General features: G+C 30.5%; 4 protein-coding genes across 9 annotated transcripts; 3 read left to right on the top strand and 1 right to left on the bottom strand.

Moving 5' to 3' along the window:
- Positions 1 to 2,324: 2,324 nt before the first annotated feature.
- LOC142320216 (uncharacterized) lies at positions 2,325 to 25,357 on the top strand. 3 transcript variants are annotated; one of them, XM_075357906.1, is made up of 4 exons: positions 2,325 to 2,429; positions 8,387 to 8,660; positions 15,601 to 15,750; positions 24,754 to 25,357. In XM_075357906.1, the coding sequence occupies exons 3-4, from the start codon at positions 15,691 to 15,693 to the stop codon at positions 24,922 to 24,924; spliced, it is 231 nt and encodes a 76-aa protein (XP_075214021.1). In that variant the 5' UTR covers positions 2,325 to 2,429; positions 8,387 to 8,660; positions 15,601 to 15,690; the 3' UTR covers positions 24,925 to 25,357. The 3 variants fall into 3 exon arrangements, with proteins under 3 accessions (XP_075214021.1, XP_075214022.1, XP_075214023.1); XM_075357907.1 differs by lacking the exon at positions 2,325 to 2,429 and adding an exon at positions 6,244 to 6,368; XM_075357908.1 differs by lacking the exons at positions 2,325 to 2,429; positions 8,387 to 8,660 and adding an exon at positions 8,771 to 9,171.
- A 38,105-nt stretch (positions 25,358 to 63,462) lies between these two features.
- On the top strand, positions 63,463 to 181,840 carry Neurl4 (neuralized E3 ubiquitin protein ligase 4). Its single transcript, XM_075355773.1, has 26 exons — positions 63,463 to 63,666; positions 66,980 to 67,081; positions 70,162 to 70,275; positions 75,684 to 75,864; positions 84,725 to 84,975; positions 95,896 to 96,096; positions 99,436 to 99,573; positions 101,375 to 101,471; positions 110,233 to 110,332; positions 111,598 to 111,774; positions 114,989 to 115,079; positions 118,219 to 118,463; positions 122,095 to 122,288; positions 126,468 to 126,548; positions 130,184 to 130,392; positions 132,269 to 132,420; positions 134,640 to 134,902; positions 143,146 to 143,506; positions 150,670 to 150,775; positions 153,086 to 153,241; positions 156,908 to 157,066; positions 161,445 to 161,624; positions 164,424 to 165,126; positions 173,022 to 173,261; positions 175,956 to 176,073; positions 179,554 to 181,840. Exons 1-26 carry the CDS (start codon positions 63,511 to 63,513, stop codon positions 179,771 to 179,773), a joined length of 4,995 nt encoding a protein of 1,664 aa, XP_075211888.1. The 5' UTR covers positions 63,463 to 63,510; the 3' UTR covers positions 179,774 to 181,840.
- A 32,484-nt stretch (positions 181,841 to 214,324) lies between these two features.
- Positions 214,325 to 219,229, bottom strand: LOC142320215 (putative NADH dehydrogenase [ubiquinone] 1 alpha subcomplex subunit 12). Of its 3 annotated transcripts, none has more exons than XM_075357905.1 (2): positions 219,072 to 219,229; positions 214,325 to 214,630 (listed from the first exon to the last, which is right to left on the bottom strand). In XM_075357905.1, exons 1-2 carry the CDS (start codon positions 219,224 to 219,226, stop codon positions 214,348 to 214,350), a joined length of 438 nt encoding a protein of 145 aa, XP_075214020.1. In that variant the 5' UTR covers positions 219,227 to 219,229; the 3' UTR covers positions 214,325 to 214,347. The 3 variants fall into 3 exon arrangements, 1 of the variants encoding a protein (XP_075214020.1); XR_012755316.1 differs by lacking the exon at positions 219,072 to 219,229 and adding an exon at positions 217,209 to 217,344 and having other exon boundaries at positions 214,494 to 214,630; XR_012755315.1 differs by lacking the exon at positions 219,072 to 219,229 and adding an exon at positions 217,002 to 217,199 and having other exon boundaries at positions 214,494 to 214,630.
- A 3,265-nt stretch (positions 219,230 to 222,494) lies between these two features.
- Positions 222,495 to 241,236, top strand: LOC142318994 (AKT-interacting protein-like). 2 transcript variants are annotated; one of them, XM_075355771.1, is made up of 7 exons: positions 222,495 to 222,667; positions 225,134 to 225,333; positions 230,217 to 230,281; positions 232,311 to 232,411; positions 233,065 to 233,252; positions 234,748 to 234,916; positions 240,687 to 241,236. In XM_075355771.1, the coding sequence occupies exons 1-7, from the start codon at positions 222,644 to 222,646 to the stop codon at positions 240,768 to 240,770; spliced, it is 831 nt and encodes a 276-aa protein (XP_075211886.1). In that variant the 5' UTR covers positions 222,495 to 222,643; the 3' UTR covers positions 240,771 to 241,236. The 2 variants fall into 2 exon arrangements, with proteins under 2 accessions (XP_075211886.1, XP_075211887.1); XM_075355772.1 differs by lacking the exon at positions 225,134 to 225,333.
- The last annotated feature ends 2,692 nt before the right edge of the window (positions 241,237 to 243,928 follow it).

Below are 243,928 nucleotides of genomic sequence, written 5' to 3'. Positions count from 1 at the left end.
GGAATTCAAACATATCAGAATTCATAAATACCCTTTCAAATCTATGGGCAATATGAATAAAGTATACTGATTACTGATCAGTAATACCTGATTAAGAAACATTATTACTGATTCAGAACAGTAATTTCTTAAAAAGGTGAATAATGAATTACTTTTATTTAAAAGAAAATACTGGTAGCCATAAGTATTTTTGTGTAGTGTTCTTAAAGTATAAGAATAACCTTTTACTTAATATTAAGATGCTGATGAGACATATGCATTTTTATTTATTTGAACATGATTTATGTCCATCTATGATGATGTCATTTGATCGTGCGTTAACCCAAACCACCTCATTTATATAACATAATCCATACTATTCACTACTGTTAAACATGTCGAGTGAAGAAGAGACAATTTCATTGGTTTCTAATGATACCAATAAAATCGATGCTATAGCATTGTTAATTAATGTATTGAGAAAGCATACAGTTGTTTTAAATAAGTCTTTGACCTCTAAATTTATTTTTGCTAAAGAAAAAGCATGGCAAATATTTGAACATTACAGGAACATTACAGCATTGAATTTGAACTGTCTACAGGAAAAGATATCACTGGGAAAATAAAGAAAATGCTTAATATGAAGCAGGAAATTAAAAACAAAACAGACAAGCAGAAAACAGGCAACAAAGCCGTAAAATTACTAAATTGGGAGAAGGATTTTTTAGGCCTTCTAGAAGAATATGAAAATCCAAAATTCAAACAAGTATTGGGTTCAGCAAATGCTGGAATTGAACATCGAAAAGAAAACCTTACTTCAGAAGAATGTGAAACACCAGTACTACCTGTAACTAACTATTGCGCATAATGCCATGCCAACTTTGAAATGAAAAACAAGTGACACTGATAAAACCGTACCCTTGTCAAATAGCAAATTATAGAGAATTGTTCTCAATGAACGATTACAACTCATAAAAATTCAAATGAAAAGAGAAGAAACCAAATTGCAGAGAAATAATACTTCATTTGCACCTTCCAGTGACAAAATTGACGAATAATTTGTCATTTCTTTTTTTTTAATTTGTAATAGTTTAATATCTTTTGTGATGTATTCCTTTTTCTTTTATTCTATCCTATCAATGGAAAAAAAAAAAAATTAATAAATAAAATAAAATAAATTAATTAATTTAAAAAAAGTTAACTGAAGTGCATACATCATGCGGTAAACCTCACCACATATGTATGAGACATGTACACATATATATACGTATGAGAGATGTCTGGCTTATCCAATAAAATTTTAAGATGACAACATAATCTATTAACAGATCTTTTAACATAATCGGCTATTTCATATATGTCATTCATCAATTTTCCAAAACTGTGTAAAATGGTGCAAGTAAGAAAACTTTTCAGAACTTTTTCCAGTTTTACTCGAACCAGGTTTTTGAATAACAGGAATGGCTGCTTCATTTGCCCAAAACCTTTCTCAATTATAACTCTTTCTTTGCTTAATTGTTTATTGAACAATTTTTTTTCATTACTTTCAGTATTTCTAAACAGCATAAGCAGCCATGGCACAATAGCATACCTGCTATCTACCAAAAGATGAGCAGCTCTATTATATTTTGTCATTACCTCTAGTTTTTAATGCGTTTCCACATATGACTATCACAAGTACCCATTGCTATAAAGCATCAACACTGGTTAAATTCTCATGTGATCACAAGTTACCTGCACTTTATACTTAAAATTGATATCACAGTCATCAAAATGAGTTGGTTTTTTAATTTCAATGAGGCTGCAATCTACGACACCTATTACACGTGGCATTTGAAACCTCTAACTCCATATAAATTTGGCTTCATTAACTTTCTGCACATTTTGTGGGAAGCACAAACTTGCTTTTGCAGTTAATTTGTCCAAAACAATCAAGTGTTTTACTTACTGTCTTCCAGTAAACACTGTAATCCTCCCCCATTCCAGTCTGAAAGCCTGGGTCTATGAGATATAGAAGAAACATTTTCATTTACTTTCACTAAAAAAAAGGTTACAAACTATTAACAGATTTTTCAAAACAGAGTAGCTGTTTTGCACTTACTTGGGTCTGATATACCATCTGTTTCTGTAATCTTTTTCCATTATAAGCATTCATAAATGCAGCCGTAATTGATTATAAGGTTGGTCTGGAGGTAGCTTGAAAATCAATCATTAATTTCTTGCAAGAATAAAATTTATCTGCTTTTTATTCACACTCTTTTAAGAAATTACTTAAAGAGGCATTTGTGTGTATTATCAGCAGTTACTTATAAGAAAATTAAATACCTGATAAGATAGTAGAGTATGGATACTCAGCCTGAGTGGACGTGTATTTCTTGCTCTGCGTTTTATGCGTTTTTGGTTTGGTTTTTTGCGGCTTTTTTATTGGACAAGTAGTGAATCATTTCGAGGTAAGGATAACGGACAATTGTGTAAGATTTTGTGAATTTTGGTGACCGGACTGTGCTGTAATTACGTTTTTTTTTTTCTGTCGTAACGTTTTTCTCCATAAGAGCCAATGTTAAATTGGCTGTTGAGGCTAGTGAAAATAAGTTAAGACAATAGACAAGTAATCTTATCTATAATTACTTTATATTATTAATAACAATAGCTTACAGTGATAAGCTATTGTGGCTTGAACAGAGTTAAATTTATTTCTTTGTTTGCGTTATCTCTTGATAAGAGACCTATAAATATAATATTAAGCTTTTTTATTATATTAAGACTGTGCGTGTAAGACTATACACAAGTAAGTATACTTGTGCATAGTAGTGAGTAAACTATTTACATTTAACTGCATTTGTGTGTGTATTATTAACATGCAGTGTGTTAGTATATAAATATTTAATTTATAAGTTACTGTAATAGAAGTCAAGTTTAATCTTGTTATATATAGACCTAGTTTTATTGAATTTGCTTCTAGTAAGTGACCCCCTGACCCCCGTATTGGACTCCCTCCGATTATAGTGAGTGGGGTATCAAATTAATTGGGATTGAGTTGAGAGTTAGATTTTTAACATTTTATAATTTTATCTGCTCTTGCTGAATTGTGAGATGGCTGACAAATGTTTTAAACCTAAAAAAACACTGGCTCGTTCCCCTGTTAGGATGGAAGTATCGCAGCAGGAACAGTCTGTGAGCCAATTGGAGAGCGTGTCTCCGCAGACTACACCTAGTGTACGGACAGTCCCACTTCCACAAAGAGACAAGAGAAGGGAGGCCCCTGGCAATAAGCCTCAAAAACGTAAACTAGAGGAGATTGAAGCTAGCACAGATAGTGATTCTATTGAGGGCACAGACTTTGATCAGTTGATGAAAGAAGTTGGAAATTTAGTGAAATTAGTGCATGGAAGCACTAATACTAAGAAAGAAATTAAAGAATGCGCTTTTAAGATTCTTGAATTAACTAAAGACTTAGGAACCTCGGTGAGGGCTCTTTATGAGCTCTCACATCCGAAGCAATGTAATGAGATTCCGACTCAGACTGAATTGCCACACCAAAGTCAAGTAGTGGACATTATGGCGGATATAACATCGGACGATGATCTGATACGCCTCCTACATAGGAAATGGCCTATTGATTTATTGCAGCGTCTTGTACAACTAGAGGAATATCCGCAGGAGGGTGACACGTGTCATTTTCATGACATTGTGGAAAATAAAAGCGTTCAAGAATCTAGGAGGTACCAAGCGAAATCAGGTGAAATAAAGCAAGATATCTCTACTATAATGTGTAGTGATGCTTCTACGATTCAATTTACGCGATATACAATATTTTATGACTCATCGGAGCATGAGGAGCCATTACTCAAGACGATATTAGCTGCCTTGAAAAGAGTTGTAAGTAGTTCTGCAGTGCCGACTTTCGTTCTTCCTGGAGGCAAATTCGGGACAAGCTTACGCAAGATTATATTGTACTTGCTTCGTCAACAGGAGGGAAACATTAAGATTTATGTCCGACCAGGAGAAGGACGTCAAGAAGTAAAACAGGTCTTAAGAACTACACCCGCGGTAACTGATAGCGGTACTGTTATTGTTAAAGCGCAGGGAAGATCCTACGCGGATTTATTACGGACTGTCACTAAAGAATGGTGTAAATGATGATTTATATATTCGGGTCCAAGGTTCAAAGAAAGCTGCCGAGCTGAAAACGTTATTGAAAACCAAGGCGGCTGATCTTAAAATTGATCTCAGGTCACGTGAAAGCAGGCGGACGGTGGTACATGTTAAGGGCATAGCCATGGATACAACAGAAGAAGAAATAACCACTGCGTTATCGCGAGTACTCGGTGAGGACGAAGACTTTAAATTATCGTCAATAAGACAAGCTTACGGTGAAACTAAAAACGCCACCGTAATCACGAACTTCCGGGCCGCAAAAAAATTAACGGAAAGACGGGTTCGCATCGGCTGGGTCATTGTGGAGCGTACATAAGAGAACCGGAAGAAAGATGTTTTACATGTTGGTCTTTCGGCCACGTCTCTGCGACCTGCAAGGGTGTGGACCGTTCGCAACTGTGCTACGGGTGTGGAAAAGCGGGTCATTACAGAGCACAATGTAAAGACCTGACAACGTGCATGCTATGTGGTAAGGAGGGCCACAGGACCGGTTGGTGTACTGTTGCAAAATAAGATTTCTACAAATCAATTGCAATAGGAGCCGACAGTCATTGGCTTTATCGTGGGACACCGCTTTGACGAAGCGCTCAGACGTCATTTTTGTGTCGGAACCTCCTTATGATCTTACTTCTGGAACAGGATGGCTAGTGGATGCGACAACGACAGCAGCTATTGGTTTTCCGGTGTCTGAGATCCCTATAATTAGCAGTGGCAGCAGTGACGGTTTTATATGGGCCGACCTCGGTGAAATCGTAGTATTTTCTTGCTACAATTCTCCAAATGCGGGAATAGATAATTTTGTAGTATTCCTAGAAAATCTTGCAGGAGAGGTTATGAGGCATAGAGGTCGTAAAGTCTTAATCGCTGGAGACTTTAACGCCAAAAGTCCCGAATTTGCGGGAACTATAAACAGTCTAAGAGGGCGTTACCTGAGTGAGTATGTTAATAGACTAGGGCTGACTTGTATAAACGGTGAAGATATGACGTTCCGTAGACGAATGTCCTGTTCGGCAATAGATTTAGCCTTTACAAGGAGTACTGATATTAACGACTTCTTTGATTGGAGGATTGTTAATAAAGAGAGTTTATCGGACCATCTATTTATAGCATTTGAGTCCCGATCCAGGGAAATTCGTGTAATGTCGGGAAGGCTGATCGTCTCCAAAAAAGGATGCTTACGGTTTAGGGACAGAATAATCCTAAGACTTGCTGGCGATATGTCCCCCGAAGACTTTGTGGAACAAGTTCAAGAGGAATGCGGAAAAGCGGGGGTCTTAGTTTATCCCCGGAGGCAGCAACATGCTTACTGGTGGTCGCCTGAACAACTACGGAAGGCAGCATGGAAAGCAAGAAGAGCCGACCAAAGATCAGGTAGGCAGAATGCTAGATTAAGGGATGCTGCGCGTGAGGTATACGTGGAAGCAAGGAATGCATATAATGCATCAATTAAAAGGGCTAAAGCTAGTTGCTGGAAGCGACTGTGTCAAGATATAGATGCTGATCCATGGGGCAGGGGTTTTAAAATTGTTACCAACAAGTTAGGGAAGAGATTACCTGCCTTAACAGACGATAAGATCCATCGTGTTGTTAAGGAATTATTTCCTCAGCAAGCGGATCCTATTCGGGAAGAGATTGTGGATAATAGCTTTGAACTTCTTGACGCTAGTGAGCTATTAATGGCGGTGAAAAGACTGAAGCTACATAAGGGACTCGGGCCAGATGGCATTCCAGCCGAGATAATCAGAATATTAGCAGAGAGGATGCCTGCAGAGCTTCTTAATATCATGAATAAGATCCTGAGAGATGGTTGTATTCCAATGCAATGGAAAGAGTCCAGGTTGGCCCTTATCAAGAAACCGGGGACCGATGACTTTGGTTTCCGTAAGGGGCGTTCTACGGTGGGTGCTGTTAACACAGTTATGCGTCTGGTGGACGAAGCGGCATCGGGTACTTGGCGCACCAGGAAGATACCAATTGTGATATTGCTTGATGTGAGCAATGCTTTTAATTCGCTGAAATGGATTACCCTAGCCTCACTACCATGGGATTTTGATATTCTTGCTGTCTTCCTTCTACTAATTAAATTTGGACAAGCCCACAAATGTGACTGCTGTCTGCATTGAGCCACAGACAGCTGGAAGGTACACGCACAACCAAAAGCTAAAACACCAAGAGCAATAACTTAAACCACTGAAACTTCCGGACACATCAGAGGAACCAGAGGTTAATAGGTATGTAACTATGAAAATGTAATAATCATCTTTAAAAATAAAAAAAAAATAGCGATAACCAGTCAAGTCATTCTCCTTCATTGAGCCACAGATGTCAGCCAATTCTCGTGGTTTAATCGATTTTTCAATTCTTTAAACTGAGTTAAACTGAGTTTACCAAGAACTCATCCTTCACAAAATTCATTACCCATTGGTAATAGTATTCCATGTTCCTACAAAAAATTTTGTACATGTCATTTATTTTGATGACCAAATTTTTCATGCCAACTTTGCAGTGTACCTCTAACTGCAGAAATAATAAAAAACTTTTTCTTGATGAGTGACTCACTGTCAATCAATAAATTTCATTATCATAATTAGAAGTAGCTGTACCAATGACTCTATCATTTCTATAGAAAACCTATGATTTTCCATTATTCTGAATCAATTGATCAATTCTCTTTCTTCCAGTCTTTTTAACTGAGAACAAATTGCAGATTTCATCCGGACAGTACCACACATCTTCAAAATATCAATCAGACCATTAAAATTTTTAACATTTTTAAGATTGGTAACAATAGCTTCTAATTTAACTCACTGACAAGCATTAACCATTTGTTTTGGTACTTCAAAAGGTTCAAAGTTATCATACCATTCATGATAATTTGTTACATGGTGCATGACATAACTATCATTGTACCAACTGTTCACAATTAAATTTTTTAATGTCAACTAGAACAATTAAATGACTCAAAAAATCATAATCAATAAACTGTTACATATCTCTCTCAATATGTATTTTCCCTTCCACTTCATTTTTAGCAAAATATCATGGCATAATTTTTATTTTCATCTCGAACAGGACAAAGATTTGATCAGTGACCTTTTTTTACATTTGAAACAAACTATACCTGTCTTACAATCATGTATTAAATCACAATCATTGCTGCAGCCACATTCATTTCATCTCTGTTTGTCAATCAAATTCATAATTCAGACATTTCTTTTGTAATTTCACCCATGTTTTCTCTACTTGAGGTAGTCATACCAAGTGACAAATATATTCAAAATCTTTTGGTAGTTTCCAGCAATCGAGCACATAAATAATTTTCATCAGCTTGATTAACAAGTAAGGATTTTTTTCTGTGTATAATCAAATTATACTAAATGATTCTACATACCACCTGCTGATTCATATTGGGTATTATGATACTAATGCCTCAAATCTACATTTTCAGTAGACTGAACATCATAAGTTTAATTCAACTTATCAGACATCTTTTGCAGTATCACACCAGCTATGGGAAGTAATGGTTTCGTATCAACAGATAAAATAAGCTGTTTCTTTGCTCTGGCAACTGGCCTCTTCCACATATCAAGTTTGTTTTCATAATTTTCGTTACCTGGTTCAGGTGTTATAAAAGTACCACAAACTATACTGTAATGTTGTATCAACTCTGAAATAGTTTTCATAATAATTTTCCATGTTTAAGCATTTCCTTCAACAATCAGCTTCTCTGTTGTAGCTTATCATCATTTATCACAATAGATGTATCATTGATTAATAACTATACTGCCATGTTGTATCGTTGTTTAATAACTATACTGCTATGTTAGGTCCACATAATAATAAAAAATTTAATTAGGTTCAGTTTAATTTATTTAACTGAATAATATTGTAAACATCTAATAATGACATCATAACAACAATACAGCATCCAGAATAAAAGGTGATATGTAAATCATAATCAGTAGGTGATAATTTTTAATGGCACCTAATTTAATATATAATTATGAATATTTACACATATAACTATGACAGATATTGTTTAATAATAGAAGTAGGAATCTATTTATATTTCTTTTAAATGGTTCTTGAGGATTTATTTTTTCTACCTCATTTCAATTTGCCTTAATTTTTTTTTAGTTATATTGATGGAAAAATTATAAATGTTACATGAGAACATTTATAAGAGCATCATATTCTTGAAAAAGTTGATTTCATAGTACCTGAAAAATACTTTTTTAATTTATTTCAGGTTGTTGAAGTAAAAGAAAGGCGAAAATTATAACAAATTTACAAAGATGTGCGCAACCCTTCAGCAAGTTTTGAATTTAACCGCCCTTAATTAAAAGAATTGAATATATCGTCACCAGATAGAATTGTTGTCCATGCTCACTGGAATGAAATCTGAACCAATCTGAAAGAAGGAACATAAGTGCGTTGTGCTGTACCATAATGCAATTTTAGGGATTGCTTGTGCCTTTTGGAACATTGTCAAGTTTTTTTGATTACATGCATTATTGATATAGGTAACGTTCAAAATTATAATTTAAGTAATACTTAATTTTTTTTAATAATTTGTTGTTGATGTGATCAAATTCGTTAAATGACGTTTTAGGTTAGGTAGAATGTACTGTATAACAATCTCTGAAAATATTTCACGTTCCTGTGCATTTTGCGGTATCTAAATTGATTAACGAAGATTGACCTTAGTTCATTTCAATTTTATGTTTTTATAGTCTTTTCTTGCTGGGTATTATTTAACGTTGAAACGGCTACATTTATGACATCGATTATTAAAAATATGTTATTAATCGTTCAATCAGTTTTCTTTAGTCGCGGTGATACTGTAATTTTTATTTAAAAAAAAACCATTCCCTTATACTAATGATTGACGTGCCGGTAATAAAAATGAATTTAATTGCCCAAAACTTAACTGAAAATACTTTGTAAAGTAATGTGTGCTATTTTTCAACTTTTTTTAATAAATCAGATTTTTTTAATACAATATTAAGGGACAAACTGTATATATTCAGTTGGGTAAGTCATAATAGAGTTAATTTTTTAAATAATGAAAATCTAATGTGTAAATTATTATAAGCCGCTTAGATGATTGCTAAATTAATATTTATTTACTTCAACCGAATAAAAAAAACTAAGTGGTTTATAGGAATTAAGACTGCATGCATTTTTTACATATATTTCTGAATTGAAGATATATATTAATTATAATTTTTAGTTTGAACTATAATAACCCAAAATAACTTAATAGAGCAAAACCATTTCACATTTGTTGACACTATAACATTGGCTTTAAGAGAAAGATTTAGTTCAGTAATACTGTATTTTTTATTTTACCACCAGTTCACTTGGAAGTGCATAACTTCATAAACAACTGTTATAATGATAAACCAACAAATTGGTAAATAAAGCTGTTACTTGATGAAAATCCTATATAACAAAAAGAAAATAAAACATGATATTTGATTTTATCATTTATTTTTAATAGAATACACCCATTCCCTACATAACATCTGAGAGAAGTAATGTGTAACTGCTTCATCGTTAAAAAATAAATTTTGTGAAAATCAAATATTGTATTCTGTTTTTGTTTTTGTAGCAAAATAAATTATTTAAACCAGACAGGTTTAGTAGCTGTACTTATCAAGATAAGTCTTTTGCTTTTAATATAAAATTGGAAGTGTTGAGACTTTGGAACAGGTCATACAGTTTAATGTTTGCTTTGTTGAATGATGGTGAGCTTTTAATATCATTTTTATTAAAAATTGTTACAAACTTTCAGAAAAGTAATGCTTTATTCAGATTTCATTATCATGGAAATTTAAAAAGTTGGGTTTAGGTTTCTGAATAATTGGTAATTGTAAGCAATTGCTTATCAATTTTTTATTTTAGTTTTTTTACCCTTGGCCTAATCTGCTTTCTGACATTTGGATCTTATGTTTTCCTGATCCTAAGCGTATTTACTATGGTATATTAAACTATGAAAAAAAGTTAATCAAGCTATTGCTCAGAATTAATGAAAAAATTCATTTTTGCTGAGTCAGATTTTGCTGTTCTCTGCAAGTTTCTTTAAACTATTCTCCCACTATGACTTGATTTTTATTTTTTTTTTAATAAATCCCATCATCTCTGAACTGAAGGAAAATATAATAATTAATTACTATTATTGCATAATAGTCTATAAGTTAGGAATAATAAATAATAGTAAAATTATTTTACTATATCAATAAAATTTGTGTCAATAAATTTATATAAGAAGTATAGCGTTAATTTATCCTTTTAACAATGATTTATAGCTTACTGAATTTGAGTAACTGCAACTGTAGTACTCCCCATATACCTGGAAGCAGTATATTTTATAGCCCCAATGTTCTACTAGCTAGATCCAATTCAGGTGATTCCAAATTGCATGGCAATCTCTTGGGAGATGATTATTCTATAGTCAAAAATAAAACGCGATTTTAAACAGAACAATTTTCATCAATGTTTGAACAATGTAATGTAAGTGAAAACAAATAGAAAAATTATCAGTAACAAAAAAAATGAATTAAAAATAGATTTAAAAAAATAAAAACTACATACTTTTTGGTTTTTTCTAAAAGTTATTAAATATCGGAATGGTTACTTGTCAAAGCTACAAAAATTTCTTCAAAGTAGTAGCTCAATGTGGCTGCCATTCTGTTCAGTGCATAGTTTAGCTCGGCAAATCCATGCTAGCTGGGCACATCTAATAGCATCATTATTATTATTACTAATAGTAGCTCTAGCTTTTATTATATGATGTCTAAATTCTTGTGCGCCAATACAAGAGCGAAATAGACTAACAACTTTGTCCAATTCTAAAGGAAAAAGTCTGCTGGTTTGAGATCGGGAGATCAAGGTACCCAGTTTACTGGTTTGTTTCGACCAATCCATTGCTAACTAAATGTATTATTTAAATGATTCATCACGTCACGAATGTAGTGAGTAGGCATCATTTAAAAACCACTTCTTCACTCTATCTGCAAGTGGAATATCTTCCAAGAGTGCCATCAGATTCGTTTGCAAATATGAAGTATCTCTTCCATTGAGCCTTGGCGGTAAGAAAAAAGGGCCTGTGAGATTATCACCAAGAAGACCACCCACACATTAAACGAAAAAGTACGTTGGAGAAACTTAGTCACATGGGTAGCAGTCTCATGGGAATTTCCTTCTCCTCAAGTGTGAATGTTTCTATAATCTAGATTGCCATTACTTGTAAAACAGGATTAATCAGTAATTAGAATATTACTTTGGAAATTGGGATGATGATCACATTTTCTAATTATCATTGACAGAATTTCATTATCAACAGAATTGACAGGTTTATCAAAATCAGGTTTTAATAACTCTTGTACACATGTGGAATGTAGGGTATAATTGTTGCTCCTGTTTGTTCATCGTACAATTGATTGCAAAACATGAAAGCTATGTGACAACTTTCTGGTGCTTGAGGTGGGAGGTTCTTATAGCACATACACTAATTGCCTCTTCAGTGTTGGCATGTCTTGCAAAATGTTCACTACCAGCATCAAATCATTGTTGTTTAAGCAAACCAGTTTCTCGAACTTGCCTCTCCAAAGCCTCAAATGTTTTACAATCTGGTTACTCCATGTACCAGATATATGATACTCACATATAACAACTAGTTTTATTTACTTTACCGTAAATTAACTGTCAATTCTCTAAATGAGAACAAAGTTATTGTAACACCCATTGTGAATGACTGACCGAACAGTAATTGCACAAACACCGCTGAAATGCCAGACACCAATCATAATCGCTGGATCAGTTATTGCCAACTTATAAAAAGATTAATATTTTTAATTTGTTTTAGATGGATATCTTTCAAATTTATTTTTATAATTTGTAGCATTTCTATGTAAATTTTTTTTTCAAAATCATATCACATTTTCAATCCAGTTTGTAGTTTTATTTCCAATTAAAGGAACTGCTCAAATTTGTGTTTAATTCTAATGTGTCAGAAAATGAATTGTTTTCTGACCTATGTTTATATGAACTTTTTTCTTATTTTTGGCTGTAGGATCATCTCCCGAGAGATTGCCATATAGTTTGGAATCACTTTGTATATTAACAGAGAAAGCTTGTTTACTTTGTTTCATAGTTATAAATTCCTTTTTTTTATTTTAAAAGTATGTAAGTGTATTATACCATAACAAAATATATATATTAGATTTAAAAAGTATGTCATTGAAATTTGACTTCAAAAAAATATAATTGTACTGGTTATAAAATTTTAAATGAAGAGATTTTAAAAGTTATTTGTAAAATTGGATAAAAAGAATAAATACATTTACAGAAAAATTAATCCAGTGTCAGTTGTTAATAATTAATCCAAAATTAATCTGCTGCTTCAACAGTAAACTGAAATAAAGATAATTAATATTTTAAATTCAAATTTTTGCATCAGATGGCAAAAATCATATAACAAAAATATGTTATCGGGAGGGAAAAAATAAAAATAATAAATGCTGTTATTCAGATTAATTTTTTTATTACTTTAGATTGGTGGGCCTTAACCTAAGGTGTCCTGGTTTTGTTATAATTTTGATTCTGTTTTGACAGTTCATTATTCAAATTCATTATCGTTAATTTCTATTCATTATAGTTACATTTGAATTTTAAAAGTAGATTATAAGTTTACATACTTATTTTTAACTACTGTGTTCTGAAACTGGTTGGAATGTCATATTTTTTTCTTTCATTAATATTATTTTTATTATACAATGATTTATCAATTTTATTTTGATAATGCATATTTTGAACTTGGAAAACTTTGCTACCTTTTTTTTTATTTGGTTGATTCTGTAATAGTTGTACAGACATTTGAAATTTATTAGAAATTTCAAATGTCCGTATTTCACATTGCCTTTTTTGAGTACTGAATAAAAGCCACTACTCATAAGAGGGCAATGTGAACATAACGAACTGAAAATAGTCAGATTTTTCAGAATGTCGGAAATAAATTGTTAGTTTAGGATGGATGATTTATCTCATTGTGAAAGTGAATCAGATCAGTGAATGCTAAAGATTAGGATGTAGTTCTTTTTCTTACGTAGGCCTAGATTTAAAATACTTTTTATGGCAAGTGAAAAGTAACGTACTCTTCTTCCTCTATCTGTAAAGGCTTACAACAACAAAATAGTTCTAAAAATAAACCTCATATTTTAACAGGTCGATAACTTCAGTACATTCACACAAAACAACATTTACAAACTTAACACGCGAAGAATCAAACTAGCAATATCTATGTTACAAATGTGCAAGCCAATTGTTAAAAATACTTTTGTTAGATTCTAAAGCTTAATTTCTCAGTAGTTAATATTTGTCAAACGATGATTATTATTTCTTTTTGAGTTTTTTCTTTTAATTTATATTTTTTTTTGTAAAGTCAATATGGTTTTACAAATTTGCTGGCTGTCTAGGAAAAGGTTGGTCATAATAAACACAAAATCATGAAACCTATATATATATTTGTAAGAATAAGAGAAGGGATCCAGAGAAATAATATAAAGATCCAGAGACTGCCAAGTATAAAATATGTTTACGTTTTTGCAGTTACTGATAAAAATAAGAAAAGGAATAAACATAAATGAAATAGAGACTACTAACAAGCATGACTAGGTCTTCTGGGATATAAAAATATTGTAGTCTGTTATTTTTTTATCATTAGTTTTCCAAGTAATTTTCTTGAATTTTTGCATGAAAACACTTAAGAACATCAGAATAACTTTAGACAGAATATCATTATGTAATAATAATTCAATTCTAATCACAGAAGACAACTGTAAAATTATAAATTTCTTCAAATTATTTATGTTGGCAATTCGTTTTTTTTTTTCTTAAAAAATCTACTTTTTTCCTATACAAAATAAATAAAAATTATTGAATGCAGTACATCTGGTGAAAAGCAAGGTTTAAAAAAATATATTCAATTGAGAACTGCAATACTTTATTGTAACCTAATAAAAAAGATTCATATAATTTCTAATAAAATTTTAATACTCTTTAATTTTTTATACTACTTCTAGTTAGTTGACAAGTAATTTTCATAATTTTTTTCTTTATGTTGAAACATGTGCATTACTAACTCCTGTTCTAAACATTTTGATAGGTTCAAATTCATATTGATGCAGCATTAATACTTAATGCTAGATACTATAATGATTTTATATTAGAATGTTAGATTTTATATTGCTGATTTAGCCCTTTGTGCAGGTTAATGTATATGTCATAGTCAAATTGAAAAATCAGGCTTATTGCAATGTGCCCGGTTAATTGGAAATTATAAATATAATCCAACCAAACTTAACCTACGCTTGCTACTTAGGTTAACGAGTGAAGTGAGCATAAGTTAAGTTTGTTAGATTATTTATAATTATAAGCAATAATGCAAATATATTATATTTCATTTTCCAATTAGCTGGGCGCATTGCAATAAGCCTGATTTTTCAGTTTGCCTACGACTTATATATTTTAAAGAATATTCATAATTTTTTAATCATCATTATTTTATTATTATTATTCAGTTTTATGCACTATTATTGTTCTCTTACCACTTGGAAATTTTTTCTGCAGGAGCAAAACTTGATACAAACTAATATTATTTTTGAATATCCAGATACTCCTCTTATTTATAGACAGATTTACATCATTGCTTTTCACAACTGAATTTCTTGCTTCATTATTGTCATCTATCCCTTTTTGAGTTTATTACCATAAAGAGGTGCTTTTTTACTTTAGTAAAGGGCCACAAAAGTTTTTCATTCTAAATCTTATTGATTTTATTATGAAAGCTCACTTTAAAAGATTTCAAATTAAGCAAAAATGAGTTTTATAATACAGATTGTAGCCAAGGTAAACTGTTACAGTTTGTCAATAATTTTTCACAATAAACTGCAATTTTCTCCATTTCTGAAAAGAATTATTTTTAGGAAAACGTAGAATTTTATGTTTTTTTGTGGTATCATAGATGCATTGGACAAAATATGAAAATTAAGAAGTAAAAGATATAGACATGTTTAAGTGGCATGATTATGATTTTATCTGTACAATCTATATTAATAGTGGATTAAGTTCGTCAAACTAATTTGGTACTGATTATTAACCTGTATTAAAAAAAAGTTGTTTATCTTCCTCTGCCATTCTGTAAAGAGTGAGTGTCAATTGCTTGCACTAAAATTATGCTAATTAAAGGACTTTTTTTACCTATTTCCATTTTGTGGAATAATTGTTGTTTAATGTGTAAGTTGTAATAATATACTAAATATATAAATTAGCTACTCATTTTTCTGGATTCTTTGTATAATATCAGTGTTTTTAATAGTAGCCTAGTTTTTTTTCCATTTCATTCCATAAATATTTTAAATTATCTGTTCTGTATATATATATATATATATTTTTTAACAGTAATAAGGTTTACCGTTGAAGTGAGATCACAGTCACATCAGGGAGAATGTGAGTGGCAGACAAGTTATAAATTGAATTGATATCCCCAGTATGACACCACTTGAAGACTTCATGTATCTTCTTAATTCTGTACTGTTAGGTGAAGAACCTGTAAGTTTTTCATTTTTTAAATATTTTGCTCTTGTTTTGTTATTTGTTGTTCTAATATAATTACAGGGAATATAATTCTATTTATTAATTTAAATAAATGCGTGTGCATGTGCGTGCCCACACAGACTTTAGACAGTGTATATAGTATATATGGTCTGTTCAAAAAAATAACAGATTTAAAAAAAAAATTGACTATTTACAGTTAATCTCCTTCAAAGTTCTCTCTCCCACTATATAAACTTTTCCCAATGTCTCTTCCTTTTCGAGAGGCAACTCTGAAACACATTTTTCAAAATAGCTTACATGGTGTTTGGGAAATTTTATAGACTCCATTGTCTTAGATCTCTTGTCTTCTTAACAGAAATTTTAATTTTCAGAATAAAAACGTCAGCAGGTACTAAGTTGAGTTGAAGTGAGGGTTGATATTGAGTGAAATTTTGTACAAAATTTGCAAATTAGTGGCAATGCATGGGGTGGAGTATTTTCATGGTGAAGGAACCACCAGTTGTCATGCAAAAGATAAGATCTATTCTTCCACACATTTTCACAGAGATATGTGATGACTTCTTGAAAGATCTGGCTCTTGACTGTCTGTTCTGTAGGTAGAAACTCATATTGATAAACACCTTTGATGTCAGAAAAGACTGTCAACATCAAATTAATTTAAACAAATTGGTTTAAATAAATTTTTTTTCAGTCTGTGGTGATTTTCCAGCCCACTACGATGACAGATTTTGTTTCCACATGAGACACATTCACCCATGTCCTAATTATTGGTGACAAGGTTTCATAATCATTTGAACAATTTAAAAATTTCTAAAAGATCATTACACCATGTCTTGTTCTTACATCAAAATTTTCAAAATAAACTTTGTGGTGACAAAATGCATTTCTGATTTTTCAGTTAGGATTTCATAATATGAACCCACTGAAATCATCCTGGTTTCTTCTGCAACCTCCATTAACTGTTAAACGTCAATTTGATCTTACCAAACTGTTCACTTTGGCAATGTGGGATATGTCTGTTGATGCCAATAGCTTTTGTAACTGAGCATTTTTTTCAGCATATTCTTGACTACTTTTAAAACACTTGAACCACTCAAATGATTGTGTGCGCCTCAAAGAGTCTTCTCCATAAACGTGAGTTATTTACTGTTTCAATAAAAAAAATTTCCAAGCTTTTAAACACAGAGTTTCACTTTAACATTGTTCATGTAAGCCATCCGTCACAAAAATCATTGCACCAAACAGTATCTGTTTTGAATGAACTCTGAAAAAATTAATCATTGTAGATACATACATGTGGGTGGGGTATAGTTTGTTAGTTCTTGTGATATACAGTGATATCAACTGCATATTTCAAAATATCTATAACTAGAGTAAAAGCTACGTTATGTTTTGAACCAAATATCTGATCAATGCAGAGTTACTCATATAAAGAATATTTAAGATATTGCTTGTTTTATTTATTTTTTTCTGAGTTTCCTCACATATAATACACATATAAAATATATTTTAACATATGTAAATTGCATATTCTGCAAAAACTTTTGACATAAACCTGTAGGTTGGAAAAATCATATAAAATAATCAGGAAAAATCATGTTTCCCGTATTTTCCTGAAGAATGCAAATGTGGCACTTGTTGCTGTTTGACTAATTTTTATAAACTAATGTAGAAAGGAACGAGCTTTGGTTTGGTACCACATATATTGGATTTTTTTTTTACAATAGTTTATTGAGAAATTATTTCAGTCTTAAGTTCAGGTACATTCTTTCATTTGCCAGACTGTAATTACATGCAAAATTAGATGTGAAACCCAGTGAGCACTAACTTTTCAAAAGTTTAAAGAATCATGGATTATTGAAAATGCTGAGCTTGGCTTATATTCAACTCATTTGCAATGTCAACTGTAATTCGTCGATTACCGAGAATCATTTGTTTAACCGCTTCTTTCTGTCTTTGAAAGAAAGGCCTACCTTGCTGTTGTTCATCACAGAGAAAAATTCTACTATTTTTAAAGCGATCAATCCATTCGTACATCTTGCTTCCACTCAAACAACTCTCTCTATATTGCTGCCACATACGACGAATAATCTGCTGGTTTCACCCCTTCTGAACCGAGAAAACATATCACTGCTTGCATTTCTTCCTTGGTGCAATCAGACAAAAGAGCACTCATTTTAAACAGACTTTTAAATACAATCACAAATAGCTCACAATGAAACAATACTTTCAATGAACAGCTGATAGAGGTTATCAGTTATAGTAGAACAATCATTGCTGCCGTACATGTGATTGGGAGAGAAATCAAAATTTCCCTTTACTTTTTGACTTACCTTTGTATTTTTAGCTAATTAAAACATCTGTTAGTAATAGTAAAAATTAATCTTCCTACTGTAGATAAATTATAAATGAATTTATACATAGCGATTTAAATTGTCACATATTTTGGTGTGAAATGAGAGTATTTCATTTTTAAGCCCAAGTATTAACATACTGGATATTTTCTGATAATTCTATTACTAATATAATACTATATTTCTATAATTCTTTACTCATAAGTAAAGGAAAAGAATAAATAAAAGTTGTTTTATACAATAGAAGGTCTTTATAAAATCACTATTTCTTTTCAAACCTCCAAGTTTAAGTTTAATTTGTCCGTATTATACAGAGTGTTCAGAACGTCACAGTGCAGTATTAATGTAGAATTACATTATGTATTCTGTCTTTTCAACATTAAGTTGGTTGTCCTGTGGGTTTGTTGAGCATTTGCATTAGAAGTAATAAACAAAGACAGTTGTTGAGTTATGATTAAGCATGCTTCTTTTCATTTTGTTGTTTTGTTTATCGGAATCAATAATTGCGAATAACATAATGATTCTTTCGGTAGAGGTCGCATTTTTCTTGTTGAACACATTTTTTGTGAAGGTGACAAGTGTACTGATTTAGTGAAGCACAAGTTTTCTGAAAAGTTTCCAAATTCTCCTGTTCCTCACTGTAATGCAGTTTGATTGAAAAATTTCGGGCAACAGGCTCTTTTAAAGAGCTGGTCAGTATGAAAGACCATCTAAACTAAACAAACAGAAGCTGCTTAATATTTCAGATGTTATGGCCAAAAGTCCTTCAGTCAATCTGCAAGTCAGCACAGCAACAAGGTACCAGAGACTTTCTACCACAGAAAGCTTAAGAAAAAACTGAAAATTTTCCCCTACAAAGAACTGAAACCTACAGGTGATGCCAAAAGACTAAATTATTATCAGCAGTTTAAATATTTGATTGATAAAATTCTGTAGGTATCCTCGACATTACATTTTTTACAGATGAACTGTGGTTTCATTTAGGGAGAATATATTAATCAGAAAATGCATGACTGGTTGATAACTAATCCTCATGAAAACACGAACACTTTATATGAAGCGAAAATTGGAGTCCGGGTTGATGTGAGTAGAACATGCATTGTAGGTCCAATCTTTTTTGAAAATACGATTAATAGTGTTTATTATTGTGCTATTTATTTATTTCATTAGTCAGAGAAGTGGAAATCAATTGCAGTTGGTTTCAACAGGATGGTGCTACAGCCCACACAGCTAACAGGTTAATAACTTTTTACGAAATGTCTTTGTTGAATAAATCACCAAAAAAGTGATTTGAAAACAAATTAAAAATTGTATCTTTTATAAATTATTCCAGTTATAGTAATATTAGTTTCTATAAAATAATGAAATAAAAATAGAAAGTAATAAAGAAAGTTTCGTCATTGCACTTCCATAATTCCAATGCACAGCAACTTCCCGAACACTTTGTATATTAAGTTTTATAATCATTTTAAATTTTGAAGTGTATATTTACAGTCATAAACGAGTTTTGTCCTTAAAATATCCATTTACAACTTACTGTTGTAAAAGTGTATTTATTTTTTAAATTGTGAAAAATTTACTGCTTTTCAAACATTTATAGCATATTTTAATGTTAATTTTTAATTAAGAAAATGGATCTTGTAGAGTTTATTTAAAATAAGTTCTGTATTTTTTTATTAAATTTTTTTTCATTATCATTCCTTTGGCTGAAGAACTTTACTACCTTCGTTAAATAATTTATATAAGCTTTATAAAATGAGTACACATTTACTAATGTTAGTAACAAGAAGCCACACAATATGATCTCAATGTTAAGTCCATGAATGTGAAACAGAGACAGATAATTCTCAGATACAGCATATTTTTCAGACATGGACACTTAGGTAGCTGACTCGAACATTGATAATTAATACAAATTAGTTCTGTTCAGGTTGCCATGCCACAACAGTTCTTTTTGATCCACATCTCAAGAATATGCACTTTTTATAGTTGAATTTTTATATTTTAACAAATATTTTTTTATAATTTTAATTTTATGTTTAAATATAAAAATATTGTATTTGTATTTTATGTAATGGCAAATTAGTAACTGACCTGATAGATTTTATTTGATTTTGTAGAAATAAAATACAAGGTATTTATAAAAAGTAATTATTATTAATCTATTATTATTATTATGTACTTATAATTACAATAATATAATATCAATATTAATTTAAAAATCTGATGTCGACATCAACTACATGACTTCCTTGTATGCCTGTTAAATTCATATACACATTTTTTGTTGCACTTCATTTAAACTTATTTCATTTGAAAGTGAGTTACGATCCTCCAATTCCTTAATGAAATTTTTTTTCATATATTTTTTATGGAATTATTATTTATTGTAAAGATTTTTTTACAATCACAGGTTATTAATTATTAATAAATCAATATATTTAAATTAAAAAAAAAGATATGATGTCTGATTAGAATCGATTGCCTTCCCCTTGTAAGATTCAAATATTTCATTAATTAAAATTTTATTTGGCTCTAACTCTGGAACCAATGAAAATAAGTACCACTTATGATATATCATTGAAAAGCTGTCAATGAGGGCTTACTACTGCAGTTAAGAAAAAGTCCAAAATCCAATTTTTTTGGATTTTGGGCTTTTTTGTTGGACACTTCTGGTAAATTTGTTTGCAATCAAAAGGGGAGGTGCACAACTAGATGTTACAACAGTTTTAAAATTTCAACGTCCTATGGCTAATCGATTTTGAGTTATGCGAGATAGATATGTATGCACATACATACGTACATACAGACGTCATACCAAAACTAGTCAAAATGGATTCAGGGATGATCAAAATGAAAATTGCCATTGAAATCTCAAAACATAAATTTTTTGCGATCATAATACTTCCTTTACTTAGTACAAGGAAGGAAGTAAAAACCCTCAGAAATAAAGTTATAGCTGGCCTGAAAATTTACCTTTGGTCTGTAAACTAGATTTTTATTTATTAAAATACTGAAATATTTCTTTACAAACACAGTACTTTTGCATTGCCCTCAAGAAAATAATGATCGAGAAGAATGTAAAATAGGCACAAAAGAAAATTTCAATTTTAAATTATAAACTTATTAAACCTTAAAATTATAAATCAAGTTTCTACTAAGTGCATGTAATATTTAATCTTATAATTTTGTTTATTTATAATTTTCTGTGTTGTTACTTTATGTTGGTAATTTAAGTTAATATTAAGATTTTACAGATGGATTTATAATTTACAACTTTAACTAGCCATAAGAAGATTATTTAAGCATATATTAGAGAATTTTTAACAATTTTTATGATCTGTTCAGGTATATTCATCCATCATTTTTAATACTAAATCTAAATTTTTTACAGTTCAGATTCATGATAAGTTTTCAACAATCCTGTAACTTATTTGAACATACACTTTTAGAAATTATGACAATTTATTGTTTTGGTTGGCCATATTGGAATTCACCATACTGAATATTAATTTATTTATGAATCATCTAGGACCTTGAAACCTCATAAAAATATTGTTATTTAAATAAATCTTTATTTTTTTTTGGTTTGTAGTATTATAAATCATTTAAAATTTTTGAGGTCATAATCAAAAAGTTTGCCTTTGAAAGCCTTTATATAGAATTAGAAAATCCCACAAAATTTTCTAAATTTTGAATATTTAAAAGTTTTAGTTTTGTTGTTATTTTGAAAATAATTTACAACAAACACTTTTTTCTATAATTCAGAAGATACAAGAAATCCTTATGAAGTGATTCGTATTTCAAATTGCAAAAGTTTGACTCACATTCAATTAGTCTTTATTTATTCCAAAACAAGGCATCTTTTTATTCTCATTTCAGTCAATTAATTGCTCATTAAAAGATGACATAATCAGAGATATCTGTAGTTGGAGGTTTCACTGTACAGGATTATTTATAATGAAGGTTCGCTAATAGGGAGCTTAAAATTCTATTCGAGAATACATGCCTCTTTCACTATAAGACACCAAAATACCTAGGCGTCATGCTTGATAGAACGCTTTCATTTAAGGAGCACCTAATGAAAACTGCAGAGAAATTGAAAGCAAGAAACAACATTATACATAAGCTCTGTGGAACAACGTGAGGAGCATCGACTCTGAACCTGGTTTTCTCGGCTGGTTTTATTGTTCACCAGCGTGGCTTAACAGCCCTTATGTTCATAGAAATGATGCTCAACTTAATAACACTTTGAGGATAATTGCCGGGGTTATCAGGTCTACTCCTGTGGAATGGGTCCTGGTATTGAGCCACATACCACCCCCAAACCTGCACTGTTTGAACGCTCTTGTAAGAAAGTACAAGAAGATTATGGATAATTGAAACCTACCAATACATAAGGACATTGAGGATGCCAATCGTGGTCGCCTTCGATCTAAAAAGCCATCTATCAAAATAGCAATTGCTACCACAGAGGACAAATTTAACCTAACTGACGCCTGGCATCAAGAATAGACCACAAAGCGGTATAACCAAATCCCATGTATTACTCAAAGGCCGCCGGGTTTTGACTTGCCACGTAAGACACGGTCAACGCTAAACAGAATATGAACTCAGCATGTTAGGTGCGCCTATTTCATGTATAAATGGGGTAAAACACTGACACCCCCTTGTGAGTGTGGTGAAAATCAAACTGTTAAAGACATCACAGAAGTTTGCCCTAGAACAGCTTATGAAGGAAATCCTGAAGATTTCCTGATGGTGACTCCAGAATCAGTAGCATATATTAATTTGTTAAATCTTTGTAATTTTTGACTGTAATTGGTGTTGTGTTTTGGTTCCATATGCTAAATAAATAAATATAGTGTAAAGGAAAGATTACAAGGGGAGACCCAGAAATAATGTGAATTATATTGCGGTGGAGGATGAGGTCATAGTTTGCACTTCTGCTGCTGAAAGAGCCTATAAGTGAAATCTTTTCTAGTCAGTAAGCATGGCTATACTGTCCTGAGAAGTACTATGGAAGCACATTGAATTTTAACAGTTATTTTCCAACTTCAGTGAAAATGTGATTGCTGAAAATAATCAGTAATGCACAATCATCAAATTTTATTTTCTTTTTGGAAAAAATGTGGCAAAAACATTTGAAATGATTCAGAAAGATTCCAAAGAATCTATGATGAGCAAAACACTGTTTATAAATAGTTTCACCCTTCAAATGAAGAGAAATGTTGATTGAAGATAATCAGTGATCTGGACATCCTATAAATGTTCAAACTGGCAAAAATGTTATAAAAAATTTGTGACACCATCAATGAAGATTGTCGACAAACCATCAATTTTACTAGTAGATTCTCAAAAGATTGTATGTTTCTGTATGGAAAAAATAATCAAAATTGTGAGAAACATGTAAAATCATGGTTTTTCCATCACAACAATGCCCCTGCCCTCATCAGGCTCATTGTGTAGCAGTTTTTGGTAAGAAATAAAATGACCTCCTTCCCCCATCTACTGTATTCACCTAATCTTGCAGCTTCTTTTTACTTCCAATACTGAAAAGAGATCTCAAGGGAAAACAATTTGGCACGGTAGAAGAGGTGAAACAAAAAGTAGCCAATGCCTTGAAAGGCGGTGAAGCATTAAAACTTTTTTTGAACAAAGGAATAACACTTGGACAAGTGTATTGGATCTAATGAATGGATGAATTACTTTGAGGGTGATTTAATTTTTGAGTACAACCTCATAATTTTACTCAGTTCAGCTGATATCTTACCTAATTAAGTTTAAATTCTAATTGTTAATAATTGGACCCACTACTGATTAGGGAAGGTCCTACTGATTTCAGTGGAAAAAAACAGTGTCTAATGAAAATTATTTTTATGTGCAGACTTCTCTTGAAAAAAATTTATTATCATAATTTAGTGATTATTTCTGTAAAGTTTAATTGCTATCCACCATGTGAAGATGATTCTTAATTTGTATAGTTCATAAAATATTGGTTTAATTAAAAACAAAATTATAAAAAAAAACTTATATTATAGTTAAAGAAAATTAATTATAATTAAAAAGGAAATTGGTATGATTAAAAAAGTAAAAGAAAAGCACAAGATATCCTAAAATTAATGCTGCAATAGAGAAATGGGTATAGGATTACTGTGTAAGAAGGCCAAGCAGATCAATAAACAAGCTTGCAGCTTGAAATTAGTCCAACTGCAATTCAACATGTTTTTGGAAAATTTATCTCAATTGATGCTAGCCCTCAAACCAAATAACCAACCCTTCCTGAAAATTTAAAAAATGTTATGTGAATCTTGTCATTCATATGAGAATATGCAAATCCAATTAGGAGTTAATGGGTAAAGCATGGCATGATTGACTATATTTGATATATAAGCTACCCACTGCACGTTTAGAGGACTATTAAGGTCTCATATTCAAGTTTTTATTTAATACTTCTCTTCACAAATTTAATGAAAACATTCTACAATCAATGTTTATTACTAATTCATCTTGTATTTCAATTGATAATTTCTAATGAAATGTGCCACCAGTTTTATTCAATTTAAATTTGCTAGTAGTTTTAAATTTTCACCAGTTTTATTAATATTTCATTTAGATTTATTTTTATTTTTTTTTGTTACAGACCATTGAAGATTTTATTCTTCTTGTAGGAACATGTGTAGCATTTGTTGCATTCATCCTTTGGTGCTGTTTCCCAATAGTGCCGAAAGAAGCAAATGCTCCGATGCAGTATGACTCTAGGAGTTATAATCAATATAAGAAGTTGGATACATCTTATGAAGCTATGTCATAGCTGCTAAAATACATTGCCATGTTTAATTTAAGGTAAAGGAATTAATAACTTCATTAAATTATGTAACTGTTTCTATTTTGCTACTTAATGCAGTTCTCTGAAACCTACATACTACTTTTTTAATTTATTGTAATTTTTCAAAATATAAATAATGACAGTTATTGTATTCATGTTGGAAATTTAATATTAAAAAAAAAAAGTTGTAATGTAGTATTTTTAAACTGTTAAATCAACTCAGATATTTTTGTACGATTATTTTCAAATATTAATTTTTATTTTAGAATTCTGTGTGTGATATTGTAATATATTTCATTGATTTTGAATTACTGATGTTGTATATGTAAATAAGATACACCGTAATAATAACAGTATTAATACTATTACCTAGTAGAATTTGCTCATAATTTTAGTAAATGTTCAAATATCTATCCCTATTTCATTACTAATCTACGATTTATAAAATGTCTATATTTTCAACATATATGTATGTTTTTTTTTTTATATGGAATATAATTGTTCATATATATAAAACAGGTAAATCATATTCAGTTGATAATTTTAAACAATTGCAACCAGCAGTTTTAATTTTTAATTTTTATTTGGCTTACCATGCTGTAAAGTTATTTCAAACAAAGTAGTTTTAGAAGTTTTAACAAAACATTTCATGTTACAATTTTTGTTTTAAGTTACTCTTTTTATTAATAAATTTTTGTAAGTACTAATTCCATCAACGTATTTGTATATAAATAACATTAAATTAAGCAACTTGATATATTATAAAAGTAGTTAGAACGATTCAATCTTCTGGTTGTTTGTTTTTATGGATTTCAGTGTTCAAAATGCATGTTATCTATGTCATAGTACTTTGGCAGATTGTTGCCAAAAATTGTCATCATCAACATGTGAAATTATTTAATGTTTTATATAACGTACTATAAATGTTTTTTATGAATTATGTCATTGTTATAGTAGTAGCTTTTCTATTTTTCTGTTGTTTTAATGACATGATTTATTATAGTTGAATGTAAAGACATACAGTTAAGTTCATCGCTGCTGGTAAATCTCCTTATTTTTTTGTGGTTCAGTATTTAAATTACGTAAAGCTACTCTTTAAAGACGAATAAAGATAATTAATTCATGTTTGCTTAGAGTTTTTGAATTATTTTGGTTTAATTATTGTAATAGTAGACATAGCTGTATTTTAAATTTTATTCAATCTTATAGATAAGGTAATACAGTCATAATTTAGCCATCTAAATATTTATGTCTTGAAATTTTTTCCACTATAATTTAACTGAATTAGTTGCATTATTCAGCAAAAGTCTTCATCTTTTTATTTGTTGAAGGGCGATATTCTCAGTATTTTTATGTAAGTAATTTGATACTGAAAATATGTATGACACCAACAGTAAACGAACTGTAAATTTCATGTAAAGTAATGATGAGGTTTGAATTTTTTTAATGGTGAAGTTGAACTATATTACTTTATCTCATACTGTTTTTTATTATTCTGAATTAGAGTAATTGTAAAAATCTCTGATTGATCATTTTTTTTTTATGGCACATTACATTCGTGGCACAACTTTATATATGTTTTCTCTTTGGTAGTGTATATTATCAAAAAAATATTTTAAAAATGTAATATTTTAATTTTGTGAAAAGATGTTACTCTAAAAGTATTTTATTTATGTCATTGTTTAATAACTTCAACAATTTGAATTTATAGTGGTTTTTATATTGAGTAGGTTATTTATTAAAAAAATGTAATAATTTTGTTATTTAAACAATTTTATCTGATGAGCTGTATGTGTTTATCTGATTCCAAATAGTCTGCCGGGAAACAGATAAACTCATTCTGTGGGAATATGAAAATGAAATTTTGTAGCACATGAGAAATGCCATGCCCAACCAGAATTCATACCTTGGACACCCCCCCTGGGTGTCTGGTTTGAGATGAAAGGCTGAGATGCTACCACTCGGTTGTATTTATTTAAGGTTGTTTATAAATTTGCATAATAACTTTTTATCCTTTAAGATTTTGATTTGAATTGTCTAGTAAATCCTTTCTTTTTCTTTAATTGCTACATGTAATGAATTTGTAAGGAAATAAAAATTATACAACCATTACTTAAAAACAAAACAGAAAGAAAACTGATGTTGACAGAAGACATAATAAAATGAAATAAAGTAATATTTAATTTTGTAGAGAAGAATAAAATTTATGAGGTAAACAGAAAGACTGTTATGCAAGTATTAAGTTAACATTAATACTGTACCATATATTAATTTTAAAAAGAGTTCAATTTATACAATTAATTGTTGATTGTATTGTAAAGTTCTTTTATATCTTTTAAAATTGCTTCAATTGGATCTATGTCAATTAACGTTTCCTTGACATAAATTCTGCTAAGTGTGATTGCATGAGATTTTTCTTGTTTCTCTTCTTTTTCTGTTCCTCGTTTTACTGAACCCCATAAATGCTGTATCTTTTGTGTTTATTGTAGGGTTTGTGGATACATAAAATTATGACTATGATTAACTGTATGTGTATAATTGTATAATTGATGTAATTCTTCTATCCATAAAATCTGATAAAACTGCTGAACTTATTCTTTGCATTTTTCACATGCTTACTTCCCTTAAATAGTTACAAAATCTATAAAACTTTTATCCCACATATCTAATTCAAATTTACAAAATTTTATCAGTCAACTTGCTAGTTGGACGATAAATGAAATAGTCTATCCTTTCAACACTCATTCTTGATTTTTCTAGCCAGTTACGTATTCTTACACCATGTTCCTTGCAATGACTTTTCTCTTATCTCACCACCTTATTTTTGGACTGAATTTTAAGGACAGTTTATGATTATTAAAACACATTTTAACATCAGAAATTATGTCATTATTTGGCAAAAATGTAATAGCAATCTCCTCACTGTTTATTATTCTAAAAACATTTTTAAATTACATTCAAAATGAACCATTTTAAATAAAACTGTTCAACTTATTAAATGTATGTTTTTATAAATTATAATTATCATAAGTGTTTATGATTATAAAAAATTAGATGGGATGCTAACTGACAAGTATCATCATTTTGTAGAGAACCATGGTTCTCACTTCTGCATACATGAATAGTTAGCTGGTAAGCTTACTCATTATTATATTCCACAGATTACCAAAATGATAGTTATAATCAAAATCCTTGTCATATAAAATACATTTAAAAATCTTTTGGTGCAATGTTATTTTTATTTAATTTATATACATTGTAATTTATTAGAACTCTCTAAAACATTAAACAGGTGTAAAATATTAATTTAATAATAGCATTGTGCATTATATGTAAAAGGATTTTTAAATCAAATACATTAATAAAGTTTCTACATTAAAAATGTATGATAAGAATACAGGGTATCCGGAAAGATTGGAAATTGCTTAATAATAGAAAACCGAGTGTGATTATGTTACCAGAATAAATTTAGTTGATTACTATATCAAAGAAACTACTCTTGACTTGTGTTTGAAATTATTGTTTATCATTTTTGATCACCCATATTGAATTCAACTTTATTTTTTTAAAATGGCATGATGGTTTTTACATGATTCAATGTAGATTTAAACAAGAAAACTCTGCATCCATAGCTTCATCTGTGTTTTAGATATTGACCATTAAAGTGTCCAGATCAGGGTAAAACAGTCATCCCCAAACTCCATTCAAGATAAATATTTTCGATAGAAAGGGTGATTAATTACACATCATGTAATATTGCGATTTAATGCTGGAAACATTTCTGCAATCCATTTTCTTAAATTTCTTCTTGTTACTTATTTGAGATTGATCATTATGATATTCAATCACAAAATTATAAATGTCTGATTTATTTCATTTATTTATTTATTATTTAATTAAGTAATTATAAAAAACACATTTTTAAAATTATTTATGAAAGTATATTTTCAAGGTTATGAGTAATGTAATAAGAACATAGCAAAAGTGTATTAAAATCACAACAGTTGTTCAAAGTAGCTTTCTACTTGTTGAAAAAATCCTATATGCGTGTTATTTTTATATACAGCAGCAGTTAACTGCTGAGTTGATTCCCTTGAGATCTCAGCATCTTCAATTAGAATTCTCCGGATTAGTCCTTTGAATAAACTCTGTCCTTTAAATATCACCAGAAGAAGAAGAAGGACATAAATCTGGTGATTGTGGAGGCCATTCAGTTTGTTCTTTCCTACCAATTCATCCTACTGGGAGAATATTCAAGAAAGCACAAACGTGTAGAGAATAGCTGAAAATATAGAGAATGTGGACAGGAGCTGCTCCATCTTGCTGAAATGATATGAATTTTGAAATTTTGTCTAGAATAATTTTCATTAACTGAAATTATTTGATTTCAAGCATACCTTCATATAACTTGCCTGTGAAATTTTTTTCAATTACAAATGACCCAATTAATGTATCTGATACAATGCCAGCCCAAACATTAATCTTTTCAGGATGCTTCTTGTAACCAGTGTCTATTCTCATCACTCCTCCAATAATGGCAATAATATTTATTGACATTTCCATTCAGCATAAAAGTAGCTTCGTCTGAAAAGACAACATTTGTTATGAAGTTTGGGTTCTCTATAATCCTGTTCATCATAATTTCACAAAATTCAACTCGCCAATCAAAATCATCATCCAATAATTTTTTATGCAGCTGGATGTTGTGAGGATTTAAATGGTTTTCAGTCAAGACTTCATGAACAGAGGATTTGTTTATATCAAGGTGCCTACTAATAACCTAAATTGAGGTGTGAGAATTTTCTGTTTGCCCATAAAATTACATCTAGTTTTACATCTTCATGTAACATGGATTTAGATCTGTGAGAGTTACAACGATTTTTTGTAATTCCACTTTTCTCAGATCTTTGTATCGTTTTGTACACTGTTCATTTTGCAATTGGAACACAATCAGGAAAAGTTTCATTAAATAAATTTCTTACTTGGTCATATGATCTTACTCGATCACCATTCCCATGCATCATTAGAAGAGTTATCCTTTCATATTCACAGAGTTGACCCAATATTGGTCATCGGTGACCCAATATTGGGTTACAGATGAACTTTCCTTCGAAACCATCATGACTTGTAGCATGTCCACAGAGTAACTTTTTGGATGAAATCTTTATTTCAACTGATTTTATCTTGCATATATCAAATATTTATCACATATAAACTTAAATTTGTAATTTTTACATTAATAAGGGGACCTGCTTTTGGGTCAGGTATTCTGTTGCAGTTGTGGTTTTAGGGCGGTGACAATTCGTGGAAACAGAATAATACTGGTTGGAAGACTATCACAGTTGTTCTGAGTTAAAACACTTTATTTTAAGACTACAGCTAATAAAGTAGTTACAAATTTTTCTGATAACAAACTAAAACAAAACAATGCCCAGAACATACATTAAATTAGAAGTACCTGTAATAAGTAAATTGACATGTAAACTATTATTATAAGTACAACTAATTTTAAACTACATAAAATTATAATTCTTTTTATTTCCATTCTTTCCTGTAAAGTAAAACACTATGAAAAAATTCATGCATATACATTCTTGGTAAATACTACACATCAATTGTACTTTTTTAGTTTTAAGAATGGCTTTTTTACGCCTATAGTTTTGACTATATTCCTGCAACATGCCTTGCATCTCCCTCTATTTTTTTTTCACTAATTTGTGTATTAGAGCAAACTCTGGCTTCGCAGAATTGTCATTGATAAAATTTTTCCCATCCAACTGTTTACAATAGATTCCCTGAAACTTGTGATTTCAATCTTTTTTTATAACTGTTTTGTACAGTTGAAGGGCATTTATGATAGCTAAATTCAGAATTAAGTTGAAAGAATCCTTGTAATACCATTTCACTGACAGCCAGAATGATATGCATTCATTTGGTCAGATAGATCAATAAAAGATTTATTTTTATTGTAATCAAATACTGCTTGGGGCTTTGTTGTTTCATGTATGATACTGTGTTATCAACATGTTTAGTTGTGAGCGTGGACCCGGTTATCTAGTTGTCGCCTTATGAGCCCTCTTTATACTTTTCCTCCCTCCTGGCCTGGATCCTGATCTTCTGAAGTCTGTAGCTTCTTGTGTCCAGGCCTGATTGACTCTTAATTGAATCTTCCCTAGAATTTCCTCCAATTGTTCATAAGATGCTGAACTCGCTTCTAATTGGTGCAGATTCGGGTTCAGACATGTTCCTGCTCTTACAGTACATTACATGTATGACGTATGTAAATAATAACAGCTGATTATACACAAACAAATTTGAACGGCAAAATTTAAATTCAAATTAATATTGTAGTCAAATTTAGGTTAACGAGGACTAATAGATATTACCACCGATTTTAATAGCTATGTTTGTGTCTTATTTATATCTCATCAATTAATGGGCCCAATGATTACATTTGTTATGTAAATAAACTGTAATCTGACAGCGTAAGAATCCTTAGCAACACACATTAACTCTGGTATAAAAATTTAATGGCGAGGCCAGAAGAAGAATATTAAGAATATTGTCTGAATACCATCAACATGGTAAATTACAAGTTAAAAAAAATTAATTGAAGCCCAGTTAATGAATCAAACAACGAACAACATATAATCTAGACACAGCTACCCAAACACCGAAAACTGAGAAAGACAAATATATAAATATATAATGGAACACAACAAATAATAAGAAGTAACAACTAAAAAAAAAAAACAACAAATGCAACTGAAAGACGCAGCTCACTAGAACATGTGTTAACTCTACAAGACATCAACAACAACCACAGTCTAGGCAATCTTTAACCAACTCCAAAACAGCATTAGCTGATATCTGGTGTTAGTTTTACATTTTGTTCCTTTTCCAACATAAGTTTTGTAACAAAGGGTGTAATGGTCTTCAAAACATAGTTTGAACACATTCACACCATGTGCAGAGGATTTTTTTTCACAAAAAATTCCATTTCCTCTAAAAGGAATCATACTCTCATCGTTCAACACATTTTCTTTTGGGATGACAGCCATTTTAAAATTTCCCACTTTCATATCAATTAACAGTCTATACTTTATATAGATGAACACCGGCTGGGGTTTCATCATTATTAGAGCAGTGAAAAGTGGCTAACAGTAACTCAAACCAATTCCTTGAAATGTAAAGGGAGCTGTATTACAAAAACAAACCTTCTTTCCACCAATATTGCACAAGAGATATAACTCTGCAGAGACTGAGAATACCTGAAGCTGTTGCTACTGTTACTGAACAAATGTTGACCAACACGTGGTGTGAAATTGATTATCAGTTGGACATTCTATGAACAACAGTAGGCGCACATGTTGAAGTTTTTGACATGGTAAAAAAAACTTGATAATTTTTTCTTTCTTTTATCTCAAACTGCACAGCCGTAACTGTAATAGTATTTTTGTAATAGATTTCTATAATCATGGAAAGACTTTATGGACACCTGTACAGTATCAAGCAACGAAACTGCCAAAATCAACAACTCACCATTATCTTACGTTGGCATTCATTAGCTGACTAGTAGCATCAGCATTGTCAAAATAACATTACATTATTTTTGATTAGATCCAATAAATGCATTTAGAATTGTTAATATAAACAAAAATTATGAAATCCATTGTTTATTACAATAAGAATTATGAAAATGTAATCAAAATATATGATGTCATAAATCACAACTGAAATGCAGTAACAACAGGCTAGAGTATTGTGTTTACTATATGAACCATAGCTTGGCGGTGCCTTAGATAAATCCATCAACAGGCTGAGTGCTGTAAGAAACAAGTTCATCTCTCAGAGACCAGTTTTCCAAAAAAAATATTTTTGGGTCATACTGGCTAACATTTTTTTTCTCAATATGCCTATTTATTTTGATGTTACAAAAAGTAAAATATATCCAAAATAATTTTACTGAGCTTTGATTACCGTTCATACCCAAAAAAAGTTGAGAGATAAATTAATTTCTCATAGCACTGGAAGATACTACTAATCCAATTAAATAACCATAATTAATTACTTACGAATTTTGAATTTTTTATAAAAAATATTTACTATGTGTCCGTGTCGATTATTTTCCTATTTGGGTTTGCATACATGATTTTTTACAAAACATGTAATGCACATGTTTATGTCACAACCATCTTACTTGATTGGTTTTCTGCTATGCATATTTTCATCCCATGAAGAGTACATTTTTTTTTAAGCAAAATTTGCACCTTGCAGGCTTTGCTGATAAATATTGTGGACTTGTGGAACAACTTATATCACACCTTCAAAAAAAAATATCAGTTCTATTATATTTTCTTTAAACTGTGTAATGCTGATGTTTCTATTTTTAATACTTTTGAAAATACTCAGAGCATTTGTTATTCTAGTAGTAAGTAGAAAATCAAATATGACTTTACGATACCATTTCAGACTATGACAAAGAGGAGAATGGTAGGCTGCTATCTGGTCAGTGAGATCTATGAAAGATTTTTACTTGTTTTAATCAACTATAACTGCTGGTTTCAAAATTTATTTTCGTTGATGCTGTTCTGATACCATCTCATCAGTGTGTTCAGTAGTACTTAGCATAAGGACATCACGTTTGTTCTTGCATTTCATTACAACTACATTGTTTTAATTTTTTTTAGTAATATGTTGGCCAGTTTTTAATTTTTCATTTCACATCCTTGGGATTATATTTATGGTTTCTTCTTAATGTACCAACCAATTAAATCACCCAATTTATCAAACATTCAGCCAACTCAATACTGGTGTACTGGTTGTCAGTATAAAGAGTTCATCCCATATTTAGCTATATTTCAGTAATTTCCAAAACCACATTGTGACATTTTCCCTTTGGTACCAGTTCCTATTTCTTTTCCGTAGTACACCTTAAACGAGAGCATGTAACAATCTTTTACACAAGGTTTAAAAATTTTAATCCTGTACTTATGACGCCTTTCCTTTATGTACTGCCAAAAGAATATGCACCCCAAGAATGGGATGACACTTTCATCCATGCACATATCTTGTTCAGGACTCAATGCTAAACAGAAGTTCTGTATAACCAATTCAGTGACTTCCTGTAGTTTGTCATTTGGTTGTTCTTCATTGTTTGGACAATGAAACATACTTAACAACTGAAACCTAGTCAGTATCATTATCTTTGACACAGTTGTAGAGTACATTCTGTCATTACACCAGTAATTAGCAGTTGATGGAAGAGGATTCAATCACGTAAATTATTATCCCCAGAGATTTCCTCATTTGAATCTAACCACTTTGTACTCTAGCACTGGGTGGGATAATTTCCCTGGATGCCTTTTGCTGCTCAGCATAGTGGTTTGTTTCCACAACTAGTATTTTTATTACATCATTTGTGACAAACTGCAGCCAAAACTCAAGTGATGAACACTCTGGCATGGTTGCAATTAAATCAGGATTAATTCCTAGAGGCTCATGGTTAGGATTGTAAACTATATTATTCAATTGAGTGTCATCTCCCACTGGACTCCATATATTATTTGAATTTACCTGAGTGTTAGGCTCTGGTTCGATAACTTCATCTACAGTTTGCTAAATTTCAGAATCTGAGATGTTGCCCACTCCAATTCTATCATGCACACCAACAACATCATCATCAGAACTAAGCTCACATTCATTTTGCAATTCCCAAATAGGATCAGGGAAATCCCAAGTAGGCCCAAACAAACTTTTATTATCAGAGAATTTTCCAGGAGAACTAGGTTCATTCAAAATATTTTCAATCATGTTTTCATCCATAATGAAAAAATTAAGGGAAATGATAATTGGTTAAATAAATGAATAATTTTAATGAAAAATGTAAATAAAAATTAATAATCTAAGGCAATAAAAAATTTTATCAATTGTTTATACTGATATAGAACTGCAATGTTTATATTGTGAGCTTAACATAATGAGAACACAAAACTGTAATATGAAAAATAAACTAGCATAAATAATGGCCACTATTCTGAAAACATCACTATTAATAATCTGAGATAAACTAAATAAACTTCAGAACAAATTATTGCATAATATCTTACTGAAAGCATAAACAAACAGTGAAAAATAAACATACTTCACTTATCAAAACAAACCTTAATGAACATCAGCTGATAAAAGTAAGCAGTAACAAATAAAACTACTTATTGCCAGCCATAAAAATGAAAAGGATTGTAATAATTGTTGAGCAAAATAATAACTGAATTAATTTGCACCTAACAAACAAAATGTTGCAGAAAAAAATTGATTTCTGTATATTAAACTAAAAATTGTAACTTAGACTGAGTAATAGAATCATTTCTCAACAGTTTTAATATCTGAAACTCTTGAGATATGAACTCATCTCTCACAACAGATTTGACAAAAATTTGTGAGAGACGTTTTCATCTCTCTGTGACAAGTTTGGCAAAGTTGTGGTGAATTTTTAAAAATGAATTACATATGTGTCACAAGGTGTAGAAGTAAAATGTTTGCATCTGACTCGCATTTGGTTCACATGGCCTGTATATTGTAGCATGTTATAGCACATGGCCTTAAATGAATACATAATTTTTGTTAAAAAAATTAGCCTGGCCCTAAATGATAATGCTAATGTTACAGTATTATGGCAGCCAATGTGTTCAAAAAATAAAGTTGAATTGAATATTGCAGATTCAAGATGGCTGATAGTAATTTCAAACACAACTCTTCTTTGATATAGTAATCAACTACATTTATTCTGGTAATGTAGTCATAGTCGGTTTTGTATAATTAAGCCATTTGCAGACTTTCCAGGTACACTGTACATGAGGTGTGGCTATTAAATAACGAGACTAATGGTGTAAAATATTTTATTTTAAATTTATACATATTTAGTTATTATCCTCTTCAATATACACTTCTCTATCCCTACAACTCTGTATGCAAATTTTCCATTGTTCAAAACAGTACTGAAAGTTTTCTTCTGTGAGCTCTTCCATAACACATGCTGCTTTTTCTTTCACAGCTTCAGCAGTCTGAAATCTTGTTCCTTTTAACACAGATTTTATTTGGGAACAGATAAGTCACATGTTGCCTGGTCAGGCGAATAAGGTAGATAGTCTAACACTAGGCTGTTATACTTGGCTAGAAAGGTCTTGATAATGCAGTGTGAACCAGTGCCTTGTCCTGATGAAGAACCCGTGACTTGTTCTTCCACAATTGAGGCTTTCTTATTTTTTCACAGAGTTGAGTAATGACCTCAAGGTAGTAATGTTGGTTGATTAATAGTTTGACCTTCAGGAACCCAATGTAGATACACAATCCCATGAAGATGGAAAAACAAACATCATTGCTCTGAATTTTGATCATCTTCAACATCTTCTCAGCCATCTTGGAAACATTTAAACCACTCAAAAACCCACACATGTGATAAGCTGTCATTGCCATTTACATTTTTCAGTAAAAGATAGGTTTCAGTAGCAGTTTTTCCAAGTTTCATATGAAATTTCACAACAATTCTTGCTGTAACAAAACACTTGATAATTTTTTTTTGGGAAAACCAAAAAAACAGATGTTGTCCAAACAAAGGCCACGGCCAGACTAATATTTGTACAGAAGCAAATGGCAACAATTGGAAGAGAAGGCTGCACACTATACAGCTGTCGGTCGTATGAATTTGGTGCATGCACAGTTTTTCTGTTAGCCTTGTTATTTAATAGCCACATGTTGTATTATAATTAATAAAAGTCATGTTGATGAAATTTCAGCTCAGTACTGCATAATTTGATGAGAAATGACTTGAACAGCATTGAGAGACATCACATGTAAGATATTTTGTTGTAGAGATTTGTTATAAGATGATTCCGGGCTGCTGACATCAGAATGAAAATCAAGTTTAGTTCTCCAAGTAGCTGGTGTAACATTCTAGTCAAGCAGTTTGCTTGTTAAACATGACTTTTAGTAAGCAATAAATTGTAGGAAATAAGGTAATCTGGATGGAATGTTTAGTAACTGCATTTTTCAGTAATTGGAGAAATAAATTGTTTCATTCTTGGATTGTCAAAAAGAGAATTTAAGTAACAACATGAACTATCAGATTTATTTGTAATGTATGTAGTTATTACTACTTTAGAGTATGATTATAATAATAGAGATACCAAAGAAAATCATCTCTATTATAGATGTTTTTAACAATAATATTTTTACTGAAAATTCATGACCTGAGTAAAGTATATAGCAATAGTATGTAATAATTGATAAGTGTGACTACTGATGAAATTAATTCTGCAATCAACATATTGTATACAGAACCTTTTTTTATTTGATATGACTGGAGTAAGTTCCTGTATGTTGCTATAAAAATAATATATTTGTGGTCATTGATTAACGTTTTTATTGCTATACATTTGGTTTTTTTATGCATAATTATCTTGTTAAAACAGTTCAGTTGTGCATTTTATGTTAAACGAATATTTATATTTGGGATTAAGAGTAAATAGTTTAGTATGTACTCCAAATGTGAAAAATATAATTTTTTTTAATTTTCCAGCTTATACCCTTTCTCAAACAAATTACTATTTTAGAGGCAGGAAAATTAAGGTAAAACCAGTTTTATCAGATGAGATTAATATATTTTAACCAGTAAGCATCCATTACAATATTTTTATTTGTATTTTTTAATTTACATTTTGTACCTCTTTATTACATTTATTTTTCTTGAACTTCTATTATTTTATCAAATTCAGGTCTTTTTTTCACCTTTCTTATTTACTAAAACTGCATTTGTTCAGGAGAAATGTACAGAATTAATTTTCTTATACCATGTAACTTTTCTTGAATAATTGACAATTTTCTGGAATGATAATAAAGTCCAGCTAGCTGGACTTTAGCTTTTTTAGATACATTTTTATTAGATTAAATGTATCAATGTGGAGATCCGTTGATGTAGTTTCTTGTCAATTTTCCTGGAGCAATATTTGAATAAGGAATCATTAAATAACAAACAGGAACAAAAGAAATTTTTTGTTCTTGGCACAGATTTTCCTGGTTTCATTCAAAATACATGTTTTCTTATAATAGTTCAGTCACCAACCTTTAAAGTCTAAAATATTCTTATTTTTGACTTCTTTAAAAATAAAATTTAATCCTGCATTTCAAACAATGAATTTTATTTCTCTTGGAACATAGATTCTATTGCATCATTTAAATTTATTTTTGATTACTCCAAAATCTTGTTCGCATGGCAGGTAAGAATGTCCACCATACTGGGAAATAGTGAAATATTTTTTTTTTAACCTCTCATGTTGTGTCAAAGCTAGAAAAAATTTTATAATAGCATGATTATGGCTTTGATCTTCACCGCTGTTGCTAAAAACATGAAGTTTATTGACCTCTGACCTCTAGGGAAATCTTTGTAGAAATGTAATCACAAACAAATGAGCACACTTCTTTGAGTGATTTGCACATATAACTTTATGGTACAACTAGAATTTTCTTAAAACATTCGTTTTAAGATTTTTAATACAAAATTATTCATATCCAATTAGCAAAAATAGAAAATACTTGAATTGGGATAGATAGATAGATATATTACCTGCATGAATTCAAAAGTTATACCTGCTATATGTTTATTTTCATTATTTTTGGACTGAATTGTTACATCTTGTAACTTTTTGTAAAAATTTTTACTTCACGATTTGTATACTAAAAGTGTGGTGGTTCTTTAGATTTTGACATTGGGTGTCTCCCATGTATTGTACATATCAGTTTGAGGTCTCCCAAAATGCAATGAAAAATTTTCTTTAAAAACATTATTATAGAATTCATACTAACACCTATATCAGGGTACTTTACTGTGAACAACCTGTAAGTAATTTTCACATTTAATTTTTCATCTAAGTATTGAATTTTTTTCCATAATAATGTGTTTTCTTTCTTAATAATAATGTGTTCTTCCTAAAAAGAACAATGTGATTCCTTATTATTGCAGCTATAGTATTGTCTTTTATGTTATTGCAACATTTGTCCGTAGGTGTTTTGTTTTTTAATAACACGGAAAATCTGATGCGCTTTTCAGAAACACCAAATAAACTCAGAAAACTTTTTTTACAAATACTTTGCCTATTTTCATTTTGTGGTTGCTTCTGTTATGAGTGAAATTTCTAATAAACCTTGCAAGTAAATATCCTTTTCACCTTGAAATAGACAAAAGTGTGTTGATGAATGCACTCTTTTTTTTATCTTGTGATAAGGTCTCCATACACTGCTGGAAACATTACAGTATTCTCCTGATTCACAGCTAGTAGTGTGTTTTCATTGACAATCTGTGAACACAGTTTGTATAATCATGCATATTTTATTCTATTAAATACATAATTTTGTTTAATTCACACATCTCTTTTTCTTCTAACAGGGCTTGTTGAATTCTGTATCTATAAATTTCCATAAGAAAAAGTTAAATATTCACTTCTTATGTTTTTAATATTATTATTCAATTTTTCAGACTTAATAAATTGTACACTCCCAGTAATATAAATGGAATAATTTGAATAGTTAAAATTACTATTTGTTACAATAAAATGCAGTAAAACACATCAAAACTTACAACCTCACTTCAATAAAACATAATCTGTATTACTGTTTTTACTTACTGTAAAATAAAAGGGGAAAGAAATGTCAATCAGCTGATACAGTAACTAAGTTGAGATAGAAAGAATGTGAGTCATATGACTGATATCTTCACAAACAAAATTGCAGTATTGTCATATTTTAGAAACCTTTGCCCTCAAATGAATACTATTCTCTTGATCACAGACAGGTTCTTTCCACAGAATTTTTCAAAATAATATGCATGGTTTCAGGTCTTAAATGTCAGATTTCAGCTCAAATGTTCTTAAGTTCTTGAATTGTTCAAGATTTGTTTATGGAAACCCATTTTTTCAAGTAGCCCCCTCAAAAAGAGGCGCCATCAACAGGTAAATGTGGAGGCAAAATTCAGCATTTTTAAACATTTTTCATTTACCAAAAATTTCTCACAGGAGGTCTATGTTGCCCTGGCAGTGTGTGCATTAGCTCCATCCTATTGGAACCATACCTCTTGATTATCTTTGATCGCTGGTTGTAAAAACTTTTCAAGCATTGGCTCTGTACAGGGCCCTGTTGATTCTTTCTGGCTGACCTTCCTCATTTTCAAAGAAATAGGAACCAATAACTCTTTCAGCCATAACATCGAACCAAACAGTGTATTTTTGGAGCTGCAGTTAATGGTGATGTAATTCCCTGGGTTTCTCAGTACCTCAAAATCTGCAGTTTTGTTTATTGATGTACCCTTTTAAATGAAAATGGACCTCATCACTCATTATCAAGTTGTTCAAAAAATTTTGTTATTCTGACTAGCTGTTGAAATCACATGGTTTACTGCAGGCGCTGCTGAGTATCTTGGGATAATAAAGATTTGGATCATTTGCATCTTGCATTGAAACATTTTTAAATCCAGTTTCAGAATCTTGTGAACCAATGTTCTGGCAATACCTGGTTGAGCAGAGCGATGACAGGAAGAGGCAGATGGATCCTCAAGGACACTCTGCCTGTACAGCTTCCATTGCTGTGTTAGTGTGCACAGTGCGCTTAGGATCTCTTTGCCGAAGATTGCCAACTGATTCAGTTCTTTCAAACTGGGAAATTAGGTTCCAAATCATGTTATCACTAGGAGATAACATTAAAATGTTGCCAGTATTTTTTCTGAGTTTTGATCTTTCAATGGAATAGTAAAACTGAATGTCTCCAAGGTATACTCTATATCATACAAAAAAAGAAAACAAAAAAGATTGAAAATGAACAAGTTATGATTTTATTAAACCATTAAGTTTTCCCACTGTCCTTCCAAATCTCAAATTCAATCTATTATACCAGTAAATGTTACATATCTGGGAAAGACATAAATTACAAAATTTACATTTCTAATTCTCTTTAATTACATTATAAAATTCTGTTGATTCCATCATGTATGATGTTATGATACCAGATAATTGTTATTTTTAGTGATAATTTTTTTGAAGTTATGAAAAAATATTATTGTATTGTGTTATTTTATTATATTTTTTGAAAGGAATAATTCAGTTTATCTGACAGAAGTAAGATTTGTTCTTTATTGGTAAATATTTTTACAGTTTTTGTTTTTTATAGGTTTCATGTTCATTAAAGTCTCAAAGAATGTACATGACACCATAAACACTAAACTAGATATCAAACAATATTATGATACGATTAACCATTAGTGGTATTTGAAATATATTTTATTATCATGTATATCATAAAGGTATGTGTTCATAGTTGAGGGTATTGTTTCTATTATTGTTAACATTTACATAGTTTACTTTCATAAAGTAATTTATCGGTAGTTTTAAGTTTGTATATTTTACTAAATCTTTGGAAATTTTCTACAGTAATTATTAGAATAATTGTTGGAACACAATTTCAGAAAAGAGCTGTATTTTTATAAGATTATTTTCATAAATAATTACGTTTTATGTACCTCTTTGTTTATAAGGCTATCATGATCTCATAATAAAGTCTAGTCATAAGATTTGTGTAATTTTTTTTTTACTATAAGTCAGTATTAAATTATGTGCTGTCAGTATTAAGAGTAGTCAGCTGAATTTATTAGTGTTTTATTTACTAGTCATTGAATACTGGTTGATGCAACAAAATGTTTAAAAAAAATAGGTTTTGTATTTTTAAGACATCAACAATTGATGCAGTGTTCACTAATGTTATTTGTTATTAAAAGCGTAGGCAGCTTTTTATGACTTACTGATTCAAGAGTTATGTGTTTATACAATTAGTTTTTTCTCCTACAGAAATATATGCAAATTATAAAAAAGGTATACAACAGAATTAATCAATTTTTATTATCCAGTGTTAAGCTTTTAAATTTAAGCTATCTAAATATATATATTTATATATAAATCATTATAAATGACTTATAAATCACTTGATAAATGCATACACAAAAAATCAAAGTGTACAACCATACCCTTAGCAGCAGACAACACAAGAAAGAACTAATTAATGAAGTGCTGATTAATTAGTGCAGTAACTTTCAGAACACCTGTTATATTAATCAAGAAAGCTGTAATATTTGCTTATTTTCTAAATCAGAGGATGTAGATCTCTAAGTTACTCATATTCTAAGAAATGTAAGAAATTATTGTAGAACTTGCACCATCGAAACATATACATCATGTGCAGTCATGAAGTTCTTTCAGCCTTAAATGGATTAAAAATCTGTGCATATAATTCATTGGAAAAAAGAATGTGACTTTTTTTTAAACTATTTTCTTGCAAAAAATTCTACATGCAATAAAAATACTTCTGACAAATTTTGTAATAATTTATCATAATAAAATAACCAAAATAAAAATGTTTTCATTATAAAATTAAGGTTAACTATAAACAGATCAATATTTTTTCTTGGAATTACATATTCATAAATTCATTATCAGAATCTCCCAAAACCTAGTAGTTTGCCTTCTCAATACTCTGAATTCTCCCCCACACTCTATGTAGGTTTCATTTTTGAGCTCATACTTTTTTCTGGTCTGCATAACTAACATAACAAAACATTTTAGAATTAAATAAATTGTTATAAAGCTATCATAAACCTCCTCTATTCTAACCCATTTCTATTAATCATTAGATAACATCACAAAAATTATATACACATGCAAGGAGACATAAGGCTTGATCCTTTATAATTGTTAATTATTACTCTTTATTCATAAACACTGTTTTGTTTAAAAAAATTTTTAACACTCAAGAACTGAGAAATTTTTCTTTAACAGGTTAACTGCCATGTAACCCAGAAAAGAGTCGCACCATTTATGATCTCTGTTGATAGGACATTTTAGTCTTAACTTGCTAATTTTGCTAAAGCTTTTTTCTAGTAAGAATACCCCAACCTGGCCACTTTTCTGATTATTATCAGAAAAGTGGAAATGCTTAATATTTCATATCAGTTTCTACTCATGATTTCTGACAATGTGGAGATAAGTCATCAGATCACCAATAATCTCCAATTGCAGGCGTGTGTACTAAATTCATCCACAACATGATTCCAAGAAAATGATTCACTTCTTGGTAGTCTGTATCAATCCGTTTGTTGAGCCTGGCATTCTTAGAAAGTTGTAATACTCCAATCTTTTCTTTAGGGTAGAGGTTTATTTCTCTGACTAATATTTCAATGATGCTATCATTTACTATTAATCAATAAAAATCTCAAGGTGAACCATTCATAAGGGTATTAACTATATCTGGATTTAACCCGGTCAATTCTTTATTAGGATTAAAAATTATATTACTTCTATCAACAGGTCCCTAAGTTAACTGTAATGTCCCATTTTTCCTTGGTTTTGAATAGTTTGATTTACCAAAGATTTTTCAGAATCTGAAGTGTGTTGGGGATTATTTAAATTTATTTCCTCATTATTTACAGCGTTTTCCACATCCCCAGCTTGTATAAAGGGAGCCTTCTCCATTATGATATCTTCTAGTAAATGAGAGGGAGCTTCCTCAATAATATCATATTCATTTTCCATGACAACATTCATATTGTGCACATTATTGACATCATTATAATTATTTCTATTGTTATTTACTGCATCATTGTCATTATGTAACGGGTGACCAATAAGGATATCAGTACTATGATTTGTGTATAAATAAAAACCTAAAATTTCTGTGGTCATTTATTTATGAAAAAGTAATGTACAGACAATGGAAATTTATAATCTGAAAACAATACTGTCAAAATGATGTCCGTTGCATTGTATGCACTCTTCAAATTGAGAACGAAGATTATTGATAATGCGTCCACATATTTCACTAGAGATCAATCTTATTTGCGCCTCGATATTTGCCTTTAATTGATTTCTATCCACTGGATTATTCTCATAGACCCTACTTTTAAGGTAACCCCAAAGGAAATAAAGAAGCGATAAGTTAGGGCTCCTAGGGGGCCAGTTAATATTGCCTCTTCTTGAAACACTATATTGTGAAATAATTGCTTTACAGCTTTGATTGCCTGATTTGAGTGTGGCATTTGGCACCATCTTGCTGAAACCAAGTTTCTAAATTAAAGCCTTTAAACTGTTATGGAGATTACGCAAAAAAATCTCACAACATTGCTCATTGTTGCTGGGTATTAATGGTAAGTGCTCGTTCATTTTGATCCTGAAAAAAGTACAGTCCAATGATGCCTTTACAAGTCATACCAGCCCATACGATCGATCACCTTCGGGTTGTGTAGAGGAAGAACCAGTAGCTTCAAACATTCAGATCCGTTTTCTAATAACATCAGGGCTAGGTGATAAGATAATGTGTCGCAACTGGTAATTCGCGGGATATTGATTGCATGCTATCATGATAAAATTGTTTTGGTAAAATGCCTGAATGCAAAAAGCACGTTGTTCTCCAGTAAACAGCTACATTGCAGCTAAAATTCCTTGTACATCTTTATAATTCAACCCCCACCATGACTACCGCATTTCATAGTAAATAATAGTTAAACAAAGTACCGATACCCTTTTTGGTCACCTTATATATCAGAATACTATTATTTACATTACTGCCTTGATAATGATCTGCATCACTGTCATCAGTAACTGAGATATCAGAAGTCATATCATTTAATATTTAATTTTATCATTATCAAAAATAGACAATTTATTTATGTTTAATACAATAAATCACATATTTATCTATTTATATAACATACCAACAAATTAGAAAACAATTAACACCATGAAAAGAGTATACTTGCAACCAAAAACCACATAAAGGTTATGTTGTTTTTTTCACTGTAGAATAGTGAAAAAAATGGTGTGAAAATAACATATGATCATTAGCAACTTTAATAGAGAATTAATATTTTCTAACATGGCAAGTAATATTCTAGTCAGTAATGAATTAAAATCTCAAATTACAATGAAAACAATGCTGAAAAATAATCTTGTTTAACTTAACTAAATGTAACATATTTTTAATACTAAATATATCAAAAATTTCAGTAAAAAAGCTGAATTTGACATAGCATCAAATGTGTTGTTTTTTGTCCCTAAAATGAGACACAACCAAATAAAAATAGGAGAATCTGTGACCCAGAAATGGAATGCAGCAAAAAGGCTAGAAACATGTGACTCAAAAATGGGTCATACAGCAGTTAGTTATAGCTTGTTCCACAAAAATAGTGTGGCAGTTAACCTGTTAAGATGGTTGCTGGTCAGTGTAGTGTATGGTTTAGTAGAAGTGTCTTGCTAAAGATATTTCTTCAAAAGAATATAAAATTAATATTTCTACTAAAGAATGTTGTTCAAGAGTCGTTCAATAATTAAAGGTACAAATAGCTGTGAAAGTAAAACGCTTATTGAGAGGGTTATGATACTTTTAGAACAGTTAATTCATAACCCCATTGTCCAAGCTTTTTAATACCTCTATTTTACCAAGCGAAGTATTTTGACTACACCAATACAATTTTGTGATTTAATGTAATATTTGCTTTTAGATTCTGTTATTTTCAATGAATAGCTTTATTTACTATTGAAATACAGTTTTTAAAATTATTAAAAGTATTTAAACTGAACATAAATGCACAGTACAATAAATTTTATATCATTCACAAGAGAAATGTAATATTGGACACCTGTAAAATTAAAAATGTATACATTTTTGGTTGTCATTTTAGTAAATTAGTACTTGGTCTCAAAATAACAAATAACATTTTTGAATTGTTCATTCAGGTACATTTTTTCACAACATGCACTTCACAATAACAGTTTTTTCTCTATGTATATTACAAATAGATTTCTTGCACATTACACAATAGAATCTTGTTTTACGATCTTCGTTGCTCTTGCAGTCTTGACATTGCTGTGATGTTGGTAACTTGGAACTCTGGGGTTGGATCATTACTGTTGGAATTTCAGTATTAATGGTTTCAGCGCATCTTGTACATACTTATAAAGACTACTGATATTTCTAGCTCTTTCCTCCATTGTTGCCTTTGCTGAGTCCAAATGCCACCTGTCATGAAGAGTTTCCATTGGCTCCAGTTATTCTCTTGTCACTCAGGAAATCTTGGTGTGTACAAAATGTATGCATTCAGTGCTACAATATCTACCATCTCCATGAAAAGACTTAGTGGCCACTGCCTGGTTCCTCTAACACAGCTGTAGTCTCTTGTCATTTTGTCTCTTGTTATCTACGGCACCTTTAGTTTTGTTGTAGTGGAGTATTATTTCAGGTTTTATTCACTTTCTTCACCACTCACTTTCCTCTCATGATGCTGAGGAGAGAATAAGATTACCGACTTGCCCCTTTTTGGAACATAGGAAACTACAGTCAAGTCAGATATGAAACCAAACATTGAAGAATGAACTTGTTTCTTTCTGTCAGGCAACAATTCCTTCGGAATTTCTTTCTTATTGGAAAGCAGGGTACCAACCAGTGTCGTGTTTCATTTTACTAGTTCAGCAGCCATGGGAAAACTGGTGAAAAAATTATCAGTTGTCATGCCATTGCTTTATTCAGCAATGGTTCCATCAGATCCAAAACAACTCTGTCTTTGATTCACTTCTCGAGTGTTTTCCACCATTCCCGTGTAAACTTGGAGCCATAGTATGTAAGATGTCTTCACATCAGCACAAACCCAAATTCTAATACCATACTTTCCAGCCTTACTCTTCATATAAACCTTAAAAGGGCAATTTCCTCAGTATGTTGCTAATCGCTCATCATAGATCGCTGTTGATAATCGCTCATGTAACATATTCATGAGGATAGAAGTTTTTACACAAATTAGACTGAAATATGTTAAACACTACCTGATGGCTTGTAGCTTGTCCTTGGTTTCTTCATTTCTTTGTGATCTTGTATTTCTGTTGTCAAATTGCAAGAATTTCAATATGGAAAAAGTTTGTTTCTTGACATAGCAGCAGAAAAAAAGACTACCGAAAAGCTACATTACCTCCCTATAGATCTAAAGCACTTGTGCGATGTCCATGAGTTTGACCAGCTGCTATAAGAACTGCTAATGCAGCATATACTTCAGTTGCACTTACATCCCTCCATGTGTTTTTTTTTGGTTTTTTTTGACAAATGAGCTGCATTTCACATAGAAATTACTCTTTTTGCTTCCCTGTTTGTTTTTTCGACAATAACGCTCACAATTTCTGGTAAAATAAATAACAAAAGTGATTGTTATTGTTTTGAATGTTTTCCCATTATTCATTGGTCCAGTGTTATATTCAAAATGTTGTGAAGTCAGCATCACCCAACTTTTGGTGGTTCACTGGAAAATTGTAGCCCAGTCCTAGAAACAAACACATCTCCAATGTCTTTATCTTCTTCCTCTACTTGCTCACATAAATATGTGTTAGCTTCTGATATTTCAACTTCATCTATTGCTGTGATATGGTCTTTGTCAAGAGGTTCCATATATTCATTCAATTCATTGTCAATGTCCCACTCATTTTCATTGTCACTGATATCGGAATTGTCTGGACTTTCCAATATCTCCTCTCTAGATAGTCCTTTGGGATCTCTACTTGCAGTTGAAATCTGGACTCATGTAATTTCAGTTCAACAGTGAAAATCCAATTCACAGAAGACACAAATAGGCAACCCAAGCAAATGATTGTAAGTAACCCGAAACAGTAGAGAACATATGTTATTTGAGCTAAAGAATGGATGTATGGTAAAACTCAGCAATGAAAAAATTAATTAACATAGATAAATGAGAGAAATATTAAAATCTTCATTTTTGACAAATAGGAAGATAAAAAATGGCATACCAAGCAGGTAGCCTTACAAACCCATCAATATATCTCGTCAATAAGAACTATAAAAATGAAAAAAAAATGGGTCAGTCACAAGTGAGAATACAATTTAGTCATTTTAGGACAAAGTCTTGAAACCACAATTATGTATCTCTTCAGATAAAATTATTATAGGTAAAAATCAACCTGGTGTATTCATAATAGCCTGCTTGGTAATGTGAGGGTTAAGTAAAATTTTTTTGTTTATAACCTCAAAATCTCATTTTATGATGGTGAGTCTTCTTAAGACTCGCCATTGGTTGGGTGAAGTAAACCAAGCATCAGCAAGACAAATCATGATATCAATCATTCATGATAAAAAAAAACCTGGTTTTTGTCGATTTTCTAGATCAGTGAACAGTAAACAGTGCGTACTGCTGTGACATGCTTATCAACAAAGTAAAATTAGCAATGTTGAAAAATCACCCTGGGATCTCAGTACAATGTGCTAAATTGGCTCTGACATCAACACAAAAATTTCTTTGCAGCAAGCAAATAGATTGATTTCATAAAAAGTATAAGTTTATTAATATTCTGGAAATCATGTTAAAAAGTGAAAAAAATGTTACATTGATTAAATAAACCATTTTACTCCAGAGCAATTTATATTTTTAATTGTTGAATGACCCTCGTTTAAATTTTTTCAGTAATCAATTAATGGTCAATAAAAAAATATTTTGGTGCAATGAACTGAACATCACCAGTAGAAATTAAAACCTGCCATTAAATGTTAGTTCTTTACACTTAGTTTGGTCATACATAGTATTTATGTATTATTAATATTTTTTGATCTAATTATGTATTTTCATAACCAATCATTAAAAAATCAAGTCCATGGTGGTAGGATTACCCTTCATTTATTTTTTTGTGGCTTTTATTTGGAAAAAGAAGAAACAGATTGAAATGTATTTCAGCAACATTTAAAAAATATTTTGTACTTAAGTTAATAATTTTTTATTTTTGATTTAGAATATATTTGGTAATTATCATAAAGGACAAGGTATAGAGCAAGGTGCCTAGTCATTTTACCTGTTAGTTTTCTCCTATGAATATATATAATTATAATCAGTTAATGTAAATTATCTAAATTATTAAAATGTTCTGTTTCTGCTTTTTTGCACATAAAATATTTAATGTAATTATATTTATAATATTAATTTAATGTTGTAGAAAAGTGATATCATATGATTTTTCTTTAAGGCATTTTTACAATGTATGCAGATAATATTTTATTACTGTATTCATATTTACTCTTTTCAACTCAAAATAAATTTATTTTATTTTATTAATTTTTAATTTATTTCTAGCTATTCTAGACTGAAAAATATATTTTTCAAGAATTGTAAATTTAATAATAGTAAGTATTCTTCAATGAATTATCATCAACACTTGTGTTTTTTTTTTTTTTTTATATTTCTTCAATTATTGTTTTTGTGTTAACTTAATTTTTTATTTATAAAATTAATTTTTGTATGCAGTTTAATTTTACTTTACTTTACCTTTTTGTCCTGTTGAAAGAAGTGAAAATTGTATTTTTTTTTATTCAGTTTCTTTTTTACTTAAGATTTATTTATTCCAAAATAAGATGTCATACCTCACCATTTATACTTTAGCCATTTATAAATTTAGTTATGTGGTTGCAAAATTTTCACTGCAGAAATTTGTTTCATTTCTGCTGGTTTTTATTTTAAAGTATCTGCAGTGTAAATATCATACAGTAGTTCATAACTTTTAACAATGAAAATAATTATAATTCAACATCACATTGTTTCAAATTTGGTCACCCCAGCAGTAGTTCAATCTAAATTGAAGGATACTCATTTTTAACTGAAATATTCAATTGTAATTTTTTTTGTCATGTATATTTTTACCAAAGATTTTATTAGTAAAAATTATTTTTTATGTTAAGTTGTGATTTTTTTAAATTAAATACTTAATCAACTTTAATAAAAGAGGAAGTTCTTAATTTAACCATTTTTTTTTTTCACTTTCTTACCAGATGGAATATTTCCATAATTTTATTTTTTATTTTGAATAGGTAGTTGTCTATGGTGATCCAATAAGTATTTTTTTAAATACGTTTTTAAATTAAAAAATCAAACTGCATAAATAAGAATTTTTTTTTAAATTATAATTATTGCTTAATATTGGTTTATTACAGCAAAGTGGTATAGCCTGATGTTATTGTGATAATCAAACTATTATCTTGCAAAATTCAAGAAATTTAGCTTGAAAATTTGAGTACAAAATAATACTTGTTCCTGATTTCTAAGAGCCTCGGCTCATGTAGCAGTCTCAAGATCATTTCTCTTGGATTCCTTCTATTTTTTATTAAGACTTACGTTTCACACTTTTGCATTTCTTGCAAGCAGTTTTTTCCCATATACGAGGTGTGTTCAAAAAGTAATAAGAATTTTTGTGTTTTGGAAATAATTTTATTTATTCATCTACATTAATATTATCCCCTTCAAAATAGTCCCCATTAGATATTTACACTTGTGCCAGCGCTTTTTCCAATCCCCAAAACACATCTGGAACTCAATCTTTGGAATAGTGTTTAGCTCTTTCAGTTATTCTTTTTTAATCTCACCTATGCTTGTAAAACGACGGCCCTTTAAGGATCTCTTTATTTTTGAGAGTAGAAAAAAGCCACATAGAGCCATGTGCGACAAATATGGCGGCGGGGTATCATTATAGTGTTGTTTTTGGCTAAAAATTGACAAACAAGCAATGAAGTGTGAGTAGGCGCATTATCGTGGTGCAAAGACTATGAATTGTTTCGCCACAAATCCAGGCGTTTTTTCTTGGATTGCTATATGCAAATGCCATTGAACTTTAGGTAATTTCTTATTGATCGTTTAGCTACTAATTGTAGCTAATAATTGAACATAATAGCTACTTATTGATCATTTGATCTTGTGGCAAGAACTCGTGATGCATTATGCCGTTAAAATTGAAGAACACTGCCTGAACATAACCTTCATATTTGACCATACTTAAGCTTTTTTTGGTCTTGGTGATTCAGAATGCCTCCACTGGGACGATTGAGCCTTAGTTGTGACATAATATCCGTAAATCCATATTTCATCACCTGTTGTGACACATTTCAGTAGTTCTGCATCATTGACTTCATTTAGCGACTCCTGAGAAACTTCCATTTGCTGCTGTTTTTGTTTGAAATTCAACAATTTTGGAACAAATTTTGCTGCCACACGTTTTATTCCCAAAACATCCGAAAAAATTTCATGGCATGAGCCAATTGATGTCCCAACATCATCAGCGACTTCTGTGATTGTGATTCAGCAATCATTCACAATCATTTCTTTCACTTTTCCACGTTTTCATTGATTGTTGATGTGTTGGGGCATCTAGGGCGCTTGTCATCTTCAACATCTTCACTATCTTTTTGGAAACGCTTATACCACTCGTAAATCCTTGCTTTACTCATAGCAGACTCACCAAAAGCAATATGTAACATTTTTAAAACATTGCTACAGTTTATTCCATTCTTATAGAAAAATTTAATACAAATCCTCTGATCCATTATTTATACAAATAAAAAAACGCTGATCGTACCAAAACACGTGTTATCCTTTTGACAGCTGACAACAGACTAAACATCCAATATGGCTGAAAATGTACAGATACTATTCAGACATGTTTACCAATACAACAACAAAATTCTGGAGAATCAGACTAATACAACCCATGAAATTTCAAAATTCTCATTACTTTTTGAACACACCTCATAAGTAACATTTCTGTAGGCTTTTCTAAATTATAAAAAATAAAATAAAATTTTTTAATAAAAACAAACTCAAAACTGAACTAAAAAATACTCTTTTTTTTTCCAGTTTTTCAAATATTAACATTTTGAAGTCAGTGCCAAAATAAGGAGGGTTAGTTAGTTAGTTGTATCTGTTTGATTTTTATTTGACTTGACTTCTAAATTTCAAAATTTAAAGAGGATTTGAAAAAGTAATATTATTTTTTTTTTTTGGCCTTTAAGGTAACCCTTTTAAAACAGTTTACTTTTTGTTTTTAACAGTTGACTGCCTTGAGAGATATTTTTATCTCTCAGCTTTCCAGGCTCATGACACTATGACAAAAGTCAGTTGTAGTTGTGGTTGCTTATGTCAAAAAGGTTTTTTTGTTCTATTGAATAAATATGATTCCCTTTGACTGAAAAAATTGAAAAAAAGAGCCTTAATTTTATAAATATAGGCAAGAGACAAATTTTTTCATAAAATTGAATTACAAAAGAAAAGATTATAAGTGAAACTTTAAATCATGAAATAATAAGAGAACATACTACAACCTTTTGTGAGGTATTTTACATTTTTAATGTGCTAACTTTCAGCAACTGTGTCTTTATTACTATTTTCAATGTTTATTGCACTAATACTTTAAAAATACTGCTTGTCAATAACAAATTTAAAAATCAAACATAGATAATTGAGTTACACAAAAATAATTAAGCAGAATTGAATTTATAGCCTACATATACTATTAACAATTTTTTTTCTGATATGTCTTTCTTTAAGCAAATGGTCGGTCTCCCAACAGAGAGAACCTTTTTTTTTTTATAGCAAATTTTACATCGGGAAGCCTTAACAGTCTTAATGATTATATGATCTTGTCAAATTACTTCTGTAGCTTTCTCCTCAAAAAAATATAACTACTGTTTCCTCTTTAAATTCTATAATAGTGATTGTTTTTTGTGCATTTTATATTCTTTATGCATTTATTGTTGCTGTAGTAAAACTACAAAACAACTTGGCTGTTGTATCAAAAACAATTTTGTGGTAACATTAAGCAACCTCCTCAAAGAAGTACTGTGTGCAGCAATTTGATCAGACTAATCAGTAAATGATTTACTCTGTTGTAGCCCACTACAACAGAATGCTTTAGAACAATCTTTCTCCATAGTTTTACTAATACGATGTCATCTTTGTGATTTGTTGATAACAACAAAGTTCATTTTTATCTTTCCTTTATTATTTTCTTATTTTTCCTAACTATTTGATTATTTCCCTGTGTTTCAGTTGTCCCTGCATGACTTCCTAGGCTTTTACTTAGGTTCTTCTGTAACATATCGATTAAATGAGTGCTTCAGCTTAATAAGTTCTGAACTAACTGAACACTGGTATACCAGTTGTCAGTGTACAATATTCTACCAGTATGGAGATAGGGCTCCATAAACTATAAACAATTTTTTGTAAGGTTAGTCCATCTCTGACAGTAATTTTTTTTTTCTTATTGCAATAGACTTTATATACCAAAGTATAACAGTCTTCAATACATATTTTGAAAAATTGTATGCCCTACTTGTGGAATTTTCCTTCGATGTATTGGTGAAAAGATATTCGGTCAAGAAAAGGAACTATATTCTCATCCGTACATAATGGTTCTTCTGGATTCTGAAATTTGAAATGATTGAATCAATAATGTTTCTTGATTTTATGCAGTCATTTAGGTGTACTTTTACATTATTCTCTACATGAAACATAATCAAAATGAGTTCAAATCGATTTGTACTCATGACTTTTGAAATTGAGGTGCAATATAAAACATCATTTCTCCAGAAGTGACCGATGCTATGATGAAAACATAACCACCCCCTTGTACATGAGTATACAAAAAAATTTTGTGATTTCAATTTTAGTTGTAATAACTTATTTGACTATATGAGCATTTGGTGATGTATCATCTTGAGAAGCTTTTTGTTGCTTTGCATAACAACTTGTTTCTTCTACAGTATTAATTATTTAATTGTGACACAAACAGGAAAATTTAAATGTGAGTGCAGTCATAATATCTAGAACACCCGGATTAACTCTCAAGAAGTTCACCATTTGGATTGTATAAGATATCAGTCAATTTTTCACCATTTATTGGTTTTATCCCACTCATTGTTTGGAATTAATGGCTGAGAGTTACTCTGAAGTTGAGCCACATTACATTATCAGGTCCAACTACATCTAAATTATAATCAGTAATTACAGGTAAATTATGGTCAATAATAATTGGGTCGACTACATTATTATTAACCACTTCGATTTCTCTTGGGCATAAAACATTTATTATTTTAACATTATCATTAATAATTTCTTGATCCCAAGAAGCATCACAGTTGCTGTCATCCAGAAATAAACTTTCATTTTCACTCAGTTTTGATGGCAGTTCATCAAGAAAATTATTCACAAAAGCTGATAATTCATCATCATCATGATAAATTGAGAAGTAATAAAGTATAACAATAAACAAACAGTTAAAAACAAAAATTATTAGAAATTTCAAGTATACCGATTTAACAGTATGAAGTATTGCAGTTAAATTAGACAGTTGTTTTTATTTATATTCATATGTTTTTGTTTATTCTCATTGAATAAAGAAATTGTGTTTTTAAAAAGCAAAATAAACTTTTAAGCACCATAATCACCCAATCAGCAATTTAAACAACTCTTGTTATATGCAACAGAACACAAACATATTCCACTACTATTATTTGGTTTATATTATGAAAGCTACGTTATGGAAAAACACTTGTTTAATCTATTACAAACGTAAAAAATAAAAAGTATTGTATGCTTGTGTATCAGTATTGTATATCAAAAGACTATTGTAGTAAAAACTCTTATCGGCCTTTAAGTTACAAAAAAAGCCAACATTTAATGCCCAGTAACATTAAACAAGAAATAAATCAGAAATATTTTCAAAATTGCATAATTTATTTGAATTATAGCTTTTAAAAATAATGAAAAATGAGAAATTAAAATGTATCTTAGTAACTGAAGACATGGCTTTAGGGCGAGACAGATTTGTCTCTCATAACGAATTATACAAGTATGACCGAGAGATTGATTTTTCTCTTAAAATCACTCTTTGTAAATACATGAATTATGATTTAGGCAGCCAACCAGTTAAAATTTGTTTACTTAGTGTTCAATAAAACTGAAACATACTTTTAAGTTTACTAAATCTTAGTACTATTTTTCTAAAAGTGCAAGATTTTTCAGTTATTACTGTTGAGAAAATTTTATACCATATTATTTTATTTGTTATTAAATTAGATAAAAATTACTCATGTAATTTATTTATTTTTTTTATTTTAATTGTTACCTATAACAATCAATCAGATAAATTTTTTAATAGGAAGACGAGATGAATTAAAATCGTTATTATTTAAAAACATTTTATGATATACATGTACATTTATTAATAAGTCTTGCAAAATTTTTAAATTTAGCATGTTCAATTCCTTTTGCTTTTAAAATTTTTCTATTTGATGAACTGGATATACACATTTAGGAACTTGTTATAAATTTTGGATACAGTTAATGTTTCATTGTCCACAGTTTTGCTCATCACAATACTGAAAAATTGTTGATTGGTGAGGTATGACTGAATTTGTTAAGTAGTTTTGAAGTTTTTGTATAATATATCAAAGCAAGTCTATATAATGAAGTAATATTAGTTAGTATAATGAATGATATGAATTTAGTTTTTATTTTCCACAGCACAGAAAATAAATTCAAGTTTTAACAATTATAGGATATTGTCATTAAAATTGTATAGTTCTAAGATAAAACAGATTTATTTTGATTGCTAAATAATTCATTCAATTTTAACTACAAAAAAAAAAAAAACGAAAACTATTAATAATTGTTTTTGTTCATTATAAAATATTAATAATAAAATAGTTCTTTGTCTAGATTAGTAAGTGTTAGATTTCAGTATTATTTTTAATTACATATTATTTTTCCTATGCAGTTGTTTTAAAAGTATTAATTTTATATACACGGTAGACCCCAATTCACAACCACTTAGCATAATGACCAATTTATAAGAGAGCCATTAATATACTAAAAGGTAATTCATAGTTCACACAAAAGGGGGATCCTTATTACTGTCTCTTTACATGTATGCCCTTGTAGTAATACGCAATTTTTATATTACCTCCTTTAACTTGTTCTTTCTTTCCAACTAAATTAACAATTTCATTTTCATAGTTTGTACCTCAGTAATGTATTTTTAAAATCAAACTTGTTTTACAGTAGGATTAGATTTTAAAATATTTTCTTAAATGATGTGATATGCTTGAAGATATAATGTTACACAATTAGAAATTAATAATTTCTTCAAAAAAATGTCAGGCCACTTTTGAACAAAAATATATACAAAATCTGGTGTGTAAGCAAATGAAATAGCAGAAAAACCTTTTATTACTTAAGTAATATTATTAAAAAGTGAGGATACATATTTGAAAGAAGTAGGAAATAAGTGCATCACCAGTGATTGAATTGGAACAGGTTTACTGGTGAACGCAATCACCCTGTCTGTCTTTTAACTAGAAAATTCTTTTTTCAAATGTGTTATTAGTATATCAGATATTAAACCAGGTGAAGTGAGAGACATGCAGATCAAGGTACCTGCGTGTCTTAAATCCATGGAAAATTGACAATCAATCTCGCAAAGCATCTTTGAGCAGCTCAAACAGATAAAAATGGAAGGGAGAAGATCTTGCTGTATGGTTCCACTATCTCAGAATTAAAGTTAATGGTTGTATGGTGTGGCGAGCCGTGTGCAGACAGATGTTATCTTGTAACAACACTTTCTTCAACAATAGACATCGACGTTTCTTGTGAATTGCTGGCTTCAGCTTGTTTTCCAACATTTCACTGTAAACTTGCACTTTTGACTGTAGTCCCCTTTTCCATAAAGTCTCAGTAGATGCCCTTTTGCATTCCAAAAATGTGGTTAACATAACCTTTCCCACCAATGGCTCACTCTTGAATTTTTTTCTTCATCTGAGATCTTTGATGTTTCCACTCCATAATCTGGTGTTTCAATTCTGACTCATAGTAATGAACCCACATTTCATCACTGGTGACTATTCTTCGAAAAATGTGTCGCCTTCCTTGTTGATCGAGTAAGCATTTGCAGCATGTTGGAGCTTGTGTTCTGCAGTAAACAGTCTCGATATTCATCACGCACATACTTTACCTCATCAATAGTAACTTGTGTATTCGTCAGAACCATAACTCGAGTTTGCTGAATGTTGTCTATTGTGGAGGTTGATGGCATCCAGCTCCTTTTTTGTGCATCACCCTTGTCCAGCCACTTCTTGATCCATGAAAAAGCACTTTTATGTGATTAAGCATTATTCACACCCCTCAAACAAAAAAATTTGGTCACTGCTCATTATACGCCCTTGCTGCAAACTGCTAGCAGAACAGATATGTTTACACTGTAACAGCTGGAAAGAAAATGATATAATCAAGGTCAAATTTCACACATGTGATGACAGTTGTAACAACTATAAACACGCATGTGCAGAAGGCATTATGACAACCTTGAAGGGTTATTATCGCAAAAGTATAGATAATTTTTTAATTGTCCTCATCCTAGCTGGTGATGAAACCCGGACCAGTTGATCTGTCTGCAACGACTAGGCTCTCCAGTACTAAGGACTTGCCTTGCAACTATTCTCAAAGAATCAACTAGGTCATTATAGCAGGATTCTATAGTAATGAACAAAACAATAAAGATGAAGCAACTGAAAAGCATGTGATTAGTTTAAAATAATTTTTTTAATTTATTTACAAACTTTGTAAAATCTTTAAAAAAATTTAGGTGAAATGTTTAAAAATAATTATGTAATTTATAGGCTAAAAATATGATTGCATTACAAAAAAACTGTTAAATGAAGAGTTGTTAGCCTTTACCTGTAGAAGTGGAAAATCGGTCAGTTGTGTCCATGTTTTTCAATATCGTATGAAGATGACCCTGTTGCATCACCCTCAGTCAGTGTTGAATTAAAATATTATTTTGAGATCAGTGAAATCCAACTGACCTTGTGTAAAATTATTCTTAATTGTTTTATTCATAATTTGTCCTTAGTTACATGTTTATTTCATTGTTATAAGATAGCAAGTGCATACTTCACTTGTCCTTAAAATACAATGTAATTTATTGTTTTCTCTTTCTCTCCCTCATTCTTATCAGATAATTTAATACCTGGTTTAGACGTAAGAGTAATTCATTTCTTTTGTGTTTTATATATATATATATGTATTTTTTTTGTAATTTATAATGGAAATGTTTATATGTGAATAAATAATCTTAATGAAGTTAAATAAAAATAATTTTATTCAATTAATGAATTTTGTCTGTTCTTTTATACCCGGTTATACAATTTCATTACTCAGGTAATCATAACTGGTCATTATTATTTTTTTTATTATCTTGATAAAACAAATTTTGTATTATCAAATATATGTACTCCTGTATATATTTGTTTTCTACTTGATTTGTCTGAAACTTTACAACTGAGATATTTTAATAATATTTAGGAAAAAAAGAAGTTATTAATCACTTACTAGCCAACGCCTGCCCTTGGCTGTTGAACCATTCGGCAATGCAATAAAGATGGGCTTCTGTGAACTCCAGGCTCTCATCCAGCTGGGTGTGGTCAAGGGCCGGACAGTCACTCAACTAATCAGCATCTATTGTCTCGCAACCACACAGCGGACACTCAGGAGATGCCAGAACATGGATGCGGTGAAGGTGACAAGCAAGATAGTTGTGACCAGATTTTAGTCAGAAGGCAGCTGTGCTGACCGATTGCAGTAGGCCAAGGTTGATAGGACCGTCAGTGACCAAAGACTCCCATCTCCTACCAGCAGCTGTCTTGGAGAGGCACTGTTCATTCCATCTGTCAACCGCCACATCGACCAGTGCCCTGGATGAACACAAGGATGCGGGGTAACTAGGTTGGGGTAGAATCATTCCTAACTTTGCCAGTTTATAGACCTCCTCATTTCCATGTTTGTTGATATGACTGGGTATCCACTGAAACATCAGAGTCCACCCCCGATTTCCCAGGCTTTCCAGGTCTTCTACACTCAGCCGTCCTCCAGCAGTCCATTTGGGTGCTTGCGCAATAGATTATGTATAGCGGCTTGAGAGTCGACCAAAAACACTGCTTTCAAAGGAGAAACTAGCTTTTACAATTGCTGCAGTGGCATGCACTGACAGTCTTTTTAGTTGGTTGGTTCTTTTTACTGCCTTGTCCACACAGTTGTCCACATGGGGTTTTCACATTAAACATCTGTCTAGTTGAACCCCTAAATATTTGGATACATCGTTCTCCTCCAGCACTGTTCCATTGTGCTGAAGGTGGATCTGTGGTATTTTTGTTGACGGAGAGAAAAGCTGAAAGGTGGTTTTTGATGTATTCACTGTCATCGCATTTTGCCTCACCCATTGTTCTAGTTTTATCAGAGCCTTGTTTAAACAGACTTTGAGCGAAGAGATGGATGCACTGGTTCCCCAGAAAAGTAGGTTGTCTGCATAAAGGAGTGCCTGGACACAAGGCACGCTTCTTACCACATCCAGGATATCGTTTATCATTAAATAGCATATAGCTCAAGATGGCTGCCTGGGCTAGTCCTTGCCATTGAATGCGAAATCTCGATGTGCAGTTGGAATATTGTACCCAGATCTGTCTTTGGGACAGGAATGATTTTACCTACATAAAAGGTTTCCAGAGATTCCCTGTCTGGCAAGCATATGTATGTGCATAGGCCGCCAGATGATGTCATAAGCGGCCTTCAGGTCCACCAGTACTGCCACTGTTGACATTTTCCTGTGTAACTCGTCCTTAACTTGTATAAAATTGGTTAAATGGTCCATTGTGCTGCAGTGCTTGCAGAATCCTGCTTGAACATCGTCAATGAGTTTTCGTGCTTCAACCAACTGATTTAGACAGTTTTCAATCATCCATTCCGCCACTTTACAGAAAGCACTCGTCAACAATATTGGTTGATAACTCTCCGCTTTATTGACTTCTTTGCTGGTTTCAGTATAGAAACGATTTTAGCCTTTCTCCATTGTTGTGGCACGTGCCTTTCCCAAGTCAAATTTATGATGACTAGAACTGTTTTCTTAGCGGCATCGCTAATGTGAATTAAAAGCTCGGGAAAAATACCATCAATTCCTGCCACTTTCTTTTTTTTGTCTGCAAGAGCACTCTCCAGCTTAACAGCAGTAAAGGGAGCATCAGACACCTCCTGAGTTCTCTTGTCCAAGCACAAGGTAAATGGACATTTGGTCAGTGTCCTGACAATGGCTTTTATCTCCATGGACATAGCTCACATTCGCATAGTGCATGCATAAGGTATTGGCTCTATCTATTGGGTTGGCGAAAAATTGATTGGCACACTGCAAGGGTTGCTGCAGCATTGGAGGGTTGTTTTTTGTTAAGCCGGGAGATATATTTGTGAGCTTGCATACCATTCTTTCTAAAATCCAATGTAGCAATAAAATCTATGAAAGCTGAGCGCTTGATGTTTTTGATTTCAGTGTGAAGTTCAGCATGGTATTTCCTAAGTGACCTGAGATCCTCAGGTGCTTTCGGCTGTGTGGCGGTTGTTGTCTCATCTTTTCTTCAGGTTGGATAATGTGGAGTTTTAGAATAGTTTGAAGTTTTTCACCTGCCCTCTGGGTATGCACTGTCATATACAGTCCAGTAAGGCTTTATTAATTGTGTAGATACTCTTTTCAGGGGAGTCAGATATCAGTGCCTCAGAAAGAACCACATCCTTGTACATTTGGAACTTGTCCCAGTCATCCTTCTTGAAATTCTAGCACGGAGCCAGGCAATTATTGTTAGGTGTATTGTCTGTAAGTGAAGTGATGAGAATGACTCTATGGCCACATCCATCGGCCATAGAAATTTAATTTTTGTTTTACCAGAAATATGAGGTGGGTGACAACCAGATCCGGCATTGACGTTTGATCTGAAAATGACAAGAAAGTTGGGGGCGTTTCCAAAACCACTAATTGGTTATTATCAATCATTTCTTCCAGAGTCCTCCCAGGCACCCGGAGTCTTGGATAGCCCCATCTTGGTGAAGGACTGTTGAAATCTATGACGAGAATACTGGTAGCCTGGATTGATGTTTCAACCGCTTTGAAAGAAGGGACGTTACCAGGAGGGTTGTACCAGTCAATCACATTAGTGTTGTCTATTTTTCTACACCTTGACCTTAACAACTTTGAACTTGTCCATCATCTTCCATTTCATGTAACACTCGGAGCTTCGTTGTTACATTTTTTTTAACTCCAATGAATACACCAGAGGCGATTTGTCAGGATCTTTTCATAGTTGTAATGGCATAACTGTTTGTCTAATAAAACTCAGCAGTTTCTGTGGCAACTCCTGCTTCGATGATAGAAAATAAATCTACGTCTAAATGATAGACATTTTGTTTGAATTCTAAAAATTTAGTCCTGTTAAGGCCTCCTGCATTCCACTAAAGGATACAAAGGCTGAGTCCAAGCTCTTAAAAGGGATGGTTTGTGGAAGGTTCTTTGAAGCCATCTTTATGAGAGTGTTAAAAGGCGAACCTTGTGCTGATTGTTTAGATTATGCACCACGAGCAGGCGATCTACTTCACCTCCCCCTCCCAGTTATTAATGTATGAGATCTTATATTATAGCTTCTAAATAAATAATAACAATTGGATTAATTTTAAAATAAAGTTTTTCTGTATGGTCAGTTACTGCTCTTCATGAGAATAGAATTTGCTGAAATTTGACTTACTAAACTGTGTATTCTTCTAGCATAGAAATAAATTTGAAGATGAAATTCATCTTTAAATAAAAATGCTACTTTCTTGCATCTATTATAACTTTGTAAGTAGCAGATTGAACCAATTTTTTTTATTTTGATTTTGTTAAATATTGAGATTATATGTATTATAATATATTTATAATAAATTATGCTTACTTCTTTTGTTTATATTACTAGACAAATATGTTAGTATAATGAAAATATCTCAATTTAATTTTTATCAAATATGTGATTAAGTAATTCATAAAACACTTTCTCTTTTTTTATGTTGTCGATTGAGAAAAATCATTCCTTTTTCATGCATGGCTTCATTCAACAAACTATGTTATTTTTAGAATTTCATAAACTGTAGTAGATGTTGTTTACATATATCCAATATTATTTTAATAATATTCAGTCTATTGTGAATCAGTTCTTTTTAACATCTGGGACCTCTGGATGAAATGGTGAGATGCTACCATTTGCATCACAGAGGCTGGCATCTTGAATCAGTTGAGAGCACAGAACTATCTGATTTCAGTGCAATTACCAATTTATCATTTTTTTCTTTTTACTTATGTATTTTTCACTGAATGAAGCAATCATTAATAAAATTGTTTTTTTTTAATATTAATTGTAATAAGTGTTATGCTTGTGTAAAAATAAGTGTATGGGATGGATGAGGAATGAAGCAGACTTCTGCTGCCCCTGAAAGCATGCTCACACACAGATGTGTGTGTTGTCCCACCCTGATGCTGCATGGTTACAGTAAATCTAAAGTTCCAATACCCCGTCTGGCAATTCCTTGTTCCTACTGTTTTGAAAATGACATGGTGTTCGGTACTTAACGCAATTTCATTACTGCTGTTGGTTTCCCTGCTTTTAAAGTCCATAATCAAATTAAAAAAGACGAATATAAAAATGTTTTGATCATTTTTTGTGATTGAATAAGAATCCGGGTTATTAAAATGATTCTAGTCTGAGTTGTTGATGGGTCATTAAAATGGCTACCATGAGCCCTGACATTTCACTGGAGAATAATCAAAACCTGTCTATCTCAATGTAATATGCCAGAGACGAAGTCCATAACAGCATGCAAGAAATCTTTGTGGAGGTGTTTCACAACATTACGTAAAGAAGCGTAGAATTCAGCACTGTGGTGCATGTGTACATACATTCAACGCTTAAGTAATTAATAATTATAAATTTCAGAATATATACTAAGTACAAAATGACTATTTGTTTAAAGGTACAGTAAGTTCTCGAACATAGAGTTCCATCAACAGCGTCTGAAATACGCCTTAAAACCTGCATGAAAACTACGCTTACAAAACTTAAGACTTATGGCCTTTTGTAGAATTTTTTTATATTATGAGTCACGTTTAATAAACGAACTCTTACCAATTAGTGTATGTTATTGGTTGGTCATGCTGTAGAATTCAGTACCACATACTTCGCATTTCCATGCACTTCAGAGAAACCAGGATAAGTTTTGGGAATGGTGGCAAAGTACTGGATATGGAAATGGAATTTTTTAGTGTATAAAAAATGCTATGCCTGACAGGGATACGAACCCAGCACCTCCGGATGAAAGGCCAAGACGCTACAACGAACTATACACATTTACTGATGAATATATAAGTACATTAGGTTGAATTTTTATAATAGTTTTGTTTCACTTTTTCAGTGATTGTTATAACATTTATAAATATTCTATTTTTGTAGAGAATAATGTTTACAGTTTTTCTTTTTAAATTTAGACTAACTTATGTTAAATGGCTTGCCGTAAGTATATATATCTTCCATTGTTCTTTATCTACACTTTTAAAATTATAAACCGCAAATGGAGTAAATATGGTATTCTTTTTGACTAACGTTACTGGCAACATTTGCAACAAAAATTTGGGGGCTGTGTCGGAGGCGTATGAAGTTCCCGGCTACTTTCTGCAGATAAGCATTTGGGTCAAGGAGATGTAATTTCTATGGCATTCGATCAGCTGTTAAAAACAATATGGCGGTACTAATGTCTAGTATTAGACAGTGTTAATATTTGTTATGGCTGAATTCCATCATAGATGTGGTATTCCTGTTTCATTAAGTAATAACAATCGTACTGCCAATAGAAATAATTCAATCTTCAATCATGGAATAGCGATAAGTAATGAACCATTATTTGACAATGAATTGTTTGAAATAAAAATCGATCGCAAGGTAGTTATCTTTATAAACAAGGTTAAGCGGCTTGTTAAATACTATTTATATGTTAATAAATCATAATTTTCTTACTTCAATAAGTGTATTTTGATGTTTTTGAAAATCATAACGTTACATGCAATTTAAGTTAAAATTTGTTAGGAAGATTTTCATTTATTATGTAGGAATTTAATCATATACTTTCTACATTTTCATTCCAAAATGTTTTGAATTTTAGTTAAGTACATTTTACAGTCACATAAAAACTGTAATAATAATTATTCGATTAGTTGTGGTTGGGGTTATGTAATTTCCAAAGGTTTATTTTGTAATTTGTCATCTGATTTTACATGTTATCACTATGTAGATATAAAATAGGTTATTTTATAAATGTGTCTTATTGTTATCTTGATGGAAAGATGTGATTCAAATATGTACTTATCGCATGCATTTATTTATTTACTGAATCTATTGAAAAACATTTAAGTATTTCCCATTAACTTGTTTGTATCTATATATAACAAGGAAAGGCAAGTCACAGTAAACAAAGGAGAGAGATTAGTTGTAATCTTTTTCTGTCACATTTTAATTTATGAATAGATGAATTAAAAAAAAATTTTGGGTGGACCAAAGTGTCAGGAACAGAAAGAAAAAACTGTTTTTGAGATTCAGATATGGTATTGTGACATTGTGTGAGAAACTGTGAATTAATGGATGTTACGGATTTATTACTATGGTAGAATTTAAATTTGAAAATAAAAATAAATCATAATTTATAAAATGTGAAGGGACGGACACTTGATTTTGAAAAAATATCCTATTTATTACATTAATTAATCTGATGGCCAGAAAACAGAAGTGTCATGGAAAACTTATTTGATAGTGTCATCTGCAGCCAACACACATCGCTATATAAACTCATTATGTATGATTCAAGATGCTTGTGGCCTATTCCAGTGATGCTTATTACACCACTTAGCTCTTCCCCACATTCCCTCAGTGGAAACATGTGTACCACATTCAGGGTCACTGAAATTATATCAGTGGTTAACCTTGATATGTTTGATCCATGGTTCCTCGAGAGCGTTAGTGCAGTACCCTATCCAAGAATCATAGAAGATAGCCGACCCTGAACTATTGGCTGTAATTACTTTAAACAGAGTAGCCTATGACCGATCTGGAACCATAATTAAGAAACTTTCACGACAGTAAGTGCTGAAAGTAGACTGCTGTGGTGAGACACGAACTGCATTATTCTTTCTTTTTGAGAACAGACCCTTATAAATTTTGATTACTCTATCCAGGCTGGCTGTCTAGCTAATGTATCAATGCATACCTCCCTCATATATTTGTTGCAATTGACAATAGCATTTTAATGCCCATATCTAACTGACACTCACACACTACATAACAAACGTCAGCTCCTCAGTCCAGCAGTATATAAACATCACAGCTGTAAAAAAGGGAAGATGCAAATTCTCTAGACAGTTACATAAATTAACTTTGCTATGACAAGTGTGAAAATTACAGCACCACTATATTATGTTCACCAAAATATAGCTTCATTTATGCCCATTATGGCATGTCCAAATTTTCAGAACACCGTCCTCCTGCAGGAATGCACAGGCATCTTGCTCCATTAAAGGAAAGCTCCATATACTAACATTATTGCCTGCTATTATTATTTGCATAAAAAAAGCCACCTATTTAAATAAATAATTACACTGACATAATATAATCTTTGCCACAAAGCGAAAGAATATTTGTTATCCTAATCAGTAAAAGGATTGCTAATAACAACAGAGTAGATAAGAACAGGGCTATACCACAATTTATTAATAAAAAAGTGATATTTAAACTAAATATAATAACCAACATACAAAGTAGCAATAGAAAACAGCAAAAGTCAAAATTGCTTTCCATTAACACAGAAGCAGCAATGCAACCAATTAGGGGTATGAAGTTTTGGTAATCTGAGTAATTACTTGATCAACTTCAATTTTTTCATGCTTTATATAATATAGTAGATATGCTTAGGAACAGGGAAACACAAGATTTAAATATCAGAAAGTAGGATTTGACAGCAGGTGGCCTTTGAAAATTAAAGTCCACGACTTGTAGTCAGTACTCTAGTCAGTTTTTTTTAGTTATAGTGATCTCCATTCTCTGGAGAGAGTTTAGGGTAAGAATTTTTAAAGAGGGGGATAAACAGTAAACTAACTGTAATAGTTATCAAGAGTCAGCCATCGAAGATGTTTGACTGTGCTCTTCGTAAACTGTTTATCTGCCCTACCATGACTAATAGCACAGAATTAGTCCCCCTATCAGAGGAATTACAGAGGTGTCTCCCTCTGTAATTACTATATTTCCATCTAAACAAACTAATAATTTCAGTTTAAACAAATGTGAACAAAATTGAAGGTGATCAAGTAATTTCTCAGAATTGCCAAATTTTTACTGCTTACTCTGGTGTATAGTCTGTTCAACATAAGAGTACACAATATTCAGAACTTCTAATAACATCACAAAAAAGACATGTTCTGATGAAAGAAAATAGTACATTTTAATATTTATATTTTTATTATCTGATTGCAGATTCTGAATTTTTTTTAAATTTAAAAATGTTTCTGGTTTAAAATTTTTAAGTTACCTATGTATGTGTAGTATATTTACATTACGTCTCCACATTCAGGTATTTAATGCAGTACTGGTTTTTGCAGAATTACATCAAAGTAGTCCATGTTAGGATATCCAGCTAGTTATTAAACTCCATCCATGAGGTCCTTATTACTTTCAAAGCATCGATAGCCAGTCAGAAGTTTACATCATGAAGAGAAGAAATGTTATCACTTGACATAGATCTGTTTGGTGGATGCTAGAAATTCCTGCTAGGTTGGTCAAATAAAGTTTTTGTTTAACATGAGATGATGGTTGCGCATTTTCACTCAGAACACTGTGAGCCATCTTATATTGTTTTAATTCATATTGATCTCCAAAGCATCTTCTAAAGCTAAGCTTGTAAAACTGGTTCAAAAAATTCTTTCAAAAATTTTCTTGTAAAAGTATACTAGTATATGATATTTTGGTTTGACATTGCATAGGTGAATTTGTTTCTTGTTCTATGAACAAACGTACATATGCTTGTTGGCAAACTTTATTTTTAAGAAGATTATAGATTGCCTGTGGCTACTGCAAATGTGCAGTGGAGATATGTCAGCCAGTTACAAGCTGTTTGTGGAGAAGCCATGAAGTCAGAATTGACTAAGGTAATAAATATTTAGAAGTGTTTTATCTGAAATCAAATTAACAGGCTACGCGGTTACTTTTACAGATACACTCATGGAGTGGAAGTTTGGAAATAGGAGTTACTGCCTGTGATCCAGGAACTGTGGTTTTCCCTGCAGTTGCCTCTGAATTACGTGGAGGATCATGGGTAATTTTTAAATAGTTAAATTTATATATGTAATATATATAGTTTTTTGTGTAATGATTATTATTATTAAAGTTAAATTTAGTAGAAACTTTTCTATATTGTGTGTTTTTTTTTCTGTATTGCTGAATAGTTTTATCAATTGTTATTTTTAGACTACCTCTAAAGATAATAAGTTTTCACTAGATAGAAAAAAAAATTAGATAATTTGGCTTTTTATTGAATATTTTATTTATTAATGACAATAAAAATTACCAACAACTTTACAAGTCCAAATATATTAATTGCATATTTAGTAATTGTTATACATAAGAAATAATCATAACATGAAAGAGAAAAATTGGTAGCAGAAATTAATTTGATGGATCAGTGCATTAATTAGTAAACTTGAACAATGCTGGCTTTTAAATTAAGAGATTGAAGGCTCAGAATTTCCCAGAATTATTTAAAATCCTTTCTTTATTCAAGTGTAACTTCAATTAACTCATTATATCAGTTAAAAAAAGCTTACATGAAAATTATAGTACACTTTAACCTTGGTCTGGACTAAATAGAAAAACTATGCTCACTTCATTTTTGGCTTGTACGTTGACGTTGCATTCTATTGGCTCAGTTACTGAATAGTTTCAGGTACAGCGTGTATCAAGTGAAAGTGATCCTAATTTTTTATATTTAAGCTTCTATTTTAGTTAATTGTATGTCTTAAGCTGTTGCCATGCTGGTATTATCCATGAAAATAATTTTTAAAATACTGTTTTTTATGGAATGAAATTAAAATTTGGGATTTAAAAAATGGCAAGAAAAATTATTAGTATTATTTATTATTAATTAGTCATTTATTATTATTTTTAATTTGCTAATTATTATTTAATTATATTACTTATTAATAACAGGAATCGGATATGGGACTGTTTAGATGGACTGTTTCCGCTTCTCTTTAGTGTAGTCTTGGAAAATGTCATAAGAGAATGGAGGAAAGCTTACCAAGATAAAGGCCTGAAGCAAGTTATATTGGGATATGCGAAGGAGAATCTGAACATTGACTTACTGGGCTTTGTAGATGATCTCGCCTTCTTGGCAAAAGATATAGAAATGTCAGAACAGCAACTAAATGATTTACACAGAATGGCTAAAAAGGCATGCTTATTATAAATTTCCATAGAAAAAACAGAGTATATGACATATATTAAGAATACACTAAAATTATTATGGACAGTGCTCAAAAGAATTAAGAAGAGGAGAATATTTAACTTGGGTGAAGTTATTCACCCAAATGGAGTGGACAAGGAGTTTTATATGTGGCAGAATACCCAGCTCTGAACCAAGGGGAAGTAGATAAACTGGAACTTGCTGAAAGACGGATACTAAGGAAAATCCTAGGGCCAAGAAAAATTAGGAACTTTGTTGGGAGTTAGATAGAATTGTGGAAGCAATACATAAGTGAAGACTGGCATTCTACGAACATCTGACAAGAATGAATTCAAACATACTTACAAAAAGAATTTTTGACCAGTAATGGTGACAAGTCAAACATTAAATGGTTCAAACAGGTTAAAGAGGCCCTAAGGTAGCAAACATAAACATGATAGATTTAAAAGACAGAAAGTGGTTTGGAAAAAATCTTAGAATTTAAAGGGATTCTGAAGGATAAGAAAGATTGCGCTAACTTAAAGTGGTCGGAAGAAAGAAGGCACAGTGAAAGAATGAAGGAGTATTTGAGTATTTGGAATGAAGGAGTATCTGTGTGGTCCTATAGTGACTGGTATGGAAGAAAAACTATTTTAATGTATGAATTTTTAATTCAGACTTTTGTGCACTATTTATGTCCAAATCAGAAAGAGTTTTTCTGTCCAATAGACTAATTTAAAAAACTTATGAACAAAAAGTAATAACACAAGAGGTACACAATTTAGTGAAACTAATAAAATTATTTTACAGACTCTTTTTTTCTCATTTAAATTTCACTGAAATAAAATCTTCAGTAAGGGATTAATAAATATCATAGTTTATTTTTTATTATTTTATAATTTACTCATCATTAGATTTATCAAATCAAACACATCATTTGTATTCTGTATCTAATGTCTATTCTAACATCTTAAAGTGTAATTCATTCAAAAAAAAGAAATTGCTGGTTTGATTCCACAAGGAGACACATGCATACAGTGACTAGTGAGACAATATAGGGGTCTGTGTGAATTCACAGCGAGCTATACTTGTCAAAGTAAGCAAATTGATACTGTTAGGCATGTGCATACTGATTCTTTTTTTTAATAAATTGTCTGTTATCAAGTAGAATTTAATTTGAATAAAGAAAGTGTGATGAAATAATTCTGAGAGTTTTGCGACCTTGCTGCTTTAATTAATAAGTTTTTGTAATAAACTTCCTAGTTAGATTTTCCCATTTACAGGTTCTTTATTGTGGTTTACTTTTTTCTACTGTTTGAAATTATATCCATTTATAATTTTTCAAAAGTAGTACTTTTCAATTATCTTTTGAGAATACATAATGATGTTAAGTTCTTAGATTCAAGCATTAAAACAGTTTATTTTCATTATTTAATTTATCAGTTGTTACTATTTTTCCCATTTTTCATATTCATGTTAATAGTTTCTTCTTTAAAATTTAATTTTAAATTCATTGTACTAAGTTATAGTTTGTTATACTTTTTGTCAATTATTGTGATTATTACACTTTTTTCTTCTTTTTTTAACGAGTTTAGCTTATTTTTTTAGTGAGTTATTTACTTACTTTTCATGCATTGCCAAAATTTTTTGGTTAGCATATTTAGTAGTTGCTGATTAATAGCTAGTTAGCTATATGCATGTATTTATACTACCATCTTTGTTACACATTTTTAAGTTTGTAGTTTCTTACTGGTTACAATTTTTAGTAGTTAATTTTTTTACTGATGTGGTAGATCTTAATTTAGAAGTATTCAATTTTATTATAATTTTCTAATTGTGTTTTATAGATATTGTTATTCATTCTATTGTTTTAAGTTAATTTTTCTTATAAAAGATTAAAAATTGAACAACATTAAATTATATTGTTTCAATATTATACTTCAATATTTGTGCAGATTTTGGCAGGGCATTCCGTAATAAAAAATGGAAGATCTATTGTTGATGATTATAGTATCGATCTGGATAAAATAGATGAAGGAGATCGTGTTGGCGTTCTAAAAACTTCCGAGGTAAGATTAAATTGCAATTGTTTGACCTGTTCAAATTTAAAAATTTGAATTTTTAATATCATCTCAGTTGAATTATCCCATACGATCCTTTCTTTATCAAGATTTACATCATTTATTTTAAAGTTGGGAAATGTTTTTGAAGAAAATGCTAATAATTGTTAAAAGTATGCTAATAATTGAGTAAAAAAGTACAACCATTTGAATAATGCACATCTACATGTAGTAGTAATTGTCATTAATTAATTAGTAAATTAAGATATCGGATGTGATTAGAAGATTACACAATTGTCCAGTTTTCATACACTTTCTGTTAGTCCTTCTGTTTATTGAAATAATACTCTGCAACTATATAGGAAAAAATGAGTAATTTTATCTTTGAAATCCAACTGCAAAGTGATTACTCTACATTAATTATGACACTATTTTCATGGAATATCATTTAGCTTCACTTGCTCCTTCAAATGTATTAGACAAATCTTTTATTAAGTAAAACTCAAGTATATCATTCTAAATTACCAAAATCTATTTTAATTTCAGGTGACGTACACTCATATAATTTAGAAATGCAGCAGAGAAAATCCTAGTTTTATTACTTGTTTAACTAATATTGTATTAAATTGTCATTTGTATGTGTGCATTAACAGGGATTAGAAGATCAACATTATTCAAAACCACCTCACCCCCAATTTGGTTTTCTTTAGCCCTCAGATAAGTCCATATTATGCTGCTTCTTCCTCTAAGCTCCATTAATATTAAAAATAGAGTAACTATCCACTGCCGATCTCTGTGGCAGATTGGCAGTGTCTTGGCCTTTCATACATAGGTTCTGGGTTTGAACCAGTCAGGCATAGCATTTTTCATTTGCTGAAAAATTCCATTTCTATATCCCACATCCAAGCTTCTAGCTTATGTTGCGATATCAAGAAAAAAAACAAAAATAATAACTAAAGAGTAACTGATTACTGTAACTTGGACTCTGTGAGCTTCTAGCCAAAAGTTACAGGGTAAAGGAAGGAATCAGATAGGCCAAAAGGAAGAATCTGCACACAGAAAAACCCCCCGTCAAATAATCCCACTTATTGAGTCAGGTTCAAGATCTCCTCAAGTCAGAGTAATAGTTCAAGACCTTCATTGGGAAAATATTCCACCTACAAATCTTCTGTACTTATACCTTAGATGGGAGTAACATATTGCTGAATAATTTTGGATCAACCAAGTCAAAGATTTGTTGCTACAGATTTCTCTTTGTGAGGATGTTAAAGTCACCAGCAAATTGATTTGAGCTTCTGTAAGGAGAACTTCTATCCAATCCCAGAAATGTATGCAAATATTCATTTAAATTATTAACTAGCTGTTAACTATTATCAGTTACTAATATTTTAATTTTTTAACATAACATAATTTTACCCAAGATATATTATTATGCATGTTAAGTCTTTATTCTTTGTTGATGGGTAATTACTTTGTTATTTCAGAAAAAATAATGTAATTATAATAGTTGTATTAATTACTATAAAAAATTCACAATTGGTAGTAGTTCACATAGTTCACAATATCTATGAGGTACCATTGCTGGTTCAAGCTATCTCTAAGGTCCTGATGGTAAGAATCACTAGAACAGTTGAAATTTATATTACAATAAAAATAGAGTATCACATGTCATTAGAGTTACCAGAGATTGTTTTAATGAAGGACCTGTGTTCATTAATCAGCTTAATAATCATTTATAATTGCATAAAATTAAAAGTTAATAATGATTGTTACATTAAGTCCATAGTGCACTTTCAATTTTGAATAGAAATTGGTATGAAAATAACAGATTTCAAAGAAATGACATTTTCTTTACGTAAACACTCTTGTGGTTAATAACTTGAAATCCTTCCATTTTTATCAAAGAATAGAAATTATAAATGGATAGCTTGAATAACTGAACTAATTTATTGTCAAAGTAACGAGCAAAACACATGGTAAGTGATTGGAAATAAAGGAAGTATAAATTTTCTAACAAAAGTTGACAGTATTTACATTCAATTATTGTATGCTGTTTTGTTTTGAAGTCGGCTTTCTGTACAAAGATTGTCTTAAAGTCATAGACAAGAACAGTCCGAAATGTCTCATCTTTCACATAGAATTGTAGGTTTTTACGTTCCCTTGTATTTACATTTTAACACTTACATTAGCATTGCACATAAGAGTAAATAGTAAGAATTTATAAGAAAGCATCAATTACCCCACACGTAACAGACAAGGAACTTTACAGATATATGGATTAAACATCTGTTTAACAAACTGAATTGTAACTTTTATACCATAAAATTAAAAAAAATATGTATTTTCTGAATGTTACAGAGTTGCCTTTGAATATATTTAAGCAGGAAATTAAAGAGATTTATTATTAGAAAAAAATGTTATTCTTCAGAAAATTTATCAAATATAAAGTATATCAGTGTGACTTCTGACCAATAAATAGGTTTAAATAATTTACTTTGGCTGTTACATTTTGTATATTTCTCTCATGTTGTGTGCTCATTTGATTATATTTAAGTGTTTCTCAGCAATGTAAATAATTAATAATTTTCACTATTTTAGTACCTTCAGGACAATTGCAAATAAATAAAATGTAAAAAACAAAGCTATAATGGCAAAGAACATAAACACTTATTAAATAAGATGTGGGTGGATCAAGAGAGTGAGTTTGAATTCTAAATTAAAACAAACCTTATATATAATACTAATTTTTGAATTTTATTCTTTAATTTTTTTTATTTTTTTATTTATGTATCAAGCAAATTATCATTTTGTAAAACGCAAATAAACATTACATGGTGAACATTGCCCGTTCATTTCCTATGTAACTTTCAGCTTTTGTAAAATTAGTTTCTTTCTGTCTGCTGTGCATAGTTTTTCAATGGAGAAACCAGCCTTTGTAGCAACAAACTCTCTTTTAATCACTTTTGACATGATTTCTTCAGTTTTTGACATATCAGAGGGCCATACACTTCCGCATCCTTTTTATAAAACAATTTTGTAAACCGCAGTTTTAATGAAGATTCCACGTGATTGTGTTTTCTACTGAGATTTTTTTTTAAATTAGTTTTTTTTATTTTGTTCTTAATTACATTAATAGTGTTGTGATATTTCAAAATTTTACATAAAAGTGGGTGTGAAATTTTTAATTGCACTGCCATATTACTGCTTATAAAATTGAAAGCTTGTTTTCATGTTTAAATCATGATTTTTCTTTTTAAAATATCCTCCGTTACAAATAGTATACTAGTTCAGAATAAATGCAAATACTGAGGCTTATAAATAAAGATAGTCTCAAATATAACTTGGAATGGAATCCAAAATCTAACTGATTGACACTTTACTTTCATGAGATCATTAGGATCTACAGTCAAAACAAAAGAAAATAATTTTGGATGATGAAATACTGTATATATTTTTCTGTTCTATTCCATTCCTCATATTGCTATGTACAGTACTGTTTGGTCTTCCTTTCTCACAGCCAAGTTGTACAAATATTACAGGTTAATTTCATAATATTTATTATAAGAGTGAACCGTACTTGTCAAACATAACAGTAATTACTAGAAAGTAATGATCCATGACCACAGTCACAGTGAACACATCTGATGTAATGCTGCATTATATAGTACAGTATGCGCCAAAATATACAGTACTGGAGTGGTTATTCTGTATTATTTTTATTTCTGTAGTATAAATATTCAAAATGTGCGCCACCCTGCTGTGGGCACTGTTCATAAAAGTCATGCAGATTTTCAAAAATATTCTGGAACACAGGTTGCTGCAGATTCCTGAAAACAGAGATGATCTCATGTAATGCAGGCACAGTTCAGGATAGATCTTTACTGCTGAACACTTTCTCTTTTGACGTTCCCCACTTGTAGGTGTCAGGTGGTGTAAGTTCAGGGGAATGTGATGGGTAGTTGAACTCAATTCAATTGGAAATGATTTGTTCTTGAAAGGTTTCCTGCAGCATTGCTAAAGACTGTCGAGCAAAGTGACTGGTTGCCTGTCTTGTTGAAACCACTGTCTATCCATCTGAAGGTTCCTGCTATGACAAAACCGTAAATCCTGAATAAATGGCTGGTCCACCATGTTCCTATAATGTTCCTGGGTAACAGTAAGAGGTATACCATTATCATCAATGGAATATGGACCCAGTGCTGACACTGTACGCCATATTGTCACATGCTTGCTACGTAATTAACGGTTTCTCGACAATAATGTCTGGCCTGTCAAAACCAAGAAAGCAAGTTGTTTGGCGATTGATGAAACCGTCCAGGTGAATGTGACTTTTGTTGGAGAACCACACATTGAGCATGAAATTTGGATCCTTGTACACCATGGCCAAAAATCTTCTACAATACACAACCCTGGTATCCATATCTTGGTTCGTCAATTGTTGTCCAATCTGAATTAGGTACGGAAATCCACTTATGTCTTTAAACAACTGTCGAAGCGATGTATTGCTGATGTTCATTTTCAAGGATGTTCATCAAAGACTTTGTTAGGTAACTCCAAAACCTGATTGAGGTTACATCCATAATTCTCATTTATGGACACAGTTACTGGCCTACCAGACCTTCCCTTCTGTTGACACAATACACTACCAGTAAGAGGAAATTTCTTAACGACAGACAGCATAACTGTGTTGCTTCGTGCCGGTTTATAAAATTGTTCATGATATTGTTCTGCCACTAACTTGAAACTTGGCCTGCCTTAATTGCTATTTCTGTATACAGTCAAATAATACTTCACAATGAAAACTTTTTCCTCCATCGTTAGACCCATTTTCAACTCCAACCTTACAGCACAATGTTCTTTGCACTACCAACACAATGCTGATGCAGCTATTCATCAATGAATGGACATGTGCATGAGAACTGCGCAAAATCAAGTACTGTGCAATTTGGCACATACGTCATTTTGTAACATTACAATTGAAAGAATGGGATTATTAACTGATGGCAGCTTTAAGAAGTTATGCAATTTTTTCTTGCTTTGAGTAAGGTTTGGTTTCTTTATTTTAATACAATTTAATAAATGTGACATAAGATTTATGTAACTGTTATATGTTCTTGTAAAACAGAGTGAAATATATTTAAAGTCTTACTTGACATATTAGAACTAGAAATAATACATTCACATTTAATTTTATAAAATACATTTTGAAAATAAGCATTTGTGATTTAGAATTTTTTTGTGTAAAATCAGTCCATGTCATGCATTCTAGACATTTATTTCATGTCATTGTTGCCACTTAATACACCTTGCAAACAAGTCTTTTTGCAAATTATGTATTTCCTTTTATAAAAAAAGCTTGAGTTGTTTACTCCTTTAATATTTTCATAATTTTTTTTTATATTTTATTTTGTGTGTAGGGAGAATTGATATTCTATGTAAATGGAGTCTCACATGGAGTTGCTGCTACAGGTATTCCTACACAAGTGTATGCAGTTGTTGATCTTAATGGAAAAGTTGTACAGGTTACAATTACATCAGCATCATCGTTACCTGAAACAACTCCACCGCCTGTATCTCTCTGTGGTGAAATAGTTACAGGTGAGTTATAATTCTGTATCCTATTAATGATTATGCTTACTTAAAAAAGTAAATTATTATATTAGTTGATTATACTTGCAATTATAACAAATTAAATTGTTATATTAATTTATTTTTATTCTGTATGTGCATTATTAAAAGTTTATCTTAAAAAACAGAATAATTTTCAAACAACTGATCTAGAATAGTTTGCTTGTGGGGGGGGGGGTTATGTGGCCTTCACCTGTCTGCATTTTTTCTATTTCGCTTGCAGTGAGGAGTGGAAAGTGCAGCACCATGTTTTTTTTATTGAATCATTTTTAAGAAATGGTGACTCTTCATTTTTAAAATACAGTATTTTGTTGTCGATTCCACATGGTTCGTCGACAACAAAATATTGTTGTCGATGTATATTGTAGAGGTCATATTTCTCCTTTCAAAACCAATCTTACATTGAGAGAGAATTTCAGGACAAATTTTGATAATGAAAAGAAAAAAATTTAATGATGACCATACACCACACAGCATTGGGATTGTCAGACAAGTTCTTATTAGAAGTCTAATGTTTGTCGTTGTTTATTTTTCTAAAGGAAAAATTAACTATTTTTTTATGAGATCATCTATTTTTATTTATAAGATCATCTTAAATGAACAGAATTGTTTTTGCTATTTAAGATTTTTTTATTTCTTTTTTCCAATTGAGATTGATTGTTTTTAAAATTAAAAACAGTGCTAACTCAAAACTGGGATCATTCTTTACTCTTATAGCATTTTTAGAGCCGCAATGTGTTGAATTATCAGCAAACTTGTTACTATTTCATTGCATATTAATTAATATGCTACCTTCACAAACATCAATGTCACTGTTTCCACCAGAAATCATGCTTTTTGAAAAAATTTAGCTTTATGAAAAATTTAAATTTTAACAGAGTGCAATATATTTTTAGCAAAAACATAAATGTAATGTGATTGAATATACAAAAAATTAACTTTGACATGTGTTTAATGATTAATGCAGTAAGAGGAGAACATCATTCTCTTACATAAAGAACAGAAAAATTCTCCACATAAATAAAAATACAAGAGATAAAAAGGAGCATAATGAATTAATAGTAGTATAATCAGTTTTATTTCAATAGTGTATTAAAAAGAGAGAACAGTAAAGAAATCATATCGTATATAAAAGAGAATAAATAAGAATCTAAAATTTTATCTACAGTTTTCTCAAGTATTTTGTTGTATTCATTGTTTGGAGTATTTTATAGATAAATACTATTTCTAGGAATTTTTAATTGTAAAATTGTATATTATTTACTGTTGTTTATAATTGGAAGGTTTTAAATAATAAAGGTTTGACTATGTATATACACTGGTATGTATAAAGTGTTTCAGAAAATTTCTGCCATACATTAATACTGTGTTTCTCAGTCTGGGGGTTGTGACTCCCCACAGGGGTCATGGTGATATGAAAGGGGGGGTTTCACGAAATAAGCCCACAATTTTACATGTAAACAATAATGAAATCATTTTATGAAAAAAAATTCATTTATTGTAAAGAAAATAAATCAGTGAGATTGGTTGCATTTGTTTTTCATTTAAAATTTTCTCCATACTTGGGTCTATGTTAGAAACACACAAAAGCAAATTGTTTTCAGGTGATAAAAGACAATTCCTTACTTAATCTTTAGTTCATCCTAGATGAAGCACAACCATTAGATGAAAACCCCCTTTTCGCGGAGGTAAGGTGTGGAAAAAAAAGATTAATATTTTCAATGCTTTTTTTGACTAAATTTCCATATTCACTTCGATAAGCAAGCCAAAATTTAACTAAATCTTCAGATATGAATTGTAGTTTAACATTTTGTCGGCAGACATTTCAGTGAGCTGGTGTGAATCTCAACTGGTAACTTAGCAGCTGCAACAATGTTTTCACTAAATGGATTCAGTACCCATCCATCTCTTCAAGAAATCATTTTTATCTTCCAGGAAATACTCCAGCAACTGAAAATTCATCTATTCATGCAAATGCATCTTCATGCTGTCCAAATTATGGTGAATAACTTTGGTGTCTTGTTCATCCAAATTTTTCTCAGTATAATCGGAAGTGAGTGGAAACATACCAAAGTTTTTGCTTTGAAGCCAAATAATCCAGATAGGCTTCTTAATGAAAGTATGAACTTTGTCATTAATAAAATGTTTTTATCATGTCCTTGTAAATTCACATTGAAGTTGTTTAAATGTGAAAATACATCAGCTAAGTAAGCCAACAGCAACATATATTCATTATCCTGTAAAAACACTGAGAATGGCATTTGTTTATCCTGAAAAAATATTAATTCATCTCTTAGTTCCAATGACCGGGTTAACATTAAGCCCTGTGGTAACCATCAGACTTCTTTCTGAAATTATTATTCTTTCAGAAATTAGTGTCCTTTCCTGTTATTGCCTTTGCACCATCACTACATACTGCAATACATTTTGTCCAGTCTATGTTGTAGTTTATGGTAGCTTCATAAAAATGATCAAAAAGACATTGCTGTGTTGCATAACCAGGTAATGATTTGTAAAACAACATACTTTCTTTGACTGATCTGTTCCTATCACATTCATAGGTCATGAAACATAAGAACTGAGAAATATTTGCTACATCTGTTGATTCATCAAATTGAATTCTAAAAAATTAATTTGAACTCACTTGCTGAATTATCCGATCACAAACATTGGTACCCATATATCAGTTTGCCTTGATACTATGTTGTTAGGAAGCTTTCTTTTATAATCTGGATGTGTAGTTTCGAAGTGTCAGATTAATTTCAATGGCTTCAAGCTTTCATTGGAGAGGACTTGAAAGCAAGCAGTGCACTGTAGCATTCCATCCAATCAGGTAAATCGTAATTTTAAATAACTCTCATTGTACAATTATTTTGTGTAAGAATCTAGTTGAAAAAATAAAATAACAGATATACAATTTGACTGTACACTAAAAAAAAGAAATCTCAATTATTATTTTTAATGATACTACACTTTTAAAATTTAAATAAAGGTATGCATGCTTCGCATTCGAAACTAAACTGATGTTCTGCAATCCCTTATGCCTCTTTTATACTGCTGAGAGCACAGTGTGCTCAAACATATTGTATGCATGTTTGAAGGTGATACTCATGTTTGCTCTCATTGCTCATGTTTGTACATTTTGTACATGCATGGTCATAACTGTTGATATCAACACAGCTAAATAGTTTTAACTAGATTTCATTGGGTTAGGGTTGGGGGTTGCAAGATATTCATTATAAATTTTTTTTACTTTTTGGGGGTCGTGGAGGTAAAAAGCTTGAGAATTACTGTGTTAGAGGAATATTCCCCTCTTTAAAATAAGGAGAAAAATTCATATGATTGTAGGCCTGGATATGCTTTGATTTGAGTTACAGTTAGTAAAAGATTTTGTTTAAATTTCTGTTTATTTTTTTGCTGAAATGTGCATTGATACTGGAGGTACAAATTTTGAGCAGCTGATATAATATTATGTATGAATAGTTTAAACAATAATTTACTTTTTTTATAAAATTATTTTGAGAAAAATAAATGTATCTTTAACTTATTTTGTAGTGCAAGATTTTCAGAATGTGTTTTTGTTTGATTTTCAGTAAAAATGGGTTTTTAAAAATGTTATTTTGTTTTTATTGTGCTTTATTGTGCTTTAATTGCATCAGTTTTTTAGAAATTCTTTACAAAATTTTTCCTAAGTTTTGTTTGGACATTGGCAGTGTAAAAAACTAATTTTTACCAAACCTCAAAAAGCATGTTTTTCAACCAATATATTTTTGAAGTTCTATCAGTAGTGTCCCTGAAACTACTGGAGATACAATGCTGAGACCTATTTTTTTTCTATCTTTTCATTAAGAAAATGAAGGTGGAAAAGAAGGTTTTTTACGTGCTGGTACTTCCCCCAAGTGCAGGGTGGGTAATGCTTCTTCAGTGGGCTTGGCACTGATGAAATAGGCAAGAGCCATATGACTCAAAACTGCCCTCTAGAACGTTAGGGTTGGATGAGGGGGCCAATTCTCTGTAAAAAAAACCCCTGCTGTTATAAAACATCAGCCTCGAAACAGATAGGATGAATGTAGGAAGAAACTGGACAAGAAATGTGTACTAAGATTTGGGACATGTAATATACAAAGACTTTTTAAACCTGGTGCATTTAATAATCTATTGGATGAAGCAGAAAGATGTAAAATAGACATCCTCACAATACAAGAAACTTGGGAAGTTACAGGTTTCCTTTTAAGAAGCAAATGCATGGAATGTTTCAGACATTCACAAGATTGTCAATGCCTAGAATATCATACCTGAATTTGAAAGGTATTTGTATAATAAATGCTTAACTGAAAACAAAGATGATGTAGTAAAAAAGGAATTCTGCAAGTCTTTGGATAGTGTATATGACAGTTTTGGCCAGTATGGGATGAAGGTTGTAATAGGGGACTTGAACGCCAAATTAGGCAAAGAAAGCTGCCACAGACAGACAGCAGGGATTAACAGTCTACACACAACTTCTAATGATAATGGTATATGACTAATAAACTTTGTCCTGTCAAAAGACATGTACATCAAAAGTATGTCCGTTCCTCGTAGATACATATGTAAGGGAACATGGATCTCACCAGATGGGAATACATGCAACCAGATTGATCACTTATTGTTGAATAGAAAGTGATACAGTAATATAATTGATGTGAGAATTTATTGAGGAGTATACATTACTCTGATTATATGTTACTAATTTCAAAACTGAAAGAGAGTATTAGCTCTTAAAAAAGAAAAACAATAAATTCAAGGGAGAAGCTGGCTCTATAACTCCTATACTGATGAAAGGCTGAAAGAAAAACAGTCATTACTCAAAGATGTCACAGATGTTGATACAAGTTGGTCCTGCATCAAGGAAACTATTGAGATGACAGCCAAAAATACTCTAACTGCTAGAAAGGTACAGAAAAGAAATAAGTGGTTTGATGATGAGTGCAAGTGGAAGAGTGGAACATAAGGAAGAGTACAAGAGCTAGAGACAAGAGACTAAAAGAGTGTTTTAAAGGAAGAAGAAATTGTACATAAGGGAGAAGGTAGAAGAGATGAGAAAATACATTGAAAAATGTATATTGATTCTCTAGCTTCATTAAAGAACATAGGAAGGGTTTCCAGCCAAGAGTGGTTATGATGAAAGACAAGACTGGAGGTATTCTAACAGACAGAGAGGAAATAAAAAAAAAAGGTGGAGGGAATATTTCAAAGAGCTTATGAATATTAATCCCAGTATAGCCACCCAAGAGGAAATCCACGATACAGCTGAGAAGGAGGTACCAGAGTTAGGGGAGGTGAGAATAGCAGTTAAATGCTTAAAATGGAATAAAGTCTTAATAACATATCCAGCGAGTTGTTAAAGGAAGGATGAGAGAAACTTCTGAAGGAGATACGCAAAACTAATTGTTAAGTGTTGGATGCAGGAAACATTACCAAGGGAAAGTTATAGTGCCACTGGATAAGAAAAACGAGATAAAACTGACTGCCAGTGGTAATGCAAGTAGGTTAGAAGAAAAACCTAAAGGGGTGATAGGAGAGTACCAAGCAGGTTTGAAAGTAACTGCTCAACGATACATCAAATCTTTGCACTGAGACAGCTGTTTTACAAAAGATTGGAATACAGTAAACTAAGACTCTCCTGTTTTGTAGACTTCTGAAAAGCATATGACAATTTAATGAGACCGTGGGTTTGGATTGCTATGAGTGACCTTAGAATCTGGAAGAAACTAATAAGGATGACAAAAATCTGTTTGAAGAGTTCTGGGTGAAGACTCTGAAGTATTCACAATAGAGATTGGGATTAACCAGAAAGATGGCTTATCTCCCCTCGTATTTAACATAGCATTAGAAAGGATAGCACAGGACATTACTGATGGCGAGGTGAAGTTAATAGGGTTAAGAATTCTTGTGTTTCTTGATGACTAGTAACAGTGGGAACTAGGATATTGAGATACATGTTAAGGAACTTAAAGAAGATGCAAAGAAAATGGGTCTGGAAATCAGTGTTGATAAAGCTAAATGTATGGTGGTGAATAAGGAAAAATAAGTAAAGACGAATACATTAGAATTAATGATTATTTATTCAGAAAGGTAAGAGTAATTTCACACATGTAGGAGTAAATATAAATTGTAAAACTGAATTCAAAGAAATGGTTCATCACATCTCAAATGCAAATAAAAGGTTCTGGTCAGTTAACAATTTTCTTATGTCCAGATTAGTCTGAAGAAAGGTAAAAGAGAAGTTTACTGTACAATTATACAGCTGGTGTTAATCTGCGGGTGTGAAACTTGGCTGTAAGAGAAAGTTAGAAAACCAACTAATGTCTTTTGAGAACTAAATTTAAAGGAAGATATGCAGACCAGTGTTAGATGAAGAGACAGGACAAAGTGTTTTCAGATCTTTGGCATAGGAACATTGTCAAATCTAAAATAATACATTGGCAGGACATATGGCAAGCATGGAACACAATACTACTGAAGAAAAAAGCTCTGAGCTAAAGTACATTGGAGTCAGAAAACCAGGTCAACCAAGGAAAAGACGGGAAGTGTAGGTGAGGGAAATTATCAAGAGAAGCAGGCCACAATGATGACTGGTTGATGGAGGCAAATGATAGAGATATATGGATGAGGGTGACAATGGAAATCATGGACCCACAGGGTCTGTGAAGACTAAAAAGTGAAGTGAAGTTTTAGTAAAGTATTATTTGACCTTAGAGCAGAAATCTGGACGAAATGTTTTGCTAGTCATTACTTGAAAACAAAGTGTTTCCTGATCTTTGTGTAACCAAGTTGACTTCCCAAGGCTGCAAACAAAAGACTGACAAATGATCTTCATTTTTTCATCTGATATTCTAGACTTGCCTGTACCCTTCTTATGCTCAACACTGCCAGTTTCTTTAAATTTAAATATGCAAATTACATTTAAATTTTTTTAAATTGCATCAAACTTGTGTGTCTTGATTTTTTTTTCTACAAATCACTCTACGCATTTATGCTTTCATCTGTAGATTCATGGCAACTGATGTATGCAGTTACATATATAATCACAGTGCCATATAGTATATGCTAAGGGAAACTTTATAACTCACCGGGTTGGTCTAGTGGTGAACGCCTCTTCCCAAATCAGCTGATTTGGAAGCCGAGAGTTCCAGCATTCAAGTCCTAGTAAAGCCAGTTATTTTTACACGGATTTGAATACTAGATCATGGATAGCAGTATCCTTTGGTGGTTGGATTTCAATTAACCACACATCTCAGGAATAGTCGAACTGAGAATGTACAAGACTACACTTCATTTACACTCATACATATCATCCTCATTCATCCTCTGAAGAATTATCTAAATTGTAGTTACCGGAGGCTAAACAGGAAAAAGAAAAAAAAAAGAAAGGGAAACTTTATGAGTAATAGTCCTGTTGATGAATGGTTGGGGCTTAAAGAAAGCCCCAACCATTTAGGACTATTACTTTTTTTTAGACATCAAATTTGTTCAGATAATTCTCAGACACCCATATGTTTATGAATTTGTAATTCAGTATCACAGCACTATAAAATAAACTTATCATCAATAATAATAATAAAGTTATACTTACTGCTTTTTCTTTTTTATATTATATGCGTGTTTTCATAATAGTGATCACTAACTACTTCATCAGATATTATAAAACATTTTTTTATCAAAATATTAAAACAGAACAGAAAGTTGTTTCATTTCTAAGCCAGTTAATCAACTGACTTATTAGTTACAACTGATATTATGCTAATACACTCAGTTAATTAATTGACTTAAATGATGAAACAATATAAATAGAAGTGGTTCTGAAAACCATCTTTGTTTATATAATGTTCTACATAACTAACGTTTTTTTTGAAAACACATAAATATGTGCCCTCTACTGCTGAAAAACACCTTAACCCCATAAGTTTCCGTATGTAGAAAAACTAAAAATTTTTTATGCAGGTCATGGTGTATCAGGAGAAGATAAAAGCATAAATCATCTCAAGGAATGTATCATCAGTGCCACTACAAGCATAATTCCAGCTGTGCTAATGTGTTCTTTGAGATGACTTGTTTTGTATCTTTTCCTGATACACCATGATCTTCATAAAAAAATATTTATTTTTCCTATGTGTGGACTATACATCCTATGTATATATATATATTTTGTAACAAGACTGGCATAGTGGACCTGCGTAATGGATTCTTGCCAATTAAGAAGAAAGTAGTAGAAAATGTAATAATGGGAGGAATTCAGAAAGGGGCTAACAGAAACCCTTTTAGTAAAGGTAACAGGTCTGTTTAACAATCATCCTTTTGTAATACTGCCCACTGACACACCTAAACACATGTTATCCAGTGAGAAGAGTTACAGGACCAGGGGGTAAGAATTTCATGGGAATGTGTGAGGGTAGATGGTCATTTAGAAATACTATAATTTACAGGTCAAACTGATTAAGACTATATTATGCATAACTTTCAAAACCACCAGGTAAATTTTTAGCAGGATGATCTATTTAAATTGGTAGGCCTGTACAATAGAATTTTAACATCTGACTAATAATTTTAATCAGTCATGACTTGGTTGATGAAGTAGCTCAGTGCTAATGATAATTATGGTATTTTAATAACTGATGATGAATCTGTAGGATTTGAAAAGGCCTTATTAGATTGAAGGTAAGATCGCTTTATACGTATGTATCTGGTGGTTTATAAATATTAATTATATTTATCAAAGTATAAATCTAGAATTGAAATAGAAAATAATATTTCTTTTGATAATAGTTCTTTATGTAGTGTAATTTTTCAGCTGCTGTAGAAGAGGAAGGAACTGGTGTACAGTCAACTGTTACTGACCTTGTGGCTAGTCTTGATGTAGACATGACTGTTCAGAATGGAGGTAATCTGCCAACAGAAAGGTTACGATTTCACCAAAGGACAGGATCTCTAGTTAAGCTCTCCTACAATGCAAGAACAGCTGAGAGAATGCGTCCTTTGGATGAATTTAATAATGGAGTTGTAATGACTCACAGACCGCTACAGGATAATCAGCTCTTTGAAGTGTGTTGACTCACTTTTATTATTTTATAATTTTTTACGTTTTGGTTAACTTAATTTGATCGTTGCTGTTTTCTTAAGTGTTAAGAGTTATTTAAAAGTACTTCTTATTTCTAGCCCTGATTTTCATTTACCTGATCATTATTATTTCTTTCATTTCCAATCTCATTACAAAGTTAAACCAAGATATTCATTCCACTATCTTTCCTTCACAGCTCTGCCAATCCCATCTTCTTAACCTTATTTTTATTACCATAAAATTCTCTTTTCTAGTTTTTGTTTTTATTCTCCAATTATCCAGTTTTATAGTATACCCTTTACAATTTTATAAAAATCTTTGCCATTGTGGATGGAGGTTGGTTAATCTTTCAACCTGGGAGATGCTTGCCAGGCATCTTTCTTAAGATGTTTTTACACTAGCGAGGGTTGCTGTGAACTTTTGTTATCATATACAGCTGTGTGTAATTTTCTCCCCAAATAACCCTCCCAATACAAGTGGTTAATCAGTTCACAGTCTCACTTTCCATCAGAATTGATACCCAACCTTTTGGATGCTCAGCTTTGTAGGAGCACCTTTAATAGGTTAGCTGAACTTTTCCTTAGCAATCATATCATGTGCATAAGATTGTCTTCATTTGTCTCTAGGAGACTTGTATATTTATTTGTATAAAGGAAACTTTTTTTTTTGAGATGGAGGAACCCCCTTTTTGGGTGCCGAAGCAGTGTCGAACTTGCTAACAGGTTCCACAAGATGTTACAGAAAATACATATGTATTCCTGTACACTGCTGACTAAACCTCCACCCCTGGCAACCCCACTTCCTGGGAAACCACTAATAAAGCATTTTTATTAGAGAGGGGGTAAGCACCCACAATTCGGTCTTCACAAGCAAACATCATCCATGCCAGACCACTACACATACACACTACACACCACAAATACCTAAAGGAGGAAAACATCCAGTAAATAGCATACCTAACAGGTACTAAGATATATCACACACAGTTATACATTCGTACAATCAAGCCAACATAAAATAAGCTCACAACAATCACGAAGGCATGGCCACAAGACATAACTTATCCACCAAAGCATATTCAACAGTTAATTAAATTTCCACAGTGCACAAACACACACCTACCATCTAGCACACACACAACTCAACTACTTACCAACTTATTACTTACCCACACGACCATCAGCCATAATCACTAAAAACATGAGCAATGCCCTCTGGCACCGGGAACAGAGTGTCCACAGCCTCACTTCATCAAAGTGACCCCCTCATGCTCGAGAGGGCCCCCAAGACACTCAGCCGATACTTGTCCAACCTGGCACCCTCTGATGCCTCATTCCCATGCATGCCGCGCCAATGCTCACCTTCTCCTGTGAGTTTTTTCTGTGTTTCTAAGTTCTTCTAAAACTTTTCTATTATAATTTGCAATAATAGTCCACTGCTTCACACCCTGAAGCATTAGCTGAGAAAAATCCTCAGGTCTGAACATGTCCACCTGACCCAGGGCATCCAGCATGCATCTCCACTTATCCTGGAATCGCATACAACAGAAGAAGGCATGGTACAGAGTTTCCTCCACATTGCAGGTCGGACAGCGGTCTGAATGGTCAAGAGCAAACCTAAAAAGATATGACCTGTAACCGCCATGCCTGGCCAGGAATTGCGTAAGACTATAATCAATTGATCTCCGAGTCTTACTACACCAACTCCTCACATTCCCAATGAACAGTAAGTCCACCAACCTTTCTCTCCCATGTCCCATCGTTCTTGCCAAGTATTCATCAACTCTTGTAAATTGGTCACAATCAATAGCTTCTTCTCCGAAGAAGGAAGTAACCTTAATTCTCTACGCTTCCTGCTGTAAGCAATTAGCAGGTCAATTGGCATAGCATCTGCCAGCACCTCTGCAGCCTCTCTTGAGATTGTACGATAACTTGCTGAAATCCAGAGGCAGCATCTCCTATGCAGCACAGCAAGTATTCCCATAGAACATTTATAACGTATTTCTAACATCTGTCCAGATCTCTGCCCCAAATAAGAGGGAAGAATCCACCACACTTGATAATAACCTCCTCCTGAGTTTTCCAGGCCTCCTGGTTTCGGAAGTAAGATGGCAACCACATGCATTGTCCTCTTCGCTCTCACACAGCTTTCCATAACAAACACATTTAACAATGCACTCATTTTACGTTCTGCAAGATACATCCGAGCCGTACCTTTCACCTCCTCCACCACATCAAGTGCAAACCTGCCAGCTTGAAAACCATATTGTCTCCCTGAAAAGCTGCCTGCATCCTCCACTGCATGAAACAGCCTTTGCTGGATGATTTATATAAGCTGCATGATTTTCCCTGATGTAATCATCATCAGTGGTTGATAAGATGATGGAAGCATCAGATCACATCCAGGTTTGTGCACAGTACAAGATGCTATGCCTTCCATGCTTCGGGGAATATCCCGTCTCTCAGACAGTTATTATAAATGTTGAAAAATATTGCTATATGTGTACAGCAATTTTCGGTTCAAGGAACATCTACAGTATGTAGCAAAAAAGGCCGCTGACGCATTTTATGGAATCCGTAGAGTCATTCATCCTGATTGGGGGTTGAATTACCGTACCATGCGTATCCTTTACAAAGGTGTCAGCGAATCTATTATGCTGTATGCTGCACCTGTCTGGGCTCCCTGCATGGCTTTTAGGTATTGCACGGACATTTTGCTGCGGGCCCAGCGACTCTTCTTGCTGGCTGTTATAGGCGGTTATAGAACAGTCTCGCGTGAGGCAGTCTTTGTTATACCTAGAGTCAAACCAATAGATATCTTGGCTAATGAGCGTAAGGTACACTACATTTCCATGGTAAATAACCTATTGACATTAGAACAAAAGCAGGAGATTGAAGACCGGGGCCTTGTGACTTGGCAGTTCAGGTGGGACGAATCCCCCACAGGTTGCTACACGCATGGTATTTTTCCTATAGTGTCTAATTTAGGTGCAACTGGATGGGTCTCTCCCAATTGGTACATCACACACAGTTTCTCTCCAGCCATGGTGCCTTTCGGGCGAGTTTGGCTAGGTTTCATTTGGTGGATTCGAGTCAATGCCCGGATTGTGGGACTGATGATACAGGGGACCACATCCTCTACGTCTGTCCCTGATACGAGGTTGAACATTCATGAGCTGTTAGGGAATTTGAGAGAATACATTCCTTTCTGGATATCCATATTAACTGGCTGATCCACAAAGAGTGGTCTATAGTGGCTGGTTTTCTTTGTGCTCTTGCTGTGTGTAGGTCTGCAGAGGAAGTTTAGTCAAGGTTTGGCAGGATCCCGGGTGGCTAGGGTTTCGGCTTAGGCATTGGATTGGTTGGAGGTAGGCACATTGGCATTGTGCCACGGTAATATTGGTATTGTTTGTGGTTTGATTTGGGGCTCCTGTGGGTGGGTTTGGCTGCGCCACCAGGGTATGGTAACCTGTACAACCAGGGGCGTGGCTTCCCTCTGCCGGTGGAGGTCCTGATTGTGATTTGGTAATGTCACATGAGACATCATGATGTAGGTGGTCCGGGGTTTGTCCCTGGCTCCTGCATGGGCCAGAGTGAGGTTGGATTCCCCTTGTTAAGTGACCTCAATTGGTCGATTTATTTGGGTGTAGGTCTGATTTGTATGTTGCGTAAAATATAATTTTGATTGGCATGAGTGTTGCTCTGATTTAACTTTAAACTTGTTCGTTTTCTGAGGCATTCACAATCACTAATGATGTTGTCAAATCTTTACTAGGCGTTCGCGCTTCCACAGTTTCAGTCAGTTAGTTTGAGGGAATCATGTTAGGTTGGATGTGAAGATGTCCGTTTGAGGCCTATGTGAAGGTGAAATTTGATATGTATTTTACTGATGCAAATTTTTGGCCAGGCATTTACATCAGTGGCATCCTAACCTAAGCCTGGCTGATGACTGTGAGATGTAATCAGTTACAGGATCCAAAGAAGACCTCCGATAAAGCTCCTCAGGGCTTGCAACAGGAGGGGGTGGTGTAGTGACTGGTAACGTTACAAGGTGGTTGTCTTCTTCCTACAGGGTTGGGATTTACTGCAGTACAAGTTCCCCTGACATCTACCGGCTAGCATCATACTCACCAGTAGTAAGTACAGCAGTTGGCAGCAGTATAAAGTAGACTTGGTGGAACATGTAGACATTCATTATACTCTGAAAAAATTTTATAGCCGTAAATTTTAAAAAATATGTATTTATATTGGATTAACATTTACATAGGGCTCTCCTTGGATGTGATAACCTGTTTATTAAAAAATTGTAAAGGGCAGACTTTTGCACATAACGAGAAATAATTAATAGAATTATTCCTGCATTTAATGAAGATTGTCCTGCAGATTTAGGATTCTGTAGATAAGGATAACATTAATCCTAGTAATTAATCTGGTTGACAGTTAAGAAATGATGCTGAAAATAGTAATGAGAAGAAATATAGAAGAGAAAGATGTACCACTTTTATTACTAAAAACTTACAACAGGATTCTGGTGACGTAAGTATTTTATTTAAATGTTGTTGAAAATCAGACATTGACATCTACAATAATAATCTATTATCATATCATATACGTATCGTACGACAATGTATGAGCAATTTATTGATGTCAGTCATTTAATTTTTTTTTTAATTGTAGTGACTGATTTATTTCATGGTTTAAAAATCATCTGGGGAACATTTCCAATGAAAAAATGAAAGCATTTATGGTTATTTTATTACTTTTTAGCTATTGCTAAAAAAATTATCATAGAGTGAAAATTCTAAGGATCTGTATATTGTGCTTATTACTATTAATATAGCAAACTTTCAAACTGATATTTCTTTAAGCACAAAATTGCTTATAAATAAAAAACCATTAGTCCAGAAACGCTCAGATTGGCCAAGGGCAATGAGAAAAGACATATCGGGCACTAATATCAGCAAATTGATGTGAAGTAAAGTGTTAACTCATCAGACAAGATCTGCAACCATTATGTTTTGTAATTAATAAATTAATTAAACATAAATGTTTAAAAATATATAATTAAATAAAGATATTTGATAATAAATAACTTATAAGTAAAAACAAAAAAAAAAAAACATGGTAAACCACAGGATATTTACACCCCTTTATTGACTGTTCCTTGAGCGTTCTTTGAACACACATTGAGCACTAATGACTCGACATGTCATACTGAATTCTGCCAAGGAACTGATGATGCATTGATATGACAAATATCTGTAATATTTATTTTATGTTATTATTCAAGCTTGGACTAGTGTATATTGTACCTTCACTAGGAAAGGTTTCTTCAGTGCTATTGTTAAAATAGTCCATGGTTATCTTACTTTGGCAAATTTACTGTTTTTTTCCCAAAGTGCTTATTTCATCATTACTGTTTTCATATTTCTTGTAATTACTTAAAGTTTATCTTTGTTTCTTTTTATAAAAACTATTTAAATAATATAAATATTATTTCAACCATGTTGATCAGATGATGGCTTATTATCCAATCAAAAGAAAATCCTTAAATTGATAAAAAGAAGCTGGCAATTCTCATTTTCTACTTTAACACTCATCGTTAGCTTCTTTCTGTAAAAAAAAATTTCCCATCTCCAGTAAGTCTTTATATGAATGACAAATGTCTCTAATAACTTCCTGGTTCTTTCATCCTACTGACCTTCAGTTACTAGAAATCTCCATTTCTTAAAGGTATTAGGTACCTTTTTTTTATAAATTACAAATTTTTAATGTTATTGCACTTGTTCTTATTTATTATTATTAAGCTTTATTAAATACAAAAATATTTTTATTTTTTTTTTTACATTAAGTTTTTACAATGTAAAATAATGAACTATACAATGTTAAGCGTGGAATGTTAGAAGCTTAAAAAAGGTTGGTAGGCTAGAAAACTTAAAAAGGGAAATGGATAGGATAAATGTGGATATAGTAGGAATTAGTGAGGTTCGGTGGGAAGAGGAAGGCGACTTTTGGTCAAGTGATTTTAGAGTAATTAACTCAGCTTCAAATAATGGGCAGGCAGGAGTAGGTTTCATATTGAACAAGAAGATAGGGAAGAGAGTAGAGTATTTCAAAACGCATAGCGATAGAATCATTGTAATAAGGATAAAATCAAAACCTAAACCGACGATTGTTAACGTCTATATGCCTACAAGCGCCCATGATGATGATGAGGTAGAGTGTGTATACGAAGAGATTGATGAAGCAATTAAACACGTAAAAGGAGATGAAAATTTAATAATAGTTGGAGATTGGAATGCAAGCATTGGAAAAGGCAAGGAAGGAAATATAGTGGGGGAATACGGGCTGGGCAAAAGGAATGAAAGAGGGGACCAACTTATAGAGTTTTGCACGAAGTATAATTTAGTAATTGCCAACACCCAATTTAAAAATCATAATAGAAGAATATACACTTGGAAAAAGCCAGGCGATACTACAAGGTATCAGATAGATTATATCATGGTTAAGCAAAGATTTAGAAATCAACTCGTTGACTGCAAAACTTACCCTGGAGCAGACATTGATAGCGACCGTAATTTGGTGATAATGAAATGTAGATTGGGGTTTAAAAACCTGAAGAAAAGGTGTCAGATGAATCGGTGGAATTTAGAGAAGCTTGAGGAAGAGGAGGTAAAGAAGATTTTTGAGAAGGACATCGCAAGAGGTCTGAGTAAAAAAGATAAGGTAGAAAATGTAGAAGAAGAATGGGAGAATGTTAAAAAGGAAATTCTTAAATCAGCAGAAGCAAACTTAGGCGGAATAAAGAGAACTGGTAGAAAACCTTGGGTTTCAGACGATATATTGCAGCTGATGGATGAACGTAGAAAATATAAGAATGCTAATGATGAAGAAAGTAAAAGGAACTTAGTAAAAATAAACAAGAAGAAAACAAAAATAATGAAATGTAGTAGAAATAACAAAGATGGACCACTGAATGTGAAAATAGAAGGAGAAAAGATTATGGAGGTAGAAGAATTTTGTTATTTGGGAAGTAGAATTACTAAAGATGGACGAAGCAGGAGCGATATAAAATGCTGAATAGCACAAGCTAAATGAGCCTTCAGTAAGAAATATAATTTGTTTACATCAAAAATTAATTTAAATGTCAGGAAAAGATTTTTGAAAGTGTATGTTTGGAGTGTTGCTTTATATGGAAGTGAAACTAGGACAATCTGTGTATCTGAGAAGAAAAGATTAGAAGCTTTTGAAATGGGGTGCTATAGGAGAATGTTAAAAATCAGATGGGTGGATAAAGTGACAAATGAATAGGTATTGCGGCAAATAGATGAAGAAAGAAGCATTTGGAAAAATATAGTTAAAAGAAGAGACAGACTTATAGGCCACATACTAAGGCATCCTGGAATAGTCACTTTAATATTGGAAGGACAGGTAGAAGGAAAAAATTGTGTAGGCAGGCCACGTTTGGAATATGTAAAACAAATTGTTAGGGATGTAGGATGTAGAGGGTATACTGAAATGAAACGACTAGCACTAGATAGGGAATCTTGGAGAGCTGCATCAAACCAGTCAAATGACTGAAGACAAAAATAAAACAATGTTAAATTGGAAACAGCATTTAAGCTTTACTACAGAACAGATGTACAGGTGTAATTTATTTTTTTATTTATCTTGTTTTACATATATGTCTGTATTTTTTTTTTTTTGTTTTTGTTAATAGGCCTAAAAGATAATTATCATTTAACATTTAAAAATTTGATTTTATATAATGTTGTATTTTTATTAGTTTATTAACTTGTAATATTTTAATCAATTTTTATTTACCATACAAATTAGTATTTCTTAGTTAATAAGTGAAAACAAGTCTATTAAGAGTAATTTTTTTTTCTTAATTTTGCCTAATTTATTATTTTCTTAATAAAAACTTTGTTTAAAATAAACTTTATCATTTATGTAGTAATTTTTTATGATACGGACCTAAACTGTGGGAAAAAGATAGTTCACCATAATGGGTGACACTAACTAGTCATGTGTCTTCATAAGGATAGGTGATATGTCAGTGAGTTCTACAAATTCCTTTGTGAAAATTACAAATTCGTTCGTGAACATACAGCCCAGGGTTAATGAACACACTTGTTTTTCCGCATTGCACTGAATGTGTTAAAAGAACAGGTTGTAAATGTACAAAGCAACACAGTAGCAGTAGATTATTCTTAGTATGATCCAAAATTAGTAAAATGTTCTATTATTTAAGAATAATTTTCCTTTATAAGAAAACTGTTAACCATTAATGAAGTAAATTATAATTGTAAAAACATGATCCAGTAATGTCTTATAAATAGTAGAGTGTACTTTTTACTTTATACTAGCAGATATAAATCGAAATACAATAGTGTTTCATATTCCCTTACCTACCAAATCAGTCATCATATTCATCAAATCAATATATATTCTCTAAAAGTGAAATCATGTTATATTTGTCAGTATTTTTTTTAATTACAGTGTAACTTGCTATAATGCGAATATCGGAGGACTTACATGACACCCACGTTATAGGCTGACTGTGTTATTTCAAGAAGTAAATTTTAAAGCACAAAAGGGATCAATTAAAAAAAGAGGCAAAAAATCAAGCAATAATGGTTTAATAGAAAAAGCCAGTACAGTATAAAGGGTATTTACATAGAAACAAGTTAAGTGCGGAAGATACAGTATTTTTTCTTTGAATGTAAATTATTTTTTTAAATAAGAAGTTATTGTTTTTTGTTTCGCGGTTGTGTGTTTCTTCTTTATAATATATGACTTTACACTTTGTAAATGCAATAAATGATGATCATCGCTATCACTTTGTTGCTCCATCCATGTTATTACACTATTTATATTTACCAGAATGTCTTTTATTGAGGGTGTAGACCTCTCCATGACAGTGACCTCTGCAACACCTTCCCCTTCTTCCTCCGACAAATTATTGTTAGATTGTAGAATGGAGTTTACAATTTCTTCGTTGGTCATGTAATGGACAACAAGTATTTGATTGTCTTCTTGAGCCCACTCATTGAGATCACTTACAGACAATTCTTGCTCGGTTGAATTTGAGAATTCCAGTGGGTGTTTGTCAGTAAAGATATGGACATTTTCTGTTTCAATGTCTTCTGTATTACTCTGCAACAATACCGACCAACAATTTTTAATTGTAATATAATTTACATTACTCCATGTCATTCCAGTGGGTATACAACACTTTTTAATCACACAGTTCTAAGAAATTCTGTTACTTGTAATTCTGTGTTAACAATAGCAGTCAGTAGCTCTCATCCGTAATAGCTTTAAATGCTGAAATAACTCCTCATTCTAATGGTTGGATCAAAGATGTGGTGTCCTTGGGTAAAAACATTGCGATTATTTTCCCATGTTTAAGATTTCGGCAAAGCAGTAGGCGAATGAGCAGGGCAATTGTCAAGAAGTAATAAAGCTTTTTCTTCCAATTTTCAAACTAGTAAATAATTTTTAACACAAGGTACAAATTCGTCATTAAACCACATTAAAAAAATATTATACATTATCCAAGCATTTTTACTGTTTTTAAAAATAACTGTAATTCATATTAACGTGTTTGAAGCAACATGGGTTGACATACGTGTCACTGAGCAAAGGCTTCAATTTATGATTTCCTGACTTATTGGCACACAAAAGAAAAGTTACCTTTTCTTTGTTCACTTTCATACCAGACTTATTTGGTGCCTGTTTCGCATCTATTGTTTTTGTTGGCAATACTTTATAATACAAAGCAGTTTCATCACAGTTATACAGCTGCTCATCACTGAAGTTAATCTTTTCAATAACTGATTGTAATATTCTTTGTGAAAAATGTTCGCCTGCCGTCACATCTACTGAATGAGATTCTCCTTCGATATTTACTTGGCCTATGCCATGATGGATTTTTCATCATGGTAACCAACTACTAGAAGCACTGAATTCTTCTTCATTGTTAATTTGTTCATGAAAATTTAGTGCCTGAGCTTGAAGTATTGGCCCTGACAATGGCACTCCTTCACTCCACTTTTGAAGAAACCAAAGGTACAACATTAACATCAACATCACCGAGTCTAACCTTCTTGTGATCAAGTCTGACTGTTTCATCTACTGAATCAGTAAAAGAATGCAATTTATCTTCTTATTCACCCAGCCACTTGTAGTACCTTCAGCCACACCGAATTCCTGGGATAAACTGGCTTTCAAACGACCTGCCTTAACCTTTTCAATAATTTCTAATTTTTCTTTTACAGAATACATTTTTCGTTTAGACATGTTAGGCAAATACAAATGAAAACAAACACTACAAAATCTAATAAATTAACCAACATAATAAAACTTAATGATATTGATAAACAGTAAAAGCAGCTCTGAATAAATCACAATATGTAATAACATTCAGCTACCGTGCACTGTGCCTTATTCAGGCAGTACATTGTTGGTCTTATCGCTGTTACAGGAAATGAGTCATGTACAGCATATCATAAGAATTTCTCTTATTACTGTATTAAAATCTTAGTTTAGTTTTATTGAATCATGTTTTTGGGAATTCCAAGGCTTTAAAATTGGTCGTAACTAATTAACAGATGTTATAATAATAGAAGCGTGTTGTTGACAATTTCAAAGGATTTATGGTGGGTTTTACACTGATATCTAATACAGTGGTACGATGACTAGCATTTCTTCATCCTATTTTATTTTTTCAGATATTCAGATATTTTGGGGGACAAGTTTATAATCTGCGTTATATCCGAATCCGGGATATATCAAGCCACATTATAGCAGGGCTGTACTGTATTGTACAAATTCTATTCTTATATCTGTGATGATTTTATTCATGCTAATGATAATCTGCATTTTTGTGTTTTGTTTTAGATAAGAATAGATAGATTAGTGGAAAAATGGTCTGGTAGTATTGAAGTTGGTGTTACAACGCACAATCCTTCAGCTTTAGAATTCCCTGCTACTATGACTAATATGAGAAGTGGCACAACAATGATGTCTGGCTGTGGTATTCTAACCAATGGTAAAGGAACCAGAAGAGAATATGGCGAATTTAACTTAGATGAATTGAGGGTAATAATAAAAATTGTATTGATGAAAATAATTTCTGTGCTATAAGTACGAGGAGTGGATGAATTGTAATACACAGTCACTCATAGCTCACAAATGCAAAGAGGAATTCAAATAAAACAAATATATAATTTAATTTATCTTTCTACGTAGTTACAACCAGTTTTCTCATTCCATTGGTGAAGAGTGCAATCTTTCCTTAATACACAACCTTAATATGTTCTTCACTGAAATGATTACTCTTAATATCCTTCTAATTGCAGAAAGGAGTGAAGATCACTCTGCCAAATCTGTTTAGTATGAAGGGTATAAAATGGGTTCAAATGTCAACTTGATAAGAGCCTCAGCAGTTGCAAGAAATCTGTGTACCCACGCTGTGTTATCAGCTCTACGTATTGTCAAACATGACATTCACTTCCCTAAGATATTTTAACATCTCTGTATCACAGAATTTGCAGTATACTTAGCTTTCAATTAGTCAACTTGTATACAGATGTTAGGAATCCAAGAACACTGTCCAGAAAATTTCTTTTGTAGAGGATTGTATTTTGTATTTTTTTTTATTGTGCTGATAGTATACCATGCTTTGCAATTTTTCTTCAGGGTTGTAATGATTTACCCAAGTTTCATCTCCCATCACAATTTTTTTTTTTCTTCCTGTTTAACCTCCAGGAGAACCACTGTTAGATATTACTTCAGAGGGTGAGATGAATGATTTTGTAGTATGTGTGAAAATATAGCAGGATTCCCGGATGACACTATGGTGAGTGAGTTTCATACCACCAGCATGTTAGGCAGAAGTCGCGATTGTCAATACTGACTTACTCCACCTCAGTGATCTTCTGAGATCACTGAGGTGGATCTTCTGAGATCACTGAGGTGGTGGTGCGCCAGGTGATTTGTAGTATTGCATGGTACAAGGCCCCCGGATTTGATTGTATCACAGTGGAGCTCCTTGTCCGACCACTTTCAGTAGTCCTCGGTCCTCTAACTAGAATATATAATAGGTTGCTCTATGCCAGCCACTTTCTGGCATGTTGGAAGTGTGAAGACTTGATGTTATTGTTCAAAGGTGCATATTAATGTTAGATTGGTCACTAGTCATTTTTGCTAATGGACAACCAGTATGGTTTCCGACCGGGCAAGAGCACTGAGGATGCCATACTAAAGGTGATGGATATAGCTTCCTCTAGTTCATGTAAATATGTATTAGAAATTTTTCTGGACATATCTGGGGCATTTAACAACTTATAGTGGCCCTCTGCCATGTTTCAGATTCAAAAGTGTAAGTGTACACGAAATGAATTAGAAATGCTCTCAAGTTATTCAGCCATCGGACTGTTTCCCTGCGTGGTGGCAGCTTGGAGGTTCATAAGACCTTAACTAAAGGATGCCCTCAGGGCAGTGTTTTGAGTCCCCTTCTTTGAATCATAGAATTCGATCCTCTACGTCTGTCCCCGATACGAGGTCAAACTTACACGAGCTGTTACGAACTTGAGAGAGAATACATTCCTCTTTGGATCTCTGTATTAACTGGATGATCCGTGAGGAGTGGTCTGTAGTGGCTGGTTTTCTTCACACCCTTGCGGTGTAAAGGTCTGCAGAGGGAGTTTAATCAGGTACTCGATCATGATAGGATCCCAGGTGGCTAAGGTTCCAGCTTAGGCATTGGATTGGTTGAAGGTAGGTGCATTGACATCGTGCCATGGTTATATTGGAATTGTTTGTGAATCGATTTGGGGCTCCCGTTGGTGGGGATGGTTACACCGCCGGGGTATGTTGTCCCATGTGACCAGAGGTGTGGCTTCCCTCCGCTGTTAGCAATCATGATTGTGACTTGGTAATGCCACGCAAGACACCGTGATGGTACTGAGTGGGGGTGCGGGTGTTTTTTACCTGCTCCTGCGTGGACCTGAATGAAGTTGCATTCCCCTTGTTAGGTGACCTAAACTGGTGAACTTATTTGGGTGTAGGTCTGAATTTCTACGTTGTGTAAGACGTAATTTTGATTGGTATGAGAGTAGCACTGATGTAACTTTAAACTTGTTCATTTTCTGAGTCATTCACAGTCTCGAACAGTGTTGTCAAATCTGGACTAGGCGTGGGATTTGTGCTTCCGCGGTTTCGGTCAGTTAGTTTGAGGGAATCATGTTAGGTTGGATGTGAAGATGTCTGTTTGAGGCCTATGTGAAGACGAAATTTGATATATATTTTACTGATGCAAATGTCTGTCAAGGCATTTTCATTGGTGACATCCCGACCAAGGCCTGGCTGACGACTGTGAGATGGTTGGGATTTTCTTTTCTATGAGTTTGTTTGGCACCTTCCCCAAAAATGACATTTTGTGGTAGCCCAGTTGTGGAATAATGTACCCTTCTTGTTTGTTCAATATTCCTATATGGGTGGTGATGCAATTTTCATTTTGATTCGATTCATCCACCTCCTTTTTGGTGCTTCTCATCAGTCAGAGAATCCAATCAACCACTGCGAGGTTCATTCGCAATATTCTCTTTACCAGCTTCTGAAGCACAAAATTTTATTATTGCCCAACTACTCAGAGTACTTCAATTTAATTACCGTAAATGGCTATTAGGTGACAACAAATGCCACAACATTCCTTTATTCTGCTGTAAAAATTTCAATCGCTGAATATTGTTTTAAACATGTTGCCACATCTGATGTATGCATTTCCATAACAACTGGGACTGACCCAAAATGAAAAGAAAATGAAACTATAAGATGACAGCACTTTTCACTTTGTGTGACATCTGTTCTCCCATTATTATATTTTATTGTTGTATTACGTTTCAGCTGCCCCTCGTAATTACATTGCAAGTTTTTTCAGTAGTTTTTGGTAGATCATTTGCTTTAACTTTACATTAATTCATTTGATATGAGAAGAATTCAGTAAACAGATCACAAACCTGCCTGGAATGGGAGAGAATAGCAATGAATAATTTTAAAGGGTCATTAGTTAGCAGCACAATTGAAATTTATGAAGATAAATTAAACTCCTGATTTATATATTTCACATAATTCCTACTTTATTCTTTTCTTTACTTCCATAAAAAATTAAATAGCAAAATTTTACTGTTTATTTCATTTATTATCATCTTATAGACGTTAAATTAAAGATATTTGAACATTTTTTCACATTAGCATATATGCTTGAAGTTGTTGGATGGGACTTAGTATTGAATTTTTACAACTTTTGAATAATGCAAAACTTGATCACAATTCAATCTAGAAAATTCCATAATATCCATAAAAACTAAATTTTAATTATATTTTGTAATTTTCAGTATTGTTTTAATATATACATTTTTATTATTTCATATTTAGGTTGGTGACCGTATCGGAATGATGAGGAAAGCCAATGGAAACTTGCACTATTTCATTAATGGCCTTGATCAAGGTATTGCTGCAAGAGTTCCACCTGTTGTTTGGGGAGTTGTCGATTTATATGGAATGACTGTTAAGGTAATCAGTTATCTTATCTAAAAATATTATTTTGAAAATGGAAATTTACTGAATTATGATTTAATTGTTGGAATCTTATATCTTATTTGTTAATTATTAAAGTATTTATTATAAGTCTAGGTCCAATGTAGTGATACATCAAAGAGACAATTAACCTCTGAATTTAATAAAAGCAGTATGTATGTACCAAATAAATTTAAGAAGTCATTTTTAATAATCCTATGCAGTTACTAAAAAGTATTCATTTACAAGGTATATTCAGAAATTAAATATTGTTTCCTTCTACCACCGCCTCAGCACTGCAATCATGGGTCTGATTCATACCACATTCCCTCATTCATTGGCTTTTTATTGATGCCATTATAAGCACAGTGATGTTTTTTAAAGTTGATTAGATATCCTTTAAAATGTTCAAATCAATCAAGAATCCTGATTATTATAAAATAAGGGCAATCAGATTTTCAAATGCGAGAAATGTCAAACCAACTGATATTCATCAGCAAATTAGTGATGTTTATGGTGAAAAAGCTATGAGTGATGGAGTGGTTAGAAAATGGGTGTGGCAGTTCAATGAGGGACAGTAATGTGAATAATGAGCAAAGGAGTTTGCCCTTCCACCTCATATTTAAATGAAGACATCAACTAGAAGTCTTTGAAAATGAAATGTGTTAGTTAAATATGTTTTCATAGGAATATATTTGGATAAAAAACTTACATGGAAAATGAGGTTAAGAAAAATAGGAACGAGAATTTTAAATTCAGTAAGATATAACAGTTACTGGGAAGGAAGTCTTCATTATCATTTAATAATAAAATAATGCTGTACAGAACAATTTTGAAATCAATAGAGTTGATGAAATTCATCTATAGGAAATAATCAGCAGCTTAGAAAGTTTACAAAACAAAGTAATAAGAAATATTGCCAATGCCCTATGCTTGGCAAGGAACATTGAGATCCACCAGTTTTCCATTGTGGCTTGAGCGATAGGTAAAGCAAGGCATTGTAATTCTAATTATTTAGAAATTCAACAAGCATTTTCTTCTAAGGTCTGTTAGACAATTGCAGAGTGAAGTATGAAGATTGAAATATTACGTACAATGAATAAGATTTGTGTGACAGAAAGTAATAAACCATTATTTTATTAACAGCCATGACCCTTTGTTAGTTATATTTAATTTATATTTGTAGTAGTGTGGGCTTCATCAGTTACTTAATTTATGTTATTTTACTTTGCTGAAGGTATCCATTTAACAATTGGATTTTAAGGCTTGGAATGTTTGTTACTTTTTTTTACTTTAAATTACAAAGCTGTGGATGTAACTTGATAAGTGTACTTAGTACAATGAAAATAACTCAATAAATAATATAAAACAATTGAGCTAATGCAACCAAAATTGTATTAGAAAAATAAATGAAACATTAATTATGAGCTCTTGCTAATAAATATCTGATAAAAAAATAAATACCTTTCTTATTTTTTTCTAGTTTCATTCTGATGACTCATCAGCATCCAAGTTTTCCACTTGGATGTGGAAAACGTGTTTCTGTGAACTGAAGTATACTACTGAGACACGATCTATTACATGTTTATTGTGAAATATTACATATTATTAAGTAAAATTTAATCCTGCAAATATTTCTTCAATTCATTTAAACTAATCACATTTTAGTACAGATAATTTTTTTTACATCAGAACAAATCTTATGATGAAAATTTTGTAAATTTAATGGAATTCCTTTATAATATCTTTCTGTAAGTTTTATTGATATGAAGTTATTATATTATTGATTTTTTTGTAGGTTACAATTGTTGATAGAGATGAAAGAGAAGAACAGAATTTAATAACACGTCGAAACACAGCTTTACGAGATCAACAGATTACACAGTCTTTGAATGGTAATTTTAATTAGCAACTTTCATTCGTATATTATGTTTAATTTATTTGTTCTTTATTAGATTTCCATAAATAGTGTTTCACAGTAGTGTAAGTAGTATACAGTAGTAATATCAGCTGAGTATTGCAGTTAATTTGTTTTAGGGTCAATCCATATCAAATCATACAGCCATTTTTGCTCAACATTTTTAATTTTTATAAAACTGTTATTAGGAGACCTTTGTATCTATATGAATGTAAAACTCATCAAAAAGTTTTTGGGGTTTTTTCTGGCAACCATTTTAGATTATGCAGATTACTTGTTTTTCACAAATAATGTGTTTTGCAGAAAACCGTCTAATGCCCTTATTTATAAAGATATCATGAAAATTTAAAAACCATAATGTTCAGCATGAAATTGTCTAAAATAATTGTTTAAACTATTTTTTTGTAAGTATTAAGGAAGTTGGTCAGAAAAAAAATGTATAAAATGAATTTACTATTAAAATTCCTTTTTTGAGGCCAATATTTTTCATTAAGGAAAAAGTCTCACATTGATTATTTTTTCCTGACAAAGTTATCTTATAACATGGCTTGGAACTTAAGTTTCAGTCAGTAGACTTATGTCCTTTTTCTCCTAGAAACCTTAAAAGATGGCCAATTGGCTGTTTCCAACTAGTTTCAATGCCTTATATCTAAAAAGGGATCAAGTGAAAAAATTTGAAAATTTTACAGGAAACACTTCCAAACATAAACTTGCTGTATACATTTGATTACTGAGACTTATCTAGTTTAGGAGTTACAGAGCACTGAATTTGGTTAAAAATACCTGACTGACAAAACGTGTAGGTTGACAAATTATAATTTTAGTATTTCTTTAAAATATTAAAAATTTACAAGATTTCATTGCACAACTTTTCTGATATATTATATGTTCTTTCAGACATGTTTATTAATTCTAAGTGAGTAATTTTTCTCAAAACATTCTCTACGGGAACCCAAACAATTTCTTTTTTTGATTACTGAAAAGATGATTTGGGACCTGATGGATCGAAAAAATGAACCAGAGCATCATTGTTTTTTCATTTTTCTCCTTCACTCTTCTAATCCATCTTTTAACATCATTTAGCAGTGTTCTCTTGGATTCGTAAAGGGTTTGTGATAGTAAACAGAGTAGCTGTTTGATGGTCTTCAGATTTCTCTGATCTTGATGTAGGATAACATCTTATTTAGTGATCACTTAAAGGAACAAACCAGTGGTAATTTCTTGTACCTTCTACTTGTAAGCAACATTCAAACCTCTGTTTAAATTTGTCCACTGTGGTCTGTATTTCTTCTGATGGGACAAATATATATTTTAAACCTGTAATTTTGTCATTGCAAAATTTAAACATTTCTATTGGAGTCAAAATTTTGTCATTATATGGCCTTTGCAGACTTTCCATTGTCACCTATTGTTTGGTTGTGCCTTCAGTTCCATTATAAGAGTTATTACCATGAGAAGAAACAAAGAAGTTCCACTCCGCTGATATTCCACAATTGTTTATATGTTATTATAGATTGATGAAGTTCTTCTTATTTTTATATTGGCTGCTGGCACCGTCACTAAAGGTAGCACACTTTTAATCTCATTTATTAGATGTTATTGAAAAGCGTGTACAGCATTAGTATTGTGAGAAGAGGCTATCACCTACTATATTTAAGCTCTGACAACAAACTTTGCTTTCTTTTTTGAAGTAAAACACATATGGATGAAGAAAATCCTGTGAGTTTGTTCAATGAAAGCTTTGAATTTCATTTTGATTGATGAAGGTGTAATTTTCTGAAAAGTCTCCAGCAATGAGACATTCGCTGTCATCAAGGTTTTCTTTGAGTTCCCTTAAATAATTGGATTGAACTTTAGAAATAAAGCGATGTGACTTCAAAGTCATGTGTTTGTCGGCCAGTGAAATTATGAACTCATCACGCAACTGGATTTGTGTAATGAGTTTCAGCCCTATCTATTAGTTTACACCTACTGTTTGAATGAAATTTCATCTGGCAAATTGTCAATTGCCTGAAATAAAATCTTACCCAGGACACTGTTCACAGTCATTCAACACACACTCTTCTTTTACAGTCACATACAAAGAACTCAATCAAATCTCTGTAACTTATATTAAATTTTGCTCCCTCGATCATCAATTTAGCATTTTGATGATATTTGCAGACAAACACTGTGCATACCAGATGAACCTGGCAGAACACACAATTTTGGCCATAGAAAATAAAAAAACCATTAATCAGCCTATTTTGTGGTCAGGGTATTTTAGCTTATATAGATTAAAGAGCTCATTTAGGGAGATAAAGATTAATTGCTTTTGTTTGTGTACATTAATCTTGATTATGAGTGTTGAAACATATTCTTCCTAGACACAATCAATTGTTTTCATCATCTTTGCAAAATAAAATTACATTCTTAACAACCTCTTCACTAATCTTGCTACATTGAATTTTTGAAAGATGTGGTAGAATACATCGATCCTTCACTAATTGTCTTGTCATATTTACTAGCTGATGAGATGCCATATTCTTCAACAGTTTTATTTTTTGACCATGAATTTGGCAAAAAGCCAATAATTTTAATTTTATCATCTTTACTAGCCAATATACATTTTTCTTTGGGTTTTACAATCAGACTTTCATACTGATTTCCTGTATGCTACATCTAGGCTGGAAATCCCCAAATGAGATTTCAAAATCCCCACCAAATGAGATTTCCAATTTTCTTTTTACAGCAGATGTGATTTTCTCAGTTTTTTCTGTAGTGCGGAATGCCTTTGTTCTTTGTTTAATTTCACTATTTTATAAACAGGAAAGAGTTTAATGTCTCACATACTGAGCTAACCTGTTGCAAAATTGTTTTCTCAGTGAGTTCATATGCTTCATTTATATGTAATCCATATCACATTTACAGAAATAATACATTTCTTATGATTATTTGTTGTTTAATAAATGAAATTGGGCCAGTAAAAGTTTTGTAACAAATTTTTCTATTTTTTATTTATTAAATGTAATGTTTAAACATTGTTTATTATCTGTTATTGTATATCTATTGTCTATTACATTTATTTAACATGTATTTTTTTTTAAACAAAATTCTAAATAATAACGGATTTTGATAATAGAAATGTAGTGTCTTAGAATCATTTTGTTAAAAAGTTTTATTTATATTACAGAAATCTTTGTTTTTTCAGCAGAAGAAATGATATCTGTGAGACTTTTACCGTATGGTTTACCATTACATTGTTCATTTATCACTTCACCCACATAACAAACATCTATATAAATAAAAATCTAGATATTTGTTTGTTCAAAATCTTAAAATCTTCAAAAGTTCTTTACAGATTGCGTTGAAATTTTGACAAAATGTTGCATTCAATTACACGTATGTTTTTGTATACTTACTATTTACATACCTAAGATGTCACCTGACAGGTAAAAACATGCCTTTTTATAAAGACAGCACTATCTGTTGGTGGATGTAAAAGCAGCTCACGCTATACTAAATATTTTACAATTCCATTTCAATGTTTCCAACATGTGTGTCCGCTACAGACTAAAAAACTACTGGACCAATTTATGCGCAGCAAAAAAGGAAGAAAGGGAAAAATCAAAAAAGGTAAAGGGAAGAAGGAGAAATGGGAAAAAAAGTAAAATGGGTAAAGGTAAAAGGAAATGGAAAGGAGAGAAGAAAAGCAAGGGAAAGAGAAATGGTGGCAGGAAGGGGGAAAGGGAAAGAAAATATGGTAAAAATGAAAATTGGAAAAAGGTGGAAAGGGAAAAGGGGAAGGTTAAATTTTGTGAAGTTCAGTAATGTTCATTTTGTTAATGTTTTATCAAATTTCAATTGTGTTTATTTAATGTGTATATATATATATATACACAAATCTAGCAATAGCGAAGCATTGCCGGGTCTGCTAGTTCATAATAAATGATTAACTGCTGTACATAAATATATCCTAAAGGCCCAAACAAATTAACTATAGTAAAGAATTTTAAAAGAAAGAAGCCTTAAATAAAATCAAAATACATATCGCTCAACCATCTAAAGTGCTCAACTGAAGTGATCCCACTTATGGCACAGGTGTTTTGTTGTCGGAGGGGGAAGGTACATGTCTCTAAAAGCTCAAACATGAATCTCCTGTTGCTACAAGTCAGTAGGCTTTTTTCAAGCTATAATAAAAATAATTTTTTTGGCCTGTAATGACTATTTGTACATTTTTAACTTTGTGGGCTTGAATTGTAATGCATAAGCCAGTGCATTATAAAAATTAAGTACTGGTAAATTAGAATATTTTATCATAAATATTTATACCCTTAAACAATCGGAACATGGTGTTTTATACTTACGTAATAATTACTTTTTAGTCATGTAGAATTATTATTAAATCATGTTTAAGCTTATCTAATTGTAAATAGAGAAGCTCTGGTTGGTGAAGACATAAATGGCTATTATCAACCACCTAAGAACTCAGTACATTTTTGACCAACTTTGGTGCTCTGTAACTCCTAAACTAGGTAAGTTTCAATGAGTAAATGTATACAACAAATTTATGTTTGGAAGAAGTGTTTCCTGTAAAATTATCAAATTTTTACACTCGGTCCCTTTTTAGATATAAGGCACTGAAAATGGTTGAAAACAGCCAATTGGCCGTCCTTGAAGGTCTCTAGGAGAAATAGGATATAAGTCTCCTGATTAAAACTTAAGTTCCAAGCCATGCTGTAAGATAACTTTGACAGGAAAAAATAATCAGTGTGAGACTCTTTTCCTTCATCAGAAATATTGGCCTCGAAAATTGAATTTTAATTGTAAATTAATTTTATGTATATATATATATATTTTTACCAACTTTCCCATAATACTTTTAAGAAACTAGTTTAAACAATCATTTTAGATAACTTCATGCTGAACATTCCGGTTTTTAAATTATCATGATATTTTTATATATAAGGGAGTTACACAATTTTCCACAAAACACGTTATTTGTGAATCTGTGCAAAAAAAAAAATGGCTGTAAAAAATTGTGAAAATGGCTGCAAAAAAAAAATCTAAAAAATTTTAATTATAGTTTTGCATTCATAAAGGTACTACTAAACCCTGGTAAAAATATTACAACAATAAAAAATGTTCTACAACCAAAATTATTTTTATTGTTTGAATTTAAATGGATTGACTGTATTGGAAATATATGCAGTATATTGGGAGAATGTTGTATTAGTAAAAATTATTTTTTCATAATTAAATTGTAATTTATAACTTTTCTTGCATAATTGTATTAAATTTTGTTATATGTTATTTCATAAAATTGTAAAGTAATATAAGTTTGATAAGACATAATTTAATTAATTATAAAATCAAACACCAAATACAGTATATTAAAAGTAAGAGACACTTAGTAATTGCAGTACTTTTAAAGATTTATTTTATCAGCAGTTAAAATTAGAAATTACACATAAAATATATTAGCATACACTGCCTTGTCATATAACATTAAAATTTTTTTCAATGAGTGCACTCATTGTCATGCCATGGTATGAAAAAGATTTTGATGTTATATTGCAAAGCAGTAAATGCTGATATATTTTTTTATGCAATTTCTAATTTTAACTGATGATGATGAAGTAAATCTTTGAAAGCACTGCAGTTGGTAAGTGTCTCTTATATATAATACATTGTTTCTGGTGGTCTTAATTTTTAATTAATAAAATTATATTGTATAATACAGCGAGAAAAATATTAAAAATATATATATATATATATATATAAAGCCACCAAAACACAGTAACAGATAAAACCTAAAAAATACTAATACCAATAGTCAAAAAAAGTGACTTCATGGGATTCTACATCATCAGTTGTACACAAATCCTGTAATTAAAACAAATAAATATTAAATATTTAATAATTATTAAATAAAAATGAATTAATTTAATTTAGTTATTATTTTTTTTTTTATATATATATATGTAATAAAAAAAAACATATTTTTTACACGTGCGTGCGCGCATGCACACATAAACACACACAAATTTGCATGCAAAAATCCGCAATAGACTTTGTCTTAACTGGCTCGGTCAGGATTGGACTCTTGGTTGCTTAGTGAGATGGCTGATTATCAGAAAATGGATAACTTACAACATTGTAAAGAAATTTTTTTTAGCACATTTTTTTTTTAATGGACAACTGTATAATTTAAATTTAATTAATGTAATAAAATTGCTTAAATAATTTTTTTGCAATCATTTGCAGTACTTATACAAACACCAACATTCTACCAATTTGGTCTTTATCATTACAATTTAATTCTTTAAATTTTTGTTTCATACTAAGGATAACATAATGTTTCATCCATCATTTTAATAAATTAAAGTATTAGGACCATTTTTATTAAAGTATTAATAAATTAAGTACACTCAGAAATGATATGACTTAAACAAAATGAAATCAAAATAATCTAAATAAGTACTGAATAAGATAGCTAAATGATTTATGTGAGTGAAGTTTACAAGAAAACCATTGCATTTATTTTGGTGTTGCATGTGTCAAAATCAGGTGAACTGTTCTTGAGGTATCATTGGTTTAATAGAAAATTTTATTGTACTGAAGCGTAAGCTCAGACAAAAGACAGGATAGACAATTGCTGAGTCCAAAATTAATTGAGTTAGAACTGTTCTTACTTGGCAAGTTTTTTAAAATGTTACTTTAAAATGATCCTGAATGAATGATTTTGATGATGTAAATTCCTGTCATAAATATGTATTAATGTAGTATAAATTAATCATTAAATTTTAGTTATCTAGTAAACATATTTGGAAAAATAATGTAATATTTCATGTAGAAAATTAATTGATTCAGATTTTAAATTTGTTTTTAGAACACTCCAAAACATCCTTTTTTATGCGCCACTACTGATTATTTAACATATTCAGTTTAACTATCAGGTACAAAAAAAATTATATGGGTTTTAATTTATTATAATAGCTTTTTGATGAGGTCTACAGTGTTGATTTAAGGCTAGGATCAAAGAGCAAACAGAGAGATTTAGTTGTGTGAATGGTTGTAGATTGATTCCTTATCTTCCTACTTGATGTCACTAGCAAAGATTGTGACTTCTGAACAGAAACCTTCTGTGTTTTGCAGTTAGCTAAATGTGAATCTGTAGTTATAGTTCAGCATACATTTCGTAGAAGATTTTTTAATTGTAATCCTTCTAGTAACGATAACATTTGTCAGTGGCATATTCATTTTGAAAGAGAAGAGAATGGAATGACTAAAGGTTTCTGAAGAAAATGGTAAATGTGTTAAGGAAGTCATTTCCATATAGTTTTAAAAAATCTGTTAAGGAGGCATACAGTGCTGATGATGACTATGGAATGTTGTAAGGAAATTCTTACATATGTGTTACCATTACAGGTGTCATACCATTTACAGGTGTTATAAGTTTTGAAGTCTAATGACTCTGTGCTTGACCAACTTCACACTCAAAATGTTGCAGCATGAAAATGACAACTTTCTTGATCATAGTTTGCTTAGTGATTAGTCAAGATTTCATCTTAGTGGAAAAGTTAACACAATAATGTACACATCTGGGATTCAGAAAATCCCCATGGACTTTTACAATACAAAAGGGACCCACCAAAATAATTTTTTTTCTGTGCAGTATCCTGACAGCAAGTTCACAAGCTGTATAAGCGTTAAAAAGTATAAGCTTTATAACCTTTTTCATTGAAGCAAGTATAACAGGAGTTGCTTATTTGAATATACTATGTACATTGCTCTTTCCTCAACTACAAGATGAGCCAAAGAATTTTATTCAGCAACAAGATGGTGCACTTCCTCACTGGCATAATTCTGTATGGGATTGGGGGGGGGGGTTGAATCATGTTTTCCCCAACCCCTGGATAGGTCGGCATGATGAGAGCTTGTTTGTAGTGGCCTCCAAGGTTATGAACTGACTCCTTGTAGAGGACCCCTTGTAAAGGTATGGTAATTAATAATTATAACTAATTATGTATAAGACTTCCTTTATAAGTGTCCTTTAGATTGTAGATGTATCCAGTTAGAAATAAAAACAACGCTACTTCGTTCATTGCTGACCAAGCCATAATAACAAGTATCAATTAAATTGAATAGGCAGTATTCCTGCAAGCAGTATTAAAATACACTAAGTCTGATTGCACACAATGTGCAAAGTCTACTTTACTGCAGAACGGCAGTGGATGAACCCATACTTGCTCATATTCTATACTGAATGATGGGGATAGTGTTACATCTTACTGATGGTAGAACACATACCAATGTCAGTGAATTAAAGAATACAATTACACTTATGAATTTTAGTTATATATATTATATATATATATATATATATATATAAGATCTTAACAGAAATAGTAATTTTGATTATGATTTTATTCAATCCACAGAAGGATTGTGAGTTCCTCAAGACAGCAGAATAGCTTTTCATTGTATTCTGAATAAATATTGAACTTCTGATACCGCACAACCATAATATTGAATAAAATTATTAAAAAAAAATTATATGTCAGATGTGTTATTCATTCTCAAATTGTAGTATTTAGAATTTATGTTTAAGAAGGCTTATGTTCAGTAAAGGCTTAATAATGGGTAAAGCTGAGTAACTTAGTTCAGTAATATAGTTCCACCTTTGAACTAAAGTAATTAATTTTGGATTAAAAAAACCATTGTAATTTGAATTTGTCTTATTTTTAATGTTACAGATTTACCGGACGAAGATGTTGTGGATAGACTTATGTTTCATACAAATTGTGGAACACATGCCGCTGTTATAAACAACGCCAGAACTGCACATCGTCCTAAGTACTTTTTTGTTATTATTTTTGTATGTATGAATTTAATCATATCTGAAAATAAGGTAACAAATATAATGGAATGGATGGTTGTTTATTTATTTTTATTACTATTTACTCAAGATAAAATAGTTTTTATATAAATTTGTTATTAAAATAGTTATGGCATAATAATTACCTTTTTTTTAAATAATTACAGAAGGTTTATTAAAAATACATTTATTGATTGTTTTTTTTTTTAAATTTGAGAATATTTAAATATTTTAAATCATTTTTCAAATTTTTTTATTGAAAAGAGTATATTATCAGTTGATACAAAAAGACAAAATAAAAAATGCAAGACCTTTTTGTTTTTTCTAGTACTAAATTTTAGTAATAATTTCTGGACTTTAATATGATTAGCAGTATCGTGTAGTATTTTGATATAAAGTATTTCACTTTAATTTCATTTTTATTAATTTTTTTTTTGTTTTTAGTGAGTAGGTTATTAGTTATTTTATAATAGATTAGTATATTAATGTATTAATATTAGTGTTGGATATAGAATGGAATGTCAGTTGTGTTATATAGACAAAATATGTTATATTATAATTTTTTTTTAAATAAGATTTTTGTGCATGCTTCTTCGTATCTTTAAAAACAAATTATAAACATTCCAAATCTTTTTGATGAAAACTGTAGGATAGGCACAATTCTGTGAATGATAGGAAATATGTCATTGAATTCACTTTTCTTCTGTAATTCATGGCAAACAGTACAGCTAATGTTATGATATTAGCTAGCCATATTGCTTCATAGAATACACTACACTGTGGTTGGTATCTAAATATCCCAATAAATCACTGTTGATTTTTTTTTAAGTTAGTCAAAATGTAAATCAATGCACGATGCTAACTCTATAATACAATATAAATTAATTTTCATAAACCGTAAAAAAGTGTTGTAATGTCAATTTTTCTTTTGCAAATTTAGTTTAAGGTTTCGGTATGTATTTCTCGAATTTGCATTAAATTCTTTTTAATGTAATTTATTTAATTGAACTTACTAATCAGATAGTATGATATTCAAGAAAATATTTTAGTTTCTTGCAGAAAAAGTAAGCATATTGTAATTTAAATGATTTCATTTTGTTGGAAGTTTTTTTCACTTAAACTTTATCTTAGCATTTGTTGATTAATTTCTGTAATTAATTTTGAATATTATAAAAAACTTATCTTAAGGAAAATATCTGTTCAATTTTGTTACTGGTTTTATTTTTGACAATCATTGTTTCAGTGCGATGGATGATTTCAATAATGGTGTTGTTTTAACACATCGACCGTTGAAGCCTAATGAACTTTTTGAAATTAGACTTGATAAAATGGTTACTAAATGGGCTGGTTCCATTGAAATTGGTGTTACTACACATTCGCCTACGGAATTAGAATACCCTTCTACTATGACTAATGTCAGGTAAACTATTTATTATGTGGTAATTACTTGATAGTGTATCTTTAATATGATATTAACTATAAAGGAGTATGTTGCAAAATGTTTATGCCGTGGAAATTCAGTAAGCACTTGCAATTCATCTTAATCTGTAATTGTTCACATCAAAAATGTTAAAAAACAGGGAATTAATGCCCTTATATATAATAGAATTGTAACAGCTGATAAGTTTAATAATATTGATTTGGTAATAATTAGGTTAATAATAATCCAGCTACCACTGGTACAATAACCCAGATCTACACACTGGTAATCTGTAGATGTTAAAAACTAGGCTCTTACTTTCTTTGCATAAATAATTAAGGGACACAATTACGATTCACTTACCTGAACCTAGGAAGACTGCACTTGGAAATCTGGAAACTTCTAGAATATTAAATAAACAGTCAACTATTTAGGTATTTAGTCCAACTGTTCCTTGTTTTTAATATTTCTTTAATAACTTAGAATTATTTATTTATTTAGTTTTTTGAGCAACTATACAGCGTAAAGGCAGAGATAATACCACTCTATCACAGAGGCCAGCAGAGTGGTGGATTATGTATAATCCATCATCATATAACTTCATCTTTTGAATTTTCAACTTCATCTTCAAATTTTGAATTTTCAAACCGCTCGGTAATATAACATTGGCTGCTCAGGTTACATGGTATAAATTTTCTAATTATTTTATTTTTAAATTTAATTAAAATCTTTAATTCTTAACTGACGTCATATTTATACATATGTATTTATTTTATTTGACTTCATATTTTGTATATATGATAGTAATTTTAATTTTTATTCTAAAAAAATTTGTTATGTTTGATATGCAATTTTATATAATTTATAAACAACTGATAATGAGGGATCCCACGATAGTGCTATTGGAATAAAAAAAAAATAAAAAAGGTTAGTATCATTTCATTTACTTTCTAATTCTGTACTTGGGTTGTTTAAGTTGGTTTTTGATTATAAAAAAAACAAACATATATATATATGTTTGTTTTGTTATATATATATATATAATTATAAAAAAGTAAAAAAAATAAAAAGTAAAACTAAAAAAAAAAACACATCATCTAAACTAATTCTGAGTACAGAAGTGAGAAAGAGTCATCTGCCTGGTGTGTATTTTGATCATTGGTTACTCTAAATAAGTATGAAATCATATAATTTTAAATAATAATAAAAATACCGTCATACTCTAGTAAGTTTTTAACAAAAAAGCCAATCCTTCATATTAATAAATTATTTAATCATATGATAAATTCTATAATTTGAAGTTAATGGTGGGTGAGCTTAATGAATCAACCATTTCTCTTCATTTTAGAGCAACAAAATTTTTGTTGAGGCTTCAGAGTGCCAGAGGCTGCATTAAATGTTTTTTACAGTTATAAAAACCCTTGGATAGATCCCCTTTGGTCATTCTAGTACTGTGTTAATAAGCCCTTCTCCTTTTATGATACGTCTCATTTAGCTTTACTGTTCTAAATTACTCTGATTAAGCTTATATTCTTGTTGACTCATGTTATTTCATCTTCACTTTTACTTTGTCCTATTCATTTAGTCTTTTCCCGTCTCATACATGTCTTCACTTTTCTTTTACTCTTTGTTAATATCTAATATTTCATATTCATGCACAAGTACACATTTAAACATTATGCTTTATAGATGCATATATATTCATACAAAATTGTAGTCTTATACCAAGAATAATATGAACATAGAAGTGATTAATTTATTGAGATTAAAATTATCTTAATTGATATTGTAAAAAAATTATTAAAAGATTTTGAAAGAGGTTAGTGGGCATACAAAAGCAGTTCCTAATACAGGGATTGGCAACATGGCGCCCGTGGGTGCCATGACACCCTCGATGAGATTTTTATATGCCCTCACTATATTTACACACCTACTAAGCCCAATAACCATATCAGTGTTGTGTGTATGTAAGACAATATAATTGTGCAAGCTTAGTGTCAGCAAATAGCAATCAAGGGCATACACTGACACACTTGCTACTTAGCATGTAGGAATATTCTCACTTCTGATAAATTTGATAGTATGTTACTATATTATGTTATCATATTTTGAGCGTTATTATTATTGACTATAGCGCTTTTCACTATCAAATACGTATTGTACTGGTTAAACAGATTTTATAAATAACCCATCATGAATTGTAAAAGAAAAAGAATTTATTGTTTTAATGTTGACTGGGAAGAACAGTTTTGTTTTATTGACTTTAAAGGCAAATGCATCTGCTTATTGTTTAATAATAGTATGGCGCCCCCAATAACTTTGAATTTATTTTATGCCCTTGCTGACAAAAAGGTTGCCAACCTCTGTCCTAATACTTACGTCAACGGAGAGTGACTATTGTAAATTATGCAACATGCTGATTCAATTGAGCTAGTGATTGAAGGTTTTTATTGGAATTTCATTAATTTTACTTCTTTCCAACAACCCATCCAAGTTTAAAAGTAGTGGCATCTTAATTTTGTTATAAAATTGTTTACTGTTGTGATGTTATTTTGTTGTTAGAAACTGAGATATTATTTGGTTTAAAAGGTATACTTTCTCAAAAATAATTGCTTGATATCATGAAATTTCATGTGGTTAAAAAGAAAGTCCATATTTTAATACATCTTTATATACTTCATAGGCTATTTTTGTCAAACGTATAAAGCTCAGAAGCTAAATACACAAAAAATTACATATTTCTTAAAATTTTGACATTTTTCTTATTGTTTAGGTGAGTTCTTAATAAGATAACATATAATAACGTAACTGCCTTAATTAGTGCATATTATTGTTTTTTTTTACATCGTTGATGACTAAACTAAAACTATATTATTCTTGCCCTTGGTATTGAGTAGCGTGGAAGATTTTCATCTCATATTTAACGTACATGTATTCTGATATTATTTACAATCTTGGTTGAACTACAAAGTTAATATGACAACTTATCCTTTATAATAAAAAGTTTATCAGCAGTTGCTTCTATACACAAATTTTCTAATTCACAACAAGCATTCTAGAAACAGGAAATATATCTGTAATAAACTAATGTAAACAAATATTACAGTGTGCATGCATGATGAATCATTTTCATCATAATGACTTACTTTAAGTATTATATGTGCATATTAATTAGGTGTATTGACAGTTCTTTAAAATAATTTAATTATTACAGATCAGGAACTTGGATGATGACTGGAAATGGTGTTATGCACAATGGTACCACTGTTATTGATGAATATGGACAAAATTTAGATAGATTACAGGTGGGTTAATCTATATATATAAAAATCAGTGTTTGTTTGTCTGTCTATTCCAACTTAACTCGAGATCTACTGGACAGATTTGTCTAAAACTTTGCACACCTACACTTTGAAGCCCTGCGGTGAACATAGGCTAATTTTTTTGGATCTCCGACATAACGGTTGCACGTTATCGACGTTAAAGTTACTTTTTTCCATTTTGACAACATTGGATTCATTTGTTTGCACGCTTTAAAAGTTAAATTTCATGTGATTTTAGTTTGTTTTTTCACTTCGATGTGGATTCGAGTTCCAATTTTGACGACACTTAACAATTGTGATAATAGCAAAGTACTTTTTTGTAGATTCTTTATATTGCTGGTCAGAGATTTAAATCAGAGGTGGCAGAGAAATTAGGTTTTTACAATGGCCGAGTTGTATGAAATTATTTTTAACGTAGGCTACCTATTTTTTCATGCGATTTGGCATTATCAAGTTATACTTGTAAAAGTTAATTTTTTACATTTTTGACAATTTTGCATTTATTTGTTCATATGCTTGAAAAGTTTAATAATAAGTTTTATGGTATTCAATTTCTACACAATTATCCAAATTAAGACATTTTCTCTACTCAAGTTCTCATTTCAGGTCTTCTTAAATTTATCTCCAATACTTTGTTTTTCTGGATATTTTAGCTTTTCTATCAATTAGAGTAATGGGCGATTTTATTAATACACGTGTGGATTTACAACCTTGTAAAAGTTTTTTAATGTTGATTTCTCCTTTTTAATGTTTTAGCTCTTTTCTTTTACTTTTTTCAAATATTCTACAACCAAAGCGCTGAGCGAAGTGAGGCCTGGCTGGGAGGTCTGGTGAAGTCAGGCCGAGCGGCTAGTAGTAAATAAAAAGAATATTTTTTTTAAAATTTGTAATTTACTTATTATTTGGTATAAATAAAATAAATCTGTTTGTAATACAATTTTCTGAAAAATAAAGTAATCGTAGTGGAATGACTATAAAACAAAATCTGATTGAATTAAAAATTTTCATTATAGCCAAGATATTTTTCTTTGTAACTTTTATTATCTTAATTTATACTATTCTTTTTAATAGTATCAATATATTATATCGCCCTATTATAAGCTGTGTTCATGAATTTTATTTGGTAGAAATATAAATTACAATTATTGTACAAAGGTAGCTGTATTTTGAGGAATCAATCACTTAATTATGTAATACCATAAATATTTAGTAACTTTAATTAGTTTAACAGCTGTTAACCAAAAATCCTTCTGTATCTTGAGTTCATCAGTTGATGAGTATTTACGTTCATAATGGTTATCAATGGATTGTTCATTGAACTTTTTCAGTAGATTACTAGCTGATGAATTATGAGGTTGTCTATTTTGTTAATATTCTACTGACAATCTTGTCTGCAGAATGTTAATACAGCTTTCAATAACATTCATTCTCAAAGTTGATGTTAAATGCTTTCACCGCCTCTTCTCTTGTTCATGATATGACTTCTTAATTGCCACTTGATATTTAACATCCTTTTCGGTCATATTTAAGTCTTTGATGTTATATTTATTTTATGCCTTAAGTACTAAAAAAAGACTATAGGATCTGTGAATGTGGCGCAGTTCATGACTGTACTCTTGTTTGCCATTTCCATAGCTGACACGACAGAACTCTGAACATTTAACCATTTTTTTTCTAACTCTGTTTAATGTTGTAACATAAACATAATAATATATTTAACCTAATAATTACATGGAAAATTACAAATATGAAACAAGAGTAATTTTGCGAGTGCACTCAAAAAGAATTTGCACAAACCTCTGTAAATAGAAATGAGCTAAAAATATTTTTATAATATTTCTCTCCACAAGAAATTTTCAATTTAATATCAGATTTTAATATTGTCCAATGTATTTTTTGTATTTGTAACCCTTTCAAAGAAGTTGATTTTTTTAACAAAAAAAATAAACTAAGCAGTTGAGTACTGATGGGGCCTGAAGTGTGTGTCACGGCAGGGGGTGGTGTAAGAGACGAAACAATGTGGTTATGTCATGCTGGTAGCTAGTGTTTATCTTGTTGTCATAGGAATGCTTACTATTACTACTCAGTATCACTACTTGTTGAATGATGTTTTAGTACTACCATCTATCACTCTTTTTTGTGCAACTCATTCCTTACACAGTTACTCATACAATTCAGTACAGTAACTGCTATTGTAGTGGTGATAGTGATTGGGAAGCAGGGTTATTTGAAAAAGTGAAGGGGCAAGATTGTTGTTGTTGGGCAGAGGGTGGTTCCTAAGAAAGCAGAGACTGAGAGTTTTTGGCTTAAAGGTCTGTAAGTTTTAAAGGTCTGTAATTGTATAACTGGAAGACACATATTATTACTACAACTACTCTTTTTATTCTCCAGAAGTTCCTTAAATATCATTTTTAGCGTTGATACAACTATTCTAAATCAATATTACCCTTTACTATATAAAGATAAAGAGAAAATAAATAAATAAATGATATGGATCTAATTACATTATTGTAACATGCATTAAATCAAACAAATCATTACATGAAAATGTTATAATTTATTCCAGTAAGTGAATTATTTAAATTGTTATTTACACTAATGAAAAGATTCTAATTTGATTGATCATTCCATTGTGTTTAATTTAAATTCTTTTCTCATAACAATATTACAAAAGGAAAAATAAAGAAAACAAAATTTATTGTACTTTTATTAGATAAAACTGTTTCAGGAAAACAGGAATAAACAAACTACCTCATCAAAGAAATAAAAATACTTCTGATTCTAAGCAAATACTCAAATAATGATACAAATTGCATTGTATGTTTTGATAACAACAAAAAAAATTTCTAGCTGAATACTGATTGAAAAAAGAGGATTTAAAACAAATATTAGAACTGTATGTACACTGTAGCTGGCACATAGATTACTCAAGAAGTGCCATGTGTGGTACTGAGGTGGCAGGCAGCAAATTAAATTACGAAATGAAGTGGCTGTCCATGTATTAAGTAATTGACAATTTTGCCACTGGCAAGTTTCTTTTTTATACTGATTTATTAGTCAAATATATAATTTTACAGATAACATTTTAATTGGTAAAAAATAAAAGTAATGTATTTTTAAGGTGGGCGATCGAGTCGGAGTTGTATTGAAAGAGAGTGGCTCACTTCACTTCCTTGTAAATGGAATAGATCAAGGAGAGGCTGCTACAAACATTCCCCCACGTGTATATGGGGTTATTGATCTTTATGGCCAGGCAGCTCAGGCGACGATATTAGATTACAATTGCCAGTGCTGCTGTAGTCCTTCAACAGACACCATCCACGATTCCTTCCCATCTCATACTTCGGCGAGGCCACATTCTCATGCGTACGTATCACAATGCTGTAATTCAGTTGTAAATAAATCTTTATTTATTGTTATCTATGACACTTTAAAGAATATCCTCAGTTGACTTTGTTTATTATTTAACTTTTCTTAAAATGTATCGATAATATATAATATTATATAAAGATGAAGAGGGTTTTTGTTTAGTCAGGATAAACAAAAAACTACTTGATCAATTGCAACCAAATTTTTACTCACATTTTTTGGCATAGCGGAGAAAGTTTTTACATATATTTCATTTTGAAAATTATCAAAAAAGTAAAATTTATATGTAGTAGTGGATATTTATCAGTTGCAGCACAAACTTTAATGAATTTTGAACTGTGAGTCTCTCACTGTGTGAGCTGGGTTTAAACTGAATGATTTAAAACACTCAAATGAGTAATATTACAAAAATAATAGAATTAAATTTACATCAAATAAAATTTATATCTGTACTATTATATAAAGGAGAGGGTTTATTTGTTTAAGTTAAATAAAAAATACTCTATCAGTCTCAAACAAATTTTTACCCATGTTTCTTGGCATAACTGAGAAGATTTTTAGATATATTTCATCTCAGAAAATCACAAAGAACCAACCGATTGGTTACTTTCAAATTTTCTGGATACATTCGTATTATACCAAGGAAGGTTCAAAGCTACAGAGGCCCTAGCTCTCTTTTTAGTTAAAATATTCATTATTTCTTCACCCTCAAGGAAGGTAAAGTTGTAAATTAAACATATTCATTAAGAAAAAAAAAGATTAATTCTTTTACTTCATTATTATATTTCTGCTTCTATGGTAAAGAAGTAAGTTATGAATTTTTTGTCATCAAAGGTGTTACTTTAGTTAACATAGCTACTAATTATTCTGTCTTTTGTAATTTAGTTTCTTTTTCAGGTTTCTATAAAGCATTAATATTTTAATTGTTATTTATCAGTATTATTCTCATAATCATGAGGATAATGAACAGTGCAGGAATCTAGGGGGCAAAGCCCTCTTGATAGACAGGAATGGTAATTGAAGCGAGCTCTGCAGGTGTCCAAAGTGCTGTCCCCCTGCAACAGGAATGGCTAGTGAAGTGAGCTCTGCAACCCTGGGGTAGGTTGTGTGAGACCCTGAGTTGGCTCCAGGATTTGCCTGGGCCGATTGGAGCTCTGAGGGTCCAGATTTTGGCTAGATGGGCCAGCTAGTGTTAATATACACGCATTCAATTGTACATGGGATCAACATAATCTAACCAAACATAATATACACTCATTTCACTCGCTAACCTCGACTAATTAACAATGTTTTTATTAATTAAATAATAAATCCAGTAATTACGCCTTATAGTCGAGTTATGTTAATGTGCAAAATATCTTAATATGGAAATATGAGGGTAAATCAAATATAAATGGGATTTTATTTATTTTTTTAAATTTATTTATTAAAAAATAAAAGGCGAACATAATTAATTTTTCTACATAGTTTCCTGCTTTAGAAATACATTTTACCCAGTGAGAAGGAAGTTTTTTATTGCAGCATCATAGAATGAAGTTGGTTTTGTCAGGAGGCAATTGCCCACGAATCCCTCCATGCCTCATCATCTTCAAATCGTTGCCCTCCTAGAGCTACTTTAAGCGGCCTAAACAAATGAAAATCGCAGGGTGATAGGTCCAGGCTGTTTCAAGTTGAGTCTAGTGCATTTCTTCTAGTTTTGAGACCGTTAGAGCTGCAGAGTGTGTTGTGGAGGAGGATGGCCTCTTGAATCGGTTGGTCTTGTCTTTTATGGTGATATGCAGCCCTCACCTCATTCAACAGCTCGCAGTAGTAAGCAGCATTGATTCTGCATCGCTCATGCCAAAAATCAACGCACAAAATGCCTCACCAGTCAAAAAAAAATGGTTGAAAGAATCTTGCCAGGTGACAGTAAAGTCTTTGTTTTCACTGGGGCTGCCTCCCCTTTCCACCGCCACTCCAAACTGGCTTGTTTCGACTGGGGAGTGTAGTGGTGGACCCACATTTCGTTACAGGTGATGATCTGACTAAAAAATGTATCACCTTCTTTCGCAAACCTTGCTGTAAGCCTCTGACAGACCTTCAGACATCTTAACTTCTGATCTGTGGCCAAAAGGCAAGGGACCCATCTGGCACACACTACTTAACTGTAGGTTGTTTGTGATGATCACTTGACAGTTCCCATATTTTATTCCAACCTGTTCTGCAATTTCAGATACTCCCACCCATCAGTCTTCTTCAAGAATGTCTTGAACTGCATGAATATTTTCATCTGTAATGCTGGTCCAAGGACGGTGATCGTGTTCCTGATTTTCCTTTCGTTCTCATCCTTCCTTGAACACTTTATGCCAGGCAAACACACGAGTCCTTGACAATGTTTGGTCCCCAAACTGTGCAGTCAATCTCCAGAAAAGTTTTGTCACTTGAACTCCATGAGCAAGAAATCTTGTAATTATGCATTGCGCCGTTGGGGGGTGCACCTATTGCTCCGACATAGTGAGTGCTACTGACGAATTGGTTGGGAGTGTGGAATATCCAACTCTCTCCACTCCTAATGACCCCACCCAAGCATACTAGAAGCAGTCCTACCAACCGTAGACACTCAGGAACAAAAATCCTGTTTATATTTGATTTACCCTCTTATTAAGAATATTTAAATTACAGAAATATTAGAATACTTTAGAATATTATAATATGTAAATATATATTGCTATATATTTATTAAATTCTCCAACATTGGAGGTGATAATATGTATTAACCGGTAGTAATTATGGATATTCAACAGATATAGTTATATAAAAAAAAATATTAAAGAATTTATAAAAAAGAGGGTACACATTTTTCATATAGGGGAGATTGTTGTTTTATGATCAAGGGGGACTTTGTTCATATTAACATTGAACAACCTTTGGTTTCTCAACAGATGGTGCTACCTATGTAACAAAAGTGGCACTAATTGAATGTTTGGCCATCTTTGTACAGTGCAAGCTTGTTGAGAATAAACGTTTTTACATTTTGAATGAGTTGCAAAATAACTGTTTGACTGTGAAAAGTAATAAATTTTAGTTTTACAAAATATTTTCTATTTAATGTACAACTGTATGGAGTGTTTTAAATCATAATTCATCTGAAAAATTGTTTGTAGTGAGTAATATGATATACTACATTTTGTCATTGTACCTAACCTAGAAAGCACAGGTTATTTTGTTTGTAAAATTTCACCATCACGTATCTTGGATCAAAACAACGTCGTGTACCATGGATCATAGAAACATAGGTACATTATTTTCTATTTTGTTTCTTTTTTATTAAATGAAATGTAAGATATTAAATGTTTAAATTACAAATTAACTCTGTATATTATTAGAATTTTCCATAAACCCAAAATTCCTTAAAATTATTTTTTTTTAAGTAATTTAAGTAAATTAAGTAAGTAAAGTAGAATTACTTTACTTTTTATTTACTTTACTTTTTTAATTTTCATTGTTATCCTATTGTTTTCATAAAATACTATTGCTCTGATTTACTTAAAATTTTAGAACGACAAACGTCATCAAGTTTATTATTTTTTATGCCTGTTTTTTTAATTTTAAAACAAGATATATTAACACAATTCATTTCTGCTTTCAGAGATTTACATTTTCACCATGTTCATGGTCGAAATGCTAGAGTATCAAACGGGGGTAGGACAGCATCTCGTCCAAGAGCTCTTGCAGAGTTCAATGATGCAATTGTTATGAGTAATAGATCACTGCGAGATGATGAAATGTTTGCTGTTGTTATTGAAAAAATTGTTGATCGGTGGTCAGGTTCAATTGAAGCAGGTTAGTGGAAGGTTTTACTTGGAACTGAAATCCTGTGTTTTATGTTCATTTATTTAATCATTTTTTTCATTTTGTTTTATGTTTGTTTATTACCAATTGAATTTTTTTCAGAATGGATTAATATTTATGGTAGTGAAGGTAAAATATTTTAAATATAACAAACTTTTTTCTTTAACCTGTAAAATATTACCTGGTGAAATTAAATTTCATGTATTACCACATGATTGATATGTTCAATTTTTTAAATGATTTTTTTTTTTAAATGGTATGAAACAGTAAAGCTGCCTGCTTTTTAAACGCTTTATTTTAGCGTTAATCATGTAAAATGAATTATAGTTGATAAATTCATATTCTTCATATGATAATAAATAATAATAATTTATATAACAAATTCTTCATTTGCATGATAGTGTGATGTTTACACCTTTATAAAAGTTATGCAAGGTACTCATTTTCTTAATTACTAGTCATATGATTCTGTAAAACTTTTTAAGTCTAAAATCAGGCTTATTTGCAAAATGATTCTATTAATTCACTGAAAATGTGTTTCACTCTCATTTCATATAAAAGTGAAATTGTATCTAGTTATGTTGCACTGAGGATTACCAATGATAACACTGAGAATGAGACCAGATTTTAATATTGAAAAGATTTTATGTAATCACATTTTCAGTCGCTAAGAAATCTGATACACTCCTCTATAGCATTGCATCGAGGGTGAGTTTGGATCTTAATCTTTGTAAGATGTTATGGAATCATATTCCTAGTTATTCAAATGGTATTTTGTGATTTGTAATGATTTTTTATTAAGAAAAGAGCTTAGTTTAATGTAATGCTTTTTGTTATATTGAGAATACCTCACTAATCTGACAAAGTAAACAAGTTTGAGTATATAGTAAAACTTCCTGATACCGGACACATCTCAGGAGCAACAATCTCTCAGTTATTTAGAGCTGTCTGCTATTCAGAAAAATGCGAATACAGTACTGTATTATGTTGTTATTGTATAAAATAAAAAAACACTTTGAATAGAACTACAGTATGCATATTTATTTCATGTAAATTAAAATGTAAAAAATTTAGTTGCTAATTAAAATGACTATGTAAAAAAACAAGTTTTTTTTTCTGTAAATAAAACATTGTCGTTTATGTTCATACTTGAATAAAAAAAATAATACTCTGCTGCTGCAATGGACCAACAAAATAAGACAAAAAATTTACTGTACTATATTAAAATGGAATAAAAAACAATGTAACTTACAAACATATTAATCGATAAGTTAAAGTATACAAGAATATTAATCAAAATACATGTATAAGAAATAATGTAAAAATAAAAATAAAAAATTGATTTGGATATGTACAATTTATTTATAGGTAGATGGTGTAAAATAGTTGTCCATTTTAATTTGAACTAACTCTTGGTACATATTTTTTCTAATAAGCGACTGCATTTCTGACATTAAACTTCTGATAAACCTTTGGTGATTTTTTTTACTTTCTGGTAATCATTTTTGTAAGAAATATTGCTTGAATTTTCTAACTTCTGCTGCTTCCTTACTCATGATTGCAAATCAGGGTTCATCGTTGTCATTATCATAGTCGTTCGTTTTGGAAGTAGTCAACTATGAGGCAGTAACAAGATCACAGATATCAGTCGATACATCCTCTGTGTTGAGCGTGTCGTCAATATTCAGGTACTCTTTGTAGTTTCGAAATGGTTCATTAAGTTCTTGTAATTCTTTGTGTTCCATATAATTTTCATTTGGTTCAGTAAGATTGTCAGTGTCGGAATTGAAGTTAATTTGTGAAGGTTTAATACTGGCTTGTATGAAACAATTTCTCTCTCTCTCTCTCTCTCTCTCTCTCATAGTAGTAAGCTGCTTTATTGCCATATGAATCCATTAAACTCCATCCTACATACTAATGCTTTTAGAGAACTCATCACCAGCCATAACTGCATTCGTTGTTGACAATAAGTACTGTAACATCTTTGTTTTGTGCAGAATTTTAAAGTTGTGAATGATTCCCTGATCATGCGATTGACATACTGCGGTAGTATTTAGGGAAAGACAGACATATCAATTTTTTATTTTCTAAGCTAACTTTTGGGTGGGATTTTGCATTGTCCAAGGTCTGACTTTCCTATTTTGCCTTCCAATTCTATGATCAAAACTTAACAACCAGTACATCATGTCCCTAGTAATCCAAGATATTTTATTTGAATACCATTCAATTTCTAATGAATTTATGTTACTCCCTTAAAATATTGTGGCTTTGCTGATTATTAATGGTTTTTCAAATTCTTCTGAGAAATTCACAGCCAACATAACAGTCTGTCTTTCTTTTGATTTCTTCCTGCCTGTACATTTTTCCTCTTTCAAATACATTGTTTTACTGGGTAAAGGTCAGGAAAAAAGATCAGTTAATCACAATTAAAAATATTTCTTTCATTATAACTCATATTTCATTTAATTTTTCCTATCACTTGGATACCAAATTCTCATTTACAGTCCCAGCTTCACCAAAAACATTTTTAAATGAAACATTATGTCAATTTTGGAATTTATTTATACAATCCTCTGATACTTTAAATTCATCGTAACCGAGTTCTTTAGCAGTTTCTAGGACTTTCTCACATATCAAATTTCCAGAGACCGGAATGTTATTAGCATGAACCCTACAAAACTACTCTTAAATCAAATTGCCAATCAGTAGGACTGGTGATTTAGGAAATGCACGTTTGCTTAACTGATTATCATTTTCAGTCCATGACTTTCGGATATCAAGTTTATGTCTCTTTTCTGAGTTTTTCTGACTTCAAAACGTATTGCCATATCATGCACACTTGAGTTTTTCTATTTCATAGACATTTTATAAACACTACTTTTTCTTTAAACGTCAAATGTTTATGTTTTTGAGACATTCTAAGTTGTGGTAACAATTCCTATAAAATACTTAAAATTCAATGAACAGTAAACATAAGTGTAGAAAATGTGTACAATAATAAATACAGCACTATACCGTAACAAAAATATTACTCTTGTTCACTGTATAGTATACACTTGCACAGCAACTGATGACGAATCATGCTGGATGAAGAATAAATGGAAATCATAACATCAGTGTCTAGGCTGGAAGTGATGGTTTTCACAACTGGTAAACAAATTAGTCACACTAAGTATAAAATAAAATAAAAAAGTACAGTTTTCATTCCTGCTGATCGTTTTTCAGAACTGATTGAACAGTTTTTATAGGTAAAATCATTGTTCGTGTCCATTATTTAGAAGGTCCATGTATTGAGAACTATTTTATCCATTAATACCATTATAAAACTGTCATGGAATATAAAAGTGTCGGGTATTAATAGGAGTCTGTTATTGGGATATGTCTGTTACAGAAAGTTTCACTGTATATGTTTCATCTTTTCAAAGAAAATATGAAATTCAATTGCAGATGTTTAGTTTGTCTTAAATATGTAACAGAAAACAGGATATTGAAATTTAAGATGTGGATGATAAATTAAAAAAGGACACAATTTTCAGTTTCTTAAAGTTTCCACAAGTTCCTTACTAAGGGCCCAGTTTATTTTCTATTTATATCAGTCAGTTAGGTTTACTTGATACCTGACCAACCCACCAGGTTGATGTGGTGAACTTGTTATCGCAATCAGCTGATTTTGAAGTTGATAGTTCCAAGCTTCAAATCCTAGTAAAGGGAGTTACTTTTATATGAAATTTAAATATTAAATTGTAGGTACTGGTGTTTTTTGGTGGTTGGGTTTCAATTAACAACACATCTGAAGAATGGTCAACCTGAGACTGTATAAAATTGCACTTCATTTACAATCTTACATATCATTCTCATTCATCCTGTGAAGTAATACCTTATGGTGGTTCCAGAGTCTAAACAGAAGAGTAGCTACTGCTGTCATTCATAGAGACAATATATTGATTATCAACGTGTTCTTACATTCAAGTTAAAATTATTCTTATTCTAATTCTTTTATTCAAGTTAAAAGAAGTTTTATTCGATTTTAAAATAAGTGTAATAAACAAGAACATAATAAAAATAAAATCAACTGATTATTTTCAGAAGTTAGGCCTGTTTCCATTAATAACATGATAAATGGACTCATTCATATACTTAAAACTATTATTTACGGGTAATTTTTTTCAGGTGTAACTGCAATCCGTCCTGATGAACTTGAACTGCCTGGAACCATGACAGATTTAGATCATGATACATGGATGTTATCAGGTATTTTTTCATCACACTGTTTTATCCCTTAGAAATCTTTTTTTAACATTCGCATTTAAATAATATTAGATACTACTTTTCAGGCTTTGAACATTAGAAAAGATGGACAGATACTTCTTATTGAAATATTACAATTATGATAGTTCTTTCAGTTTATATAATGAAATATTTTTAAATTACTGATGTAATATCTTTCAAGAATATCAATTTTTCTGTTGTAATTATTATTATTTATTTCTACTATTTCCAAATTATTGTGTATATCAGTACTTATATGGTACTTTTTTATAAGATGATCCATTACATTTGAAAATTTACTATTACCTTTTATAATTATTGAAGTGCTCTAAAAACCTCTTAACGAGAGATCTGGTAGTTTTTTCTATATACAGAGTGATTCAAGAGTATACGGCAATCTCTTGGGAGCTGATTCTATAGCTAACAATATGAAAAAAAGTTCATATAAATATAGGCTCAAAAACGCTTCATTATCGAGTTATGGATAATGAAAAATTTTGTCTGGATTTCAGTTCAGTGAAATGAAGACTTCCTGCAATTCTGGGAAGGTAAATTAAGGGGTGAATTTAGTTATTTCTTATGGTTTTTAACCTGAAAATATTTTTTAAATGGATCCCAGAACTATACCTCCATTAGTTTTAAAAATATCTAACGTAAAACACAAAAGGTGGGGATAAATTGGAGGTAAGAAGATTTTGTTAAATGGTTAATTAAGTTGTATTTTTTTTCAATTAGAAATATAGAAAATTTAATTCTGAAAAGATTCATGTAAAGTACTTAAAAAAAGTTGAATACAAGATATTGAAATTTAAGTTTATTAAAACACAAAAAATTAAATTGTGAAAAAAGTGTTAACAACATGAAATAATTAATCTTGTCCATAGGTTGGAAACAGTTTAACTTGAAATTTAATTTTAACTTTGAAAACAAGAGAAAAATGAAATTAAAAGTTAGTGAAGGCGTTATTAATTACCTTCAAAGTCTTGAAGTGGCCTTTGTTTTGTGCAATACATGATTTAGTTGGACGAATCCATTCTTTTCTAGTGCATCTTATAACTTTAGGAGTATTCTTAGATTCAGCAGCTTCCATTATGAAAGTCCTTATTTCCTCTTGTGTGCCATTCTGTTTTGAATAAACAATTGACTTCATCCAACTCCATAGAAAAAAGGCTGATGGTGAGGGCAGAAGATCATGGTGGCCATTTCACTGGTCCTTTTGACCAATACATTGTCCATCATATGTATTATCTAAATGATTCTTTACATTGTTAGAAAAATGAGTAGTGGCCTGTCGTGCATGAACTACATCTCTGACCTGTTTTCATAAGAAATATCTTCCAAGAGGCTGGTTTGTTTCCAAAATGTTTTTAAGCCTCCATGGTAAGAAAAAATGGACCAATCAAATTATTGCATAGAACACCAAACTATACATTAATTGAAAGTGTATGCTGGAAATGTCTTGTCACAATTTCATGTGGGTTTTTCATCCGCCGAAATATGGGTGTTATAAAAATTTACTATTCCACTTCTAGTGAATCATCATGATTCATCAGTTACCAGATTACAATGAAAAAAATTGAGATTTCGTACCCATTTTCTATGTAACCATCAACAGAATAACTATGATTTTGTGGGAACAAGTTTTGTACTCATTATATGGAATGGGTATACCTGTACCTCATGAAGTGCCTGCCATATGCTTAATTGTGAAATATTTAAATGCTGTGATACCCGTTGGTGCTTGTGATAACTCTACAGCATTTATTATTGCTTGTTCATTATTGTGGTTTCTCACTTTGTTGATGACCAGTATCTACTCGTTTTCGTTTAAAACTGCCGGTTTCTCTAAATCATCCCTCACAGCTTCAAAAATGCTGCGATCAGGTGCCCTTTGATGTGGATAAATATCATGATATTCTTGAACTGTAGCCAAACCATTGTTGTTTACTTTACCATAAATTAATATCCCATCTGTATATTCTTCAAATAAATACGTATTTGCATTGTCTCCTATTATGTATAAGAAAATTTCACTAAATTTTATAAAAACTGTTTTCTGAATTGTACACAAAATCTCACAGATACCTTAGTACAATACAAATACCGCCATCAAGATTATTCAAACACGGTTTCAAAAAGTTAATTATTGATCAGCCCATATTGCCAACCTATGAAAATAAATTAATCCAGCCGTTTAAAAAAGTAGTAAATAAATGATCAGCTGTTATTTTCAACCTACGGACAATTAATTATTCATGCTGTTAAAATTTTTTTTACATTTCAGTCTGTTTTGTTTTTTAATAAAGTTAAATTTCAATATCCTGTATTCACTTTTTTCTTATGTAATTTACATGAATCTTTTCTGAATTAAATTTTCTACATTTCTAATTGAAAAAAAAAAAATACAAATTAATTAACCATTTGACAAAGTTTTCTTACATTAAACCCCAAAAACATGTTATTTATTACTCCCTAATTTTTGTGTTTTACGTCAGATATTTTTAAAACCGGTGGAGGTATAAGTTCTAGAACTTATTTTTTAAATATTTTTAGGTCAAAAACCATAAAAAACAACTAAATTTGCTCCTTAATTTACCTTATCAGAATTTCAGGAAGATTTCATTTTACTGGGGAACTGAAATCTGAATAAATATTAGCATACTTGCCTGGGCCTGAGGTGGACCTGGCATCCCATTCCGGATCTAAATTGTTCTTTAACATCATTAACTGTTTGTTCTATGTAAAGATTAAAATGTAACGGGAATAGAGAACATCCTTTTTGGACTTCCTTTTTTGTTACAGCTTCTTTCTTATGTTCTTCGATTATTACTGTTGCAATTTGTTTCCTGTAAATGTTAGCGATTGTTCTTCTATCTCTGTATTTGAACTCTAAAATTTTAAAAATGCTGAACATTTTATTCCAGTTTACATTATCAAATGCCTTTTCTAATTTTATAAATGCCATGATTGAAAGAAATTTTTCCTACATTTTGTAATTAATAATTTTAAATGTATTTTAATAAATATTCAGTTCATCTGATAAAGTAGAAATCATTGTAAAAGCGCTCAAGAGTATGTATAGGAATTAAAACTAGTAACATGAGTTATTGTTAAAATAGAATAATGCTTCCTTAGTTTCCTTAGTTGTGTGTTACAATTTTATTAGTACTTGGTTAATTAGTTATCATGGTCAAGGTTCCTCATTTTCTTGAGGATATTTTATTTTTTTATTTTTTATATTGTTTCAAATGTTGTTTAAACATTTTAAGAAAAAAATTAAAAATCAATTTATATTCTAAGTAACATTACATAGAAATATGCTCTCTGAAGACTTTTTTCAAGCTGTTGAGCTCCTTTGTTTTATGTTTAGATGAAGGAGCTCATAATAATTCAGAAAAGGTAAGCGAGGCAGTTACATTCTTACACATAGAATGGAAGTTGTTTCTTTTTACTAAATATATTACATAAGCATTGAGAATGTGTGAAATGAATTAGTAGTTTGTTGTAGTACGAGTTTATTGAATAAGAAGTTTATTGTATCAGTATATTTTAGAATTTATTCCTGTTTGAGTAGCTGTCTGATTGATTAATACATGATATTTAATATCTGGTAATAGGATCTGCAGTGATGCGTGATGGCGTGACACTGAGACATGGCTATGCTTTAGATCTGGATAGTGTTTCAACTGGAGCTGTAGTCGGTATGAAACGTCACAGAGATGGTTCATTACATTATTATCTTGATGGTATAGATCAAGGAGAGGCTTGTTCTGGTTTACCTACTAATGTCTACCCTGTCATTGACTTGTATGGCCAGTGTGCTCAGGTTAGAGCAATTTAATTTTCTCTCATTTTATTTTATAATCCTTCTATTCTATTTTTTTCCACATTATTACGATCTTTATCATTCATTTTTTTTATTTTAATAGCAAATAAGTCTTAGATTCATGATTGATTTAGTATAAAATTTTTTTATCATTAAACCATCACAGTTTAATGTTCAAAAACGTAGTTCAAAACATACATAGTTCAAAAACTACGTAAGTTATCGCAACTTACGTAGTTTTTCATTGATTACAACATCCATTATAAAATTTTAAAAGATGAAATACTTTTTTTGTAGCAGTAAAGAATTTAATAAGTTAAAGTAATAAAAAATAAAGTAAAATTTTAAAATAAAACGCTTACTTATCATTACCAAAAAAGGTTCAATAAATTCTTGATCATAGTACTGTAATTAATATGCAGCATAAGATATAAAATAGCTACTTGACTTATTTTGATCTTTATAATTTATCTCTCTGATAGATTTTTAAATTTTAGTTTAGGTAGTATATTCTTGTTTTTATTGTGAAATTGATTAATTTGTGTTACACTTTATATATATTTCTAAATTTGTTACTTTATGATAACAATACTGCACTTTTTATTTGTTACCTCCTATTTCAGCTACAATGGTTATAAGTTGCCTATTATTAAAACTTTAAGTTTTAAGTGTAATGTTACGTTATAGCTGACATTATTTATTCACTTGTTGGTTAATCAATCCAGAATTGAACTAGTACTACATTCTTATGATTAATCTGATTATTTCAAATTTTGCATAATTAAAAAAATGATAATTTTAAAAAATACTATGTAAATTTAAAAAAATGGTTCTCTGTTTTTGTAATTTTTACTTATATTCATGAATTTTAGAGAAAATTTAAAAAAAATTATCTAAAGTACCGCAATGCTCATATTATCCATGTGTAGTTTATCTGTACTGTAGCTTAATTATAGTAGTTTTTGTCAAAATGTTTATAATTTATTTTTACATAGTTCAGTATTATTTTTGAATAATAATATTGAGCAATTGTAGCTCTATATATGTAGTGGCACATGTGCCACTATTTATCTAATTAGAAACTATGCCAAAGTAGTTTATTTTTCTGATTATAAAACCTTATTTAGAATGTTAATTTTGCTTGCTGGAGTGGTTAATATAATTGTTACAGCTAGCAATACATATCAACATCTCATAACTTATGTATAAATGTGCACTACATACATTATATATAAATATATCTCAGTAATGTGATGTATGCAGTATATTTGCATACATATTTATTTATTGTTCTATAGAAATTCATTTTAAAATTTATCTGCTATTAACGTGCTTGTAGATGACCAGTTTTTTTGTACTTACTTTTGGTATAGAGTATTTTCTGCAGATTCATCATTCTCTTTTTTTATTATTCTGCCTCTGCTTCTTAATCCCTTTCAATAAATTTTCACTTATATTTTCACAGAACCTTAATATTTTTTTTTTATGTACACAATAATATCAATTTAAAAAATTAATCTTGGTAAATAATAGTAGCTGCAGGTCATTCTTGTTATATTCCTTTTGAGTTGAGCTTCCCTGCATAACAATAATTTAAAATATTAGCATTGTATGTGTACATTTACGTTTTTTCTTTTCTTTCTTTTTTTTGAGCATATCACAAACCAGTAAAATCTTTCTTTTAAAGCCATTTTAAAAAAAATATTTTTAAGTTCTATTAGAAAAATAACATTTGGAAAATATAAACATGTATTATTGTTTTATTTAAAAATTTATCTCATCAATTGTAGCTTGAATATTGATTGCTACAGTTTTGGATTTTTTGTTCCATAGTAATATGATTTTAAGGTAGTTATATTTGTTCCTTTTACTTTAGGTATCAATAGTGAGTCCAGTTGAGAGGCAGGTGGAACCAGAAAGCAATGAAAATAGTTGTTCACAAGGTCTAGTTAGTCGTATCGATGAACCTGCTGCAATTACAGTATCAACTACTGTTAATCAACCTTCTATAAATCTTATTTTACACAGGTTGATACCTTTTTTTTTTTACAAAGTCAATTTTTTTTTAATTTAAGAAATTCTTTTTATTTATGTGTTGATTTAATTAATTCAAGTGTACATTTTCATCTTTTTTTCTATTTTATCTTTACATAAATTATTAATTATTTGGAAAAAGCATTAGCAGATGTATTTCTTTTCTCTCTCAAACCAGTAAGACATTTTAAACAACTTTTTTACTCAATAAACATTATATCTTAATTTTAAGTTTACTGCATTATATACTGAAATAACTTTTTTCCACTGTTTTTTATTTTAAGTGGAATGTACATCAGTAGTCATCAGCCTTTAATAGGTGCCGATGCTACACTGTAGAAAAACTGCATCCATTGTTTTGTTTGATCGATGAGAATAAGTTTAATAACAGATTCATTGTCAGGCAGGCTTTAGTTTATGAAACATGTCATTTTGAGATTTTTTATGCATTAGTGTATTTACCCTTTGTTATTCATCTATTCCTCTTTATGAAAAAAATTGATTGTATCTGAGAAAATAGATGCATGCATCCGGTGTATTTGATTATTATTATTATTAGTGGCTAAAGTTATAACATTAACTTTATTGTGTGGTAAATACGCTTGGAACTTTTGTATTTTGTTGCACCAGAAATAATGTTTTGAAAAAGCAAACATTTGCATTTGTAAATGCATGATTTATACCTTTAACTATAAAACTATAACATAATAATTTTTTCCTGTAAAGTAAAAATATAAAAATCATAAGTTTTTGAAAGAGAATATTTGTATGTTATATATCTCTGAAAGAATGATTTGAAAGTCAAAAATTGCTAAATTTTGTTAAATCATATAAAAAGTATGGATGTTTGTTATGATTATGCCTGAAAATAAGTTTGCTGTTTCAGTGATTACTGTATTTACTCGTGTACAAGCGCACCCCAAAAATTAATGACATAGTTTTTGGGGAAAAAATTAGTATGTAAAATTTTCAGTTGATTTCTACTCTTCTTTTGTACAGTTCAAATTTAATATTAAAATACGTACTTTAAAATTAAATTGTCTAAATATTATATTGTATACAAAAATTACAGAACAGTACATTGATAAACACTAAAAAATTTTAAAATAAACGTAGGCATCATCTTGTAGCATCATGTGATCATTTTAAAAGACAAGCAAGTAAAATACTAATACAATAAATCTGAAAAAGGATTCTCACTTGTTTTTTAATCTTCATCAGTGTCTGAATTTCCAACTTCATAATGGACATGATCATCTTTATCATCCCGTATGGCAGAGTCTTCACTTTCATTTAGGCTTTTAGAAGTTTAGCATTTTTTGAAGCTCTTTACAACCAAATCATTGGAAGTAAAATTCCATGTAACCAAGATCCACTCGCATATTAATCCCAAACTCGGCTGTTTCAATTTTCCTGTAGTAATTAATTGTTGTTCAATTTTAAAAAGACAAAAAGATCTTCACAAGATTAATTTTTGTATAAAAATTACTACAGAAAATTATATAAATTATAAAAAATTTTTATATAAAATTGTATCATCAAATGGGCTTTGTAAAGCCAATTAATTCAGACCTGTAGTGGCTGGAATAATGATGTCATTCCATTAGGGATACAAACTTGCATTGTTATACTTTCTTGAAGTCTTCTTTTCACATTGTTTGTTACATGACTACAGAAACTGTCCATCACTATCATACTTTTCAGTTTTAAAAGAGCACCTGGTTGCCGCTCCCACATATTTTACCCACTCTAAAGCTAGTGAATTATCTATACACCCCTTGTGGTGTTTCTCTAATTCTATGATTTACAGAGGCTTAAAGAATATTATATATATAAATAAATATGTTTATTAAAAAAAAATCAAAAGAACTGAACTAAAAAACACTTACATTTCAGTGAAAAAAATTGCTGTTTCTGTTAACAATTCTCCATATTTAGAATGAAACTGTTATCCAATCAGTTGGGATTTTTAATTGTTAAGGAAGACATCAGAAATATTCGTAGATAATCCAGTTAATTTATTGTAACTACAGAATTCCAAATATGCTCTAATTTGTTTATACTAATTACATTTACACATAATTTATACAAAGTGTTTTTAATTACCGACTTAAATTATTCCTTTAAGAATATTAAGTATTACTTAGCTAATGAAAACCTTTCATTATTTTTATATTTCAATGTTTAATCTTGTTTGTTATCATTTATTACAGGCTAAGCCCTTGGTGTGGTAAAAACATGACTATTCAGCCTACCAATGTGGCTGCAGTACGAACAATTGGTCAGCATAATAACGGTTTAGTATTGAGTGCAACACCACTAACTACTAATGAATTGTTTGAAGTTGCTGTTGATAAGTGGTCTGGTCAGTGGGCTAGTTCGCTTGCAATTGGAGTAACACTTGGTACACCGGCTGATAAAAATCCTCTTCCTCCAACTATTGCTGGATTTAAAGCTGATACGTGGTTTATTCAAGGTTAGAAAAGTATATTAAATAGATCTTTTAAATATTACTTTAGCACGCTTATAATGAACTCATTCTTTACACTGTATGTGCAATTATAAAAGATAAAATACCTCCTCTCTCAAAGAAAAAAGAGAAAATGTATGATGATTTGTATTGTGTGAAAGAAAACAACTACATAATTGATTAAAAAGGGTTTGAAATAAAGCTTATTCAGTATATTCCATGATTCTTCACAATCATATAAACAATTTTTTTCCAAAAATAACTTCATCTTGATGTGGTTTATGTAATCAGCAGATTTATCAAATTATTTAATTGCTAACTAGAGTAAAGTTTTATCTAACTGGTTGTTTTAAGTCCATCAAATATTTTACATAAATCATTTTTTATGAGAAATAGCACATCAATTAGTGGTGCCAGAACATTATGGATATTTCATCAGAAATAGAATATAACTGTAACTGTACATTGTTAGTTCTCTGGGATCACCAATCTATATTTTGTAAATTAGAATGATAGTCTGGTGGCAGGGAAAGAATATTGAAGAGCCTGTAGTGTTAAAATATTGCTGGTCCAAACCCTAAATTATACCCATCCGCATGGAGAAACAAACCTCTATGCTCCCCAAACCAGTTGAATTTATTGATAAGTAAAATCTATTTACACTGCCATGAAGAAGCACTTTTGGTTTTTTAAATATATTTAAAAAAATATTCATAATAAGTTGTATTTATTTTATGTTGCTAAAATTTACAAAAAAGTGAATATATTACATAATATGTTCACTAACCTGTAATATGTTACTAACCTCTAATGCAAGTTCTCTAACAGTCAGTCTGTGAAAATCGCACATTACAAAGATGACTTCTAACACTTAAAGAAATTGTACTCAAATATCAGTAACACAAAAACTAAACAAGATATCAACAATCCAAGAACATGTAGTTACAGAGGAGATTTTGCAGAACACAATGCTGCAAACCGCATGTCACTAAATATCTCCATTGGCGTGTAATTAAAAAGGTTCGGAACAGACCTCGTATTTTCTGAACAGACCTCGTAGGCATATTATAGACTATTTCCTAAACAAGAATAGGAGTCAGTTCTCACAACTTGTGAGGTGCAGTTTTCATAAGTTATTTTCTTAAATCAGGAAATAATTAAGTCTATGAAACATTTAATTGCTCTTCAAATATGAAAGTTAATCAGTGGCACCGCATTCTTCTATTTGTGCAAGTTTAAAGATCGTAAAACTATAAAAACAATACAGTCTGATTTAATTTTAGAAACATGTACAATTGTAATTCAAGATTGTAAGAAATGTTTAACATATGGTTTTTGGTGGATAGATTCAAGAGTGGCAAAAACTAAATTTAACAAATTAAAAAAATAATAATGAGCATCTCAAAAGACAATATTTCAAAATGAAAATAAAGCCTGCATGAGATAATTTGTTAAATATCTCAAAAAATAATGATTTAACGTAAGTGTAGTTGAGTGCACGATTTTCTATTAATAAATAATTTTAGAAGAAAAATTATTATTAATTTTGAATATCCTTAGCTTATTCAGTCTGCTGAGCATTGTATTTTTCTGAGTTAAATTTACTCTTTATTTTTATTGTTAAATACTTATAATTTGCACTTATACAGAAGCAGTCTTAAACTACATCTTGATAGGCTATTTTAATGCAGAAAGTTATGAATTGGGCGGTAGATTGTCAACTGTATGAGGCTATAACATAGCAAATATGCTAGCTGCAGTCGATCTTGTGTGTAACCGTGCTGACTACGTTCATTGGCAGAGGAAGTGGTTCTGTCAGACGTAATCATAGTCTTTCAGAGAATTGCGGCTATGATTAGAGATTGGAGAATGCGGCATGAAGAGCTGGCCACTGATCACTGTGCCATCATGTTCACTGTGAACAATGTTCGACCAGGAACTAGGCGTGTTCCTCATTGAAAACCTGGAGAGTGGCAAGCAAGGGCGGTGGCAGATAATGTTGCGGATTGGTTTGATGTCAACTACCTAATTACTGTGACAAGATTGTTAGGTATTAAGAGATACGTGCAGAAGAGAGGGACTGCAAGATGGGCCTGGTAAGCGAAGGGTGTACTGGTGGTCACCTGAAATCGCTGAAAAAAGGGAAGCTACTTTGGCTGCTCAAAGAAGGTTACAGTGTGACACAAGGTGCTGTGGCAATATAGATGATTGCCTACAGGCAGAATACAGATTTGCAAGGAAGATTCTTACCGATCCAATTAAGGCTGGTAAAGCTAATTGCCGAATTGGATGAGGATCGTTAGGGAGGTGCTTACAAAGTGGTCATGGACAAGTTTGGAGGGCCTGCTGCACCTCTTTCTAGTGAGGAGGCACAACATGTGGCTTCGGAGTTTTTTCGGGCAGTGAAATCTGTGTGGCATGAGATACATGCAGAGCAGACTACTACATTTAAGATTGACAAAATCAACAGCACTTTCATTAAGTTACATCCTTGTAAAAGTCCAGGACTGGATGAGGTTCTAGGGGCAATTGTAAAGACGGTGAGACGACACCCATGGACCCTACTGGATGCATTTAACCAGGTTTTGGGGGGTAGCACAATTCCCAAGTTGCTGGAAAGAAACCAGGATTGTTCTAATACTTAAACAGTGTAAGAGAGAGGCTTGCCCTAACCAGAAAGCCTATAGGCCTATTAGCTTGTTGAACATCCTGGGAAAGTTATTTGAAAGGCTATTGGTGGACAGGTTATGGGCAGAAGTTGAGACAGATCGTAGGCTGTCCCCTAAACAGTTACGCTGCCTTGTGAGCGGAAGGTCCACAGATGATGCTCTGAACTACGTTCTGGGTTGGGCCGGAGATAAATCTGCTGGTTCCTGGTGTCGGAGGAGCATCCCGTTAATAGTTCTCCTGGACATCAGGAACGCTTTTGGAAGCTTGCCCTGGCCAGTCATAATAGATGCACTTTCTGCGAAGAATGTCAGTGGCTATCTGAAGTATTATCTTCATGAGAGGAAGGCCTATATCAGCATGGAAGATGGCAATGTCAGGATAGACATATTCAAGGGGGTTTCACAGGGATTGGTCCTTGGGCTGCTCCTGTGGAACCTCACATTTTACAGTCTGTTGAAATTGTGGCATGAAAGTGACATGGACCTAACAGCCTGTGCTAAAAGTTTGAATATACCAAGTAGGTATATGCCATGCAGGAAGTAGAAGAAACAGCGGTGGCTGCAATCGAAAAAATTAGGAGCTGGTTGGACAAGAAGGCCCTGCACCTTGAGCTGAATAAGTCTTCAGTTGTTGCATTTACTGAGAGAAGGAGACTTAGGGCCATTAGAGTCTGCATTGGCGATATACTTGTTCCCACATCTAGAAGTGTAAAATACGTGGGCATGCACCTGGAGCATAACAGACTGTTTAATGCACATCTTATTTCAGTTACTGAACGTGCTGAAGATGATCAGCAAACTGAGCAGATTAAGAGTTTGAGGCCTACCTCCACCGATTCGAAAAAAGAGCTCTGCCATTATGTAGATATTGTGGTGAGAATGTTATTGCTGAACACACTATGTACTATTGTCATAGGTGGGATGAGACCCAAAGAAACCTCGGGCTACAAAGACTTAAGCCAGAAGAGATGGTTTCATTCATGTTGACGGACAGATACGAATGGAATCTGGTTGTGACTTTGGCGACCGGAATAATTGGTACAAAAGAGAAGGATGACAGGGACTGGGAGAGGGTGTAAGGATTTGGGTAGGGATTTCTGAGGGCAGCCCCACTCTTAAGATTGTGGCTTGCTTAGGTGGACCACTCTTGATGAGTGACTTGGGACCCCTCATACTTGGGTACTAAAAGACCATAGTCCTGGCTGGGGTCCCCTGGGTGGTCTCTGGTTAGAGGCATGGCAAAGTGAAGACCCAAGTCCTGATCTGTTGGGTGAATGACCCCTGTGGGGCACGACTTTGTTGGATCTCATGGGGTCTCAAAAGGTTTGAGGCAAGGCATCCACAGAGATTGTGTAATGCTTTAAAAGCAGGACCAACCTCAGTGGTAAGGGAAAAGAAAGTTTTAAGCTGCTACATAGTCGAAGCAGTCTAAGCAGAAGCTACACAGAAGCAGTCTGTTTTATCTATTAAATTAGACATGCAAATTATTAACTGAAATTATTGTTTTCTGTGAAGCTATTTGTACTCTGTATACATGTAGAATTATATTTTTATCTATCATATTCTATTTTTTTTTTTTTTTTCTTCAGTCATTTGTATGGTTTGATGCAGCTCTCCAAGATTCCCTATCTAGTGCTAGTCGTTTCATTTCAGTATACCCTCTACATCCTACATCCCTAACAATATGTTTTACATATTCCAAACGTGGCCTGCCTACACAATTTTTTCCTTCTACCTGTCCTTCCAATATTAAAGTGACTAATCCAGGATGCCTTAGTATGTGGCCTATAAGACTGTCTCTTCTTTTAACTATATTTTTCCAAATGCTTCTTTCTTCATCTATTTGCCACAATACCTCTTCGTTTGTCACTTTATCCACCCATCTGATTTTTAACATTCTCCTATAGCACCACATTTCAAAAGCTTCTAATCTTTTCTTCTCAGATACTCCAATTGTCCAAGTTTCACTTCCATATAAAATGACACTCCAAACATATACTTTCAAAAATCTTTTCCTGACATTTAAATTAATTTTTGATGTAAACAAATTATATTTCTTACTGAAGGCTCAGTTCGCTTGTGCTATTCGGCATTTTATATCGCTACTGCTTCGTCCATCTTTAGTAATTCTACTTCCCAAATAACAAAATTCTTCTACCTCCATAATCTTTTCTCCTCCTATTTTCACATTCAGTGGTCCATCTTTGTTATTTCTACTACATTTCATTACTTTTGTTTTGTTCTTGTTTATTTTCATGCGATAGTTCTTGCGTAGGACTTCATCTGTGCAGTTCATTGTTTCTTCTAAATCCTTTTTACTCTCGACCAGAATTACTATATCATCAGCAAATCGTAGCATCTTTATCTTTTCACCTTGTACTGTTACTCCGAATCTAAATTGTTCTTTAACATCATTAACTGCTAGTTCCATGTAAAGATTAAAAAGTAACGGCGATAGGGAACATCCTTGTCGGACTGCCTTTCTTATTGCGGCTTCTTTCTTATGTTCTTCAATTATTACTGTTGCTGTTATATATAACACCATTTTCTAATTCATTTCCTCCGTATAACTCTTCAATATATTCCAGCCATCTATCGACTTTACCTTTCGTATTATATATTGGTGTACCATCTTTGTTTAACACATTATTAGATTTTAATTTATGTACCCCAAACTTTTCCTTAACTTTCCTGTATGCTCCGTCTATTTTACCAATGTTCATTTCTCTTTCCACTTCTGAACACTTTTCTTTAATCCACTCTTCTTTCGCCAGTTTTCACTTCCTGTTTACAGCATTTCTTAATTGCCGATAGTTCCTTTTACTTTCTTCATCATTAGCATTCTTATATTTTCTACGTTCATCCATCAGCTGCAATATATCGTCTGAAACCCAAGGTTTTCTACCAGTTCTCTTTATTCCGCCTAAGTTTGCTTCTGCTGATTTAAGAATTTCCTTTTTAACATTCTCCCATTCTTCTTCTACATTTTCTACCTTATCTTTTTTACTCAGACCTCTTGCGATGTCCTCCTCAAAAATCTTCTTTACCTCCTCTTCCTCAAGCTTCTCTAAATTCCACCGATTCATCTGACGCCATTTCTTCAGGTTTTTAAACCCCAATCTACATTTCATTATCACCAAATTATGGTCGCTATCAATGTCTGCTCCAGGGTAAGTTTTGCAGTCAACGAGTTGATTTCTAAATCTTTGCTTAACCATGATATAATCTATCTGATACCTTGCAGTATCGCCTGGCTTTTTCCAAGTGTATATTCTTCTATTATGATTTTTAAATTGGGTGTTGGCAATTACTAAATTATACTTCGTGCAAAACTCTATAAGTCAGTCCCCTCTTTCATTCCTTTTCCCCAGCCCATATTCACCCACTGTATTTTCTTCCTTGCCTTTTCCAATCTCCAACTATTATTAAATTTTCATCTCCTTTTACGTGTTTAATTGCTTCATCAATCTCTTCGTATATACAGTCTACCTCATCATGGGCGCTTGTAGGCTTATAGACGTTTACAATCGTTGTCGGTTTGGTTTTTGATTTTATCCTTATTACAATGATTCTATCGCTATGCGTTTTGAAATACTCTACTCTCTTCCCTATCTTCTTGTTCATTATGAAACCTACTCCTGCCTGCCCATTATTTGAAGCTGAGTTAATTATTCTAAAATCACCAAAAGTCGCCTTCCTCTTCCCACCGAACCTCACTAATTCCTACTACATCCACATTTATCCTATCCATTTCCCTTTTTAAATTTTCTAGCCTACCAACCTTTTTTAAACTTCTAACATTCCACGCTCCGACTCGTAGAATGTTATTTTTTTTATTTTCTGGTGACCCCTTCCTTAGTAGTCCCCACCCGGAGATCCGAACGAGGGACTAGTTTACCTTCGGAATATTTTACCAATGAAGGCGCCTCCATCATTGCTATATGAAAATGAAGAGAGCCACATTTTCTAGGAAAAAAAGCAACTGTAGTTTTCCATTGCTTTCAGCTGCGCAGTACTCAGAGGACTGAGTGATGTTTATATGGCCGTTTAAGTCATTCTGACTCACGCCCCTAACAACTACTGAAAGAGCTGCTGCCCTCTTTCAGGAATTATTCCTTAGTCTGGCTCTCAACAGATACCTCTCCGATATGGTTGCACCTTCGGTCCAGCTACTCTGTATCCCTGAGCACTCAAGCCCCCTCACCATATTCTATAATCTGCAAAATTCCAAACTCTCATAACCAATAATTTTTCAAGGGAAACTGTTGATAATAATTTTTAGGAAGTTTCATTGTATTTAAATTAATAAACATTTTTAATTATCTGTCCTCACTATTATTCATCGCAAATGAATATTGAATTTATAAGTAAGGATTCTTATTTTTAAATGATTATTTTTTACTTTGAGGAGGAAGGGCATCTTCAGGATTCTTAATATTAATATGAGGATATATTAAGATAAGTTTAAATTTATCCTTATCAAAAATGAATGAAAGAATTTGTATAAATGTTCAGCATATACTGTGATACCAAACCTAAGATGTACTGGATATAAATAATATAATATAATAAATTAAAAAGCTGATTCTTTTTTTATTTAAATTTTTTATTCTTTTTTATTTAAAATGAATGTAGAAATCATACCTTGTTTGTTTATTGAATTACATGATATTTTTTTGAATAAAAGCATCTTCATGACATACCAGTTTTAAAAAATTTCTTAGAAGATAGTTACAGAATCATTAATTTAGAAAATTTAGGGTAATGTGTTTATTATTTATGCTAGGTTCATTTGTGCAGCATAGGTGGCAAGACCAAACACGTAGTTGTCAGGATCACCAAGGTGGCAGCTAACATAATAATTAAAGCTGCTCAAGTGAAAGCTGGATGAGTGTTTGCACTGAAATGATTTAAGTGCTGGAGTACTGGATACGTTGTAATGATCCAGATAGGAAAGTTTTTGTCTGAACTACATTGAGCTGAGTCATTAGCTAAGGAATGTACATAAAGCAGTAGATGCTTAAAATGTAGTGAGGCAGGGCACCAAACTGGCAGGAAAATTGCCCAAAGAAAATTCTGAAGTCAACCACTGGAGGAGCAGGCACTTCTAGCCCAGTATGAGAAAATTACTGGTGAATATTAATGCAGGAATTCCTGGTGTAAATGGTTAGAGAGAGCTGGGCACTCTACATTGTGGGTGAGATTGAGAAGGGACTGCTCATGTGCAGAAGGTGGAGAGATCGCTGGTGGGTTGCTCTCGTCTAATGTTGCAGGTGGGACTATCAGACTCTCATTAATGTGGGGTAGTGTGTATGATTGTGCATATGACTGCGGTGGCTACGCGTCCTTTGAAGTAATACTTAGCAGTGGTTTTCGAGGATGTGTGGTGGTATGAAAGGGAAAAAAAAGGTTCATTTATGTCATATAATTTATTTTCCTATAACCTTTTGTTTATGTGTATTCTTCCTTTAGAGCAATATCATAATGTGGAAATTATGTTTATAAATCAGGTACCTTTCATGTATTAGGCACACTTTCATTAAAAGCAATCAAATATTTTGCTTTTTTCCCTAATTTCAGGCAATGAAGTTTTCCACAATGGACGTCTTCTACGAAGTCATTACTGTCGTTCATTAGACTGGTTGCGGGTAGGTGATAGAGTGGGTGTTCGTCGGTGCAATGATGGAACACTTCATTTTTATATAAACGGTTGTGATCAAGGTGCAGCCGCTCAAAACATTCCTAAGAGGGTGTTTGCTGTAGTTGATTGTTATGGAAGTGTGTCTGGCATACGAGTTACAAGTAAGCTGTTGGCCCATCCTTTAACTGAGTCGCAAGTGGGTGATGGCGCTGTTGCTGTTACTGTTGCTGGAGCAGTTGCGTTAAATGATGAGCAACAAGTCGCTACAGTTGAAGATGAGACATCTACAAGTAAACGATGGTCAGTATTAGTTTTCATGACATAAGTTTTCTACAACTTAAGTTGCTTTATACCTTAAATTCTTATACGAATGTTTTTTATTCTTTTCTTTTATCAGTTAGAAGTTATGTATTATTGCTATTTATGATCTAAGAAAATGAAAATATAAAAATTTTGGATTTTCAAAGTTAATAGTTAATGAATGTGTATTTAAGATTTAAACTTTTTGTTTGTTTTAAAAGAAAAATTAATTTTGTAGCGGTTTGTGGCAAAATCAATTTATGTTATGCCAATGAGTTGAAATTTGATAATGTTCTTTATCTTTCAGTATAATTATTTAGATAATGATTAGTGAAGGTGAAAGTGTTTCTTCCTTAATTTGAACCTACTTCACCTGATAGGTGTATGAAAACCAAAAAACTATTGTTTTATTTTTAAAAAACATCAGAGTGTTTGGAGATTATAACATTTCCTAAATCCCATTATATTCCTATACATGTGTATTATATATATATATTTTTTTTTTTACCTATATATATATATATATATATTGAATTTCAGCCAATCTGCCAAGTACAGAATTAAAGAAACATTCTTACATTTATTTCCTTTACATTACAGCGCTTTCATGCATAAGCCCATCCTCAATAATGTTTTCTGTTTTATCTTCATTTCCATTTACACATATGCTACATTATATACATTTAATACCACACAACTTTTTTACACTTGAGATTACATTTTTATAACTTTGGTTATTGAGCAAAATGTAAAAAACTTTAACATTTACAGAACATACACTTGTTCAAAAATTTTTTTTTTAATTTAAAAACATACTAAAATTGTAATTAAAGTTAAAATTTTTTTACTAAAATTATTTAAAACTTTTGATGTTGGTTTACATAATGTACAAAATGTTAGCACAGTACTGTAAATAGTTGTTTAATTTTATTAAAATTATGAAACGTATTACCAACTTAAATAATTTTTATAAGAATGTCCCCAAAAAATTCTGTCTGCAGATTCATGAGGCTAAATTCACGTTTATATTTGTATATATAAGATTTTCCTAAAATATCTAATTTTTTTATTATTTTCATGTTCAATATTTACTTTCTCAATTATTTCTAAATTATTTTCCAAACTAGTTATGTTAAGCTTATTTCCAAACTAGTTATGGTATGCTTATTGATTATTAAATGATCAGCTAAATTTGAAAAACCTATTTTTTTAAACAATCTAAAATTTTCATTAAATCTATCTTTAAAAGACCTATTTATTTTTCTAATATATATTTTTTCTCAATTATTGCATTTTACTTTATAAATACCAGAAAACTCATATTATTTTTTTATTTTATTATAATTTTTTTTTTTTGTTTGATTACACAGTGTTTAGCTTTGTAAGCAGGTTTATATTTTTTATCATTATATGCATTAATCAATTTTTCTATAATTTTATTAGTGTAAGAGTAATTTATATAAATATTTTCCTTACATTTGTTTTCATTTATGGGTTTTAATGTAGTGATGTTTGTATTATTTAAATATTTTGAATTATATTTTTTATATATATTATCTATCAATGAGGTATCATCCATTTTTTGTAGCAATATTCTTTATACTACGAGGGTTATTTTTTTCAAGGTCCGATCAGTCGCGAAACAAAAACCCATGCAAAAATCGAATGAATCATTGCGCACATGTGTTTCGCAGCGTCTCTGGTATGGCCTTCAATTACGCCGCGTCACTTCATCTAGTTCTGAACACGCAGCTGCCACGTAAACATGTCTACAACAATAGCATTGCCTGCCAAGTGTGAAGTGCGTGCGGTAATTCAATTTCTTCAGGCTGAGGGGTGTAATGCAGCTGAAATTCATTGACGAATAAGTACTGTGTACAGTGAAACTTCAATGAGTGACAGTAAAGTGCAATAATAGTGCAGGAACTTTAAAGCAGAACATACAGATGTTCATGATGCAGGCGGTCAGGGAAGGAAGCGAGTGTCAACCGATGATCTTGTTGAGCGAGTGGTTGAGGCAATTCAAGAAATCGTCGGTTCACAATTTTTCAAGGAAATTTCAAGGTCAGCTCTCTACACGATTGTGAATGAGAGACTTCAGTACCACAAACTGTGTGCAAAATGGGTACCCAAGATGCTATCCAACCATCATAAAACAATGAGAATGGACGCCTCTCTAACGTTTCTCCAGCGCTACCGCAATGAAGGAGAGGATTTTTTGAACAAAATTGTCACAGGGGACGAGACATGGGTCCATTTCGAAACTGAAGAAACAGAAGAACAATCCAAACAGTGGATGCATTCTCATTCTCCCAGTAAACCAAAGAATTTCAAGCTAACCTTCTCCAACAGAAAGTGTATGGATCCTGTGTTCTGCGACCGGTATGGAGTTCTCTTGGTGGAATTCATGGAACATGGTACGACCATCACTACAGTCTCATACTGCGTGACTCTTCAATGTCTACGAAGGGCAATTCAGAATAAGCCAAGAGGAATGTTGTCATCAGGCATTGTCTTTCTCCATGACAATACTTGGCTGCACACTGCAGCTGTGACAAAGAAGCTCCTGCAGCGTTTTCGTTGGGAAGTGTTTGATCACCCACCATACAGCCTGGACTTGGCCCCATCCGATTTTCACCTCTTGAAAATCGCCAGCTCACATGAAACGCTGGCTAGGAGGACAACATTTTGGCACAGACATGAGCTGCAGACCAGCATAGAAACACGGCTGAAAACACAGGCAGCTTCGTTCTATGACGAGGGTATTGGAAAGTTAGTACCACGCTATAACAAATGTCTAAATTAGAGTGGCGACTATGTAGAGAAATAGCGTAACTATGTAAGTACTTGTTACAAATAAAAAATTTTTTTTTTTCACTGTGGTTTTAATTTCGTGACCGATCGGACCTTGAAATAAAAATAACCCTCGTATTTTCTATTACTCATATTTTTAAAAATATTACTTTTTTGAGACAAGGATGGTTAGAATTTTTGTTTATAATAATTTTGTTTGAGGTAGGTTTTTTATATACTGTAGTTATTATCTGATTGTTTTTATCTACTTAAATATTTATGTGTAAAAAATTTATTTTTCTATTATGCTGTACTTCATATATAAATTTTAATGTTTCATGATAAGAATTTAGTTTATTTAAAATTATTTCATATTTGTTATTTATAACTGGTCATATTTAATTAAAATCATCCATATATCTCATCCATTATAAAGTTTTATGTACTTTATTAATATCATGAACTACTTTACTTTCAAAATCTTGCAGATAAATCTCCACCATTACAGCAGATAATGAAAATCCGTTGGTAAAGTATTTTCCAGTGTATAACATTAATTCCATTAATTCCATTAATTCCAAAATAGTTTTGTTTACATATGTTTCTAATAATTATTATTATATTATTTATAAATTTTGGGTCATCTCTTGTATTTATTAATTTGTTTTTTATTATTGAAATGGGAATGCTGGGGGGTACGTGTTAGTTATGTTGATACTTATAATTTTGGTTTTATTATTAACATTTAATTTATCAATCAATTTTTACCCCTTTATATACTGTATTTATATTATAAATTAATTTTTGTTCTGCTTATTTTATCAATAACTTTGGTAATTAAATAACTGGGAGCAGTTTTGAAATTAATTAATGGTCTCATAGGGATAATTTTCTTATGCAACTTTGGCAAACCAGTGAGTTTTGGGGTAAAAGGCATATAAGGCTTATATGGGTATAGTATACTATGGTGTTTTAATTTATTATAATTAAAAATTTCTTTGTATTTTACTATGAAGTCTTTTGTAATTCTTGAAAATTGTTTAGTTGGGTCATTAATTTTTTTAAATCATTTTCGCTTATATAATTATTTATTGAAGCATTATATTCATCAATTGAAATGATGACGGGAGTTCTTGGTTTTACCAGATTTTACTATTATACAAATGTTTATTTTTAATTTGTTTTTTAGTTTACAAATTTTATTTTTATTTATTATTGAGTTTTCGTTATGAATTAAGTTTTTGTTATTACTGTCATTTTTAATTTTATTACTGATATTATATTCCGATTCTATTATTGCACTTTTAATAATTTTATCTATATTATTATCTGGCAAGTTAAATTTAAATGAATTTGTAATTATTAATTTTTCTTTATCTTGAAAATTAATTTTTGTTAAATATACTGAGTTTTCATTTATTTTAAATTTATCCGATTTTTCCTGTATATTATCAATATGTGTTCAAGTTATACTATTTATTTGATAATTTATATTCTACTGTTTTACCCTGAAATTTTCTGCATATAATTTAGTTTTACATATAATATTATTATTTTGAAACCGTTTTATATTTATTTTCACGTATTTAGGTATTAGTTTTAATTTTAAATATTCTTTATTGAAATTTGTTATAATTCTACATAGTTTTGTATAAATTGTAAAATCTGTAGGACGATTTTGCCTGGTTGGCATTTAGTATCAGTTTATTTAAATTAATCTTTTTATAGTCTGTCGTTGTATGCAGGAGAATACTTCACTTATGGGTTTTCATTATCCGCTGTAATGGTGGAGATTTATCTGCAAGATTTTGAAAGTAAAGTAGTTCACGATATAAATTAAGTTCATAAAATGTTTATTATGGGTGAGATATGTGGTTGATTATTTAGTGTTATATATGAACTGATTATAAATAATGAATATTAAGTAATTTTAAATAAATTAAATTTAAAATTTACATATGAAATAGAACATAATAAAAAAATAAATTTTTTACATGTAAATAAACATGGATAAAAACTAACAGATAATAACTACAGAGTATAAAAAACCTACTTCAAATGAAATTTATTATAAACAAAAATTCTAACCATCCCTGTTTCAAAAAATTAATATTTTTAAAAATAAATATAGCCCTAAAATACACAAATGATAAAAAGAAACTGCAAAATGAAATAAATAGTATAAAGAATATTGCTACAAAAATGGATATGATAGCTCATTGATAGACAATATTTATAAAAATATAATTCAAAATATTTAAATAATACAGATATCACTATATTAAAACCCATAAATGAAAACAAATCTAAGGAAAATATTTATATAAATTACTCCTACACTAATAAAATTATAGAAAGATTGATTGATGCATATAATGATAAAAAATATAAACCTGCTTATAACTCAAAAATTATGTAATCAAACATTTAAAATATTATAACAATAAAACAAAAAATAAATTTGATTTTTCCGGTATTTATAAAATAAAATGCAATAATTGTGAAAAAGTATATATTGGAAAAATAAACAGATCTTTCAAGAATATATTTAATGAACGTTTTAATCGTTTAAAAATAAAAAAATATATTTTTCAAATGTAGCTGACCATTTAATAACCAATAAACATAATAGTTAGTAAAATAATTGAAAAAGTAAATATTTAACATGAAAATAATAATAAAAAATTAGAACTTTTAGAAAAAATTTAAATATACAAATATAATTGTGAATTTGGCCTCATGGATAAGGCAGAATTTTTTGGGGACATTCTTATAAAATTATTTAAGTTGGCAATATGTTTGATAATATTTTAATAAAATTAAATAATTGATTACAGTACTGCACCAACATTATGTAAAGAAAGCAACATCAAAAGAAATTTTAAATACGAGGGCTATTCAGAAAGTAAGGAACGTTTCCACCTGACGCCGCCAGGTGCACGCCAATCACGTATATATTGGTGTGCTCGTGCTTGGTCAGCGTCCAGCCAAGACAACAGGAACATCTCCGCACTGCCCATTTTTTTATATACAAATTTGAAATGTGTGCTGCAATCGAAAATCCCACCAGTTGTGAGGTGCGGTCTGTGATTCGTTTTTTGTTGGCAAAAAACTTAAAACCAATAGAAATTCATTGGAAACTGTGTGAAGTGTACGGGAACAACGTAATGAGTAAAAGTTCTGTCAGGAAGTGGTGCATTCAGTTTAAAAATGGCCGAACAAATGTTCACGATAAAGAGAAGAGTGGACGTCCGAGCATTGTGACTGACGATCTGATCTCCAAAGTTGACGAAAAGATTCGTGAAAACCACCATTTCACAATAACTGAGTTTTCTATATGTTTCCCACAAGTTTCACAGACTTTATTGTTTGAAATTGTTTCACAGAAGCTAGGCTACCACAAATTTTGTGCAAGATGGGTGCGTCACTGAATGGTTGAGATCACAGGCAGCAGAATTCTATGACACAGGAATTTCAAAGCTTGTCCACCGCTATGATAAGTGCCTGAATTTCTATGGTGATTATGTTGAAAAGTAGTATTTTAGTCCCTCTTTCACATGTATATAATAAAAAGTTTTTTTTGTACTTGGTTTTTTAAAATTCTAAAACGTTCCTTACTTTCTGAATAGCCCTCGTAATTTTAGTAAAAAAAAAATGTTATTTTAATTTCACTTTTAGTGCATGGTTTTAAATTAAAAAAAAAAAATTTGACTGGACAAATGTACGTTATGTAAATGTTTAAAGTTTTTTATATTTTGCTCAATAACCAAAGTTATAAAAATATAATTAAGTGTAAAGATGTTGTATGGTAGTTATATGTGTAAATGGAAATCAATATAAATCAGAAAACATTACTGAGGACCATAATAAAATATCTGTTGTTTTATTAGTGAATGCCAGTAGGTGAAACATATTATGTAAAAGTCTTAGGTGATTATTATACCACATCTGTTGTTATAACAGCATTTACACACATACATAAAGCAAATTATTCAAAAAAATGTACAAATTGTCCCAAATAATAAAAAAAAATTTGGAGTAGTCTGAGATAAAAATCTTTTGTGGAATTCCTCTATTGTTTTAACCAGTTTGTAGTGATTAATCAGTATTAAAATGTATTTATTTGTGTAAACATTATCAGCATGAAAGCTTTTATTATTACATTTGGTCATAATTTAAAGCCCCAGAGGCTTTGGCAATGTATACTTGGTAGATTTGTGACATAACTTACTCCCCTATTTTCAGAACCATATGCTACTCGATAATAATTAATGCACTTACTAGATAGAGGAAATGTATCAGGTATCATTATTATTTAGCCATTTGTAAGCAAAGTTTTAAATGGGAGCCAATTTTTTTCTGTTACTTAGGGTGGATGGTGGTGTATGGAATGAACTTACTAGAAGCGAAGATATTATTGAAAGACGAAAACAGAATTCACTCGATGTAGATCTGATTGATGATGGTGATTTGGAGGTAATTCATAGATTGAAATTCTTTGTTTGTATGTTTGTGTAAGATTCTCTTCTGCTTAGTTAAAGGACTGTATGTAATGCATTGTTCTGCCAGCAGAAAGGAGTGCATTAATTTATTATTTTAAGCTGTATGTTCTTATGGCTAAAAGCATCTGAAGTTAAAGAAGCAGCATTCAGAATTAATTTCTCTGAGAGTAATGGTGCTCATTATACAACATGTTTACCTAGTAGTAAACAGAGAGAATGTGTCACTGTGGTCTAAATACTTAGACCACAGACACCACAACACGATGACCATACAGTGACCAGGCTCACCAATGTGCACGTTAATACTCACATTGGTGAGCCTGGTATGTTGGTATGCAGTATATATTTGGCTCAGTGAAGACATCACTATCTCTCAACATTTCACTCCTCACTGTCCCCAGTAAACTTGACATTGGAACTTTGTTATTCTTGATAATGGCAGTGACTTGTGACATCTATCTTTCCAGGTCATCTACAAACCAGTTTTGTTATAAATCATAACAGACATATATGTGTGTTATATACAAGTAATACAAAGCATGGTTCAAATATAAGAGGTCATGGGTTTGAATCCCAGTCAGGTTTGGCATTTTTCATACGCCATAAAATTCCATTTCAATATCCCATGCACAAGCTTTAAGTCTATCTGGCTATATCATCAAGCAGAATAAAGGCCACAATGAGTTATAAATAGCGATTAGATATGGTTTTTAATATGATTAGATTGGTTTACGCATGCGCAATAGCTTTAAGTGATCTGTTGGGCATGTAACCACCACATTGCTGACAGTTCATTGTTGTTTCCCTTTGCAAGGCAATGTGTTAAAATAAGTGCAGTAATAACAAATCCTGTCAGTTGTGAAGTTCTGTCAGTGATTAGATTTCTAAATGCAGGCAGATAATGCTGCTGAAATTTACCGTTAAATGTATGAAACATAAGAGTCTATCACTGTGAGTGAAGAAAAAATAAGGCAATGATATTGTGAGTTTAAGGAAGGCTGTTCACATGTTCACAAATGAACACAGAAGTAGCAAATCTAGTGTCTGGACTGACGATCTCATTGAAAATGTGAATGCAAAAGTGAGAAAAGATTGTCACTTTACAATTAGCAATTTTTCTGTAGAATTTCCAGAAGTTTGAAAGTGCCAAAAATGTTGACAAGAGTTCACAAAAATCACAGAATGACACATGCGTGTGCATTTCTTGACTGCTTTAACCGCAAGGGAGACAAATTTTTTTCATATTGTCACTGGAGATGAAACATGGACATTGCACGTCAATACTAAGAGAAACAACAATCTGTGCAGTGGCGTTATTCTGGTTCACCTAAACCAAGAAAATTCAAACAAGCCCAGTCTCAAAGGAAAATCATGACAACTGTATTCCAAGGGACCAAATGGATGTGCTTTTGATTGATTTCATGAAACCTAAAATATCACATCAGTGTCACATCACAAGTCTGTTGTGAAACACTTTCCAAACTGCATCATACCATTCAAAACCGACAATAGGGAATGCTGAGATAAGAAATTGTTCTTCTTCACCGTAATGCATGTCCATACATGGCTGCATGCACAACGGAAACAATTCAAAGATTTTTTGAATGGGAGATTTTTTATCATTCTTCTTACAGTCCTGATTTCATTCCAGTGACTACCATTTCTTCCTACACCTTAAAAACTGGTTGCATCTCAACAATTTAGGAAGTGAAAGTTTAAAATCTCAGTGCAAAAGTGGCTACAGTCCTAGGTGGCAGAATTTTTCACGGTGGATTTGAAGAAGCTTGTTTCACTAACTGTTTGGAACAAAATGGTGATTATGTAGAAAAATAAAATAATTATCTAAGTATTTGAAACCATTAATAAATTTTTCATTTTCTTCACTTTCGAACTGTACCTCGTACATTTGAGAGTATAAGCACATACTGTAAACACATGGTTCTCAGCATTTCAAATGAGTTTTATTAATTGCATAAAATATTTATTTTAAATTTAATTTTTAAAATATAAACTTTAACAAGCACTCAATCAATCATTGTATATTTATAGTAAATCTATCAATATCTGTCTCCTCCTTTCATACAGTTGTTCTGTGCTTGTAATGAACATTTTGTTCCGCAAGACTTTACCTTATGTTATTAGTTTATATACTAATAAGTTCTAAAAAATTACACACACCTGACAGTGAAATTTCCTTTCAGGTTAATATTATACTTAGTAATCCCTTGTGCCATTTATCATTAAGGAGATTGAATGATTTCATATTATTTTGGTAATATTACAGATGGAGGATGGTCAAGGGGAGTGTACAGATTTTCATGAGGTACATGGTCGTAATGTCCAGCTTAGTGACAATAGAATGATTGCTAAACGTATAGCTAGTTATAATCAAGGTTTAATATTGTCAAGAAGGTACCTACCTAAAGGATATCTATTTCAGGTTTGTATAGCAGTAAATATTTTCATCTCACTATTTTTTTAATTTTTAGGACTGTGTTTCTCAACCTGGAGGTCACGGTAATATGAAGGGGGAGGGGGGGGCGTGAAATTAGCCTACAACATTACACATAAACAATAATGAAATCATTTTATGACAAAAAATCATTTATTATAAACATTTTATGTGCATTTATAAGTACACATGTAAAGAAAATAAATTAATGAAATGGTTATGTTAGTTTTTCATTTAAAAGTTTCTCCATACGTGGATCTATGTTGGAAACAAACTAAAGCAAATTGTTTCAAGTGATAAAAGACGATTCCTATATTCAGTTTTTAGTGCAATCATAGATGAAAAATCCTTTTCACAGGGGTAAGACTTGCAAAAGGTATTAATAGTTTCAATGCTTCTGTGACTAAATTTCCTTATTCATTTCAACAAGCGAGCCAAAATGTATCTAAATTTTCAGATGTGAATTATTGTTGTAACATTTTATCGGCAGACACTTCAATGAGCTGGTGGGAATCCCAACTGGTAACTTAGCAGCTACAACAATGTTTTCACTAAATGGATTCAGTACCCATCTCTTCAAGAAATCATTTTCATCTTCCAGGAAATACTCCGCTAACTGAATTTTTAGCTCATGTAAATGCATCTAAACTGTGGTGAACAATTCTGGTGTCTTTTTCATCCAAATTTTTCTCAATATTTTGAAGTGAATGGAAACATATCAAAATTTTTTGCTTTGAAGGTGAATAATCCAGATATCAGATTTCTTAATGAAAGCATGAACTTTGTCTTTCATTAATAAAATGTTTTTATCACGTCCTTGTAAATTCACATTCATGTCATTTAAATGCGAAAATACATCAGCTAAGTAAGCCAGTAGCAACATATACTCATTCTGTAAAAACATTGAGAATGGTGTGTGTTTATTCTGGAAAAATATTATTAATTCATCTCGCAATTCCAATAACTGGGTTAACACTTCCCCTGTGATAACTATTTGACTTCTGTATGGAAAAGAGGAAATTTTTTTCTTTTCACCTATTTCATCACATAGTTTAGTAAACAGCCTATTTTGTAATTTTCAACTTTTAGTAAAATTAACCATTTCTACAGCTTTACAAAGAGTTTGTTTGAGATTTTCCGGCACATTTTTTTTTAGAAGAGCATGTCTGTGAAGGAAGGAATACATCCATTCCTCCCTTGGTATAAAACGGTCTTTTATTTTTTTCAGAAATCAACTGTTCTTTCCTGTTATAGTTTTTAGTAGCTTCATAAAAAACATCAAAAGACATTGTCCTGTTGCATGATTAGGTATTGATTTGCAAAATAACATATTTTCTTTGATTGATATTAATTTTTTTACTTTTCATTATCACGCATATTCAAATCAAAATTAGAGAAACTAGGAGGTTTTTCTAATGTAACTGTATATATAATGTATGTACATAAAATATTCCAGGACTAAGGCTATAAAAACAACAAAACTATTTGGGATAAAGATTTATTCATATTTAAGCTTCTGCATAATCTCCCTTCAATGTGATTAAATATTTTGATCAGTTATAAAGGTTATCAAAAGCCTTAGAGAAGTCTTCTTTTAGAATCACCTTTAGGATGCTTGTAACACTTCTATGGCTGTCAACTCAAACTGCTCATCCTTCTAGGGTATATTGATTTAAGGAAATAAAAATTAGTCTGCAGGAGCTTTTTCTGAGTGTGGAGGGGATCCAGCCCTGCCGTCTGTCATTTGGTCAAAAATCGCCCTACAATGATGGCTGTATGAGCTGGCACATTGTTGTGAAGCAGGATTCAATCCTTGGTTTTATGAAAGTGTGGTTGCACGTGATGAATTTGGAGCAATAAACATTTCAGGATGTCTTAGTAGAATCTAGCAGTAATTCATGCCCATGTTCAGTTTTCACTGCTACAGATGCTTACTACTACTGGTCTCACCTCTTTCATTGTCTTCTGATAACCAACCATCATGAAAATGAGCAAACTACTCAAACACACACGAATATGACATACAGATGACACACATACACCCAGATGACGACCCTTGTCATGCTGCCTTTGCAACTGAGATTTTGCAACGAATTGATAACTAGTACCTGCAGCGTGTGTGTTTTTTGGACAAGACTACTTTCCACACCTCAGGGAAAGTAAACAGGCATAATGTGAGAATATTGGGCTCAGAAAATCTGTACTTTACCAGAGAAAAAATTAAAAATTCCCTTATAGTGAATGTAAGGTGTGGTTTGATGAACAACAGAATCATTGGTCCTTTCTTTTTCTTCGAGCAATCAATAGCAGCTAATATTTACCTGGATATACTGCAACACTTTGCCATTCTTCAATTAAATGACTTGTAACTTAGGGTGGTTTTGCAGCAGGATGGCGTACCACCACATTGGAGATTACTAAGTTGGAGATTTTCTGAATGAATCATTTCATGGCAGGTGGATTGGTCCCACTACTCCCTGGCCACAACAATCACCGAACAACTCCCTTAGGCTTTTTTTTTTTGTGTTATGTTAAGGGCAGAGTCTATGCATCACCCGTACCTGATCTGGACACATTGAGACAGAGAATAACTGAAACTGTTGCTAGTGTTACTGAAGAAATGTTGACCAACACATGGCGTGAAATTGATTATCGGTTGAACATTTTGTGAGCAACAAAAGGCGCACATGTTGAAGTTAATTGACATGGTAAAAATAACTTGAAAATTTTTTTGAAAGAAAAATGCCATCTTTTTACAAAATGCTTAGCTGTAACTATAATAGTATTTTTGTAATTGTGGAAAGACTTTATGGACACTTTGTATAAATACCAAGAATCCAGTATACTACAACTCCTCATCTGTAACATAGATCTGTCAATTGTCTTATTGAAGCCTTCAGAAAACCATCAGAGAGGAAATGATACAGTGAATAGAGAAAAAGAGAGATCTATCAAGAGAGACTACAAAAAATGTGAACAACTGTATCCAAAGAAGATGTGCTTCCAGGTCTTCTGAGCATTCAGTATCTAAAATATATAATTTTTAAGGATATTGAGCATATTTATAATGGACGATGCCAGAGTATGACTGATCAGTGATTTACTTCAACCACCTCAAATATTGTGTAACAAATTGCTTGATATAATAGTGTAAATTTTCTTCAGATCCAAAAGAGCCATGTCAGAACAATCAGATGATTCTTTAAAAAACCATTGTTCATTCTTATAATTGTGAGACAAGTGGAAGTATCCATTTTAGCTATAGATCCATTTTTCACCACACACAAGAGTAAATAACATAATTTTGAATAGTCCACTCTGGTCAGATTGGCCGTTTGGACTTTTGGATTGGCCGTTTTATGAAAGTTATGAAGGTGTAACAATGACTGAAATGCTGTTTTATTGTTGCAAGTTATTCATATGACATTCTCTAGTTACTGTAGATCATATGAAAAAGATTAAAGTAAATTTAAATTGTTTAAAATTGCGTTTTTTTAGTAGCCATCATCTTTATGAGAATATGATCAAAATAGTGTGTAAATACTATCATAAATCTCTCTGTTTTTTTGTGTTAAGAACATAATTATGAATTGATTTTTTATGATACTCAGCCACATGAAATAGTTGTAAAAAATTGTGTTTATAATGTTACAGATAAGAATAGAAAGTCTAAATCCAAGGTGGGTCTCATCTCTTTGTATCGGTGTAACTACCCACATCCCAGGTAACAGTCCATTGCCAGTAACAGCTTTAGGTTTAAAACGAGATACGTGGATTATCTGTGGTGATTTTGTATTTCATAATGGTCATAAGGTAAGTCAGTTTTGCTAGTGTTTCTTTTTTGTAATTTATTTTACACAACAAAAGTTGTGTAAGAAAGCTAAAGCTAATTTGACTGGATTTCTCATGAGAGTGTTAATCAAAACTGTGTGGGAAGTGTCAGTAGAAGTGCAAAGAAAAGAAGCTGGAAAAGATTATAGGCAAGAAATATGGACAATTTAAAAAGAAATGCGAATGTCAGGTACTTGGAATTTAGCTGGAATTTGAGTAGATTGGAGACAGACATAGCACAAAGAACCTGCCTTAAGGCAGATAGGTTTTATAATAATGCATTATATATTTATAATGATGATGATGATGAATGATTTTTTGCTAACTGGAAATAGATATCGATTATAATATTCAGTTTGAGGTTTTTCTTTTTTAGCCTGTTACAACATGAAAAACGGCTCTATATTTTTAATACATTTATTAAAATATATCACAATCATGTATAGTGTTTTTAATAAATTATAATCAACCTCCCTTTTTGACATGCTCACGAATACCTAGGTAAAATTTTTATCTTGGTAAAGACTTAAAAAATTGTTTTAGTAAAAAAACAGTTGAGAAAATTATTTATAATTTATATATTTAGCTAGGAAAATTATTCTACATTCAAATTATTAAAATAAAAAATAGAACTTCAGTTTAAAAAATTAAGGCTTTAACTGGATGCAGAAACTTACTTATGTTATTATAATGAATGGAAATATTCAGTGCCCAAGCCAGGAATTGAAATTATGATGAAAATGTGTTTATTTGAAATACATTGGATGGGAATGAAAAGATATTTGATGTAAATGCCCTCCAAAAATGCTGCCAGCATTTCAAAACCATAACTCATTAATTATAGCATAGTGCTGAATAAGTGATGAATTATTGTATCTCATTACTTATTCGTTATTTATAATTTTATTCAAAAAATATGTTTTTTCTAATGGTTTGCCAAAAATTGCTAATTTTTTCATTGATCAGCATGCCAAAACATATTTAAACTTTTCTAAAGAATAATTTATGAAAGGGACTATTTTAAAGAGTAATTATGAAAATTTTTGTAAAAAGAGAGCTCTTTTAAATTTATTTTCAAATTTTTTTTATTGTAATTAATGTTTTTTATGTAATTAAAATACTTAATTTTGTTACCAAAAACATATTTTCTTCCCCATTACACTGGGAAACAAAACAGAATCTGTTTTTTGTCTAAGGAAGAAAAATATGCGTTTCTGGTAGTATTTTTTCTCCTGAATTCAAATATGATATCAGTTTTCTCCCATCACGCAAGGTTTTCAAGAGACAGGCATTTCTAATTTCAAACATTTTAATACTTTCTGCATTCTTAAGTACACAATATTAAAACATTTGACTCTTCTAGAAAGTACAAAATGACAATTTTCTACTTACAAAATGACAATTTTGCCTGTGGAGCATCTCTCTTGATGGTCCAATATTAATCGGCCAGCATATTAGGATTCCATTTGCCTTGATACCTCTTTTCCATAGCTGAAATCTCCTGATGAAATTGCTCCCCATGCTCATCTCACTCACTGCACCAAGATTTTCCAGGAAGGAATCTAAGTGCAAGTGCAGGAATTGTACTTTTACTGACATATTGCAATCCAAATTTTTATAAGATGTTATAAGATCATTGATAATATCACGGTAATTTTCCGCCTTTCAATTTCCCAAAAACTCTATTTTTAAATACTTGCCAAGCTGCATTCTCCAGTAGATTCTATAGTTCCTCAAACTTTTCAGCGTGCATTAGTGATTGCCTTTGTGGACCCACAAGCATTCCTTCTTTGATTTTTGCATCACTAATTTTAGGAAGCTTCTGTTTTAAGTTCATGAAACCAGGAGTATTGTCCATGGCCTTAACAAAATTCTTTATTAATCCTAGTTTGATATGTAATATAGGTAGTTACATATTTTTAGGATTATGCAAAGGGTCATATTTCATAATTTTTCTATTCAGGATTGAGTGATTTTGCATTTAGACCTTTCTTTTCTAATGAAATGGTTTTTTCTGTACTTACTATCCCATTCACACAAAAAAAGAACAGTACTTTGTGTAACCTAGCTGCAGACCAAGAATAAGTGCAGTTACTTCAAATCACCACAAATATTTCATTCATATACTGCATATTAAAGCTTTTCCAGTATACGTAAATTTAAAGTTTTCATATATTTCTTTCATGCTAGCAGTGTGAGCCACAGGTACTGGTGGGAATTTATTGCCATTAAGTAGAAGCACAGCTTTTAAAGTTACTTTACAGGAATCAATGAACAAGTGCCATTCTGTTGGGTTATGTTCATTACAAATTACCTCCATAAGAGAAGAAATGTCATAACAAAACACTAAGCCATTTTTTCAGAAAAATAGTCTTTAAATTCAGAATGATGGTTATGATAAGTACATATCTTTGTATTTTTTTTTAAGAAGATTCCATTCTTTTTACCCAGAAGCAAGTATTTCAGTCTGCTTTTGGATAACTTTAAATCTCATATGAGGTCATTTAGATTTTCTTTAGTCAGTAAATGAGGCTCAGATGAACTCCTTTATTCAAAAGTTGTATCACCAAAATCTGTTTCTTTTCTTTCTTATTTCCATCATACTCTGAGCTCTCTTCATCTAATGTCACATGTCCTGGAGGCTTTGGTATGGGCAGTTCTTAGCAGTGTGGAACTGGTGTCATTACAGATTGCAAGTTAGGGTACATCACTGTATGTTTTGATTTTAACGCAATCCCTTTAATGTTTGTTGAGCAGAAATAACAGTCAGAGAGTGATCTTTGGATTCCCCCCAAATCATAGGGATAGCAAATGCCATATGGCATGTTCCATTTTTCCATGCAGTGAGAAGCCTAGAACATGATAAACAATAGATAAGGCCTAGGCCCTTGTTTGGTCCCTGACTTTACACCCAAAATAAAGTTCATAACACTTTTTTTACTAATGGAGTCAGGTTTTGCCTTTGGGACTTGAGTGTCATTTCACCACATACATAACAAAAATTGTTAGGATGATTACAAACTCTAGGCATTTTGTAACTAATGATTAATTAAAAGAAATAAAATTGTAAATATGTAATACACAATAAATCAGACACACAAAGCACTCACAATGATGTTTTTACTGATTCACTAATATCACAACTGGCATTGTTCTGATGAATGCGTCCTACACTAGATCACATATGTACATGTCTTACTCTTTTAGTTAGCTCATTTGGTTCCATCATATTTACAATACTATAGGAGATTTTACTTGACAATGGACAAATGGTCAAAAAAAATCTTAAAATAACAAAAAAACTGTGGATGATGGAAAAATTCTGAAAACATATTTGAAAACAGGATAAAAAAACTGCATTAAGTAAGCATATTGGTACTCATGAGAAAAAAATTATGTTGACCAGTGTTATTCGTGTTTTCAGTGTAATGATATGTCATCTGAAAAATTTAATTACTTTAAAATCACAAACTAACCTTTCATTCAGATCATTGTTTGTATAAATTGATAATTTATCATTATTATTTTTTTTTCATTCAATTAAAAATCCTTTACCTATTTAATTTTTACATGTAATGAAAACAAATAAAAGTTTAGCTTGTCCAAGTCAAATTGGCACAGATCTGATGAACAGCATAGCTGTATATCTTGCTGCCTAATGAGAACAAGTTTAAAATACTACATGATTAAAGACAGTATATATTCAGTTCGATTATTGTTTATTCCAATCAATAAACAAATTCACGTCTTATATTTATTAGTTACTTATTTAATTGGAGTTTATATATTATTATTATTAATCTGTTGCTTTACATTATTTGTCGCAGTCTTTATTATGGCTATACTTCATATATAGCACCTTAGATACAAGATGCACCTATCAGTATTGCTTTCTCTAAAGTAGTGATATACAGTATACATCCAGTTCCTGTGGTGAAAGAATGACGTGGTAGTATAGGAATGAATATTGCCTGCATTTAATGGATTTAGGCTGCTAATATGCAACTGTACATTCAGCTATTGAAGAAAACTACAGGAAACCCCTTTAATCTTCACATTCCGTAGTAAAATTGGCAAGGGATGCTTGTTAATCTCAGCCACTTGTGGTAGTGGCTTGGGATTCATGTCAGGTCACCTACAACCATTATGGTTCTGGCACTTAACTTAAAGTATCTCTGAATCCCACATACGCATTTCAAAGCTAGAGAATTCCACCATAAGAAATCTTGTAATTTTTTTTTTCGTAATAAAAATAATTTGGGTACTCTTTTGATAACTCTGTTGATGTATTTCATTCAGAATGACTGTAATTTGGGGTCATACAACATTTATTTTAGTTTTAACATTTATTTGTTCTCAGGTGAAATATAAATATGGACCAAATTTGGATACTCTTGGGATAGGGCATACTATAGGAATAATGATCGATAATGAAAATCAACTGAAACTTTTCATTGATGATGTAGATCAAGGAATTGCGGCAGCTGATATTTCTGTACCGTGTAGAGTTGTAGTTGATCTTTACGGACAGTGTGAACAGGTATGTTTTTACTAATGAACTAAGTAACTATTGTAAAACTTTTAATACTTTATTTAAAAAATAGTAATTTTTTGACTGTTGTAAAAGAAATTATATGAACTTATTTATTATCCTTAGGATAAATAAAACCAACTTAATCTATGTAATGATAAGACAATATGCAGAGTGTTAAAATTATTTTTTCTGTCTTTATGATTCATAAAGGCAGCTGCTAATATTAATTCATAAGGCAATGCCTAGTTATCTGGAATCAGTTTATCCACATAACAACATAACAACTTAACTCTAATGTACCCAGTTAATTTTTGTTTGTATTTGAAAGTTTTTTTATTTTATCTTATTTTTTTCTATATATAACATATTCATTCATGGTTTGGATAACAGGTGGGTATTGAAAGAAGTTATAATAGTACTCTCATACAATCTTACCAAAAATAAATAAAAAATAAGAGAACCCTGTATTTACAATAGACATTTCTTTGGGTAAGCTGGCTAACATAACATGGGAAGTTCCTGATGGTATTGATAGTCATTTATCACTGAATGGCTGAAATGTAAATAAAAATTTGTGGGCTTTGCAACAGTGACCAAAAAGGAAATGGTCAATAAGATTATAAAGGATGAGCAAGAAAATGACAACGTGAAGTTAATGATGAGTAAACAAATATGAAGGACCAAATGTGATACCCAGCCCAATGGTCCATCACCCTTTCTCATCTACCCAGATTGTTAGAAAAGTCTGTTATGTGATATGATGTTATAAAAAACTGAAAGTTCAGTTAAAATTGTTCCAATCTAAAAAAAATTAGTATTAATTATGTGTTATTTTAAAATGTATTAACTGATAGGAATACCATTCTCCATATTAAATCTTTTCTTTTTTATATGCACAGTATATAGTTATATTGTGTATTATATTGTGTTTTATTTAGTGAAAAATTATATTGCTTGTTAATATTTTATGAACTGATTTACTTTTATCAACCAATGATAATGTTATGTAAGTTTCAATAAAACACTGTAATTCACATATACACTTCAGTATGTAATATTAGTTTATTTTGATCATTTTATAATCACTAAAGTTTGATTTTTGGATAAAATATGCTACATTTTGGTTTCCTGTGATTTTCTTTTTAAAAATTGTATTGTTAGTCAGGAATAAATCCTCATAGTAAATCTTTTCTCTCTAAATTCAACTGTTTCATATTGGTAAATTAGATTTAGATTATGTAACGGTTGTGATAATTAGAAGTTATTTAATAATACATTAGAGTTGATCAAGTTTTATCTAATAATTAAATGATTCACTGATTAAATTTCAAAGTAATTATTATAAACTTTAATTGGTGTACCTACCGTGAAACATTTTATTTTTTGATAAAAATATAATTTATTTTTTTTACTTTTATAATTCTAGGAATAAATATTTTTGCTGCTTCATTTTCTGACATGAATTTATTATTATTTATCAGTTCATTATTTATATTATCAAATTAAAAATACCTTTAATATAATTTAAAGTGAAATACTACAGAAATGTAAAATTTTTAAAATGTTCCTAAAGTATATTATATAGATACTTTATTAAGGTTAGGTGTTAGATTTGTTAAAATAAACGTGTTGGAATGTCAGGATTGTTTGCATTCTATGAAAACTTTAATATTTAGAAATGCAATCTGTTAAGGTTCTTATTGTAATTGAAAATTTATGTGAAATTAGTTAAATGAAAACAAGAAAAGTAACAAAGCAAATTTCTCTGTTTCTGGAGAATAATTGTTTTTTAAATAACGGATCAATAGAAAGTATAATTAAACTTCAAAATTATAGAGTCTAATGTTTTTTATTACTTGCAGAAAGCAGAGATCTCTGTGAAAGTAATCGATGAAGAAAAGAAAAGAGAAGTAAATGTTGAAGTTTTCTATTTTAATTAATTAATATATTTTTCAGCTAAAGGAGGATTCAATTTGTAAAATTGTTCTTAAAAAAGTAATCGACTGATATTTCCATCTTTCACTTGGACTTGATCAGTTGGTGTAATATTTCGGAAGTTTCCAGATATCTGGTATACCTTTCTTCATTTGGAGCTCATAAACAGTAACTCCTGTGTTCATGTAATGAGGATATCTCTAGTAGTAATTTTTTAATACTATCTTCTGATTACTCTGTGCTGATTACAAAGCAAATCAAAAGTTAAACTTAAACATAATCCTAATTCTACAAATAACTCTGTTTTTGGGGAAGAAAGTAACTCCTCAATAAAGCAGAAACATTTCTCAGTTAAAAACATGTTTTAATTAAAAAAAAAAAATGAATTCTATACCTAAGTAGCTTTACGTATTATTAAATATTTAATATCACTAGTGTTATTAAATCCAACTTTTATATAATTTATTATAGCATCACATTGAGGGAGGAGATTTAAAGTATAAAGGTAATGTTTTATTAGAATTCAGAATTTTTTTAACAACAGATGGATATATAACTCCCTCATAATGCTAGTTTGTCATAACACAAGGAAGTTTAATGAATGTAGATATAAAGAAAATATGAATTGTGCTATCCAAAATTTTCTTATTTGCTTAAGATTAGATATAGACCAAATAAAACAAAAAAATGTTTATTTTCTATTTCTGCAATTTTTTTCCGTTGCTACTAGTTTCAACTGCAATAGCACCTTCTGTTAGGAAAAGAATTTCCCTTTTCCCTCTCTGTTAATTACTCTGTCTGTTAATTTTCATCGGCTTGTATTCATATAATTTACATTATTTTTCTTAAGATATATTTATACATTTCCAGGTATCTGTGATCAAGCCTTATAATGAAATTGTCCTGTTACCTACACCTGTTGATTTATCATCAACTGTTCGGAAAGAAGTAGAAATTGAGAACACAGTTGATACCAGGAATAGTAGTGAAGAAACTGAAGTCATAAATGAAGTAGCTGATTATACTGCTCAGGAAAAAGCAGACCTTGAAAGCCACGAGAAGGAATCTCCTACAGGAAGTGAATGTGATAGTGTTAGCGGAACTAGTACTAGTATTAGGGAAGATCCAATGAGAGCAAAGAGTGACAAAACAAATGAAAATATTCAAGTTGAAATGCTAATGTCTGCATCAAGTATTTTAAGTAGCGGAGGGGGTGGTATTGAAAGAGGTGTAGAAAGTGACGAGGAAGAATATGAGCTTGATCCAAAGTCAATTGCATCCAATGAGAATCTCACACTTCAACAATTTGAGCAACAGCAAAATGCAGAAATTTCAAGGCATATTGCAGAAACAAATTGTGATCATAAAACTGGTTTAAATCTTGCTAATACTTCTTTTGTTAAATCTCCATCAAGCAGTGCTATAAAACCAATTGTTTCAAGATCTCTAGAAAATAGTTTAGCATCAAGTTTACCAACACCTCTCATTTCACCTTCTGCTACAGTTAAAACTAATTTGGACTGTGAATATCTTAATTCCTGTATGAGATTAAAAACTGCACTTGGTTTACCAGGTATTAATTTTTATTTTAATTATAATTTTTTTAATTTCTATCGAGTTACAGTTATTATTACTATAATTCAACACTTGACAGCTGAGTTCGGCTTATAAAAAAATCCATTACTGTATCATTAAAATAAAGAATTATTTAAAAAAATGTAATTATGCAAGGTCTTAAATAAAGTAATGAGACTTTTTTTTTTGGTAGCCAAAGTGGCAATACTGTAAAGTTACTAGTAAACGTATGGTTATATGAACAGCTGATTTATATTAGGTATTAATATTTTTAGTCTATTGTTGCCACATGAGATGTAAACAAACTTTTCGAGAGACGAGTTTTTGTTGTGAATTAACAAAAATGAGTAGTGATACTAGTTATGAGTAACGTTGTCCTAAATTTTGCTAAAAAACATGCTAAACTTTTGTGTTAAACTCAGAGAGAATGCTACTGAAACTTTCTCAAAATTGATCCTGATTTTCTAAAAAATTTATTACTGGTGATAAATCGTGGATATTTGATTTGAGTATAACCCAGAAAAAAATGCCACAGTAAGGAGTGGCACTCTTTAAACTCACCACGTCACAAAAAAACAAAAATTAGCAAATCAAACCCATGCTTATTTGTTTCTTCGATAGTAATGGCATTGTCCATAAGGAGTTTTTGCCTGCAGGGCAGACTGTAGAAAAGAGTTGTCCACGTGAGACCAGCCATCAAGACAACTGGATGCTGCTCATGACAGTGCACCTTGTCACACTGCACTCTCAGGTAATGTGTTTTTTTGGCAAAGAAAAACATTTCTGTAGTTCCTCAACCATCTTATTCACCTGACTTGAGTCCCTGCAAATTTTTCCTGCTAACATTAAAAAAACTCCTCAAAGGACACCATTTTGGAACAGTAGAAAACAAAAAAAAAAATGTAACCGAACCATCTGAAGGATATTCCGGTTCCTGAGTTCCAACACTGTTGTGAAGAGTGGGAAAACCGTTTGAAGAATTGTATAGCTTCCCAAGGGAATTATTTTGAAGTAGAGTCCATGTTATAATTGGATTGTAAAAAAAAAAAAATTTCTGAAGCATTCTCATTACTTTATTTACAGACCTCGTTCAATTAAAATAATTAGTCTTTTAATTATGAAACATGAAATAACTGTGTTTCACACATTATTTGTTTTTAACAACAAGGCACAGAATGATTCATGATGTTTATGCAAATTTGGGTAATAAAGAGCTGTACTAAATAATTTTCATAGTATGATGGCAAAGAGAAACACTCAAGAAACATTTGCAAAAAAAAATTATTTAAATGCTAATTTTTTATCATTTAAATAATTGTAAACAGCTTTTTTTCTAGTACAGTTACAGTCCCAATTATTATAATTCATCTTATAGTTACTGCAGACCTGAATAAAGTTAACTCTGCTTACGAACAGCATACAGTAAGTTGCATTATTTATTTACTAAAGAGGAAAACAATTTTGTAGCATTTTAATTTCCTTCACCTTTTATATGTGTCTCTTTAAATAGTTCATGCATAAAATTTATATGTTCTACAATGTTTAAAGGAATAAACAGGTACAACTCTAGCAGACCCAGTCCGCATGGTAGCATGGTCCGGATGGATATTCTTTAAGAATTTGACGATTCTTACTAAATAACTAAATCAAAATCAACCTTTAAAATTCATCTTATCACCCATCATCTCTCATTATCCCCTTTCAGAATAACATTCAGAATTTTAATTCAAGGATTTATTCTCACTTTAGGTGACACCTTAGTTAGATAATCATGGAAAGTCTTTTGAAGAAGAATTCCACTGTTTGCAGTAAATTCCACCAAAGACTGCAGAAAAGACAGCACTCAGATTGGGTGAGTTGTCATTCAGAAGATTTTGACAGATCAGAACATCTGGAAACTCTTCAAGAGATAAGGAACAAAGACCAAATCCATGGAATCTCAAGAATACTGTGACTTTATAAAGGAATCCTAGGAAAGTGTGCCATGAAAAATTGCCCACAATTTGGAAACTGTTTTCTAATAAATCTCAGAATTATTGATTCCATTTCAGAATTTGAATCTCAATCCCAGACTCACTACCCTAACATTGAAATCAGCAAATAAAACCTACTCAAACCCACCAACTATAAAAATAACACTCTTAAGGACAGAGAAGAAACCCAAAATTCTGGGATCTCTTGGATCAAACGTTAATCAAAATCTCTGTATCACACATTAAAATATTTCTCAGTGATTTCAACGCACAACTAGGACAAGAAAGAAGATATAGAGTTATCATCGGAAAATGGCCAGCTCAGTAGCAAACCAACAAAAACTGTCAAAGATTTATTGAAATCTTCAAAACCACAACTTTCTCTCAAAATCAATATGAAAAGTTCACAATTAAAAACCTAGAAAGAGGCTTAGACTTTAGAAGAGGCAACTGGCAGCTGAATCATGTCTGCATGGATAAATTTCATCATCATGAAATCCACATCGTCAAAGTACTCAGGGGGATCGACTCAGGATTGGATCATTACGTTGTAAAGATTAAAGTAAAATTAATCCCAGCAAAAAACCTCCAAATAAAAACAGCAGAAATTTCAACCTAACTACACTAATTAAAAATGTCACATACTACAGGAACACAGGAAAAGAATTCACCAACACTGAAAATCTAGAAGAATTTATCACAAAATTAAAATTGATAGTGAAGAATTAGCCCTCATAAAACCCTGGAAAAATACGAATGGTGGATTGAAGAATACAATCAAGCAATCGAAAAAACACCAAGCCTGGATAAACCATTAAATCCAAAAGTCAGAAGACTCTTAGAACTAATAAAACAAAATGAACCCATAAAATTATCAAACAAACAAAATGTTAACATTTTAAAAACATCCTGGAGTGGATTGAAGAAAATTTCAATGAAAAACAATCAAGAGATTACTTCAAAACTTTCGGCAGAAATTTAAAAAAACTTGAACACTCAGCATTAATGCTAAGAGATAAATCAGGAAAGTTAGCTTATAATAACAAAAAAATGTAGAAATCCTTGCAGAAGCATTCAACAAATTTCTATCATCAATCTATAATAAAATAGGCTTATCAGTAGACACTAAAATTTAACACTATAAAACTGTAACTCTTCCAGAAGCCACCTACACTTGCAAAACCCTGTTCCAAATTAAAAATGAAGGAAGAACTGATCAGCTCCTTAAAACGGAAAGAAGAATCATCAGGAGTTACATAAATGAAAAATACCAGGTCAAAGGAGTCTAACAAATTCTCCCCAGTAAAATTGCCTACCAAAAGATTAACCCAATGAAGAAGAAAAGAATCTCACACCTGTTTCACATCCTGTGACAAAGGATTTTAAAACAACTAGTGCTGAGAAATCTTAAAAATCAGACAGAAGGAAAATAGATCCAAGAAATTAAACAAGATCTGAAAGAAATCGGACTCAAAATTACAGATGGAGAAAACAAAAATAAAATTAACTTCTGCCTTAAAACTCACAAATTTACTGTAGAAATCACACATAGAAAGGCTAATGGGATTTCACATGAATTGAGAAAATTACGATCAGAATGAAAAAGCACTGGTGGATTGCAAGAACTAGACTAGACAACCTTTGAAGAAAAAGTTCTTCAAAGAACATGATTTGATTTTGAATGGTCGACCTGAAACTGTACAATACTATACTTCATTTAGATTCATACATATCATCCTCACTCATCCTCTGGAATAATATACAGTGGTTCTAGAGGCTAAATAGAAAAAGGAGAGAGGTAGTCTAATGTAAAGGATTGTAAAGAACAGTTAGTAGGTTAATAAACAACTATGTAAAAATTACAATTTTATTTTTATTTTGGGCATGTTTTAGGTTGAGTAAATAATATTACTCAGAACTATTTACATGTATTAAAAATAAATAACTAAAATCACATTTTAATTATTTCATTATCAAACAGTTATCAGCGATTATTAATAAATAATGTATTTTGTTTTGTTCAATAATAAAATAAATATTTACACAATATAAAAACAAAACAGCATTGTCCAAAGGTGTACTAAAATAGAGAAGTTTACTTTTATTAAATCATTATTAAATTAGGGAAAAAACACTCGAGAAGAATTAAAAAAAGGTTTCCTTAAAGTAAAGCTAGTTTTTTTTTTTATTGCTACTCTAATGATCATTTTTATTACTGGTTATTGTTTAATAGTAAATATCCACACTTAGTTGTTTATATTTACATTGGTTCTTGAACATACTGTTATTTATTCAAATAATCAGTAATCATAACTTATATAATGAGTAATATTAATAAAACTTATTATATGTATTTTTTAAGCTGTTTTAAACTCAACTTTTCCAAAAATTATCTAGACTGTGGTCTTTTCCTTTTTACAATAGTAAAAAATAAACTCAAGAACAATGTATGTTTGTTATTTATAATGTTGTTAGTTTTAATGGTGTAATTTTATATTAAAAAAATAAATAAATAATGTAGTGCACAACAACCAAACTCTGCCACCGAATTACACTGTGTATTATTGTATAATTTTATTATAAAAATGTTGGCCAACTTTAACTGATATATTGTATGTACTTCATCACTAACATTAGCTATAAAAAATGTAGTTGATTTCTAATAATATGTGTAATTATTTCCAAGAATTGCCCAGTGAAGTTATAAAATGAGCAAAAATGAATTATTTTTTTTATTTTGCAAGTATACTTCGAAATATTTGTTGTAAATGTTTTAAATTCATTTCTTTTTTTTTAACAGAATGTTTAACTTTTTTAAATTGGGCTTGTGTAACGATTTTTTTAGAGTGTATAGCATGTTAGTGAATATGACAAATACCTTTTGTTTTCATCATCCTCATATACATCTTAATAGTTTCATCATTAATCCAAGTAAAATTAAGATTTTTTTCTTCCTGCGCTTGAACATTTTTTATACATGTATTATCAGAAACAATTTTTTTTTGTACATAATCTTCAAAAATCTCATAAATTAAACACAAAGAAAATTATCTACTCATGGAATATCAGGATTTGACTAGATTGTACTTATAAAATTTGAAACCCATGAGTTTATTTCTTGCAATTTTTTATTTGATATTTCAGTTAACAATTTTAATTTACATAGTATTTAATAAACTTTTAATTGAAATCAGTAAATAATGCTATCTGTTGATTTTATTTACATTCTATTCCAAACTTATTTGTTTGAATAATAAACTATGTAATTTTATTATGTTTTATTCTAATAATTAAATAAGTAAATGTCTTTAATTGTAAGACAAATGTTGATTGTTTTCAGAGGTGTGTTCACTGAGATTAATTTTCATTATAATAGCAGATGATTCCGTTATTACTGTTATAAAATTCATACCCAACCTTAGTTAATTGAATTAATTATAATTATATATAATTGAATTAATTACAATTAGTTCATAATTGCATTATTAGAAATTTCTAATAATAAAAATTTAACTTTTCTTTGAAGCAAGAGGCCACAATACTCAATAGGCATCTTGGCCACTTGGTTTGTACAGCTCAGATGGTTTTACACGCAGAATCATCTTTCAGGGCAACAGTTGACCAGTTCCCATGATTGGTGAGATGAACGATAAAGAAGTGTGAGGAGAGGAATGGACAGAACCTAGAACAGACAGTCTCTGATTGGCACACATAGGTTGTGTAAATGTGTTGATGGAATTATCAAGGTTAGAGTTAAAGCCCATCAGGGCTAGGAACAGAATGGGTAGTGAGACAACTGGGATTGTCACAAGGTGGGTGTCTTCCCCTAAGGGATCAGGATGCTTCTGATTGGTGTAGTTGCAGTGAAATAATCTAACCCAGGATACTTTTATTTTGTTTGCTAATGATGAAACTGGAAAAGATACTCTTTATTTCATTTACTAATGATAAAACTGGAACTTAATTGATATTAAAGCATTCTTCAGTTAGTTTTCTTTTACTTTATGGTAAAAACAGATAATATTAATTTGAATTTCTGCAATAGATATTATTAACTTTGGCTAGAAGAAGTGGTTGTTAATAATGAAAACTATCTGCACACAGTTTTGTATGTTTATCTTTTTTTTAAATTTGGTTAACGTCAAAATTTTCTCAGTAGCTATGTTTAACCTCAAAATCTTAGATTAAGTTAACTGTCCAATTACTTAAGATTTGAACAGTATAAAACTGAGAATTATGTGTAATTTGGAGATATGGTAATTTACGAGGGTGAATCAAATTTAAACAGTAATTTTGCTATTCTACACAGCAAGCAGTTCCGACTGGATGGTGGAATGGGGGGTTAATATTCAATATGTTAGAGAGGGGAGAACCAGCTTGGTCAGCTCCTCTGGTTTGTTCTGTCACCGATACAGCCATGAGTGAGCAAGAGGTTCCATCATTAGTTGCACAATGTATAGTCATAAAGTTTTTAACTAATGAAGGTGTTAAACCCACGGAAATTTTAACTTGTTTAAAAGTACAGTTTGGGGACGCTACACTGTCACAGAACCGAGTGTATATGTGGGCCAGACAATTTAAGGGAGGCAAGAAAGTGTAGAAAACAAAAGTCATGATTGATTCCGAAGGTTAAGTCTCACAGTTGACAACATCCATGCCGTTCTAAAGCTTATCAAAGGTAATTGCCGGTTCACTGTTGAAGAAATCTTGTCAGGTGTGGGTATCAGCCATGGGAGTGCTCAATCCATTATCATTATCTTGACTTTAAAAAAAATCGCTGCTCGATGGGTTCTGAGGTTGTTGATCAAAAGCAGGTCAGGTTGAAGATCAGTAAGAAACTTCTGAATTGATTTTGGCAAGAAGGGGACGATTTTCTGAGGTGCATCATCATGTGTGATGAGATATGGGTCCATCATTACATGGCGGAGTCAAAAATGGCAAGTAAGTTGTAATGAAGGAAGGATGTTGACTGCCCAGTGAAGGCCAAAACCTGTTTGTTAGCTAGAAAAGTTCTTGCTATGATTTTTTTTTTGACTCAAGGGGAATTTTACTCATTGATTTTCTCCACAACCAATGAGTGGTGAATGCAGCTTACTGTTACCAACCGCTACAGTCTACAAAAGCCGCCTACCTAAACAAAATATGGGGTATGCCCATCAAAGATGTCATCATTCTCCATGACAACATCAGGCTGCACACTGTGATTTTGACAAGAATAAATTGGAAAAAATGCACTGGGAAACCCTCGACCACCCACCCTATAGTCCAGATTTGTCCCCTTGTGACAATGTTCTGTTTGTACTCTTGAAAGAATCACTGGGAGGGGAACGTTAGAAAACAATAAAGATGTTGAGGACTGCATACGCAATTTGTTGATGACTTGGAATATTCAAGTTGCCAAATCATTGGCAAAGGTCTGTAGATCATGCAGCAGACTATAGAGAGAAATGATGACTGTATGAATTGTGTATATTATTAATCAGTAACTTATAAAAAAAATTGCCAATTTTTGATTCACCCTTGTAGATGAAATTTAATTTTCCACCCATTTGTTGTTGACAGGATAAATTTGATTGCACCTTTGTGTTCATTTACTTTTTGTAAGATATTTTATTAGATTTTCTAGAAAGAAATGCAGAAATGTTTTACTTATATTTGGCCTCTATTTACCTATAAAAAATTTATAAATAAATTTGAGTAAAAGTAAATTTTTTTAGTGGAAATATGAAATGGCATATTTTCTACATATTTTTTATAGAGCTTAATAGGAAAAAATTGTAAAAAACTCTTATAAAGATACTCTTATAAAAGACTCTTATAAAAGAAACGGTAATCAAAATAACATTAAGTTGTATTTACTATATTTAAATCTTTTGATTAATAATTTATATTTGTGTAAAATGATTTTTTTTATTAACAGGTGCTTTCTTTAACATGGCATCAGCTATATGTTATTGCCAATTATGTTGGTCACCTAGTAAGATAACAGATTTGCCGTTGAATTCTGTTCCATTTGGATGGTTGAGGTTGCCTCTTCGTCGGCGTAATTTTGATGCTGCAATGGCTGGTTCCGCTACTGATCAATGGCATACAGCATTCTTTGGAACATCATTAGGCACTGTTAGGAAAATTCTTGATTTAGGCGAACTTTTCACACCTGGTCAGCATCTTTGCATTACTGTTTTAATAATTCTAATGTGCATAATAAATTGATGAACATACTTTTTATTTTTTTAGTTTATTGATATTGTTTCATAGTAACTTTTAAATTATGTGAATATAATTTATGCTTGATTTTATAATAAAAATAAATAGTAAAATTGAAAAATGTGTTCATAAGAAATTAACAAAATTTTAGTTGTAAAAACATATTCAGATGATACAAAAAGTATATTTTCAATGTGAATGTTAAAACCAGAGCTCCATTGATTGACTTGTACAAATTGTAAGACCTAAAATAATGAAATATAAAATTGATGATATTTTTGAATCAGAAGGTCATACTGTACTGCAATTATCACTTTATCATCCACAACTGAACCCGATACAAATATGATCAGAGGTTAAACATGTAGGCAGTAACAATACTGACAGTACGCTTGAGACAGTTGAAAAAGTTTTAAAAGAAAAAAATCTGAAAGCTTCACGGTTTCACAACAGCAACATTATTGTAATCGTATAAAAGAATTCAAAACAACTTTATGGCAAAATTAATATTTAGTGGATGTTGCTATAGACAAATTAATTATTAATTTAGATTCAGATTCATCCACAAGTGATGAATAAAAACTTGAGTGTTAATTTATTAAGTGCTGTTATGTCCTTTTTTATAAATGATTTTTACATACTATTAAAAACAGTATCAGGCTATTAAAAATATCAGGCTAGCTATCTAATATAATGCTGAATATTGGTTGACTTTATATTTTGTTCTTTGTGCATTTATATTTGACATTTATGTTTAATTTGAATTTAAATTTCATTGATAAAACCATTCGTTGTTGGTTAGCTGATATTTTTCTTTTTTATTATAAGTAAAAAGTTTTTTAAAAATTCCCTATGGTAGCACTGATTACAAATGAGCTGTTGAAAAAACTCATCTTAAACTCCATGTAATAACTAACAAGCTCTCTTTTTTCTGTTATGCTAGAACCACCTTAAGATATTACTTCAGAGGATGATATATATGAATGTAAATGAATTGTCTTGTACAGTCTCAAGTCAGCCATTCCTGAGATGTATGGTTAATTGAAACCCAATCACCAAAGAACACCGATATCCACGATCAAGTACTCAAATCCTAGTAAACTACCTTTACTAGGATTTGAACCTTAATACTATCAAGCAAATTGAAAGCAATTGTACATACTGATTTGAACATGCAGTAGAATGAAGAAATGCAACCTCTACAAATAAAGAAATGATTGTTTGTTAAAGACATAGAGGTGGTTCCAGGATAAGATGCAAGATTGGAACACCTAACACTAACTATAATCAACTGTTATATCTGTGCAGTGTTCATAAGATCACAAAGTCATAAAATCTAAGCATCTATTCTAAATGACAAGAAATTAAGTCCTGATGACAAAAAATAGCAAACACAAAATATTTGATATAAGAATAAGTTTTCTCCATTTTGTTAAAGAAGTATGCATTTCAGTGCATAAATTTTCAATTGAAAATTTTACAAAAAAAAAACAAGACAAGAGGAAAAGAAATAAAAAATAATTTGGTGTATTTTCTGTTCTGTTATATTTTTCAGTTATTCTTTCTACAGGTTTGGCTTTATTGTGATTTTTTTTTGTAGACATCTTATTACCATTTTTACTGAGTACAATCAATATTTTCTGATTTCAAGTAGTATAATATATTTTTTTTTTTTAATATGTGCTAGCCGCATACTATATTTATGATGAGTTTTTTTAACTGTAAAACTTCACAACCATCTTTTTAACACTGTGTCTTTGATTGTGCTAAATAAGAAGAGATCTCATTTTATTCCCCTGTTACGTTTGTTTACGTAACTTATAACGGACAGCATGTTTCACAACAAACCTTTTTAGAAAACATTTTATTTCAAATAACTTTAAAATTTATCAAATATTTTGTAAATTACTAGAATGAAAATATTATAGAGATTTACGATTCACTCAGTCAGATGTATTATTTCAGAAATGTGATGTAAAGAAAGGTCCATTATACGGTTTTTTAAACCATTACAGGTTAACACATTGTGTATTACAATAATATGCCTGACCAAGTTGTTAGTCCAATAGAAATTCAATCTGAAGTATCCTGAAAATGTTTAATTAGATTCACAAGAGTACAATTATTTATACCACCAAGAATAATATTGTACTATTTTTTATTGTTTACTGAAAAATGTGGAGTTTCCAGTAGATATATACTGATGTACTTAAAAGCTGTATCAATTAAAAAAAACTTTAATTTTTTATGTTACAAATATATCTTACATTATACTGTCATTTGCAAGTTCCGGAGCCAAAATAAAACATTAGAAAATCATGATCCCTTTAGATACTTTCTACATCATTAATTTATCCCTGAATAAAATTAATATTTTTTACAAAAGAAGTTCAGCAAGAGATTTCTAATTAGGAAAGTAAAAGGTAAGTAAAAGTAAAAGGTTGTGTAATCCTCTTTACCTGACAAGTTTCTCACATTTTCACAAAAGGAGAGTGACTTGCTTTGATTCAAAGGAGGACCAAACATTTAGAAAAATAATATCAGTTTTTTAAATCCTCTTTAAGTGTGTAACCAAAGTTAGCATTTGTTTAATAAAATAAAAACAATATTAATTATTAATATGAATTATGAAATGTGTCTGGTTCAGGTGAACTTGGTTTAGGCCAGAATGTTCATAGAAAATTGCATTCAAAACAGGATGATTGTGATGCCACACAACTTGTACTTTCACCGTCCATTCAGTACATCATCAATTCAAAACATCCGTAAGTACTGTTCAATATTTTTCTTAAATATGTTTCAGAGTATAGTTTCTAATTAGTTAATAAAATTGTTATTTTTAATTGTTTAATAAATTACAGAATTTACATAAGTAGAATAAACATGTGCTTGTCTCTCATTGCGTTTTGTTTTGTATACAAATGTTAAGTTCTGAATATAACGCATTAATAAATAGTTATTCAAACTTAAAATAAAATTAAGTAAGTATAATAAGAGTGAGTTTTATTTTATGTAACTTCTCTACAGTCGGATAATGCTTTTTATTTTGTTTATCCTATCTGCCCTTTTGGCACAAAAGAGTGGAGATGCTCCATCTCTATTCATGAAATGCAGCTTTGTCCTACCTCAAGTTTGTTAAGTTATGATGTGTTGACCTGTACAATTCATCACAGAATAGAAAGTACCTAACTTTTGTGCTTTCCTTACTCCCTGTATGTAATAGAGAACAATTTTCAGACTAGCTGAACTCAGCATTTAGTAAAACATCTGTTCAGGAAGCACTACAGACTATGCTCATAGCATCATATTCAGTCACATCAGAGGTAAATTATGAATGTAACTCTTATTATATTACAAGGGTAAGTAAAAAAAAAGGAAAATTTTGATTTCCCTCTCAATCACATGTACGGCAGCAATGATTGTTCTGCTATAACTCGTAATCTCTATCAGCTGTTCATTGAAAGTACTGTTTCATTGTTAGCTATTTGTGATTGTGTTTAAAAGTCTGTTTAAAATGAATGCTCTTTTGTCTGATTGCACCAAGGAAGAAATGCAAGCAGGGATATGTTAACTCAGTTCAGAAGGGGTGAAACCACCTGAGATTATTCGTCGAATGCAGCAGCGATATGGAGAGAGTTTTTCAAGTGGAAGCAAGATCTACGAATGGATTGATTGCTTTAAAAATGGTAGGATTTGTCTCTGTGATGAACAGCGGCAAGGTAGGCCTTCTACTTCAAAGATTAACGACAATATTGAAGCGGTTAAACAAATGATTCTCGGTAATCAACAAATTACAGTTGATGACATTGCAAGTGAGTTGAATATAAACCATGCTCAGCATTTTCAATCATTCATGATTCTTTAAACTTTTGAAAAGTTTGTGCTCGCTGAGTTGCAAATCAGTTGACCAGATCCACAAAGAGAATCGTTTGAAAATTTCCCAGAAGCTTTTGAAATGTTACGAAGATGACTCATTTCTTAAACGAATAATAACCATTGATGAGACATTGGTCCATCACTTTGAACCAGAGAGTAAGCAACAAAGTTTAGTGTGGAAACATCCTTCATACCCGCAGCAAATAAAGTTCAAAACTCAGATTTCTGCAGGAAAGGTATAATGATGACAATAGTCTGGGATATGGAAGATTCACTTTTGGTTTACTTCACACCTAAAGGTCAGTCAGTAAACGGTGACAAGTACTGTCAGCTACTGCATTTACTGAATCAAAAAATCATTAAAGATATGGTAAAGTTTCTAAAGGCATGATTTTGCTTTAGGGGATAACACTCGACCTCATATGGCCAAAAGAACAGTCTCAATTTCGGTTTTGAGCTGCTGGACCACCCTTCATACATCCCGACCCCGTAGGGAAAGACACCTGCCTTGTGACACTACTGGTCACCACCCACCCCATTCCTAGCCCTGATGGGCTTTAACAGGAGTCGTCTTTTGCCCTCTAGCTTTTTACATCTCATAGTATTAAGCCAGACCTTGTTGGGATGCCACTGATGTAAATGCCTTGGTAGACATTTACATCAGTGATTTATAAACTCAGCTTTTGCCTTCGTTACAAGCCTCATCTGAACATTTTGAATGTCCTACATTGTTGCCCTCTGAACTGGCTAACCGAGTTCACGGAAGCACGAACCCCATGCCTAGTTCTACATTTAATAGAGCCAATTTGTGTGTAAATGTCTCATAAATTCGAGGCAATTGAATAATAACATACCACAAAAAATGTTATTCGCAACATCCAAATTTATTACTAGTTCCCTTGGTGAACTCAACTTCAGTTCATACCCCTGACTTGGTTTCATTATGAACTTCGGTCTGGTCAACCATCTGCAGTGTCACTTTATTTTGTTTAAAAGTTAGTTGTTTGCAAAAACATGTGATGGTATAGATGCTTAGTATAGAAGATATTATATGATCAACATCAACTGCTTTTTTTAATTGTTTTTTTGTTTTTTTTTTTACTTGGTAGTCTTTTTATGTAGGCTTTTAGTGTTGTTCCAGTCCACTTTGATATTTTGTACTGGAGTGTGATATTCCAGTCCTACAAATGTTATGAACGCTTTGATGTGTCTGTGGTATAATACAAAGTCATTTCTGTGAGTTATATGAAGAATGTAAACAATTTCTTGTAATGTAATGTGGTATTACTGAATATGTTGTGTCTTAGCCAATCATTTGCGTGACTTAAGGTACTGGATCCTAATAAAGTTGGTATTTTTGGTTAATTTCAGCCTTTTAGTGATACTTTAAGTTATTAAGAAAGGAATTTTATTTTCTTTCTTTTGGTAGTTAATTAATTTATTTTCTGTTTCCATGAATTTACTTAAGGATAGCTGTCATTGTGTAGACCATATATTTCTTTGTATCGTAACCTAAAGAAAATTTCATTTAATCTTCAATTTTTTATAGTTGAAGCAGAATTTACTATATATTTTAATTGTAAGAGAAAAATATGAAACCTGCTGTTTGAAATGTATTCACAGAATAACACGGTTTTCTTATGTATAAACAGTGTTGATTACTGTTTCTGGCAATATAGGTTGGCAAAATTTCATGTAGAAATGTTAAAAAATATGAAGAAGTACACCACTTAGAAATCGTAATTTCTAATTGTCATTTCATAGTGACATGTTTACTCTCACTTTGTAATGAAAGGTTCTGCAGTTCTTCTGTAATAAAAAATTATTTTCCCACAATTGATTGAAATTTTCATCATATGACTTTTTTATGAATGTTTTTGATGATGTTTTTTTTTTTCATTTTTTGGCAAGCTGTTAAAGATTTCTTTTATCATTGAAAATAGCTGTTCATGGAGACAGGTATTATTTAAGTTGGATAGTTCATATGTTTAACCATTTTCTTGTTAAGTTATGAAAATCCTTAAAACTTGATTATGAAAATCTTGATAAAATGATTCTGAAATCAATTTTTTTTAAAAATGAGTCATGAATTGGGTGTATGTGCATGTATGCATGTGGATACAAATAGAACTCATTTTAAGGTATTAAGGTTAAGAAATTTTGTTTTTTACATGTTTTAAACTTGTAGAATTCAAGGAATGTATTTAGTCATACTTACAGAAGTACTTGCTTCAGGTAATATCATTATTTTAATTTGATAAGATTGTGTATTTTAACAATTTATTTTATTTTAGTTAATTTAATTGTTTGAATTTTTGTACGTATAATAATTGCTTTTGTTTCTGATTTTTTGTTTTCTATTTTTCCAGTTATGTAGATCCAAAGACACAAAAACAGATGGTTGCGTATGCAGCATTCCAAGTACTTGTACGACCTGGCTCGTACAAAATAGTTGCTCCAGTCACTGTCACTACGCCTCCAGCACAATTTGATTTAAATTCAACATCTGTTGATGCTACAGAATGGGTTACTAAAGAAAGAAATGCGACTGTGATCACTGCTTTGTTGCTCAAACTTGTGCCAACTTAGTTCCTTATTTATTTTTTATTTATCTCATATTAATTTACAAGTATTTTTAACTGATATGTTTTCTACATTTTGGTCAGTCATTGATTTTTTGATAGTGGAATCTGTTACCATTTATTATTATTATTATTATTATTATGTTGCATCCATGAGGGAAGAATACTCTGCAATGTAAATATATACTTTTTTAACTGAGCTGTCTAAATCAATTTTCTGTTACTGCCTTATTGTTATTAAATAATGCATATAGATGATTCGTCCTTCATGAAATAAATAAAAAATAAATAATGAAAGGCTATTCTTTGCATTTATTGTGAAGTACTACAAATATTACAAGATACTATCATATTTTTTTGTAATAAAGACTGCATTTTTTATTTACTCTTGTTGTGATATTTATTTATAATATTGTATTTTTATGTTCCTTATTCGGGTTTTATTTTTCCAGTATCAGGTGTATTTTATGTAATTTAAAATTAGAATTATAGCAATTTAGATTGAAAATCTGCTTAACACTAGTTATCTGCTTAGAATATTAGTGTTTAGGTTATTAAGTTGCTGAAATCAATTTTTATTATGTGTGTTGACGTATTGTAGATTGTGCAGTGCATGTAAACATTTCTTTTGCACATCATTTATTGTATATAATTATATGGATTTTATAAACTAATTTATATTTTTATCAAAAAGGTATATTTTATTTATTTATTTATATGTAAAGATTTGTAAGAAAAAAATTATTTTCTCTTTAGCCAGGGACCATTGCAAAATTAGTTTAGTTTCATTTATTCATATTTAATGAAATCCTGGTAGTCTGAATTTTTATTTTCACAATCTTTTCTATCACTTAAGATTTTCATGTGTTATCTTTGAAAACTAATAATTTCTTTAAAATGGGCCACCATTACTTGAAAGTTCCCAGTCATCTTTTTTGTAATTATGAGGGATAGATTGATTATGATAGATATCAAAATATCTGTGAATGTTTTTTTCATATTTATTTGTTTGTTTTGTAGTATCATTTGGTATCACTGATATTAAAGTTGTTCAAAGATATTTTTGCAGTGTTGAGTACATGGAGTGTAAGTAGTTATTGTATCTGTCACTGTTGGTTATATTATTTTTAAAGTTGGCATCTCATTATAAAATAGATTTGTTTTGCTGATTTCTAATCATACTATAAATTACAATTCATTTTGGTATTTATTTTTCTATTTTGATAAATTTGTTGTATTATTTTTAAACTATTAAACATTAATTTTTTCAATCAAATTGTTTTAAAAAGTGCATTTAATTTTTCTTTTCACATCAATATTTTAACTTTTTTCTTCACTGTTGTTAACATTATAATCTTTTAAACGGAAAAGATTCAATTGAAATTTACAGTGGAACTTAAGAAGAGAAACTGATCTGCTAATAATTGCACTTAGTAAAACTAAATTGAAGCACTAAATTGATACATCAAATATCAATATTGGTTAATATAAGATCTAAAAACCAAAAAGAGTAGAGTAAAATCCATAACTACTGCACTGTAAAAAAAAAAGTTGCCATTGGTCCGTGTTACTACTAAGTCAAAGAGACAATTTAAGTCCATCATTTATACATCAGATTATTTTTTATTTCTTGTTAAACCAGTGATACAATAACTCCAGAGATTTTTTAAGAGTAATAATTTTTTTTTTCTTAGTGCTTTTTGATATTTTTTGTTATAAAAAAGGTTTCCAACTTTTGCAGTGTCAAGTGATAACTGACTTAAAACAAAGTTTCTTTAATTCAGCTCCCAACAGCTTGTTAAAAGAATAGGATGGATCTATTATAAACTGTTTAATGATAAAAAAGAAATTAAATCTCTATTTGATTTCACACTGCAAAAATATGTTCTTATGACATTTTAACTGTTAATGATTACTACAGTGTTCAAAATATTAAACGAATTGGAAAATATATCACCACATTTTTTAAAAAATATTTTATTTATAAAATGATTGAGTTTTTATGATTGATATATTAAAAATCTATTAGAGAATATAATAATTTTGTAAAATTATGAAATAATTTATATAAAAATAATTATTCGCTGGACTGGAAATGTATGATATTTATGTAATAATATATTATTTACATTACCTCTTTTTTCCTGTCGTTTATTCTTTTAACATTATTATTGTTGATCCAGTTTACTTTTAATATTTAATTATTACTTTTCTTTGTTTCATTAAGATGAATATTTATTATAATAACTGTAATTAAAAGTAAAATTTATTTATTTAATAAATAGTTCTTCGTGATAGAAAGTTCATTTATACACTGCAGCTGAAGAGTAACTACATAAAAAAATGTTATCACATTATTTCCTGACATATTTCAAATATTTTAATTTTATTAAATTTTATGATCATTTAGATTAATAATTATTGGATTAATTTATTGATAATTACCTTTCACAGTTATGGCAAAATATTTTCTTGGACTGCATAACAAAACTTTTTAAAATTATTAATCTTGTAAACTTACTTCCAAAACTGGAGAATTTTTTTCTGCCACCTGAGTTACCTGCACAATTATTCTTAACAGTGCTTGTCTTTGAAAGTTAAGGAGAGCTTGTAAATATGTAATAGAATAATTTGTTTAATCAATATTTGTATTTGTTCACTTAATATGTTGTTTATGTAACATTTTGTGTGTTTATAAATATCATACTGTTCAAATGTGTTGAGTTCTTCATTTTTATGTACTGTGAGTAAAATTTGCTTCTTTTGTTTAATGCTGTAATTTTTAAGTGACCTGTTTTTGTGAGTGACTTGTAAATTTTGATTTGTTGTGTATTGTGCCTGTATGTGTTCCTTGTATCTCTAGGGAAAGTGCATCCTGTTTATTCATTGCAGTATGTAGTAGAGTAGTCAGTAGCTTTTGATTTGTATCTGAAGAAGCTGGTAGATAGCACCAAAAGCTCCTTTAAAAGAAAAAGTTCTGTTGTTTTGAAAGTTAATCATTTATAATTTTAAACATATTTGTTTCTATTAATTGACAAACTTTGAAAGATTTTTGGAAAATATGATACCCATTAAAATGAGTTAAAAAGTAAATAATGGAAAAATTTCCACATGCTGTCCATTTCCTGGTAAAATTACTTTTAAAAAATTCCAAAGAAAAATAATTTTAAATTCATTGGAAAATAGCTATATATATATATATACTGCAGAATATTGATGTAAGATATCTTACCTTAATTTTATCATGAAAGTACTTTCACGGGACCTGCAAATTAAAGTAAAATTAATTTTATTCTAAAAGTACTTTCTTGGGATCCTGCATCCTCAGTCACAATTGAATTCATACAATCACAAAAATAGGTGTGCACACCGTAACAAAAATAGCCGCCACAGGTAAAGTGCTTAAATAAAAAATTTAAAAAAAATAGTTTTAAGGTCCTGAGACAAATAGGAAACATGTGGGTAAGTTTCAGTTTTTTTTTAATTGGTCAAGCAACCACCCTTGGGGTCATTTAAAATTGATTGACCCAGTTGTAAAATTTAATAACAACAGAAAATGCAGAATTCTGCGAAAATCGATTCTTATAATCTCCATGGCAAAGTGGTAGCGTTTCAGCCTTTCATCTTGATGTCCCGGGTTCAAATCCCAGTCAGATATGGCATTTTTCATACTAAAAAATTCCATTTCCATATCCTAAACACAAGCTTCAAGTTTATGAGATGATATAAAGTCAAAAAAAAAAAAATATATATATATATATATATATATATATATATATATATATATGGTAAGTTTTACTTATCTATTTACTGTGTGGTGGTATATATTTCATTTAATACTTAATTATATTAATATATGTAGGAGAAAACAAGTTTGTATGTTTCAATTTTTTTTAATTGGTCAAGCAACCAGCTTATGTTTTTTTTGGAACGCTTCAGATGGATTGACCCAATTTCATTTAAATATATTTATTTTATAATTTTTTGAAATTGTTTTATTTTTTTAAAGATTTTGAACGAATATACAGTTTTTATTGTCCAATACTAGAATGATGTAATATTTAAAACGGTGTATTTTCCTTTGTTCTACTGTAATCATTGCCAACCATTAGATAGTATTTTTGTTATGTTTGTAATTAAATCATTATCTTTGAAAATGGTTTGATGGTTCATAATTTTATATTTTTGTTTATATTTATAAATGTAATATTTCTCGAGTACTCCTTTTTTTATCTAAATTATTCCAATATAAATACCACCACATCGTTACAATTAATTTTATACAGGTTTTTTTTATTAATATTTGTTAGTTTCTTTTTTTAAATATTTTATTATGTGGTTATTAGGTTTATATGCTGGTTTAAATGTTTCTTTATTAAGTGTATAAATCCTTTATGTATATTGAAGTATATCATTGAAAACATTACTAAAACAAATAGATTCTTTAGAACTAGATCTCTTGAACATTATAGAAACTATAAAAATAATAAATAGGTTTAATATGACTATTAAACTAACATTTTATTTCTGATGTTAACACAGGTTTAGAAATATTAGAAATTAGTAAAGATGACTTAAAATTAAATATATTAGAAAAATATGATATATATAAATACAAACAGAATTTTAATTTGATTAATTATCAGATAATGTTTGATGGAGACAGTCTTATAAAAAGTGCAACAGATAACAGCACTTGTTTAAATTAATGTGCAGTTTAGTATATATAAAAATAATTAAAATAATTTATATTTAAAATGATATAGTATAGTTCTAAATGTATTTTCTTTAATATCTATATATATATTTTTTTAATATTGTTTTGACTGAAGATATTTGGAGATCTGTAAAACATGAGTAATGGTATGAATATATATGTCAGAGCCTGTTGTTAACCAGTTAGTTGTCTGTGCCATTTCCAGTTTGTACATTTACCAGCCTTTTTTTATTATAATGTTTAATTTACTACTTAGCTTGAAAGTTGTGTCAGAGAATACGGTGTGGAATTTTTATAGTATGTATGCCAAGCCTGACTGGAGTTTGAACTTGGAATCTTGCTCATGGAAGTGAATGACATATGACACCCACAGACAGAGATGATGATTTCTTCTTTTGTAATTGACTTTGACGAATAAGTAATGTGTATAGTTAAACTTCAATGAGTGACAGCAAAGTGCAACAATAGTGCAGGAACTTTAAAGCAGGACGTACAGATGTTCATGATGCAGGTGGTCAGGGAAGGAAGCGAGTGGATGAGGCAATTCGAGAAAATCATCGGTTCACAATTTTTGTATTGAGTGATTCATTTCCTGAAATTTCAAGGTCAGCTCTCTACACCATTGTGAGTGAGAGACTTCAGTACTGCAAACTGTGTGTGAGATGGGTTCCCAAGATGCTTGGGAACACAGGCTGCTCCGTTCTGTGACGAGGGTATTGGAAAGTTTTACCATGTTATGACAAATGTCTAAATTGGAGTGGCGACTATGTAGAAAAATAGCATACCTATGTAAGTACTTGTTACAAATAAATTTTTTTTTATTTTCACTGTGGTTTTAATTTCGTGACCCATCGGACCTTGAAAAAAAAATAACCCTCGTAATTTAAATAAACATTTATGTTACAATTTCAGACAACTCACAGTTCTGATATCTACTGTACAAAACAGACATATAAAAAACTTAAGAAAATGTAATGTACTAAAACTACATTTAACTTAAATGTCTGATTTAGTTCTGTAAGTATATATTATTGTCATAGATAGATATATTCTTAGTATTTCTACAGTTTATTTTAATTTTTTTAAATATTAAGGTATCATTCTAAAAGCTATGTATTTATTGTTTCAAGTGGTAACTGATTATTGCTGTAGACTGTTGTTGATGCTTTTATTAATTTGCTATTGTTTACATAATCATGGATTTTACTTTTACATCAATCAATATTGTAAGGAATCAATTAAATCCCTAAATAGAATTTTAGCCATTTCAAGAGTTTTTGTTAAATATGACTATAATTTTATAGTCTACCACATTTTTGAATTTCTGTTGTAAAATTGTTTGCTGTATTCAAGAAATTATTTTTATACGATTACTTGAGATGGAGGTAACCATATGATAAAGATAAACATCTGATAAAAATAATAGTTTTCTGAAAATATAAATGTCATATATCTTGCTGTTTAAACATGTTCTTTATATAAAATAATTAAAATAATACTATGCTTCAATCTACTAAAAATAAAACTTAAGCTTTAATCTACTTAAACATAAATTATGTTTCTTTTTTTGTAACCAAAATTATAATATCTTAATTTTAGGTGTCTTTCTTTCATTTTTCAGACAATATCAAAAAGAAATAATGATAGGGAGTGAAGAGATAAATTAGAGATACCTAATTTCTGTTCTCACTGCTATGCTATTGTACCTCCACTACTGTTTATAAATTTTTTTTTATAATTTTAAACGGCTTGAAGATGTCTTAGGTCTTCAGCAGTGCTACCATAACTACTGTTTTAAAAAGTTTTAGCAGCACTGAGAAGTTTTTTTGTTTTTGAGAAGTCTACTACTTTTCAAAAAAATGAAGCGTGTAAAAAATGTTGACTTAAATTTCCATTTTTAATATATATATATGTGTGACACACTTTCAAAATAACAAAAAAGATGTACAAGGTCACACAGTAAACTAACAAAACACTTATAATAAACAGAACTCTTAAGTATATAATTTAAACTACAGGATTATACTAAATAATGAACCAAACAAGACTAAATAAATGCACATTTGCTCTGTAGATAAAAGGATCACACACAGGCACTACACTCAACAAAATTAAATTTTATCAGTTTCCTTTAAAAACAGCATACATAACTAAAGATATTAACAATTTTGTACATAACCCCATAAAAACCAAAATCTCAACTTGAACAGTATGAAATTTGCAAATGCACTGATTTTAACAGCATACTATAAACCATCATATTAAAATTATGTACTAATTGGGTTACGTAAACTTTTAAAAATTGATGCCATTTAACAACCAGGTAACTACTGTAATAGCTGCTAATAATGATTAAAACCAAAAGGTTTCATGAAAGAACAAGTACCTTATTACTTGAAAGTAAGTTGTTTATAATTTCAAAATTAAACAACAGTTGAGGTAGTTTACAGATCCAGAACCTGGCAACAACTATGTTTAACATAGGTCATGAAGAAATTTCATTTTCAGTAATGATAAATTCTAAAAATTCTTTATAGAAAATAAAAAAATACATTAATTTGACAGTAATTGTAATCTTTAATAATTTTGAAATAAATATTTATTTGGTAGTTAATTTATTGTCCCAATTTTTATAACTTAGATTAAAATGATTTTACAATTAGTTAATTATTTTGTTTTAATTAAATACTACTGACAAATTACTTGGTTAACGCTTCATGAATAATAATTCTAAGATCACCACTTTTATATCTTTATATCCATTTTAGCTTTTATTCTGTTGTTATTATTATGTCATAAAATATTTTTATAGAATTTATAACATATTTTTCATGTAATGTATTCTATTTAATATAATGACTTGCCATATAAATCAACGATTTAAAGTTCTAAGAATAATGTGATCTAAATTTTTTTTCCTAATTTAATAGTTGTACTATAAGCTTAAATATTTTTATAATGATAAATTTTAAAGAAATTATATGGTATAAATTCGTATGACATATTATGACTTTATAGCCATTTATTAATAGGAATAGATTATTTAAATATTTGCTAATATTTTAAATAAATATTAGTAGTAAACTCATTTTTATAAGATGTTTCTTTGTTAAGTGTATTTTCCTCTACTAGTAAAATTTAAAGAAATACTTTTTTTGAGATGTTAAAAAATAAATAGAATACAATGAAGCTACTAGTATGTATTTGTTGTGTAAATAAGAAATGCTCGTTTTATTGATGTGTGCTGCTAACTTATGATACTTAATCTTAATGCTTTAAAATATCATTTGACATCATCAGAGTTGTATAACATGAAATAACCAAGATAACTGTTAACATAAAACCTTGCATTGCTGTCAGTCATTAAATTGCATCTAAACAACTGTAGAAAGTAAATAAATTGTTTATAAGAAAAAATAAGAAGGAAACCACATAATTTTCTGTGGTTTCAGGAAGTTCTTCATGGACAAAAAATAAAGTTTTTCAATTGTTTTGTATGTTATTACTACTTTTGACCCATATGGCATAGAACATCTTCAGCATCACAAATGGAATCGTTGCAAGATAGTCTGGTATGTTCCCTGATAAATTGATTGTCCTATACATTGTGGTATAATGTAGTTTGTTCACCAAAACCATCTTGATATGTAGGCAGTTTCTTTTGATTTCAAGTCAGCCACAAATGTATGAATCATATTAATACTGTAATTCCCCAGTTGCTTTGCCATCCTGCAAGAAATTGTGAATAATGTTTGTCAATAATGCATCCTATGTTTCCTACACTGTTTAATTTTGCTGAGTACTTCATGCTCAGCTACTGTATTCATTTTGTTTTAGTCAAGTAAAGACTGAATGCAGTTCAGTTTACACTTAGCAAGTTAGTAAAAAAGAGTTCTGTAAGACATTTGCATTCATTTATTACTAACAAAAGTTAAGTTATTCATGTAGCTGAGGAGTTCAGTAATCGTACAGCAAGCAATAAATATGATACTCTGAAATTATATACAAGAGATCAGAAAAATAAAAGAGAAGCATAGGAATAACAAATTTATATTATTATGCATTATATTTGAAAAAATATACTAACTGTATTAAAAAAGAGGAAGACATAGCAGTAACAACCATTAATTGGCTGGTTGTAGTGGAAATAGTGCCACCAGTTTCTCAGGTAATATGAATATGGCAGGCAAACCAAAATAAGATGTTATTTTCTCGGCTTTTAAATTGTGATTTAAAGATTATATAATTATATATATATATATATATAATCTTTAAATCACAATTTAAAAGCCGAGATATATATATATATATATATATATTACACTGTAGTGTTTCCTTGAGATATCTTCTGATATTTCAAAATATCCTTGCTAGATATCAGATATATGGGACAATTTTTGGATATCTCAAGATTGCATTTTCAGTATGGGAAATTATATGCCATAAAATACAAAAAAAAGTCTTGTCTTCTTTTCCTCTTTATATAGTATCATTTTGTTCAAAATTAATTCTCCCTGTGATTAATGTTTTGCATATATAAAATTGGCAACTGCACACACGGCAAGGTTTTTTTTAATTTTGCCTGAGCGATGTCTTTATTTGGCTGATGCTTTAGTCAGTACTAATTCCACTGTTAGTTTTACATATACATTTTTTAAATTTATTTAAATCTTGTATCCATTCTATTTTACTGATTTTCAATATCAATATATGAAAATAGAGCAACAAAATAATTCAGCGATTGAGAAAAGTGTCATTTTATCATCTTAAGTATCAATCTGTAATTATAACTTACTATATTATTAATATTTGATAAAAATTAGAAAAATGCTTATGTATCTGATCGTATTTTTTGAGAAAAATGAATAAACTACGATAAAAATTATAGCGATTGGAAAATATATATTTTATAATTTGTATTAAAATTTAAGTGATGGACCACAAATAGTTTGTAAACAGGACATTAAATGATTTATTAGAAGGAATTTTTCAACAATTACATTGGCTATAATTATTGTACTTTCTGAACCTGAGACCAAAAAATTTTACTATTCTTGTTAATCAGATTTTTTTTACATTAATTATTACAGCATTAATAATTTAATACATATTGGGAAAAACAATAAACTGCATTTTTACTACTTTTGCAGTTCCAAAGCATTTTTAAAGATAAAATTTCATCAGTCATATTTAATAAAAGAGTTTCTGTAAATCATTGAAGTTATGAACAGCATTGTGTGCAGAGTCTCATTCTATACAGGTTTACTATTTCCCAATTTGTTATTTATGAATGAAATAAAATTATGAGGCTACACATTTTATATTATATATATGTATAATTATTCTATAATATAATTCTATTAAATAAACCACCTAGTACAGAATATTGAGATAAGACAAATATGAAAGTACTTTCATGAAAAATGAAGGTAAAACTTATCTCAATATTCTGTATAAGGTGGTTTTTTTAAATATGATTTAACAGTACAGAGGAAAAATATGAATCTTAAAAAGAATAATTTCAATTTAAAAATATATATATATATAAAGGTTAATAGATACTGACTATAAATATATAATAATAATATTATAATATATATAATAGTATAATATTTATAATATATATGTATATATGCTTATTTTATTTTGAATAATGATATCAATGTTTAAATAATTGTGATAGTTAAGGCGTTTGAAAAAAATGTAAAAGTTTTGTATGAAAACTGCCAGCTTTAATCAATAAAGTAATATTGTTAATTTAGGTTATGTAAATTAATACTAGCAGCAATATTCAGTTCTCAGAGTTGTACATAATATACGAGTTCATTTTATTCTTATCGGGCTTGTTATGAGTTTATCAAATGTGATCTAGCTCTGCACTTTTATGTTCTATAAATAAAATCTTGCATAAAACAGTTTTTATATCACTGAAAGCTTTTTAAAGCTTTTGCATAATCAGCTTAAAGAATAATTTTAAGTTATTTATTAATTTTATTGATTGTAAAATGTTGGACTAGGGCCTGAAATATATAAGTAGACTTGAAGTTACTGAGATTCAGTACCAAACGTGCCTTAGAGGTAAACCCAGAAAGGATTTGGAGTATAAATAAGAAAAAGTGATTGATATTCAAAAGGTACATAATAATAGTAAAGTGACAAAAAGGATGAATATAGCTTTTTTCTTCATGTTTCACTACTTCTACCACTCTTATGTACTGTGCTTCCTTATAACTCTAACCTCTCTCCTTATAACTCTTGCTCTCTCTCTCTCTCTCTCTCTCTCTCTCTCAGATCCTGTTTCCTTAACTTTCCATCTTAGTTTGATTTTCATATATGAATTATCTTTACAAAGATGAGTAACACGTAACTATTCAGAATTTTAGAAGAAATGAAAGGACCATTGAAAAACTCAGATCAAGAAAGATTTTTATAAGAGGAGAAAATTAGCAAGTCAAAAATAGTCTGTAAGTAAATACCAGAAACATTAAAATCTGTGTTTATTTTAATTAAAAAAGAAATACATCTAGGTTTTTAATAAGACATCAAAATATTGTTTCTTTTTTATCTCGTGTTTGAACGTTTTTATTTTCATAGTTGTGTACTGCTTTTGTATTTTTGAAAACTTTTCAGTGGAATAAATTAGAAAGAGTTTTATTCCAGCTTTTCAATCATCATAACTGTTTCCTTTGTTATAAAATAATACGTTATTACAATTAATAAGTAATAGCAATGTATGGCACAAGAATAAATAAGAAACAACTACAACATTATTTTAAAATTAGTACAGTGTTGACTGTAGGATTAGGGTCCTGTGGTTGGTTGGTCTTAATGGGGCTGCTGTGCTTGTACAGTTAAGTCGGCTAGATTGCAATGATTTCACTGTAGAAGAGTTAGCTGTGCTAAAAATTCACTGTGAGCTGGATCTGGATCTTCTGTGGAAATGATCTGGATCATTTCCACCTGTAATAAAGTTCCATAGCTCTTGATGCAGCACTACTGAATCTGGGGAAAGGTTGATTTATTTGTCCCTAATCGGGCAGCTGAACTTTGATTTACAGTCAGGATGTTAGGAGCTGAACACAGTACTTAATATTGTTTTGTGACTCATTGTGATATACGAGTAGCAGAACGGTATTCCATGGGAAATCAGGTGCCAGTACATATTTGAGATGTAATAGTACCTGTAAATGTTAGTGGTAGGTTGATGATTTCAGTGTTACAGACAGAGCTTATTAATTGGCAATGAGACCTGCTAAATTTTATCAACAATAAGTGTGTCTGTAACCTTTCATCAGTATATGCTGCTGCCTTACCCAAAACCCATACTCATATCAATACGAGTCCACTGACATTATAGTAAAAGGCATTTATTTTGTATCTTGTTTAGGCAGTATATTTCTGTACATCAGAGAGACTAAAATGACCTAAACCCAATATAGTAACAGTAGCAGAAGTTTTTATAGAATGTTAAAGATCATATGTATTAATACAAGCATTCTTATGTAACTTTTTTTTATTCATATATAATAAGTGAAGGTTATATCACTGAACGCAATATAAATCAATCTCTGGTGGCCAATATTGCTAATTACTTGAAATATATTTTTCCTTCAACAATATTATGGTTTTTGTTTGCTTTGCTTGCATGGCAGTAAAATTAAGAATTTGTCATTTGATATCAAATTCAGAAATCCATTCTATATAGTTTAGCGACACAGAGTTGTAAGCAGTGTTAGATTTTTATGGTTCAGAAATGGATAACTTGTGAAATTCTTTTACCTTATTGAACAAGCAAACTAAGCACTGAGCTCCACAAATAGCTGAAAGATTACAAATCTGTGTTAATCAAATTATAAAGCACAGGTCTGTCTTTGACCATTACTAATTATAAAATAAGGTAAGAAAATTCAAATTTATCCAAGTTTTGGTGCAGTTATATTTATGTAGTCAGTTACTTATGTAATATTAGTTGTATAATCAATTATAGATTTTGTTAAGAACAATCATATCAAAATGGAGAAATTCTTATTTGAATTATATACCTGAAAATTTGTTTCAAAACATCTATTGGAAACCATGTATTAAGTAAAAGAGCTAAGTTTTTAATGTAAAAATATCAGAATCATAAATATAAAAATTGAAGGTTTTTGTAATAAATAAATACAAATTAAAAGATTAATGTAAAATTTGAAGAAAAGAATACATTAGTGTTGATTATTTACCGTTATTCACAATGGAAGCACAGAAATAAAGATTTCTGATTAACCTCTAACTTAAAAAAAACATTTGTCTTTTTGAATATATTTACTAACTCAAAATTATTTTTAAAATGATGATGTAATTATGTGAAAACATCCTTAGTGATATGAAATTTTAATTTCTAATTATTAGATATGTATGTATGTAGTATTTTCTTATGATAAAAAATAATACTTTTAGAAAATTTTATAAATATAGATAGTGTTTCTTTTTACAAAGCTTTGAAAAGAATGTATTTTTGTGTGTGTATATATATCCCCCCCCCCCGTCTTTTATGACCCATAGGATCACTTTAGTCAGTTCATTATCCAAGGCTCTCTGAAGGGGCTGTTGGACCTTGCGATCCTCCCAGTACTTTTTCATATTTTCTGTTTTCCGTGTCCTTTTTGGTGATGAAAATGTTCATGTTGTGAATTTCTTTTTTGTGAATGAGAAAGGTGTTTTTGTTCTTGATTTTTTCATTTAATTTTATCTTGTCTGTGGTGTCTTCTGGCAAAAAAGTGACGGGTTCTAACTCTTTCTACATGACTTTGTTGGGCACAATCCCCCACTGCCTGTCTTTCTGGTACTTTTTGTTGAAACAGGTTCTTCCAATTCTTGTTTCAGTTTTTTTGGAGCCTGTCTGTCATTGATTGTTTGTTCTGGTGGAAAAGTGTTTCTACTGCATATGTGGGCTCCAGTTTTATAACTGTGTGGTAGTGTATTAGTTATGCATTTATGGATAGTTTTTTTACAGTAGGTGTATCAGGTTAATTTTTGTGCCTCAACTAGTTTGTTGTTCTTGTTTGCATAGACATTTTTTCATTAAGGTTGTTTGTTATTATTTCTCCGAGATATATAAATTGAGTTACTATTTTGACTTTATTATTGTATATGTTTACTTCTTTTAATTTTATTGGTTTTTTAGTCATAATTTCTGTCTGTATGAATGATATTTTGAGGCCAATTTTATTTACAATGTTTTGAAGTTTTAATATCTGTGATTTAGATCATCCATTGATGTCGTTTGCTAGTAGTACCAAGTCAGTGAAACCAAAGGAATTTGTTTTGATTTTTGGCCTTTTTTTTATTTAGTAGAGTGGGGGTTCATATTTTTGGAGTTGTTTTTGAAGGTTTTGTGGTAGTCTCTTGACTGTGTTTTGTTGAATTCTTTTATTGATTTCAGTTTGTGTTTATGGTATTGTTTTTTTTATTTTCTGTTGTCATTTTATGGTGTTCTCTTTTATTTTTATGGTTTCTTTTCTTTGTTTTACTAGATTTTAGAAGGATGTTTCTGATTTTTAGAATTGTCATAATAGCCTTGCTTGATGTCTCTTTTCCACTGTTTCTTTGCATTTACTGTCCCATCATTGATGCTTTATACAGAGTTTTATTGGGCCCAATTCTTGTGTTTAAGGTTGTTGACTAGGTGTTCGAGTTTATCTGTTATTGTTATTTTTTGTAATTTTCAATTTTGATTAGTTGGATATGGTCCAATTTTTCTTTTAATTTTAGGGTCTTGGTTTTGTTTCTTCCTTTGGGCAGTGAATTTAATCTTAATCTTGACTATGTAGTGATTTAAGCCTTTGTCTACTCCTAGGAGGACTTGGCATGGGCATGGGCATTTATTATGGCCCAGCTTTTATTAGATGCTTTAGGGTGAGTGTTGTAGTTCTCGGGGATTGTGACTTGAATTCTTGTACAGAGTTAATTATTTTGAGGCTGACCAAAAAGCCTGTTCCAAACTGTGAGATACTTTTCATCACTCTCTTCCCAGGTATACCTTTGTAAAGCCTATATATCCTTGAAATTCCATGGTGTCCTGATCAGTGTTTCTTATTTCCTGCAGTCCCATGATGAGAATTTTGTCTTGGTCCATTAGGACAGTTATTATTTTTAGTTTACCAGACTGCATGAGTGAATTCACCTTGTTTGTGGAAATGTAGTGATTTATTTTGATGTAATTTTAGGTTTTGTATTTTTCTTGTTTGTATGTGCAGTGTTAGGGCATTCCAATACTTCTGATCATATGTTATCCTTTAAGTGGCAGCCCACTGTATCCAAGTGCTGCCTCTGAATTCTGGAATAGCTTGGTTCAGCTGGTGATGTATTCCTTAAAAAACCTTTCACAACTGTCAAGGGTCACCTGTGGTGGGACTAAATTCAGAGTTACAACTCTAGATGTGATCTAATGAGGTGATAGTGTGGTATGACTTGATGATAGATAAAGTTGTGAAGTTTCTTTAGATGCAGTTCACCAGACAAATTTCTCCTATTTGTTCTGGATATATCCAGGCGCACTTCTTGGAGGCTTGATTTGACTTTTGTTAATGTTGTTATTTTGGAGAAAATTTAAAAAGTCTGATCCTAAACATTACACCCATTTTATATATATATATATATATATATATATATATATATATATATATATACTTATTGTATAATATATATGTATGTATATACATACATACTTTTTCTTAGCAATTCTTTAAGCTCATTTATGTTTATAAAACAAAGTGTTTTATTGAATTATTTTAATGCAACTAAAAAAAGAAAAAATAATTGCACAAAAAAGGATTGTTGAATAATTTTTTTTTATATATAAATATATTTATATTCAATGTCATGTCAGAATGTCCTATCCCTTTAAATTGGAAAATTCTTACATTGATGTTATTGACTTATTGTTTTAAATTGGTAAATTTTTGTAACTGTAAGGGTTAATTTTTAATTATATAGGGTATTTGTAATTTTCTGTGTATAAAATTTTTATTATATCTGAGAATACATTATAATACATATAGTTTTACATAAAGTATAACATTAATATAATTTGAAAGCAAAAATTTGTGCCTAAAAGTTACATTAATTTTTTTTTTAGTTTTATGTTTTTAGCTAAAAATGTAGTTTAGTTTGGTTTTATTAAGTATGTCCATCAGTTGGTCAGATATTTTAGAAAAGCTATAATTATTATAACAAACATTTCATCGCAGAGTTGTACATGTATATATATATATAAAGCAAACAGTTACCCGTAATTATTCTATTACATTTAGCAATTAAAAGTTCCTGATGAAATATATAAATAGATATTTGTTTCTTTAGTAGTTCAGTATAAAGTTACCAACTGGTGAAACATACATAATAAAATAATCATAAAATAAATATGCACATAAAAAATATATCATTATTATGCAATAAAAATTACAGAGCTGGTTTTATTAGTATTTGTGCAAGTTATTTATTATTACTTTCAAGCAGTTTCTCCGATACGTATCCAAATGTAATAGCGTGTGTTAATTAATTTAAGAAATGCAGTAGGTTTTTGTCAAAAACAAAAACTGTCCATAAGCTCTTATTTATTTTTTACAGTTCATTCATGCTGCCTGATAAGACTGAAAGCTGTTATGAAAATTTCTTCTGTCTCACAATTTGTTGAAAAGTTCAGTTACTGCAGTTAAGCTATGTTAAAAATTATAAAACCTTTCTAAATTGTAAATATATTTTATAATTATTTGGTTCCTGGATAAGTTTGTAATTAGCATCCCTCACAATCTTAATGTTCAGTACAATCTGAAACTGGTTTATAAAGGATGGGAAGCAAGATCCTGGAAATTGAAGGAGTAATATAAGGTAAAATCCATATAGCCAAAACTACTTAAAAAGGACCATTTCTTGACCAAAGTTAAAGATATTGTAGTTTTACCCAGTAAATATCAGTCATTGCATAAAAGTTAGACATAAATACAAAACTATACTTATAATATATGAATAGAAATTCTCAGCAACATGATAAAAGGATATAAACTCACTTCAGAAAGATGTACATTAATCTGTTACTTTACACTATTTGTCCCACTTTTTCTCATAATTGTGATGCATGTTAACTATTTGAAGTGTAAAAAGTTGATTTTAATAGTTGTTTTCTCTAGGACTAATGTTTACTCTACATTAGTGTCCCTTTGGTGAACAGAAAATGGTGTAATTTGTAGACCTGAATATTTCCTGCAATTTGGTGGATTTGGTATCCTAATATGCAGCTGTTGGCTCAATGAAGAACCCATCAGGAAATCACTTCACTACTCCCTTTTCCTAGTTAGCCTGGTGTGAGATGTTTGTTCTTAGGGGTGGTTATGTCCCTTACAATTAAAGTCAGATACTTATAAGTTACATTATTATACGTACATATATACAAATTCAACATATACAAAATTTACTACTGCTTTAAACAATATATGTTTAACATTAACAGTAGTGAAGTTTTCTTTCTTTCATTTGCACCTTCTTACATTTTTTTTGTCTAGCTCCATTAATTTAAAAAAAAACATCAGTTTTCAGTCTCAAAAATAAATGTTAATTAAAAAATGTTTTATTTTATATACAAAATGTTAAAATTCTGAAATGTATAAATTTATTTTTGTATTATTTTATTAGACATATTCTCGAGTTGTGTGGCCTTTGATTATAAAATTTGCTTCAAAATATCTCAATGTAAAATGTTTGTTATATTAAAGATTTAATAATGGTAAGGCATTTTTTTTATTAAAAAACACAAAATACAATCAATCACTTACATGTAAGATTGTCACATTGAGAATTACCTAATGTTAGATGCCTTCTTGAAGATTGCAACTAGTTGTATGATTTTTACATGACATTAATATATACTCGTATTAGACTTATTTAATATAACATCTACTTGTTTTAATTTTTCAGAAACTGAAACAAGGTGTTTGTTCTTTAACTGATTATTTATTTATTAATTCTATTAATAATTGCCTCAATTTTACATTAAACTTCACTTTTTTCTTTTTTTGTGTTTAACCTGCGGGTCCACCATTACGTATTGCTTCAGAGGATTAGATGAATGGTTTTTAGCGTGTGTGAAAATGCCATGCCTGACCGGGATTCAAACCCGGGACCCCTCAATGAAAGACTGAGATGCTACCACTCACACCACGGAGGCCAGCACACTAAACTTCACTAATTATGACTAGTGTGTTCTTTATGATATTGTGATGTACAACTTTCTTTACAATACAAATATATAATTTATCCTTACCCTCCGTAGGGGAAGACACCCACCTTAGGATGATTCTGGTCACCACACCACTCTCTCTCCATTCCTAGCCCTGATGGGCTTTACCGGAGGTTGTTTTATTAACCCTCTAACTCTCATTACATATTAAAATCATCAGTTTGGCTTCTGTTAAAGATCTGTGATGCAAATGCCTCAGTAGCTATTTCCATCAGTATTTTAACTCAATTTTGCTGTAGGCATCTTCCAACATATTTTTGCTTGCCTACTCTAATTTGTAACCCTCTCAACTACTTAACCAGTCTCTGCACCTCACTCTAACACCAAATGACTCAAACTAATTATTAATTAAATAAACTTCAAAACTAGACTGCATTAACAAATATAAATTAGTTTGAGTTTGTAAACTTCTAATATTTTATTCTCATACATCTTTGATTGTTAACTGCAGCAACGACAAGTTTTTCCTATAAGTGCCCCAGGTAAATTTCTTAATTCACCAAAAGCAATCTCACAAAAGATAAGTTCTAACTTTTCTCCAATCTGGTCCACTTTTGGGAATGTCAATGCCTTCACTCTTTCACATACATCTCCATCATAGAACCTCTGGCACATCATACCCCCAGTCTTGTCTGCTCCCAGAGCGAGGTTAATGCCTTCACCCTTCCTCACACAGCTCCATTACAAAGGAATGAAACGAACATCTAAACTAATCAGGACTTGATGCCAAAACACCTATCTTGGCAGAGTTAGCACCCAAGCAGCCCCCTAGCACCCAAACTGCTACTGTAGCTATTAGACCATCAAATCCTTTCAGCCACATAATGCAAGGCCAGAAACCTAAGAAAGTCAGCAGCTATATTCCACTCTCTTTGGATCTTCAAATTTACTCACAAATTCAACAGAGAATTAATTCTCTCAAGTTCTCTAACTATTCTAATATGTCTAGCTTCGTACTTAGGGCAAACTTGCTGGACATGGTACACAGTATCATCAACGTTTTATATTCTGGGCATAAATCTGAGCCAACCAAGCCAAACCTAGCCAACTTGTCTCTGAAAGCATCATGTCCAGAAAGAAACTAAGTAATTTGCTGATTGGGCGAAATCCATCTACCAACTTGTAAATCTTTTACATCCAGGAAAGTAACATGCATATAATTTAATCTGTCATGACTGAAAACCTCGGTCCTTGATCTCTCACATGTGACATGAGTAAGTTGGTCTTTTTATAGCATAATTGACACTTGGTGACAAGGATACCAACTGGTTTAACACCTGCAATAACAAGGACATCTCACATGAGACAGTTCTATAGCCAGCAATCACTAACAACAACAGAAGATACTGGGCTCTCAACAAAGTATTCCTATAACCTTACATCACATTAATTGAGCCCATACAGCATTATAGCCTTACAAACAGCTTTATTAAAAATCCAGAATGCTAAATTTAACTATGAAAACACAAAATAATATAATTAATCTTAATAATTATATATATACACACATAATAAAAAAAGTCTGGTGAGCTTGATATTAAGTTGAAGATGTCTACATATATTTGCCTATTGAAAAATGGAAGAATTATATTAATGTATATGATTTTTATCATGAGAACTTTTTGGATTATCTATTAGTGAATTGTTGTTTGTATATATTTTGTTTAGGAATAATTAGTTACTTTTGCACAGCAAATCAGTTTCATTATCAATTTTGTACTAATTGGTTTTTTTTTTTGCTCAATATTAAATATGTCATTAATTATATTCCAATAGTATGTTAAAACTAATATATGCTTATTTCATACAGTTGTTAAATTAAATTTCTGGAATGAAAGTTAAATTCATGTTTGTCAATAAAGTTTATTGTTTTAAATTACAAAGATATCTATTAATAAACTTATTAGTTTATTTTAACTAGCTCTGTAATAATCTGAATGTAATACAAATTATGTCATAAACACTGTTGTAGATTTGTTACTAACACTCTTCTTTCTTTAATATTTTACAATTTAGCAATCTTTATTTATTGTTATTTATGTATGTGTGTACATATAACATATACACTATGTACACATATGCACATATACTTGTGTAGTATAAATTTATTTGAGATGAAAGTGTTATTTTTAATTTAAGTGTTTAGTTTATAATATTAATAATAATTGCTAATGATAATATTATTATTGACTTCTTATTAAAAGTTGTATCCACTGTTTGAAAAATATTAAAACATAGATATCAGCCAGTTATCAAAGCTGGTCTTCTTTAGACCAGTTTCATAATTTGACGTCCAGGAAGGGATACCCTTCTGTCCTGAGCTGATCATCCTCTTTCCCTGACTACCTTCCCTTTCCATACCCTTGAGTTCTTTTTCTTTGTAGAAGTAAGAAACTGTGACTGATTCAGTTGTTTTTTGCCGTCATATGTTGTTAAATCAGACAACCATCACCTAGTATCTCACTTAACTGGCAGCCTGCTCTGTAGTTTATCCTTGAATAGTCCAAAGAGAGGGCTTTGTTTCACATTCATCAGTAGTTGAAGTGCCTATCTATTAAAGCTACCTGATGGTCAGCACGCCTGTTCTTATGATAAAAATGTGCAATATAACTCTATCAATGAGTTTGCATTGAATTAATAGTTTTTTTAGTTTCTTTTAAATGATTTTACTGTATAATATAATCATAGGGATTATTAGAAGAGTTTCCAGAGGAATTAATTAAATGGATGAAGCTGTATAATAGAGAATTTGATTGAGAAAGTTGATGTAATTAAATTAAGTTCCATAAAAATCAACAAAATTTTTAAAAGAATCATTTTTATTGAAAACAAAACAAATTCTGAAATTTTTCATTAAAATTAGTAAAGAAATTTGCCATTTAATCAGTAGGAGAGCTAGTCTGTAGAATATCAGGTGTATAAAAGAGAATGTCAGAGTTTTAATTTGTTATATCTTAGGTGAAGTGTTATGGTGTTGATTTAGAGTTAGAATCGACTAGAAAAAAAAAACAGTTTTACTTGTGTGCATGACCATAGATTGATTCTTTCCTCTAGACACCACCACTAACAAAGATGGTGACCCCTGAACAGAAAACCTTTTGTATTTTGCAGTTTGCTAAATTTTAATCTGTAGTTATAGTAAAATTGTGTCCTGTAGAAAGTTTAATTGTGATCCTCAAACAGCAATACCATTTGTTGATAGCATCATCAGTTTGAAATGACTGGATGTCTGTGTAAAGGGAAGAGTTCAAGACAAGTGAAAGTTTCTGAAGAAAATGTTAAATTTTCCAGGGAGTCCTTGTGAATCATTATGTGTTTATAATGAGTCAACATTTCATCTTAGTGAAAAGATTAACACCATAATGTCTGCAACTGAAGAATCAGAAAATCCTTGTGAACTCTTATAATTTGAAAAGGACTCTCCATAATTAATTTTTTCTGTGTGTCCCAATGGCAAGTTTACGAACCACTTTTACTCTGAAGAAAGAGTAGCAGAAGTTGATTATTTGGATATATTACATACATTTCTCTTTCATCCGTTGCAAGATAGACCAGAGAATTTTATTTGGCAACAAGCCTCTTAACTGGCATAACTTTGTATGTGATCTGTTGAATGATGGTTTTTCCAACTGCTTGATCAGCTGGCGTAGAGCTGATGACAAAGTTTGATTGCAGTTGCCTCTGAAGTTATTCGCTCTAACTCCATGTAATTATTTTGATTGGGGTTTTACAAAGATTTTCTTCTGTATGGGCCTCCGCTACCTACTGATGTATATGATTTGAGGCACAGGATTGAACCATTAGTCCATACATGCAGTTCAGGTATGGGATGAAGTCTTCTACTGATTGAATGTGTGCAATTGAACACTTGGAAGAAAAAATATAAGAGGAATTCTTATTTTTTGTGATTCATTACTGTAAATCAAAGTAAAGAGATATCAAATTCTAATATTCTTTTTTGTACACCCAGTATTTAGTTCTATGTTCTATTTCAAAATATGCCATAGGTTATTTTTTAAACATTGTTATTCTGAACTTGTGTCAATTAGGATGAAATTATATTTAAAGTAAAATTAAACAGCAGTACAAACATTTATTAGTGATTTTTGTTTTCTAGTTATCATTTTGATGTACAGTATTCTTTTTTTATATTCTTAAGATTACTGTTAGTGATTTGGAACAATAACACAAAAATGCTGTATAATTTCACAAATGAGGGATATACAGACATATATTTTATCTATGGATACTCCAATGGTAATACTTAGCTGTTAGGAAATAGTCTGCAAAGATTATTGCAGACTATAATTATTCCCAACAGACAAGTACTTACAGATACTCATATAAAACCAGAGAATGAGGAACATTTGTAATAAATTTAGAATGGAAAAGTAATAGTGGTAACTGATATTGCTAAGAAGGATTATCTGCATATTTGCAAATTAATCATGTCAGCATATTTAGAACATTACATCATGAAGGTTTTCATTCATACCATCTTCAGTGAGAGAATGTACAATAAATATCCAGAAGAATGTGATTATGGTCATCAGATAATCTTTACTACCAATAATTTAATATTTTCAAATAGTTATTGAAAAATAATAAATTAACAATGCAAATACTCTTCACTGACAAAGCAGTATTCTTTACATATAATCATATTAACTATATAAGAAACAATCATTTGAAATGATGGCAATCCTCACACAACCTCTGAATCGCACTTACAATATTATTTTTCAGTAAAGATCTGGTATTGTTTTTTTAGGAAATGCCCTTATCACATCTCATTTCCTAAAAAATTGATCTTAGGGAATGTCTATATTGAACGTCAACATTCTTCAAATTGAGCTTCCTCAGTTTTAGTATATGTCCCACTGAATACAAACGCATGTGTATTCCCTGCAAGTTATAGCACCATTTCATTTTGAAAAAGCATTAACAAATTGCTGAATTGATCAAAGAGGACTACAAGCATGGCCAGCCATATCCCTAATTTGAATCATTTAGATTTCTTTGCATGAGGGCACATGAAGACACAAGTGTATGCTCAGAAATCAAACAATGAAAAGAGACTTCACTCAGAATCATGTTTGTCACCAAAATGAACATTTTTAGTAGCACTCTAAGTTAATTAAATGATTTAAATGATAATTTTGTTTTGTTATAAAATTATTTTGAGAGAAATAGCCTACTTTTGAAATTATCATATATAATGAAAGATCTTCAGAATTTAGTTTGGTTTTCAATGAAAATTGAGCTTTTAAATTTTATTCATTTTTTTTTACTTTAATTTCTAAAATTTTCTCAGAATTAAATTCTCTACACATTTTGTCATGAAGTTATATTTGTTAATCACAATTTAAGAAAGTAAATTTATGCTGAAACTAAAAAAGTGAGCTTTCAACTAATTTTTTTTGTATTTTACAAAAAATCTCTCAGAAATTATGTATGGGGCTTTTATTCTATGTATGGGGCTTTGATACCGTTAAATTTTCAATGTAAAAGGTCAAGGGGGTGAGGCTATAGAGCAAGGTCACACTCAGTATCACGAGATTTTGCTTAATTAAAGTCATATTTTTCTTAAACACATTTGTTAACAATTAAAAAATAACAATATGTGCAAAAACGTTTTTGAAAAATCGCACCCCCACCCAAAAACATTCTCCAAACTATTGCTAAGTGGACATACTGCATCAATAGTACCCCCTATTACCACAAGGAGCGCTATTGTCGCAGTCCGCCATATTGAAATTTCCCTTTTTCCCTTTAAATAATATTTAAAGTGTAAAAAAGTAACTTGGCCTGGCTGGGTCTCGAACTCAATCACCCTTCTGACTCGGTACCTGCTGCGTTAAGCCTTGCGGCTACATCAGTCTGCCTACCATACAAGCAAAATTTTTTCTATGTAAGTTGTGAAATTACATTAGTTTATTTCTGACCGTTGTTGCTGGTACAGCCACACCCGCGCAAATTAAATATGGTCTGCGCTTGCACTTCAGTTAAAATCATTGAATTAAATAAACAATTTTTTTTATTTCTATATTTAAATAAAATGATAAATATTTTTAATTAAGTTGTGTGTGTATAAGGTGTGCATCAGAAACAACCCACAGATGTAGGACTTTCCTCTCATGCAGCTTTGTGACAGAAAAGTCCCACAACGGTGTTGTCAGCTTTTTTTTATTTTTCACGTAACATTGCACATAAAACCATTAATTTTGCCTAATAATTTGTATCCTTAGGGTTTTAATATACATTTGACCTTCAGAACAGAATTTTTCACTAACTGAAACTTGAAAACAAAACATTTACATATATGAAGTTTTTAATTATTTTGATAAGAGGGATGATTGCCTATAAAGTAAACAGAAATTTACATATATACATAGTCAATTTGAAAAGTGTTGTTATCCGTCTTAAGGAAATATTGGTTTTATATATTAATTAATTAATTTAAACTTCATTACATTTTTTAATAATAATTTATTAAAATTCTACTGTGCAATAGCATATCATTTTCTCTGTAATTTATGGAATGAATGTTTTGTTTGTTTTTGAATTGTGAAAATTCAGTGGTCCACGTAACTATTTACAGTGTCAAAATTTTGTGTATTCTGAAAAAATTTTATCTTTTCCATCAGAATTCTAAAAATGTTATAATTTATAGAATTTTAATTTATAAATATTTTCATACAGATTTTTAATTCTAATTTGACAAAAATTATATTGTGAACTAAGATCTAATCCCTAATTCTGAACGCTGAATAATGTTTAATTTAATCTCATACAAGTAAATTACAGACAATAATTTATAAAAATTCTATAATCCAGTACAGTCAATAATAAAATTTTATTTTTGCCGATTGAGTTCATAAATACATTGGTTAGTTGTGGGAGTTGGAATTTTTATGCCACAAAATAACTTCATTTTCCACCTCCTCAACACAGATAATTTCTGTAACTATTTCTAATTTATTTAATTTTATTCCTTTCACAGCAGAATTATATTTATGTTTTCATGCAAATTTACTGCTGGGATAAAAAATTAAAAATAAAAATTCAAATCAAAATGTTGGTTAAAATCAAATCAAGGTAGTTGGCTGGTTAGAATAATCTAATTTTATGATCATATTATAGTTTCCTAGAATTTTTTAAAATTTTATCTTTGCTTATCATTTCCTGCCCTATGTGCTGAGTGCCTGGGTAAAAGTATGTATTCCCAAGTTGTAGGTAGTGTATCATTAGTTGTTACTAAGCAACAATCCATATAAATATTTACATTTAGGCAGTAATATCCAAGTTGACTGTGTACTTTGTTAGATGATGTAATGCATCTGAAAAATGCCACATTCAAAAGAGATTCGTGTCACCAAGTATTAGCTACCTCTTAAAACTTTCAAATCTGCTTACCTACTTCTAAAATGTCTTTACAAGGTTTATGTGGTAAGGCAGACAAACAAGTAATTCCTGGAAGGAAGTATCAGCTATTTCTGCGGTTTTGAGGACATTAAGTAATTGATAGTTGATATTGTCTGAGGCAATAACGTTGAAGTTTACTTGTTTTAAATTTTATGCACAATATAGTTGAATGCAGTGGAAAACTACTAATGCATTATTTTTCTCTCATTGTTAAATCAATATTTTTGACATAAAATTGACAGGTGATGTGATTTAAAGCCAAGAAAAGGATAGATAATTGCTTGATTTTGTTGGAATTAGTAAAATAGAAGATGAACATGATTTTTAGTCAAGAACTGAAGGTTTAATTAAACAAATTAAAAAAAGAAAAATAGAAGTGCAGGTGTAGGAGTAATAAAGGATAAGAATAAGTAAAGAGTGTGTTATTATAAGCAACACAGTGAAAGGATTACTTTAGTCTGGACAGATTCAAACTCCAAGCCTATAACAGTACTGACGATTTATATACCAACTTCTTTAATTAAAGATGAAGTTATATGAAAAAAGAGATAATTTATTGAAGTAAATTAATGCAGGTGGCAATTATTCAGTAATGGGAAATTGGAATGCTTTTAAATCCTTTTTAATATAATTATAAGAAGAGAAGGTTATAAATGACTAAAATGTGACAAGGAGACGTAGAAAAGCATTATAGATTATTATTTGATGGTATGCAGAAATTTTAAAAACTAAGTATGAGGTGTAAAATGTATCAAAACATTCAGACTACAGATTAGTTGCAATTGCCGAAATTCATTCATGAGTGATAGCATCTTGGATTTTCATCCAGAGCTCCCAGGTTTGAATCCCAGTCAGGCATGGCAATTCTTCATATGCTTAAAAATTCCATTTCCAAATCACACAAACAATAATTAACCATTAGCCTGGTTGGCAGCAGCTCTCCATTCTTTTCACTTATCATCCGTTCTCTTTAGCTCCCAATAAGAATCACAGTGTGCGTAGTCCATTAACTGTTTTATGAACTCCAACTGAGCCTTCCCCTACAATTTCTCCCTTCCATCTGTCCTTCTAACACTCTCTGAACCAGACCCTGGTACCTAAGAACGAGTAGCTGAGTTCTTCTTTTTTTTAATTGTTTCAGAAAGCTTCCCTCTTCATAAACTCTTTTAAATACCTCCTCATTTGATACTTTTTCCATCCAACTTATCTTCATCAGAATGTGTAACACCATACTTCAAAAGCCAAAAGTTTCCTCTTTTCCTCTCCTCCAGTTATCCATGAGTCACGCCCATACAATGCAGTACTCCATACAAATGTTCTCAGTAATTCTTAACTCAAGGCTTATATTATTTGCTGTGAAAAGGTTTTTCTTTTTGTTAAAGGTGTTCTTTGCCTGGTGTATTCTACTCACTATTTGTTTATTGCTTCTTCCATCACCTGTTATTTTACTAACTAAATATTTAAACTCTTCTACTTTCTGAGTAGTCTCACCTTTTGGTTTTATGACTATTAATACACATGTGAAATTCTTCTTTCAGTACCCTATCCATAACAGTTAAAATTCATTGCAAGTCCTCTTTGCTTTCTGCAAAATGACAGCTATATTGTCTGCAAATCTTAACATCTCAACTCTTTCTCCCTCAATCTTCACACTACACTCACTTCCTCTCTAATTCTATTGATGGCTTCTTGTATATATAAGTTGAACAAATATGGAGACAATGTACAGCCCTGTTGCACCATTTTTTTAATGTTTTTTCTTCTTTTTTGTTTCTACAGAAAATGATTGCCATTTCATTCTGATAAATACTGTAAATAATTCTTTGTTCCCTAGCTAACACTTATCCGATTCAATATACGGAACCGGATGTTCCAATTTTCACTATCGAATGCTTTTTCCAGGTGCACAAATGATATGAAAGTAGTTTTACCTTTCTTCAGTTGTTTCGCTATTGCTTGCCTTAGTGCTGAAATCGCTTCTCTCATTCCTAACCCCTTTCTAAATCCAAATTGGTCTTCTGTTAATAGCTTTTCTATTTTCGTTTCTATTCTCTTTTAGATAATTTTAGTTATTATCTTTGATTCATCACATACTAGGCTCAATGTTCTATATTGCTCACATGATTGGGCATTTGTTTTCTTTGGTTATGGTGCTATAATGGAGTTTGTATAATCACAGGGTAATTCTCCAGTTTCATAAATATTACAAACCAACTTATATAATTCTTTTTCATTCTGTCACCAATCTCTTCAAGAGTTCTGTAGGCTTGTTGTCCATTCCTGACGCCTTTCCATCTCTCAATTTGTGTAATGCCTTTGCAAACTCTTCCTCTATATCAATTCCCACAGTTCCTCTGGTAGTATTTCGGATTCCTCATCTGTTATTAAAATCTGGTATTGAAATAAAGCAGAATAAGGCATTACGCATTACTCATAGTAAGCAAAATTTATATAACTAGAATCCTCATATCTTGAAGTAGAATTTTTATCATCAAGGCTAGATTTATTTGTTTTATAAATGGACCCAGGCAAAATTGCTGTTCCTAAGCCCCCCCCCCCCCCACCAATCCCATCCCTCCCCATTGGCAGACCTCCTCCTGGATTCAATTTTTAACCAATACTCCACTATTAAATCACTTCATAAATTATAAAAGTTTGTAACCATTTCCTTCAAAATTTTGAAACAACATAGACAAGTTACACACCAATACATCCTACTGTATACTTACTATACAAACTTTTTATACTTAACTCCGTAATTACAAAGAAGAAATTTGACCTTTCAAAACATGGTGGTGTTAAAAGTATTAACAGATAATAATCTTCTACTATAATATAGAGGTTATATTACCTAAAAAGATAACTTTCATATGTGAAATTTCTAAAATGAGTGAAACTGTAGTACATTAAAAGTGTTTACGTATTGCTTTTGATATGAGCAAAATCATTAATAACATCTTGAAATTCAAGTTTCATATTTAAGTCTTTCTTGATTGTTAAAACAGTTTGCTGAACCAGTCTCTTTTGAGTAAGAGTAGATCTCAATTTTTGATTCTTGACAGTGTGGAAAATAATCGTTCAATCTTAAAGGGGTTGCTTAAGTACTCCTTTAAGGAAAATACTTATGTTAGGATGTAAGTCCTAAAGATTTTTTAAATTAGAATATGTTAAGTTGCGAGAGTGACATTTCTTCAGCATTAACATTGTTTAATTTGTCTTGAGTTAAAAGTCCTTTTAAATGGAGATAGTCAACAACAAATCAAGATTCTTCAATGTCAGTTGCATTTTCCAATTTTCTATAAAGAAGATGCTGTGATGTTTTTTCAACATAGATTTGTTAAGAAGTTAAACTTGCTAAGAAACTCAATATAGACAGTGATTCTCTTGTCCAGGTTAGAAAAAAGCTTATTAATGATCATATCAAAGCTTTCTCGAAAACTAGCCTGTGTTTTCTTCTTCCTCCACCTCTTCTGGTTCAGATGAATTAGATTCATCAAAGAACTTCTTCCTTTTTCTTGATCTTTTAGGCCTATCTTCTACACATTCACCATCAAATTCAGTTTCAAGAACAACTAAGACAGTCATTAGTTTTTTCACCTCCCATCTTATAGAAGTTAAACAGACCTTTCAGTTCATCCACTAATGCAGAGATTTGTGCAGCATCACAACTAAAGCTACATTCATATGCATGATTGTATATTTTCTTTAACAGAGTTAAATTTGTTGAAACATCATCCTATAAGTCTGTCATAAACGAAATTTCAGTGCAACAAGGTTTCTTAAAAACCCTTTGGCTTTATTCATTTTATTTTCATTTTCCTTTAATTGAACTTGCTCTTCCATCAAGAGAAGAAAGTTCCTTATTACTGATGCAACTTTATTCAGCCCACTTAATATTCTTTTGATATGATTATATAATTTATTTTTTTAAACATTTTCATGATGACAAAGTTAGATTACATAACTAAATTTCACATAAAATTTTTCAAACTCTTACCATGAAAAGTGGCTGTTAAATGCTATTTTGAAATCTTTGTCTTGTTTTAAAGTCTCATGGAACCCTTTTTTAACATGAAGTTTATTACCTACAATATTACTTCATGTGTTTTATATTTTAACTAATTAATATGAATTTTAATGACATCTATATTTTATCTTTTAATTAATGGTACCCAGTCCTGGTGTGAAGAGTGTAAATGTATTGTAATATTTTAATCAGAATAAAAGGTTTATTTATTTATTTAAGAAGTGTAAGTGACTTTATTTACCAATCAATAACTTTATTAGAAAGAACAAGATGAATTAAAAAATGAAGTCCCAAAAATAAATTTTGTAACTTAAACACTGCTGTTTAAGTTAACTCGAAAACGATTAGCCGTAGGATGTTGAAATTTTGGATTTAGGACTGTTATAACATCTAGTTGTGCACCTCCCCTTTTGATTGCAATCGACTAAATCAAAAGTGCCCAAAATTGGGTTTTCAACTTTTTCCTAACAGCAGTAATAAGCCCTTGTTGAGAGCTTTTCAATGATATGTCATAAGTGCTACTTATTTTCATTGGTTCCAGAATTATAGACAAATAAAATTTTAATTAATGAAATAATTAACATTGGATCTTACAAGGGGAAGGCACATCGGTTCGAATCGGACTTCATCTCCTTTTTTTTAACTTTTTTTTTTTAAATTTAAATATATTGATTTATTAACCAACCTATGATTGTAAAAGGTTTTTACAATAAATAAAAATTCAATAATAACAATAAAAAAAAATATGAAAAAAGACTTATTCAAGGTCATATGTGAGTACTAGTTGACATCAATTTTAAATTACTATTAAAATTTTATGAACTTTCTTAATCAAAATATGTGTATCATGACAAGTTAATTAAAACAACAAAAAAAAGTCGGCAATGAATTGCATAACTCTCCCAGCTGTCCTGGTCATGTTATGCAATCCACTTTTCAATTAAATCATTTCAAACTGTATCTTTATGATAAAATAATTTCTTTTTATTGAAATAACCAAAATTGTGAATTTTGTTCTACATTTTTATGTAAAAATATTTATTTTGAATTTTATGATAGATAAATAAATGAATACAAAAACTTTATTTCTATATTTGTAGAGAACAATGAAAGTTGAGCGGTGGGACCGTTTTGTGTTCTAGTTATTTTCCTGAGTTATAAAAGTTATTGTAATAAATTTTAATGTTGACTTTAAAAAAAAGAAATTTGTTACTAAATACAAAATTACTTGTTTAATTGCATTTAAATCTTAATCTCAATTTTCAAAGCCAATATCCTCAACAAAATAAAGCAATAATCAAAATTTTTAATATTAATACAGGATTATTACAAATGATTTTTTTGATTACAAACTTGAATTATGATTAATAACACTCAGACAATGAAAGTAGCATCAATGGAAAGAAAAACTCAAAAATTGTCAGTAGTTTGTATAACTTTCATGTTGTTATGGATTTTGTTGAAAGCAATAGGAGAGAAAATGGCTGCCAACAAAGACAGGAAGACTTTGTGTGCTGGATTTTCACGATTACCATTCTGTTATCAGAGTGCAACAATTATCAGAGAATCAACAAGGAAGTTTGTTGAAGATGTACCCAATCAGCAGATGTCAGATGTGAACTGAATAGGCAACTATTAAAAAGATGAATTAGGCATGCTGGTTGTGATGATATAACTTTTTTCTCTGGGATTTTGTCAAACATGTGTATCAGCAACCTTTACCAACTATCATCCAGGATCTTCATGTACATATTATAAATGCATGGCATTAGTGGATTGTCCAATGTAGCAGTATGTAAGGCAGGAATTTAACTACAAGCTCAATGTATGTTGCAACACAGAGAGCTCATGCTGAGGACATGTGATGTGAACCAAATGTAATACAAAACTTTCTGAGTTTCCACCGTTGCTACTGACAAGTATATGAGTGTTATTAAATGTGAGTTATTCAAGTTTGTAATCAGAAAGATTACTTGAAATAACTCTGTATAATAGCATCACGCTCACAATTTCAAAAAATATGTATTCGACTTTATGAAAATTTGGGGCTTTTTTGTGATTTAAATATTTACTAAAATTGATTTTAAATAAATTAGAATAGAAATTTAAAAAACAAGTTTTTTTAATTTATTTAAATAAAAGTTAATTAAGCACAGAGGTATTAGTTATTTCAGTGACTATTGGTTTAACAAAATACATGTTCAGCTTTAAAAATTTGAATTGTAAAGACTTTTTTCCATTTTCAGAACACTCATACTGAAATGGAAGCTTTAAAGTAAAATTAATTTTTAAATAAATAAACCCTGAGTGGTAATAATAAATTTAAAAAAGTACTTTTTAAAATTATTTTAAAAAATACAAAATTACAGCCATATTTTAAATAAAGTTGTAATTTTCTAGGAAGGAAATGAAAATTTTTGGCTAATATCTTTTCTTCAAGAAATACTAAAGAATTAAGACACTTACATTTTAATGTAATGGGTAATTTGCAAAATGGATTTAAAATTAAAATAAATTTTTTAAAAACATTGTTTAAATTAAAAAAAAATATTTTTGTTTCCATAGACCACTGGAGTGTGGCGGGCTTAAAATTTTTATACTGATTTGAAGACGTAGAACTACATTCAGGAGCAAAGTATAGCTAAATAAAAGAAAAATATTAAAGTAATTTTTTGGTAATTTGTTATCTTGATAAAAAAGGCTTTAATTTTTATAAGAAAATTTTGTTGCTCAAATGCCCCAGTTGAAATCTTATTTCAGCCAAAACATCCCCACCCCTTTTTTCTATTTTGGTAAAAGTTTAATGCATTCTTTATCCCTGAAGGTAGTACCTGTCTATTGAGTGTTTTTTACGAGGTCCAGAATTGTAAAATTAAATGCAGGCAACATACAAATACAAATGTCCATCTGACAAAAATTGATTTTTGGACTTAGGAGCATTGGAATTATAAAAAAAACTTTTCACAGATTACTTACAATATATTAAAATCTTTCTTTTGTAATTTTTTTTTTAATTTTTCCTTAAGACAAAAATAAACCAATTAAAAAACCTTGAAAGAAAGACTCAATTATTTTAGATTTTATTTTTTTGACTGGTCTTTCCCATTATTGTTATTGCTGTAGTAGCATTTATCAAATATCTTAACTACAAATATCTGTATAGATTGGTTTTACTTTTTTCTTTAAATAATATTATGTTCTTATATCAGGCAAATTTTATGAAATATTTGACAGAATTGTTACTTCATTTAATCTAAATGTTTATGTTGATTATGTAGGGCTTTTAAAAATAAATCTTTTTGCTGTATTAAAACTGATTAAAAAATATAATCTAAAATTTAAATTGATTACTACATTATGTTATTAGTATATTTACCTATAATTTTAGAAAATCATTTCATATTAGTAGGTTACTATTATATTGAATCACTTATTATTACTAATTAAATCGTATAAGGGATCCATCTCCGAAAAAAAATTGTTGAACTATGCATTATTAAAGGAAATTTTAGTGTACATGTTTGAGAAAAACAGTTATAAGGACCTTCCTATATATATTGCAGAGGTAATTCCAGTAAACATTCAAATTGATTTTATTTGATTGAGTTCAAACTGGCATGAGCCAGGTTGGTTTCTATCTTCTTTAAATTTATTCTAATTGGTATTAAAGTATTTTTGTTAATGTAATAGTTTATTTACTATTTTGACAGATTTAAGTTCTTTAAATTTAGAATTTAATGATGTCTATTTTACAGTTAGTAAATGTTTTTTAGTACTTTTATTTTTATTCTTTTACTCTCATAAAATAAAAATTATATGACATTTCAAAAGTATGAATGAAATATTTCATAAATGGACACTTTTTTATGCAGCATCTCTTAGTAATCTTTATAATCTTCATACAGTTTTGGAAGGTTTACTGGTCCAGTTAGGTAAACATTTTTTTGCCTTAGATACCCTTAGTAACCAGTACAGAACACTCCTTCAGGAAGAAAAAATGTTCTGTTTTATCTCTGGAAATAGCTAAAGTCTGATGAACTGTATGGAGCATAAGGTAACTCTCTCACTAGTACCTTCCTCAAGCATAGGTTATGCAGAATAACTGAGCCCTGATAACATCTGAGCATTCAGATATTGAGGTTATCTTCATTCAGATAGTAAGGTTAGTTTTTTGTCAATAATACATTGTTTATCCACTTTCGTACTTTATATTATGATTCCCTTGGCCATCATAAGCAAAAAATTATCTTTTACTAAACTTTGATTACTCAGGTTTTTTGTTATGTATGGAAGGTGAACTTTCATATTCACTTCAATGCAATTTCAACTCCACTTCAAGGTCGCTAACCTACTTTTACGTATACAAACAATATTACAGGGAAGAAAAATCTTAGTTCAACACAATATCTGTATATTCTGTTGCTAGTTGGTAGTCAAGTGAAGGAACAAAGATTTTCTGCAAATCAAAAACTATTAAAGTTTCAATTTGTTTATCTGTTGATCCATTTTTTTGGGTTTCCTGGTTTTGGGTAATTTTGTTTACACATTCTTTATGAAAATTATTACCTCAGCAGGAAACTGAACAGCAATTACTATCTGCTCATCACTTCATGATAAGTAATGTAAATTTTAACAGGTATTTTTGCAGGCAGTAATTCTGACATTTGTCCTTCCAAAATGGATTTTGGAAGTCTTTTCAAAAATACTTGTAAAACCCAATAACTGGGAATTAGATCATATAATGTACTCAGAAAATTAGTTTATAATGAAAAACTTAATATGGATAAACAAATATTAATTATCTAAGCATTTAAAAATATAGGATGTGAAAAACATTGTAATTAGAGATTAGCACATAGTAGAAACAAAGTAAAGAAGTGCATCAAACCATTTAGTGATGCATTGAAATTAGAATTAATATGTTTACAAACCAATATTTAAATAATTTTGTTATCCTAGCCATCCCATTTCATGAAAAATTTTGTAAGCATGTCTTGAATCCTGTAATGCCACTTAATGCATACAATCTACCAGTGCAGAGAGATAATACAATTGAAAAAAGAAAAAAAAATTTAAATCAGTTACAGAAAATATTTATTAGTACATGATTTTTTCTTTTTACAGCTCAGAAAAATTTTATTTTTTTAGTTTTTTTTTTTGATAACATCGTTTTGGTGGAACCCAAGCTGTTATTTTTGGGTTGGTTGTACTATATGGGTAATATGCATATTTTGTTCCAGACATATTTTCTTTATGTGGTAAAGCCCATGAATAAAATTTTCTTCCTGGATCTTCACATGGTAATAAATCAGTTTTATAATGCATCCAACCGAACCAATCAGGAGTAATATGAGTTGCGTCATACTCAAGTTTATAATTATTATTAAATTCAACCCATCGACTACGTCCCATGAAATATCTGAAAAATAAAATTTTAAAAAGTATTGAGTTTGTTAACTTTAAATGACTCAGTCTTGTAATAAAATGTGTTAATCCAGTAAAAATAGTAAATAAAAGAAAAAAATAGTAGAGAAATGTAAATTGACTATTACTTTCTACTAGCCAGTCAGGGCTCACTTTTCTCATCCTTCCTGACTAGCTGAGGGGATCTGCTGCCTGGATCCTTCACATGATTGTGAAGATAATATGACAGTTATCTTCACAGTCATGAAGATAACTGTCATTATCTTCATGTTGGTGAGAATATTACTAATAAGTAACAGTTTTTATAAACTGAATAGGCTTTAATTGTTACTTATTTAATGTATACTTATTACTTAATTTCAATGTATTGAAATTTCTTCAGAACAGTTTGGCCAGCACAGGACTCAAAACTTGAAGTTTCAGAATAGTCAGCCCCAATCTTAAAAATATATTACCATGGCACATCGCACACATAGTAATTGTGGTAGTGGCTGTGTTGGTTAAGCAACTGCACCACACACCATTATACCTTTAAAGCTACTTAACATCTAGATAACGAAAAGGGAACGTTTTTATAGAAAATTTAATTTTAAATTTGTAAATGATCTCTGAATTTGATTTAACAAATGCTTTGGTCATAGTAAAGTTAAATATCAGCAAGTAACATAATCCAGTTGTTACTACAAGTCATTAGAACAGCCATCTTGAAACAGTGAAATATTTTCTAACAGCAATAGTCCTATTTATTTTTTTTCAAGATATAAAACCTATGTTCGTGCAAAATTTCAACTCAGTCAGTTAAGTTTTTGTGTGAAATAGTAACAGACTCACTAGATTTATATATATATATAAATCAGATTCCTAACTGTATGTTGCAATCTGTTCAAATTGTGAACAATAAGCAATCCTGTGGCTCAATGAGGTGATGATATATAAAACATGTAAATTAGTTGTCTTGTACAGATTCAAACTGACCATTTCTGTGATGTGTGGTTAATTGAACCCCAACCATTAAAGTACACTGACACTCACTATCTACTACTACTCAAATCCATGTAAAAGTAACTTACCTTTATTTTACCCTTTTTTAAACTTTATTTTTACCCTTTAATAAGAGTAACATGGTTGTGTCACCAGGACCACCTGGTCCTGGTGACCTGAGTTGAATAAAATGATTTGATAAAAATAAAATGGATGAATTAAATAGTTTTATTTAATTTATAATTATTTTCATTTTTAATTTATTATCATAAATTACAAATGAAAATGCTTGAAAAGTTAATTTCAAATGTGTCTTGGTTTCCTTAACATATGTAGAAAATTAAGAGAATTGCTTATTTTTAATTACTAAATAAAAAAATGGCTATTAATTATATTATGGTATAGAAAACTTTTTATTACTTAAGAAGTTTTTGTAATTCTCATTCTTAAAAAAATAAAATTGTTAAAACAATTATTTTCTCTATTAAGACTAAACACTGAAGGTATTTATATGTCAACTGTATTTATAAATTGTTCAGAATAGAACAATTTTGAGGAGTGACCATTGTAACTAATATGGTATTACATTATAAAATCACATCAATACTAACTGCTTACTGTGATTCATTCCCACTAAGAAAAATATATGATTTATTTATGATATATTCATTTCAATTAATATTTTTTTCTGTGGAATAATCCAGATCAGAGAAATAGTTTTGTTCTAGCTTTCATGTGAATAACATTCTTGGCTTGATCTTTGTTTTATGACTACTTTTTCTAATATGGATGGATTTTGTTTTTGTTGTGATTCAATAATATTTTATTATGCTGTTAGTAATTAATATAAAAGTGCATATGATTGTAAAAATCATCCTAAAAATTTTCGCTATTTGTAAAATAGGAGAGATCAGGACAATTCTTGGGTGCCTCATATTACGGTACTTTTCAAGAAGACGACCGCCCGCAGCCTATCTGTAAGTCAGTTGTTAACCCACTGGGTTGGTCTAGTGGTGAACGCGTCTTCCCAAATCAGATGATTTGGAAGTCGAGAGTTACAGCGTTCTAGTCCTAGTAAAGCCAGTTATTTTTACTCGGATTTGAATACTAAATCGTGGATACCGGTGTTCTTTGGTGGTTGGGTTTCAATTAACCACACATCTCAGAAATGGTCGAACTGAGAATGTACAAGACTACACTTCATTTACACTCATACATATCATCCTCTGAAGTATTATCTAAACGGTACCGGAGGCTAAACAGGAAAAAGAAAAGTCAGTTGTTAGTTGTAGATGGCGCCACTGAAAGGAGAAAATAAAAATTATAATCTAACTTTATGTAATAAATAAATATAATCTAACCAAACTTAACCAACGCTTACTAACCTTTTCCGTTCCGGAAAGTTTCCGCGTATAATGAAATCGCGTAAATTGAGACTCACATTTAATGCAGAAATACAAGTTAGGTAAAGTTAAGTAATACAGTAAATGATATAGTAAATTACTGTTATTTTATTGTTACAGTATCATTGTATTATTTTAATGATATTACAGTACAATATATGTATTTCAAAATAAAAAATATGTACGTACTATTTATTTTCTTCTTTCAGTGGCGCCATCTAACTAACTACATGTCGGATGCGGGCGTCTTCTTGAAAAGTACCAGTATTACTGTAATGTTTATGTAACTTCATTAAGCAGCTGCTTGAGAAGCTGTAACATATGGAACCTGCTTTATATGTAATGGAGAGAGCCTATGACCACCTGTTAAATTGTTATTTTTACCTTACAACTAGATTCAAGAAATCTGTCACATATTCTGTTGAATTTAATATAATTTCAGCTATGAGACCTATTACACACATTGAAAAGTTACTACTACATTGCCATCAGAAATGTGGGCCTTTAGAAGAAAATGCCAATGAAGAAGACTATTGTAATTTAGAATGTAATGAAGAAAAAAAGGATCAAGATTTCAAGGTGAGAGCACTAAACCTTTTCACTTGTTGGATTCACACAGGACCTTTTTCCACCTAACCTTGACAATGTAAGTAATGAGCACAGTAAGTAACTGCTTTCATCAGGATATATCAATGGTGGAAACATGCTACCAGGGAAAATGGAGCCATAATATGCTTGACAATCACTGAAAAGAGAAATTCCAGTGGTTGAATGCAGGAGAAAACCTTAAAAGATCATGTTTTGCACACCCTATTGAATGCATATAACAAAAAGAAAAACATTTTTCCTGCAGCTTGAGAAAGTATAGAGTAAAATGGTTTTCTGTAACCTTCTTTACTTACCAAAGTACTGTTTTACATTGGTTTGCTGAATCTAGTTAAAAAAATGTGTGTATAATGGTTACATATTTAATATTTTACTCGAGCAATATTGTTATAGTGAAAAACGTTACTGTAAGAGAAAGCAGTTGGTGACATCTATTTTGCATGCATTATAACCATAAAGCAAGCATAGTGTAAACAAGTAAATTCATTTCTCTCATGAAGATGCTTTAATACACTTCAATCTTTAAGTACATGAACAATATTTTTATTGTTTTATTTAGTGATCAAGCAAAACAAGATCCTCTTTTAATAGAAAGGCCTTTTGGCATTTTTCCTGTTTGTGTTTATGATTCAGTTATGCTTAAAAAAAATTTCTCAATCTTACTAAGTTTTATACCAATGTATCTTGTCATTAGACCAAAAATAACCTTAAGTTTTCCATTTCAAAATAGCATTAAATGTTCCTGTAACTTTTATAATTTGAAAGGTAAAGTTTACTGATGAAAGTTTGGTGTAGCAGTATTCATTATCTCTATTATATTAATTGTTGTAGTCAGATAACTTTTTTACAGGCTAAATTTTCCATAATCAATTATTATTGGTAATTTTATTTTGTATGTTTTCCTTCATTAAGGATTAATTAAGAACAATGTTAAAATTACTACTTATATAATCTCCAATTATTTTCTAAAATTCTTTCATTTTCTCAGAATGAGTTTTTTTTCCTCTTTTCTGACCATATTAGCCTCCGAAACCATTGTAAGGTATTACTTCAGAGGATGATATGTTTGAATGTAAATGAAGTGTAGTCTTATCCAGTCTCCGGTCAAACATTCCTGAGATGTGTGGTTAATTGAAACCCAACCACCAAAGAATACCGGTATCCATGATCTAGAATTCAAATCTGTATAAAAATAACTTTGCCTACAGATATCCAAAACGAAGTTTTACTTTTGCAGTCTGATTTTTATAATTTATATTGTATTTCTTATGTTAAAATAAAACGTACGCCAAACTGCAGTAAAAACAAATTTTTCATGACAGGACAATTTATTTCTACCAAAAAGCAATACTGGAATGGGTTCCAGCACCAGTGCATCCCAGTAACTGTTTAATAAACAATTACTAAATTTTTAATAATAAACCTGCCATAAAGTGCCATACATACCTGTTGTTTTCAAAATAATGATTACCAAATTCATCTTTGCCCACAAGTCTTCCTTCTTTAAGATCATCTCGCATAAATATTTTATATAAACTATTTCTTATTCCACCATTAACTTTAATGATTTCAAAAAATTTTCTAAGTTTTGTTAAAGGCATTTTTAATAATTAATATTTCCTAAAATGCTTGTTTACGTAATGACAAGATAAATTTTAATAGAATAATGACAATTTAGAGATTTTTCTTCTTTATTTTAATAATACCAGTAGATTTTTAGATATTTTCTATATTATATTCATAACATATGTATAACATAAAACAAACAGAACATTTCATTGTAAAATAACATAATAAACATTGAATTATTACAGTTTTTATTAAAAAAGATATATATATTCATTTCTAATTTAAATTTTTGTTAATTTTTTTTAATGTTGTAAAATATTTATTTTAACTGTATTTATAAATGTAATTTATCTTTTTTATTTTTTTTAAGACAAACTTCAACTTTTTTTATGAATTTCTGGTTGTAAAATTTTGTTTTATTGTAAATAACTACAAATAAAATTCACGGATTAATTAATTACAACTTATACTTACTATTAGAGCCTAATAGTAAATCTTTACATTCAACCAGTGTTTTGAATTTTAAAACACAATCTGTGAATTACATTTTTTACTTCCTTGTACGAAGTAAAGGAAGTATTGCAATCACCAAAAATTTCAGATTTCAACGGAAATATCCATTTTGACCATCCATGAATCCATTTTGTCTAGTTTTGGTGTGACATCTGTACGTACATATGTATAACATATAACTCAAAAATGATTAGTCATAGAATGTTAAAATTTTGTATTTAGGACTGTTGTAACATCTAGTTGCGCACATCCCCATTTAATTGCAATCAACTGGGCCAAATATGTGTACAGACCTATAAATAAATTTGGATTTTGGACTTTTTCTTAACTGCAGTAATAAGCCCTCATTGAGAGATTTTCAACAATATATCATAGTGGTACTTATTTTCATTGGTTCCAGAGTTACAGCCAAATAAAAAATTTTAATTAATGAAATGCTTGGATTTTACAAGTGGATGGAAGATTTTTCTTAGTCAGAAAATAGTATGGCATTTCATTATAATTTACTAATATAAATATGTAAATAAATTAGATTTAAATATATTTTTTTGTAAAATAAATACAGAATTATTTGAAAAATGAGGGTTTTGGTAATGATGTTTACTTAATTTTTAACAGATCGGGTTTAGGGAGAAATTGTCTATCACATAATAAAGTGAATGAATAGCTCCATTCTCTCTTCCATATATGCTGAAATGATATTATATATATATAACATTTCACTTGTTATTTTGAAAACCAACTGATTCACCTTCCTATTATTTTCTTGTACCAAACAATCCCCAGGTAATTTACATTAATCTTATTTGTCTTCATTTGATACATTTTCTACCACATGTCCCCTGAAACCCTTATAGGAAGTATATTTTATGTATGCAACATTAAACTGATGATCCAATAGCTCTCACATTAATCCACCCTTGATTGTTTTTGGACAGTAATTCTATGTCCTTGCACCATTTATTTTGCATTATATTAATTAGCTAATTTTGTTTTAGGTATCAAAAATCAAGAACTACATAAGAATTATAATAATTATGAATAATTAATTAGTTGTTCCAGTAATTGAAAATATACCAAGAGAAGAAAATTTAAAAGATAGAATGCACAAGTAATTGCTGAATATCCTCAAACTTGTGCAATCTTAAAATAAATGGTGTTTATGTTTGGAGAGGTGACTGGAAAGAAGCTAAAACTATGTTAGATTTCATTTTTATTCTGATTACTAATTAATATCCTTTACTTATTACTTTGAGAATCCATTTTATGATGATTATTTACTTGATATGGACTTTAAAGCCAAGCTGTTTATTTTAAAGTTTTATGTAGCTGTAAATCTATCTAATAATTAAAGTGTATTTTTCTCTTTTTTTAAATAAGTGCAATTTTTGTGTATTTATTAAATTCTCTAGTCATCAAAGTAAATTATCATCATCACAACCTTATGGGTTCAGCCTGTTCCATTGCCACATTCCGATCTTGGTTTTTCAGCTGTTCCGTTTTTCTCATTAGTTGCAAGAACGATCGAATTGAGTCATACCTGTGTAGTTTCCAGCTGGTAAGTAACTCTATTCATTAATCCTACAACTAAAGAGAATTTTAAAGGGATGCGATTTTGCAAATATTATTTTTTTAATTGTAAAAATATGGCCTTAATTAGGCGAAATTTTGATATACTGAGGGTGACCTTGCTCTACAACCTCAGCCTTTCTTTCTTTTTCCTGTTTAGCCTCCGGTAACTACCGTTTAGATAATACTTTAGAGGATGATATGTATGAGTGTAAATGAAGTGTAGTCTTGCACATTCTCAGTTCGACCATTCCTGAGATGTGTGGTTAATTAAAACCTAGCCACCAAAGAACACCGGTATCCATGATCTAGTATTCAAATCCGTGTAAAAATAGCTGACTTTACTAGGACTTGAACGCTGGAATTCTCGACTTCCAAATCAGCTGATTTGGGAAGACACGTTCACCACTAGACCACCCCGGTGCGTTCTACAACCTCAGCCTATATATCTTTTAAGTTGAAATTTTAATGGTATTGATATATAGAACTAATCTGACCAATTTTGTTCAAAATCGGTCCAGCAGTTCTGAAGATATAAGGTGATTTAGAGGCCGACTCCAAACACACGAACTTTAACATCCGGAAAATTTCGATCCGGTTTTTTGGGTTCCTTGATGACAAAACTTCAAGATCCGGTGAAAACTGCATATACCCAAATTAGACCGAATACAATATTTTCCCTTCTAGACACTGATCTCTATATAACTGGATAGGGAATCCATCTATTAGAATTGGTAAAATTTGTAGCATAAACTTACGCCACTAAATGAGTGGTAGAACTAAATAAAATGAAACTGTGCATGTACAGAGGTGTAAGAGTACGTATTTCTTAAGCACGTTTTAAACCGATGTAGTAGAAATGATCTCTATATAAATTTTGAATAGTGATCTCTATATAAATTTTCTTCAACTGTTTGTAAATTGCGGCGTTTGCTGCTAAAATAACCATTCTTTTGGTTACCTGACTTGAGTAAATAAACATTCCTACCATCACGATTATAATGAATATGTACTCGTATTTTACGCTATACGATCTCTTATCCAGTTACATAGAGATCAGTGCTTCTAGAGATATTGGTCTATTATTGAGTTGTCTAGGCGGGAAAGTAAAAATAAAAATTGCAAGAAGGAAACATGGTCACTATTGGTTTGAATCGTTAGTTCTGAGAAGTACCGCTAGAATATGCACATAGTTAGTCGCTTGTCTTTCAGGTTATGTTCATACTCATGGTCAATCGTCAAGACTGTTGTACTGTCTCTGGTATAAGGTGGTAGTTATTTAGGTTATGGTATTTGATTTTTACGAAGTAACTATGCTATAAGAAAACGTTTGGTTAACTCCATTTGACTAACGTCGTTATGCTACAATGGCCTCGAGCTCTTCAAAACCTGTCAGTATAGAAATAATTAAAATATTTGAATTTCATGTTTGTAAAGAAAGTTATATTGTAACAGTTTAAATCAACGACTCTGTCAATACATTTTGAATTTAGTTAGAAATGTGTTTGTTTTAAATACCATTTTAAAATCAAAGATGATGTGACATTTCGTGTTAATATGTCGTGTTGTCGATTGGACTGTTATTAAAAAATCGATTTTTTAAAGTTAACTTTTAGTTAAAATTTAGATTTTAAATCGTGTTGTTGCATTTCTGACTGCAGCAGTTCTACAAGTATTCAGCTTTTAATGGATTTTTTTTAATCATTGGTTGATGGGTTTGATTCTTTATGTTCTGTGATAATCTTTTAATGACAACAAATTTATTATATACTACATTCTCAGTGACCTGGTTGATTCATAACAATTTTTAATCCAACTCTAAAGTGTTTGTTTATTTTCTTTTGCAAGTTAACTTAAGCTGGGTGTACAAGTTATTTTTATGAGCCCTGAAAATGTAGGCCTCTTGATTTCAAATTTTATCAAATCCTATTTTTCAACATTGCCCTACAACATCATATTTGTAATGCCTCAATTAATTTTACTATTGTGCTACTTCACTTCCCGTTAAAGCCCATCAGGGCTATGAATGGTTATGGGGGGGGGGGTGACCGGAATCACCACAAGGCAGGCGTATTCATCTGTGGAGGTTGGGATGTGCTTCTTCCACAGAACATTACACTTCACAATAATGTTTTTAATAATTTCAAAAAATATTTATAGGAATTTTTTTTGTCATCAATAAGGAAATAAATTAAAGTTGTATAATTTTTCATTGTCAAAGTACATTCTGCAAAAGCAACACCAACCATAAACAGTAATATAATAAGTGAATTTACCCAACAGACACAGTTGTTAAGAAATAGTAGTTATAAAGAATGTTGCGTAAAAAAGTCTGTTATGTTCTAATCCATGATGATGTGTAGTAGGATTATTAAGTTTTCGTAATGATTTAAGTTGGAACATCATTATTTTTCAAAATTAATAGTCAGAAAAAAGTGATGAGTTTGTAATAAAATCCATTTTCTAAGTTTATAATAAGTTATAAATCTTAAAACCATGTTTTCTGTAGATTAAGATTTATGAGTTCACAGTATGCTTTCCTTTTCTCCAGTTTTAAATGAAAAGAACTTTACATTTATAACAAATTTATGATGTTTTCGTTTTTTGGAATGGGAGAGGTAATCTTTAAAAAATTCATGTAGATTTCAGTTTCGTATGTTATTCTAGGGTGCTTTATGTCTGACAGTCATGATAGTCACATGTAAAGTGTTTTTGATATTATTTTCCTTAGCTTGTGAATCAGCTATTTCATACTTACTGTAATGTTGTTTATTTGTCAAGTAGTGCAGCAAATTTACCACTTCATTGTAGTACAAAAATATTTCTATTGAAATGGAAGAAAATTACTGTCATTTAAGTCACTAATCTATTAATGGATTAATAAATTGTTTAGTTTATGGTTTATTCCTATCTCCACAAAACCTTTATCTTAACTCTTACCTCTTTCTACAGAATGGATTAGCATTTGAATACATCATCATAACTCACAAAAACTGATTGATATAATTTGTATATGTATGTTAATTAGAAGTGGTTAGCGAGCGAAGCAAGTGAAATGATCAACCTGAGACTATACTTTGTTTACATTCATACATGTCATTTCCTGAAGTAATATCTTACAGTGGTTCCTCAGGTTAAACAGAAAAAAGAAAAAGAAAGAAGGTTAGGTGACTATTGATTCCACGTATTAAACTTTTTTTTTAACCTCCGGGTCCATCGCTAGGCATGCTTCAGAGGATGAGATGAATAATTTGTAGCATGTGTGAAAATTCCATGCCTGACCGAAATTCAAACCCGGGACCTCCAGATGAAAGGGAGGCCGGCATGTATTAAACTTTGTATCATATCAACATAACCTAATGTTTGCTTTATTTGCTAATCTCGTCTAATTAACTTTAAATATTCAACTTATTAATTAACAAAAGTGATATTTAAACTAAATACAATAATTAACATACAAAATACCAACAGAAAATAGCTAAAATTGAGTGGCCCCGCCCCATTAAGACAAGTACCAAATATTTATGTAAAACAGTGTAATCAGGATTCAGTATTGGCTAATATGTATTACGGTATACATAAAATATACATGCATAGATAAACAGATTTTACTTTTTTTTTGCTTTTTTTTTAATGTAACTAAGGAACTGTCACATCAAATGCTGATTACAGTGTATTAGAAATTGCATTCTACATACATATAAAAAGAAGCGATATATGCAGTGTTGTATTTCTGATCGTATAATCAGAAGATTATTATAGTTGTAAGCAACTGTAAAATATAAGATATGTTAGAAAAAAATCAGACGTATATGTAATATTTATTAACAAATTATTGCTTTAATCTTTGCATTTAGAATGGAGAAACAGATTCTGGCGATTCACTGAAGAGGCAAGGTTCCCTAAGAAGAGTACTGCCTCCTAAAACCTATGGGGATTCAATGCTTAGTATGTCAGCAAAAATGATTGAAAGACCCCATCAGTCAGTTTCACAGGCTAACATTTATAAGCAGGCCTACAATCAGTATTTTCAAGAATATAGTATTATATCTGAATAGTAAGTAGTCAAGATTATTTTCATTTATGAATTAAAAATCGCAAATTGTTATATTATTGAAGTATGTTTTCAAAATATAGTTAAGTGATGTAATTTCAGCAGTTTAAAAACTGCAGAAAATGTATTTTTTGGGATTTTTTTCTGGAAAACTGTTTTTCATTTGTATTTTTTCACAGTATTTTAGTATTTTTCTTATTGCTCTTGAGAAAACCCCATTTTATGAAAAGAAAATGAGATTATAGGAGAAAAATAAGCATCTAGTATTTTCTTCTTTTGATAAAAGATTATATAACACTTCATCTAAATCAGAAGGTAAGAGATTAATTAGAGACAGCACAGACAGTACATTATTTCTTATTTATTTTGCCTGCAGTTAACTTAAATTTTAAGATCTATTGCTGCCAGCCTCTGTGGTACGAGTGGGAGCGTCTCAGCCTTTCATCTGGAGGTCCCGGGTTCGAATCCCGGTCAGGCTTGGCATTTTCACATGCTACTTGTCATTCATCTTATTCTCTGAAGCAATACCAAATGGTGGTCCTGGAAGTTAAAAAATGATCTATTGCCAGTAAAATTGTAATAAATTATAATGTGTACCATCAAAGATGAGGCTTGTTTTGAATTATGGTCTTTAAAATTACAACAAAAAGGTTATGTAGTCAGAATATGCAATTATTTCTGCATATAATTTTAATTATTAACAAAATCACATGTGAACATAGCAAAATAGCAAGCTTAATATAAACTTACCATTTTATATAAAAAGCTTTTCCCTAATGAAGGCCTACATGTTATACAAAGCACACAAATATAACACAACAAAATATAATTAGTCAAAGAAATAAAAGAGATTAAATTTATAGCAGATACAAAGTTTTATTTAGTATAGAGAATTTTTTTATATTTATATACAGAGAACTTTATGGAGAATTTAAATAACTATATAATAACAGTAAGAAATAATGAAGTATTTCTTTAATTGCATTTGAAGACAATAAATATAAATTTAGAATATGTGTAACATACTCTTCTACATTAATAAAAATATAAATAAATTTGTTAATACTTGCATTAATGAAAATATTTTATATTTTTTAAACCCATAAACAATCTAACAGAATATTTAAATTATATTAAAATTACATTATAAGAAAATTTAATGGTATTGGCATTTAGAGAATTAATCGTAATGATTGTAAACAAATATACATTTGTAAAACTAATAATGGGTCCTTTGAATATGAGATTATTAAATCATTTAACAGATAGAAAATTAAAAGCAACAATTTTTCAAATATTTTTGCTTCATTAATATTATATTTGTAAATATATTCATACAATCATAAATGAACAAGTAAATTTTTAACATAATAAATTACTTTATTTGGAATAACAATTATAGCTTCTAGATTTCTGAATAGTTTCTAGGTTGGTAAATATGAACCAGATTTTTGTTTTTAACATTTACTTATACAGAATAGAAATACAAATCATATTTATTAATTTTCTATGTAGTCTCCCTGACTTTCTGCACATTTTTCCCAGTATGTTGCGAGCTTGTGGATCTCTCTTTTATAAAAAGTTTGAGGATACATCAGAAGCTAATTGCACACAAACTTCTCTGCTTTATAGGTACTCTGGAATGAATATATTCCAGGGCTCCTTCTATTCTCCCCGTGTCTCCTTCAATAGCCCAAACAAAAAGAAATCATGCAGGGATAAATTTAGTCTGTATGAAGAACGTTCTTAGGTTTCCCAGTAAATTTCATCCAATAAATATATCTTGAGTGCTTGTGACTATATAAGGCTTGGGTGTTTTATAAAGGAGAATTGCACCTCTGATTGGTTGATGTCACCTTTTGTTTCTGTAGGCGGTTTTCAGTTTTTCCACACAGCATTCACAGTGCAAAATTAATGGGGAAAATTGACTAATAATATGTCTTTCTAGTTTCAAAAGATGTAAGGATTTTTACAGCTGAGATGCATTTTCATCTTTAGAGAGTAAGACTCTCTCCATTCCTGTGCTATTTGATACTCACAGATTTTGACTACAGTATAGTGATGGACTATATCTCAACACATGTGATTTATTTTCATGTGGGAAAATTTCCTATCAAGCCTATTTCTAATTTTCAGTTATAAGTCTTGGAGCCCAGGGTGCTTCATGACAATGGAATGGGATTTTTCATGACTGATACTCGTTTCCGAAGCAATTTCATTGAATGTAAGTTGCCACTTGTCTTCAATGAGGTCATAGATAGAATGAATGTTGTCACTGTCACACTTGTCCTTAAACGCTTATTGTGGACTCATTTTTCACAGCTTCAAGTCCTCCTTTAAATTTGCTGGCACATCATAAACTTGGGTACATGACATCATATCCTCAAACTGTGCTTGCAGTCTAGGCCTAACTACTCTCATTCATGAGGAACTTCATGATAATATATTGTATAATCAATAATGGAAAAACCTCTTACTTTGACATGACTCTAGTGACTAGACAGATATAAATACCAGGCAACTAGAGAGAGTATCCTGTTCCCACATCTCCACCATCAAAATTCTTCCTCCCTGCCACACTTGTTCAATAAATGAGCCATGAAGACTAAAAGCCCAGTTTATATTTGACTGACCCTCATAGTTTAATTATTACCGATATGTAATTTAGTTGATCATTATATCTGTTGATTTTTACTTGTTAAAATGATAATGCATTATCTGATATAATATTTTAAAATTGATGATTGATCCATGGGTTCTAAAAGCTTTATGAGTTTGATTAAGCTTTCTATTTTAGTACATTCGTATGGGATTTTTAATAGTAATTATTAATTGCAACATGCTAGACAACATATTTAAGACAATTTTAATGTCCTCAGTTAAATAACTATTTCTAGCCTGAAAATAAAATTTATGACTTAACAGTTTTTTGAGAATGTCGAAATGAAAATATCTTAGACAAAATTGTACAGTAATAAAAAACTTTCATTTTGTATGTTTATTAATTTCCATTTATCTATTGTTTCTTTAAAGTTTCATCTAGATACTGCATTATTTTTAAAGGTGCACAGAGTTTAAAATTAGAGCATAATATTTAAATCAGTAATTTAAATTTTTATATCAGTATTATCTTCATCATCAATCTGACCTTCAAGGATATATATATTTGAACTAAAGTAGTCTTAATTTTAAGAATGAGCAACATGTAAATGACCATAAATACATGCATACATACAAATAAGGCTGCTGTTGCATCAGTCACAAAATCAGTATAATACTTTTAAATGCTCTTTCTAAATTATAGGTATGCTTAACGTTCTAAGACATGTTGGTCAAAGAGTTAATAATCTTTTGTAAATCTATCTATTAAAAGAAGCAAATTTTATATTACTGAATAAGAATAGCAGTTTTTCCCTTTATTTTTTAACTTTTTGACAATTTCATTTTGTTAAAAAAGTTTTTTTTTGTTGGAGCAATTAAAAAAATTTGCTGTTAAAAATATATTGCTAATATATGTTATAAAAAATAAATTAATGCTTGTATGATTTTTATCTTTGTAAATACTAACATCAAAAATACATTTATAGCATTTGCACTGTAAGTTAACAGTTTTCTTCCATAATTTTTTTAGCAATAGGAGACATAAGTTTCTTCTTACCTAAAAAAACATTGCTTATTTTTAAGAAACAGGAGAATAGTTTTTAAATAAAAGGCTACATTTTGTGAAGATTTGTATATTGTTATTATATTCAAACCAGTATATTTTATTGAAGACTGTACTTTAGTAGCATACTAATAATATTTTAATCTATTTTTGTCTTGTCACACAATTTTCTGAGACAGAAAAGTTGTAATTTTTGTTAAATTAATGTTGGATATTGCTGCAATAAATGTAGAAATGTAATGTGAGATCCTAAAATAGCTACGAAGAGCAATCCAAAACAAGTGGTATGTCATCTTGACTTGTGGGGTTTTCTTCATGCACATCTGTATATGGCTCACTGTACTTGAGAACTTTTGAGAAAGTTTGAATGGAAAATATTTTATCTTGCATAAGACCAGATCTGGCACCAAACGATTACCGTTCGTTCCCTTACATGAAAAACTTGCTTGTAACTAAATGCTTTTGTAATGACAAGGGAGTCCAGGAAGGTGTCAGTGACTAGCTGAAAAACCAGGTGGCAAAATCTTTTGATGAAGCAATACAAAATGATGCAATACAGATGTGACAAGTTGGTCAGTTTATTTGGCAATTACATAGAAAAACAGTTTAAGAATGTATTTTGAATTGTATATAATAAATTTTTTCCAATAACTGTTGTTTTTTTTTATACCAAAACTTACGTTACTTTCTGGATAGCCCTCATAAAATTATTATTCCTCAGTGTACATTTTTATTATGTTTGTTGTCAGTCATTCATTTCTGATTATATGAATATCAAAGAAAGACAGGAGCAGCTGGGTTTTTCCGCCATAATTTCACTATGGTTGTATTTCTAATATTTCTAGGTTCTGTTTAACAGTGTGGTAGTAGCATTGGTTAGATCAGAACAGACTTTTACTAATGATATACATATATAATATTAAACATAGAGTTTTGATTCTGTTACCCTTTTTTTTATACATTACAGATTTTTCATAAAATCTGAAATACATTTCTAACAAAATATGTTAAGTGCCTTTATCTGGTAAAAATTCTAATCATGGTTGATTTTTATTTTTATTATTATTAGAATTGTAGAATCATTTTAATTATATGCTTTTTATAAAATATACTATTGAATTTTTCTGGCTATAATTTTAATTGTTAGATTATATCTAGAGATGAAGAAATAATAGTAGTTAAAATAGTTATATCAAATTGAAATTTTTGATTTTTATTTCAGTAACATGCTGGTTAAACATAGTCTTCCTGGACTTTACGTTATGCCATCAGCATCTTCTGCCTTATGTAAGTTGGGTACTTACATATTATCTAGTTGACTTATAACATCTTATTTGTTTATGTTTTTTTACCAAAAGATATATGTTGTTATTTTATATCCCCAAATATAAGATCTATTCAAAAAGCATCCTTCAGTCATTTTATTTATTTATTTTTTTTTGCTGACAGCTTGAGTCAAGAACAGGGCTTAGCACAGCATAGTAATTAACATTGCTATTTATGCATGCTTTTTTACTAGCATTGTTGGTAAAAATTAATCACTGTCCCTCCAGTTTTGTGTGTAATTGTATAATTGTTTCGGTCATTTATTTCTTATTAATTGTCAGAAAGTATTGAATAATGTTTTTGCATTAAGTTTTATTAAACATCTGCATGATGCTTAAGTAGAAGCTCTATGTAAGATTTAGTATGCATTGTCAGTGCTATGAGTGTTACACAAAAGAATGTTATAATAGCCTACAACAATGGCCAAACTGGTGGAAAGTGGTCATTGTTCTTGTAGACCATTATCAAGCCAAAATTTTGATATTTTTGAAATAAGTTCAAAGAATATTGATTTATAAATTTTTAAGATAACATTTGATTGAGACATTGGTGATGCTGTCGTATTTATACAGGTTTAGTAAAAATAATTTTAACATTTGGTTTGGGTATGTGCAGCAAAATTTTTATCTAAACTGCTCTTGACTAAGTGAAGTATTTTGCTTTAATATTAATTAGAATATGCTGGTTTATGTTTACAACAATGCTGACTTTTTTAAGACTGCTGGTGAAGAAGTTGAATTTATCAGTTCAACCTAAAAAAGTCGTTTAAAAATTCTTCAAACTCTTCTAGCTCAAATAAATTAGTAGTAGTTTTGTAACTACTGTGTAGTTGTATAAACAAATGCACTTTAGAAGATCAAAAAATAAATAAATATTATCAAGAGGTTCCCCATTATAATATTGTTCCCTGTAAAAGACAAGATCTGTAGAAATTGCATAACTGGAATGTGAAAACGCCCCTCCTCATTCCTTGCTCCTTAAGAATTTCTTAATTGAAACATGATATCTCCTATGGAATCAACCTAGTTAACAACCTCATAACAACAGGAAATGTATAAAAAGCTATTAACCATATGATGAAATTTTAACACAGCAGCACATAAAGGTCATTTCTACCTAGTTGGATAGTATAGAATTTACAAAAAACACTAAATTTGACAAAAATTACATACTAAATGTACATATACAACTCTGATCTATTTATACACATACTAAATACACTTTTTAACCACTTCAAGATGAGGTTCTTTAACTACAATACCCCTGCAAAACCAGTAATGAAGGAGCTTGAAATATTTTTTAAGACTTGATTTCCATACAGCTTGGGAAGTAAATTTTTTCTCAGCATATTATAGACTAAAATATTGGAAAATACTTTTGAATAAGATTTAATGTGACTAGTAATATTAAACTAAATACATTGTCATGAGCAGAAATAAAATAAGTAGTTCCCACATAATAGGACAGGTCCCTTTCATAAATTATTAATTTCAGGTTGACTAGCTAATATGCAAGTAGGATAAGTTATTTACTTTACATTTATGCACCTGGTGTTTTATTGCCATTTAATCGTTCTTGTTCTATTTTACTTTCATTAGGTGTGATAATTTAAATTTATCTGAAGTTACTGTTAGCAGAGGATCCTTCTTAGTCCTGTATATGACTGTGTATGTGCTATTATTCTGTGCTTTCTGGAAATATTTTTCTGGAAGTAGATATTTTTTAGATTTAATTCAATTAGGTGTTATGTAGATCCCTTTTGTCAGTGTAAAATAAGTGATAACAGTTTCTACCCATCTCCTAGATTCCCCACCAGACTTAATATAAATGTCAGAGTTGTACGAAAGTGATCTAGTTATTCCGTCTTATCCAGAGATTTAATTATTAAGAGAAATAAATATGAAACATTTATAATGTTTTATTTATTCAATTATTTTCTGTTGTAATAATTCCTGTTTTATATGATAGATGGTTTAATTGGTATTTACAGTATGGTTTGGCGTTCTGTTTCTAAGAAAGGGGATTTACCAAGGAGGAGTATTTCGTTTTAACTTGCACATACCAGAGAATTTTCCAGACTGCAGTTGTCCGGTTTGTATTTTTATTAAATCATCATTTATTGTAAAATTTATTTATTTTATTATTATTTTTTTTTTTTTTAGTTAAGACTTTTACTTTAAAAAAATTAATGCCCAATTACAAATGGCTGTTCCATCATTTTTCAAATTCAGTTAAAGATACCTTTTGATAATTATGTTTTCTTAGTATTTAATAGTAAATATTACCCAACATGATCATTTTTATAATAAAACAACTCAAATTTCAGATAATGTAGGTTTTTACTCACATGAAAATGTTTTAACTATGCTAGATTAGCATATCTTCAACATAGATTAAAGATTTCATTTAGTTCTAATGGTGTTTTCAAAAATTTCATTTATTTTTCTGGATATTAGCAAAGATTAATAATGGATTTTTATGTATTTGCTCTTATTGCTTCAATTTGAAATCTGCCGTAATTGAGGGTTTTTAAAATGTATTTTCTGTTCAGTAACCTAACTCTTCTAGATATTTATTTTTGAGTTTGTTGTTTTTACTTACATTTTTTGTTAGATACTTTAACTGTGTTCATCGTATTTGATTGCAATTACTGAAAATTTTAAATTTTCAAGTGATTTAATTTTTCTTTTGAATGGTGCAATAAAATTGGTTATTTCTAGTGATTTCTTTTTTTACTGTTCTAGAGAGTTATATTTGAATCTCAAATATTTCACCCTAGCATCAATGCAAGTACAAATGAAATGCAAGTAAGTCATGCATTTCCTGAATGGCGAAAAGATGTTAATAGATTGTGGCACCTTCTTGAACATGTATATAGATCATTTTACAGTATTGACATTAAAGATCCTGCTAATCCTGAAGCAGCACATTTGTAAGTAAACTATTTGTAAAAGTAATAATAATAATAATAATGATGTTTGAATTACCTTAGTGATTTAATATTTATTTTCCAATGAATAATGCTTTTTTAAGCTACTTCCATTTTTTTTTACCTAACACAGAACTTTAAAAATATTATGTAATTGTCATGAAATAATTCGATTTTAAATTTAAAAAGCCACAGTACTTGTCACATTGTTTCATGTAATTGAATTATATGATTAATGTGTGTTATGACCATAATTGCTTTATTTCATTATTATTATTATTTATTTCTAAAATTTCAGTTCTTCATTTTATCTTAATTATGAGGTATGAATATGCTTTTATGAAATGCTCAGCACTGTTAAATACTTTTATTTTTGTAGATTCTTATGTACTTCTAAAATTTTTTTTAAATGATGGTTTGTTTTAAAATAATGTTTTAAAAGGTTTTCTCAAGCCTATTGCAGTTAAAGTAAAAACAGAGAATAAAAAGAGATTTAAAGTATAATAATAATGCAACAGTAAACTTCCGGGACTACTGTTAGGCATGCTTCAGAGGGGATGAGATCGCAACAGTAAACTTGATAAGAAAATGTCCAACAAAGAATTTTATAATGATGTTTATCCTAACAACCGTATTATGAATTATTTAAAAACTATTAATTTTATAAATACTAAAAATTCTAAAATTAAAATATGAATGAAGAGAAAAGTAAAAAAGTAATTAGTAGAGTGAATGAGATTAGAAGCTTAATCAAGCAAAAAACTGAGAGCAGAAAAACTAACTTGTTTCAAAATATCATCAAAGGAAAAGTGTTAATTAATTAAAACAGTGATATAAAAATCAGTCAAAGGTCCAAAAAAGAGTATAAATTGGAGACAATTTTAAAGGAAATATAAGCTATTAGGAACTGAAAATTTTACCTGGAGTAGAAGTGGATTTGTGTTAGGATAGATAACCACGTGACGATAAAATTATATAGTACTATCTAAATGATTACTTGACTTTATAGTAAGCATTCAGCCCGTAGTAATCATAAGGACTTGTTGGATGGAGATGGATTAGTAAGCTATTGACTGAATTGGATAGATATCCAGTCGTTACAGATTTGTCATCAGTCCGACTTTATTTTTCACGTAAAAATAATAAATAAAATTAATTACAATTTAGGTTATAAGATTAATTGGTATTTATTGACATATAAAAAGGAAAAAAATAGAATTATTTGTGTAAGTTAAAGTATCTTATAGATCTTGACAATAATGTGCTAACATGAGGAAATTCTGCATGAATTTCCTCATGTTAGCACATTATGTTTAGTGTTTAGTGTTAGTCAGTTATGTTTTGTGTTGCATACACAAAACATAACTGACTCATTCAACAAAACGTGACAAACTTCAAACATTTAACTAGTTTTTTGGCTTTACAGTAACTTTTGAAGTGGACTCATAGAAATTAAATTAAAATTTATTGAGTATTTATTTTGTGTTTTTACATTCAGGTATGTCAGTGATATGGAAATGTTCGTTGAAAGAGTTAAGGAAAGTGTTGAACTTAGTCAAGCTAGGTTGTATGACCCTCCACCTTCTGATGATCCGTATTACCTTAAATTTGATCGTTTTGATGAGAAAATACATGGATCTGCAAAAGAAATGATAACTTTAAAAAAGGTAATTGTCTTTTGTTTTCACATGTCTCTTGTAATGCCATAAAAAGCAATTACAGTATTAAGTCATTTATAATAATGAAAATTTAAAAGTAATTTCTATGTATTCAAAGTAAAGCAATAATGTCTAGCTATTTTATTATGTAATTTTGTATTTGAAATCAAAATATATTTAACAATTTTCTTGTGTCTAACAAAAACATTGATTGATTCTTGAGCTATGAGTCCAGAAGAACCTAGATCTCCTTTAGCTGTTAGATAGAACTATTTATCTATCTTTCTTGATGTAAATGTGTAATATTTGTTAATGGTAACTGAAGTTGTAATGATTTTGTACAATGTGTTAGGTCAGATTTTTCAGCTTTGCTTTATGCCCTTAGAAAAGCATTTGTAGTTTCTGCCATGACATTTTATTGATTGTCAAAAAAAGATTCATTGATTAAAGGTAAAAGTGCATTGGTTGAAAGGGTTTCTTTTAATATGATGATTTTACTCATAGTGGTCTGGTGGTATCTGCACACATGCGTTCTCATCAACTTTTTCCTTTCTGCACGTTGTGTCATAATTTTAGAATATTCTAATATTGTAAAAGATGTAGTGATGAATGATTAATTTTCTTCCCCAGAAACTCGTCTGTGCACACTTGCTAAAATAGTATTCTGAAAGCTATTGTAATTCATGCTTTGCCAAGCTGGTCATCTCTTTATAACTTGTATTATGCATGTTTTTGTGGTTTATGTGTGATTCATAATTATGTTTGAGTGAAACGTTCATGAAACAACGTATAACTAATGCTGGCAATAATAAAACAATGTCCATTTCTTGTTAGTTTCAGAGTAAGTGGTAGGGAGGAACATACTGAAATGGCCAGTATTCATTTGACCTTTTTTCCCCAATATAGAAAAAATGTAAATTTATATTTAAAAAAAAAATTCCTTATGTTTTGAATTTAGCTTTATAGGTGCAATAGTTATTTGTAGGAATTAAGGAAATAAAACAATTTTCTGAATGTATTTTTGTTACTGGGGTTGTTAAATTTCATAAATTATAAATATAATACTCAATGTGCTATTTTGTTTAATTATGTATATTTTTGGAGGGGATAGGTTGTTTTTGTAGAAAATGTTTAAAAAAAAAATTGTTAACTTAAAATGTACTGTTCTGCTAACCTCCAGCTATTGTATTCCTACAACAAGCTTCAAGTTTTTCTGGTGAATTGGCTAAAAAAAAATCTGACAAGAAAGTTGAAATACTTTCCTGGCAAAAAATAATTATACATATAAAAAAAGTTACGTAAAATTTCTTTTTTGGGTTGGAGGGCAATTTTATTGTAAAATTATTATTATATGTTTAAATAACACAAAAAATTTAAAAAATGTTTTTTTTCTTCTCGATCATTAAAATCACCTTCCAAGAATTAAAAAAAAATTTCTACATTTGCTACATAAAAAATTTCACTAGAAATTGTACAACTAAAAAAAATAGTATCATGTAAATTCTTTTTCATTAGCAAGAGGCTTTTCCAATGATGGAACGTTTAAAATTTCCTGAACATGAGTCTTTTATTTCTGAATCGTCCCTTTAACGCTTTCCAAGCAGAATCATAGTTATCATTTGTTACTTTATTGTTATCATTTGAAATGCTTCACCAGTAAGACATGAATGTAAATAATAAAACTTCTGTATTTTGTATAGTTTGGTGGAATTATTAATCATGCTTTCAAAGATGTCGTGAAAATCACTCCATTCCTCATATTTTCCCGAAAAGGTCGGTAAAGGTATGTTCGGAAGTTGAATGTTATTATAATCGTTAGTTTGTTGAAATGATGTTTGTGACTGATCATGGTGTGAGGAGGATTTATTATGTGACAGAAAATCTTTGATTCGGGATCGAATTTCATAATAATTGTCTTCAAATGCAACGTATTCAGATTCATGGGTATCGTCCGTGCTAGTGAGAGTATCAATTTCAGCTTGAACTGCGTTGAACTCTGACCAATAATCTTCAAGTTTTTGAAGTCTGCAGGTGAGATTTGAAATGGATTGAAGCGTGGGATTAAATGATTCGAGAAAGGTTTTTGTTCTCGTAACTCTAGCTTTAATTTGACCATGTTTAAAATTTAAGGATTTGATGGCTTCCTTGGTTTTAGATGGTTAATCAGTAATACCGCTTAATGCCATGATGAACCAATTTTAAAACGAGTGCTGAGTTACAATCATGCGAAAGTGTTTTAAGACTAAATTAAATGTATAAGCTAACAATACCACAAGAGAAATGATAATGCTCAGAAACATGGAGAGAAATAAATTGTAATAATAAAGTTGTAAATACATCAATATTTAAACATAACAAAAAAAAAAAATATTAATGAAACATAAACAAACAAAATCAAAAGTTCTAGTTATAGTTAATTGGATAAATACTATTTTTGATTAGTAAATTGATAACTCCTCAAAGTAAATAAAACTGTAGTTGGAAAAACAAATAAAAGTTGTACATATATGATAGACTGATGTGAATTTACTCAATAACGCATTAACCAAACAAATTACTAAGTTTTATAGCCTTTTAAATTAAGATATGAAAGGAATGTGAGATAATGATGTCTGGCAGAATCGCCTGAAAAGTATGTGAATGATGTCTGATTAGAAGTCTTGCTCATAAACTAAAGATTAATCTAACATAAATTTGTTTAAGACTAAAACAGAATAAAATTAACCCTATCTAAAACTAGTTGCATGAAATTAATTCTCATGAAAACAAGATATGAAAAATGTATGAATGGTATTATATAACAACCACAATAAAAGATTTAAAACATAAATTCCCTATGTGGCCCAGTTCGAGACAAAGTAAATGAATATTTGGAACTAAAATATTTTTGTAATTAGAAATTATACAACAGTTAGAAAAGATCTGAAGATTGTGATTGCATTAAATATTATTCTTAGCTGATTGTAAGCAATAAAAAAAAAACAGTCTAAAATATAACAATTTGTTTACAAGAAAATTAATATCATATTGGTATTGTATTGAAAGAAATTTTCTGTTTTAAGAAGTATGTACAACTATATATAAATGAAGAAAATAAATTGCAAATATAATTAAATAATATGAGGAAAGAGTACAAGTCAAATATGGGATATGACAGACAGGAAACCAGGAATTGAAAAAATTATGTCTAATTATATTACGAACTAGATAATAAAGGAAAACGTTGTTGGCACAATATTCAAAAGAAAAGTAGTGACGTATGGCTCGAATATAAACCTTGGTTCCAAGTGGCCGACTCTGCATTAAGTTGACGAAGACATCCTCCAGTAAATATGCCAAACACAGACCTCAGGATGATGAAAATTGACGAGTGAAGTTGTTTATCTTGAAGAGTGAAATTCTCGTGATGTGAAATTATTAAATTTATTTTTTTTTTATGTTTGACATAGCACAAAGCATAGAAGTCGGTAATATTTCATATTAAAAGTTTAAGCTTTTGTTTAAAACCAAGTTTTAGAGTATTATTACTGAACACGTTTAATTACTGAGATGCTCAGTTCAATGAAATAATACAGTTTAATAATAGTTTATAGCACATGAATATCACGTCGGGGTCACCAAAAAATGTTTGTTTAATTAGCAACGTGAAAATAAGCTTCCACTTAAGTTTAAATATCGTTTAATAAATTTAATTCACACTCTTGAAAACTTAACACATTTAAATTTAATATGTGATATATAGGATGGTTAATGAGTTTAACAATATTAATCGTGAATCGTGAGATGCGATAATTAGAAAAAAATGAGAAATATGTTTAAGATATTAGTAAGAAAGTGTTTGACAGGGGAAGGTAAAAAGCTCCCCACCAAGACACTCCGACACATATCACTAACAAAAAGTTTAATTAAACTAAAAAGTTTTCAAAAATTCTAAAAATCGATATTTTTAAACCTTGATCGGTTCATTCCACCCCGAATATTGCCCTCAAAATATTTTTTTGGGGTTAATATCACTGCTACTATGCCTAGGAAGATATACAAAAAAATTGGTTAAGTAATAAGCAATAAATAAAAAGATAGCATTTTTCAATTTTCAGAGAGGGGTAATTTTGGGAAAATTCTTTTTAAAAAATGTTAAGATAAGCATGCACGCATATATCGAGTTTAATATAAAGTGCGGTTATGTTTGCAACATTTTGAGATAATTAACCCCCTAAATGCTCCTCCACCTCTTGGAAATATTGCCCCCAAAAGTTTAGCAACAAATTGCCCTATATGCACGTGTCCCTAGATAATGAAACATCAAGAAATGTAAAAAACCCATACCCTATTTTTGACTGATTACCATACTTTACTCTTTGCAGCTTAGCTCCAGAGCTATGGTATCAGGAAAGTAAAATATGATAAACATAACTTCTAAGTTTTGTGCTAAAATATTAACAAATATTTTGAGTTCTGTGTACTGAAGGAATGATAAATATATTAAGGGTTATATTAACTTCTTCCTGTGCAATCAACTTCTTGAGTAAAAGTAGCTTTGGTGTGCTATAGGATCTGTATATTTATTTTTGGGATGGGGTCCTTCATCTTTACGCAAATGATATATGGATTTGTTCCTGGTTGGTAGAACACGGATTTATTTTTATCCCAGTTGGAAGTGGAATTTGCTACCATTGAGTTATTGTCAAATTGAAAATTATTTTATTTATTCAAATCATATTGAAGTTAAGAAATTTAAATAGGTACTATTTGAGGTGCAGTAATATATGTTCCTATGTACTAATAAATAAAGGTTTTTATCTCACAAATTCATTCATAGCAGAAAGACCATTTGGTAACTGGTTCCACTTTTCTATTTAAATGTCTGAATTGTTTTTTAATTATAAATGGTATTCACTGAATTCATTTATGAAGCCTTGTATTTACTACAAAGCTTTTAAATCCATCGAAGGTATTGCACTATTGGCTAATGTAATTTATAATATAGTTATGTAACATATTTAACTGTTTTAGTTTGAAGTTTAATTATTTTCAATAAGTGAATTTTAAGTATTACGTTTTTAGGTGGTTCAAATTCTGTCAAGTTCACACAAGGGACAGCCAAGTACATCACTGTATCCCGTATTTGTTGCTACAGAAACTGTTTTATTGAGATTACAGTAATCAGGCTGTTAAGAAATATTTAAATAAATGTAGCGACTTGTTACAAGTTATCCATACTAGTAACCTGTCAATAGTGATTGAATTTCTTGATGTTGTTGGTGTCCATATAGTTAATTTAAAAGAGTTGTTTGTAGAAATTATCCATCACTCTTCATTCATCTTGCTGATGTTCCTCTGATCTATTTGAAATTATTAATCAAAACATTAAAAGCTACAAGATCTACATCAAACTTTGATACATACATTAAAATATTTTACTAATCTTTTTTTGAATTTTTCAGTCAGTTCACTGATGTATGCAACACTTCAATTTTTGTTTGTGAAATTTCAGATAAATCATTTACATTTGTGACAATGTAGTATAAATATCATGTACAGAGTTTTACATATTGCAAATGATTTATTATAGATCTGATGTATTTTTATCACTGGCATTGTAATTTTCATCAAGTGAAAGTGATATTACTTGAGTTTACTCTGAGGGTGATATTCTATGTTCCCAGAGACTGTAAAACATCCTATAATGGTAGCAATTGCACATCTTTGAAGCCTGGCGTTTTGTTTTTATAACTAAATGTAAATGTTGCTAATAACTTTTCTTAAATTTTAATTACAGGTAGAAGAAAATTCATCGGTCAACACTGGTCTCTCTTGGGTTCAGTTTGGATCACTTGAGCCATTTTCAAAGCCAATTACATGATAGGAGACTTATTACTATAAGTGTTGTAGTACAATTGAACTGAAAAATAATGTTGAGTATTTTAATTCTTAAAGTTGATTAGTTCTGTCATATTTCAAAAATTAATTTTTAGGAATTGTTATAAAATAGTAACTAGTATTGAGAACTGAAAAATAATGTTGAGTATTTTAATTCTTAAAGTTGATTAGTTCTGTCATATTTCAAAAATTAATTTTTAGGAATTGTTATAAAATAGTAACTAGTATTGAGTTTTTGTGAATGAATGTAGAGAAGATGGCCTCCACTTTTCTTTTGAATATATGTACTTTTGCCGTAATAAAAAAATGTATACTTTAATATTTAAAGTATTAAATATGTACAGATTCTATTATTATATTAATATTTATTATCAGTTGTGTGCCACCTGTTGTAAGTTCACATATTACATGTAATATAATGTAAAAATAAAATTATTTATTTAAGGGTATATATAATTTTTAATTAGAACATAAGTTTTTAAAAAAACCTCCTAAAGTTACCACTATCCACTGTGTCATTGGAACTGTATCCTTACAAGATATGATCTTCATAAAAATTCATGTAGCATATAATAAACATAAAATACATGTTTTATCAGAATGTTTTTTTTTATCAGTCCCATGTACTGGTAATTAAAAAAGTACTTCACAGATTTAAAAGTGTATAAAAATTTATTGAGATAACTTACAGATTCAGTTGAGGTCTCATTTCATAGAAAAACGCATCAAGTTTGTCACCCAACATTCACTTTGGTATGAAAGCCATAAGTTGATTTCATTCCAGACTGTAGCCAGCAATTCGAGCATTGCCTCTGCAGCTGTGGCATTAATTTTCATGCCTTAACTCAACAAGATTGGCAGGCAAGGCAGTACATAAACTTGATCTTTAATGAAACCCCACAAGAAAAAGTCTAGCAGGGTCAAATCTGGGGAGCGAGGTGGCCGTGCAATTGGACCTTCATGATCAATCCACTGACTGGGGAATTAAATATAAAGAAAATCTCTTACTTCTAGGCAGTAGTCAGGTGGTGCCCCATCTTGCTGATAGCAATGGTGTCCATCTGGGTCATCATTATCTAACTGAGGAATTAGAAAAATTTTGAAGCATGTCCAGATGAATGATACCATTTACAGTTGCCTCCTGGAAGAATGGGCTGTATAGTCTTTCTTAGCTTAGGGCACAAAAAACATTAACCTTAGGGTTATCATGAATGTGTTGCAAAGTTTAATGAGGGTTTTTGCTACCCCATATTCAGCAGTTATGGGTGTCTTTACCTTGCCACTGATGTGAAATGTTGACTCATCACTAAAAAAAATTATATTGTCTAAAAATTTATTATCTGCAATGCTATCCATCATTTCCACACAAAACTGCAGCCGAACAACTTGGTCATCATCTGTAATGTATTAACAAGATTAGTTTGTATGGCTTAAAGTGCAATTATTTATGTAATACGCACCAAATAGTTGTGGAAAGCCAGTCACACGTGATGCACATACAGTTGATTTTTTCAGACTACGTGCAAAGATTTCTTAAGTTGTTTCACAGCAGCTTCAGGGATGTGCAGGTGTCTGGTAATTTTGTATGCTGAACAGAACAACCTGTCTCTCAACAAAGGTTTGGTACAAAGAGTAAATTTAAATTGTATGCCTACTAGGATACCTACCATACTATCTTTTTTTCTCTTTAGCTTTCCAGAACCACTGTTAGGATTACTTCAGAGGATGATATACGAGTGTAAATGATGTAGTCTTGTACAGTCTCAGGTTGACAATTTTTGAGATGTGTGGTAATTTAAACCCAACCACCAAAGAACACTGGTATCCATGATCTAGTATTCAAATCCATATAAATGTAACTGCCTTTACTAGGATTTGAACCTTAGAATTCTGGACTTCGACAATCAGCTGATTTGTAAAGATGTGTTCACCAATAGACCAACCCAGTAGGTTCCTACCATAATATCTATGAAAATTATGTTGAATGCAGTTGCCGACTAAATCATGAAACCAAAACATAGGCAGCATACTCCACACCAGTAAATGTATCCATTTTTAGCAACACTGGTGACAGTGCTGATGGAATTTGGTACTAATGAACTACAAGAGTCAAAACTTGAGTGTTTTGCTATGAAATGAGACTTCAACTGAATCTACCAATTTTTATATGCTTTATAAGTTGAGAACTCCTTTTTTAATCAGCTGGTATTTCCAATCCTAGGGAAAGAGATTATTCACAACTTTTGTAACTTTTATCTAAAATACCCTTTCTGAGCCAGACCTATCAGGCAGATTATGATCTTTCTATAAAACTAATATACAACTATTAAGGCTTTTAAAATACTTTTTTTGTAAGAGTTGCCTATAAATTACTATATACTCAGGACTCCTTTTAACTTGTCAGTTTTTATTAATTTTTTTCTGAGATCTTTTTTGATTACCTTAGTTCTGAGTGCATAGCAAAAAGTGCATAGTCAAAAGTTAATCTTAAATCTATTCCTTAACTTTTAACAATCTAACTTTCTTAGAATTGGAAAGGGAAAGGAATTATTTCATGGAGCATTTTTGAATTGCAAAATGCATCAGCCTCTTCATAAAACTGTTTCAATTACCGACATTATACAGTACAGATATGGTGTCTTTTTGCCTTGTGTAAAATGACTTCCATTCTAATAATATAGTTTTAAACTTTCAAAAGCCTGATTGCTCCATTTCTTGCATTATCAAATTATGTCTAAATTTGTATTAAAGCTTCATAATTATCATCATTCATATTATAGATCACTAAAAATTTAATTTTTATTCTCTATTAACATTTATTCTAAGATGGTGTATTTTCAAGCTGTCATAATTTTTTGAAAAATTAATTTCTATCATTAAATTAAGTTTATTATTAAAAAAGTTTTACAAGTTAGTTATTTAATATTGATTATCAGAATAATTTGTATAAAAATTCTAATTTTTTACTGCCATAAAAATGCAAAATCCTTAACTATGGAATGAAAATTTTAAACATTAGAGGGCATAGATAATGGTGAAATGTGACAAATAACACATGAAAAATACGCCATCTGTAATGTTACCTGAGATACAGCATAATAAAAAACTGTATAGGTTTTTTTACACTCAAATTAGTATGGA

Source organism: Lycorma delicatula, chromosome 2, assembly GCF_047948215.1.
Source record: "Lycorma delicatula isolate Av1 chromosome 2, ASM4794821v1, whole genome shotgun sequence".
Taxonomy (NCBI): domain Eukaryota; kingdom Metazoa; phylum Arthropoda; class Insecta; order Hemiptera; family Fulgoridae; genus Lycorma; species Lycorma delicatula.
The sequence above is the reverse complement of the archived record's forward strand: the minus strand, read 5'-3'. Positions and strand labels throughout refer to the sequence as shown.

What these genes read in the sequence shown, in the direction of transcription:
- LOC142320215 (XM_075357905.1), bottom strand. Translation starts at nt 219,226, where the DNA reads ATGCCTTTAACAAAACTTAGAAAATTTTTTGAAATCATTAAAGTTAAT. An exon ending in CATTATTTTGAAAACAACAG is followed by an intron (nt 214,631 to 219,071) that starts GTATGTATGGCA and finishes TTTATTTTTCAG; the next exon opens with ATATTTCATGGGACGTAGTC.
- LOC142318994 (XM_075355771.1), top strand. Translation starts at nt 222,644, where the DNA reads ATGGCCTCGAGCTCTTCAAAACCT. An exon ending in CCTCGAGCTCTTCAAAACCT is followed by an intron (nt 222,668 to 225,133) that starts GTCAGTATAGAA and finishes CTTTGCATTTAG; the next exon opens with AATGGAGAAACAGATTCTGG. An exon ending in AATCCTGAAGCAGCACATTT is followed by an intron (nt 233,253 to 234,747) that starts GTAAGTAAACTA and finishes TTTTACATTCAG; the next exon opens with GTATGTCAGTGATATGGAAA.
- Neurl4 (XM_075355773.1), top strand. Translation starts at nt 63,511, where the DNA reads ATGGCTGAATTCCATCATAGATGTGGTATTCCTGTTTCATTAAGTAAT. An exon ending in AATTACGTGGAGGATCATGG is followed by an intron (nt 67,082 to 70,161) that starts GTAATTTTTAAA and finishes ATATTTGTGCAG; the next exon opens with ATTTTGGCAGGGCATTCCGT. An exon ending in TCTACTATGACTAATGTCAG is followed by an intron (nt 111,775 to 114,988) that starts GTAAACTATTTA and finishes TAATTATTACAG; the next exon opens with ATCAGGAACTTGGATGATGA.
- LOC142320216 (XM_075357906.1), top strand. Translation starts at nt 15,691, where the DNA reads ATGACACCACTTGAAGACTTCATGTATCTTCTTAATTCTGTACTGTTA. An exon ending in TACTGTTAGGTGAAGAACCT is followed by an intron (nt 15,751 to 24,753) that starts GTAAGTTTTTCA and finishes TTTTTGTTACAG; the next exon opens with ACCATTGAAGATTTTATTCT.